Source organism: Oncorhynchus gorbuscha, linkage group LG18, assembly GCF_021184085.1.
Source record: "Oncorhynchus gorbuscha isolate QuinsamMale2020 ecotype Even-year linkage group LG18, OgorEven_v1.0, whole genome shotgun sequence".
Taxonomy (NCBI): Eukaryota; Metazoa; Chordata; class Actinopteri; order Salmoniformes; family Salmonidae; genus Oncorhynchus; species Oncorhynchus gorbuscha.
The window spans coordinates 46,299,031-46,566,777 of NC_060190.1; the positions used below are offsets into that span (position 1 = coordinate 46,299,031).

General features: G+C 44.0%; 3 protein-coding genes and 1 long non-coding RNA gene across 11 annotated transcripts; 3 read left to right on the plus strand and 1 right to left on the minus strand.

The window, feature by feature from the left end:
• The first annotated feature begins 1,433 nt into the window (after nucleotides 1-1,433).
• On the plus strand, nucleotides 1,434-53,038 carry LOC124004330 (sodium-coupled neutral amino acid transporter 3-like). Of its 2 annotated transcripts, XM_046313155.1 has the most exons (16): nucleotides 1,434-1,777; nucleotides 2,551-2,583; nucleotides 2,808-2,892; nucleotides 3,048-3,163; nucleotides 20,508-20,581; nucleotides 24,656-24,748; nucleotides 27,574-27,655; nucleotides 36,928-37,010; nucleotides 39,610-39,668; nucleotides 40,145-40,282; nucleotides 42,957-43,036; nucleotides 43,443-43,543; nucleotides 44,038-44,162; nucleotides 44,348-44,492; nucleotides 45,276-45,379; nucleotides 52,064-53,038. In XM_046313155.1, the coding sequence occupies exons 1-16, from the start codon at nucleotides 1,560-1,562 to the stop codon at nucleotides 52,166-52,168; spliced, it is 1,641 nt and encodes a 546-aa protein (XP_046169111.1). In that variant the 5' UTR covers nucleotides 1,434-1,559; the 3' UTR covers nucleotides 52,169-53,038. The 2 variants fall into 2 exon arrangements, with proteins under 2 accessions (XP_046169111.1, XP_046169112.1); XM_046313156.1 differs by lacking the exon at nucleotides 2,551-2,583.
• Nucleotides 53,039-68,150: 15,112 nt separating this feature from the next.
• Nucleotides 68,151-172,569, plus strand: LOC124004356 (guanine nucleotide-binding protein G(i) subunit alpha-2-like). 2 transcript variants are annotated; one of them, XM_046313196.1, is made up of 9 exons: nucleotides 68,151-69,004; nucleotides 151,860-151,902; nucleotides 153,700-153,841; nucleotides 157,773-157,933; nucleotides 168,970-169,098; nucleotides 170,596-170,725; nucleotides 170,881-171,034; nucleotides 171,308-171,517; nucleotides 171,675-172,569. In XM_046313196.1, the coding sequence occupies exons 1-8, from the start codon at nucleotides 68,887-68,889 to the stop codon at nucleotides 171,496-171,498; spliced, it is 1,068 nt and encodes a 355-aa protein (XP_046169152.1). In that variant the 5' UTR covers nucleotides 68,151-68,886; the 3' UTR covers nucleotides 171,499-171,517; nucleotides 171,675-172,569. The 2 variants fall into 2 exon arrangements, with proteins under 2 accessions (XP_046169152.1, XP_046169153.1); XM_046313197.1 differs by lacking the exon at nucleotides 68,151-69,004 and adding an exon at nucleotides 70,827-70,845.
• A 664-nt stretch (nucleotides 172,570-173,233) lies between these two features.
• On the minus strand, nucleotides 173,234-179,202 carry LOC124003535. 6 transcript variants are annotated; one of them, XR_006833246.1, is made up of 9 exons: nucleotides 178,986-179,202; nucleotides 176,994-178,467; nucleotides 176,752-176,859; nucleotides 176,549-176,650; nucleotides 176,265-176,401; nucleotides 175,293-175,468; nucleotides 174,540-174,596; nucleotides 174,419-174,446; nucleotides 173,234-174,266 (listed from the first exon to the last, which is right to left on the minus strand). It is a non-coding gene; the product is annotated as an uncharacterized LOC124003535 (long non-coding RNA). The 6 variants fall into 6 exon arrangements; XR_006833245.1 differs by having other exon boundaries at nucleotides 176,752-177,085; nucleotides 177,240-178,467; nucleotides 178,986-179,201; XR_006833243.1 differs by having other exon boundaries at nucleotides 176,752-177,621; nucleotides 177,741-178,467; nucleotides 178,986-179,200.
• Nucleotides 179,203-183,309: 4,107 nt separating this feature from the next.
• LOC124003967 (PAK4-inhibitor inka1-like) lies at nucleotides 183,310-190,001 on the plus strand. Its single transcript, XM_046312665.1, has 3 exons — nucleotides 183,310-183,402; nucleotides 183,521-183,558; nucleotides 188,878-190,001. Exons 2-3 carry the CDS (start codon nucleotides 183,556-183,558, stop codon nucleotides 189,847-189,849), a joined length of 975 nt encoding a protein of 324 aa, XP_046168621.1. The 5' UTR covers nucleotides 183,310-183,402; nucleotides 183,521-183,555; the 3' UTR covers nucleotides 189,850-190,001.
• The last annotated feature ends 77,746 nt before the right edge of the window (nucleotides 190,002-267,747 follow it).

Consider the following 267,747-nt stretch of genomic DNA (forward strand, 5'->3'; position numbering starts at 1 on the left):
TAGCATCACTGTTCTCCGGCCCGTTCCCAGGAAACCACACAACATGCGCCATTGTGTGCCGTGTTTTGCTGGCTGACCACGTTGCCCGGCTTTAGCCAGAGAGACAGAGGAGCCTGGCTGTGCAATAAGGCTCACATCACAACGTGGTTGGTGGAGGCCAGTAACACAGTGACACAGGCCATGAGGAGCTGCTGCTCGATGGAGACTCAGATTTATTCACCTCCCTCAGTCTTTGATGTGCTAAAATCATTTTACGAAAAGCTACATTTAAAAGGCGGGCAGGGGAGGGGAAGTGGTGGTTGTAGGGGTGGTGGGAAGCATGAACAGGGGGCTGCTGAGGGGACCAGGCCCAGTGAAGGGGGCTGGAGCACTGAGAGAGAGCACTGTCACTACGCTAAGCTCTTCCTAATTAAATAAAAAAATGGCGAGCTAGAACAAAAAAATTGGGAACAAAGACGCCCAAAACTGGTTCTAAGCTAGTCGTAGCTGGTTCTACTGCCTTTCATCTCCTTCTTCTGTGGGTCCCGCTATGTGTGTGTCACCTTCTCTAACCCCCCTTCGCCCCCAACTCTCTATACCCCCCTACTCCATCCGCACTTTACCCCTGTTTACGCTGCATAGCTAATGGAGAAATTAGTGGTGGTGGCTTTCAGCGACAGCCAGAGAGGGAACCGAGGTAGACAGGAACCAGGAGATGTATGTCACAGGAGTCTTTCAGGGGCCTTTCAGGGTCCCGCACACCAGCAGCTCTGCTTAGACACCACTGCAGGGGACCTAGGACACAGGGGCCCCGAATAGAGGGGCCCGAACCATCCCTCACAAAGCCTAGAGTGTCACAGCTAACTGGGACCTTTTCTCTTCCGAGGAAAGAGAGAGGAAAATACCTGTCAGATGACAACTCAACAATGCCAGAGATTCTCCCCGGAATCAAAGGTTGTTTATCAACTTAGCTTTCCGAATTCAGTGGTGGTGGCTGGTGTTTATATCTTATGTGCGACAAACTGAAAATAGAAAGTGTTTGTGTTGTGTTGTCTGATCCTCTAGCGTTCTTAGAAAGCACTTTATAACTCAGGCACGTTTAACAGGGGCCTACCAGGAAGACACAGACAGACTCATTATATCTGCCAAGAGCAGGCCTCTTTCAACATGCCTCTTATAGTCGCCAGCAACTCATTTGTACTCAAGTTGTACAATTTGTATCCCAATTCTGGATCTAGATGGCTGTGTAAGATGTGTAAGATATGCGAGCTTTCCTGCATTTAATTAACTGTCTGTAATATTCCAGTGATTGTGAACATAATTAAATCATCAGCTGTAGTCTAACTGCCGCTTGTCTATTATTTCCTAGACTCCTGAAGGAAAAGAGGAAAAGAAAAGAGGACATCACACACACACACACACACACACACACACACACACACACACACACACACACACACACACACACACACACACACACACACACACACACACACACACACACACACACACACACACACACACACACACACACACACACACACACACACACACACACACACACACACACCAGCACAAAGATGAGTGACGATAAAGCAGCTGAAAGCGTTGAACCTGCTCCACCATCTCCAGCACCAGAGGCAGCACCAGCTCCAGCACCAGCAGCAGCACCAGCTCCAGCACCAGCGGCAGCACCGGCGCCAGCAGAGATGAACTCTATTCCCAATGGGAAAGGCCATGAGCCTGGGGAGGAAACCACAGCGGCAGCCAAAATACCACCAGGAGACACCACAGAGCAGTAAGTATACGCTCAGGTACATGATAGCAGACTACAAACATACGAAAGTATACACAGGCTTTTCATTTGAAAAAGTAGAGTATACACAGATAGAAGATAACCTCATCCCCAGGCTCATTCGCTACTGCATATAGTGTTCGCCTCGACAGAGAGAGACTCGGCTGGTGGACAAGATTAGATACAAGACCAGGGGAACCTTTTCATCTAAAAAAGTAGACCCTCTGGTATTTAGGCAACATATTACATTGGCTGAGTATTAAACTATTAGTGTTGAGTGTGATGTGCTCCCTCACTGAGCTTTGTTTTGTCAGAGTGTTGAGGTGAGCTCTGCGATTGGCTGCCTTGTCCTGCGGGCAGGCTGCGCGTGTGACCTACTGTACTACCCTCTGAGAGTGTCACATGTCTCCCTTCACACACCCCACAACAACAACACGGCTCTTTGTTAACTACCTCAGATATGTGTGTGGAAATGTGTGTCATGCGTACCTAGTACTGCCTAGCATCAGAGACTGCATTCCTTTGCTCTACTAATCATGAGGTCACCTCCATCAGCATGCAACAGACCTGCCCCTCAGTCACAGGACATTACGTGAACTGTTTAACATACAACGTACAGGGTCTCCCCATATCCTCTTTAGTGCTTGAATGCATTAGTTTACACAGACTGTGTCAATGTCTCCATCATGGCTGCATTACTGAAGGTGTGTTTGTTGTTTTTCCTCTTTGTGCTTTCGTTGGATGATGGATCGTCTTTCTCTACGCTACTTTTTTAGGGAAATTGTTCCTAATAGTGTCCAAAATGTCAGGTATGTAACATTGACAAGGAAGGGATATGTTTCGGTGTACTGTTTGTCTCACCTATGAGTTGTGATAAGGACAGAACAGTACCATCCAGCCCCAGCCTCCTATAGCAGTAGAATGTTATCCTCTATGATTCCACAGTTCTCTCAGAGAGTGTGTCCTTGAGTTGTGGTTTGCATAACATTTTGTTGTTGTTTAATGTGCTTATGAATGTGCTTTATTCTCACAGAAGTGAGGATCCAGAGGCTAACCTTGCAGAGAGTCAGGAGTTCCTGTCTAGCATGGAGGACAAGAAGACCACAGGCTTCACAGACGTAAGCCACACCAATAGGGTGCTATGACCCCCAGTGGATGTTTCAGATGAATATGTAACGCGTGTTCATTCTCTCCCTCTGTGAAGCAAGTTTGATTGTTTTAAGCATTGTGCTAACAAGCGTGTTCTCCTCTTTGTCTTTATCCATGGAATCAGTTTGAGGGGAAGACCTCTTTCGGAATGTCAGTATTCAACTTGGGCAACGCCATCATGGGAAGTGGAATTCTGGGATTGTCGTACGCCATGGCCAACACAGGGGTCGTCCTATTCCTGTGAGCCAACATGGATGGATGGATGGATAAGCGGATGAATGAGTTCATGATTGTAATGAACATACAGTAGCTTACATACAGTTCTACAGAGATGTGGATTCAAGTCACGTGACTTGAGACTTGACTTGGCAAAAAGAAAAAAACACTTGACACTCGCCTTCGACTTGAGCAGCTATGACTCTGGACTTAACTTGGACTTGAGCTGTAACACTCAAGAGACTCGAGAGACTTGGATTTTCCCCTCTCAAACGAGCAGCACCACCTTCCTCTCCTTTTAAATTCTGCATTACACCATGAGCATACATTCGTGGCAATTCTGTTGCTCAAAGCGGAGAGTCGCATTGGGTTATATGGTAAATGACTGTTAAATTCAGTTCTGCCTTGTGCCTCCAGATGTGGAAAGGCATGGGGGGAAAATAGAGTATTGTTCTATATTTTGACCGCTTCTCGCTCAAAAATATGTGCTCTGAGCAAGAGTTTCCATAAATGTTTATTCTTAGCCAACCACAGACCATGTTGTGGGCTGGGTATAAACAATACCACTTTATTCTACTTGGAGATTTCACAATGTCAGTCAAACTGTAGCTGTACTATCACCACTATCGGTATATCATAATTTGGATGGCTTTTCTATTATTAATGATGATTCAAAAAACATTTATTTCATGATCTGTGAAATGTATTATGTAGGCCTATATACTGTATTAGTAGGCGTAATGTAAGCAAAACAAAATTAAGGACGTGTGACTTGACCTGCGCTTTGGAACGTGGGACTTGAGAGTTGCCACTTATTACTTGGGAATTGACTCGAGACTCGAAGGTTAAGACTTGAGACTTGCTTAGGACTTGCTCAATTGTGACCTGGTTCCCATCTCTGCAGTTCTATATGGTGAATGCTAAGATCAATGAGTAGGTGCATGTACACAGATGTAAACCCAGAGCATAACCCAGTCAGGCATGCTCACAGTAGCCACAGATGTTCCTCTGATTCAATTGCACTCCGTTTAGTCCCTCTAAACTGAGCTCTTCCATGGACAGAAATAGCACTGTAATTATTTAAAGGCAATTAACCAGGTGGTAGACTGTATGTGACAGGACTAATTGAACAGTCACTAGATTAAAGCTAAAGAGTAAATACATCATTACTGTGTAATAGGTACCATAACTACAGCTGTGACACACTGGCAGGTGCGTAACACCTTGTGTTTCATGTGATACATGTGCATTGAGATGAATAGGGGCTTCAAAACATGTGTGGACTAATGAAAGGTAATGTAATGGGGCCGGGGTGGAGAGCTTTCATTACTATGCCAATAGCAGTGTTGTGCTGCTGTGTTAAACCGATGCAATTACAGTCAATGTGCTGTCCTATCTTTTGCTGTGATTGAATATGTGAATACTGAACATACATGAGTGCATTCTCAGGAGTCTGCCATGCCAGCTAGGAAGAATAATCTGGGCTGTGGTGGCGTCTGCTGTCAGGACGAGTCACAGAGGGTTTAGCTTCACAGGTGTCAGATTGGTTATGTAGGGGTTATGTAATGTGTTTGTGGGTTTAGCTTCACAGGTGTCAGATTGGTTATGTAGGGGTTATGTAATGTGTTTGTGGGTTTAGCACCGAACCTGGCCCATTATATTCTGTGCTGATTATGAGTGTTGCTGCGTGTCTCTGCGTGACCCTACTGTCCAGCTCAGGTTTCCAGTTGATAATCTCACCCATAAATCAATGACATACCATAACATCCACACTCCCTTGTCTTCCTCTATTTACCATCAAACCTCCTCACCCCAGTAGCGAGGATACAAGGTGGCAGCAGCCATGAGATCTAGGTTGCTAAATCTTGTTCCACGAAAAGCTGTATGTGCTGTAAACTCTCATAATGCTGCTTTTATTAGAAAACTCTCCTAGCCCAGGGGATTTGTTTACCAAGCGACCTTGGATAGGATTACAATACAATAGCGCTCTACCTAGAGGTAAAGAAATGTTTGGGATGTGTGGAGTAATGCCAAATCTACTGACTGTTTACTAGCAGGGTCTAAAGTCGATGGAATTGTAAGGCAGGGTGACTAACAAAACCTTCCAAACTAGAAGTATACATGCTCCCTCTTGTTAGGAAGAGAAGAGAGTTTTGCAGACTCTGACCGCAAAACCTTACTCAATAGGGGAGGGTTCGAGTGGGCATTTACCATCTGGGGAGGTTCCGGTGCGGGACGAAGTACCCACTCTGCTCGCAGATCCGACGTCTTCCTCCATGGTGGCTCTGGTGCGGGAATCGTTGCAGGAGGAACCGGATCGTGTGTCGTCGCTGGAGGCACCGGACCGAGGATCATCACCGGAGGAACCGGAACATAGATCATCGCAGGAGGCTCTGGACTGAGAACCCCTGCTGTTGGCTCCGGACCGCAGACCGCCGCTGGTGGTTCCAGACTGCAGACCGTCTCAGGAGGTTCCGGACCGCGGACCGTCGTTGGAGGTTCCGAACCGTGGACCGTCGCGGGAAGCTCTGGACTGGGAACTGTCGTCGGAAGCTCTGGACTGGGAACTGTCGCCGGAAGCTCTGGACTGTGGAGGCGCACAGGAGGCCTGAGGAGGTACCGGGCTGGTGACACGAGTGCGGGGAGAAGGCACAGGACATACTGGACTGCGGAGACACACTGGAGGCCCGATGCGCGGGACTGGTACAGGTGGCACCGGGCTGATTACATGCACCTCAGGGTGAGTGCGGGCAGGAGGCACAGGACGTACTGGACTGTGGGACACTGGAGGCCCGATGTGTGGGAGGTACAGGTTGCACTGGATCTGTGGAGAGGCAGAGGCACGTACTGGACTGTGGAGGCACTGATGTACAGGTGGCACCGGGGACCGGTACAGGTGGCACCGGGCTGATGACACGCTTCTCAGGGCGAGTGCGGGAAGGAGGCAGAGGACGTACTGGACTGTGGAGACACACTGGAGGCCCGATGTGTGGGACCGGTACAGGTTGCACTGGGCTGATGACACGCACCTCAGGGTGAGTGCGGGAAGGAGGCAGAGGATGTACTGGACTGTGGAGACGCACTGGAGGCCTGATGCGTGGGACCGGTACAGGTGGCACCGGGCTGATGACACGCACCTCAGGGCGAGTGCGGGAAGGAGGCAGAGGACGTACTGGACTGTGGAGATGCACTGGAGGCCTGATGTGTGGGACCGGTACAGGTGGCACCGGGCTGATGACACGCTTGTCAGGGCGAGTGCGGGAAGGAGGCAGAGGACGTACTGGACTGTGGAGACACACTGGAGGCCCGATGTGTGGGACCGGTACAGGTTGCACTGGGCTGATGACACGCTTCTCAGGGCGAGTGCGGGAAGGAGGCAGAGGACGTACTGGACTGTGGAGACGCACTGGAGGCCTGATGCGTGGGACCGGTACAGGTGGCACCGGGCTGATGACACGCACCTCAGGGTGAGTGCGGGTAAGAGGAACAGGACAGACCTGACTGGGGACATGCACTTGAGGGAGAGTGTGAGGAGTTGGGACAGGACGCACTGGGTTGTGAAGGTACACTGGAGACCTGGTGTGTATAGCCGGCATCAATTGTTCCGGAACTTTAACACACGTTTCAAGACGAGTACGGGGAGCCGACTCAGGTGGCACCAAACTAACAACACGTTCCTTTATTCCAAATCCGTGCGTCCTCCACCAACTCAACTACTCCCCCATTTCTCTCTCCTCCGAATTCTCCATCTTCTCCCAGACTGGCTCTGGTTCACTCCTCGGCTCCGCCGACTGCTCCACGTGCCTCTCCCCCCCAAAATTATTGGGGTTTCTGTGGCCTATCTCCCCGACTTTGTCGCTGTCCCTCCTTCACTGCTTCCACCTGCCTCCATGGCAGTCTCCTCTCTCCTGCTATAATGTTGTCCCAAGTCCAGGATGTTCTCTCCCTAATCTCCTCTATCGACCAGGATGCCACTATCTCCCTGGCACGCTGCTTGGTCCGTTGTTGATGGGATCTTCTGTCAAGCTCGTTGTAATGAGTAGACCAAGGCGCAGCGTGAGTAGAGTCCCACATATTTTTAATAAACCGAAACTCAGCAAAACAAAACAAACAAGCACAAACGAAACGTGAAGCTACTGGAGTGCACTCAGGCAACTAAATGTAGACAAGATCCCACAACTAACAATGGGGAAAATGGCTACCTAAATATGATCCCCAATCAGAGACAACGATAAATAGCTGTCTCTGATTGGGAACCATATCAGGCCAACATAGACATACAAAAAACCTAGATGACCCACCCTAGTCACTATCATGCCCCAACCAACATAGAGAATAAACAGCTTACTATGGTCAGGGCGTGACAGTCTTACTGGCAGCATAACCGCATTTCTCACCGAATGTGACTAAATAAGCGTTGATACTATTGTAGACAACCATCACAGACACAAATATTATTCATAGACTGTATCCAAGCTTTATGCCGTGAGTCATGTCTAGAGGATTTTTTTTACACAGTGAGAAAAAAACATTTATTTTGAGCAAGGTGGTTTGTCTGGTCTGGACCAGCTGAACTCTGGGTTATTAAACTGCACTGTCTAACTACACCATCTATCTATCTATCTATCTATCTATCTATCTATCTATCTATCTATCTATCTATCTATCTATCTATCTATCTATCTATCTATCTATCTGTCTATCTGTCTGTCTGTCTGTCTGTCTGTCTGTCTGTCTGTCTGTCTGTCTGTCTGTCTGTCTGTCTGTCCGTCCGTCCGTCCGTCCGTCCGTCCGTCCGTCCGTCCGTCCGTCCGTCCGTCCGTCCGTCCGTCCGTCCGTCCGTCCGTCCGTCCGTCTGCCTGTGTCTCCGTCTCCGTCTCCGTCTCTCTCTCTTTCTCTCTCTCGGCTCCATGGCTTGCTGTATACAGCTCATCTGCTCCTGTGCAACATAAAACTAAGCATGTCTCATTCACTGTTCATGTGGAATGTATTACAGTCACGTGTGAAACATAGTACAGTACATGTATTTATGTATCTACTATAAATGACATAAATCCACATGCCTCAAATAATTATGCTCTCCAGCAGCCATGTTGAGTTGACTAGTATCCCAGATAGAGAAAGAGGGAAAGAAACATATAGGGGGAGGGGGACAGCCAGTAAAGCAGCTTTTCAGTTGACCACTATGTGCTGTGCTCAAGCCTCCAGAGTACAAGTCCCTCTCCTCTCCTCTCTTTTTATTTTTATTATTTTCTTCTCCCCAATTTCGTGGTATCCAATTGTTAGCAGTTACTGTCTTGTCTCATCGCTACAATTCCCGTATGGGCTCGGGAGAGACGAAGGTCGAGAGCCATGCGTCCTTCGAAACACAACCCAACCAAGCCGCACTGCTTCTTAACACAGCGTGCATCCAACCCGGAAGCCAGCCGCACCAATGTGTCGGCGGAAACACCGTACACCTAGCGACCTGGTCAGTGTGCACTGTGCCCGGCCCGCCACAGGAGTCGCTAGTGCGCGATGAGACAAGGATATCCCTACCGGCCAAACCCTCCCTAACCCGGACGACGCTATGCCAATTGTACGTTGCCCCATGGACCTCCCGGTCGCGGCCTGCTGTGACAGAGCCTGGGCTCGAAGCCAGAGTCTCTGGTGGCACAGCTAGCACTGCGATGCAGTGCCTTAACCACTGCGCCACCCAGGAGGCCCCTTCTCCTCTTCTTTCTATTTTTGTATGCCAGAGTACCATGTCAGTCTGAATCAATGGGAAAACTCAACAACACACCCAACTAACATCACAACAATACAGTGGCATCTCATCCCTCCAGTGTATTCTCTTACCCTTTCCTTTGACCTCACCTAACACCTACTCTGTATATTGGAGTCATAGATCGTATGGCTTTGGGAACAAAGCCACACGTTTCCTGACTGGTAATACGGAACGTTTTTTAAACATTCTGAGAACAGAAGTGAACTTTTTGCATGTTCTGGGAACATTTATTTTTAGGTTGCAGTGAGGTTCTGAGAATGTTTTATTCGGGTTCTTTAAAGTTTAAAGTTATTTAAAAGGTTTTTGAATAACTTCCTTAAAACCTTCTCTGAATGTTTCAATAAGACTTTCAGTATGTGGACCCCAGGAAGAGTAGCTGTGCAGCGGCTAATGGGGACCTTAATAAATACCAAATAACACTGCTAGCTTATTTTGCTAGCTTTTTTTATTACTCCAAGCACAAACAGGACACATGGACATTCATTTCCTTAGGCATTAATTGTGCAAAACACATTTTTTATTGTGACACAGCATCAGTGATATTCAAACCCATAAAGTTCTGTTCTTTATCCATGGAATTAGTCCACTGCGCTACCAGGATGGAACTAGCATGCAATGTTTTTAACGCATACAAAGCTGTTCATTTTAGTCTATTCAAACAGACCCCATTTCAAAGGAAGCAAGCACTTATTAAGATCAGGTGTGGCCAATTAGTGGGCACGGCCAACACACCTGAACACACTTAGAAAGAGGTTTGTTGATGCTGAGAACGGAATGTAATATGTTTTTAAATAACATTCTTAGATTGTTCTCTGAACGTTGTTAAAGGTTTCTTGTGGTTTTTATGGAACGTTTTCTTAACGATCTCGGAACAATTTGAGAACATTACTTTAATTTGAACCATGAGGAAACATGTAGGAAACATTATGCTGAAATTCCCACAGAACAATGTTGTTTCTTAATGTTCTCTGAACTATTTGATTCCTAATGTCAAACCAGTTGGAGAACGCTCGCAGAACATTAACAAAATTGATATTAAATGTAACCGTGTTTGAACTTTTAGGAAATGTTCTGTTAAAGTAATGCAATTTTAAATTTTTAAATTTTTAATTTATATATTTTTTATTTATTTTATTTATTTCACCTTTATTTAACCAGGTAGGCTAGTTGAGAACAAGTTCTCATTTGCAACTGTGACCTGGCCAAGATAAAGCATAGCAGTGTGAACAGACAACACAGAGTTACACATGGAGTAAACAAGTCAATAACACAGTAGAAAAAAAGGGGAGTCACACATTGTGTGCAAAAGGCATGAGGAGGTAGGCGAATAATTACAATTTTGCAGATTAACACTGGAGTGATAAATGATCAGATGGTCATGTACAGGTAGAGATATTGGTGTGCAGAAAAGTTTTTTATTTATTTTACCTTTATTTAACTAGGCAAGTCAGTTAAGAACAATTTCTTATTTTCAATGACGGCCTAGGAACCGTGGGTTAACTGCCTTGTTCAGGGGCAGAATGACAGATTTGTACCTTGTCAGCTCGGGGGTTTGAACTTGCAACCTTCCGGTTACTAGTCCAACACTCTAACCACTAGGCTACGCTGCCACCCCAAGTAAATAAGTAAAAACAGTATGGGGATGAGGTAGGTGAAAATGGGTGGCTATTTACCAATAGACTATGTACAGCTGCAGCGATCGGTTAGCTGCTCAGATAGCAGATGTTTGAAGTTGGTGAGGGAGATAAAAGTCTCAACTTCAGCGATTTTTGCAATTCGATCCAGTCACAGGCAGGAGAGTATTGGAACGAAAGGCGGCCAAATGAGGTGTTGGCTTTAGGGATGATCAGTGAGATCCACCTGCTGGAGCGTGTGCTACGGGTGGGTGTTGCCATCATGACCAGTGAACTGAGATAAGGCGGAGCTTTACCTAGCATGGACTTGTAGATGACCTGGTGCCAGTGGGTCTGGCGACGAATATGTAGCGAGGGCCAGCCGACTAGAGCATACAAGTCGCAGTGGTGGGTGGTATAAGGTGCTTTAGTGACAAAACGGATGGCACTGTGATAAACTGCATCCAGTTTGCTGAGTAGAGTGTTGGAAGCAATTTTGTAGATGACATCGCCGAAGTCGAGGATCGGTAGGATAGTCAGTTTTACTAGGGTAAGTTTGGCGGCGTGAGTGAAGGAGGCTTTGTTGCGGAATCGAAAGCCGACTCTTGATTTGATTTTCGATTGGAGATGTTTGATATGAGTCTGGAAGGAGAGTTTACAGTCTAGCCAGATACCTAGGTACTTATAGATGTCCACCCTGTCGGAACCATCCAGGGTGGTGATGCTAGTCGGGCATGCGGGTGCAGGCAGCGATCGGTTGAAAAGCATGCATTTGGTTTTACTAGCGTTTAAGAGCAGTTGGAGGCCACGGAAGGAGTGTTGTATGGCATTGAAGCTCGTTTGGAGGTTAGATAGCACAGTGTCCAAGGACGGGCCGGAAGTATATAGAATGGTATCATCTGCGTAGAGGTGGATCAGGGAATCGCCCGCAGCAAGAGATAGGCAGGGCAGGATGGATATAGGTCTGTAACAGTTTGGATCCAGGGTGTCTCCCCCTTTGAAGAGGGGGATGACTGTGGCAGCTTTCCAATCCTTGGGGATCTCAGATGATATGAAAGAGAGGTTGAACAGGCTGGTAATAGGGGTTGTGACAATGGCGGCGGATAGTTTCAGAAATAGAGGGTCCAGATTGTCAAGCCCAGCTGATTTGTACGGGTCCAGGTTTTGCAGCTCTTTCAGAACATCTGCTATCTGGATTTGGGTAAAGGAGAACCTGGAGAGGCTTGGGCGAGTAGCTGCAATACCAAGAACAAATTCAGAAGATCCTTAAATGAGCTGTGAATGTTTCAAAGCCAAGCAACTATCCTGCACCATTCCCAGAAAGTTGTGGGAAGGTTGTATGCAAAATAACCATAAGACAACCACGCTCTCACCAAGCTCTAAGAAACATATGGTTCTCAGAATGTTATGTGCTAGCTGGGTAGTGTGTTTCCTCATAGGAAAGGGTCTGGAGCAGAGGCAGGCAGAGGGCTACTGACTGTGTGTAACACCTCTGGGCCTGACTGTTGTGTCATGTGAGCTTTAGCTGAACAAAGAGGGTGTTCAGTGGCTGTATGGAGGGTGGTGGTTGTGCACTGGCCCTTATTTTCACCCCACTCACATCCCATTCACATTTCAAACCCCATTAAACCGGCAATGCGCATGCCCCACCGACCTGAGGATCTGTCTTTTTCAGCCATCTATTTCCTGTGTTTGAGGGGGGCAAAATCCACTTGTCACTTAAATATGTCTGGCTGGATTGATTTAATTTTACTCCCGTGACTCTTTCATCCTTTTGCTTGAGCTGGATGTTTTTTCCCATTAATGTTACGACCACGTAAATGTTTGTGTTGACCTTTCAAACACCCCGGTAATGGCTGAAATGTGCTCAATGAGATACAAATATACAGAATTGTGAAAGACAAGCCACCCAAGTCATAGGCTGTTCACTCTGCTACCGCATGGCAAGTGGTACCGATGCACGAATCTGGTACCAACGGAACCCTGAACAGCTTCTACCCTCAAGCCATAAGACTGCTAAATATTCAGTTAAATAGTTACAGTACATTCAGAAAGTATTCACACCCCCTTGATTTTTTTCCAAATGTTGTATTGTTACAGGCTACATTTAAAGTTGATAAAGGACATTTTTGGTCACAGGCCTACACACAAAACCCCGTAATTGCAGAGTGGAATTATGTTTTTCAACATTTTTACAAATTAATAAAAAATGAAAAGCTGAAATGTCTTTAGTAAGTAAGTATTCAACCCCTTTTTTACAGCCTAAATAAGATCAGGAGTAAAAATGTACCTAATAAGTCACATACTAAGTTGCATGGACTCACTCTGTGTGCAGTAATAGTGTTTAACATCATTTTTTAACGACTACCTCATCTCTGTACCCCACACATACAATTATCTGTAAGGTCCCTCGGTATAGCAGTGGATTTCAAACACAGATTCAATCACAAAGACCAAGGAGATTTTCCTATGCCTCACAAAGAAGGACTGTTGGTAGATGGGTAAAGAATGTAAAAGCAGACATGGAATATCCCTTTGAGCATGGTGAAGTTATTAAATATTCTTTGGATGGTGTATCAAAAACGACTTTAAAACTGTTACAGTGTTTAATGGCTGTGATAGGAGAATGAGGATGGATCAACAAATTGTAGTTACTCCGCAATACTAACCTAATTGACAGAGTGAAAAGAAGGAAGCCTGTACAGAATCAAAATATTCCAAAACATGCATCCTGTTTGCAACAAGGCATGAAAGTAATACTGCAAAAAATGTGGCAAAGCAATTAACTTTATATCCTGAATAACAACATGTTATGTTTGGAGCAAATCCAGTACAACATATTACTGAGTACCACTCATATTTTCAAGCATAGCTGCATCATGTTATGGGTATGCTTTGTAATCGTCGAACTGGGTTGTTTTTCGGGATAACAAAGAAACAGAATTGTTTTATTTTATTTAACCTTTATTTAAATAGGCAAGTATTTAAAATGACAACCTACCAAAAGGCAAAAGTGCTCCTGCAGGTACGGGGGCTGGGATTTAAAAAATATATATAAAAAAATATAGGACAAAACACACATCACAACAAGAGAGACACCACAACACTACATAAAGAGAGACGTATGACAACAATATAGCATGGTAGCAACACAACATGACAACAACATGGTAGCGACCCAACATGGCAGCAGCACAACATGGTAGCAACACAAAACATGGTACAAACATTATTGGGCACAGACAATAGCACAAAGGGCAAGAAGGTAGAGACGACAATACATCATTACAGCCGATCTAGAAATGACGTCTCCGTAGTCTAGCATGGCTAGGATGTTCATCTGAATCAGGGTTAATTTGGCAGCTGGGGTAAAAGAGGAGCAATTACGATAGAGGAAATCAAGTCTAGATTGAACCTTTGCATGCAGCTTTGATATGTGCTAAGAGAAGGGAAGTGTACCATCTAGCTATACTCCCAAGTACTTGTATGAGTTTACTACCTCAAGCTCTAAACCCTCAGAGGTAGTAATCACACCGGTGGGGAGCGGGGCATTCTTCTTACCAAACCACATGACCTTTTTTGGAGGTGTTCAGAACCAGGTTAAGGGCAGACAAAGCTTGTTGGACACTAAGAAAGCTTTGTTGGAGAGTGTTTAACACAAAATCCGGGAAGGGGCCAGCTGAGTATAATAATATATGCCATTTAGCAGACGCTTTTATCCAAAGCGACTTACAGTCATGTGTGCATACATTCTACGTATGGGTGGTCCCGGGGATCGAACCCACTACCCTGGCGTTACAAGCGCCATGCTCTACCAACTGAGCTACAGACTGCATATCATCTGCATATAAATGAATGAGAGAGCTTCTTACGGCTTGAGCTATGTTGTTGATGTAAGTTGAGAAGTTGAGAGCGTGGGGCCTAGGATTGAGCCTTGGGGTACTCCCTTGGTGACAGGCAGTGGCTGAGACAGCAGATGGAGCTAAACACAGGCAAAATCCTGGTGCAAAACCTGGTTCAGTCTGCTTTCCACTCGACACTGGGAGATGAATTCACCTTTCAGCTGGACAATAACCTAAAACACAAGTCCAAATCTACACTGGAGTTGCTTACCAAGAAAACAGTGAATGTTCCTAAGTGGCCGGGTTACAGTTTTGACGTAAATCTTCTTGAAAATCTATGGCAAGACTTGAAAGGCTGTCTAGCAATGATCAACATTTGGCAGAGCTTGAAGAATTTTGAAAAGAATAATGGGCAAATGTTGCCCAATCCAGGTGTGGAAAGCTCTTAGAGGCTCACTCAGAAAGACTCACAGCTGTAATCGCTGCCAAAGGTGGTTCCAGCATGTATCGATTGACTCAGGGGGTTGAATATTATCGAATCAAGACATATTAGAGTTTTATTTATTTATTTACTAATGTTAGAATTTTTCTTTCACTTTCACTTAGATCGTTGACAAAACATGACATTAAAATCAATTTTAATCCCACTTTGTAACACAACAAATTGTGTAAAATGTCAAGGAGTGTAAATACTTTCCGAAGGCACAGAAACCAAATAGCTGCCCAGACTATCTGCACTGACCCGTTTTGCACTCACTTTCTTGGCTCATCACATATGCTGCAGCTACTGTTTATCTATCCTGTTGCCTAGTCACTTTATTCCTGGTTATATGTGCATGTCTACCTCATTGTGTATTTATTATTAATTGAATTATTATGTGATATTACCTTTCTCTAATTTCTATATTTTCTTTCTACATTGTTGGGAAGGGCCCATAAGTAAGCTTTTCACTGTCAATCTTCACCTGTTCTTTACGTGACAAATAACATTTGATTTGATACATTGGCTCTCCGTTGAATCTATAAGAACGCTAAAGCTTCATCAGGGATTTAACGTACCGTCTTGACACTTACATCACAATAAAGAGATAAAAAAAGACAACTTAATTTTTATGTGTTCATTTTTGTGGAATTTAAAAAAGTCATAATTTAATACAGTTTACAAATTAGATGTGCTGAAATGAAAGCCAGTTCCAAAAATCTACACTCAGATTATAGTGATAGTATGTCCGATCTCACAAACACTGTAACGTATGTATAGATAGGTGTAGTCTAGAGCCAAGCATGTACATTTTTTATCCACGGGTATCCTGCTATTGACACACTTGTTGAATTATACAAGAGACTGTGATAACAACAGTAATTCATTAGGGATTCTATACAACGCAAGTGAGTGCAGGTAGAGCAAGTGTTTGGTGGTTGCAGCCCTGTTCCTCCCATTCATGTTAATTTACCCATATATGCAAATACAACACATGTATTTATGCAAATTAGGCACCTGTTTTTAAAAAAGACCCCCTTTTCTCCCCAATTTTGTGATATCCAATTTGTGGTTACGGTATTGTCCCATCGCTGCAACTCCCGTACGGACTCGGGAGAGGCGAAGGTCGAGAGCCATGCGTCCTCTAAAACACGACCCTGCCAAGCCGCACTGCTTCTTGACACACTGCTCGCTTAACCCGGAAGTCAGTGTGCATACACCTGGCCTGGCACAAGGAGTCGCTACAGTGCGATGGAAGAAGGACATCCCGGCCGGCCACACCCTCCCCTAACCAGGATGATGCTGGGCCAATTGTGTGTCGCCTCATGTGTCTCCTGGTCGCAACGCAGCCTGGGATCAAACCCGGGTCTGTAGGGACGCCTCAATCACTGCGATGGAGTGCCTTAGACCGCTGCGCAACTCGAGAGGCCCTATACTTTTCTTTATTTTAACACAAAATATATATATTACATTTAAAATATATATTTTCGAAACCTTTTAACAATTTTGATGACCTTTGCTAATTAAACCTTAAACCAGCATGGTGAGCCGGAGACAGTAGTGTTTTTATACTCTTTGAACGTTACTGTTTTCTTGTGTTTTTTTAATGGAAAGTTTTCATAAATAAAACCATGAAGAAACTTGCAGAAAACATTATGCTGAAGTAGTGAAATTCCTGCAGCACAACATTGTTTCTTAATGTCCTCTGAACGTTCTGAGAACATGACTTTAAATAGAATCCTGAGGAAACCTGTAGGAAATGTTACGCTGATGCATTGACGTTCCCACAGAAGTACGTTGTTTCTTAACGTTCTGTGAACAATTTCAGAACATTACTTTAAAGAGAACCATGAAGAAACCTGTAGGAAACGTTATTTTTTTATTTTATTTTTTATTTATTTCACCTTTATTTAACCAGGTAGGCTAGTTGAGAACAGGTTCTCATTTGCAACTGCGACTTGGCCAAGATAAAGCATAGCAGTGTGAACAGACAACACAGAGTTACACATGGAGTAAACAATTAACAAGTCAATAACACAGAGAAAAAAAGGGGAGTCTATATACAATGTGTGCAAAAGGCATGAGGAGGTAGGCGAATAATTACAATATTGCAGATTAACACTGGAGTGATAAATGATCAGATGATCATGTACAGGTAGAGATATTGGTGAGCAAAAGAGCAGAAAAGTAAATAAATAAAAACTGTGGGGATGAGGTAGGTGAAAATGGGTGTGCTATTTACCAATAGATTATGTACAGCTGCAGCGATCGGTTAGCTGCTCAGCTAGCTGATGTTTGAAGTTGGTGAGGGAGATAAAAGTCTCCAACTTCAGCGATTTTTGCAATTCGAGATAGGTGTTTCCAGTTTCAGAGGTTTTGTAGTTCGTTCCAGTCATTGGCAGCAGAGTACTGGAACGAAAGGCGGCCGAATGAGGTGTTGGCTTTAGGGATGATCAATGAGATACACCTGCTGGAGCGCGTGCTACGGATGGGTGTTGCCATCGTGACCAGTGAACTGAGATAAGGCGGAGCTTTACCTAGCATGGACTTGTAGATGACCTGAAGCCAGTGGGTCTGGCGACGAATATGTAGCGAGGGCCAGCCGACTAGAGCATACAAGTCGCAGTGGTGGGTAGTATAAGATGCTTTAGTGACAAAACGGATGGCACTGTGATAAACTGCATCCAGTTTGCTGAGTAGAGTGTTGGAAGCAATTTTGTAGATGACGTCGCCGAAGTCGAGGATCGGTAGGATAGTCAGTTTTACTAGGCTAAGCTTGGCAGCGTGAGTGAAGGAGGCTTTGTTGCGGAATAGAAAGCCGATTCTTGATTTGATTTTCGATTGGAGATGTTTGATATGGGTCTAGAAGGAGAGTTTGCAGTCTAGCCAGACACCTAGGTACTTATAGGTGTCCACATATTCAAGGTCGGAGCCATCCAGTGTGGTGATGCTAGTCGGGCATGCGGGTGCAGGCAGCGATCGGTTGAAAAGCATGCATTTGGTTTTACTAGCGTTTAAGAGCAGTTGGAGGCCACGGAAGGAGTGTTGTATGGCATTGAAGCTCGATTGGAGGTTAGATAGCACAGTGTCCAATGACGGGCCGAAAGTGTATACAATGGTGTCGTCTGCGTAGCGGTGGTTCAGGGAATCGCCCGCAGCAAGAGCAACATCATTGATATATACAGAGAAAAGAGTCGGCCCGAGAATTTAACCCTGTGGCACCCCCATAGAGACTGCCAGAGGACCGGACAACATGCCCTCCGATTTGACACACTGAACTCTGTCTGCAAAGTAATTGGTGAACCAGGCAAGGCAGTCATCCGAAAAACCGAGGCTACTGAGTCTGCCGATAAGAATATGGTGATTGACAGAGTCGAAAGCCTTGGCAAGGTCGATGAAGACGGCTGCACAGTACTGTCTTTTATCGATGGCGGTTATGATGTCGTTTTGTACCTTGAGTGTGGCTGAGGTGCACCCGTGACCGGCTCGGAAACCGGATTGCATAGCGGAGAAGGTACGGTGGGATTCGAGATGGTCAGTCACCTGTTTGTTGACTTGGCTTTCGAAGACCTTAGATAGGCAGGGCAGGATGGATATAGGTCTGTAACAGTTTGGGTCCAGGGTGTCACCCCCTTTGAAGAGGGGGATGACTGCGGCAGCTTTCCAGTCCTTGGGGATCTCAGACGATATGAAAGAGAGGTTGAACAGGCTGGTAATAGGGGTTGCGACAATGGCGGCGGATAGTTTCAGAAATAGAGGGTCCAGATTGTCAAGCCCAGCTGATTTATACGGGTCCAGGTTTTGCAGCTCTTTCAGAACATCTGCTATCTGGATTTGGGTAAAGGAGAACCTGGAGAGGCTTGGGCGAGGAGCTGCGGGGGGGGGCGGGGGCTGTTGGCCGAGGTAGGAGTAGCCAGGCAGAAGGCTGAAGTATTGAATTTCCCATCGGAGAACTATTTTGTCAAGTTCCTTAAATGTGCTGAGAATGTTCCAAAGCCAAGCAACTATCCCACATCATTCCCAGAATGTTGCGGGAAGGTTGCATGCTAAATAACCATTAGGACAACCATGCTCTCACCAAGCTCTAAGAAACATATGGTTCTTAGAACATTACGTGCTAGCTTTGTATACATTAACTGAATGTTTTAGAGTGAGGACAGGGGTGAGGTTAGGACACATGGCAGTAGTACCTCATCATGAGAGCTATATCATTAATAAGGTGGCATTGCAGAGCTACCTCGCCACCCACAGTCAGACACATCACATGCCAGAGCTATACCACGACTTGCATTGGCGCTTTCTGGACCCGTAGTAGTGGTCTAACATTTCAGATCATAGTTGGAACTCACAGAAGTCTCAGCCGAGCGCTGGCATGGGCTCTGGCACTGGCCCTTCCAGGAATGCAGTGGGGGAGAGTTGAGTTGAGCTGAGCTGAACAGCACACAGAGCGTCTGTCTGTCTGTCTGTCTGTCTGTCTGTCTGTCTGTCTGTCTGTCTGTCTGTCTGTCTGTCTGTCTGTCTGTCTGTCTGTCTGTCTGTCTGTCTGTCTGTCTGTCTGTCTGTCTGTCTTTCTGCCTGCCTGCCTGCCTGCCTGCCTGCCTGCCTGCCTGCCTGCCTGCCTGCCTGCCTGTCTCTGTCTGTCTGTCTGCCTGCCTGCCTGCCTGCCTGCCTGCCTGTCTGTCTGTCTGTCTGTCTGTCTGTCTGTCTGTCTGTCTGTCTGTCTGTCTGTCTGTCTGTCTGTCTGTCTGTCTGCCTGCCTGCCTGCCTGCCTGCCTGCCTGCCTGCCTGCCTGCCTGCCTGCCTAACTGTCTATCTGCTGGCCTGCCTGTCGGTCCCACTGTTCCCACCACTGCACCGGGTGACTTCTCCTCCACCACAAATCAGCCTGTACTGCATTCTTACACCACGCCGCCCCAGACACAGAACCATGTGAAACGGCGCAGAGTTGATGTCGAGGTGAAAGACGTGCTTGGCCACTCCGAAGCAAGCTCAACTCCAGTTGCCAAGAGCAACAATTCGAGAGAAATTCGATAGAGAGTAAACAATTTGGAGGAGGAGATGCTCTGGGAAGTGAACAGAAAGATCAGGTTTCTGTGTTCCGTCCGTCCAGATTGGTCTGTTTGACCAGATGTTGGCCGCTGAGGTCTGGAGCAGTATTTTGGGAGATCTTGGAACAGAGAATCTTGTACTTTTTGTTAACTCTGTGGTTTCTTTTTAGCTCGCCAATGTCAACATTATCTTGTAAATATTTTCCCCTTTAAATAGCGCCCTTAATGTCCTTGTGGTTATTTCTAGTGGTGGGGGAATGGGGGAGATATTTGTAGATAATGCTTTGTTAGGCTGAAGCTCTGTATGAGGCTAACCCTGGGTGAACCTAAGTCAGTCGGTTGCTTATTATGAATGCCCTCCATAACCCAAGACCCCATAACCCAACACCCAGCTGTACATCCAGCTGAATCAATGGTTTACATGGAAGAATGCCATCTATATTGCCATGGATTAGACAGCTGTTACTGTCATACTGAACCAGAACATACTGCAGGCTGGTCATCAAGTTCAATAAGGATGTGGATGATGATGATGAAGATAATGATGATTATTATGACAATGATGGTGTTGATGATGAAGATGGCGATGATGATGCTCTCTCCTCTCTCCTCTGCAGGGTGCTCCTGACGGTAGTGGCTGTCCTCTCATCTTACTCCATCCACTTGCTACTCAAGTCCTCTGGCATTGTGGGTATGTAATCTTCAGACCATGAGCAAAACATTATTAGAGACCATACAGAGCTTACAGTCAACCCCTACAGGCCATGTCAGGAAGACTAATGTCATGATAAAATCCCACAGCCTTACAGGTTGCCTCTTCTCTTTAGCATGTTTTTAATTACACGAATCACTTTGAATTCAAAGCCCCCTCTCGAGTGAGAGACTAGCATTGCATGCTGTGGATGTCAGCTGCCAACCCCATCGATGGGAGATACAACCACTTTAAGTCTCTGAAACAGAACGTCAACATGTCAGAACACATCATTTTCAGATTTGACCTCTTCGTCAATTTGATTTGGAGCGAGTGGTCGCATCGGCACTTCGCTCCCGCAGGAGACTCTGCTAGCTAGCCAACAGCTAGCCGACAGCTAGCCAACAGCTAGCCAACGTCTACCGAATAGACTCACAACCCGGTCGCATTCACAGGTAGTATCACATTTTCATTTCATTTCATTACAGTACAACGGTTTGATTTGTTTGATCGTAGCTAGCTACATAGCTAGCTACATAGCCGTCTTTGTATCAAAGATAATTGTGTAGTCTAGAGCGATTTTCTAGGTTAGCTAGCCAGCTATTGTCGTTCTTTTAACGCAACGTAACGTAAACAACACTGCTAGCTAGCCAGCTAGCCCCCGAATAGCAGCACTGCAGAAACTATTACACTCAACGGAACGACTTGATTAGTGTAGTGTCAACAACGCACCCACTGCCAGCTAGCCTACTTCAGCAGTACTGTATCATTTTAATCATTTTAGTCAATAAGATTCTTGCTACGTAAGCTTAACTTTCTGAACATTTGAGACGTGTAGTCCACTTGTCATTCCAATCTCCTTTGCATTAGCGTAGCCTCTTCCGTAGCCTGTCAACTATGTGTCTGTCTATCCCTGTTCTCTCCTCTCTGCACAGACCATACAAACGCTCCACACCGCGTGGCCGCGGCCACCCTAATCTGGTGGTCCCAGCGCGCACGACCCACGTGTAGTTCCAGGTCTCCGGTAGCCTCTGGAACTGCCGATCTGCGGTCAACAAGGCAGAGTTCATCTCAGCCTATGCCTCCCTCCAGTCCCTCGACTTCTTGGCACTGACGGAAACATGGATCACCACAGACAACACTGCTACTCCTACTGCTCTCTCTTCGTCCGCCCACGTGTTCTCGCACACCCCGAGAGCTTCTGGTCAGCGGGGTGGTGGCACCGGGATCCTCATCTCTCCCAAGTGGTCATTCTCTCTTTCTCCCCTTACCCATCTGTCTATCGCCTCCTTTGAATTCCATGCTGTCACAGTTAATAGCCCTTTCAAGCTTAACATCCTTATCATTTATCGCCCTCCAGGTTCCCTCGGAGAGTTCATCAATGAGCTTGATGCCTTGATAAGCTCCTTTCCTGAGGACGGCTCACCTCTCACAGTTCTGGGCGACTTTAACCTCCCCACGTCTACCTTTGACTCATTCCTCTCTGCCTCCTTCTTTCCACTCCTCTCCTCTTTTGACCTCACCCTCTCACCTTCCCCCCCTACTCACAAGGCAGGCAATACGCTCGACCTCATCTTTACTAGATGCTGTTCTTCCACTAACCTCATTGCAACTCCCCTCCAAGTCTCCGACCACTACATTGTATCCTTTTCCCTCTCGCTCTCATCCAACACCTCCCACACTGCCCCTACTCGGATGGTATCGTGCCGTCCCAACCTTCGCTCTCTCTCCCCCGCTACTCTCTCCTCTTCCATCCTATCATCTCTTCCCTCTGCTCAAACCTTCTCCAACCTATCTCCTGACTCTGCCTACTCAACCCTCCTCTCCTCCCTCTCTGCATCCTTTGACTCTCTATGTCCCCTATCCTCCAGGCCGGTTCGGTCCTCCCCTCCCGCTCCGTGGCTCGATGACTCATTGCGAGCTCACAGAACAGGGCTCCGGGCAGCCGAGCGGAAATGGAGGAAAACTCGCCTCCCTGCGGACCTGGCATCCTTTCACTCCCTCCTCTCTACATTTTCCTCCTCTGTCTCTGCTGCTAAAGCCACTTTCTACCACTCTAAATTCCAAGCATCTGCCTCTAACCCTAGGAAGCTCTTTGCCACCTTCTCCTCCCTCCTGAATCCTCCCCCCTCCTCCCTCTCTGCAGATGACTTCGTCAACCATTTTGAAAAGAAGGTCGACGACATCCGATCCTCGTTTGCTAAGTCAAACGACACCGCTGGTTCTGCTCACACTGCCCTACCCTGTGCTCTGACCTCTTTCTCCCCTCTCTCTCCAGATGAAATCTCGCGTCTTGTGACGGCCGGCCGCCCAACAACCTGCCCGCTTGACCCTATCCCCTCCTCTCTTCTCCAGACCATTTCCGGAGACCTTCTCCCTTACCTCACCTCGCTCATCAACTCATCCCTGACCGCTGGCTACGTCCCTTCCGTCTTCAAGAGAGCGAGAGTTGCACCCCTTCTGAAAAAACCTACACTCAATCCCTCCGATGTCAACAATTACAGACCAGTATCCCTTCTTTCTTTTCTCTCCAAAACTCTTGAACGTACCGTCCTTGGCCAGCTCTCCCGCTATCTCTCTCTGAATGACCTTCTTGATCCAAATCAGTCAGGTTTCAAGACTAGTCATTCAACTGAGACTGCTCTCCTCTGTATCAGGGAGGCGCTCCGCACTGCTAAAGCTAACTCTCTCTCCTCTGCTCTCATCCTTCTAGATCTATCGGCTGCCTTCGATACTGTGAACCATCAGATCCTCCTCTCCACCCTCTCCGAGTTGGGCATCTCCGGCGCGGCCCACGCTTGGATTGCGTCCTACCTGACAGGTCGCTCCTACCAGGTGGCGTGGCGAGAATCTGTCTCCTCACCACGCGCTCTCACCACTGGTGTCCCCCAGGGCTCTGTTCTAGGCCCTCTCCTATTCTCGCTATACACCAAGTCACTTGGCTCTGTCATAACCTCACATGGTCTCTCCTATCATTGCTATGCAGACGACACACAATTAATCTTCTCCTTTCCCCCTTCTGATGACCAGGTGGCGAATCGCATCTCTGCATGTCTGGCAGACATATCAGTGTGGATGACGGATCACCACCTCAAGCTGAACCTCGGCAAGACGGAGCTGCTCTTCCTCCCGGGGAAGGACTGCTCGTTCCATGATCTCGCCATCACGGTTGACAACTCCATTGTGTCCTCCTCCCAGAGCGCTAAGAACCTTGGCGTGATCCTGGACAACACCCTGTCATTCTCAACCAACATCAAGGCGGTGGCCCTTTCCTGTAGGTTCATGCTCTACAACATCCGCAGAGTACGACCCTGCCTCACACAGGAAGCGGCGCAGGTCCTAATCCAGGCACTTGTCATCTCCCGTCTGGATTACTGCAATTCGCTGTTGGCTGGGCTCCCTGCCTGTGCCATTAAACCCCTTCAACTCATCCAGAACGCCGCAGCCTGTCTGGTGTTCAACCTTCCCAAGTTCTCTCACGTCACCCCGCTCCTCCGTTCTCTCCACTGGCTTCCAGTTGAAGCTCGCATCCGCTACAAGACCATGGTGCTTGCCTACGGAGCTATGAGGGGAACGGCACCTCAGTACCTCCAGGCTCTGATCAGGCCCTACACCCAAACAAGGGCACTGCGTTCATCCACCTCTGGCCTGCTCGCCTCCCTACCACTGAGGAAGTACAGCTCCCGCTCAGCCCAGTCAAAACTGTTCGCTGCTCTGGCCCCCCAATGGTGGAACAAACTCCCTCACGACGCCAGGACAGCGGAGTCAATCACCACCTTCCGGAGACACCTGAAACCCCACCTCTTTAAGGAATACCTAGGATAGGATAAGTAATCCCTCTCACCCCCCTTTAAGATTTAGATGCACTATTGTAAAGTGACTGTTCCACTGGATGTCATAAGGTGAATGCACCAATTTGTAAGTCGCTCTGGATAAGAGCGTCTGCTAAATGACTTAAATGTAAATGTAAATGAGTGCCCTACATTCTACTATGCTTTAATAGCATGGCTTTTCTGCATGCTCTATGCGGCAGTACAGTACTCTATGTTAATGTGCTTGGTGACTGTGACTTAGGTATCCGGGCGTATGAGCAGCTGGGCCAAAGGGCGTTTGGAACGCCAGGAAAGATGGCCGCCGGTATTGCCATCACACTGCAAAACATCGGAGGTAAGGGCTCAGACACACACACACACATACATACAGTTGAAGTTGGAAGTTTACATACACCTTAGCCAAATACATTGAAACTCAGTTTTTCACAATTCCTGACATTTAATCCAAGTAACAATTCCCTGTCTTAGGTCAGTTAGGATCACCACTTTATTTTAAGAATGCGAAATGTCAGAATAATAGTAGAGAGAATGATTTATTTCAGCATTTTTTTCTTTCATTACATTCCCAGGGGGTCATAAGTTTACATACACTCAATTAGTATTTGGTAGCATTGCCTTTAAATTGTTTAACTTGGGTCAAACGTTTCGGGTAGCCTTCTACAAGCTTCCCACAATAAATGGGTGAATATTGGCCCATTCCTCGTGACAAAGCTGGTTTAACTGAGTCAGGTTTGTAGGGCTCCTTGCTCGCACATGCTTTTTCAGTTGTGCCCACACATTTTCTACGGGATTAAGGTCAGGGCTCTGTGATGGCCACTCCAATACCTTGACTTTGTTGTCCTTAAGCCATTTTGCCACAACTTTGGAAGTATACTTGGAGTCATTTTCCATTTGGAAGACCCATTTGCGATCAAACTTTAACTTACGTCTTGAGATGTTGCTTAATTTTCCCTCATCATGATGCCATCTATTTTGTGGAGTGCAGCAGTCCCTCCTGCAGCAAAGCACCCCCACAACATGATGCTGCCACCCTGTGCTTCATGGTTGGGATGGTGTTCTTCGGGCTTGCAAGCCTCCCTCTTTTTCCTCCAAACATAATGATGGTCATTATGGCCAAACAGTTCTATTTTTGTTTCATCAGACCAGAGGACATTTCTCCAAAAAGTATGATCTTTGTCCCCTTGTGCAGTTGCAAACCGTAGTCTGGCTTTTTATGCTGGTTTTGGAGAAGTGGCTTCTTCCTTGCTGAGCGGCCTTTCAGGTTATGTCGATATAAGACATGTTTTTCTGTGGATATAGATACTTTTGTACATGTTTCCTCCAGTATCTTCACAAGGTCCTTTGCTGTTGTTCTGGGATTGATGTGCACTTTTTGCACCAAAGTGCATTCATCTCTAGGAGACAGAATGCGTCTCCTTCCGGAGCGGTATGACGGCTGCTTTATCCCATGGTGTTTATACTTGCGTACTATTGTTTGTACAGATGAAAGTGGTACCTTCAGGCATTTGGAAATTGCTCCCAGGTATGAACCAGACTTGTGGAGGTCTACAATTTTTATTCTGAGTTCTTAGCTGATTTCTCTTGATTTTCCCATGATGTCAAGCAAAGAAGCACTGAGTTTGAAGGTCGGCCTTGAAATACAACCACAGGTACACTTCCAATTGACTCAGATGATGTCAATTAGCCTATCAGATGCTTCTAAAGCCATGACATCGTTTTCTGGAATTTTCCAAGCTGTTTAAAGACACAGTCAACTTAGTGTATGTAAACTTCTGACCCACTGGAATTGTTATATAGTGAAATTATCTTTCTGTAAACAATTATTGGAAAAATGACTTGTGTCATTTTCAAAGTAGATGTCCTAAACGACTTGCCAAAACTAGTTTGTTATCAAGAACTTTGTGGAGTGGTTGAAAAATTAGTTTTAATGACTCCAATGCTCAGTAATATCTTCAAATGTATAAATTTGAGTATAACCAAATTGTGTGCACTCATGACTACTGGTTTCAATGACATTTTCAGCCAACCTACAAGCAAATACTTTTACTGTTACAAACCAGCCTACTCTTAGCACTGCATTAGTCAACTAGTAGCTATCAACACTTAGCTGCCTAATTTACAGCTTTAATAGCGAATTGAGCCACATGAAAGGAATTACATAACACCATCTAACCAGTTAGCTATCAAAGAATGTTAGCCAATTAGCTAGCCTAGCCAATTAGCTAGCCTAGCCAACCAGCATGGTCGGCATAAGCAGCAAGCAAGAACCACATGCCAGTAGAAAGAGAGCAGAGACTTACAGATTGACCGCTGGGGCCCATCCAACGGTAAAAGAGTGGAGGCTGAGTTAATAAAGTGAAAGCCAGGGAGAGAGGTGCTTCAGGGGGAGAGGCCATAGCTATAGCTAGCTGGCAAGCAAGCAGGGGGAAGCGGGAGCACCAGGCCGAAGGAGATCCAATAGTGATATTGCGAGGGGAATCCAAAATAGTTTCCAGAGTTAATAATCCAGAAGCAGCAGATGGCACAGAGGACGAATGGAACAGTCAACAAACCAACGATCAGAATAAGGCTCCAGGCACGTAGAGTTGAATACACAGCAGCACAATTCAGACTCAGAGTTGCAAAACTCTACTTCACAGAGAACAGGCCGAAAAGTTGACCAAACAACACTGCCAATACTTGAACATGAACTAGCTAGCTCACTAGCATACAAACTCAGTAGCACAGAGTAGGTTCTCTGAATGACATTGACAATAGTCTATGTAGGGTAATTCCAAAAGACATCCAAAAATAAGTTAATAAATATAAAATTAAAACATAACTATTTTTGGAGTTATAGGTAACTAGATCGTGACTACAACTAAGGTTTGTCTGGATGTGTGTGTGTGTGTGTGTGTGTGTGTGTGTGTGTGTGTGTGTGTGTGTGTGTGTGTGTGTGTGTGTGTGTGTGTGTGTGTGTGTGTGTGTGTGTGTGTGTGTGTGTGTGTGTGTTTGTGTGTGTGTGTGTGTGTGCGTGCCTGCATGCTTGTATGTATGTATGTATACTGTGTGTGTGTATAAGTGTGTATAAGTGTGAGTGTGTGCGTGTCCATGTATGTATACAGTGTATGTGTGTGATCCTATTACTAAAAGCTGTGTCTTTGTGTGTCCCTCCCACAGCCATGTCCAGTTACCTGTACATCGTGAAGTATGAGTTCCCTCTGGTCATCCAGGCCTTCCTGGGGGTTGACAATCCATCAGGGTGAGTAACATACTGCATGTTATTTACTTATAACACATATTTCAAAAGTAACATACACTCCATTAGCAAGGGTTTTCCACTAGATGTTGGAACATTGCTGCGGGGACTTGCTTCCATTCAGCCACAAGAGCATTAGTGAGGTCAGGCACCGATGTTGGGCGATTAGGCCTGGCATGCAGTCGGTGATCCAATTCATCCTGAAAGTCTTCGATGAGGTTGAGGTCAGGGCTCTGTGCAGGCCAGTCAAGTTCTTCCACACCGATCTCGACAAACCATTTCTGTATGGATCTTGTTTTGTGCACGGGGGTATTGTCATGCTGAAACAGGAAAGGACCTTCCCCAAACTGTTGCCACAAAGTTGGAAGCACAGAATCGTCTAGAATGTCATTGTATGCTGTAGCGTTAAGATTTCCCTTCACTGGAACAAAGAGGCCTAGCCTGAACCTGAACTATGAAAACAGCCCCAAACCATTATTCCTCCTCCACCAAACTATATAGTTGGCGCTATGCATTCGGGCAGATAAAGTTTTCCTGGCATCCGCAAAACCCAGATTTGTCCGTCAGACTGACAGATGGTGAAGCATGATTCATCACTCCAGAGAACGCATTTCCATTGCTCCGGAGTTCGATTGCGAATGGTGATCTTAGGCTTGTGTGTGGCTGCTCGGCAATGGGAATGTAGGGGGTGCGTACTGGCGGCAGAGAAGTCAGGCGCAGGAGAGCAAAAACTGATTTACAACGGCGCACAAAACCACCTTAAACAGAACAAATAAATCAATGGGGTAAACAAAAACCAATTACACACCAGCATAACGTGTACCAGCACTACAATAAACAATTCCGGACAAGGACATGGACATGGGGGGAACAGAGGGTTAAATACACAACATGTAATGATGGAATTGAAACCAGGTGTGTGGGAAGGCGAGACAAACAACTGGAAAATGAAAGGTGGATTGGCGATGGCTAGAAGACCGGTGACGTCGACCGCCGAACGACGCACGAACAAGGAGAGGGACCGACTTCGGCGGAAGTCGTGACAGTACCCCCCCCCCCCTTGACGCGCTCCAGCAGTGCGCCGACACTGGCCTCGGGGAAGACCTGAAGGATGAGGTGCAGGGCGATCCAGACGAAGATGGTGGAACTCCTGCAGCATTGAAGGGTCCAACACGTCCTCGACCAGAACCCAGCACCTTTCCTCCGGAGCGTACCCCTTCCACTCCACGAAATACTGAAGGCCCCTTCGCCCGACGCCTCGAATCCAGTATGGAGTGAATGGAGTAGGCCGGGGCCCCCTCGATGTCCAGAGGGGGCGTAGGAACCTCCCGCACCTTAGACTCCTGGAGCGGGCCAGCCACCACTGGCCTGAGGAGAGACACATGGAACGAGGGGTTAATACGGTAATCTGGAGGAAGCTCTAACCTATAACAAACCTCGTTCACTCTCCTCAGGACTTTAAATGGCCCCACAAACTACGGACCCAGCTTCCGGCAGGGCAGGTGGAGGGGCAGGTTTCGAGTCGAGAGCCAGACCTGTGAAGGTCTGCATTCTCTTTCTGGCGCAGCATGCTGAAGGTGAACACGGGCAGCTTCCCATGTCTCCTCCGCGCGCATGAACCATTCGTCCACCACATCCTGGTTTACTCTCTCCACCTGCCCATTACTCTCGGGGTGAAACCCTGAAGTAAGGCTGATCGAGACGCCCAGACGTTTAATGAATGCCTTCCAGACCCTAGACGTGAACTGGGCACGTCGATCAAACACTATATCCTCAGGCACTCCGTAGTGCCGGAAGATGTGCGTAAACAAGGCCTCCGCAGTCTGCAGGGCCATAGGGAGACCAGGCAGAGGGAGGAGATGACAGGACTTAGAGAACCGATCCACAACAACCAGGATCGCGGTGTTACCCTCTGGGCAGGTGCCTAGGAGCCTTACACTGGGCGCACACCAGGCAGGAGGAAACATAAACCCTCACGTCCTAAGCCAAGGTAGGACACCAGTCCCTCCTGCTCAAACAGCGCACTGTCCGACCGATCCCAGGATGACCAGAGGAGGGTGACGTGTGGGCCCAATAGATCAACCGGTCAAGAACAGCAGATGGGACGTACAGAAGACCAGCAGGACACTGGACTGGGTCTCTGCATGTAACGCCTACTCAATGTCCACGTCCAGCTCCCACACTACCAGTGCCACCAGGCAGGAGGTGGGGAGTATGGGAGTGGGATCCATGGGCCGCTCCTCTGTGTCATACAGCCGGGACAATGCGTCTGCCTTCACGTTCTGGGAGCCTGGTCTATAGGAAAGGGTGAACACAAAACGGGTGAAAAACATGGCCCACCTTGCCTGGCGAGGGTTCAGTCTCCTCGCCGTCTGGATGTACTCCAGAATGCAGTGGTCAGTACAGATAGGAAAGGGGTGATTAGCCCCCTCAAGCCAATGTCTCCACGCCTTCAAGGCCTTGACGACAGCCATCAGCTCCCGGTCCCCCACGTCATAGTTTCGCTCCGCTGGGCTGAGCTTCCTCGAGAAGAAGGCACAGGGGGTGGCGTACCCGAGCGCTGAGAGAGCACAGCTCCTATCCCAGCCTCGGACGTGTCCACCTCCACTATGAACGCCAAAGAGGTATCCGGATGGGCCAGCACGGGAACTGAGGTAAACAGAGACCTCAGGTGACTAAAAGACCTGTCCACCTCAACTGACCACTGCAAATGTACCGGGCCCCCCTTCAGCAATGAGGTAATGGGAGCCGCTACCTGACCAAAACCCCAGATAAACCTCCGGTAGTGGTTTGCAAACCCTAAGAACCGCTGTACCTCCTTTGCCGTGGTGGGAGTCGGCCAATTATGCACGGCTGAAATGCAGTCATTCTCCATCTCCACCCCTGAGGTGGAAATGCGATACCCTTGGAAAGAGACGGACTGCTGGAAGAACATGTATTTCTCAGCCTTGACATACAGGCCATGCTCCAACAGGCGACCAAGCACCCTATGCCCCAGGGACACATGCTCGGCGCGTGTAAGGTAGTATATCAGAATGTCATCAATATACACCACTACACCCTGCCATTGAAGGTCCCTGAAAATCTTGTCTACAAAGGCTTGGGAGACTGATGGAGCATTCATCAACCCTTATGGCATGACGAGGTACTCATAGTGCCCTGAGATGGTACTGAAAGCTGTCTTCCACTCGTCTACCTCCCGGCACCAGGTTGTAAGCGCTCCTGAGAGCTAGTTTGGTGAAGAAGCGTGCATTGACTCAATCGCTGTGGCTTTGAGCGGAAGTGGGTAACTATACCTCACCGTGATCTGGTTCAGACCCTGATAGTCAATACACTGACGCTGTCCTCCCTCCTTCTTCTTCACAAAAAATAAACTTGAGGAGGCGGGTGAAGTGGAGGACAAAATGTACCCCTGACGCAGGGATTCGGAGACATATGTTTCCATAGCCGCCATCTCCACCTGTGAGAGGGGATACACGTGACTCCTGGGAAGTGCAGCGTCTACCAGGAGATTTTTAGCACAATCGCCCCGTCGATGGGGTGGTAATTCAGTCGCCTTCTTTTTGGAGAAGGCGAGAGACAAATAGGCATATTCAGGGGGAATGCGCACGGTGGAGACCTGGTCTGGACTTTCCACCGTAGTAGCACCAACGGAAACCCCTAAACACCTCCCAGAGCACTCTTGCGACTACCCCGTGAGAGCCCTCTGTGGCCAAGAAACAGTGGGGTCATGACAAGCTAACCAGGGTAGGCCTAGCACAACGGGAAACGCAGGAGAGTCAATAAGGAAGAGACTATTTCTCTCTTTGTGTCCTGAGGTGCTGCGTCACCATGCCCAGAGGAGCGGTGGCCTCCCTAATCAACCCTGACCCTAATGTTCACCTATCTAGGCGTGAACGGGGAACTTGCTCAGCCATGGGAATAATGGGGATCCCTAAACTATGGGCGAACAATCTATCTATAAAATTCCCAGCCGTGCCTGAATCGACAAGCTCCTTATGCTGGAAATGCAGGGAAAATTCAGGAAACGCGACATACACAAACATATGTGCAACAGAGGGCTCTGGGTGAGAATGGTGCCAGCTCACCTGGGGTGACACCAGAGCACCCTGCCTGCTGCCTAGATTCCCAGAGGAAACCACCTGGCACCGACCGGAAGTGTGACCTCTGCGGTCACAGATGGTGCACGAGCTGGAACCCCCTCCGTTCTCCCTGCGCACCGCCTCTCCCAGCTCCATGGGTTTCGGAGAGGGGGTGCTGGAGGATGGAACCAACAGACCCCGATCTGAACGCCCACTGGTTGCTAGCAGGTTATCCAGCCGTATGGACAGGTCCACCAGCTGGTAGAACGTGAGGGTGATGTCTCTGCAGGCCAACTCCCGACAGACGTCCTCACGCAGACTGCAGTGATAATGGTGTATCAGGGCCCTGTCGTTCCATCCCGCACCGGCAGCCAGGGTCCGAAACTCCAGGGTGAACTACTGGGCGCTCCTCGTCCCCTGCCTCAGATGGAAGAGGCGTTCACCCGCCTCGGGCAAGTGATCGAAGACCGCCCGGAAGCGGTTGGTGAACCCCTCAAACTGGTCCAACGACGCATCTCCCTCTCTCCAGGGCTTTCCCGGTGAGGCACAAGATGAGGGCGGACAACCTCTCATGGCCCGAAGGAGCCAGGTGGACGGTTGTCAGGTATAAGTCCAGCTGCAACAAGAACCCCTGGCAGTTCGCAGCCGTCCCATCGTATTCCTGGGGAAGGGAGAGACGAATCCCACTGGGTCCAGGAGAAGGAGGGGCGCCTAGTGGAGACCCCGATTGTGCTGGTGGAAGCGCTGGGAGAACTCCCTGTCTCTCCCAGCGGTCCATTGTCTGGACAACGCGGTCCATGGCGGTGCCAAGATAGTGGAGCATTGCTGCGATGAGCGCCTCTACACCTATACCCGGGGTACCTGCTCCTGCTGACTCCATAAGTGAGGTCCCGAATTCTGTAGGGGGTGTGTACTGGCGGCGTAGAAGTCAGGCACAGGAGAGCGAAAACTGAATTACAACGGCGCAGTTAAATAAACAAAACCACCTTAAACAGAACAAATAAATCAATGGGTAAACACCAGCATAACATGTACAAGCACTACAATAAACAATTCCGGACAAGGACATGGGGGGGGGGACAGAGGGTTAAATACAGAACATGTAATGATAGAATTGAAACCAGGTGTGTGGGATGACAAAATAAATGGAAAATGAAAGGTTGATCGGCGATGGCTAGAAGACCGGTGACTTTGACCGCCGAACGCCGCCCGAACAAGGAGAGCGACCGACTTCGGCGGAAGTCATAACAGGAAACCCATTTCATGAAGCTCCAGACGAACAATTATTGTGCTGATGTTGCTTCCAGAGACCGTTTGGAACTTGGTAGCGAGTGGACAGAACAGACAATTTTTACGAGCTACGCGCTTCAGCACTCAGTGATCCTGTTCTGTTAGCTTGTGTGGCATACCACTTCCCGGCTCAGCCATTGTTGTTCCTAGGCGTTTCCACTTCACAATGACAGCACTTAAAGTTGACCAGGGCAGCTCTAGCAGGGCAGAAATTTGACTAACTAACTTGTTGGAAAGGTGCCACGTTGAAAGTCACTGAGCTCTTTAGTAAGGCCATTCTACTGCCAATGTTTGTCTATGGAGATTGCATGGCTGTGTGCTAAATTTTATACACCTGTCAGCAATGGGTGTGGCTGCAATAGCCGAATCCGCTAATTTGAAGGGGTGTCCACATACTTCTGTATATATAGTGTGGATTTGAAGGCCACTGTTTTGAAACAGTTCTGAATGTATCCGGCAGGCAGTGAGAGGTGACTAGCTGTGTTTTCATCCAGTTGGATGGAAGGACATTAAAGTTCAGCAGAAGGAGATATGAACCAACAGGACGTGAATTCTTCCAGTGATCCTGAGTCAGTGTTAAACCACCAAAGAAGAATAAACCTCCAATCATGTTGAGCCAATCTAATTATGTGGTGCCAACTGGCACTGGGAGGCCTGCAGCCATTCGTGTCACCATGCCAAGCAGCTGGCCTGAGAACAGCTGTTTGTGAGAATGACCCTGGGAGAAGAGGGCAGCGCGACCACGCTGATACAGACACACATCATTACAGAGCCGTGCGCCACGGATGAAATGTAAACCAGAGGATAACACTATGTAGACTAGAGCAGGTGGCCTGATAGTACAGAGACAGTGGCTATTGCTCTGGAAGAGGCTGAGGAGCATTTTGCTGTTTGGTATTTGATGCCTGCCTGGCTTGTTATGGCCAGCTTTCAGTGTGTTTACGATGCCGACTGAACTGAATGATGTCCAGGAGGTGTTTTAAAGCTACACAGAACATCTTATCTTCTCTGTCTGAACGACATAGTGTGAGTTGTCCAGAGAACGCTCCATAGATAAATCACCACCCAAGGGGTGGTTGTGTATGTGTGTGCGCGTGCATGTGTGTGTGCATGTGTGTATTAACAGCCAGGCTATCAGATATCTGCTGTTTGTCTGGAGTGTTGATTTGTGGATTGAGGGTTTGTTTGTGTGAGTATGTTGTTGTTGATATTTGTGTCTGAATCTGCGTGGTGTGTTTGCGCATGCGTGAGTGTGTGTGTGTGTTTGTGTCCTCTGTGGTTCGGAAGGTCAGTCCTCTCTGCCGCTCTCTATGATGATGTGTGACTGTGTCACAGGGCCAGATGGTTGGCTGGGGTGTAGGTGGGGCGACTCTAGTGGGCACACTGAAGGAACAATAAATGGACAACTCTTACAGGTTACAACTCTAGAATACAGATGCTGTATTTCTCTGTCATAGAGAACACAAATTGAACCTCCAAAAATCTCAATTCCTCAGACCCCTTGACTTTTTCCACATTTTGTTACTTTACAGCCTTATTCTAAAATGGATTCAAATGTTTTTTCCCTCATCAATCTACACACAGTACCCAATAATGACAATAACAGGTTTTTAGAGATTTTTGCAAATTTATTTTAAAACCAAAACTAAAATATCACATTTACATAACTATTCAGACCCTTCACTCAGTACTTTGTTGAAGCATCTTTGGCAGCGATTACAGCCTTGAGTCTTAGGTATGATGCAACAAGCTTGATACACCTGTATTTGGGGAGTTTCTCCCATTCTTCTCTGCAGCGCTCAAGCTCTGTCAGTTTGGATGGGGTGCGTCACTGTACAGCTATTTTCAGGTCTCTCCAGAGATGTTCGATCGGGTTCAAGCCTGGACTCTGGAGTGCTCTGGAGCAGGTTTTCATCAAGGATCTCTCTGTACTTTTCTCTGTTCATCTTTCCCTCGATCCTGACTAGTCTTCCAGTACCTGCCGCTGGAAAACATCCCCACAGCATGATACTGCCACCACCATGATTTAACATAGGGATGGAATTGGCCAGGTGATGAGCGGCCCCTGGTTTCCTCCAGTCGTGACGCTGGGCATTCAGGCCAAAGAGTTCAATCTTGGTTTCATCAGACCAGAGAATATTTTCTCTCATGGTCTGACAGTCCTTTAGTCCTTTGCAGTCCTCAGTCCTTTGCCTTTTGGCAATCTCCAAGCGGGCTGTCATGTGCCTTTTACTGGGGAGTGGCTTCTGTCTGGTCACTCTACCAGAGATGGTTGTCCGTCTGGAATGTTCTCCCATCTCCACAGAGGAACTCTGGAGCTCTGTCAGAGTGACCATCAGGTTCTTGATCACCTCCCTGACCAAAGGCCTTCTTCCCCGATTGTTCAGTTTGGCCGGGCGTTTCAGAATGATGAAGGCCACTGTGTTCTTGGGGATCTTCAATGTTGCAGAAATGTTTTGGTACCCTTCCCCAGATCTGTGCCTCAACACTATCCTTTCTTGGAGGTCTATGGACCATTCCTTCAACCTCATGGTTTGGTTTTTGCTCTGACATGCACAGTCTACTGTGAGACCTTATAAAGACACGTGTGTGCCTTTCCAAATCATGTCCAATCAATTGAATTTACCACAGGTGGACTCCAATCAAGTTGTAGAAGCATCAATGGAAACAGGATGAACCTGAATTCAATTTAGAGTCTCATAGCAAAGGGTCTAAATACTTATGATAATAAGTATTTCTGGTTTTGTTTTTAATACATTTGCTAAACTTTCTAAAAACCTGTTGTCGCTTTGTCATTATAGTGTATTGTGTGTAGATTGATGAGGAAAAAAAGTTATTTAATCCATTTTAGAATAAGGCTTTAACGTAATAAAATATGTAAAAAGTGAAGGGGTCTGAATGGGTTCTGACAGTGAAATGCTTACTTATGGGTTCATTTCCAACAATGCAGAGTCAAAGATAAAAATAGAAAAAATAAAAAAAAGTTAGTAATATTAGTAATGTAGTGGACTCAATATATCATACATTGGCTTATTTCACGTGTTTATCACAGTTGCTATGCACCTACACCTTGTCGTAGACTATATGAGTGGTCTGTCCCAGTACGCTTAGGACATGGTGTGTCCCCACCCTAGTTACTTCCCAGACCCTGCAGCCTCAGACGGAGCCTTGACCCCATGTTCTCACCCTCCAGACCGTTCAGTGGTCACTAGAGACCTAGGGGAGGTGGAAGAAAAGAGGACTGGTGAGGAGGAATATCACTGTAGCCCATTTGGCCTAGCTCACTTTGTTTTGCTGTCTCTTTCTCTTTCTCTGTCTCAAACACACTCACGTATGCACGCAAACTCTCCCTTTTTCTCTCTCCCTCTCAGAAACTCTATTGTTAATGTGGAGCATGGTAATGTTTAAGTGTGACAGATTTGACAGAGCCTGTTGTTGAGTGTGCTGTCTGTGTGCCTTTAAACTGATTGCTTGTAGAGCTCCATTTGCTGTGGATCTTTGTAGAACGAGGAGTACAAGGCAGGACTTATTAAGAGCTTTAACACAGTGCTGTCCCTCTCATACCAGCACCACCTGGGTTAAATGTTTAATGGATCTGGAAAGACGTGTAGATGTGTGTCATTGAGGGAACACTCCCAGTTCCTCAGGGGATAAGTCAGTCAGTCCTACTGCTGGCTGTCAAGAGGTGATGAGTTGAAGGATGATGATGGGATGATGTGTCCTCATCATCCCTGGCGGATTGCTTTACAGTTAAGAGTTTTTCCTCTTGTCATTGAATAAAACAGAGTCATTGAACATTTCCCTTACAAATAAGGACTAAAGATGTAATAAATTAGTTACATAAATGTCATACATCTTGCTCTTTCTCTCCTCCCCCTTTCTCTTCTCCATTTCTCTCTCCAGTGAGTGGTACCTGAATGGGAACTACCTGGTCATCATGGTGTCCATCAGTGTCATCCTGCCTCTGGCTTTGATGAAGCAGCTAGGTGAGATTTTGTTAACTGTCTTAATTAAAACCTTAACCTCTTGATTCTAGCCATCCCGGATCCGGGATCGTGAATACAGCCTCAAGCTCATTACCATAACGCAACGTTAACTATTCATGAAAATCGCAAATGAAATGAAATAAATATATTTGCTCTCAAGCTTAGCCTTTTGTTAACAACACTGTCATCTCAGATTTTCAAAATATGCTTTTGAACCATAGCTAAACAAGCATTTGTGTAAGAGTATTGATAGCCTAGCATAGCATTTAGCCTAGCATTCAGCATGCAACATTTTCACAAAAACAAGAAAAGCATTCAAATAAAATAATTTACCTTTGAAGAACTTCAGATGTTTTCAATGAGGAGACTCTCAGTTAGATAGCAAATGTTCAGTTTTTACAAAAATATTATTTTTGTAGGACAAATCTCTCCGTTTTGTTCATCACGTTTGGCTATGAAAAAAACCTGTATCCAGGAGTGTAATTATCTAGGCAAGCTCATTAGCATAACGCAACATTAACTATTCATGAAAATCGCAAATGAAATGAAATAAATATATTAGCTCTCAAGCTTAGCCTTTTGTTAACAACACTGTCATCTCAGATTTTCAAAATATTATTTTGAACCATAGCTAAACAAGCATTTGTGTAACAGTATTGATAGCCTAGCATAGCATTAAGCCTGGCATTCAGCATGCAACATTTTCACAAAAACAAGAAAAGCATTCAAATAAAATAATTTACCTTTGAAGAACTTCAGATGTTTTCAATGAGGAGACTCTCAGTTAGATAGCAAATGTTCAGTTTTTACAAAAATATTATTTGTGTAGACAAATCACTCCGTTTTCTTCATCACGTTTGGGTAAGAAAAACCCTGAAAATTAAGTCATTAAAACGCATAAAACTTTTTTCCAAATTAACTCCATAATATCGACAGAAACATGGCAAACGTTGTTTAGAATCAATCCTCAAGGTGTTTTTCACATATCTATTCGATGATAAGTCATTCGTGGCAGTTTAGTTTCTCCTCTGAAGAAATGGAACGCGCATGGACCTGGAGATTACGCAATAATTTCAATGCAGGAAACCGGGCGGACACCTGGTAAATGTAGTCTCTTATGGTCAATCTTCCAATGATATGCCTACAAATACGTCATAATGCTGCAGACACCTTGGGGAAACGACAGAAAGGGCAGGCTCATTCCTGGCACATTCACAGCCATATAAGGAGACTTTGGAACACAGCGCCTTCAGAATCTGGGGCATTTCCTGTATGAAATTTCATCTTGGTTTCGCCTGTAGCATTAGTTCTGGGGCACTCACAGATAATACCTTTGCAGTTTTGGAAACGTCAGAGTTTTTTCTTTCCAAAGCTGTCAATTACATGCATAGTCGAGCATCTTTTCGTGACAAAATATCTTGTTTAAAACGGGAACGTTTTTTATCCAAAAATTAAAAGAGCGCCCCCTATCTCGAAGAAGTTAATAAGAGTATACTTATTTAATAATCTATCATATGTTAAATGTTGTGTTATGTTTTGTAAGTTAAGGTTCTCCGAATGTATTTTTGTCTTGCACATGAAAAATGTCAGATTTCTACTCTGATGAGATTTTCAAGAGGGAAAAAAATCCCGCTTGAACAGTCATTTCATCATTGTGTTTGCCAATAACCCTTCCAGGGAAAGAAATGATTAGAACCAGTGACCTTCCTCTGTCTCATTTTCCCTCTACCCCCTTCCCCTTCTCTTCCACCTACTCTTTCCCAATCCCACTCTCCTCCTCCCTCTCCTTTCTCTCTCTCTTGTGTTGTGGCAAACAGTCCCCGACTGTTTTAGGATGGACTTTAGTAAACAGCCGTGTCATGTGAGATAATGTTACTGTCAGAAGTCCCATGAAAATATAAAAATACCCAGCGCAGAATACCCTGGCTTCAGCTCCATTTAATGACCTCTCTTGTTTAACAAAGTGAAATGGCCACAAAGCTTTCGTCAAGTGAGTGTCTCCCTCTCTGTTGTCTCTGTGTTTTTCTCCTATACGCTCTGTGAGAGACCCAGCTTCAAGCATGCACCGTTCACTGGGATAGCAGTTTCAAAAACGGCTCATATTCAATTACATAAGAGAGAGAGGTAGAATGACACAGAGAGAGAGGGAGAGGAAGACAGAGAATAGAGAGGGAGAGAGATGCAGAGAGAGGGGTGGAGGGGGCTGGGAGAAAAGTCTCGACCTCTTATTAAGCGTTTCTCTCCTGCAGAGAATTGAGCCGAGAGAAGAGAGAGCAAGAGAAAAAGGGAGAGAGAGAGAAAGGAAAGCGAGAGAGTCCATGCTACCGGAGCCCAGTAATGAGCTGCAGCTCTCAGTACTCCAGTCCTATTCAGTCTATTTCTCTAGGCACTCTAAGAACAAACACGCTTATGATCTCAAGCCCAAACACATTGTCTTGAAACAGGCAAATGTTTGTATGTGTTCCCTGTAATTAGCATTGGGAGAAAATATTAAACATGACGGAAATAAGAGAGTCATTCTAACCTCCCACGCCCCATCCCCATTTGCCAGAGGATGTTAGAGTGTGATGTCTGATGAAGTGTCTCTGTGTTGTTTCAGGGTACTTGGGCTACACCAGTGGCTTCTCCCTCACCTGCATGGTCTTCTTCCTCATCTCGGTATGCACTGTTATACACAGCTATAGTATAGGCCTCCATGTGTTGCAGTGCTCTCATAATGGTCCAAATCCTGACTAATGGATTTCCAATGACTTGAATTGATGGTTTTTGCACATGTCAGAGTTCTATGCACAGATCTCAGGTCACAAGTTCTATTTTTCAAATCTGCAGTAATCTTCATGTTTTTGCACTCTTGCAGAAATAGCAAATCAATCACTACACCCAGTTTAGTCTACTATCAGTCAGAGATCTGAGGTTCAACCTCTTTAATTTTCCTCTCTCTCAGATTTCTGTGGACAAGTTTTGTACCCTGCAGTTTCGGACCACGTTGGTCTGTGTCTGTGTGTGTGTGTGTGTGTGTGTGTGTGTGTTTGTCTGACCTAGTTTTGATTTTGTGTACTGTGCTGTTATGTATGCAGGCCCATGTCCTTCAGACTACTCATCTCATCCAGCCAACTACTCTTTCCTCTCTGCAGGTCATCTATAAGAAGTTCCATACCCCCTGTCCCTTTATAGACTTTGCCTTTAACAGCACAGCCAGTGTGATTGCTGTTACCAACGACACAGGTTACAACCAAGCCTGTGTTCCCAAAATGGTCAACCTCAACTCACAGGTGGGTTCCTGTACAGTTAACTCCATCAGCCCATCCTTTCCATCACAGGTATTCAAGAAAATATTTAGCATGTTGCTAATGACAATGGAAAAAACAGATGACCCACTAGCCTGTTTGCGCTATGAACAATCCCACTCTGTTGAATCACAATGTATTAATCAGACCTGTGTGCTCCAGAAAGAGTAATAGGTCTGAATAGGAGGTAATAGGAGCATCCATCATGTGAAGGTTAGGGCTCAGCCTCCCAATGGTCTCCCAGTATTCCCAGACTGAGATGTCAGCTCCTGTCTGACTGGAGAGTAGAACCACTCGGGGGCTCACGTCATTCTCTGGCACTGTATCACAGACTGTAACAGTTCTCTCTCTGTGGGCCAACTCTGGGGAAATGGCCCTGATGAGGAAGGCCTGGCATTTCTTCTCAGTCTTTCTCATGTCTTACTATGACAATCTCTTCAGCGAGTACTCTGCAGCTACACTGTAAAAACAATCCTGTTGTTTTGACGGTACCTTGCTGGCAGCCAGTTACGTAAATTACAAATAAACTTTGGGTTAACAGTACATTACTGTAAACTTTACAGTAATGTACTGTTAAGCTAAAGTTTTGTTGGAATTTACGATAACATACTGTACATTGTTTTATGGTAATATACACACTATTAGAAAAAAAGGGGCTGAGTATAACCATACAGTGTTCTTTGGAGTGTCCTCATAGGGGAACCCTTTTTGGTACTGGGTAGAACCCTCTATGTATGTAGGGTTCTTCAAAGAACCCCATCTATATGGTTATACCTAGAACCCTCTATCAAAACCAATTTTATCATCTAAAGATTCTTCGTAGAACCATCTATGAAGGGTTTCACCAGCCTTATTAGCCTTTAAAATTACATTATAAACTATTTAATGACTTCCGAGTTTAATTAAAAATATATATTTATGACAATACATTACATATATCATTTGGCCTTTCTTTGAGGGCTTAGTTATACCCTAACACAGTGGTGTTAGGAATCTCCTGGTTTACAGGCCACATCATGCCTGAAAGTCACATTATGTTGGTTGGCAAAGTGATGTGTTATTCATATTGGAATCCAGCCAGTTTGGACATCCAACAAGTCAAATTGTTAATTACCTGCAGTCTCCATTCAGACTGCCAGGGTAGGTACAATTGAACACTGAGACTACCTCAATCATCTAAACTGGAACAACCATCTCAGTAATGGGTGCAATAAATCAAATTATTAACAGAATGGATTAGTTTAGAAATCTGTATGTTATTTATCTTTGTGTAGCATAATATGAATCAACCAATCAATGTACATGCAAAAACACAGGTATTATAGTAAAACAAATCATTCTGAAAATCTCCCTGCAATAGAGCATGTTGGGAGATATTATATATGGTTCTATGTAGAGCCCTTCTTGCCTTTCAAAGAATCGTTCTTGCCTTCCAAAGAATCATCAAATAACCCTTTCTTCCAAAAACAGTTCTTAGGACGGTAAATGTTCTAAGTAGAACCCTTTACCTTACATAGAACCCTTTTATTCCAAAACAGTTTTTTCTGATCAAAACGGATTTTGGTAGAACCCTATCCCTCCGCAAAGACCAGTATACTTAAATCAGTCACCTAACCAAACCTACATGTACATTTGATCTCAATCAATCAATCCAACTGTCACGTTGGTATGACGGATCGGGAGACAGACGCAGGAATGTGTAATAGTTTTTTTTTTAAAGCCCAAATGATGGTGTGCAGTGTAAAGATGCGGGGAACGAAGACCAAAGAAACACGTAACAAGACACAGGGTAGAAACCCAAAACAAAAGAGCGAGGAGTACCTCAAATAAATAACACACGCGCACAATGATTAACACACGGGACGAGACCCGTAATCATCTGTGCAATCCACAAGGACATGAAAGCCCAAAACACACAGCACAGGTACTCTCACGCACCAACGGACATTGTAACAATAATCAACCACCCAATGGAAATCAAAAGGCACACTTATACAACTACTAATCAGTGGGAAATGGGGACAGGTGTGTGTAATGAAAGATCCGGACACCAACTACCTCATACCTCAGCACACTGACTCGGTACTGGTACTCCTTGTATATAGCCTTGTTATTGTTAATTTATTGTGTTATTTTATTGTGTTACTGTTTTCTTTTGATCTATTTGTTAATTTTCTTACTTTTTAACTGCATTGTTGGGAAAGGGCTCGTAAGTAAGCATTTCACTGTAAAGTCTACATTTGTTGCATTCGGCGCATGTGACAAATACAATTGTATTTGATATTCATATTATGCATTACTATTAGTAACAGTACAGTTGTAGTCTTGTGTAGTCAGTCATACACTGGGGAATTAGCAGTAGATTATTGACTAGTGTATACAAACCCATAATCAGCATCCCCTAAAGATGCACTAGATTTCCCAAGTCGCCCCGGGTAGTTAGACCAGTCCCTCCTGCTGATATACTTATGGCCCAGGCATCCCTAAGCAGGCTAAACATTGGTCAGTAGCCAGGTCCAAGTTAATCACAGGAAATAATTTGCTCTGTGTGATGTGTGCTTCAAGGCCCTAATGGCCAGTAAAACACTAGGTTGGTGGTAAGAGGGTTGGGGCTGGCGCCACCGTATCCATGGTGACTTCACAGTCAATTGTTTTCCAGACTGCCTACACCATCCCCATCCTGGCGTTTGCCTTTGTGTGCCACCCTGAGGTCCTGCCCATCTACACCGAGCTCAAAAAGTAGGTGCCCCACTTTCCCAGGATGCAACATTGTTGCTGTTTACTATCGTACCCTTTAATTCAGTTCAGTCATCCTGCAGATAGGAAAATCATTATGTCAACTTTGTGCTTGGCTACTCATATGCCAGTGTCATATAGCACACTGCTTTGCATTCTCAGTAATGTGTAAATACACATGGCTAGCCTGGTGATAATCTGAATAATCATCCTACTTTAGATCAATCTGACATGTGTTCAGCCACAATATAATATTCCTTTGTAAGATTCTTGGATCTTATGTAACCCTCAAACAAATCAAAAATGCCCTAAAGCTCAAACTGGCCTTTTTTTGTGGGCATATTGGTGTGTGTGTGGTGTGTGTGTAAGCGTGTGTGACATCACATCATCCAATATTCTCTGATTTCAGCCCAACCAAGCAAAGGATGCAGCATGTGTCCAACATCTCCATTGTAGTCATGTACACCATGTACTTCCTGGCTGCTCTGTTTGGATACCTGACCTTCTATGGTGAGGCCCACTCACCTCCATGTCATTATAATGCTCCCCACAGGCCCATTTTACATGAGCTTCAGGCTAGTTCAGTTCGCTAACAAAAAGCCACTTCTCACGTTTGCCATTCATTTGCATGGACAAAGCTCTTTTAGGCTTCACAGAGGCTGTTTTTAAAGTGGTAGAGAATCATTATGAAGTAACTGCTCCTCCTGGTGGCCGTAGTTCATATCAGACCAATTTGTAATATGCCAGTGATTCTACTCTATGACATTGTTATAAGCACAATCATAGCAGTATATTACTGTAGTATATTTCAATATAAGGCTCCAAGCACAAAGAGGAGCAGCATGTAACATATAAGCCAGACTGATCTTTTGCCTTCTGATGGAAAAACATTGATGTGATGATGATATGTTGCATATCGTTTGTAATACATTTTCTGCTCTTTCTGGAGTTGGTGGTTATTGATGCTTCGCTAAGCCCTCCTCCTGTGTGTCTGCCCCCTACAGGTGAGGTGGAGTCAGAGCTGCTGCACACCTACAGCCGTCTGGACCCGTACGACACCCTGATCCTCTGTGTCCGTCTGGCCGTGCTCACCGCTGTCACACTCACCGTCCCCATAGTGCTCTTCCCTGTGAGTATTACCTCTTATCACAAACTATGTGTCTGTCTCAATGAAACTGTGTATGTCTAGAAGTAAAGATGTATGCTATGTATATTACTATATTAAAGCAGTGAGTTTCTGCTCTTTGATGAAAGTGTGTGTCTGTGAATAAGAATAGTGTTCTAACTGTGCTTTTCTCCCTGTGGTCTTCTCAGGTAAGGAGAGCCATCCAGCAGTTGTTTTTCCCCAACAAGACATTCTACTGGCCCCGCCACATTGCCATTGCTGTCACCCTGCTCACCCTCATCAACATGCTGGTCATCTTCGCCCCTAACATCCTGGGCATCTTCGGCATCATCGGTAGGAATTCCAAAAAATCTCTAGAACGTATGCCTCCAGACACAAGGCTACCTGGAATTGTACCTCATTGAACACAAAAGGGCACACCTGCCTGTAAGTAAAAGCTTAGGGATTTAGGTGAAAATTGAACCTTTATGTAATAAAGCAGTCTAACTTTCTGCACTGTCATTGTGACTTTGCTAAGAGGAAATATCATTGTCCAGACAGATGGAGGTCTAGTTGCCCTCGGCTACCTTACAATAAACTGGGGGGTCCTCGCAGAGTGATGATCATAGCCTCTTACATTTCACCCTAGACCATTTGATCCTCTATGCATTAACCCCTCAGCCGTAATAATGTACGTACAGTGACAGATTTGGAGACATTTTCGGGGAAAGCTCTTAAATCACCTCAGGAATGATTAAGTCTTATGATCGAAGAAACTGAAATGTTCGATCCTTTCATCAAGGATTATAATGCATTTTTACATGTATGCTGTAGTTTTAGCACCTTATTGTCCCAACTCTGTGTAGTTTCATGAGTATTGTTGGGTGAATAGTAATCTGTTGTGTTTAACGTTAACTTCAACACTTTCTATCCCAATAAAGCCTTTAGAATGGAATCTCTTGTTTCTGCCGGTGTCATTCTGGCAGTCAGGGAGACAAAGGATACTTTTTGGTGACGTTCCTGACATCGCTAGGCTACTTCCTCGCTGTTCATTTGGGCTCTTGTTATTCTACGGTTCTGTAGATCTTGTTGTTTGACACTATGGCTACAGAGTGTTTTTATCCACTCCTCCCTCAGGTGCCACATCTGCCCCCTGCCTCATCTTCATCTTCCCTGCTGTCTTCTACATCCGCATTGTACCCGAAGAGGAGGAGCCCATGCGCTCTACCCCCAAAATCCTGGTGAGTGATGTCTCCTAGCGCCCCCCTACATCCTACAGCCATAGAGACTCCTGTCATGTCTTACTAGAACTCTGGAGATTACTGTTAACTATTGGTTTTTAACCCATAAGAGTCTTAGCCTTGTCACAGTGGAGGTTACTCGGAGGAGGAAGTGGAGGACCATCCTCTTCAGTGAATTTAATAAAAATTGTAAAACATTAAAAAAGTTATCCTATTTTTATAAAACTAAACTAAATATAATCAAGTCACCAAATAACTGATTAAAACACAATATTTTACAAAGAAGGTTTACAGTAGCCTCAACAGCACTCCGTAGGGTAGCATTATGGTGTAGCCAGAGGAAAGCTAGCTTCCGTCCTGCTCTGCATACATTGACTTCAATACAAAACCTAGGAGGCTCATGGTTCTCAGGTCCTTCCAAAGTCTTACACAGTAATTATGACAACATCCGAAGGACGTCCTCCAGCCTATCAGAGCTCTTGCAGCGTGAATGACATGTTCTCCACCCAATCAAAGCAACAGAGAATTAATCGAGTAACTGAGATCATAAGCTACAGCTAGCTAGCACTGCAGTGTAAAATGTGGTGAATAGTTGGCTCAAAGAGAGAAAGACAATAGTTGAACAGTTTGGAACAAATTAATTTCTTCCAAAATGAAGGAGAAACAAGAGAGAAAGAGAGAGTTTGTCATTTTTTCACTTTCAGTTTCACTTACTTCAAATCAAAACATTATTTGTCATGTGCTGAATACAACAAGTGTAGACCTTACCATGAAATGCTTACATACAAGCCCTAAACCAACAGTGCAATTCAAGAAGAGTTAAGAAAATATTTACCAAATGAACTAATGTAAAAAATAAAAAGTAATAAAAGGTAACACAATAACATAACAATAACGAGGCTATATACAGGGGGTACTGGTACCGAGACAGTGTGCGGGGGTACAGGTTAGTTGTGGTACATGTAGGTAGGGGTGAAGTGAAGTGGTGAAGTGACTGTGTAATAAACACTGAGTAGCAGCAGTGTACAAAACAAATGGAGGGGGGGGGGGTCTTGGGTGACTGGAGTCTCTGACAATTTTATGGGCTTTCCTCTGACACTGCCTATTATATAGGTCCTGGATTGCAGGACTCTTCCCTATATGCTGTCTCATCGTTGTCGGTGATCAGGCCTAATACTGTTATGTCGCCAGCAAATTTGATGGTGTTGGAGTCGTGACCACGCAGTCGTGGGTGAACAGGGAGTACAGTAGAGGACTAAGTACACACCCCTGAAAGGCCCCAGTGTTGAGGATCAGTGTGGCAGACGTGTTGTTGCCCACCCTTACCACCTGGGCGTGCTCCGTCAGGAAGTCCAGGATCCAGTTGCAGAGGGAGGTGTTTAGTTCCAGGGTCCTTAGCTTAGTGATGAGCTTTGAGGGTGTTGAATGCTGAGCTGTAGTCAATGAACCGCATTCTCACATACTGTAGGTGTTCCTTTTGTCCAGGTGGGAAAGGGCAGTGTGGAGTGCGTTGACCGTGTTTTAGTATGATATGTTGAATAAAGACAGACACCAATGTCAAGTTCAATAGCCTTGTTCATGCATTGTACAAATCCCGGGGAACAGTCAGGCTAGTCGATTACCTATCAACTAGACTCCTTAACTGTCACGCCCTGACCTTAGAAAGCTGTTTTATTTCTCTATTTGGTTAGGTCAGGGTGTGATGTGGGGTGGGCATTCTATGATTTGTTTTCTATGTTTCTTTATCTCTATGTTTTGGCCGGGAATGGTTCTCAATCAGGGAAAGCTGTCTATCGTTGTCTCTGATTGGGAATCATACTTAGGTAGCCCTTTTTCCCTCCTTCAGTGTGGGTAGTTCACTTTGTTTGTGGCACTAAAGCCCTGTAAGCTTCACAGTTGTTTCTTGAATTTTTGGTTTTGTTGGCGACATTTTAAAATAAAAGTAAATTGTACGCTCACCACGTTGCACTTTGGTCCACTTCTTTCAACGGCCGTGACAGAACTACCCACCACCAAAGGACCAAGCAGCGTGGTTAGGAGGAGAGGACACGACGGAAACGTGGGGGGGGGGCAGATGACGTGGGCGCTGGCTTTCCTGCATAAGGCAGCATCCAAGTCACCATTGGCTGGAGTCACTCTGGATTGTGACAGGCTTCGTGACGTCGTAGTAGCACAACACTGGCATGGATGAAGCCAGAGATATCATCTCCTGCACTGCGGCCTCGTGCTTGGGTAGCCAGTGCCATGGTGTGTCTTTGTCCAGCAACCGGCGCAGAGGCTCACAGACTGCTGATAGGTGTGGCATGAACTTTGCAAGATAGTTTGCAAAACCGATGAGACGCTGTACTCTTTTTTTTGCACAAGACAGGTTTGGCATGTCGAAGACTGCTCGGACCTGTCTGGGTTCGGCTTGTTGACTGGTTTTCACAATCTCAAACTCCTGCTTGTGTTTGCGTCCCCGAATAACACATTCGGTCCCAAAGGTGCCTATAGAGCTTATTAGCTCTCCTGAGTACAGCTTTAGTCTAGTATCGCTGGGCAAAATATGTGTGTCCGGTGCCAGATTGATTTTGTCATGCATGTAAATGTCACTTTCACTGTTCAGCTCTGAACATTGAGTGACATCATCAACACAGTGAATCTTGCCCTCACTCACCCTTCTTTTTCTTTTGAGACACACTTTTGCAAAGTGATTATTAGTTCCACAAGCTCTGCATGGTTTTCCGTAGGCAGGGCAGTACTCTTTGCCACGTGTGTGTGTATTCCCACAGTATTTACATGCTACGTGGCTCTGTGTTCACCGTTCGTGGTGAATTACTCTGCCTCGATTGGTTTTGTCTGAATGTCTGCCTAGCAACAGCGTGAACAGTATCAACGATGGAGCGTGGGGTTTCGATTTCCATTGCTCTCATTCTCATGTCAGTGACTTCAGCAGTGCGGCACATTTCAATGGCAGTTACTAATGTTAAGCCTCTCTCTCTCATTTGCAATTCCCAGTACTATTTTGTCACGAAACAATTCATCTTTCAATCCCCCGTTTTCACAAGTGCTGGATTTTTCTCTCAAACGGGTTACAAAGTGGTGTACTGACTCACCCTCTTCCTGTTTGCAGCTTGTAAACGAACCGCTCATAAATTACGTTTCTGGCGTGATTGAAGGAATTCTCCAATGCATCCAATATAGCCTTTGCATCACACTGTTGACGTGCTGTGAGGGTGAGATTGTGCCGGTAGATATGCCTGCATTAGCTGCCCATTAAACTCCTCAGAGTTGCCACTTGTACCTCGTTGGGTTTCTCATGTAGACCGGTCGCCAGCGCATAGTCCTCAAGTTCATCCCTGAAGTTGTCCCAAGTATCATGTAGTAGCCTAAACCTATCGCTGTTACATTGAACTGGGTGAATGGAATATGAATGAGAGTCATCCGTTATGCTATAATAGAAATAAGGCCATGCTCATGAAAAACAATCTGCCTCCCTCATGTTAAACGGCACTGACCACCATGGTCTAAGATGGGGAGGGGGTGGATTCTTCTAAGCTAACATATGTAATTGTTTTAAGAAGATCATATAAAGATTAATTTAGCTATTTCATTTAGAATGTAAGACCCCTTGTAGTATCCCACTAAAATAAAAAAGATAAATAATTTGATGAAAAAATGTTTTGGGCCTTACTGCTATTAGCCCATCCAAATGCATTGAATAACAGACTCACTACATGGAAGAGATAGTCCCCCCCCCCAAAAAAAAATGTAAAGGAAGTTTGTTTTGAAGTGTCTCCACTACATCTGAGTTATTTAACCCCTTATTTTTGGCAGTAAACAGTCTCCATATTTACTTCCATATATACATTTTTTCAGCTTTTACCGGGGGACCTTCAGACGAGTCTTGTGAGGCCTGTGAGGCCTTTCCATAGAGGGGTCATAATAGTTCTTAGGCCAAACCGTTCGGGAATGTTACAGAAAGTTTTGTGAGAAGAACGATTTTCGGGATGCCTCATGGTCTGACAAACTCTAGCTCTGTCGCCTTTTATCGTAGATGTGGAAGTGCATCATAAGTGGATGCGGTGGATTGAGACACATCCAATGCAATAAAACGATATCTGTAGCTTAAACGGACTGATTTTTATGGGGATATTTTTATTACCTTAATTAGATTTCCACCGGGCGCAGACGTCGACCTTAGGGGGTTAAAGATAATAAATGTTTTACACACATGACATGTATATTTTATGTCTGTTATGTATGGGCATGTGGACAATTAAGCATAAGTGCACATAATATAAGGAATTTGGGTAACACTTTATAATAACTCAATGTAATAAAGCATTTATAATGGATTAGTAAATAGTTAATTCATCATTTAGTAATCATTACTCCCACATTTGTAAATGTTAGTAAATTAATCACAGATTTATAAACACCTTTTATAGTGTTAAACAATGATTCATAAAATCATTCATCTCGGACAAGGTGACTTTTATCAATATATTTGGCTCTATTTACTCTCAGATTTCAAAATGATAACTAGCATCAAAGTATACATCATGCAATACTACACATCCCTGCAAGCTCCGGCAAGTTATCTCTCACTGACACATTTGCTAACAGGTACTGTGTCAATTTAAAACTTGCACAATAAAACTCACAAAATTGTGAATTTAAAGAAATATTCCCAATTTATTCATTACTACATTTAGCTAATATTAGATGGTTAATCCAGAGATTCTTACTCGATATGGCAGTCTTGTCCAGATGATCATGGCATTTGTATATGATAGCCACATTAGCAGCTAATTAGCATTTCATTTTTGGGAGCAAATACAGGCAAATATATTGAACAAGTCACCTTGTCCAAGAGATAATTACACGGTTATCAAAACGTCATGCCAGGGTAAGCCTACACGAATCACAGCCATTATTTTTTAAATGTTTCTAAAAGACAGCTAGGTTTTATGGGTGTGTAACGACTCATACTGTGGTACTCTATCTCAGTTAACCCAGAAATAAAATATTGCATCATTTGTTCAGCTGCGCCTGCGTGATTAAATTCTGGGTCCATACGTGTGTAGAAATTAGGAGTTCCGGTTTGCAAAGTCTCAACCCTTGTGTGGCACATGGAGAGTGTGACATTTACTCCATAGCCTTAATTGTCCTTGTTTGTGCTGCTCAATTGGTGTGTTTTGAGTGGTGTGACCGGTAGAGACGCTTGAGAGAGGAGGGTCACGTGTGTTTGTAAAGCAGAGGTTCTTGGTTCGAGCTCGGTATGCGCCAAAATCAGGAGTAAGTGGTACTAAGCAGCGTGACATCCTTTACAGACGTGAATAGTGATTTGAATTTACAGTTGCCCTCAGCTCAACGCCAGGGTCATGGCGTTGAATGTAGCACATGGAGAGGTGTGAAATGTCCACGTTTGCAATGCTCTATTGCTAGCTTTTGAGTGGTGCGACCGGTAGAGACGGTAAAATGTGTTTGTGAATCAGATGTCCATATAATCCAGTGGCGAAAACCCAAATACCCGAACTACTGCTGCTCTTTATCCTACGCATTCCATCACGTCTCGAAAGATTCTTCGGGTTACAAGCAGAATCTGTCCACGAGAGATTAAGAGCAGACTGCTTATGAGGTAAGGAAATAAATACATATCTGAATAAATGATTTTGCCTTTACGTTTAAAGAGTTACAGCCTTCAGAGGCCCAAAATAGTCTGCGGTTGAAAGACTGAAGCACAGGAAGTGTTTAAATGTTATACATGTAACATTTCTACCTGCAAATCAGACATGTAAAATCTCCACCTAGATCACATTTCAGTAGTAGGAATAAAGGAATAAAAATCCACTCGAGAAAAAATGGCCGGTCTGGACAGCTGTTGTGGGTAACTACATCTCCATGTTTAATGATTAGTTTGTGTTCTCCAGGTTGACAACATTAGCAAAACGTTCACTTCCTTAAGCCCTTGCAACAGGTGTTTCACAACAGGTTTTGTGAATTAAATGTTCAACATGTTTCCTTTAACATCCTGTGTTGTGTGTTTATTCTTTGACCATTGATTTGTTCTGGGCTATTTTGAGACCTTATTAAGGAGCATCGGGTTCTGCTGAAACGTCTACCAATGTCATGTCCACCTTTTTGTGTGAAATTCCACTGGTCACTCAAAACATTTATAAAGTATAAATAGCACACATTTCAGACGAGGCCACTCATAAAAATAAGTAACTAATGATTAGTAAATGGTTTATAAGGACCTATATTAATGATCAGAGTAAAGATTAATAAATGATAAATCAACTATTTACTAATCCATTATAAATGCTTTATTATGTGGAGTTATTAAAAAGTGCTACTGGAATTTGACTCTGAGCTTTCAATTGGATTAGAATATCTACAGAGAGAGTGCCTGAAGATTATGTGCTGAAACAATGTTTGAAGTGCTAAATATAGATGATGCAGATTAAATGTATTCACTCATCCATTCAGTATTCATTTGAAATATGTGCTGAGTGAGTAATGCAGTTTTAATGTCATGCCACACCAATATCATAATTCACGTAAAGAAATTGGTACACAGGACCCAGACTACAATAATGGTGGTTTAATCACTTTGAGTGCATGAAGGCTGAAAATAATCAACTGTGCGCATTACCTCTCTCTCACTCTCCCTCTCCTCTGCCTCCCTCTCTCTCGCAGGCCGCCTGCTTCGCTGGAATAGGCTTCCTGTTTATGGTAATGAGCCTCAGCTTTATCCTCATTGATTGGACGTCGGGGAGTAGCAAAGCCAGCAGCGGTCATTAGGCTCCTTCTATAAGTCTTCTGTTTTTATATTGTAAATCTAGACCTTTATTGTATTTTCTCTGTGTTTTCTCTGTGTTGGATCATATTTAGTAGAAGATGCACTATCTCTTCCTCCAGAATGAGTGGGCCATAGTGTCTAGAGATGGGGAATTCAATCTTCTGGAGGTTTCTGCTCCCCGTTGAACTGCTTCTCACTCAAGGTCCATGGAATTGTAGCCCCAGCCAAACTGTGTATAGAGGGAAAGGCCAACATACTTTCCTGGGGAAGACGATAGTGCATTACAAAGAAATGGAAAGTCATGCTGGCTTGCTGAATCTGCCACCACCTCCCATTCCAGGCCTGCCCTCCAGACCAGACCCATAATCTATTACCCTATAAACGTGTAATCTGTCAATCACAGCAAGAATCTAACTGTCGCACTCTAGTCTAGATAACCACATAGCTTTCAGTAGGGGAGAAGAAGACACAACAGATCGTTGGAGGCTGGGCAGTTCTTTCATATTTGTAGGCCAAGTCTACTGTGTTAAGTTATTGATGTAGTTAGGTCATGGCAATATTCGGTACAATAGCTGAGGGAATGTGGCATTAAAAGCTATTGGCCAGAGGCAGAGCGGTGGTTACTGTGGCAACGTCCAGTGACCCGTGCTGGTGTTGTCACCCCGGTGGCCAGATGCCATCCTTAATCTACACGCTCGGCTTCATTCCTCACAGATATCAGAGGATGGAACCATGCAACTGATATGCAACTGTACATTGTGTGCAGTCTTATGACTCTACCATTACAATACAGTATGATATATATACAGTATCAGTCAAAAGTATGGACACACCTACTCATTCAAGGGTTTTACTTCATTTTTACTATTTTCTACATTGTAGAATAATAGTGAAGACATCAAAACGATGAAATAAAACATATGGAATCATGTAGTAGACGAAAACGTGTTAAACAAATCAAAATATATTTGAGATTCTTCAAAGTAGCCACCCTTTCCCTTGATGACAGCTTTGCACATTCTCTCAACCAGCTTCACCTGGAATGCTTTTCCAACAGGAGTTCCAACATATGCTGAGCACTTGTTGGCTACTTTTCCTTCACTCTTCACCAACTCATCCCAAACCATCTCAATTGGTTTGAGGTCAGGTGATTGTGGAGGCCAGATCATCTGATGCAGCACTCCATTACTCTTCTTCTTGGTCAAATAGTCCTTACAGACTGGAGGTGTGGTGGGTCATCGGGTGGCAGGTAGCCTAATGGTTAGAGAGATGGACTTGTAACCGAAAGGTTGCACGATCGAATCCCTGAGCTGACAAGGTAAAAATCTGTCGTTCTCCCTATGAACAAGGCAGTTAACCCACTGTTCCTAGGCCGTCATTGAAAATAAGGATTTGGTCTTAAAACCTGTTACGGCTAGATGTTCCGTTAGCGGAAAATTGCAGAGCGCGAAATTCAGAATAAATTATTAGAAATATTTGACTTTCATAAAATCACAAGTGTAATACACCAAATTAAAGCTTAACTTCTTGTTAATCCAGCCACCATGACAGATTCCAAAAAGGCTTTACGGCGAAAGCAAACCATGCAATGATCTGAGGACAGCACCATCATACAAACACGTGAAATCATATTTCAACCAAGCATGTGCGACACGAAATTCAGAAATAAAGATATAATTCATGCCTTACCTTTGAATATCTTCTTCTGTCAGCACTCCAATATGTCCCAGAAACATCACAAATGGTCCTTTTGTTCGATAAACTCCGTTTACATATCCCCAAAATGTCAATTTATTTGGCACGTTTGAATCAGAAATACACTGGTTCCAACTCGCACAACATGACTACAAATTATCTAATAAGTTACCTGTAAACTTGGTCCAAACATTAAACAACTAATCCAACTTTAGGTATACTAAAAAGTAAATAATTGATCAAATTTAAGATGGAATATACTGTGTTTAATAGCAGATAAAATCAACGTGGAGCACGCAACAAACAAGAGTACACTTGGCTTGACACACAGAAAGGAAAGGGCTACTTCTTGATTTCTCTAAGGAAAAATATCACCCAATTACTAAAGACTGTTGACATCTAGTGGAAGCCATAGGAACTGCAACCAGGTGGCTCATCAATCTAGTTCCCCATAGAAAACTAATAGAAAACACAGTCACCTCAATGTATTTTTTCCTGGATGGTTTGCCCTCGGGGTTTCACCTGCCAAATGAGTTATATAATACTCACAGACATAATTGTAACCGTGTTTGAAACTTTAGAGTGTTTTCCATCCAAATCTACCAATTATATGCATATCCTAGCTTCTGGGCCTGAGTAGCAGGCAGTTTACGTTGGTCACGCTTTTCATCCGGAAGTGAAAATACTGCCCCCTATCCCAAATAGGTTTTAACTGACTTGCCTAGTTAAATAAAGGGAAGGAAAAGGTTGTCCTGTTGAAAATGATAGTCAAACTAAGTGCAAACCAGATGTGATGGTGTATCGCTGCAGAATGCTGTGGTAGCCATGCTGGTTAAGTGTCCCTTGAATTCTAAATAAATCACAGATAGTGTCACCATGCTTCATGTGGGAACCACATATGCGTTCATCTACTCAGTGTCTCACAAAGACACGGCAGTTGGAACCAAAAATCTCAAATTTGGACTCATCAGACAGATCCACTGGTCCATTGCTCGTGTTTCTTGGCCCAAGCAAGTTTTTTCTTTTTATTGGTGTCCTTTAGTAGTGTTTTCTTTGCAGCAATTCAACCATGAAGGTCTGATTCATGTAGTCTCCTCTGAACAGTTGATGTTGAGATGTGTCTGTTACTTGAACTCTGTGAAGCATTTATTTGGGCTGAAATCTGAGGTGCAGTTAACTCTAATGAACTTATCCTCTGGGCCTTCCTTTCCTGTGGTGGTCCTCATGAGAGACAGTTTCATCATAGTGCTTGTTGGTTTTTGTGACTGCACTTGAAGAAACTTTCAAAGTTCTTGACATTTACGGCATTGACTGACCTTCATGTCTTAAAGTAATGATGGACTGTCGTTTCTCTTTGCTTTTTTGAGCGGTTCTTGTCATAATATGGACTTGGTCTTTAACCAAATAGTGCTATCTTCTGTATACCACCCCTACCTTGTCACAACACAACTGATTGGCTCAAACGCATTAAGAAGGAAAGAAATTCCACAAATTAACTTTTAACAAGGCGCACCTGTTAATTGAGAGAATGCCAAGAGTGTGAAAAGCTGTCATCAAGGCAAAGGGTGGCGACTTTGAAGAATTTCAAATCTCCAATATACCTCCAATATATATCTTTAACACGTTTTTGCTTACTACATGATTCCATATGTGCTATTTCATAGTTTTGATGTCTTCACTATTATTCTACAATGTAGAAAATAGTAAAAATAAAGAAAAATCCTGGGATGAGTAGGTGTGTCCAAACTTTTGACTGGTACTGTATATACAGAGATATATATATTTTTTTTTCATTATTTTTTTGATAAAGAAAGATTGGGTATGGACTTTTCAGTCTATCCTCAGCAACAGTATTAAGGCTAGCATTTCACATTGGTGTGTCTCTTCGATATGTGCACTGAACTATATCAGAATAGCTTTTTCATGATTCGAGGAGCAGCTCTGATGTCTAAAATGGAAGGAAAGCCTGGCTATGAGCTGCCTCCTCAGCCTGGCTATGAGCTGCCTCCTCAGTATGAGAGTCTGTTATCGAGGTGTTGGAGGTGGAGGGTACTGTTAACCTCATCCGGGATCAGTGGGGGTGTATATCTCTGCATCGTCATGTTTTGATATTGAGATGGCTCACTGATCTAGGACCAGTGTTCTAAGTGTAAGAGGAGGCCCTCTACCCAGGTCTGTTGTTATGCTGTTTCTGAACATTTACTAAGAGTAATCAGAGATAAACAAAACAAAACATTTTAAAACTCACAGGGTCAATTCATTAGGTGGAGAATCAAGGATGGCGTGTGTAAATATAGTTATTTCCAGGACAAGCCCGTTTTTGAGCTTGCTCCCTAACTAAAGATTAGTCTAGTGACATGGTGCCATGATGAGAACACAATGTGGTGTCAATGTCTCTCTAACATCCCTGCAAAGTAGGTGGTTAGTTATAGCACTGTCAGCTGATAAGCACAACTTTTTCCGATAGCCAATTAATCAATTGACATGCAAACAATTTATTTGAAAGATACTCATACATTTTATAGATATGATTTTAACGGACTACCCTTTGTAATAACCATCTATGAACGTGTGTCTAAATCCTAAGTAAGTTATATAATCCTGTGTATGTTACATTACAAAAATATATGTATTTACGGTCTAACATGGTACAAGGATGTTTTCTCCAACTACTTGAAGCTCTTTCTCTCCTGTTCGGTGTCTGCATAGTGCTCAACAGTCCTGCAATGATTTAAGTGTGAACATGGTGTGTGAACATGGTGTATGTCTGTTCATCTGCTTCAATATGGAAAGAACACAACTGTGTACAGTGGATGTACTGTGAGGATTGTAAGTGTGTCCATGTTGTTGAAATGAAGCATGGATGTATTGTATTTGAATTGTGGTACTTATACACTATATTGTATTGTGAAACAATCAAGGGATTCATTAACCATAAGTGTAACTGAAGTGTTGATCTCTTATCATTATGCAGTATTTAATGAGCATGTAAGATTTAAAAGCCTGACTAAACCTTTCATAATTTCAGACTAGAGTGGTGTTAGGTATGAGTGGCATATTATTTCTGGTCAGTTTTTTAAACATCCCTGTCTGCCAACTCCTTGTGTTGAGCAGGTTTGATAGATCAGGTGAAATGTCCCTTGTCTCTCTCTGTTGTTTTGCTTGTGATGAAGTTGCAGATTCAACATTACATACAGTGAGTGCTGTAATATTGTACACAAGTATTGTATCATTGTTCTGTCAAACCTAGATGTGGGGGCAAAAAAAGTCCTCTCTCAATCAATCATTGATCAACTCTTCCTCAGAGAATGATGACCATTCTGCATGTTCCAGTATATAGAGAGACTGGTCAGTATCAGCCAGCTCAGCTCTGCTCTCTCTGTCTATTACTCATTTATGTCATAGCTTAACAGATGATTCTGTTTCCATTTAGATAAAGATCAATGTTTAAAGCCAGATATTTGAACAACATGTTTGTGTTATTCTGATGCCATATACAACTGTTACTGGTATATTATTCTGGGGCGGCAGGTAGTCTAGTGGTTATAACGTTGGACTAGTAACCGAAAGGTTGTAAGATCGAATCTCCGAGCTGACAAGGTAAAAATCTGTCATTCTGCCCCTGAAGAGGGCAGTTAACCCACTGTTCCTAGGCTGTCATTGAAAATAAGAATTTGTTCTAACTGACTTGCCTAGTTAAATAAAAAAATAAAAAAATCTGTGACATACAGTATCAGCCCTTAAAAATATAATTTATTAGCACCAGGGGGCGACATTGTAAAAGTGGCTGATCTGATACCTTGACTAGTCTGGTAACTTGCTCCATACAGTATCAAATTCTCATTTCCTTGTGTGATTTAATGAAATTGGTATATGAGTTTATAACAACTTTAATGAAATATTGACTTCGGCCAGCATTTATAAATAATGTATATAAATGTAAACCCTTTTCATTCAATATGCATATCTAGTTTGCATAATGTAAATAGCAGTTACAGTTTTAGTTTGATAATTAAAAAGATAAATGTAATCATTTTTAAAGTGCTTTTAAACCTATTTGCCCTTCCTTTTATGTCTTTATTTTCTTGTATATCAATATATTTGAATACATTGCTGGCAGTAATTGTACTGTAAACAATGTTGCAATAAAAAAAAAAAAATAACATTATAATTTGGGATTTTTCATCATCATGATTTTGGAACTTCTAAATAGGTCCTATTGCACCAAATACAGTGGGGCAAAAAGGCATTTAGTCAGCCACCAGTTGTGCAAGTTCTCCCACTTAAAAAGATGAGAGAGGCTTGTAATTTTCATCATAGGTACACTTCAACTATGACAGACAAAATGAGAAGAAAAATCCTAAAATCACATTGTAGGATTTTTTATGAATTCATTTGCAAATTATGGTGGAAAATAAGTATTTGGTCACCTACAAACAAGCAAGATTTCTGGCTCTCACAGACCTGTTACTTCTTCTTTAAGAGGCTCCTCTGTCCTCCACTCGTTACCTGTATGAATGGCCCCTGTTTGAACTTGTTATCAGTATAAAAGACACCTGTCCACAACCTCAAACAGTCACACTCCAAACTCCACTATGGCCAAGACCAAAGAGCTGTCAAAGGACACCAGAAACAAAATTGTAGACCTGCACCAGGCTGGGAAGACTGAATCTGCAATAGGTAAGCAGCTTGGTTTGAAGAAATCAACTGTGGGAGCAATTATTAGGAAATGGAAGACATACAAGACCACTGATAATCTCCCTCGATCTGGGGCTCCATGCAAGATCTCACCCTGTGGGGTCAAAATGATCACAAATGACCTAGTGAATGACCTGCAGAGAGCTGGGTCCAAAGTAACAAAGCCTACCATCAGTAACACACTACGCCGCCAGGGACTCAAATCCTGCAGTGCCAGACGTGTCCCCCTGTTTAAGCCAGTACATGTCCAGGCCCGTCTGAAGTTTGCTAGAGAGCATTTGGATAATCCAGAAGAAGATTGGGAGAATGTCATATGGTCAGATGAAATCAAAATATAACTTTTTGGTAAAAACTCAACTCGTCGGGTTTGGAGTACAAAGAATGCTGAGTTGCATCCGAAGAACACCATACCTACTGTGAAGTATGGGGGTGGAAACATCATGCTTTGGGGCTGTTTTTCTGCAAAGTGACCAGGACGACTGATCCGTGTAAAGGAAAGAATGAAGGGGCCATGTATCGTGAGATTTTGAGTGAAAACCTCCTCCCATCAAAAAGGGCATTGAAGATGAAACGTGGCTGGGTCTTTCAGCATGACAATGATCCCAAACACACCGCCCGGGCAACGAAAGAGTGGCTTTGTAAGAAGCATTTCAAGGTCCTGGAGTGGCCTAGCCAGTCTCCAGATCTCAACCCCATAGAAAATCTTTGGAGGGAGTTGAAAGTCCGTGTTGCCCCAAAACATCACTGCTCTAGAGGAGATCTGCATGGAGGAATGGGCCAAAATACCAGCAACAGTGTGTGAAAATCTTGTGAAGACTTACAGAAAATGTCTGTCATTGCCAACAAAGGGTATATAACAGTATTGAGATAAACTTTTGTTATTGACCAAATACTTATTTTTCCACCATAATTTGCAAATAAATTCATTAAAAATTATTTATTTTCTGTCATTGTCTGTCATAGTTGAAGTGTACCTATGATGAAAATTACAGGCCTCTCTCATCGTTTTAAGTGGGAGAACTTGCACAATTGGTGACTGACTAAATACTTTTTTGCCCCACTGTATGTCCCTTTCGATGGCACTATGTACTAAATAAACCTATAATAAACATATTTCTTCATACCGTGGAAGAAAATAATTTAACAGTTGATGTTCATCAAACAGACACACAAATCACACACATTCTGTCCCATCGCCTCTATTTTAAGCAGTGCTGTTTACTTCTCCCAGGCAGATTGCTCACTGAAGTATGATGATGATGCGTTTATGTTCATGTGAAAATGCACGCTGGCCTTAACTGACACTGTATAGTTGCCAATGGTGACAATGAATCACTAGGTTTCAACAGATCACTAACTTGTCAAAACCCCTCCATCAATCAACAAACACTTATTTTATACTTCAATATTGGAACAGAATATCGGAACAGTGTATTGGTGTTGAGAAGCTATACGAATTCAAGGATTTGAAAACAAGATTAGTCTATCCAGGCTGTGTCACATTAGGCTGTGATTGGGTGTCCAATTGGCAGCGCACAATTGGCCCAGTGTCGTCCGGGTTTGGCCGGGGTAGGCCGCCATTGTAAGTAAGAATTTGTTCTTAACAAATTCTTAATAGGTTTTGTTCCATTCAGATGGCATTTTACAAAGAGAGTATCATTTTGAACTACACTTTTTGTTTTAAGATTGGCTTGGCAGGGAAACAATTAAAGTACATTTCGACAAGGCAAAAAATAGCCCTGTTGTAATGAGCCATCATCAGACAGTGAAAGATCATTCTGCCCAAGATGTGGACACATTTGATACAAGTGTGTTTCTTTTATACTGTCTATTATGAATAAGTTAATTTCATTACTCCTCCAGCAATTGTCAATACCGAAATGTAATTAACTTTGAAAAGGGGTTTTGGGGATTAATGAGTGTAGGCTGCTGTGCTTAAGCTGAAGTGGTATGTCTTCTGTGCTGACAACAAGCTAACACAGCTACTCTGCTCAGGAGAGCTCATCAACTGGAATATTTTTCAGTCAAATATGGTTCACTAACATTCAGATACAGTCCCTGCCATATCAGTTGGCTGTGAGGAAATGACCAGTAGGCATACTACCACAGAGTATACAGTCTAATTTATCTGATCTTAATAGCTGACATTCAGTGTCTTGAGGTTTTGAGCTCTGATTCAATGATTAAGATAAATAATGCATCCTGAGTCAATTAATGAAAATTGTTAGTATTTGGAATTTATGTTTTCATTCTGATCATACAGACTTGTGTGCACACCCAAGACCACAAGGGGACACCCAAGAGCCATAAGTGAGATGCTTACAAACTATGCATACCGTAAAACATAAATGAAACATAGTCGTCCGTCCCTTTGGCGTGCCATTGGCACATATTTCCACAAATAAACAGCTGTTTCAAATAAACATCAGGTCTAAGTAAATTGTTTACAAGTGAACTTCAGTGAGTACCGTACAGATTACGTAAAAGAAGATTGCGGAGAGCAACATCATTGCCATGGATGAGACAGCTGTGTGGTTTGACATGGTCAGCTCAACTAGGTGGTGATACAAGGTGCAAGAAGTGAGAGAATGGACCTAATCATGTTTAAACTGGTCACAATAAACAGTGTGGTAGTCTTTTCAACATTTTATTTGAGCAGAAGCTGTGTGCATTAAGGAAATAGACACCTGGCTCAAATAGAAAAATGTCTATAATAAGCACCAGTTGTGTTCAGTGATTGAAGCAAATAAACACCCCCAGCTACTAATTTAAGTTTTATGGCACTGAATTTAGAGCTTTGACTAAACAAATACAGTAGAGTAATTTATTCTATATCTATTATCAACTGTTAAACAATCAGAGCAATGTTGACAGGTCTCTTAAGATGATGAGTTAGTCTTGTAACAAGCTTAAAATAAATACAAGTAAAAACTCCAAAAAATAAAACTAGATAGACCTAAAGATGTGCATCTAGTTGTAAAGCCTGGAATCACTAGTTTTATTTAATTTCCCCTACAACAATGAATTATGTTTTCAAGACGAAATAGAGTCCTGTAAGCAATTTTCACTCTAATGAAATTGACCTTATCCTATTCATTGCAATGAGAAAAATGTAATCGGATTTTTGCTAAACTAAATTAGATAACTCAAACTTAGAGTTAATGAGATATCAAATGAAAATGCTCTCAGTGTAACGGTTCTCCTCGTCATCTGAGGAAGAGTAGTCAAGATCGGTCAGAACGTGACACTCAGTCATGTATTAAATGTTTTGATTTACAGTACCAGTCAAAAGTTTGGACATACCTATTCATTCAAGGGTTTTACTTTATTTTTTACAACTTTCTGCATTGTAGAATAATAGTGAAGATATCAAAACTATGAGATAACACATGGGGAATCATGTAGTAACCAAAAAAGTGTTAAACAAATAAAAATATATTTTAGATTTTAGATTCTTCAAAGAAGCCACCCTTTGCCTTGATGACAGCTTTGCTCACTCTTGGCATTCTGTCAACCAGCTTCATGAGGAATGATTTTCCAACACTCTTGAAGGAGTTTCCACATATGCTGAGCACTTGTTGGCTGCTTTTCCTTCATTCTGCGGTCCAACTCATCCCAAACCATCTCAATTGGGTTTAGGTCGGGTGATAGTGGAGACCAGGTTATATGATGCAGCACTCCATCACCCTCCTTCTTGGTCAAATAGCCCTTACACAGCCTGGAGGTGTGTTTTGGGTTATTGTCTTGTTGAAAAACAAATGATAGTCCCATTAGGCACAAACCAGAATGCTGTGGTAGCCATGCTGTTTAAGTTTCCCTTGAATTCTAAATAAACCACAGACAGTGTCACCAGCAAAGTACCCGCACACCATCACACCTCCTCCTCCATGCTTCATGTGGGAACCACATATGTAGAGACCATCCATTCATCTACTCAGTGTCTCACAAAGACATGGCGGTTGGAACCAAAAACCTCAAATTTGGACTCATCAGACCAAAGGACAGATTTTCACCGGTCTAATGTCCATTACTCATGTTTCTTGGCCCAAGCAAGTATTTTCTTCTTATTGGTGTCCTTTAGTAGTGTTTCTTTTGCAGCAATACGACCATGAAGGTCTGAACAGTTGATGTTGAGATGTGTCTGTTACTTGAACTCTGTGAAGCATTTATTTGGGCTGCAATCTGAGTTGCAGTTAGCTCTAATGAACTTATCCTCTGCAGCAGAGGTAAATCTGGGGCTTCCTTTACTGTGGTGGTCCTCAAGAGAACCAGTTTCATCATAGCGCTTGTTGGTTTTTGTGACTGCACTTGAGGAAACTGTCAAAGTTCTTGAAATTTTCAGGATTGACTGAGCTTCATGTCTTAACATAATGATGGACTGTCGTTTCCCTTTGCTTATTTGAGCTGTTCTTGCCATAATACGGACTTGGTCTTTTACCAAATAGTGCTATCTTCTGTATACTACCCATACTTTGTCACAACACAACTGATTGGCTCAAACACATTAAGAAGGAATGCATTCCAGGTGACTACCTCATGAAGCTGGTTGAGAGAATGCCAAGAAAGTGCAAAGCTGTCATCAAGGCAAAGGGTGGTTACTTTGAAAAATCTCAAATACATTTTGACTTGTTTGACAATTTGTTGGTTACTACATGATTCCATATGTGTTATTTCATAGTTTTAATGTCTTCCCTATTATTCTACAATGTAGAAAATAGTACAAAAAAAACTAAAAACCTGGAATGAGTAGGTGTTCAAACTTTTGACTGGGACTGTATCTCTCATTGAACATGACAGCAGTATGGCGCTGACAGATGGTCACCTCACTTCGAGTTCTTAGAAAACAATGCAGTATTTCTTAAAAATCTATTATTTCTTACATTGTTACCACAGGAAATCTTAAGTCTTATTACATACAGCCGGGAATAACTATTACATATAAGAGCAAGTCAACTTACCATCATTACGACCAGGAATACGACTTTCCCGAAACGGATCCTCTGTTCGGTTCACCACCCAGGACAATTGCTCTAATTCTAGTTGGCGATCCAAAACAACGATGCCGCAGAAGGAGCAGACAAAGCGGCCGTCTGGCCAGGCACGTGCACATCGCACACGCTCCCGAGTATACTACTAGCCAATGTCCAGTCTCTTGACAACAAGTTAGACAAAATTTTTGCAAGGGTTGCATTCCAGAGAGACATCAGAGATTGTAACATTCTCTGTTTCACGAAACATGGCTCTCTCGGGATATGTTCGGAATTGGATCAGCCACCGGGCTTCTCCATGCATTGCGCCGACAGAGATAAACACCTTTCTGGGAAAAGGAAGGGCGGGGGTGTATGCTTTATGATTAACGACTCATAGTGTAATTATAACAACATACAGAAACACAAGTCCTTCTGCTCACCTGATCTAGAATTCCTTACAATCAAGTGCTGGCCATTTTACCTACCATGAGAATTCTCATCAGTTATAGTCACAGCTGTGTACATTCCACATCAAGCAGACACCAAGACGGCCATCAAGGAACTTCACTGGACTATATGCAAACTGTAAACCATACATCCTGAGGCTGCATTTATTGTAGCTGGGGATTTTAACAAAGCAAATTTGAGAACAAGTCTACCTAAATTCTTTCAGCATATTGATTGCGCTACACGCATGCGCAATAGCCTCGACCACTGCTACTCTAACGTCCGTGATGCATACAAAGCCCATCCTCCCGTCTGCAAATCTGACCATGACACCATCTTGCTCCTTCCGTCTTGCTCCTTCCGCAAAAACTCAAACAGGATGTACCAGTGACGAGAACCATTCAACGCTGGTCCGACCAATCGGAAGCCATGCTTCAAGATTGTTTTGATCACGTAGACTGGAATATGTTCCGGTCATTCACTGAGAACAACATTGACCTTTACACTGACTCAATGAGTGCGTTTATAAAGAAGTGCATTGGAGATGTTGTACCCACTGTGACTATTAAAACCTACCCTAACCAGAAACTGTGGATGAATGGTGGCATTTGCGCAAAACTGAAAACGCGATCCACCGCATTTAACCATGGAAAGTGGTATGAAAATATGTCTTTATATAAACAGTGTAGCTATTCTCTCCAGAAGGCAATCAAACTAGCGAAATGCCAGTACAGGGACAAGGTGGAGTCGCAATTCTCAACGACCCAGACACAAGACATATGTGGCAGGGTCTACAGGAAATCACGGACTACAAAAAGAAATCCAGCCACGTCACGGACACCAACGTCAAGCTTTAAGACAAACTAAACACCTTCTTTGCCCGCTTTGAGGAGAATACAGTGCCACTGTCACTGCCTGCTAAGGACTGCACCCCTCCGCCTCTCCTTCTGCATGGCTGATGTGAGGAAAACATTTAAACGTGTAAACCCTCGCAAGGCTGGCCCAGACGGCATCCCTAGCCACGTCCTCAGAGCATGCACAGACCAGCTGGCTGGTGTGTTTACGGACATGTTCAATCGCTCCCTATCCCAATCTGTTGTCCCCACATGCTTCAAGATGGCTACCATTGTTCCTGTACCCAAGAAGATAAAACATAACTGAACTAACCGCCCCATAGCACTCACTTCTGTCATGAAGTGCTTCGAGAGACTAGTCAAGGATCAATTCATCTCCACCTTACCGGCCACCCTAGACCCACTTCAGTTTGCATACCGCCCCAACAGGTCCACAGACGACGCAATCGCCATCACACTGCACACTGCCCTATCCCATCTGGACAAGAGGAATACCGTCAATACTGTCATGACATTGGCCTGGGGGTGGGTTTATGACAGTCATAAATACCTCTTCCCCCCTTTTTCATCTCTATACCCTACTGATGTTACATTTGCAAACCCCTTGGTTAACATAGAGATTCTGGGAACATCAGAAGGTGGGGGGAAATGAACTATATTCTGGTAATTCGACCAATTGAACATATGCGGTGGTACTTAATGAATATGATGTCAGTTCGGTTGTCATCTGAGACATTCTCATCAATGATAAGATGACATAAACTCTACAGTGGAAAGTCTACACATCAGAGTTATCGGATTCACATGGAATTGTTGTTCAATTTAAATGTTTGAATATGAAATTATTTGTGATGGAATGAAATGTCATTTTAGCTTCTAAAATGTGAGAATTGGGTTTTCATAAGGTTAGGGCTCTGCTCAATCAGTGGCCCGCCCCTGTGAAGAGTCATGGGTTATAATACATTTCAGACACACCCTTCTCGCTCCACTATATAAAGCCTTGACGAAAATGTAACCTCCTGTTCCGAGGATGTGAGGACGACGGTCGGGTGTCAGAATGGTTCAGATAATAACTACAGAACGAAGCCAACATCAGTCTGAGTTTTGGTTGCGAATGATATGAACTTTGAACTCTTATTCACTACAGAAGTGATACCTCCTAGCCGTTGAGTTAGCAACAGCAGCTGCAAACGAGGGTTAGGAAGGAACAGACAGAGTATCCCGTCTATCACATAATGACGTTACTACAACGTATCCAATTGACCACCAGAGACATTCTTCAAAGGACTGGGTTTTGCAACACGGCCTTCCATCTATCACCAACCTACTGACGGGCAGCTCAGAGTAAATATTTATTGCATTTTCCTTTTCCAAATGGGCAGTAATTTAGGATGAATAAGATACTGTATTTACGATAGCACAGTTTCTTCCTTTGTTACTCAGTCATCCCACTCTTTCACTCAATCCCAGCCCCTTTTCTTTTGTGTAACAAGCTGTCATATCTGTTCCGCCCGCCAGGGACTTTTTCCTTTATGACGTAATTTGTAATCAAGTTATGATTAATTATGTGTATGTGTAATTCTGTGTGATTAGTTAGGTATTCAGTAAATAAATAATTAAACCCAATTTTGTATTGCTAATTCAACTTGTTAGCCAGGGTTCGTGAAGATAACCAAGAATTTACAACTTTCAGATGAGACTGAATTAAGATGACGATTAATATTGACTGCTATTGATGTAAAATATTACTAGGTCTTTAAGAGTTTATTCGGAAGATAACAGCTCTATAAATATTATTTTGTGGTGCCCCGACTCTCTAGTTAATGACATTTACATGATTAGCTCAATCAGGTGATGTTAATTACGGTGAAATGATTTTATAGAAAAGCATGTCATATCACTTAATCCGGCATAGCGAAAGACACGACACTATGTAAGAATGCTGTTCATTGACGACAGCTCACCATTCAACACCATAGTACCCTCCAAGCTCATCATCAAGCTGAAGGCCCTGGGTCTCAACCTCTTCTTGTGCAATTGGGTCCTGGACTTTCTGACTGGCCATCCCCAGGTGGTGAAGGTAGGAAACAATATCTCCATTTCGCTGACTCTCAACACTACCCCACAATGGTGCGTGCTCAGCCCCCTCCTGTACTCCCTGTTCACCCAGGACTGCGTAGCCATGTCCTCCTCCAACGTGTGCAGACGAAACAACAGTAGTGGGCTTGATTACCAACAATAACGAGACAGCCGACAGGGAGGAGGTGAGGGCACTCGGAGTGTGGTGTCAGGAAAACAACCTCTCACTCAACGTCAACAAAACAAAGGAGATGATTGTGGACTTCATGAAATAGCAGAGGGAGCAACCCCCTTTCCACATCAAAGGTACAGCAGTGGAGAAGGTGGAAAGTTTTAAGTTCCTCAACGTACACATCACAGACAAACTGAAATGGTCCACTCACACAGACAGTGTGGTGAAGAAGGAGGAACAGCGCCTATTCAACCTCAGGAGGCTGAAGAAATTTGGCTTGTCACCAAAACCCTGACAAACCTTTATCATATCACATCAACGCCCTCAAACGCAAGGCTCTCCAGAGGGTGGTGCGGTCTACACAACGCATCACCGGGGCCAAACTACCTGCCCTCCATGACACCTACAGCACCTGATGTCACAGGAAGGCCAAAAAGATCATCAAGGACATCAACCACCCGAGCCACTGCCTGTTCACACCGCTACCACCCAGAAGGCGAAGTCAGTACAGGTGCATCAAAGCTGGGACCGAGAGACTGAAAAAAAGCTTCTATCTCAAGGCCATCAGACTGCTAAACAGCAATCACTAACTCAGAGAGGCTGCTGCCCACATTGAGACCCAGTCACTGGCCACTTTAATAATTTGATAACTAGTCACTTTATACAATGCACTCTAAATAATGTCACTTTAATAATGTTTACATATCTTACATTACTCATATCACATGTATATACTGTATTTTATACCATCTATTGCACCTTACCTATGCCGCTCAGCCATTGCTCATCCATATACTTACATGTACATATTCTCATTCACCTCTTTAGATTTGTGTGTATTAGGTAGTTGTTGGGGAATTGTTAGATATTACTGCACCATAAGAACTACAAGCACAATCATTTCGCTACACTCCATTAACATCTGCTAACCACGTGTATGTGACAAATAAAATGTGATTTGATTTGAACGCAGGAGTGAGACTACAATTTCAGGGAAACACTACATTTTCCATGAAGCAAAGTAGGTGGGCGTTTTTCGCAACGGGCTGGCACTGCTAAATTGGGAGCATAGGGGATTGGGAGGTGAAAGAACTGTCTTCGTTTTGTCGGCCAGACTGAGGAACTTCACGCTGTTACGGGTGTGGCTTTGTACGTGATACATCTTTACGAAGAGAAGAATGCATAACGGCACTCGCACACTTAACGACTAAATTAAACACAGAGGAAGAAGAGAAAATAGAATAGCTTCTTCACAGTGGGTATGTGAATTTTGGTTACATTGCAAGTTGGCAACGGAATCCATCTGCTCTGCCGTCTTCACAGCTGGAATACTTTTTACTGAAGTTCCGTGGGCCCATTTCCTGGCGTTGTAACCTGCGAGGCTGATCTTGAAAAGTGAACTTGACTGATTTTATTGACGCGCCTCAAAATAAATTGTTGTTACTCAAATAGTGTCCGCGTAATGACAGACACATTACTTTTCCGTATTGGCTTGGATAGCATGTCACTGGGGTTGAAAAAATAGGCGTCAAATTTGGCTTTGGAATATTAAAAACGAGTAAACATCTGGAATAGAACTGAATTGGGACTAAATCGAATAAAGTATTTGTTTGCTGGTTTGTGGACGAATCAAACTTATATCCCCGTCGTTTTTCTCAAAGGGGAAGTTTAATTTCTCAACCTCACAACACTGTTCTGGGAACGCTTTTTTTTTAAACGCTCCCAGGCATACAGTCCTAAATAGGCAACATTTTTTGTGTGATATTGTCCGAAAAACAGCAGTCCTGAAGCGTGCACTTGGAACCATGGGGTGCACAGTGAGTCAGGAAGATAAAGCTGCACAAGAGCGGTCCAAAATGATTGACAAAAACCTTCGAGAAGATGGGGAGAAGGCGGCGAGAGAAGTGAAACTGCTCCTGTTGGGTATGTACCATCAAGCACTCCATTCTAATGTCTGAATCCAATCGATGTAGAATTGCATGAACACTTGCTACATTGTATGCAGTTGCGGTGTTGTGAGCTGGCGATATTTTATTTGAATTGTAATTTTGCGACGTAACGGGCGTTGATTAGTCTCAACCCAATCATAAGCCTCAGTTTGACTGTTGCCTAGGTTCGGGTTTTCGAGACTAGGCATCATGATGCATAGAGGACATTTTCGTGGTAAAGCTTTGAGGTCCAGAGTGTGCGCGGAGGACTAGGCCATGTATCCTGCGACGCTACCGAATCTCTCTCATTAACCATTTTGATGTACAGCTAGTTACATAGGCGCGTTTTTGTCTAATTTCATAGAAGGTTCTCTAGCCTCCAGTGCGCAAGTGGAACAGAGTAGGCTAGTCAGAACCAGTAAACACAAATGAGCCCGCGCTCCTCCTGCTGTCATACATTAGGGGAATGCCTCACCACCAGAATTTGCTCAACTCTTCAAGTATTCGAAATAGAAAAGTCGTGCGTTGACGGAATGTTATGTCGAGGTTTTATTACAGTCAAGTAGCAGACCGTAAAAACTATCATATCCTAACCTGAAATGACACTAACAATCTAGTGGTTTCTAAATGATACCAGCATAATGTAGCCTTTAGGCCCAGGTCTGAAAGGTTGTAGACTGTTAAGTGATTGACAATTCTAAGGTCTGAACATGTCAAGTATAACGAAATACTTAATTTGCAAGCCTTACCCAACAGTGCATTAGTCAATATCAAAATACCATAACTCATTAAATTAAAAAAAGTAAGTACAATTCAAAACTGAAATGTGAGCTACAGTGTATACAGTGTCAGTGCCAGTACCACATTTACAATGTGCAGGGATACTTTGACTCAAATACTGCAGTATGTAAATGTAGGGAGGGATTAGGAGAAACTGAATGGTAGCAGGATAAATAATAATAATATTATAAGCGAAGGGAATATTTCTGATTGGCTTTGATTGCTCTTCAGCTGTGCCTATTAATGATAACTACCTCATGGATGTAATGGGTTCTTCAGACCTCTCCAAGCAATGGTAGATCATTCACGGCATGTGTCAATGTAGGTCCTAATCGATAATGATTAACCGCAAGCAATAGACTCTGGCTTACAGTTTTGCAGTCTGTGAAGTGCTCACTATGTTAGAGAATTGAAACATTACACACGTCTTTGGTTGGCTACATTTGATTCTGTTGTCTGTGCTCTGGATCTGTTCATTTAGCCCCTCTATCTGACCCATAACACCCCCACCTGTTGCAATCAATGTAAACCTCAAGGTTGCGTCAAAGCCGACTTGATGGTGACTTTGGTTAGTCAGGTTCTTCGGTAATACCAGCATGTACAAAAACGAGCTGTGTCCACCTCGGGGCACTGTAATAAAGTTTAATCAACGTGGTGTACGTGTGTGCGTTTGCACTGTCAACCGAACGGAGTGTGACGGAGGAGTAGGGACTGTCATGACCGACAGTCATTTTGGATCCTCTGATTCTAGTGCCATGACTTCTCTGCCAGGTTCATTTTTTTGACTGAGGTCATATCATAGCCACCCTCTTAACCCCCCCCCCATGCTGAACAGTGACAGTGAAGTCTTGCTTCATGTGCACTTTGCTCCCATTCTCTGCAGTGTTTTGATAGCAGCACAGGGCTCCTGTTAGGAATATGTTGGGGGCCAAACAGCCAGCCCAAGCATGTGCTGGAGCCAAAACCAAACACTCTGTTAATGTCTTGACGGATGGTGATCGGTGTGAGCGTCCGAAAATAAGCTTATGACTCTAAATGCTTCCTGAGAACTGAAAGGTGAGGTAAGAGGGAATCCTGGCATTACCTTGAAAATAATGACGTTACATTGATTTTACAGCTTTTTAATGGAAATTCCAAAGCCGGAAAGGGTAAACGTTCAAATTGCCAAAACATTGACAATATTCCATTGTCTCTGATAAGCTCCACATTGGGTAGACAACAATAGAACAATAGGTGATTATAAATAAAATACTTCAGTTATGTATATTACTTAGTTTTTATTTGATTACTTTAAGGAATGAAAAATAAAGTAATCATCTCATATACAGTAGGGGAAAAAAGTATTTAGTCAGACACCAATTGTGCAAGTTTTCCCACTTGAGAGATGAGAGGCCTGTAATTTTCATCATGGGTACACTTCAACTATGATAGACAAAATGAAAGAAAAAAGAAAATCCCATTGTAGGTTTTTTTAAATGAATTTATTTGCAAATTATGGTGGAAAATAAGTATTTGGTCACCTACAAACAAGCAAGATTTCTGGCTCTCACAGACCTGTAACTTCTTCTTTAAGAGGCTGTCCTCCACTAGTTACCTGTATTAATGGCACCTGTTTGAACTTGTTATCAGTATAAAAGACACCTGTCCACAACCTCAAACAGTCACACGCCAAACTCCACTATGGCCAAGACCAAAGAGCTGTCAAAGGACACCAGAAACAAAATTTTAGACCTTAACTCAGTTTTTCACAATTCCTGAAATTTAATCCTAGTAATAATCCCTGTTTTAGGTCAGTAGGATCACCATTTTATTTTAAGAATGTGAAATGTCAGAATAATAGGAGATAATTATTTGTTTCAGCTTTTTTTTTTCATCACATCTCCAGTAGGTCAGAAGTTTACATGCACTCATTTGTATTTGATAGCATTGCCTTTTAAATTGTTTAACTTGGGTCAAATGTTTTGGGTGAATTTTGGCCCATTCCTCCTGACAGAGCTGGTGTAACTGAGTCAGGTTTGTAGGCCTCCTTGCTCGCACATGCTTTTTCAGTTCTGCCCACAAATTGTCTATAAGGATTGAGGTCAGGGCTTTGTGATGGCCACTCCAATACCTTGACGTCCTTAAGCCATTTTGCCACAACTTTGGAAGTATGCTTGGAGTCATTGTCCATTTGGAAGACCCATTTCCAACCAAGCTTTAACTTGCTCACTGATGTCTTGATGTTGCTTCAATATATCCACATAATTTTCCATCCCTGTGATGCCATCTATTTTGTGGAGTGCACCAGTCCCTCCTACAGCAAAGCTCCCCCACAACATGACGCTGCCACCCCGTGCTTCACGGTTGGGATGGTGTGCGGCTTGCAAGCCTCCCCCTTTTTTCCCTCCAAACATAATGATGGTCATTATGGCCAAACAGTTCTATTTTTGTTTCATCAGACCAGAGGACATTTCTCCAAAAAGTACATCTTTGTCTCCATGTGCAGTTGCAAACTGTAGCCTGGCTTTTTTATTGAGGTTTTGGAGCAGTTGCTTTTTCCTTGCTGAGCGGCCTTTCAGGTTATGTCGATATAGGACTTGTTTTACTGTGGATATAGATACATTGGTACCAGTTTCCTCCAACTTCTTCACAGGGTCCTTTGCTGTTGTTCCGGGATTGATTTGCACTTCTCACACAAACGTACGTTCATCTCTAGGAGACAGAATGCATCTCCTTCCTGAGCGGTATGACTGTTGCGTAGGTCCAATGGTGTTTATTGATTGTACAGAAGAAAGTGGTACCTTCAGACGTTTGGAAATTTCTCCCAAGGATGAACCAGACTTGTAGAGTTCTAAACTTTTTCTTGAGGTCTTGGCTGATTTCTTTTGATTTTCCCATGATGTCAAGCAAAGAGGCACTGAGTTTGAAGGTAGCCCTTGAAATACATCCACATGTACACTTCCAATTGACTCAAATGATGTGAATTAGCCTATCAGAGGCTTCTAAAGCTATGACATTTGCTATTTCCTGAGGACATTGCATTTTTGGATTAAATGCTGCATTGCCCCTACAAAGCCTTATCAGATTGAATCCCGGCCTTGGACTCTATTCGATCAGGTCCAGTGACTCATATTTGGGATTAAGTCCGATATGGCATTCTTCCTCTACAGCTAGAATGCATGTTTGAATTAACAATCGGACTAGTTTTTATTTTACACTGTGAACATTGCCTTTGTTAAAAGCATTAGCCAAGGTTTAAAGGTAATGTCTGATTGAGCTGACATATGCAGTGTTTTCTGTGAATGCTGTCAATGTGAAAGCGGGAACTTTGCCATTAAAAGGTGCATCGCCGAAAAAGTGCCACCGCCTTGAAACTCAGCCCTAAAATGAATAAGGCTGCATTGTCTTTATTCAAGGTGTATCACTGGAGGAGCTTGCAGGATAAAGTGTGTTGGATCAGTTCTTGACAGGTTCCAATCACACATTCTGTCCTTGGCTTGGACTTGTAAACTAAAGTCAGTGTGACATCCTCTCAGAGGTGCAACATCTCACCTCTTCCTAGAAGCCCTTTTAGGTCCCTTATTTGGTGCTGTTTTAACCTGCAGAACAGCTGAGAAAAGCCTTACCACTATATCCTGTTGGCTTGACGAAGCCAGGGAGAAACCTCCTCCCGCCTGTTTGTCCGTGATAAGTGTCTTCTGAACTATTCCCCTCCCACCACCACCAGATGCTATTTTTGGACCTGTGGCAGATAGAAGGGAATGATGGATCTCTTTTCTCCCTGAACCAGGAGTTGGGGCTGAACCAGGAGTTGGGGCTGAACCAGGAGTTGGGGCTGAACCAGGAGTTGGGGCTGAACCAGGAGTTGGGGCTGAACCAGGAGTTGGGGCTGAACCAGGAGTTGGGGCTGAACCAGGAGTTGGGGCATGCTAAAAGGAAAACTACTATGTTAGTCAGAACCTCAGCTTTGACATGGGTGTTTGTAGCTGGAGTAATTTATTGCAATATATTGAGTTCATCCCTCAAACACTCCAGTGTTCATTAACAGGAAGCACACGTTCAATGACTTCCCTTCAGGTTTTGGGCTTTGATTGACATTTAATCTCCTACCCCCAGCAGCTTGAGTATCTGTGAATTCCGTCACTATTTATTTTTTATGTTCTTCGATTATTTGTATTTTTTGGTTTGTTATTGACTTTTTTAACCTCCCATTTTCAGTTAAGCTGGGATGGAAATTTTCCTTGGCAGCGTCTTCCTCTCCTTTAAACTGTGTGAGAGTGGCAGCTCGGTTTGTGTGAACATGTCTGAACAGTTCACAGGCTTTGCTTAACACACACACACACACACACACACACACACTTTTTCTCTCTCACGCTCTGTCTATATGTGTGTGATATATATATATATATATATATATGAACACATTGCTTATAGGCATGCCTTGCATTTATGTAAATACAGACACATGCTTGCATGGCCACACGATACGCGGGCAAGGCAATGTAAGTGCTGTTATGTCTAAGCAAGGTTATTTAATGTCTGAAAGTGTGCACTGTGTACATCCATGTTCCTCCCCTGCTGTCTGCTTGACAGGGATGAGGTGATTTTTAAGGAAGAAAGGTGGAAACACAGGACGTCTTCTTCACAGGACATGACTAGATGTTTTAAACTTTTTTTTATTGGACTATGGCTGAGGAATGCTGGTCTCGGGGGATGAAACCTTGTCTATTTTAAGTTGGGAGGAAACAACGGATATGGCAGCCCGGTTATTTCCATTGGTAATGAAACTATAGGAGTACTCTTTTCTGACATGACATGCAGCACATGTACTTCATTGTGTTACAGCAAACCATTAGGACTGAAACAACTCGCCCAGACTTTGTGCTTCCAGGCCAAATGTATCAGGCATTCTGTCCTGTGCCAGTGCACTGTGGTGACATGACTCAATGTACGATGCAGCTCATTTACATTTGAGAGAAGTCTTGATTGTAATAGAAAAGTAGAGCTTTCAGAAAAGCCTGTTTGTTTTTGCGTGTGAGTATGTGTCAGTGTTGAGGCATACTTTGACACCACTGTTGCTGCTCTAGAAAGAGGGACTGCTGACGTAGGATCGCTTCAAGCAGCAATTACTTCTCTCTTCCTCACCAGCCTAGACTCTCCTGCCCACAGACAGGGGGATTAACAACACCAAATCAGCATTCATTCCCTCTTCCTCTTTTTTTTCTTTTCTTCAGCGTTCCACAACATCTGAGGCCCTAAAGAATGGACCTGTCTTCTGTCCCCCTCATGGTGGTTCTCCCTGGATGTGGGGCTCAGGGCAACCTAGAGGAAATCGCTCAAGCCTATTACTGTTAATACAGTTGCCACCTCCCATAGACATGGCCTCTGAGTGCAGAAAGCAATGCTAGCTAACTGATTTACAGATTGAGCTGCCATTTTAATGTAGGGAGATGAGCTGTCTGTGACCACCACCCAGGCACTCTCATATCTATCACTGGGGAAACACTACACCAGCCAAGTACCACGTCTGATGCACATACCTCTCCTTTTCCGGGAGTGCTTTTCCGCCCAGAACTCAACGTCAACTGTTGTGGCTGTGTGTGTTCATTCTCTAAGAATAAAGAAGAAAGCCGATGTTTGCCGAGCTGACTTGTGTCAAAGCTGTTCTTCAAATCATCTAAGCAGGTGATATCCTCCTGTAGCTTCATGGAGAACAAATGGCTGCCTTTATTTCTCTAATTGCCTTGATTGCGTCTCTTCCAAACACTGCATTGATCACACAGAGGCTGTATTGACCTACCTGCTGGTGGTGAGCGTCATCATCCACTGGAGCGAGGCCAAGACTGAAACCTGAGAAACAGCCATGGTGTGATCTTAAGACCAGAGTGCTAGAGCCTCCGAGGCATGGCTGCCGTCGTCACTTTGAACATAAACCTGCAGACACCTATTAGCTGTGTGTGTGTGGTTAGATTGGTTCTTCCTGAAAAACGGTTGTTTGTCAGACCTGGCTGCTTTTCTAACCGTTTCCTTACCAATATAACAATTGAGGCGCAGTTGAGTTTTAGCTGAAGTATGTAGCCTACACGCTTTATTTAATTGAATGGAGGTTGAGTGGAGTTTCCAGTAGCAGCCCACTCCACAGTGGTGTGAAAGTATTCCAGAACTGTCCAAGGCACTGCATCTCAATGCTAAAGGTGACACTACAGGCCCTGGTTTGATTCCAGGCTGTATCACAAATGGCCATGATTGGGAGTCCCGTAGGGTGGGGCACAATTGGGTTTGGGCGGATTAGGCCATCGTTGTAAATAAGAATTTGTTCTTACATTAACTGACTTGCCTGGTTAAATAAAATGCAAACAAATGAAAGATGTTGAGTGTGGATGTCATGCTATAATAGCTACATGAGGAGACATGTTCTATAGCTACCTGTATGAGCCCTGCATAAACCAGGCTTAGTCCCCCTTATTACAGCTGGTAGCAGAGTTCTGTGGGCTGGAGGGTAATTACAGTACACTGATTACAGATGGAGCAGTGGTTCTGTAAGGAACAGAGTCTGTCTGACCCTGTCTGCTGACATCAACAAACGTCCCTCTCTATGACTGCTGCTCCCAGCGACTCAGACATGACTGCTCCCAGCGACTCAGACATGACTGCTCCCAGCGACTCAGACATGACTGCTCCCAGCGACTCAGACATGACTGCTCCCAGCGACTCAGACATGACTGCTCCCAGCGACTCAGACATGACTGCTCCCAGCGACTCAGACATGACTGCTCCCAGCGACTCAGACATGACTGCTCCCAGCGACTCAGACATGACTGCTCCCAGCCACTCAGACATGACTGCGAGCACACTCCAACATGACTGCGAGCACACTCAGACATGACTGCGAGCACACTCAGACATGACTGCGAGCACACTCAGACATGACTGCGAGCACACTCAGACATGACTGCGAGCACACTCAGACATGACTGCGAGCACACTCAGACATGACTGCGAGCACACCCAGACATGACAATAAAGATCTAGTGAAATCAGTCTAGTCTAAGGTTGTATTATTACTATTCACAGCCGGGTGCTGAAATGACGACAAAGCTTTAGAGGGAGATATGTTCAGCAAGTTAGCTCCAGCTCATGTTTGAAAGTGTGATACTGTTTACAAGTAGGCTATATTTGCAGTGTTCCATTTGTAGTGCCACCCATTTTGCAGTGAGACGTGGTGGTTATGAGATCATCTGTGCCAAGGGGGAGGTAAACATCCTGTAATTACAGTGTGAGTTGTGAGGATAAAGCCTGGTCCTGCAGACACTAGGTCTCCATGTGGGTCCATTGGGACCCTCCAACTAACAGCACGGATAACTGGATACATACTCTGCTGTTGAATCCTCTACTCTCCTCAGCTCCCTCCCTTCCTCCGCTGTCCCTCTCTGCCTCAACATACACTGACAATATTTTCAATTCTCCCTGGTTGCTTAATAAGAACACCAGAATATCATCCTGATGAGAAAAGGCCATTGGGGCCCATTTGGGCTTGCTGTTTTTGTATCTGAACAAAAATATAAACGCAACATGTAAAGTGTCGGTCCCATGTTTCATGAGCTGAAATTTAAAAAATATGTTCCGTATGCACAAATAGCTTATTTTTATAATTTTGTGCACAAATTTGTCCCTGTTAGTGAGCATTTCTCCTTTGCTAAGGCAATATGCCACACCTGTCAGGTGGATGTATTAAGAAGCTGATTTAAACGGCATGATCATTACACAGGTGCAACTTACATTGGGGACAATAAAAGCCCACTTTTTAAAATGTGCAGTTCAGTCACACAACACATTGCCGTAGATCTCTCAAGTTTTGAGGGAGTGTGCCATTGGCATGCTTACTGCAGGATTGTCCACCAGAGCTGTTGCCGGAGAATTGACATTTCTCTACCATAAGTTTCCGCCAATGTCGTTTTAGAGAATTTGGCAGTACGTCCATCTGGCCTCACAACTGCAGACCACATGTAACCACGCCAGCCCAGGACCTCCACATCCAGCTTCACCTGCAGGATTGTCTAAAGGGGTTTGAGGGGATGCCTAGGAGTGTTCTGTCTGTAATAAAGCCCCTTTTGTAGGAAAAAAAACATTGATTGGCTGGGCCTGGCTCCCCAGTTGGTGCACCTCTACCTAGTCATGTGAAATCCATAGATTAGGGCCGAACTGTAACTCAGTAAAATCTTAAATTGTTTCATATTGTGTTTTTAGATTTTTGTTTGTATGTAAAGATGTGTTAGCAGTAGCTGTACTAAACACACACACACCCAGACAGCCCTGTGCTGTGTTCTGCCGAGGTAGGCTCTGGTCTGGTCACGCTGTGGTGTGAGAGGCAGGGACAGGGCTCATTTTGGCTGTGCCGTTTACCTCTAACGTCTCTGTGTGGGAGAGCAAAGTGGGCACTGCTGCATGTTAGTTAGTCTGCAGATGGGCCTGTACAGCAATATAGGAACTGTTGACTCAATACAAAAGTGTGTTTTTTTTGTTGCCTATGGGCCAAGCAATCTACCAAAGGTCTACTTTGCTCCACTGTTCTGTCATGTGGCCCCAGGACAAGAGAAGTCTTTGTCTGTTCCAGATATAGCCCTGGTTGCCTTGCCTGCCACCATACACTAGCATGACCCTTTCAATCTCTGGACCACTCTGAAATCACAACTGATTTGCCAATGGCTACAAACCTCTATTGAATCCCAAGTCCACAACCTCTTAAAGGCGTCCTCATGCTTCCCAGCCAAAAGAGTTCAGGAAGAGTTTGTGCATATATTATGACATTTTGTCATGTCTATTTTTGTTTCGGGCACACAATGTTTTCTGAAGGCAAACAGAAGTAGGTAGCCGAAGTCTACGCAACTTCCGTTGGTGATTGGTCAACAGGGGGGTCCTTCAATAATGTCTTTGTCATTCAACGAGAGATGACTCAGTTTCATCAATTTGATTTTTTAAATTTATTGCCAAATACTGGACTGAACATCTCAGTTAGATGTAAAATTGTGCGACTAAGATCTCCTCTGCAAAAACATCAAAACGAATGACACTTGTGGAAGTGTATATTGGCTACAGCCTCTTGAAATGCACAAACAGTCCTGTTGCTGCTGCTTTTTCTAGTTCTCCAAACAAAGGTCTTAAGGGACTATGCATGTGATCTCTCCTCTCTCACAGCACCCCTCCGCTCCATCATGACAACTCCCTCCATCCCCTCTCCTCAAAAAATACACTATGATTAATGATAACTTGGCTATATACACAGGGTACCAGTGCAGTGGTATGAGGTAATGTAGGTAGATATGTACATGGAACTAGGAATAAAGTGTCAGTTAACAGTAGCAGCAGCGTATGTGATGAGTCAAAGGTTAGGGGAAAAAGGATCAATGCAGATAGTCCGGGTAGCTATTTGGTAAACAATTTAACTAACTATTTAGCAGTATTCTGACTTGGGTAGAAGCTGTTCATTGTCCTGTTGGTTCCAGACTTGCTACATTGGTACTGCTTGCCGTGTGGTAGCAGAGAGAACAGTCTATGACCTTGGTTGGCTGGAGTCATTGAACATTTTCTAGGGCCTTCTGTCTGACACCAACTGGTATAGAGGTCCTGGATGGAATGGAGCGCGACCCCAGTGATATACTGGGGCCATACGCAATACCCTCTGTAGCGCCTTGCGATCGGATGCTAAGCAGTTGCCATACCAAGCTGTTATGCAGCCAAGATGCTCTGTGGTGCAGCTGTACAACTTTTGCGGATCTGCATGACCATGCCACATTTTTTTTCAACCTCCTGAAGGGGACATGGCATTGTCTTCTGTCTTCACGACTGTGTTGGTGTGTTTGGACCATGATAGATTCTTAGTGATGTGGACCCCGAGAAACGTTATGCTCCCGCTCCACTACAGCCCCGTCAATGTGATAGTGTGCTCGGCTCTCCGTTTCCTGCTGTCCATGATCACCTCCTTTGTTTTGCTGACGTTAAGGGAGAGGTTTTGTGTGTTAGCACCACAATGCCAGGTCTCCTACCTCCTCCCTATAGGCTGTCATATCGTCATTGTTTTGGCCTACCACCGTCGTGCTGTCGGCAAACTTAATGATGGTGTTGGAGTCGTGCGCAGACAAGTAGTCATGGGTGAACTGGGAGTACACAAGGGGACTACACTCACCCCTGAGGGGCCCTCCTTGTTGAGGGTCAACGTGGTGAATGTGTTGTTGCCTACCCTTTCAACCGGGGGAATTGCGTCCGTAATTCCAGGATCCAGTTGCAGAGGGACGTGTTCAGTCCCAGGGACCTTAGCTTAGTGATGAGCTTGGAGGGCACTATGGTCTTGAACACTGAGCTGTAGTCAATGAACAGCATTCTCACGTAGGTGTTCCTTTTGTCCAAGTAGGAAAGGGCATGCGTCATCTGTGGATCTGTTGTAGCTGTTTTCATGGCTACAAATGTGAGCGCTACTGAGCCGTAGTCATTTAAAACAGGTTACATATGTGTTCTTGGGCACAGGGGCTATGGTGGTCTGCTTGACGCATGTAGGTATTACAAACTGGGTCAGGGAGAGATTGAAAATGTCAGTGAACACACTTGGAGGGGATAGGATAAAAGGAGAGTGAAGATGGCTGGAGAGGATGGAAGGGCAGTGAGGGAGAGGAGGCCGGATGATGAGAATAGAGAAGGGCTATGACAGGAGGATAGTATCTCTGTGGTGAGGTGTCAGTGCTCCTGTGTATAGCGCCCGGGGTTGAGCTGTTTAATCAGCAGGGTGGCTTTGCCAAACCACAGCCCTCACTGCTGCCATTGTTCACGGCTCAGCCATAATCTGATCTTCTCAAGTGTCCTATTTTCCCCCCCTTCAATACAATAATTGAGACGTGTGTGTGTGTGTGTGTGTGTGTGTGTGTGTGTGTGTCAGAGGGAGGGGAAGTTAGAGTTTAAGTAGCCGCCAGAGCAGAAGAGTGACGCTCACTCTTAGACGATCTCAAATTATTTGAAGCATCTCTTGCTGTGTGTATTTCTGTTCTTTCCGCTCGGTCTTGGTTGGTACCGGTGCGATATGAGGTTTCTTATAGGTTCATATCTCTAACAAAGGAAAGGAAGAGCGCAGGGTGGCACTGGTAATGTGCTGATAATCACTGTCCTCGTCCTGTTACTTTTCACTCCTCAACCCTCCCAGAGGGAGCATTTTAATGTATCTGGTGGATTAACTTAAGCCCCACACCTAACCTGAACCTTGATACAACTGAGCCATCTACGGTACACTACCGCTCTGAGAAGTCTTTTGATCAGCTATAACTCATGGCCAGGGCCTAGTATGACTGTTTTATAAGGACTTTTCCTGGTCATGTAAGTGTTATGGGGACAACTTTATAATTTCCTGCATTTGAAAAAAACTATACAAAGATCAGCTTTATTGCAGATTGTAACTTCTATCAATGTAATTTTCAGCTTCATTTCCAATCCCCCATATTGTTTTTGGTAAATATATATTTTCCTTTATATTCCCCTAATTGGAGTAAACTAATGGACAACAGAAGTTAGGCTTCTACTTCCAGGTTATACATTTTATGGACACAGTATATTTGATTTATTTAAAAAAACTATTTGTCCCATCCTTCAGCTCCCCCCAACCCCTCCCATCCATCTCTGAACACCATCCAGTCCCAGCTCCCCTCAGCCCCTATCATCTATCTCTGAACACCATCCAGTTTCTATTAGCCATAATAAAGGGATCGCTTTTTTGACTTTACACTCCTGTGGACTATAGTTTTATCTTACCTTGATTATTGTCCAGTCATATGGTCAAGTGCTGCAAAGAAAGACCTAATTAAGCTGCAGCTGTTCCAGGACAAAGTGGCTCGTCATTGTAATCAGAGGGCTGATATTAATACTATTCATACCAGTGTCTCTTGGCTAAAAGTTGAGGAAAGACCTGAGTCACTTGTTTTTATAAGAAATGTGTTGTGGAAATTCCAAATTGTTTGCATAGCACACACTTACCCCACCAGACATGCCACCAGGGGTCTTTTCACAGTCCCCGGGTCCAGAACAAATTCAAGGAAACGTACAGTATTATGCAGAGCCATGAGCGCATGAAATTAGCTACCATCTTATATAGCGCAAGTGAACAGCAAACCTGGTTTCCAAAAACAAATTAAGCACCACTAGGCTCAACGCATCTCCCCATGTGACCTACTTGTTGTGTGTAAAGTATGTACTGACATGCATGTGGTAGATGCGCGCACACACACACTACATTTTAAATGTATTTCAATTGACAAATTCTTTGTCTGGACCCCTGTAAGACTAGCTGTCACCATTGTCGTCGGTTAATGGGGATCCTAATAAATCAAAGTATTCTTGATCGATTTGACTATGACTTCTCAAATCACCCAGCAGTGCTATTTGTAGAGTCGGTGGGAGTAGCTTGGATATCTGCGGGAGGTATGCCTGGACTGCAGCAGGCCAGGGGGCCTAGGTGTTAATGTTGTGACAGCTGGCCCGTCAAGACAGTAATTGATAGGTCAATTTGTTTTGATAGTGCAGTCCTTTTGCAGGAGATCCTGTCTGGCAACTGGACCAGTGGGAATGGGACAGGGACTAAATTAGCCGCTCCTATTAACCAGAATAATCATGTTATTTCTACTGGCTGGTATTCTATCCTTTAATGTAACTGACATCTCACTTTCTTTGGTTTAGAAAACCATATAGGACATTGGTGCTGTTGGGCTCTTGTGAAAAACTCCTACTCTATGAGCACCGCTGCCAAATGACCTAATCATTTTAAATATTCCTCCGATGCTCCAAAAGGCTGCAAGAAATCAAATTGAGGGCACAAAATTGGACTTGGTTTGAAATTTAAACATGGGATTTTCTATGGAAATGATTTAATTGAAACTATTCACAGCTCCCCTCACTGTATGAAGATCCTCCCTGGATAGATAACGATTTTACGGTTGTAGAATTAGTCGTGCAAAGATGGAGTAAATTAAGCCCCAAACTTGATGACTGCGTGGGACTGATTTCTTCATCCCGCTCTCGCTGGCTTTCTGGCCGACTCCCACCCGCTCCTGCAAGAACTTGTCCCGAACCCGGCCGCAGTCCTGCAATGTTATTTTAGGTGTATGTGATGCAGCACGTTTGCCAGCCATGGTCCCATCAGTTTTGCACCCTTTAGGCAATATCAAAATGCGCAAAAATAACCTACGAAATTGGGTAAATTACCAGAGATTCTCATGTGGGCCATTTTTTACATTAGGCTATCTGTATTACTGGGCCATAGGCCTATCAGCCAATAGGCTAGACATAATTTGAAGAGCGTGTTGGAGAGAGCAGTCACTTGCACTTTCTCTTGAGCTACATTTTGCATATAGGATATAGCCTACCTTTTTAGGAGCAGGACGGTTTTCAGGCAGAGACAAATGTGTAATCAATATTGAAAAGGTAAGCGCAAGGCTCGCTCACCTGCTCCTAAAAGGTGTACCGTTTTTCATTTTCAATGATCAACTATTTGTGTTGCACCTTGACTAACATTGGTTGAACGCCCTCCACTTCTTTCCATGATCAATATTTACTTAAACGCACTGTAGTAAACTATAGCCCAACATTTAAGTTAATTTATTGGGAAAGGTATCTATGACGTGCCTAGGCAGTCTACCATTTCATTTTGACCGCATATACTGAAGGTGTACTTCAACTCGCATGCCCAACTAGGTGAGGAACTTGAAGCAGCGAGTGCCGAGTGTGTGAATAATGCAATGGCGCTTTTTAATACAATAAGTAGGCTAACGTGTAGTCTACGAAGCAGAAAGATTAATGCTCGTGGGAATGCAGCCCTCTAGCCCAAGCCATCACTATGTATCAGCACATCTTTTCAGTACATTCTCTTTTTCTGTCTTCACTCACATGGAAGCATTTAGTTAACTCTTTAAGGTTAAAATAACTGCCTAGTGCAGATGTTGATATAAAAAAACACTACTATATCACCTAAATATTCATCTCAAGTAGTGAGCTTCCTCTACTTTGTATTCCGTTCAATCCACCGTCAAGGCTTTTGACTCTCTGTTCCACACAAACTTTAAATGCTCTTGCCTGTAGCCGTGCCTTTTTTTTCTTCTTTCCTTTGAATTTGTTGCTGCTGTCGGAACAGATGATGTCATAGCCCCCCCCCCCCCTGCACGTGTTACTTCCTCCTTCGACTGGCTGCAGTTACAAGTAAAACAGAAGTAGATGCTTATCCTTTGTTCGGCTGGCTCAGGAAACCAGCACACCCATCCTGTGTCAGTTGGCTGAGCCATGCACAGCTACAGGCTGACTCCAACTGACAGACGCAACTAAAACTCTTTCTCCTTTAAGTGCTATTAGCTTTTTAACACGTAAAACACCCAATCACTGCTGTCTATCCAGTCTGAATCAGCTGGCTGTCTTAGTGTCTGTTTTATAGTAGTTTTCTTCTCATCTTTGGAGTAGACCCACATTTGACATGTTAACCCAAAACGTCTTCCTTTTCTCTGTGACATGTGTATGTGTGCATTACTCTGGGTCACTGACCAGACCACAGCTGGATAAAAATGTACTTACTTTGCTAAACTGTTGACTTTAGGGTCACAGAGTCTCTGTCTGGCCCCTGACACTGATTGTTTCTCAATGCCTCCATGTGCTCACTCATGATTCATGAACTGTCATTTATAGCCAGGGCTGTGGGAAGTACTGTGTGTATACAGTATAGGATTCTCCAGTAATTTGTGATTTGGTTTACTAGAATTTCAGGTAAAGCTGGGTGTGAATCAGAATGGTGGGTTTCCTGGGAAAACACATTTGCTCTTGGGAACTGAATCGCACCGGGTGCTATACATCATTTTTCATGGATTTGCCATTACAAGATTTACAAGTTCCCCTTTTGTATAGGACCTAGCATGATGTTGACAATTGTTCAATCCTGTATTTGACAAGTGAGAATTCTGCAACTCCTCTACTGCGCATTATTGAGCCTCAGTCTTTAGTTTGATGAATGAAAACACCACCCGGGCTATTAAGGATTTTGGAAAGAATGTGTGGACCATAATGAGTTTTTGTACTTTGGTGTGCTATTTTGTTTTCCACCCCATTAAAAACAGCTCTTGAAACCGAAAGGAGCTGTGTGTGAGGCCCCATTTGGCCCAGCTGTGTGCCTGCTGCCCCATTTGGCCCAGCCCAGAGAGTGTGTAGTGCTAAAGCAGGTGTGTGAGGGAGAGTGAGATTTGAGGGGGGTGGATGGCACTCTGACAGTGACTGATCCAGAGTCTAAACTCCACATTTTCTGCTTGTACCCCAGACTTCACTTTACACGCAGCAGAAAAGTGTAAGTCTCTGCAGTGTGTGTTAGTGCATTATTATGCCTATTATATTTCCCTAGTGTACCATACACACCATTTTGTTGGCAGAAAATGTTGGGTATGAAGAGATTTTAAGGGGCAGGGTTGCTGATAATTCTGCATTGAGTTTTTGTAGAGTGAAGAGGTAGAAAATGCTGACGCTGCTCCTAGGTCTGAATAGCACCGTTATCGACCCGAATTATGTCTTCTCTGAGGAAGGCTTCAATCAGCCAACCTGGCAAGCAGGAGGCTACAGGCACTCTGCCACCACAGCTGTGTGTGTGCGTGCCCTGAGGTCCCAGGATGACCCCGCTAGCACCATAAACTGGAGCGGCCTCACTCAATGTCAGCGTGGCCTTTTTCAAGTGTGTGTGTTCTGTGTGCTTCAATGTCTTTTTATGAGCACACACAGGGGTTTATGGGTAGTGTCTCCTCTTTTGATATCAGCCCCACCTAGAGAATACCCTGAAACCTGACCAAACCCTGGCTGAGCCCCTGTTCTATTGTGAGGCCCCAGGTTAAACTGAAACCTAACCCAATTCTCATTAGCCATGGATGGGAGGTGAAGGGGTCAGAACTGAGATTGACTCAGAGCACAGATCACTACTCGTCCTTGCTTCCTTCAAAACACCTACTGAAACCAGATCCACTAGATATCATAAAAGCAGTTTTCCCACTATGCCTCATTCTTAAAAGTAGCTATTTGAATGTGGACTCTGACCGCTGAACTTGTTTTTCCTCTTTTTATCCAGATGTGGATGTTTCAGGACTGCGACCCATGACCTTCCACTCTACATCTCACTCGTTATACTCTAAGAGTTCACTAGGAGTATTACCATTCTCCGGGGTTAGGAATCCTCTTACTACACATTGCGTAACCGGCTCATCCTAATTTTTAAATAATTATTTTCCCAAGGACAGCAGAGTTCAAGGCAGTTTGAACTGATGTTGTCGATGTCGTAATTCCATGGTAACAGAATATAACCTGAGACTCCTGATTTTTTTCACTTAAAAACAAAAATAAATTGTATACATATTTAAGGACTACTTTTAACAATTTCCACTGAAAGTTTTACAAGAACACATTGAGAGGAAGAGCTGTGGAGATACAATGTTTGGTAACAGAATAAAACTGAGGGACATTTACCGGATTCTGTCAAACTTTGCATCTGCACAATTATTCCACTATTTAGATTAGTTTTTTTACTGTATAAATTGTTCAAATTAGTCGTACGGTTTTGAAACTTTTAAATGTTTTTTTGATTGGCATGCAGTTTAGGCTCAGCGTAATTCCGTTATTGTGGAATTTCCCGTTGTTGTTATTATTATTATTATTATTATTATTATTATTATTATTCAATGACTGGGAGACCTATATTACCCAGGACTGGTGCCTCTACACTTCAGAAGGGCAGAGAAAATGAGAACGGAGTTAGTGGAACAGGGTGCAGAGAAAGAGCGAAAGATTCAATAAGAGAGCAGAGTGCCACTGTATATGCCATAGTGATGCAGGCAGGACGCTGGTTTTACAGTGTTGGTGTACAGCAGCAGCTCTAAAACAGCCATTATGGCAAAGCAGGAGTAATTGAGATAATTGCACAGTGAAGTGTGGCCTCGCCGGTTTCCCTGGTCTGCTTGGCTGGCTGGTTGGGCTAGGTGACTGACTGGTTGGTAAAGCTGTGTACTATGTATCCCAGAGACTTGTCATTCACTGAACTTTTCACCCTTTGACCCTGGTGGCTTGACCCTGAGGCCATCAGCCAATTCGAGGTGACTGTATGGACAACACTACAATGATGGTGATTTCACTGAAGCCGAAATGAGTGGAAGATGTGTTCGAACACTTATAGCACTCACAGAGATAATCACTGTGCTCAGTCACTCAATAGTGGAACACTGAGGCCTTCTCTCATGCATTGTCTCACAACCCTCTATTGAGCCATGCCAACCAGGCCCTCTATTGAGCCATGCCAGCCAGGCCTCGTTGTTCATCTGATACTGATGTATGGTGAAGCCCTCAGTGAGTTGAAACAGGGGGAGTATTATTCCTGACACACCATCCATCCTAAGTCTATTTTAACAGCTTATGTAAGGTGTGTAGACTTGAAAACACTTACAATTCTCACGTCAAAGAACATGGAGAAAAGCCCACAGAACTTCAGGCAGAGTTGTGTGTGTGTGTGTATATATATCAGAGAAAGAGAGTGGTAGAAATAGGAGTGTAGTGTAATGGTGGGCCATTAGATCCTGTTTAGAAAGCTGCACCATCATACTCATTCTAACCCAGCCTGTATACACTTCACCATCCCCCATGCTTTAAATGATGCTATCACTGTCTATACATAGAGCTCTGTCTCTGTGTACATAAGTATTCAGACACTTTGCTACGAGACTTGATATTGAGCTCGGGAGCATCCTGTTTCCTTTGATCTTTGTTTCTACAACTTGATTGGAGCCCACCTGTGTTAAATTCAATTTTTTGGACATGATTTGGAAAGGCCTGTCTATTCAAGGTCTCACAATGTCATAACAAAAACCAAGCCATGAGGTCAAGGGAATCTGTTGTGGAGCTCAGACAGGATTGTCGGCACAGATCTGGGGAAGGGTACCAGAAAATGTCTGCAGCATTGGCCTCCATTAAATGGAAGATGTTTGGAAACACCAGGACTATTCATCAGGGAGGTGACCAAGAACCCAATGGTCACTGACGTCAAGTTCCTCTGTATTTCTTTTTTCTTTTATTGACCCTTTACTTAACTCGGCAAGTCCGTTAAGAACAAAGTCTTATTTTCAATGATGGCCTGCCTTGTTGAGGGGTGGCCGAACGACAGGTTTTTACCTTGTCAGCAAGGGGATTCGATCTTTCAACCTTTCGGTTACTAGTCCAACGCTCCTACCACTAGGCTACCCTGCCGCCCCTAATGAACTTATCTTCTGCATCCAACTCTGGGCCTTCCTTTCCGATGGCGGTCCTCATGAGAGCCAGTTTCATCATAGTCCTTGATGTTTTTTTGCGAATGCACTTGAAGAAATGTTCAAAGTTCTTGAAATATTCCATATTGACTGACCTTCATGTCTTAACCTCTCCAGGGAAAATGCAGAGCGCCAAATTCAAATTAATTACTATAAAAATCAAACTTTCATTAAATCACACATGCAAGATAGCAAATTAAAGCTACACTTGTTGTGAATCCAGCCAACATGTCAGATTTCAAAGAAGGCTTTTCGGCGAAAGCAAACAATGCTATTATCTGAGGATAGCACCTCCGTAAAAAAAGAGAAAGCATTTTTCAACCCTGCAGGTGGGACACAAAAATATAATTCACCTTTGACGAGCTTCTTTTGTTGGCACTCAATCAATATGTCCCATAAACATCACAAATGGTCGCTCTCTGGTCACGCACCTCTAACTAACAGTACACTTCAAGTGACCCTCGTTCAAGATGGCCGTACTTCATTACACAAAAGAAAAACCTCAACCAATTTCTAAAGACTGTTGACATCCAGTGGAAGCGGTAGGCACTGAAAGAACGTCCCTTAGAAATCTGGATTTCCAATGAAAACCCATTGAAAAGAGTGACCTAAAAAAAAATCTGAATGGTTTGGTCCTCTGGGTTTCACCTGCTAAATAAGTTATTTTATACTCAGACATGATTCAAACCGTTTTTGAAATATCAGTGTTTTCTATCCAAATCTACTAATAATATGCATATCTTCTGGGGATGAGTAGCAGGCAGTTGAATTTGGGCATGCATTTCATCCGGATGTGAAAATACTGCCCCGTCACCAAGAAGTTAAAGTAATGGACTGCCGTTTCTCTTTGCTTATTTGAGCTGTTCTTGCCATAATATGGACTTGGTCCTTTACCAAATAGCCATATACCCCCCCCACCTTGTAACACACCAGATTGGCTCAAAAGCATGAAGGAAAGAAATTCCACAAATTAACTTAAAGGCACACCTGTTCATTTCAATGCATGCCAGGTGACTACCTCATGAAGGTGGCTGAGAGAATGCCAAGAGAGAGCAAAGCTGTCATCAAGGCAAAGGGTGGCTACTTTGAAGAATCTCAAATAAAATAGATTTTGATTTAACACTTTTGTTAACTACATGATTCCATGTGTGTTATTTCATAGTTTGTCTTCACTATTATTCTACAATGTAGAGAAAAATGAAGAAAAACCCTTGAATGAGTAGGGGTTCTAAAAATTGACTGGTAGTGTAAATATAAAATATTACATTTACATTAAGTATTCAGACCCTTTACTCAGTACGTTGTTGGCAGCAATAACAGCCTTGTCTTCTTGGGTATGACGCTACAGGCTTGGCACACCTGTATTTGGGCAGTTTCTCTTTCTTTGCTGCCGATCCTCTCAAGCTCTGTCAGGGTTCTGTGTTCAGGCTGGGCCACTGAAGGACATTCAGAGACTTGTCCCAAAGCCACGCCGACGTTGTTTTTGCTGTAGGCTTAGAGTCATTGTCCTGTTGGAAGGTGAAACTTTGCCCCAGTCCGAGGTCCTGAACGCTCTTGGGGCAGGTTTTCGTCAAGGATCGCTGTACTTTGTGCCATTCATCTTTCCCTCAATCCTGACTAGTCTCACAGTCCGCCACCACCATGCTTCGCCATAGGGATGGTGCCAGGTTTCCTCCAGACATGACACTTGGCATTCAAGCCAAAGAGTTCAATCTTGGTCTCATCAGTCCAGAGAATCTTGTTTCTGGGGGAGGCAGGTAGCCTAGTGGTTAGACCATTGGACTAGTAACCGGAAGGTTGCAGGATCAAATCCCCGAGCTAAGAAGGTACAAATCTATCATTCTGCCCCTGAACGATATGATTCCATATGTGTGGTTTGATTTCTTCACTATTATTCTACAATGTAGAAAATATGAAAAATAAACACACCTACTCGTTCAAGGGTTAACTTTTGACCGGTAGTGTACATTTGCAAAAATGTACACCTTTGTCATTTTGGGTATTGTGTGTTGATTTGATAAGGGGAGGAAAAAACAATTGAATCAATTTTAGAATAAGGCTGTAACGTAACAACATTTTGAAAAAGTCAAGAGGTCTGAATGCTTTATATACAGTGCTTTTAGAAATGAGTCTGTGCATTTGAACAACAGCATAACAGCATGAATACACCATTTCACTTTTGGATTAAAAAAAAATGACCACTGCTGCACATGCTGTCACTGTTTTAAACAGGTTAGATTATACTATTTAGAACAAGCAGTCAGCTCATGTGTGAACGAGTGCACCAGGGAAAACACAACAAGCATGCAGATGCAACATGTGAACTCATTATCTAACTAGGGATAGCTAGCTGACATGTCACAAAGCTTGATGCGCTAGCCAGTTAACTTTCCTTCTGATATAACTTAATATTTCTGAGTTAGTCAGTACTGTATTAGTATAGAAAGACTTGAAATTGGCATGGGAGCTATTTAGTAGGCTACTAGCTAGCTAGCTGAGTATCAAAGGTAGGTAACTGGTTTATTTGACCAAAAAAAAATGTTTCTCAAAATGACTGTAGCTGGCCAGTTAATTGAATCATGCTTTGTGATTCACCCGGTTTTCGTACATATGTCACCTAACCCGATGAACACCATAGGGGGGAGAAACTATGCTTTTTCTTTTGTCCTACCAGATCCATGATGAGAAGGTTCCAGGCAGACTCATCTCTTGACTCCTGTTGGATGTTGTTGTCCAGTTTGCGGTCCCAGTCTCCCATGACTGTAATGAGTTATTTATTTACAAGTTACTTTGCTTTAGTGCTGTCTGTACCTGAGAGCAGATCGCGTCTCACGTGCCAGAGACTCATTGGAAAGGAGACTAGAGCAGACATGAAGTTCTGACTGAGCCCCCCCCCCCAGGATAGTCCGTTTTACTATGTGCTGTTTATAATTTATCCTCTGAAAACCTGTGAGGGAAGTTCCTTCCCCAAAACAAATAGCTGGCAAAACAATCCAAGCAATGTTTGCATGGCCTATGTGGTTGCTGGCAGTGACTGAGGGGCAGAGTTGCAACTGAACAGCTTGTTTTGAACAATATATGTGACTCGCCACCTGGATTCAGTCTTGTGTTGCAAAATTGAAATGGCGTTTAAAAAAAATTGTTTTGTTTACATTAAATAGAAGTATAGACTCAGAGCTACGCAATGGTATATCATACACTGCATTTGACGAACAATGGGAAAGTAATTCTGCTTTGGAAGTTGATCAATTTGTGACTTCCCTTTGCCTTTTTCTCTTTTGAACATTCTTTTGAGTGAAGAGCTTTGTCTACACCCATTAAGCATCTTTCGCACCCTCTTAAGCTTTAGCCCCAACCATCTTGTTTCGCCCTCGGCACGTTCAGAGATCTTGATGCTCTGGCCGATTTTTGTTTACCTATGGATGACAAACAGCCTAACCAGCTCTGCTGGCATCCATTACATTTACATTTAAGTCATTTAGCAGACGCTCTTATCCAGAGCGACTTACAAATTGGTGCGTTCACCTTATGACATCCAGTGGAGCAGCCACTTTACAATAGTGCATCTAAATCTTTTAAGGGGGGGGAGAAGGATTACTTTATCCTATCCTAGGTATTCCTTAAAGAGGTGGGGTTTCAGGTGTCTCCGGAAGGTGGTGATTGACTCCGCTGTCCTGGCGTCGTGAGGGAGTTTGTTCCACCATTGGGGAGCCAGAGCAGCGAACAGTTTGGACTGAGCTGAGCGGGAACTGTACTTCCTCAGTGGTAGGGAGGCGAGCAGGCCAGAGGTGGATGAACGCAGTGCCCTTGTTTGGGTGTAGGGCCTGATCAGAGCCTGGAGGTACTGAGGTGCCGTTCCCCTCACAGCTCCGTAGGCAAGCACCATGGTCTTGTAGCGGATGCGAGCTTCAACTGGAAGCCAGTGGAGAGAGCGGAGGAGCGGGGTGACGTGAGAGAACTTGGGAAGGTTGAACACCAGACGGGCTGCGGCGTTCTGGATGAGTTGTAGGGGTTTAATGGCACAGGCAGGGAGCCCAGGCAACAGCGAGTTGCAGTAATCCAGACGGGGGATGACAAGTGCCTGGATTAGGACCTGTGCCGCTTCCTGTGTGAGGCAGGGTCGTACTCTGCGGATGTTGTAGAGCATGAACCTACAGGAACGGGCCACCGCCTTGATGTTAGTTGAGAACGACAGGGTGTTGTCCAGGATCACGCCAAGGTTCTTAGCGCTTAGGGAGGAGGACACAATGGAGTTGTCAACCGTGATGGCGAGATCATGGAACGGGCAGTCCTTCCCCGGGAGGAAGAGCAGCTCCGTCTTGCCGAGGTTCAGCTTGAGGTGGTGATCCGTCATCCACACTGATATGTCTGCCAGACATGCAGAGATGCGATTCGCCACCTGGTCATCAGAAGGGGGAAAGGAGAAGATTAATTGTGTGTCTTCTGCATAGCAATGATAGGAGAGACCATGTGAGGTTATGACATTGCCAAGTGACTTGGTGTATAGCAAGAATAGGAGAGGGCCTAGAACAGAGCCCTGGGGGACACCAGTGGTGAGAGCGCGTGGTGAGGAGACAGATTCTCGCCACGCCACCTGGTAGGTTCACAGCGACCTAGAAGGATCAGGTAGGAGCGCCTCGCAATCCAGTTGAATGAAGTCTTGAAACCTGCGTGGTCATTCGCATCTGCACGTTCAAGAGTTTTGGAGAGAAAAGAAAGAAGGGATACTGGTCTGTAATTTTCATTATGCTTTTTTGCATCTGGCATTTCATTATGCTTTTTTGCAGGCGTTTACTGACACCTGCCATATTCGACGCCAGGACAGCGGAGTCAATCACCATCTTCCGGAGACACCTGGAATCCCACCTCTTTAAGGAATACCTAGGATAGGATAAGTAATCCCTCTCACCCCCCTTTAAGATTTAGATGCACTATTGTAAAGTGACTGTTCCACTGGATGTCATAAGGTGAATGCACCAATTTGTAAGTCGCTCTGGATAAGAGCGTCTGCTAAATTACTTAAATGTAAATGTAAATATTCAACGGGTGTTGTACACATGTCGGATAACATTAGCTAAAGAGCCAGCCAGCTAAGTTTGGCTAGTTAAACAACAAAGAATAAAGAGTGCCAACAATGCCTAACATTTGGCTATAACTAGAAAAGCAAACAGCTCTGTGAAATGAATAATGACCTCCACTAAGGTTAGCTAGCTAGCTAACAGGTAACTTTAGCTTAAGACATGTAGTTAGCTAGCTAGGTAAACAATGAACCTAGCTAGGTAAATGTTTAAGATCACACACTTAATGTTAGCTAACGAGCCAGCCAGTTGGTTAGCTAGTTAAACAACAATGAACTACGTGCCAACAATGCCACAGTGGTGGGAGCTAACCAACCAGGTCCAATGATGGCTAGCTAAACATTAGGATCTAACTAGCAAAGCAAACGGCTCTGGGAAACAATGTCAGCTAGCTAGCTAACATTAGCTGGCTGGCTCCCTAACAGTACCCTTTAGCTTGAAATGAAATAACTTTGTCAATTTGAAATGTGTAATATCTGAAAATGTAGCTAGCTATCTCAACTGTATACATCATCATGCATGTCTCCCTGTCAGGAATGCCATACCACGTTTGCCCTGAGTTTGAAGATGTAATCCGGAGATAGAGATGGAGAACTCCTCTAACTATCATACTATAATTCCACTGATTTCGTCAAATGTGCTATGGCATTCCTGACAGGGAGACGCTTCATCATGCATGATATACAGTTGAAGTCGGAAGTTTACATACATTTTAGCCAAATACATACGTTTTTAACAGTTCCTGACATTAAATCCTAGTAAAAATTCCCTTTCTTAGGTCAGTTATGGTCACCACTTTATTTTAAGAGTGTGAAATGTCAGAATAATAGTAGTGATTTATTTCTACTTTTATTTCTTTCATCACATTCCCAGTGGTCAGAAGTTTACATACACTCCATTAGTATTTGGTACATTTGCCTTTTAAATTGTTTAACTTGGGGCAAACATTTCAGGTAGCCTTCCACATGCTTCCCACAATAAGTTGGGTGAATTTTGGCCCATTCCTCCTGACAGAGCTGGTGTAACTGAGTCAGGTTTGTAGGCCTCCTTGCTCGCACACACTTTTTCAGTTCTGCCCACAAATTGTCTATAGGATTGAGGTCAGGGCTTTGTGATGGCCATTACAATACCTTGACTTTGTTGTCCTAAGCCATTTTGCCACAACTTTGGAAGTATGCGTGGGGTCATTGTCCATTTGGAAGACCCATTTGCGACCAAGCTTTAACTTGCTGACTGACACAGAATTTCCCTTCCTCGTAGTGCCATCTATTTTGTGAAGTGCACCAGTCTCTCCCGCAGAAAAGCACCCCCACAACATGACGCTGCCACCCTTGTGCTTCACGGTTGGGATGGTGTTCTTCGGTTTGCAAGCCTCCCCCTTTTTCCTCCAAACATAACGATGGGCATTATGGCCCAACAGTTCTGTTTTTGTTTCATCAGCCCAGAGGACATTTCTCCAAAAAGTATGATCTTTGTCCCCATGTGCAGTTGCAAACCGTAGTCTGGCTTTTTTATTGCGGTTTTGGAGCAGTGGCTTCTTCCTTGCTGAGCGGTCTTTCAGGTTATGTCAATATAGGACTCGTTTTACTGTAGATAGAAATACTTTGGTACCAGTTTCCTCCAGCATCTTCACAAGGTTGTTTTGCTGCTGTTCTGGGATTGATGTGCACTTTTCACACAAGTACGTTCATCTCTAGGAGACAGAACACGTCTCCTTCCTGAGCGGTATGACGGCTGCGTGGTCCCGTGGTGTTTATACTTGCGTACTATTATTTGTACAGATGAACGTGGTACCTTCAGGTGTTTAGAAATTGCTTCCAAGGATGAACCGGACTTGTGGAGGTCTACAATTTCTGGGGTCTTGGCTGATTTTCTTTTGAATTTCCATGATGTCAAGCAAAGAAGCACAGAGTTTGAAGGTAGGCCTTGAAATACATCCACAGATACACCTCCAATTGACTCAAATGATGTCAATTAGCCTATCAGAAGCTTCTAAAGCCATGACATAATTTTCAGGAATTTGCCAAGCTGTGTAAAGGCACAGTCAACTTAGTGTATGTAAACCTCTGACCCACTGGAATTGTGATACAGATTATTTCACTTATAATTCAGTTTGGAAAAAATGTGTAATCATGCACAAAGTCTATGTCCTAAAAGACTTGCCAAAACTGTAGTTTGTTAACAAGAAATTTGTGGAGTGGTTGAAGAATAGGTCGTCGTCATTAAAACTCAAGTGTATGGAAACCTCTGACTTCAACTGTATACAGGTAAGATTGATTGCTACATTTTCAGATATTACACGTTTCTAATTTCAGAACTTGATCCTCCAGAAAGTGTAGAGTAACACTTATGCAGCTCCACTACACAATACATTTTTAAAAATGCCACGTTCGACAGGATTACCAACAGACTGATGACCTCAAATAACTAAAAGCCTTCAAAATGGCAGACCAATCCGAACTCCTCTCTCGGCATGTCCAGCCCCCTCATGATCTCAGCCAATCATGGCTAGTGAAGGTTGCTAGCTTTTTCTGTGGCTTAAACAACAAGGCTTGTATTTTAACAATTTTATTTGTATTTACAGATAGCATTTGAAAGTTCACATGTTTAAGAAGGCATTTCTGCCAAAAAACTAATTTTGATTAAAAAAATATTATTTCACATATGCTTAGTTTCCTGAATCGGATCACTTTTTTAAAAATTATTATTTAAAACTGCAAACACTGAGGGCCAATCACAAGCAGGGCGCCACCCATAACACACTCGAGTTGCTTGGTCATCACTTAGAACTTTGTCTCTTCTGGACTTGGTCTCTGTCCATCTCATGAACCTAACAAGCATGGCAATTTAAGGATGTCTAGCGTGCTCTCATCACCTGACTCCATCTGTCTGGATCTGACAAGGGACTCTGCTAACCTGTCATTTGAATAATTTACCTTTTTAATTGGTGTTTTAATTTGGAGCAACTCCATCTGCTACACTTAAATGACTTAATCAATTCAAATGTATTTATATAGCCCTTTGTACATCAGCTGATACCTCAAAGTGCTGTACAGAAACCCAGCCTAAAACCGCAAACAGCAAGCAATGCAGGTGTCGAAGCACGGTGGCTAGGAAAAACTCACTAGAAAGGCCAAAACCTAGGAAGAACCTAGCCGCCGTCCGTCTGTACACAAACACACACAGGTATGTTTGGCTTTGTATTAGTTCCTAATTTGTGTGCAGACTCAGCATGACTAATGGAAGTACATTCCTGTTCGAGTTCCTTCTGAGAGTCACGCAGGGAGAATGTGGCTCTCTTCACATCAACCACAGCATGTGCTCACATTTTTTCTTCTGAGACTAATTACATCGTAGCGCTCGCTGAGAAGTGAAGTTCTCCTTGTTTCGATATTAGCAAAGATCACAGACAGTGTTGAGAGCTCACAGCCACCATGGCTGTCACTAGGCAGCATAGCAATAGCCCAGTACAGCTGCCCAGTTGTCTGTGTTGCTGAGGACACAGATGGTATGAAGCAGCCCCAGCCTTGGCTCGCGTTGAGACTAGAGCGAATGAGAGGGGGGAGAGCTGTGGCTTGAGCAAAGGGATGATTGAGAAAGGAGGGGAGGAATAGAGGGGGCAGGAGTTGGAGCGGGGTATGGTGCAGCTGAGCCTCTGGCAGGTCAGGCAGGCAGGCACACAACACTGAGGGCTTTGTGATGGGTTATTATGTGGTTTTACTGTGGGGCCTCAGTTTGCTGGTCTCCCACACTGGTTTTTCTTTTTGTCAAATGAGACTGGGAAACCAAAAAGGGGGAAGAGAGGGAAGGAGGGGGCAGCTTTGACTCTCCCAGCCAGCTAGCTCCACCCTTATTTTTTTAACTAGGCAAGTCGGTTAAAGAACAAATTCTTGTTTACAATGACTGCCTACCAAAAGTCAAAAGGGCTTTTGGTAGGACAAAACACACATTACTACAAGAGACAACACTACATAAAGAGATCGAAGACAACATGACATGGCAGCAACATGGCAAGAAGGTAGCAACAACAATACTTCACACAAAGCAGTCACAACTGTCAGTAAGAGTGTCCATGACTGAGTCTTTGAAGAGATTGAGAACTGTCCTGTTTGGCTGTTTTTTGCAGCTCATTCCAGTCGCTAGCTGCAGCGAACTGAAAATGGGAGGGACCTAGGGATGTTGGTGCTTTGGGGACCTTTAACAGAATGTGACACCACCCGTTCTGCCATTATGTGGAGGATGAGGGCTGCAGTAGATTTCTCAGATAGGAGGGAGTGAGGCATAGGGGGGGGGTGCGTGTGTGTGTGTGTGTGTGTGTGTGTAGGGGGGTACGTGTGTGTGTGTGTAGGGGGTGTGTGTAGGGGTGTGTGGGGGTACTTTTGAGTGTCGGGGGTTTGTGTTAGGGGGTGTTTGCATGTGTGTGTGTAGGGGCGTACTTTTTGTGTGTGTAGGGGGGTACACATTTGTGTGTGTTTGTAGTGGGGGGAGGTGTGTGTGTGGGGGGGACTTGTGTGTGTAGGGAGGTGTGATGGCAGTGTAATGGAGGATGGCTCTCGTTTCCTCAGGCCCGTGCTGACTGATAGAGACTAAATCAGTGTTCCTCTGATGAAAATAAACAGGAAATGGCCAGGGGGAGACTGGAGGGTGGGGGAGTATAGGCCAAAGTTGAAATTGGGTTGTGGAATGCTGGTTTGTTGTGGAGCTATCAGTCTGTCAGTACTGCTAGCTGTCTTGAGGCATGTAGACAGCTGTCCTCCGTGGACTTTTCCAAAGTACCGTCCCTGGCTCCAAGTCCCCACGTGCTCCAAGTCCCCACGTGCTCCAAGTCCCCACGTGCTCCAAGTCCCCACGTGCTCCAAGTCCCCACGTGCTCCAAGTCCCCACGTGCTCCAAGTCCCCACGTGCTCCAAGTCCCCACGTGCTCCAAGTCCCCACGTGCTCCAAGTCCCCACGTGCTCCAAGTCCCCACGTGCTCGTCTAATTGTGGTCTGCTTAATTTAAGAGCCAAAATGTCCTCCATGTTCTGCATAGCTGCTCCATTTCTACTGGTCTGGACTGGGACTGCAGTCTGAAGTCCTGAGTCCTACCATATCTTTAGCTGCAGAATATATGTTTATCAGTGTTGTATCGTCAGCCTGTGAGGCAGTGTTGTAGCCTACAACAAAGCAATCCATGCAGCTAGTAAGAGTATCAATGCTTATGATGTTAATAGAGATTGATTCAGTGTTAGTTGCCTTATATTCTCACATTGATCAGCCTCCTTGTAAAAGTGTGGCTTTGATAATAAAAAAGCAAAGTCTAGATACAGGCAGTAGAATGAGTGTAGTTTGTCTGCCAACCCCTGGCAATTGTAGCGGTTTAATATCCTGTTTTTCTTCAGGTCTGTGGTTGTACTGCCTCGTACCTGAAGTTTTCACACAGTGATTGAAGTGTCTCTGTTCTTGCAAACTTTCTGACTTGATGCTGTTGAGACCTCCACATACACACACACACAAATATGCACAAATTCACAGCCAGTGATGTGGTTTATGTGTTTAGAGTAGATTAAAGTAAATGTGCTGATATCTTTGATTCCCTGTGACTCTCACACACACATGTTTTTGTTAACATTGTAACTATGCAATTACAGCCCTGTGCCTGCAGTTCCACCCGGCCACATGTGTAATCCTGATGTTTTTCAAGGGTCTGTCTCAATGGTTGAGGAGCCAAGGCAAGGTGTTTGGGGATTGGACTACTGAAGGGAAAGGAAGCAAGGGACTAGAGCCTTGGTTTCACTGTCTAAGCCAGGGGGCTCAGGTGTTGGGCTAGATCAAGTGTCTCCAGCCCTGTTTCTGGAGAGCTACCCTCTTCTAGGTTTTCACTCCAACCCCAGTTGATTCAGTTTATCAACCAGGTAATTATTACAATTAGGTGCGCTCGATTAGTTGGAGGAAAAACCTACAGGATTGTAGCTCTCCAGGAACAGGGTAGGAGAGCCCTGAGCTAGATTTTACTTCAATAAGTTGACCAGAGAGGAGGGAGACAGGGTGGATATCCCCTCACAGGAACATTTCAGTAAACCATATAGAAGTGTTAACAGTTAATGATACAGCAGTGACAGAAGAGAGAAGTAATATACGTTGCAGAGAATGATGGATGTCTAGGGAGATGAGGGAGAGAATGATGGATGTCTAGGGAGATGAGGGAGAGAATGATGGATGTCTAGAGAGATGAGGGAGAGAATGATGGATGTCTAGGGAGATTAGAGAGGGATAACGGGAGGGAGAGAATGATGGATATCTTGGGAGATGAGGGAGAGAATGATGTCTAGGGAGATGAGGGAGAGAATGATGGATGTCTAGGGAGATGTGGGAGGGAATGATGGATGTCTAGGGAGATGTGGGAGGGAGAGAGTGATGAATGTCTAGGGAGATTAGAGAGGGATGGGATGGGAGGGAGAGATGAATGATGGATGATTAGAGAGGGATAACGGGAGGGAGAGAATGATGGATGTCGAGGGAGGGATAACGGGAGGGAGAGAGTGATGGATGTCTAGGGAGATGTGGGAGGGATAACTGGAGGGAGGGAGAGTGATGAATGTCTAGGGAGATGTGGGAGGGATAACGGGAGGGAGAGTGATGAATGTCTAGGGAGATGTGGGAGGGATAACGGGAGGGAGAGTGATGAATGTCTAGGGAGATGTGGGAGGGAGAGAGTGATGAATGTCTAGGGAGATTAGAGAGGGATAACGGGAGGGAGAGAATGATGGATGTCTAGGGAGATGAGGGAGGGATAACGGGAGGGAGAGAATGATGGATGTCTAGGGAGATTAGAGAGGGATAACGGGAGGGAGAGAATGATGGATGTCTAGGGAGATGAGGGAGGGATAACGGGAGGGAGAGTGATGGATGTCTAGGGAGATGTGGGAGGGATAACGGGAGGGAGAGTGATGAATGTCTAGGGAGATACGGGAGGGAGAGTGATTGATGTCTAGGGAGATGTGGGAGGGATAACGGGAGGGAGAGAGTGATGGATGTCTAGGGAGATGTGGGAGGGATAACGGGAGGAAGAGAGTGATGGATGTCTAGGGAGATGTGGGAGGGATAACGGGAGGGAGAGAGTGATGGATGTCTAGGGAGATGTGGGAGGGATAACGGGAGGGAGAGAATGATTGATGTCTAGGGAGATGAGGGAGGGATAACGGGAGGGAGAGAATGATGGATGTCTAGGGAGATGAGGGAGGGATAACGGGAGGGAGAGAATGATGGATGTCTAGGGAGATGAGGGAGGGATAACGGGAGGGAGAGAATGATGGATGTCTAGGGAGATGAGGGAGAATGATGAATGTCTAGGGAAATGAGGGAGGGATAACGGGAGGGAGAGAATGATGGATGTCTTGGGAGATGAGGGAGAGTGATGGATGTCTAGGGAGATGAGAGAGGGATAACGGGAGGGAGGGAATTAGCGAGAAACAGAGGGATAAAGACTAGGTATGACAGTGGTAATTGCCTGACTGTGAGCCGTGGCTCAGGAAGGGTACGGCTGAGCCGAGCAGTAGAACCGAGCAGCGTTTCCTGCCAGGAAGGAAGTGATGCAGGTTGAGACTCATAGCGAGAAAGAGGAAGTAAATGAATGCTTGACACTGGCCCAAAACAAACTCTCCGTTGACACCTGACCCTTTGCTCCCACTCTACCACTGACTGACTGAAACCCCGAGGGGGAGAAATGGGCACAGGGAGAGACTAAAGCTACTCCTATTAAACACACGTTTAACCTATCCTTTGACATCAAATTATTTGTTCACCTTAAAGGTTTTGCGCCTTCCCTTTGATGGTAGTTACTGCTAAGTTCACTTTGACTACCATTTGATCCTGATTGGGAGCCACCATGATGCAAAACTATGGCACCCCACTGAGACTCAGCGTCTATTAGGAGAGACTCTAATCAATAGGCTGAGCCTGGATGATACCACACGCCTAGGGATGGCAGTGGCACACTGATTCATTTGGCAACGCAAATACCATTATGTATTTATGCCAGTGTGCTGTTCTGCATTAACATTTCACCACCTGTTGACGGAAATGAGCCTATCAGTAGGGAGACTTATCTTGACATTAGTTTGTTGACGGAGCAAGCCGTCTGTGACCTTCTGGATGAAATGAGAGGAGGAAGAAAGCAGAGAGATGATGCAAACGCTTGGGACTCGTGTTTGTTCTGTTTACGTTGACATTAAAAGTGAGGGCACACACACACCAGGACACAACAGATGTGTGTGTGTATGTATTTGTCTGAGTCTGACAGAAATCGCTGGAGTATGTTTTTGGAATATGCGTGCCTTTCCCCTAGGCTCTGTAGCTTCATTCACTGTTTAGGGTTTTATGTGAAATTTGTCAACTTTGCCTGAGCATGTTTAATTTACAGAGGTGGGAGTGGCGAAATATAAGATAAGGGTTAGACTTCGTTTCCCCCCTCAGGGCAATTTGATTCTGTTGTGAGATCTGGAGTATAGATGAGTATTTTAGACTGTATATTCCCTGTCATACTTCTCTCCTCCCGTTCTGAAAAAGGTGTCTGTAACTAATAAACATGCAGACCATCACTGATATCCCCTTTTAATGTTTGATACAATTATTCTGGCTAAAACCTTGAGCTTTTCATGAACGCTGTGAGAGGTTGCAGTCCAACCATGATGTTAAAGAAGTGTATGTGTATATACAGTGTTGTGACGTGACTATCATTTAATGTGGTGACTGCTATTTATCGAATAATTACTTACTACGTTTATTACTGTATTAAATTAATCATGTAAGACATTTAACTCATTAGGAGTTTCGGGCACCATGGGAAAAGTTATTTAACGAGTTACTATCTCCCGACTTAAACTCTAAAAATATATAAATATCTCTTACGTCAATAAGTCTTATTACCTCATCAGTCTCATTCTGAATGTCACACAATTCTTGGATATCTGCACAAACTCTAGCCTAAGTGATTGGTTAAAATATTTATTCACTAACTAAATCATCACACAGAACACGTACACACACAGCATAGGTTATTGATTACATGCATAATACAATGAACACAGGTCCCTAGTGGACTAACAAAGCATGACTGTTTGGTTACACATTGGAAAGAGAGGGGTATGTAAGGAGCGGGAGAAACTGAGTCAACATATCGTACATACATTTGGAAGCTATGCTCACTGTAATATGAATACTTTGCACATGAATGACCGCTCATTCGGAAAAGTAAATATTTACGCGTAGATGTCTGTCGTCTTATCTGTTTAACTCTATGGTTCTATGGGAAGTGGTTCGATGTAAGTCTGGTTGTCCACCAGAGTTCACAATGTCCTTAGTTGTAGGCTTCTTTTGTTCTAGAGTGTTCGTTAGAATAGTTCAGATGTACCACATGGTCTTCAGAGGGATCTACTCTTCCCTCTCGTCTTTGGTCAAATGTCCTAGACTACTTTACATGCACAGCTGCAGACGCTGCATGTTTTGGTCTGGTTTTCTTTGTTTCTAACCATTTCAACGTGTGGACCACCACCTCACATTCTCTGGTCTTGATGGTTGATTATTCAGGGTACAGTTAGGACTACGTTACATGCCGGCAGCATCCTGGTATGTTTTGGTCAAGTGTAAAATTCGGTAGCGAGTCCTTTTTTAAGCACTCTGGCCTTGGACGGTGTTCTGTCATGTTGACACAAACTCTGAGCTCACTAGGGTGTGGCTACTGACCGGGAACAAGTTTGCATGAAATACAGTTTCTCATTTGGAGGTTAAAATCAAATGTTTAACTTTTCTAAAATGGTTTCATCCTTCCTCTTATTGTATTAACAACATTTAGCTGTGACCCTGATATGCACCGTGTACAAGCTTTTCAAGTTACAATGCTCCCGTTACAATGTCTTTCTATCAATATTAATGACATCACAAAATGTACATTTTCCATATTCCAAGTCTCATCATTCCCAACATTTGGATGTTGAAATATATTGTCCCATTGTTCATTGTTTGATGTTGAAGTTTTGGGCAAGAGTCTCTCTAACACAGGGATTTCCTTCCCTTTTCATACTAAAAAGCCAAAGGGAGAGTTTTTGCAAGGTATTTATGACCAGTTGAGTCCTAAAACCGGCCCAACTCCCCCTCTCCCCTCCTGTGGGAAAGAGTGGGTTTAGGGCTATCTGTCCACCATGTGCCAAGCTGATCTGGCACCTTTGATCCTCACCAAGGAGAACGAGTCATGACAACAGTACCAGTCCAAAGTTTGGACATACCTACTCTTATTTTTACTATTTTCTACATGGTAGAATAATAATGAAGACATCAAAACTACAGTATATAGCATGTGAAACGTCATTCCATCTGATCTGCCATGTGTGTTTAAGCCCTGCCCACTGTAGAGTCCCTGAGAGGAACTGCTTCTGCAATGTGCTCTGCTTCCTGTTGACTATGCCGGAAAGGGAAGGGGACGGTTGGTGTGTGTGTGTGTATATTAACCTCATCATTCAGAACTAAATTGTGTGTAATTTTTTTTTCTCCAATTCATCTGTCTCACACAGGCCAATTGTGAGCCAGCTAATTTATGAAGTCAAATTTGGAACGAACACAGTTCTGAAGTTTCATTTAGTATACATTTCCACAAGTCAGATCTTCAGATACATTTTGGAAGGCACTTCAAGTCAAGGCTTCTCATACATTGCATTTCTTTTCTTTCTTTTTTTTTAGTTACATTTCTCCCTCAGCATAAATGTCCCTTCAACAGTGTGCTACTTTGAGACACAACACCAACTTTAGAGGATATAGAACTACACTGTGTACTACATCCTGTATGACATGACTAAGCCTCTTGGATCACTTTGATTGGTGCCAATGAGCTGTTGTTTTAAAAAGACAGTGGGCATAGTGAGTGTTCTGTAGCAGACCTGACATAATTATTTTATTGGAATCCTTTTTGTGTGTGTGTGTGTGTGAGAGACAGCATCTCCATGTAAAGCGTGAGAGATTTCCTTCACCGGTCTTTGGTTCATCTCCTCTCTGAGACTGCAGTAGAGTTCAACTCACTCACCACTGCTCCTTTGTACAGTATCGGGTTTATGGAAGCTTAGGGCCATGGAGCTCGTTGGAACACTGATGAGCAGTCGTGATAAGGCTGTCCGTTAGGGACAACAAAGGCATCTCTTATCGCACACAGCCTTTCCCTTACGTGTTCTCCTCCATGTGTTTTAGAATGCTCTTTGCCAGGCCTAATTGTACAGGTTGTCAAGGAAGTGGGGTATCTGAAGGGAAAGTCAACTCTCACTGAAGCAGTTTGTTTAGACCAGTTTATCTGCTTTCTTTGTCCATCTGTACTTCAATATTTGAGTGCTGCCTGTGTGCAGTCTCCGGTTCAGTGAGGTCCTTATTGTGAACGTTTGGAAAGGCTTTGGCAGCGATGGGTTTTGCTCCATGTGGTTGCCATAGCATTTATCGCTGTGGATGATTGTGTTTTGAAAGCAAACATGTCTGATGGCCAATGATTTACATGTATACACTAAATGACTGACTGGTGCATTTTGAAACCACCGTGCCTCCATCTTGGTGCTCCCCACCATTGTAAAAAAATAATATTTTGGAAGCTTTAGAAATGCATTAGGGCTACGTTTTGTTTTTGACACATTTACTATTAGACACCTTAAAGGGAAATTCCCCAAAATGTCAACTTTATTCATCTCCAGCACCCACCATCTCAACATATGGGAAAATTGTGCGTTATTTGGTATGTTTTGTAGTAAAAACACATCTTCCGCTGTCTTTACTACAAAACATAGAAATGCGCCATTTTCACATGTTGATGTTGGGATGATGCTGGAGTATGCAATACTATACTATGCAATACTTTCATAGTGAACAAAAATATAAATGCAACAATTTCAAAGATTTTGCTGAGTTACAGTTCATATAAGGAAAATCAATTGTAACTAATGAATTAGGCCCTAATCTATGAATTTCTCATGACTGGGAATATAGATATGCATCTGGTCACACATAATACTGACATGTTTCAAGCAGACCACCATAGTCCCTGTGCCCAAGAACACCAAGGTAACCTGCCTAAATGACTACCGACCCGTAGCACTCACGTCTGTAGCCATGAAGTGCTTTGAAAGGCTGGTCATGGCTCACATCAACACTATTATCCTAGAAACCCAAGACCCACTTTGCGTACCGTCCCAATAGATCCACAGATGATGCGATCGCATTTGCACTCAACACTGCCCTTTCCCACCTGGACAAAAGGAACACCTGTGTGAGAATGCTATTCATTGACTACACCTCAGCGTTCAACATCATAGTGCTCTCAAAGCTCATCACTAAGCTAAGGACTTTGGGACTTAACACCTCCCTCTGCAACTGGACTTCCTGATGGGCCGCCCCCAGGTGGTAAGGGTAGGTAACCACTAGGCAGGTTAGAGCGTTGGGCCAGTAACCAAAATGTTGCTGGATCGAATCTCCGAGCTGACAAGGAAAAAATCTGTCCTTCTGCCCTTGAACAAGGCAGGCAACCCACAGTTAACCCATTGTAAATAATGTGTTCTTAACTGACTTGCCTAGTAAATTAAGGTAACATTTAAAAAACACGCTGATCTTCAACACTGGGGCACCTCAGGGGTACGTGCTCAGTCCTCCTGTACTCCCTGTTCACTCATGACTGCATAGCCAGGCACGACTCCAACACCATCATTCAGTTTGCTGATGACACAACAGTGGTAGGCCTGATCACCGCCAATAGGGAGGTCAGAGACCTGGCCGTGTGGTGCCAGGATAGCAACTTCTCCCTCAACGTAATCAAGACAAAGGAGATGATTGTGGACTTCAGGAAAAGGAGAACTGAGCGAGTCCCCATTCTCATCGACGGGGCTGCAGTGGGGCGGCAGGGTAGCCTAGTGGTTAGAGCGTTGGTTTGTAAACAGAAGATTGCAAGTTCAAACCCCCGAGCTGACAAGGTACAAATCTGTTGTTCTGCCTCTGAACAGGCAGTTAACCCACTGTTCCTAGGCCGTCATTGAAAATAAGAATTTGTTCTTAACTGACTTGCCGAGTTAAATAAAGGTAAAATAAATTAAAAAGGTTGAGAGCTTCAAGTTCCTTGGTGAACACATCACAAACAAACTAACATGGTTCAAACACATCAAGACTTATGAAGAGGGCATGACAAAGCCTTTTCCCCCTTAGGAGACTGAAAAGATTTGGCATGGATCCTCAGATCCTCAAAAGGTTCTACAGCTGCACCATCGAGAGCATCCTGACCGGTTGCATCACAGCCGGGTTTGGCAACTACAGAGGGTAGTGCGTACGTCTTCTGTAGCTATATATGGATGATATCTAAAGCCAGGCATGTTTAACAGTTAGGCTATTGATTATAGACCTAATGAAGTTGGGCTTTCCGCTATTCATTTTTCTTAAACAATGACGCTAAGGCAAGGGCTGTTCTCTCATCTCTGCTGCCTGTTCTCTCATCTCTGCTGCCTGTTCTCTCATCTCTGCTGCCTGTTCTCTCATCTCTGCTGCCTGTTCTCTCATCTCTGCTGCCTGTTCTCTCATCTCTGCTGCCTGTTCTCTCATCTCTGCTGCCTGTTCTCTCATCTCTGCTGCCTGTTCTCTCATCTCTGCTGCCTGTTCTCTCATCTCTGCTGCCTGTTCTCTCATCTCTACTGCCTGTTCTCTCATCTCTGCTGCCTGTTCTCTCATCTCTGCTGCCTGTTCTCTCATCTCTGCTGCCTGTTCTCTCATCGCTGCTGCCTGTTCTCTCATCGCTGCTGCCTGTTCTCTCATCGCTGCTGCCTGTTCTCTCATCGCTGCTGCCTGTTCTCTCATCGCTGCTGCCTGTTCTCTCATCGCTGCTGCCTGTTCTCTCATCGCTGCTGCCTGTTCTCTCATCGCTGCTGCCTGTTCTCTCATCGCTGCTGCCTGTTCTCTCATCGCTGCTGCCTGTTCTCTCATCGCTGCTGCCTGTTCTCTCATCGCTGCTGCCTGTTCTCTCATCGCTGCTGCCTGTTCTCTCATCGCTGCTGCCTGTTCTCAAGCTCAGTATGCTGGATAACTTATTATGCTATTATGCACATAGCAACAAAGGGAAAGGTGACAATTCTACAGTACACTAAAGATTATATTTCAGCACTGTGGACAGCGACCGTATACAATGCGGGAGAAAATGTGTGTTAAATATTTTATTTATTAGTGTTGCACCATTTTTATACATTAAAACCATGTACAATTTCGGTCTTCGAGTGATGTACTGTGTCATCCCCGTGGCCTCTGCAATAGATTAGTCCTGAGACGGGCACAAATCGGACAATAATTATACATCTTTGTTTGCGACTGCTCGACTAAAGAAATCTTGGTCGACCAACAGCCGATCAACCAGTTGACTAATTGGGGTCGGCCCTAACAATGAGTACAAAACATTAAGAACACCGGCCTTTTCCACGACACAGACTGACCAGGTGAAAGCTCTGATCCATTATTGACGGCACTTGTTAAATTCACTTCAAACAGTGTAGAGGAGAAGACGGGGTTATATTTAGTAAATGAGACATGGAGTGTGTATGAGTGCCATTCAGAGGGTGAATGGGCAAAACAACATTTTTAAGTGCCTTTGAATGATGTATGGTAGGTGCAAGGCACACTGGTTTGTGTCAAGAACTGCAACGAATGCTGGGTTTTTCATGCTGAATTGTTTCCCCGTGTGTATCAGAATGGTCCACCAGCCAAACGTCATCCAGCCAACTTGACACAACTGTAGGAAGCATTGGAGTCAAAATTGCCTAGAAATCCTAATGTTTGGTATTCTCAGTGGACATTATTGGTTTCTACCTTAACCAGCTGAGGGGTAAGAAAGTGAGTTGGACAACTCTTTGAGGCTTGTCTGTCTGCGCACATGCGTGCAGTGAGGCGAGATGTATAGAATGCTGGCAGCTGTTATCACGCTTCAGTAATACTTCCTCATGCTGTTGTGTTACAGCTGGTACGCTTTACACACACCACACACTCACTCAGGATGTCCTAGTTGTATTGTATGGATCAGTCTGACACGTGACATTTCAAAGTCATGTTTGGTCCACTTCCTCAGTACATCTAACAACATACAAGTTGTTATTTTAATTATTCTCTCCTCCACACCATCACACTGAGTCACACAGCAACGGAAGGTCAGCTCCAGGATGTGTGGAACGTTTCCCCATCTCTCCCCTCAGCCCTATGCCTTGGTAGTTAAAGTGTAGAGTCCCCATCTGCTCCTCAGCCCAGGAGCAGTATTAGTTGTGTGGAGAGCAGGCAGTAGCTAACAGCTATACAGTTGAAGTCGGAAGTTTACACATACTAAGGTTGGAGTCATCTAAAACTCATTTTAGTCATTTTTCCAACAATTGTTTACACACAGATTATTTCACTTATAAGTCACTATCATAATTCCAGTGGGTCAGAGGTTTAAACAGCTTGGAAAATTCTGGAAATGTCATGGCTTGAGAAGCTTCTGACAGGTTAATTGACATCATTTGAGTCAATTGGAGGTGTACCTGTGGCTGTATTTCAAGGCCTACCTTCAAACTCAGTGCTTCTATGCTTGACATCATGGGAAAATCAAAACAAATCAGCCAAGACTTCAGAAAAAAATTTGTAGACCTCTACAAATCTGGTTCATCCCTGGGAGCAATTTCCAAACGCCTGAAGGTACCACGTTCATCTGTACAAACACCACGGGACCACGCAGCCGTCATACCGCTCGGGAAGGAGACTTGTTCTGTCTCCTAGAGATGAACGTACTTTGGTGCAAAAAGTGCAAAACAATCCCAGAACAACAGCAAAGGACCTTGAGAAGATGCTGGAGGAAACAGGTACAAAAGTATCTATATCCACAGTAAAACGAGTCCTATATCGAAATAACCTGGAAGGCCGCTCAGCAAGGAAGAAGCCACTGCTCCAAAACCGCCGTAAAGCCAGACTACGGTTTGCAACTGCACATGGGGACAAGGAAATGGCTAAAGGACAACAAAGTCAAGGTATTGGAGTGGCCATCACAAAGCCCTGACCTCAACCCTATAGAACATTTGTGGGCAGAATTGAAAAAACATGTGCAAGCGAGGAGGCCTAAGAACGAGACTCATCTGTCAGGAGGAATGGGCCAAAATTCACAACTTATTGTGGGAAGCTTGTGGAAGGCTACCGAAACATTTGACCCAAGTTAAACAATTTAAGGGCAATGCCACCAAATACTAATTGAGTGTATGTAAACTTCTGACCCACTGGGAACGTGATGAAAGAAATCCATGCTGAAGTAAATCATTCTCTCTACTATTATTCTGCCATTTCACATTCTTAAAATAAAGCGGTGATCCTAACTGACCTAAAACAGGGATTTTTCCCCCAGGATTAAATGTCAGAAATTGTGATATACACTAAAGCCAAATACATTTAAACTGAGTTTATGTAAACTTCAGACTTCAGACTTCAACTGTATATACAGTGCCTTGAGAAACTATTCACACCCCTTGGCTTTTTCTACATTTTTGTTGTGTTACATTTTACATTTACATTTAAGTCATTTAGCAGACGCTCTTATCCAGAGCGACTTACAAATTGGTGCATTCACCTTATGACATCCAGTGGAACAGTCACTTTACAATAGTGCATCTAAATCTTAAAGGGGGGGGGGACTACTTATCCTATCCTAGGTATTCCTTACAGCCTGAACTTTAAATTGCTTCAATTTAGATTTAGTCACTGATCTACACTCAATACCCCGTAATGTTAGTGGAGTTATCTTTTGAGAAATGTTATAAATTCATAAATGGAAAATCTGAAATGTCTTCAATAAAATATGTATTTATCCCCTTTATGTCAAGCCTGAATCAGTTCAGGAGTAAAACTGCTTAACAAGTCACATAAATTGCATGGACTCACTCTGTGTGCAATACTAGTGTTTAACACGATTTTTGAATGACTACCTCATCTCTGTACCCCACACATAGGATTATCTGTAGGCTTGGGCGGTATCCAGACTTTCATGTCATACCGTCATTCTCTCATCCTGCGATTTACGGTGTAACTGGTGTAGCACACAAGAAAAGAGGCCAAATGGGTTTATCAGAATGTTGACACACAATAGCGAAATCACATAGCTTATGTTCGCTAAATGCTAACAAACTAAAAAGAACAAACTAACTACTAAGACAGGCAAATTGAGGTCATAATGTTATTCAAGCACAGCTAGTTGCTACGGAATACAATGTTCGGTGTTTGTGGACATCTACAAGGGAAAGTGAACGAGAGAAATTGTGCAAATGAACAAAGTTGTGATGCATGCTTTTCTGAAGGAGGAGCAGCATGTGTACACTGAGCAGATGGGAGAACAGAGTAAAAATAAAAATGGTATGAAGAACAGGGAGAAGATGGCACCTGTACAGAAGAACTCATCCAGAGCTCTTTGACTTTTGGCAGAAAGCCATTAAAAGAGATCTGATGGCAAACATTTCTTAGTCAATTGAATACAAGTGTAACTTCATCACCTCATGTATGTCGCACAACCGAGACGAGCGCGATATAGAATGCGATGGACTCACCAGCTCAATTTCTCCCATTGTGCTATATACAAACAAACACGTGACTGCTCTGGGGAACTACGGTGGGCTTCATTGCGTAAAATAATGTGAACCGGTGAAAAGCGATCTACTTTATCTCCTAACGTATTGCACAAGTCACTCCTGTCAGCTGCCGAGGGAGGTCTGAAAGGAACTGGGATAAACAAAAGCAAACCAAGCTGCAGCTAGCTAGCAAGGCTTTAGTGGTCCAGGGGCAGTGTGCTCAACACAAAGAGCTCTCTTGTCAGAGTGCTGGCGTAACCCGCTCCGTATTCCTGCAGAGTTCTTATGCACACACAGCGGGTACAGACTGCACACACACCCCTCTCAACAGACAAGTAGACCCCCTCTTTCTCAGTCGCTGTTGTGGCTGCATTTCCCAAATCCTCATGAGTAGGAAGCCGCAGGCTTTAGAATGAAATGAAACATTGACTAAGAAAAGAACAGTGCATGTGTCTTTCGGTTGTTGGTTTGTGCAGGTGATATGTTATGCTGTCTTTACATTAGAGTGGTGTCTTCTGAATGACCAACACAGCTCCCGAGTGGTGCAGCGGTCTAAGGCACTGCATCTCAGTGCGAGAGGTGTCACTACAGACCCTGGTTGGATTCCAGGCTGTATCACAACCGACTGATTGGGAGTCCCATAGGGCGGTACACAATTGGCCCAGCGTCACCTGGGTTAGACTGGGGTAGACTGGGTTAGACTGGGGTAGAGCGTAATTGCCTTAGTTAAAATAAAATGACACTATTAAGCAGCGCTCTCTGTCCATTAGCAACAAACTTACTGTCAGGCTGCTTTAAGTGTTACTCGCCTGTTAACACTGATAAGTTGTGTCTCCTTTTCTGGGCAGCTTGTTTCTCTGATCAGAGCTGTAATTAAAGACCTCTGAGCTGAATTGCACCCTGGCTTCTGACTGCTAGTGTAATGCGCTGCTAAGCTGAGCTCCTCACCAGCCCTGGACTGGCCCTCCCTCCCTATCCACCAGTAACTCCGAGTGTTGTGAATGCAGGTGGCTAGACTTTCACTACACAGCTTGGGAGAGAAAGGAGATAGGATCTGCTCCATCTGGATCTCTGCACACACACACACACACACACACACACACACACACACACACACACACACACACACACACACACACACACACACACACACACACACACACACACACACACACACAATTGGAAAGAATGAACATTATATCCAATTAAAGGGCTTTATTGGCATGGGAAACACATGTTAACATTGCCATCGCAAGTGACGTTGATACTACTTGTTTATTTCACTTTTTATTTATTTACAGTAAACATTACACACAAGTTCCAAAATAATAAAAACATTTCAAAGGTCATAATGTGCAAATAGTTGAAATACAAAAGGAAAAATAAATATAGTTTGTTTACAATGGTGTTTGTCCTTCACTGGTTGCCCTTTTTTCTTGTGGCAACGGGTCACAAATCTTGCTGCTCTGATGACACTGGTATTTCACCCAGTTGATATGGGACTTTATCAAAATTGGATTTGTTTTAATTATTTGTGGGTCTGTGTAATCTGAGGGAAATATGCATCTCTGATATGGTCAAACATTTGGCATGAGGTTAGGAAGTGCAGCTCGGTTTCAATCATGTTGTGGGCAGTGTGCACATAGCCTGTCTTCTCTTGAGCCAGGTCTGCCTATGGAGGCCTTTCTCAATAGCAGAGCTATGCTCACTGAGTCAGTACATAAGCTTTCCTTAAGTTTGGGTCAGTCACAGTGGTCAGGTATTCTGCCACTGTGTACTCTCTGTTTTAGGTCCAAATAGCATTCTAGTTTGAGTTTTTTTGTTTGTTCATTCTTTCTAACGTCTCGAGTAATTAACTTTTTGCTTTCTCATGATTTTGTCTAATTATGTTGCTGTCCTTGGGCTCTATGGGTCTGTTTGTGAACAGAGCCCCTGGACCAGCTTCCTTAGGGAACTTTTCTCCAGGTTCATCTCACTGTAGGTGATGGCTTTGTTCTGGAAGGTTTGGGAATCTCTTCCTTTTAGGTGGTTGAGCAATTTAGCTGCTCTTTTCCTGATTTTGATAATTAGCGGTTATCGGCCTGATTCTGATCTGCATGCATTATTTGGTGTTTTACTTTGTAGACTGAGGATATCTTTGCATAATTCTGCATACAGTCTTAATTTTTTTTTGTGAATTCTTGGTTGGTGAGCAGACCCCAGACCTCACAACCATAGAGGGCAGTGGGTTCTATAACTGATTCAAGTGTGTTTAGACAGATCCTAATTGGTATGTCAAATGTTATGTTCCTTTTGAAGGCCTTTCTTACCTTGTCTCTCAGATTGTTCACAGCTTTGTGGAAGTTAACTGTGGTGCTGATCTTGAGGCCCGAGGCATGATCATTTTTGTGTGTGCTCTAGGGTAACTGTGTCTAGATGGAATTTGTATTTGTGGTCCTGGCACCTGGACCTTTTTTTTGTAACCCCATTCTTTTTTTGTCTTACTGAGCTTTACTGTCAGGGCCCAGTTCTGACATAATCTGTGCAGAAGATCAACAGTTGAAGTCAGAAGTTTACATACACATTAGCCAAATATGTTCAGTTTATCACAATTCCTGACATTTAATCCTAGTAAAAATTCCCTGTCTTAGGTCAGTTAGGATCACCACTTTATTTTAAGAATGTGAATTGTCAGAATAATAGTGTAGAGATTTTATTTCAGCTTTTATTTCTTTCATCACATTCCAAGTGGGTCAGAAGTTTACATACACTCAATTAGTATTTGGTAGCATTGCCTTTAAATTGTTTAATTTGGGTCAAACACTTCGGGTAGCCTTCCACAAGCTTCCCACAAAAAGTTGGGTGAATTTTGGCCCATTCCTCCCGACAGATCTGGTGGAACTGAGTCAGGTTTGTAGGCCTCCTTGCTCACATGCTTTTTCAGTTCTGCCCACAAATTTTCTATAGGATTGAGGTCAGGGCTTTGTGATGGCCACTCCAATACCTTGACTTTGTTGTCCTTTAGCCATTTTGCCACAACTTCGGAAGTATGCTTGGGGTCATTGTCCATTTGGAAGAACCATTTGCGACCAAGCTTTAACTTCCTGACTGATGTCTTGAGATGTTGCTTCAATATATCCACACAATTTTCCATCCTCATGGTGCCATCTATTTTGTGAAATTAACCAGTCCCTCCTGCAGCAAAGCACCCCCTCACAACATGATGCTGCCACCCCCGTGCTTCACGGTTAGGATGGTGTTCTTTGGCTTGCAAGCCTCCCCCTTTTTCCTCCAAACATAACGATGGTCATTATGGCCAAACAGTTCTATTTCTGTTTCATCAGACCAGAAGACATTTCTCCAAAAAGGATCATCTTTGTCCCCATGTGCAGTTGCTTTTTCCTTGCGGAGCGGCCTTCCAGGTTATTTCGATATAGGACTCAGTTTTTTACTGTGGATATGATTACTTTTGTACCAGTTTCCTCCAGCATCTTCACAAGGTCTTTTGCTGTTGTTCTGGGATTGTTTTGAACTTTTCGCACCAAAGTACGTTCATCTCTAGGAGAAAGAACGCGTCTCCTTCCTGAGCGGTATGATGGCTGTATGGTCCCATGGTGTTTATACTAGACGTCGACCGATTTAATTAGGGTCGATTTCAAGTTTTCATAACAATCGGAAATCTGTATTTTTGGATGCCTTATTATTATTATTTATTTTTTATTATTATTTTTTCACTTTTTATTTAACTAGGCAAGTCAGTTAAGAACACATTCTTATTTTCAATGATGACCTAGGAAAAGTGGGTTAACTGCCTTGTTCAGGGGTGGGCAGAACGACAGATGTTTACCTGGTCACCTCTGGGATTCAATATTGCCAATTTATGGTTAACTAGTCCAACGCTCTAACCACCTGCCTTACATTGCACTCCACGAGGAGCCTGCCTGTTACGCGAATGCAGTAAAAAGAAAAGATAAGTTGCTAGCTAGCATTAAACTGATCTTGTAAAAAACTATCAGTCATAATCACTTGTTAAATACACGTGGTTGATATTACTAGTTTATCTAGCGTGTCCTGCGTTGCATATAATCGGTGCGCATTCGCGAAAAAGGACTGTCATTGCTTCAACGTGTACATAACCATAAACGTCAATGCCTTTCTTAAAATCAATACACAAGTATATATTTTTTTTAACCTGCATATTTAGTTAATATTGCCTGCTAACATGAATTTATTTTAACTAGGAATAATGTGTCACTTCTCTTGCAACAGAGTCAGGGTATATGCAGCAGTTTCGGCCGAACTATGTGAAATACTATGTATTTCTTCCTAACAAAGACAGCCAACTTCGCCAAACGGGAGATGATTTAACAAAAGCGCATTTGCGAAAAAAGCACAATTGTTGCACAACTCTACCTAACCATAAACATCAATGCCTTTCTTAAAATCAGTACACAGAAGTATATATTTTTAAACCTGCATATTTAGCTAAAATAAATCCAGGTTAGCAGGCAATATTAACCAGGTAAAATTGTCACTTCTCTTGCGTTCATTGCACACAGAGTCAGGGTATATGCAACAGTTTGGGCCGCCTGGCTCGTTACAAACTAATTTGCCAGAATTTTACGTAATTATGACATAACATTGAATGTTGTGCAATGTAACAGGAATATTTAGACTTATGGATGCCGCCCATTAGATAAAATAAGGAACGGTTCTGTATTTCACTGAAAGAATAAACCTTTTGTTTGCGAGATGATAGTTTCCGGATTCGACCATATTAATGACCTAAGTGGTGACACTCCAGTGGTCTGGAGGGATCAGTAACGGCGGCTCCTCCGTAAACACTAACTTGCTACTGAAGTTGTTTTTCACTCTACTTTATTACCCCATCCCCTGAGCCTGAGCCGTCTCCGTGCCCCAGCGGGCACGTATACAGCAACTAATGACCAGGAAAACACCAGTCAGGAGACTGCCTCAGACACCACTCACAAAGTTCACGAACCAAACTGAGTCTGAGAAGCTGAAATAAAGGTGCCGTTTTATAGCTTAAACCACAGCCTTTGGGTGAAGTGAAATTGACTTTCTGTCTGCTGTGAGAGGGTGTGTTGCCTTTGGAATGTGTTGTTTCACCGTTTGGTTGTCAGGGGTTTAGTACTGGGCAGTTAAACCAGTGAAACTGAGTGGGAGTGGAGCAGATGGATGAGTTACTGCTGTGGTTGTAAAGCCAAGAGTTGGCCTGGGTCCAACGCGGGAGAGTAGATGGGGCAGGCAGAGTGGTCTGGCCTTGGGGTGGGGTAGAGCGAGGCAAAACTGGGTAGCCCGGTAGAGCGAGACTGAGCTGGATTGGAGCCTCTCCCTGGTTTCCAGTCAGGGCCTCACATGCTCACATTGTGACGGAATGGACCTTCTATTCTCAACCTCCAGCACTTCTAATGGAGCAGGCAGGGGAGTCATTCCAACTGTCTGGGAATAATACTACAGTCACACCACCCTGAAGTACCGTCTTCACTGCAGTCGCACACAGATCAGGTCTCGTAATGGTCAACAGGCATGACTGTGTATGCTGAAGAGCTGTGGCATGTTCCATGCGGGGGACGTGAATCAAATGGTCTTCGAAGAAATAACATGGTCACTGTGGTAGAACGTTTATTTGGATTGGTGATTTCTGTCCCATCAGTAGCCTGATTTCAGATGTGTTCATGTAAACAGGCTTATTAGGGAAATAGTTTTTCTTGTATAGCATGTAAAAGTTTTCAACAAACTATATTAGTCTGACTATCCACAATTGTATTATTGTGTGCGTGTAACTGTCCTCATTGAGATTGTGAACTGAAAGGAAGCTATTTTCTCATGCTAATTGTATTAGTCAGATTAACCACTATGACATCAGTATGTAGTCAGATTAACCACTATGACATCAGTATGTAGTCAGATTAACCACTATGACATCAGTATGTAGTCAGATTAACCACTATGACATCAGTATGTAGTCAGATTAACCACTATGACATCAGTATGTAGTCAGATTAACCACTATGACATCAGTATGTAGTCAGATGAACCACTATGACATCAGTATGTAGTATGCTTATACAGCTATATGGTCCCTAGTTATTCAGTGTAACAAAGTGGTCATAATGTGTGCTTAAATCACGGTCAATTTCAGAAGGGCACAATGTCCTAGAATGTTCAGATAGGAACATATTTCACTAAATTTAGACTAAGGGATATTACAGTGCAGTCTGAGAGTTTTCAGACCCCTTTACGTTCCAGCCTTATTCTGAAATGGATCAAATATTTTTTCCCCCTCAGCAATCTACGCACAATACGCCATAATGAATAAAAGCAAAACAATGTTTTTTAGTCATTTAGAAAATGTATTAATTATTAAAATACGGATACCTTATTTACATAAGTATTTAGACATTTTGCTATGACACTTGAAATTGGGCTCAGGTGCATCCTGTTTCCATTGATCTTCCTTTATGTTTCTACAACTTGATTGGAGTCCACCTGTGGTAAATTAAATTGATTGGACATGATTTGGAAAGTGACACACCTGTCTATATAAGGTCCCACATTTGACGGTGCATGTCAGAGCAAATACAAAGCCTTGTTGTCGTAGGAAATGTCCGTAGAGCCTGAGACAGGTTTGTGTCGAGGTGCAGATCTGGGGAAGGGTACCAAAAATGTATGCAGCATTGAAGGTCCCCAAGAACAGTGGCCTCATCATTCTTAAATGGAAGAAGTTTGTAACCACCAAGACTCTTCCTAGAGTTGGCCGCCCAGTCAAACTGAGCAATCGGGGAGAAGGGCCTTAGTCAGGGAGGTGACCAAGAACCCAATGAGCTCTGGAGTTCCTGGAGATGGGAGAAGACTATAGCGTCATACCCAAGAAGACTCGAGACTAATCGCTGCCAAAGGTGCTTCAACAAAGTACTGATTAAAGGGTCTGAATACTTGTGTAAGTGGGATATTTTATATTTGTAATAAATTAGCTATAAATTCTAAACTGGTTTTTTCCTTTGTCATTTGGGGTATTGTGTATAGATTGAGGGGGGAGTAAACAATTTTAATACATTTCAGAATAAGGATGTAACGTAACAATGTGGAAAAAGTCGAGGGGTCTGATACTTCCCGAATGTGCAATTGCATCCTCCTGAACATGACACGATGGAGCAATAGAGGGTTTCAAACTCACTCACACTGAAACAGCACCAGAGGATAGATAGAACTATACTGTAGAGAGAAGAGCAACAACTGACAGCTAGTTTATAACACCTCTGCTTTCATGACACGTCTCAACAATGAACTATTTAATTCAGTGAAAGGTTTTAGTGAGCCGGCTCAGTCCTGTGTACTCTGAGGGCGATGTTTGAGCCATGAAAAGATCCTCACTCCCCCCTCCCACTCCCTACTCATTTAATTTCCCGTGTTTTTTTTAGCAGACTTTACGGGAAGGGGTTACCATGACAACATGGAGTAGAAAATCAACTACCTGTCAGTTCCTTGTGGTTGACTGCTCTCTTTGGGCTCCTCTTGTGATCCTTCACAAGTGTCCCTGTACTCTTCAAACAAATTGATCTCACACTGTATGGCTCATCAGCATCTCAAGCCTCAGTCTAGTGTATGCTACATACTCACCATGAATGTGCACTTTACAGAATGCGTTGGTTAGGCTCAAGACTCTTTTGTGTTTGCTTCTGAAGAGTATCGAATGGATGAATTATCACTTGTCCATGACCTCGGTCAGATCCGTAAGACAGCTTGATCCGTATAGCTCTATTTCATTTCATGGTGATAGCCTACAGGTAAACAAACGCCTGTTATTGGAAAAGTATCTATAGTCCATTTCGGTGTCTTTGGCTACAGCGATGGAGGCTTTTCTGATTTAGTCTTTCTGTAAACAAGCAAGCCTTTTTTTATACACATCACAGGTCCTCTCACTCAACTGTGGACATTTGAATACTTTTCCACCAGACCTCTTCCCGCTGTTATTTCTCCAGTCAGGGAGTTTGTGAGCTGACAGTTATGTTGAGTGCTGCCAGGACACCTATCCTGTTTCGGAGAGGGCCACACTGTGTGGGCATGCTGAGTGTCTCATCTAAAAAAATAGACCATTTTACTTTTTCATCATCCATTAGTTTAATCCTGCCGTCCTGCTCCCCCTCTCCCTGCTGTACAGTGAACGCTGGCTGCTGCGCAGCTTCTAAACCGCTCCCAATGTCATGCCCAATGTCATGCCCAATGTCACACGCTACTTTGACAGGGTAAAAAATAAACACCTAGCTCCAGCTAGCCGATTTTCATCTGAGAAATCATAGGAATGGCGATGGAGGAACAGCGGTCCGATTGAGTGCCCGAAGTGACAGATCTGTCATTAAGGCATTTGGGACTGTACTGGTGAAGTGGCCAGCTTAGACGGGGCCCAGCTACTGCTGTAAGAACAAAATATAGTAACAGGAGCTTCCTGTTGGTGGCTGTTTTCAAGAGTGTGTTTATCTGCCTTGACTGAGCCATTTCAGTCATTAATAAGGAAGACCTGAACGGAATCTGCAGGGAGGGTTTTAATCAATGCCCTGCCCTTACAGCTGTTGCATAAGGCTGAAAGCAGAGTTTTTTTTTAAATAAAAAAGTTGACTTGCACTTTCAGAGGGGTTATAAAGCGCTTATATGGAGGAAGTGATAAGTTTTAAGTGTGTGTGGTCTTTCGTAATTCCTTCACTCAGTCTTTCTGAAAACATACAGATGTATCCTTAACCTCTGACCTCCATCCTGACTGCTGACGGTGACGGACATGGTCTCTGTCTGGTAAAGAGATGATATCGCCTCACACCAAGCCTTCTGACTGTCATAATATACCCATGCAAGACCAAGGGAGTAAACCTCTATCTCATCACCTGTTCATGTGGAAAAGCCTATGTAGGACAAACGAAAAGGCAATTAAAACGATGCATAGCTGAACACCGCAGATCAAATCAGGTGTAAGAACATAGACTATCCAGTAGCAGCTCACGTTGTTGAAGCTAACCATCCAATCTCCTCCCTCAAAATGCACAGGCATTGAGCATGTTGCTCTACTACCTAGGAGAGGTAACATGGATATCCTACTACTACAAAGGGAGGATTACTGGATATCCGGTCTGAAAACATTGACCCCCATTGGTCTGAATATTGACTTTGATCTCAGGCCCTTATGAACAACTCTTTATTTTATGAACAAGTCTTACAAATTGTTATGTTCCTTCTACAGCTTATTAGCGTACACCAGTATGTTCCCCCTGTTGATGAGGCTTATGCATTGAGGTTGAACCGAAAGATGAAACAAATATGAAATGCGTAACAATTAAATATGTGAAATTGAATTCAACAATGTAAAATTGTTTCTATATGACAATAGCCTAATATATTTAACATGCCAAACTATAGTTTTTTTGAACAGTTTTAATTTATTCTAAATAATAACTCATCATTATGACACGCGTCTCAATATTGTCATTGGTTGCACTAATTGCACTGTTAGTTTACATAACCTGGTACAAGTATTCATGACATGACCCTGAAGAAGGCACAGTGATGCCAAAACATTGGTAAATACCCAATAAGTAACTGGGAGTTTATATATGGAGTGTAGACTCTCTTATAGTTTATTCACCTTTAGTCAGCACCTCCACCCAAACCATTTTGTTCTGGGTGTGCGCCAGCTCATGTTTTTGAGTGTCATACTATGCAGGGTCAGCATACCAAAAACAAACCTATTATAACAACACATTTTTAACACATGGTCCGCTCCTGTTTAGCCACCTGTCTACCTAATGGATAAAAGCAAGGTAAGCTCTTATTAATTGACAGGATTCACCCCAGTATCAAAGGCATGTGTTATTTTTTTGTATTTTCATCTCCATCAGATTTAGCCTCTATTCTGACGTTGTCCTAACATAAGACCGGGAAGCACTATCAAATCACATTTCTGGAACTATCTTGCATTACAGTAGCAACCATTTCTGAGGTGTATCATCTTTGGTTTCACTAATCACGGATGTCAGTGGGCCAGAATGTTTAATACTCTTGCCTACACAAAGTTTTGGCTTCAGAGGTCAGGCAACGTTTCACAAACAAACAAACTACCTTCAAAGAGTTTACAGCATCGGGGAACTGAAGGTCTCATAAAAGTGACTGGGTTTTAAATGTCACATTTGAATAAGTTCAGTTGAGATGGCGAGGGATGATGTCTACTCTCGGATGACCTTGTGCGCATTACCCGGCGCTGCCTTTTTTTTCTCAGCGGGCTTCAAGGCAACCAGTTCCCCCCCCCCCCCCCGATGGTGCCAGGAGAGCTTCTGATTGGTGGGCTGTGAACTACTTGATGGTTGCCACTGGCAGCCTCTGTTGCCTCATCTGTCCTTTGATCGATGGCCTTTCAGTTTGGAGTAATTATCGCGGACGTGTGAATGCGCCCTAGCAAATGTACGTGGACGAATTGACAGCGGGAGGTCACACCGGAGGTTACTGAATTCAAGCAAGCTGAAAACACAACTCGACTCATCCATATTTACACTCTCAGATCAAATCAAACTTTATTTGTCACATGCGCCGAATACATCAAGTGTAGACCTTACCGTGAAATGCTTACTTACAAGCCCTTAACCAACAGTGCATTTCAAGAAGAGTTAAGAACATATTTACCAAATAGAGTAAAAGTTTTAAAAAATATATAAAATTAACACTAAGAATAACAATAATGAGGCTATATACAGGTAGTACCAGTACCGAGTCAGTGTGCGGGGGTACAGGTTAGTTGAGGTAATTTGTACATGTAGGTAGTGGTGGTGACTATGCATAGATAATAAACACTGAGTAGCAGCAGTGAATTAAAGGGAAGTGGGGTCAATGTAAATAGTCCAGTGGCGCTTTTATTAAGTGTTCAGCAGTCTTATGGCTTGGGAGTAGAAGCTGTTGAGGAGCCTTTTGGTCCTAAACTTGCTGTACGGTAGTAGGGAGAACAGTATGACTTTGATGTCTTTGACAATTTTATGGGCTTTCCTCTGACACCGCCTATTATATAGGTCCTGGATGGCAGGAAGTTTGGCTCCAGTGATGTACAGTGGGGCCACCAATTGTGCAAGTTCTCCCACTTAAAAAGATGAGGCCTGTAATCATCATAGGTACACTTCAACTATGACATTCAAAATGAGGAAAAGAATTTCAGAAAATCACTTTGTAGGATTTTTAATGAATTTATTTGCAAATTATGGTGGAAAATAAGTATTTGGTCAATAACAAAAGTTTCTCAATACTTTGTTATATACCATTTGTTGGCAATGACAGAGGTCAAATGTTTTCTGTAAGTCTTCAAGGTTTTCTCACACTGTTGCTGGTGTCTGTTGTCCCTTGTCTGTGCTCTTGTCGAATACTGGTTGAGGGGTGGAGATGTAGATAATTATTCATTGCCCACGAATATTCGACCACCCATCAGAGATGATTGCAATAGTCTGCTTTCTCTATGATTTGCTTGACTTTCACTTGAACTTTTTTGAACTCAAGCATGTCTCGTTGGAGGGGTGTATGCTGGGCGAAGAGCATTCAGAAATCTCTCTCAATACACTTTGCCTGTGAGCATAAGAGGTGAACCAGCTGCTTAACCAGCTCGAGTAAGAAATGCTGATGAATATCGCTGACTACGTTCCTCCATTGAGTAAAAAAGAACTTCTGATTCCAGGAGAACCATGAGCTGTTGCTGTCGATAAGGTGTACAATTCATAATTTTGTCCTTGAATAGAAGTAGAGGGACTTTTGTCAGGAGGTTGCTTGTTGTGAGCGCAGAGGGAACTTTATGCACTTGGCCAGATGATTCTGTATATTTGCATTCATCACATATGCTTTGTCACAGTATTTGCAAATGTACACAGCTTTTCCTTCTACATTAGCTGCAGTGAAAGGTCTCCACTCATCAGGTAGTGCCGTGTGATTTTCCTGTGAAGATTAGGAAAAAAGGGTGAAAAACAACAGTTCCATGTAAAGATAAATAGTTATGCAGTTAGATTAATCCTTTGTAAGATAAATGGTTTTAAAAATAAATATGTATGGGAACAAGTGAATTAACATTCCATTTAGCAGGCTCAAGCAAGCTAAATATCCATATGGTAGCAAAAACTAACTAGCAGAAATTGTTCAAAGTTAGAAATGGTTTAAACACACTTTGCTGTAGGCTACTTACTATTTACGAGTTAACAAACAATGTTTGTCATATAATACACTGCTCAAAAAATAAGGGGAACACTTAAACAACACAATGTAGCTCCAAGTCAATCACACTTCTGTGAAATCAAACTGTCCACTTAAGAAGCAACACTGACAATAAATGTCACATGCTGTTGTGCAAATGGAATAGACAACAGGTGGAAATTATAGGCAATTAGCAAGACACCCCCAATAAAGGAGTGGTTCTGCAGGTAGAGACCACAGACCACTTCTCAGTTCCTATGCTTTCTGGCTGATGTTTTGGTCACTTTTGAATGCTGGTGGTGCTTTCACGAGACTGAGTCTACAACCCAAACACAAGTGGCTCAGGTAGTGCAGCTCATCCAGGATGGAAAAATCAATGCGAGCTGTGGCAAGAAGGTTTGCTATGTCTGTCAGCGTAGTGTCCAGAGCACGGAGGCGCTACCAGGAGACAGGCCAGTACATCAGATGTGGAGGAGGCCGTAGGAGGGCAACAACCCAGCAGCAGGACCTCTACCTCTGCCTTTGTGCAAGGAGCAGCTGGTGGAGCACTGCCACAGCCCTGAAAAATGACCTCCAGCAGGCCACACATGTGCATGTGTCTGCTCAAACGGTCAGGAACAGACTCCATGAGGGCCCACGTCCACAGGTGGGGGTTGTGCTTACATCCCAACACTGTGCAGGACGTTTGGCATTCGCCAGAAAACACCAAGATTGGCAAATTCGCCACTGGCGCCCTGTGCTCTTCACTGATTAAAGCAGGTTCATACTGAGCACATGTGACAGACGTGACAGTCTGCAGACGCCGTGGAGAACTTTCTGCTGCCTGCAACATCCTTCAGCATGACCGGTTTGGCGGTGGGTCAGTCATGGTGTGGGGTGGCATTTCTTTGGGGGCCGCTGAGCACACCTCCATGTGCTCGCCAAAGGTAGCCTGACTGCCATTAGGTACCGAGATGAGATCCTCAGACCCCTTGTGAGACCATATGCTGGTGTGGTTGGCCCTGGGTTCCTCCTAATGCAAGACAATGGTAGACCTCATCTGGCTGGAGTGTGTCAGCAGTTCCTTTGAGAGGAAGGTATTGAGAGGAAGGTATTGATGCTATGGACTGGCCCGCCCGTTCCCCAGACCTGAATCCAATTGAGCACATCTGGGACATCATGTCTTGCTCCATCCACCAACGCCACGTTGCACCACAGACTGTCCAGGAGTTGGCGGATGCTTTAGTCCAGGTCTGAGAGATCCCTCAGGAGACCATCCGCCACCTCATCAGGAGCATGCCCAGGCATTGTAGGAAGGTCATACAGGCACGTGGAGGCCACACACACACTTGAGCCTCATTTTGACTTGTATTAAGGACATTACATCAAAGTTGGATCAGCCTGTAGTGTGGTTTTCCACATTAATTTTGAGTGTGACTCCGAATCCAGACCTCCATGGGTTGATAAATTTGATTTCCATTGATAATTTTTGTATGATTTTGTTTTCAGCACATTCAACTATGTAAAGAAAAAAGTATTTAATAATAATATTTCATTCATTCAGATCTAGGATGTGTTATTTTAGTGTGTTCCCTTTATTTTTTTGAGCAGTATATATTCACCCCACCCAGTATTGTAATCAAAACTTACCAGAAAGCATATAGTCCTTGGCTCAGACGGTGTAGTAGTGTGGGCTCAATAGCATCTCATTAGTGTGCAAGATTTTGAGAATCAGCTGTACATGTGATGGAAGAATGCAGGAATCGAGCAAGATGTGTTCACTGGAGGCTGCTGGTGCATGATGGGCCACTGCAAATGTACTGGTGTTGCATTTTATATACACACACACCTCCATTAGCAAGCCCCCTGTTCTCACACACACACAAACACGGTCACTCTTTGATTTGAATTATAGAGCAGTGTGGCAGGGCAGGGGAGACTAGCAACAGAACAGTACGACTGAGCCCGCTCCATGGAAAGAAGCATGAGAGTTATTGAGGCTAGGGTTGCAGAAGGTCGGTACCTTTCTGGTAAATTTCCGGAATTTCCCCAAAAATTTTCCATGGGAAGTTAAGCCTGTGAATTTGGCAGATTTAGCTAAAATTCATGTAAAAAAAAGTTTGCTTATAACAGTGAACCTCTTTTGTGGGATACACATAAGGCAATTCTAGGTTGTGGCATATTTTGGTTAAACTATCCCCAATTCAATGGAATTGCAACCCTTTGCCTGCACAGTGTTCCTTGAACATGTTTCCCAAATCTCCTGTGCAGGGGAGGTCAATGTACTTGAGAATGAAGGATATTAGGACAGCAGCAGCATCTGGCCCATGCCCCTTGTATGTGTTTCTCTATCCAGATGAAGGATGTTGTGGTCATCTTGCTCTCTCTGGCAGTTTCCACCCATAAACCCAATCTCACTACTGCTGTCTTAAAGGTCAGGGCCCAAGGGTCACCTAACCCGATCCTGAGTCTAACCCTAGGAAATGTATACAGGGGTGTAACCATGATAAGTTAAAGGGACAAGGTGAAAAGGTCAGCGAGTGCAGGAGCTAGAGGAAGTATAACTATACATTCAACACGCCTGGAGTCCTAACGGTAATGGTCATCAACAGGAAGTTGATCAATAGGCCTTTCTGTAGCAGAAGGACAAAGGTACTACCCTCCCTGGCCCTGAAGTGGACTGGGATTAGTCCCTGGAGAGGCCTAAGGCGGGGAGGGTCATATACATTTCTGACCCACCATAACCTGCTTCCTCTCCTAAAACAGAGAAGCCCTGTAGCGGCCTCCTCACTCACGACGCTGGAGCATCAAAACATGACATCCTTCTCAAGAAGTCCACAAGATTGACAGTGGTGGGAGGGTGGTGGGAGGAGGAGGAACACAAGGAGAGTAGATGAGGGGATATGAAAAAGAGAAAAGCGAGAGGCAGAAGGATGTGTGGAACAAGCGTACCTTGTGAACTGTTCAGCCTACTGTACAACACAGCAGACCCTAGAGTCTTTCTGCACTGTCGTGACTTCATAGCTCGTCAAAAAGGAAGAGGAGTTGGAGGGGGCGGTCATTTCACACAAAGGACACAGTCCCATCTGAAGTGTCTGGGTGGTAATGTGTTCTGACAGGCTGGTGGGACCAGAGGCACAGTACTATTCCCCTGCCTGCCTTAATGCCCGCCAGTTTTTGATGGACACTGACAGCGCTCCACCATTTCACTGCACTTTTCATTCAATATTTTTAAAGCAGGAGGTGACTGTTTATTATCTATTTTCCATGAATTCTAGAATATAAACATATCAAACTGGAATAGAGCTTAGCAATCGGTTTGGGCGGTATCCATATTTTCATATAATCATACTATTTCTGTACCAGACCGGGGTATACGGTATTACCGAATGAAGAACAAGAGGCGCTATTTTGATGCACAAAGCAATTTAGGCAACAGGGATCTTGATCCAGGAGGAGATGGAATGTCTCTGCTGTAACCAAGAAGCCTGATTTTGACATCTAGCCACTTAGCTAGCAATTTAGCAAACCAAATGCATAGCTGGAGCCCTGAGCTAAATGTAATGCATCTGACACATTCAATTTCTTAGTTACACTGAACTTCTAAGCAGTGGCATAGCACGCACCCCTGCGAGGCAGGGGTTCCCACAACCCCCCCCCCCTTTTTTATTCACAGTATTGAAATTCATAATGTCGGTATTTCGAAATACCCCGGTGTATACGGTATAAATGGTATGTTTCCCAAGTCTACTTAGCAACAGTGCTGTAAGTTAGATTTGATGGCAGAGAGCAAAATATGACACTTTCTTGTCATCACCCCAAAGGATGGAGCACTTTAAAGTTAATTTTTGAAGTATTTCTCTCCTAAAGCAATCTTGCCCAGTTCCCCTGGCAAGAGCCTTTCCTCTTGGGCTACCCTCCCTAACTCTGCCCCCCCCCCCCACACACACCCACACATACCCCCACCCTCTCTTTCACTCACACACACACACACTCTCTGACACATACACACACCCCAACACATACCCCCACCCTCTCTCTCTCACACACACACTCTTTCTCTGGTGGCCCTGTTTAAGTAATTAGGAAACGATGTGTTCGTCTAATTAGAGTGACTGAGGGGAGGATGTGAAGCAGGTAATATCTCTAACCAACTGCCTTCCTATCCACGGGGCGAGGGGAAGTCAGGGCAGGAAGAGGGGGCAAGGGGAATGGGCAGTAGGGAAAGAGTAAAAGACTGGGGAGATACAGGAGAGCAGAGAGAGGGAGTGGGTAGAAAGGGTGCTAATTGGAGTCAGAGGATGGGACAGCAGCCCATTCATCCTGGCAGACAGAAGAGGGAGGAAGAACAACAAAACAGAGGAGAGGGAAAGGAGGAGGGTGAGCGAGACTTTGAGACAATAGAAACCCCACTGTGGGCTTCCTAATTAACTCCCCAGCCTGGGACTGTCTAACTCCCTTATGAGGCTACACCGCTCTCTGCTGAGACATTCTGCCTTCCAGGTTGCTACACACTAAACTACCAGTAGTATAACTGTACAAACACTTGCATTTCTATATAATCACCACTATCTATGCTACAGGTGGTTCATTGAAAATAGTATTTTCACTGTCTGCATCATATTTCCAGCTCTTTATAGTCATGCATAAAAGTGCCACGTTTTTTCCTGACTATGTAACCACAAGTGCAGGAACTCTGGCTCCTTGGTCTTTTTATCCTGAGTGTTTGGCCTGACTGACAGACCTCATTTCTCAGCTCATGTTCAATCTGCTATCCTGCCTCTGTGCCCTCAGGTGTACCAGTGAGTACTATATAACTTAGTGACCAATGTGCTGTAACCCCTATCATACTAATCAGGGGAAACCGATGGAAAGGACACATCTATAATGGACGCTGAGTGTTTTGTTAGTGAAAACAGCCATGTGTGTTAGCTGCTGATGATCACATGAAGCATCTGGAGCAGGCATTTCAGGCCAACTCAGGCCCTGGAGACCTGCAAGAGCAAATAAACAACTATCTCAGGGTAAAGTGTTTCCACCAAATACAGTTGGGGACAAGATATCCCCTGTAATACTTGACAGAGAAGAAACCATCACAAGTAGTCACAATGACGACAAATAAGTTGTTTGTTAGTGCATTGCATGCGTTTGTAAATATTCACATTATATGTGCAGTAGGCTACGTGCAAATGTTCGTTCCATAATGCAATTAGCAGGAGAGCACTGTTGTCAAAAGGGCACTACACATGCGAGCAGTGTCATGTGACAGAGAATAAAATATCTGTTAGAAATTTTGAGAGCTACTTTGAAGCAAGGTAAGAAAGGTCTCGTGTTAAAATGTTCAGGTTTCAAAATGCATACGGCCTCCAGCTCATTGCAAAGTGGTGTGTGACGCGCTGATGAAGCATGCCTTCCGATGCCATTTGATGCCGTGTTCAAAACAACTGGGAACACGAAACTCCTACTTCCCGACTTCATTGCGTTCAAGACAACTGGCAAAAAAAAACGTACTCCGGCTGGGGAATAACTTTTTTGAACAATCCTACTCGGAATTCCAACGCGGGCCTCTTTCTAGAGCTCCGACTTTCTGACCTGAAAATCACTTCTCATGATTTTTACCTCATATTTTTTCAGAGTTTCCAGTTGTCTCGAAAGCACCACAAGATGCTGCAGCAGATTTTGCGCTGTCTGACAGATTTTCCACGTGAAGGCTCTACCTTGGTGCATTCAAAACAACTGGGAACTCAGAAAAATACAATGTCAAATCACGATCTTCAGGTTGGAAAGTCTGAACTCTAGAAAGAGGCCTAGATGGATGACTGTTAATACTTTTCCCAGTCGAAGCTTCTTTTTTATGTTTTGTTTTGAACGTGACATCTGTTTGTGATAAATAAGATGACCTATATAACGAATATACTGTACACGCAAAAATGTAATTCCACTAAATTATTCAAATGAACCTATAAGCATGACCAGTCAAATGTATTTCCATCAATGAAGAGGTTAAAAACCTTACAATTGGCCGGTACCAATTTCAATTGATCTAAAAAATAAAAATCTGACACAAGGCGGCTATTACTAGCTAATGGAAACCCTGGTGTGTGTGTGTGGTGTGTGTGGTGTGTGTGGTGTGTGTGGTGTGTGTGTTTATGCACTGCAGCACAGATCCAACAAAGGATCTCGTTCCCTCCATTTCTTCCTTCCCTGCAGCGTTCGGAAGGAACTGAATGAACTGAACCAGGGGAGGGAAGCAGGGAGATGATTCTAACCTCACAGACCTGCTGCTGTATGCCACCAGTGACTTCAGACCAAAGTCTGCTCTGGGCAGGAAGGAATGCAGCCTGGGCTAGAAAGAGGAAGTGTGTGTGGAAGAAACAGAGGAGATAGGAACAACAAAGAGGGAAGAGAAGTATGAGCCACTTTGTTATATTCTAGCCGTGTGTGTGGCAGTGCTGGCTGGAAGGTAGAGGAAAGCTCTCCTTTCACTAGCGGCAGCTGGAGGCTCTCCTGCAAACTCAGCACTTTTCAAAGCACGATCCGAGGGAGGAGGGAAAAGGGTAGAGAAAGCCCCAGGGTTATGATGTGTTAAATCAATACCCATGTAGCGAAGCAGGAGAGTACTAAATGCTATTTGGCTCATTTGAGGCCCATTTATTGTGCCTCTAAAGTGCTGGCTGGTGAATACAGGCCTTTCTATTTTGCTGTCATATTTTACCACCAAGCGCTGTGTTTCACCAAGCGCTGTGTTTTCTGAATATTCACCGTCAGCAGGCATCCACACACTCGCTGGAGGTCTAACAATTTACACACACACAAACCGGATGTACACACACTTTTAGATGTGAGTGTCAGACTCTGAAGAACTATAAACTACTGGAGGCATTAAGACATGCATGCATTAATGCTGAACATGGTAAAAGTAGGGGAGGGGGAGAAGGTAGAGACTAAAGTAGCTACTGTATGTAATAATATAGAAGGTATTCCATGGGTCAGGTGTACACTGCAGGTCAGATATTGCATTATTCACCACATCTAATCTCATTACTCTGATGTGAAAACCAAAGGATGTGTGATCGTCTTTGGAAAGGGAAATACCTAGTCAGTTGGACAACTGAATGCCTTCACCTGAAATATGTCTCCATTTAACCCAACCCCTCTGAATCAGAGAGGTGTGACTGGCTGCCTTAATCAACATCCACATCTTCGGGGAACTTGTGGGTTAACTGCCTTGCTCAGGGGCAGAACGACAGGTTTTTACCTTGTCAGCTCTGGGATTCAGTTCATCAACCTGAATCCTTGGCTTCTTTACAACCTGAACATTCACACCCAGTTCTGAGACAGATCATAGGACCAAAGGGAACTTTCATCCCATAGGGGATTCAAAGGAAAGGCCTGACCACGCGGCTCCTGAATATACCAGTCTGTTTTCAGCTATGTCCTTACTCAAAATATGAAGATTGAATAACAGCCTCGATCCAGCTTTCCTAGCTTGTGGTGCTAATTATTTGACAAACTAGAGCCTCTTTGACAATGAATTACCTTTTCATTCCGCTGTCTCTGTGCCCTGGAGAACTCATTTCTACTGCTACTACAATAAGTTAAGACAACACAGAGCTCAGCAGGGTAGTCCTGTCAGACAGTAGAAACATCTTGTCAATATTGTAACTGGAGGAACCATTGCAGTGTCTTTTAAAGGACTGGGTAGTAAAGGAGAAAAACCCACATCACGATCATTTACACAATACCACAATATGCGCTGGTGAGAGACGAGCATTTCATAGGTTCACTGTCCGTTTGAGAAGGTTAGCTCCTGTTTGCCGGAGGGCAGCCTAGTAAACATGACTCCGGTAATGTGGTTACAAGTTACAACAGAATTAGGCTCAAGCTGTTTGGGCATGTAGAAAGACTGTTGTGGAATGCAGAAATCCAACTTTGTACAGTACCAGTAAAAAGTTTGGACACCTACTCATTCCAGGGTTTTTCTTAATTTTTCACAATTTTCTACATTGTATCATAGTGAAGACATCAAAACTCTGCGAACACATATGGAATCAGGTAGCCACCCTTCGCTTTGACAGCTTTGCACACTCTTGGCCTTCTCTCAACAAGCTTCATGAGGGAGTCACCTGGTCACCTTTTCCTCCTGATTGGCTGAAACTCATTAAGATTTGTTGTGACAGGTTAGGGGGGTATATAGAAGAGGTCGACCGATTATGATTTTTCATCGCTGATACCGATTTTATTGGAGGGGGAAAAAAAGCTGATACCGATTTAATCGGACGATTTTTATATACAGTGGGGCAAAAAAGTATTTAGTCAGCCACCAATTGTGCAAGTTCTCCCACTTAAAAAGATGAGAGGCCTGTAATTTTCATCATAGGTACACTTCAACTATGACAGACAAAATGAGAGAGAAAAAATCCAGAAAATCACATTGTAGCATTTTTTATTAATTTATTTGCAAATTATGGTGGAAAATAAGTATTTGGTCATCTGTCGTTCTGCCCCTGAACAGGCAGTTAACCCACTGTTCCTAGGCCGTCATTGAAGATAAAATCAAATCAAATTTATTTATATAGCCCTTCGTACATCAGCTGATATCTCAAAGTGCTGTACAGAAACCCAGCCTAAAACCGCAAACAGCAAGCAATGCAGGTGTAAAAGCACGGATAAGAATTTGTTCTTAACTGACTTGCCTAGTTAAAGGTTAAAAACAATATTTTAAATTTGTGGTGATTGACAGAGTCGAAAGCCTTGGCCAGATCAATGAATACGCCTGCACAGTATTGTTTCTTATCGATGGCGGTTAAGATATCGTTTAGGACCTTGAGCGTGGCTGAGGTGCACCCATGACCAGCTCTGATACCAGATTGCATAGCTGAGAAGGTGCGGTGAGATTTGAAATAGTTGGTAATCTGTTTGTTGACTTGACTTTCGAAGACCTTAGGAAGGCAGGGTAGGATAGATAGTATAGGTCTGTAGCAGTTTGGGTCAAGAGTGTCCCCCCCCCTTTTGAAGAGGGGGGTGACCGCAGCTGCTTTCCAATCTTTGGGAATCTCCGACCACACGAAAGAGAGGTTGAACAGGCTAGTAATAGGGGTTGCAACATTTTCGGCAGATAATTTTAGAGAGGGTCCAGATTGTCTATCCCGGCTGATTTGTAGGGGTCTAGATTTTGCAGCTCTTTCAGAACATCAGCTGACTAGATTTGGGAGGAGCAGAAATGGGGAAGGCTTGGGCGAGTTGCTGTGGGGGGTACAGTGCTGTTGACCGGGGTAGCCAGATGGAAAGCATGGCCAGCTGTAGAGAAATGCTTATTGAAATTCTCAATTATAGTGGATGTATCGGTGGTGACAGAGTTTCCTATCCTCAGTGCAGTGGGCAGCTGGGAGGAGGTGTACTTATTCTCAAAGGACTTTACAGTGTCCCAGAACTTTTTTGAGTTTGTGTTGCAGGATGCAAATTTCTGCTTGAAAAAGCTAGCCTTGGCTTTTCTAACTGCCTGTGTATAATGGTTTCTAGCTTCCCTGAACAGCTGCATATCACGGGGGCTGTTCGATGCTAATGCAGAACGCCATAGGATATTTTTGTGTTGGTTAAGGGCAGTCAGGTCTGGAGAGAAGCAAAGGCTATATGTGTTCCTGGTTCTACATTTCTTGAATGTGGCATGCTTATTTAAGATGGTGAGGAAGGCATTTAAAAAATCCAGGCATCCTCTACTGATGGGATGAGGTTAATATTCTTCCAGGATACCAGGGCCAGGTCGATTAGAAAGGCCTGCTCGATGAAGTGTTTTAGAGAGCATTTGACAGTGATCGCTGAGATCTTGGTTGAAAACAGCAGAGGTGTATTTAGAGGGCAAGTTGGTTAGGATGATATCTCTGAGGGTGCCTGTGTTTACGGCTTTGGGGTGGTACCTTGTAGGTTCATTGATAATTTGTGTGAGATTGAGGGCATCAAGCTTAGATTGTAGGATGGCTGGGGGTGTGAAGCATGTTCCAGTTTAGGTCAGCTAGCAGCACGAGCTCTGAAGATAGATGGGGGGGGGAATCAGTTCACATATGGTGTCCAGAGCACAGCTCTGCAGAGGGTGGTCTATAGCAGGTGGCAAAGGTGAGAGACTTGTTTTTAGAGAATTGGATTTTTAAAAGTAGAAGTTCAAATTGTTTGGTTACAGACCTGGATAGTAGGACAGAACTCTGCAGGCTATCTCTGCAGTAGCTTGGAACACTGCCCCCTTTGGCCATTCTATCTTGTATGAAAATGTTGTAATTAGGGATGGAGATTTCAGAGTATTTGGTGGTCTTCCTAAGCCAGGATTCAGACACGGCTAGGACATCTGGGTTGGCAGAGTGTGCTAAAGCAGTGAATAAAACGAACTTAGGGAGGAGGCTTCTAATGTTAACATGCATGAAACCAAGGCTATTACGGTTACAGAAGTCATCAAAAGCGAGCGCCTGGGGAATAGGAGTGGAGCTAGGCACTGCAGGGCCTGGATTCACCTCTACATCACCAGAGGAGGAGTAGAATAAGGGTACGGCTATGAGAATTGGTCGTCTAGGATGTCCGGAACAGAGAGTAAAAGGAGGTTTCTGGGGGCAATAAAATAGCTTCATTATGTACAGACAAAGGTATGGTAGGATGTGAATACAGTGGAGGTAAACCTAGGCATTGAGTGATGATGAAAGAGATATTGTCTCTAGAAACATATTTGAAACCGAGTGATGTCATCGCATGTGTGGGTGGTGGAACTGAAGGGTTGGATAAGGTATAATGAGCAGGGCTATAGGCTCTACAGTGAAATAAGCCAATAAATACTAACCAGAACAGCAATGGACAAGGCATATTGACATTAAGGAGAGGCATGCTTAGCCGAGTGACCATAAGGGTCCAGTGAGTAGGGAGGTTGGTTGGGGTCACAGCGATTCAGACAGCTAGAAGGGCCATGGGTAGCAAGCTAGCAGAGGATGGAGGTCTGTTTTTAGCTACCTCGTGCATTTCCGTCGGTAGATTCAGATAGCAGCCGATAAGACAGCTAACAATTAGCTGGCTGCAGATGGGCGTTCAGGTAACGACACGACTGAGGGGCCAGTTGGATAACTCCCTCTGGCAGATAATGTCGGTAGTCCAATCGTGAAGGCCCGATGGGGCTCCGCTTCGGCAGTAAAACGGGTCCGGGTAGGTGATTGTAGCCCAGGAGTTGCTGATGGAACTCTTCAGCTGGCTAGCTCTGGGATAATTGGTGTTTGCTCCAGAATCGACGTTAGCCAATAGTCACCCATATGAAAGCTGGTCGTTCAATATTCTCAGTTCTTCAATAATCCCAGTTAATGTTCATTCTTTCAGTGAAATAAGGACCCGTTCCGTGTTTTATCGAACGGGTGGCAACCCTAAGTCTAAATATTGGTGTTACATTGCACAACCTTCAATGTTATGTCATAATTATGTAAAATTCTGGCAAATTAGTTCAGTTTGCAATGAGCCAGGCGGCTCAAACTGTTGCATATACCCTGACTCTGCGTGCAATGAATGCAAGAGAAGTGACACAATTTCCCTAGTTAATATTGCTTGCTAACATGAATTTCTTTAAATATGCAGGATTAAAAATAAGTACTTGTGTATTGATTTTAAGAAAGGCATTGATGTTTATGGTTAGGTACATTTGTGCAACGATTGTGCTTTTTTCTTGAACGTGCTTTTGTTAAATCATCAGCCGTTTGGAGAAATTGAAGTAGGCTGTGATTCGATGATAAATGAACAGGCACTGCATTGATTATATGCAACTCAGAATAAGCTAGTTAACCTATAAATATCATCAACCATGTGTAGTTAACTAGTGATTATGTGAAGGTTGATTGTTTTTTATAAGATAAGTTTAATGCTAGCTAGCACCTTAACATGGCTCCTTGCAGCCACAAGGTCCTTTTGACGTTGCACTCGCGTAACAGGTGGTCAGCCTGCCATGCAGTTTCCTCGTGGATTGCAATGTAATCGTCCATAATCAGCGTCCAAAAAGACAGATTGTTATAAACTTGAAATCGGCACTAATTAGAAAAAACCGTCTATAATTACTTTAAGACGTGAGGGTCAGTCAATCTGGAAAATGTCAACTTTGAGCATTCAAGTGCAGTCGCAAAAACCATCAAGCGCTACGATGAAACTCTCTCTAATGTGGACCGCCACAGGAAAGTAAGACCCAAAGTTACCTCTGCTGCAGAGGATAAGTTAATCAAAGTTAACTGCACCTCTGATTGCAGCCCAAATATATGCCCAAATATATGCTTTACAGTGTTCAAGTAACAGACACATCTCAACATCAACTGTTCAGAGGAGACTGTGAAATCAGGCATTCATGGTCAAAATGCTGCAAAGAAACCACTACTAAAGGACACCAATAAGAAGAAGAGACTTGCTTGGGCCAAGAAACTTGAGCAATGGATGTTAGACCGGTGGAAATGTGAGATTGCTGTGTCTTTGTGAAATGCTGAGTAGGTGAACGCATGTGTAGGTTCCCACTGTGAAGCATGGAGAAGGAGGTGTGGGGGTGCTTTGCTGGTGACACTGTGTGATTTATTTAGAATTCAAGGCACAGTTAACCAGCATGGCTACCATAGCATTCTGCGGCAATACGCCATCCCATCGGGTTAGCGTTTAGTGGGACAATCATTTGTTTTTCAACAGGACAATGACCCAACACACCCCCAGGCTTCGTAAGGGCTATTTGACCAAGAGGGAGGGTGATGGAGTACTGCATCAGATGACCTGGCCTCCACAATCACACAACCTCAACCCAATTGAGATGGTTTGGGATCAGTTGGAGTGAAGGGAAAACAGCCAACAAATGCTCAGCATATGTGGGAACTCCTCTGACAAGACTGTTGGAAAAGCATTCCTCATGAAGCTGTTTGAGAGAATGACAAGCATGTGCAAAGCTGTCAAGGCAAAGTGTAGCTTCTTTGAAGAATCTCAGATATAAAATATATTTTGATTTGTTGAGTTTTTTGGGGGGGTTACTACATGATTCCCAAATGTTATTTCATAATTATGATGTCTTCACTCTTATTCTACAATGTATAAAATAGTAAAAAGGTGTCAACTTTTGACTGGTACTGTATATTGTTCATCTGTAGCGATAACAAATACAGTATGAATGTCCTATACCTAACAGTATGACTGCAGCAAAACAACCAGCTTGTATTTAGTATATTGGATCGTTTTGAAAACTTGTTTATCCTGATCACAGAAAAGCCTGATTTTAAATCGGCATTAAGAAATGTCTCTGTTCTCCAAGTATTGTACTATTTGTCTCGAAGTAGTACAGTGCATGTGTAAATAATCCATTTCATCCATGTTTTGTATTTCATTTATTCTTTGTTTATACATGTGATCCCACTGATTTATAATATCCATTTTTTAACATCACAATGGAGATCTGTACCTAGACTGACACAATCACAATCAACAACTGCTGGAGTGCTTGTACTTCATAGTTACATTTAGATTATACTGCTGCTTCTAACTTCTAGAACGGTTTTTCCAGACATAGATTAAATCCAGTCCAGGACTAAAAATGTAGATTTTTAGTAGGCTAGGCTTAATCTGTGTCTGGGAGTCTTGCCCAAAGTCATCTCACTGAGCTCCATGTTCAACACTGGTAAATTACTAACTTCTACGGTACTTGGACCTTGTCATTTTCTATATGTTCTGTCCACCTCTGTGTCGGCCACTAAGTGATGCATTGTGACTTGGCGAGGTTGCTTTGATAATCACAGATGAAGACAGTCAGGGGATGTGACTGAGGGGATGTGAGGTGGCAGTGGCCTAAATGACAATCAACAGTAGTGTCCCTGTGCTCTGTGCCAGCACGAGCCCAATCACTGCTGCCTTTGTCCCCCTCTCAGTTCTACCAGGAGAGAGAGACCCACAGAGCCAATACCAACATCCTGCCATGGAAAGCACAGATACTCAACCATGGCATCATTTGAATGTTGGAGGATATAGGATGGTGACACAATGACAAGTGGAACTGCATCCATCCCCATGTTGGGGACAGATGAGAGAAAGCAGTTGATGATGATGTAAAGCACAACTATAAATCCTCTTGGCATAGTCGGACAAAGGGGGAAGAGATGCTATGGCAAAGAGGAAGCACACCACTTAACTCCGAACACCTGGCCGCACCAACCACAAAGCTCCGGGTTACATATATACAGGGTGGCAGGTAGACACATTGTTGGATGTGATAAACAGCTGTAGTAGTACATGCAAATGCTGTATACAAAGTCTTTGAAAAACACTGCTTAGAGCCGAGTGGTACAGCGATCTAAGGCACTGCATCTGTGTTGGAGGCTTCACTACAGACGCCCTGGTTCGAATCCAGGCTGTATCACAACCGGCCGTGATTGGGAGTCCCATAGGGCGGCGTACAATTGGCCCAGCGTCATCCGGGTTTGGACGGTGTAGGTGTCATTGTAAATCAGAATTTGTTCTTCACTGGCTTGCCTAGTTGAAGGTATAAAAAAATAGACCTTGAGGAAGGTCAGCATCGATAAAATAATTGTCCTCGGAACCATTTCTCTGTGTTAGCTCCTGATAAGTTTACTAGACTCAACAGACAAGCAGGACAGGCAGTGTCTCCTTGAAACGACTGGCCTTGAAACTACTGTACAATGCCATTATTCCTTGTTTCAGCAAATCTGGCAGGTAGCCTAGCGGGTAAAGCAAGTAACTGAAAAGCAGACTAGGTGAAAAATCTGTCAATCTGCCCTTGAGCAAGGCACTTCACCCTAATTGCTCCAGGGTCGCTGTCAGTAAGGGCTAATCCCTGGCCATGGCCCCACTCTCCAATGGTGTCTCAGGGGGACTGGTATATGCAAAAAATACATTTAACACCACACAACCTATTCATATAGAGTATAGTGCTGTGTCACACTAAACAACAGTCAGAGGCCAGAGAGCTGTATTAGTGGTAATGAATGCGACCAGTCACAGTACAGGGGTAGTGAAGGAGATGTGGAGGTGTTCAGCTCCGATTGTCACCACCCTCTAATCATGCAACAAAACTAGCTACACGCTAACACACCAACCGACATATAGGCATTATTCAGGGTGCTAGTGATATGCTAGGCTAATACACCCACAGGCATAGCCTAGTATAAAAGGCTTCATTCACAAGCAGTGCCAAGTGAGGAGGCAACCGAGGGTTCAACCCGGTTTGCTACAGAGTTCTGTACAGACAACTAATGACTTATCAGCTCCTCTCCTGCTGACTCAGATCACAGCCATCTTTCCAACTCTCTGCTATGTCAATGGCATTGCTGGGCAAGCTGTCTATTTTAGGTAGACTTTCTATGACCCCAAAACATCCCCCTTTGCTGAAAGATCTGAACAACTCAATCACTGTCTCGCTGCCTCTGGAAGTAAAAATATTTTCCTAGACATATTGTTGGATGTGATAACCTAACTGCCCTTGACCAGTACAAAAACATCCTGTGGCGTACGGCATTAGCTTTGAATAGCCCCCGCAATATGCAACATTTCAGGGAAGTTAGGAATCAATATAGGCAGTTAGGAAAGAAAAGGCTAGCATTTTCCCAAAGGAATGTTCATCCTGCACCACGAACTCCAAAAAGTTCTGGAACACTGTAAAGTCCATGGAGAATAAGAGCACCTCCTCCCAGCTGCCCACTTCACTGAGGCTAGGAAACACTGTCACCACGGATAAATCCACAATAATTGATCTACGGCTGGCCATGCTTTCCACCTGGCTACCCCTACCCTGGTCAACAGCCCTGCACCCCCCCCACAGCAACTCGCCCAAGCCTCCCCATTTCTCCTTCACCCAAATCCAGATAGCTGATGTTCTGACCAAAATCTGGACCCTTACTAATCAACTGGGCTGGACAATTTGGACCCTCTCTTTCTAAAATGATCCGTGAAATTGTTGCAACCCCTATTACTAGCCTGTTCAACCTCGCTTTCGTATCGTCTGAGATTCCCAAAGATTGGAAAGCTGCCGCGGTCACCCTATTCAAAGGGGGAGATACTCTAGACCCAAACTGCTACAGACCTATATCTATCCTACCCTGCCTTCCTAAGGTCTTTGAAAGCAAAGTTAAACTGATCACCGACTATTTCGAATCCCACCGTACCTTCTCCGCAATCTGGTTTCCGAGCTGGTCATGGGTGGACCTCAGCCACGCTCAAGGTCCTAAACGATATCTTAACCGCCATCGATAAGAAACAATACTGTGCAGCCGTATTCATTGATCTGGCCAAGGCTTTCGACTCTGTCAATCACCACATTCTTATCAGCAGACTCAACCGCCTTGGTTTCTCAAATGACTGCCTCACCTGGTTTACCAACTACTTCTCTGATAGAGTTCCTTGTGTCAAATCGGAGTGCCTGTTGTCCGAACCTCTGGCAGTCTCTCCAGTTCTCTGCTGCCAATGACTCTGCAAAAATCACCGAAGCAGTTCTCTAAGCACCAGCTGCATCTCACAGATCACTGCACTGCAGCCCATCTGTAAACAGCCCATCCAACGATCTCATCCCCATACTGTTATTTTTTTTTGCTTCTTTGCACCCCCATATCTCTACTTGCACATTCATTTTCTGCACATCTATCACTCCAGTGTTTTAATTGCTAAATTGAAATTATTTTGCCGCTATATCCTATTTGTTGCCTTACCTCCCTTATATTACCTCATTTGTACACACTGTACATATACTATTTGTTCTGTTGTGTTATTGTCTTTTATTCCATGTGTAACTGTTTGTCGCTTTGCTTTATCTTGGCCAGGTCGCAGTTGTAAATTAGAACTAGCCTACCTGATTAAATAAAGGTGAAATAATAAAACTGTACTAGTACATGCAGGTTCTGTATACAAAGTCTTTGAAAAACACTGCTTAGAGCTTGAGGGTCAGCGTCGATATAATACTTTCCCTCAACCATTTGTCTGTGTTAGCCCTTGATAAGTTCACTAGACTGAACAGACAAGCAGGACAGACAGTCTCTCCTTGGAACGACTGGCATTGAAACTGCAACACTGCTATTATTCCTTGTTTCAACAAACCTGTGAATTAATTTGTATTTATTAGGGATCCCCATTCAGCTGCTCTTTCTGGGGTCCAAACACATTAAGGCACTTACATTAAATATATGACAAAAGATTAAACGGTACATCATTCACTACATCCACACTCACTTTACTGAATTCAATAGTACAGTGCTCGTCTTTCATCATTTGGTCAATTATACTTGGATGTGTATTTTCAGCATTTGTTGCTGGCATGTCATGCCTAAGTTTTCTAATCTTGCAAGTAAAAAAATAATTCAAGTAATTGGCAATATCTTTGGGTTTTGTGACGAATGAGCCATCTGATTCAATGAATGATGGAGCTGAGTTTGCCCTTTCATTTATAACGTGCTCCAAAGCTTTAACTATCTTTTTTTAAATGTAATTTATTTTTGTTTCATAGTACAGTTTGTTCTTTGTATTTAGATTGGCAAATGTACTGCAAATGTGACTAATCTGTTTTGCTGCCAGACCATTTGCCGTACTTTTTGCCTCATCCCTCTCAACCATACAATTTTTCAATTGAAGTGCTGTTAAATAGATCAATGCCTTCTATTATTGAAACTTTTAGCATCTACCTATTGTTAGAAACCTTGTGGACGTTCTGAAATGAATCCAATGCTGGATGACAGCATCTGGCTGTTACCAATACCGGCAGTCACTTGGCAATACCGGCAGTCACTTGGCAATACCGGCAGTCACTTGGCAATACCGGCAACCTGTTAACAGTAGTGATCCACAGGATGGCAACACAAGTGGCCATGTTTTTCTTGTCTTATACTCTAGCTACAGTTGCTCTTATAATATAATCCTCATTTACCAAGACCTGAGCACTCATCAGCTCTGCTGTTTTCTTGGTCCACGGCCAATTACTGTTATGCAGGCTCCTCAGAGCCCTAATAAAGCACAGAGCATTAAACAATAAGTCCTACGTAGGCCTATAATAAGGGCCACAGCCTCTCCCTAACCACCCAGTGTATGCATTTTAATTAATGAGAGCCTGCTCCCTCCCTCGGGTCAAATATAGAGATTGTTTTTTTGATGTCTTCCTCTACCTCAGGGATCAATAGTTTCCCCTTACACTATTAGTGTTGTAGCTCTGTGGGCTGGGTGCTCAGAGGGGAACTGTGTGCTATCAGGCACCTCACAATATAAACAGCCCCTTTGTACGGCCAGCTCTGGCTCCTCTCCTGAGACATGGAGTCCCACGTGTTTTTTGCAAAAGATACAATATTGATTAGCCCACCAGGACAGGTGAGTTTAGTGTGCGTGTGAGCTTGTCTGTTTTTGTTTCTTTGTCTGTTGCTGTGTGTTGGTGTGTTATTGCGTCTGTATTGTACCCATGTTCTCTAGAACAGCTCCCAGCTCCACAACTCCTTCGAACTGTGCATTAGTGAGCTGCCACTCTCCCTGGCTGCTGTGATAACGTCAGTGCTCTGCGTTGTTTTCGCTCTACCCTTCATAGACCTGGCTCTGTACTGCTGCAGCTGGGTCTCATTTACTCCAGTGGGCACCCTGGCACAGCCACCTCTGGCACAGCCACCCTGGCACAGCCACCTCTGGCACAGCCACCTCTGGCACAGCCACCCTGGCACAGCCACCTCTGGCACATTCTCCTATATGTTGTTTGTGCTCCCTGCCTCTGCTCCAGTCCTCCCCTGAGAATCCACACTGGGCCTGATTTTGATGAGGCAATTTCCTGGGTCTTGGCAGGGGAGGAAAGGGAGGACTGGAGCAGAGGCAGGGAGCACAACCAACTTTTCGGAGCCTGCCAGGGTGCCCACTGGAGTAAAGGAGACCCCCCCCCCCCCCACCTTCTACCCGCATCAGACAAATGACCTCTCCTTACACACACACATACTCCTCACCACGCATACTCCTCTCCACACGCATACTCCTCTCCACATGCGCATACTCCTCTCCACACGCACACTCCTCTCCACACGCGCACTCCTCTCCACACGCGCACACTCCTCTCCACACGCGCACACTCCTCTCCACACGCACACACTCCTCTCCACACGCGCACACTCCTCTCCACACGCACACTCCTCTCCACACTCCTCTCCACACGCACACACTCCTCTCCACGCGCACACTCCTCTCCACGCGCACACTCCTCTCCACACGCACACACTCCTCTCCCACGCACACACTCCTCTCCACGCACACACTCCTCTCCACACACACTCCTCTCAATCCTTTTTGTTTAATCAACGAGGGGGACGTGAGGTAAGTGTGACGGACATTCAAATCCTCTAATCTCATTCAGCTGAGCTGGCCTTTTCCCCTTGCCCCTCTTTTCCCCTCTTTCACACTTTTTGGAAAATGCCCTCCCTACTCAGCTTTAGTCAATGGATGCGACCACAACTATCTCCTCCATTGAGTGGTTGCTTGGCAGTGGGCAGTATTTTCCTCATACCTGAAATCTCCTGGTATAGCTGTACAGTGTTTCCTCTGTCACATTGGTGTGGCTGGCTTCCGGGTTACGCGAGCAGTGTGTCAAGGAGTGCGGCTTGGCGGGGTCGTGCTTCTGAGGACGTATGGCTCTCGACCTTCGCCTCTCCTGAGACCGTACAGGAGTTGCAGCGATGAGTCAAGACTAACTACCTTGTGGATATCATGAAGGTAGACAAGGTAAGACAAGACTAACTACCAATTGGATATCATGAAATTGGGGAGAAGAAAAGGGGTTTAAAGTACCCAAAAATGGGCTAAAACTGTGATTTGGTCAAACAAAGTACTTTTATCCTCAAGTGCAGTGTACTCTCACTGTCTGCCCTTTTAATATACAGTCAGGCACAACATTATTGGCACCCTTGATTTAAAAGACTGTATAAAATAAATACTGAGCTATATTGAATGCACACAAAAAAGGGAAAAGTATATTATTTTATACTAATTAAATTGTTCTGATTTTGTTTAACAAGTAATAAAAACAAATCCTCAAAGATGGAGGTTATGTTTTCAATAGTCCAGCCCCCTCCCCTTGCGAGGATAACGACACTGAGCATTTTTCTAATATGTTTTATGAGATTGAAGAACACATTGGGAGGTATATTAGACCACTCCTCTATACAGAATCTTTCCAGATCCTTGATATTCTTCATCTGCGTTTATCAACTGCCCACTTCAAATCAAACCACAGGTTTTCAATGGGGTTCAAGTCCGGAGACTGAGAGCCGTTGCTAAATAAATAGTATACCCACAGAGCGAGGATGTTCTCAGCTTTCTATCTGTGACAACAGGATAGCTGTGTTTTCCCAGCAATTAGATTTTAAAATGGTCCCGGAGCATTTTTTCCCCCCCTGTAATGGAGAGCGAGTGGCTCGCTCGACACAGCAGCAGCCCCTAGCGAAACAGGGACTGGCAGACACTTTCGTGACAGGAATCATGAGGATAACGTACTTTGTTTGACAACATCATGGTTTTAGCCTTTTAATAAAATAGGACGTTTTTTGGGGGGTACTTTGAACCTCTTTTTATTTTTTTTATTTTTTTCAATTTCATGATATCCAATTGGTAGTTACTCTTGTCTCATAACCCGGAAACCAGCCGCACCAATGTGTCGAGAGGAAACACTGTACAGCTGGCGACTGAAGTCCGCTTGCATGCGCCCGGCTGCCACAAGGAGTCGTGTAAGTGTGATGGGAAAAGGACATCCCAGCCGGCCAAACCCTCCCCTAACCCGGATGATGCTGGGCCAATTGTGTGCTGCCTCAGTCTCCCGGTCACGGCCGGCTGCGACAGTCCCAGATCGAACCTGTATCTGTAGTGACGCCTCTAGCACTGGGATGGCATCAGGAGGCCAATAGGAAGTTTTTAGCTAGGTGAATGAATGTGTAGCCAGCACCGACGCAACCATATGTATATTTTTGTACTCTCACAGCCAACTCAAAGGGTCACTAGGGTGACTAAATGGTTGCAGTCTGGTGCCCTGCCTTGTAGGCTTTTTTGTTTTTCTTGAAATAAAAAAGGTCTCCATCAATCAACAGTAGCCTAGGCCAAGGCAACTCTCACTTTCTCTCTCTCTCCTCAGCAGCAGGGCAGCCCCGGACAATTTGTTTATTTTATCGGCCAAAAACCGTTGATTACCAGCTAACTGAAACCCTGGTGTGTGTGTCCAGGCTGTCACTGTAGGGCTCTGCTAGTCCGTAGGGAAATGATGTAGTAAGGCAGAATTAGCCACAGATATGAGGGGTGGGACAGTGTGGAGCAATAATAACCACAGGGATCTGTGTTACAGAAACCTACAGAGAACAACCACTGTCTCCCCATGCTGCTATTATCATGCTTTTATTTTACTAGAGGGACGCTCTCAATGGCCCTATATCCACTCATCCTCTGAATGGCCCCATATCCTCTCAATGGCCCTATATCCACTCATCCTCTCAATGGCCCCGTATCCTCTCAATGGCCCCGTATCCTCTCAATGGCCCCGTATCCTCTCAATGGCCCCGTATCCACTTATACACATCCTCCAATCTGAGTCACGCTATAAGGCAGGAAGACTAAATCAGTCTCCTCATAATAACTTCCCTCTGCACAGCTTTCATCTGCCCAACAACCGGCCAGCCATCATTTTACTGCTTTTATGCAAAGGCTGATGTGTTGAAAGAGACCGTCAGGACCTAGGCTCAGATTGTTTTATTCTCCTTGTAGAGTGAAAGTGAATAAGTAATAGTGATTATAGTTCGAATGTTGATTATTAAGGCTGTTTGTTTCGTTAGAGAGAGTAGTCCCTATTGGGGCTGACCGTGGCCTTCCTCAAGCTGGAGGGGAGGGCGAGAAGCTCTGAGCCCGTGCTGATAGAAGCCCCGTGGCAGCGTTTGAATTGGTTGTTTTTTTTTGCATCTATTAGGGATCCCCATTAGCTGCTGCCAAGGTACGGAGAGCTTTGAATTCCATAAAGTTTGCGTGGAAGAGGTGAAAAAATGATTGTCTATCAACAATGACAAGCCACCGGGGTCTGACAATCTGGATGTCGGACCCCTGTGGCTTGTTATTGTTTATAAACAATCATTTTTTTCACCATCAACAATAACAAGCCACAGGGCTTTGACAACCAGAATGTCAGACCCCGGTGGCTTGTCATTGTTTATTAGACAACGATCATTTCACACTGACTTTACAGAATTCAAAAAGACCTGTTGTAGTTGAAAAAGCAAATGGCACCAGGCTTGCATACGTTTGTGGCTCCACTTGTAGTCTGAATGGCTTTGGTCAAGTGTGTGTCTGTATATGTGTATTTGCACTAGTCTCATGTATGCTTGTGTTTGTGCATGTGCTTTCACACATGCTTGTGTATGACTGTACTGCAAGAGGGCATGCAAATGTGTGCTGTGAACATCATAGTGGTCTTTTGCAGGTTGGCAGGAACATTAAATATTAAAGCTCTCGTGTGTGTGTGTGTGTGTGTGTGTGTGTGTGTGTGTGTGTGTGTGTGTGTGTGTGTGTGTGTGTGTGTGTGTGTGTGTGTGTGTGTGTGTGTGTGTGTGTGTGTGTGTGTGTGTGTGTGTGTGTGTGTGTGTGTGTGTGTGTGTGTGTGTGTGTGTGTGTGTGTGTGTGTGTGTGTGTGTGTGTGTGTGTGAGGGTGCATTTATTAATGCAGGAGAATGGCTCAGCAACAGTGCAGTATGATAACACGTGTGTGTGGGAAGTACCTCAAGCTTCACCAGTGAGTCAGTTTACATTGTGGTTAACTGGTCATTCCCCATAGGCAATTTGGCTGTTTCTCCATTTAAATAAGTAAGACAGCATGAACTTTGATTGTTTCTGCACAGTGTTGGGGAGTTGTGCTCTTTATGGGGATGCATTGTATTGATTTTCAAAGTCACCTTCACATAGCTCAGGGGTAAAAAAGAATAGAAGGCACACCTTTTTTAGAGTACACACACACACACGAGGTATCCGTCTAAATGAGATAAGTGTGTGTACAGTTAACATCTTCTCTCTTGTTGCCATAAACCTCTGTGTTGTACTCTTCCTTTCATTACATCTTATAATGTTCTCAGCTTCACTGGACAAACTCCAAATGTCTATTTACAATCAGCAACATGATGGCGTGGAGAGAGATGGCGTGGAGAGAGATGGCGTGGAGAGAGATGGCGTGGAGAGAGATGGCGTGGAGAGAGATGGCGTGGAGAGAGATGGCGTAGAGAGAGATGGCGTGAGAGAGAGATGGCGTGAGAGAGATGGCGTGAGAGAGAGATGGCGTGGAGAGAGAGATGGCGTGGAGAGAGAGATGGCGTGGAGAGAGAGATGGCGTGGAGAGAGATGGCGTGGAGAGAGAGATGGCGTGGAGAGAGAGATGGCGTGGAGAGAGATGGCGTCAGAGCGAGAAAGAGAGGGGAGATCCAGCAGAGAAAACGTGTGTATGTGGTGAGAGAGTTCAGTCATGTCACGCCACTGTGCTAACAGCTCTATGAACTCTCCGGGAGTGCATTCGCAGCTTGGCTCTGTGGTCACTGGACACACATACCTGTATCTGTAGCACTCTCTAGGGGCTCTGGTGGCACACTCTGTCTCCTCTGTCTGTCTCCTCTCTCTGTTAGGACGAATATCCTGTAGGACAGGATTTCAGCCGCTGGCCGAGTTTTGTTTCTTGGGCGGATGGTCAGGATGGCGGAGCAAATTGACCTCGAAGCCAAAACAAATATAATATCTGTCTGAAAGTCATTTCAAACCATGCTTACAATTTTGTATGTTATCAATTATATCTCTCTATTATACGTGGGAATACTTTGGAACATATTTGCAAAATGTAAATCACAAGAGTGTTTTGGAACCCTGCTATAGGAAAAGCAACATTGAAATCTGTTGATCTCATTACCTCCCTGACGATTTCTAGAACGCAAACACATTCCAACCGTTCTGATTGGTCCTAGAAACAGAAGGTTTGCGCCAGAACATACATGGGTAAAGCAGCTTTTTTGAAAAGTGGCTAAAGGGGCGCTTTGCTACTCTTATTGGTTAGAGATCATCCAATCGCCGATTGACTTTTGTACAACACACATTTCGACGTCACCACACATGACTTCACCGATGGCAGTCTGAAGTGTCCTACAGTATGTAGTGAACCTCGAGCAGCGGAAGAATTCAGAGTCGTCAGGCAAACTGAACATAGGCTCACACTTCTCATTTAATTTCTTCATGATGTGTTGTTGCTACAACCTCACCATGCACTTGAGCAAATAGGAATGCATATAGAGTGCATGCGCACACACCCACTCACAGATGCTCAAGGGTGCACACACACACATACACACACTCACACGCTTTCCACTGTGTCTCTGAGTCACTTCCTTCTGAGTTCCCTCTCGCTCAAGACGTGGAGCCTGAGATGCATCTCCTCTTCTCCTCCCTTTTCTTTATTTGAGCTCATCAATTCAGCCCACACACTGGAGCAGATGAGTGAATGCTTCATTGCAGGGTGATTTGCTCACTATGGTATGCTGAGAGTGGCCTCTAAGAATGAGAGTCTCCTAGATTGGCCAGTTAGTCTGAAACTGTCCATTTTTAAACCGGTCTGTAATTTCCTGCTCTGTGTTTTGTATTCACATCACTGTTGTGTTGGAAGGTAGAATGTCAGTGGCTCATATTTTAGGTGGAAGAATATGGTTGTGGTTTGTGGATCATTTACATGCGCTGTGTGACCAGTTAACTCAGTGCTACTGTTCTCTTCCTGCCAACTACATTACAGTGGGAAATACCCTAATGTGTTTCCTGTGGCGCCTGATCTAAGTCTTGCTTAAGGCTACGTGATGTGTGATGTAGGCAGGGCTCTGGCCACACTACCACTCCTGAACGGCTTCTCCTTCTCTCCTCTTCTCCAGTCACAAGTCAAAGAGCATGAAGGCAGTCGGTTGACGGCTGCCTGTAAAATGCATCTCCTCTTCCTCTACCTCTGGGGCCTCATGTATAAACCGTGTGTACATACAAAATAAACTCAAGTGTGCGTGTGCCACTTGGACGTGAGAATGTGTTCATGTGGACTCTGGAGTGGTGGGAACATGTACTCTGGGGTGATGAATCACTCTTCTCCATCTGGCAGTCCGGCGGAAGAATCTGGGTTTGGAGGATGCCTGTCCGAATGCATAGTGCCAACTGTAAAATCTGGTGGACGAGGATTAATGGTCTGGGACTGTTTTTCATGGTTCGGGTTAGGCCCCTTAGTTCCAGTGAAGGGATATGTTAATGCGACAGCATACAATGACATTGTATACAGTTCTGTGATTTCAACTCTGTGGCAACAGTTTGGGGAAGGCCCTTTCCTGTTTCAGCATGACAATGACACCATGCACAAAGTGAGATCCATACCGAAATGGTTTGTTGAGAACCGTGTGGAAACATCTGACTAGCCTGCACAGAGCCCTGACCTCAACCCCATTGAATACCTTTGGGATGAATTGGAACACTGACTGCGAGCCAGGCCAAATTGCCCAACATCAGTTTCCAACCTCAATGATAATTTTTGTGGTTGCTGCGGGGACATGCTTCCATTCAATGTTCCAACATCTAGTGGAATGCCTTCCCAGAAGAGTGGATGCTGTTTATAGCAGTAAAGAGGGGACCAACTCCATATTAATGCCCAGGATTTTGGAATGAGACGTTCGAGCAGGTGTCCAAATAATTTTGGAGATGTAGTGTAGCTCACGCCAGTGCTCCAAGACAGAGAGAGATCCGTGGCAGATGAGCTCACCTCACCACCGGCCGGACTGCAAAAATAAATATGAGAGCTGATAAGAACAGGAATATCCTGTTTGTGAAAGCACTCAGACGTTTTCACTGAAGGCTAATGATGATAAAGTGCCTTGCCTCAGCGGCTGTGGGGAGGGAGGGTTACAACATGACAGCGTTCCTCTAAAGTTTAGACACAGGAAGTGCTGTTGGCACAGGAGTTATGAAACTCAGTGAAACCCTATGAATGAGTGACTCACTCACTGAGTGGACAGGGGGCCTGACGATACAATGTTTTGCGATTCTCACGATTGTATATGTATTAAGGTTTGATACTGCGATTTCGTTTCGGCTTGATGTTCTAATCTAATGATCACTATATGTCTGCTACAGAGAGGCGAGAGGGCATGAAAAAAGTTAGTTTTGATCAATCATGTATTTTAAAAGTACTGAACATTTTGGCGCACTACTTTTTTAAAGAATATCAAGAACAAGCTATAGGATGAAAAATACCAGCGTTTTGGCACAGGTACAGACGACTAGCACTAGTTAGCGCTTGTAAGTCGCTCTGGATAAGAGCGTCTGCTAAATGACTTAAATGTAAATGTAAATGTAGAAATGATATATTTTTCAGTATATAAACATAAAATGCAACAATTTCTTAGATTTGACTGAGTTACAGTTCATATAAGGACATCAGTTAATTGAAATAAATAAGGCCTTAATCGCTGGATTTCACATGAGTGGGAATACAGATATACATCTGGTCACAACTTTTTTTTAAATACGTTAGGGGCGTGGATCAGAAAACCAGTCTGTATCTGGTGTCACCACCATTTGCTTCATGCAGCGCAACATCTCCTTTGCATAAAGTTGATCAGGCTGTTGACTGTGGCTTGTGGAATGCTGTCCCATTCCACTTCAATGGTCTCAGCACAAGGTGCACCTGTGTAATGTTCATGCTGTTTAATTAGCTTCTTGATATTCCACACTTGTCAGGTGGATGGATTATCTTGGCAAAGGAGATATGCTCACTAACAGGGATGTATAAAAAAATGTGCACAAAATCTGAAATAAGCTTTGTGCGTATGGAACATTACTGGGATATTTTATTTCAGCTCATGAAGCATAGGACCAAATATTTACATATTACGTTTATACTTTAGTGTGTGCACATGTACACACACACATACATACAATAAAGATGTCAAAACTATGAAATAACACGTATGAAATTGTTACGGTTTTCTTCCGTCGAAGGAGAGTTGGACCAAAATGCAGCGTGGTAATTTTCATACATGTTTAATAATGATGAAAAACGAACAATACAAAAACAACAAACGTAACGTGAAAACCTATACAGCCGATCTGGTGACAACACAGAGATGGGAACAATCACCCACGAAACACTCAAAGAATATGGCTGCCTAAATATGGTTCCCAATCAGAGACAACGATAATCACCTGCCTCTGATTGAGAACCGCCTCAGGCAACCATAGACTTTTCTAGACAACCCTACTAAGCCACAATCCCAATACCTACTAAAACCCCAAGACAAAACTCACCACAAAAAAAACCCATGTCACACCCTGGCCTAACCAAATTAATAAAGAAAACACACAATACTAAGACCAGGGCGTGACAGAAATCATGTAGGAACCAAAAAGTGTTAAACAAATCTAAATGTTTTAGTTTCTTCAAAGTAGCCACCTTTTGCCCTGATGACAGCTTTTCACACTTGGCAATCTCTCAACCAGCTTCATGAGGAATGCTTTTCTAACAGTCTTGAAGGAGTTCCCACATATGCTGAGCACTTGTTGGCTGCTTGTCTGTCATTCTGCTGTCCAAGTCATCCCAAACAATCTCAATTGGGTTGAAGCCAGGTCATCTGATGCAGCACTCCATCACTCTGCTTGGTCAAATAGCCCTTACACAACATGGAGTTGTGTTGGGTCATTGTCCTGTTGAAAAACAATGATAGTCCCACTAAGTGCAAACCAGATGGGATGGCGTAACACTGTGTGCTTTGAATTCTAAATAAATCAGTGTCGCCAGCAAAGCACCCCCACACCAGCACCTCCATGCTTCACGGTGGGAACCACAAGATCATCCGTTCACCTTACTCTGCGTCTCACAAAGACACGGCGGTTGGAACCAGAAATTGCAAAATTAGACTTGTCAGATCAAAAGACAGATTTCCACCGGTTTAATGTCCATTGCTTGTGTTTTTTGTCTCTTCTTATTATTGGTGTCCATTAGTATTGGTTTCTTTTCAGCAATTCGACCATGAAGGCCTTATTACACAGTCTCCTCTGAAAAGTTGATGTTGAGATGTCTGTTACTTGAACTATGAAGAATTTATTTGGGCTGCCATTTCTGAGGCTGGTAACTCGAATTAACTTATCCTCTGCAGCAGAGGTAACTCTGGGTCTTCCTTTCCTGTGGCGGTCCTCATGGGAGCCAGTTTCATCATAGCACTTGATGGCTTTTGCGACTGCACTTGAGGAAACTGTCAAAGTTCTTGAAATGTTCCATATTGACTGACCTTCATGTCTTTAAGCAATGATGAACTGTTGTTTCTCTTTGCTTATTTGAGCTGTTCTTGCCGTAATATGGACTTGGTCTTCTATCAAATAGGGCTATCTTCTGAGTAGCACAACTGATTGGCTCAAACACATTAAGAAGGAAAGATATTCCACATGGACTTGTATCAAGGCGCACCTTGTCACATGCATTCCAGGTGATAAAGCTGGTGGAGAGAATATCAAGAGTGTGCAAAGCTGTCATCAAGGCAACGGGTGGCAACTTATTGGTTACTTTTTTGATTACCACATTATTCCATATGTCATTTCATAGTTTTGATGGTTTCACTATTATTCTACAATGTAGAAAATATATATTTTTTAAATAAATAAAAAGCTTGAAAGATTAGGTTTGTCCAAACTTGACTTTCTTTCATTTTTTTAAAATTGAAACTTTGAGTTAAATATAATGCCAAACAAAAATAATATTGAGACATCTAACCATTGATTTTCTTCCCCATCTCTGCTTGAAGGCAAAGCGACACTCCTGTTTATCCACTAATGGAGCATATTTTTAACCCCTGCCTTTTTTTGTTCTGTGTGCAGGTGCTGGAGAGTCGGGGAAGAGCACTATTGTGAAACAAATGAAGTAAGTCGAGCTGCCTGCCTGGCTTCCTGACTCCTCATTGTTTTAGTTGTTTTGCTGCTGTTCCCGTCAAGCATGAGCAATTCACCCAATATTGTAACCAGACTCTGTCATTATCAACACAAGCAGACCGGGACAGTACATTCTTAAGCCAGGTTCCTGGAATTCTCTATGCATCTTTCTCCCAGAATCCATGTCCTCATGCTATAATCTATATGGAACATACTACTTCCTATACCTACAGTCTGAAGCCTGTTTCTTTCTCAGCTGTTCCATTCGTATGGGTTAGAGGCCTCCCCGGGAATGGACAGCCCTGTACGTGCACACGCAGGCAGGCAGCTGTATCTTCCCCCACACATCAGCAGATAAATACTTATGGACTGAGTTTTTCTCACAATTATTAAGACATTAACTCCCTGCTAACTGATAGTCCAAGCAGACAGTAGAGTATGCAGTTAGCTTAAGTCTACGCTTTACAGGATACTCGCTGTTAGACAGGCTGGATCATTTAGAACAGAGGAGAGGAGACCGGTTATAATAGCCTGGTAGCAGATCCGGACCTGTATGTTCTGTAGCACATCACGGCTTTGATTTGTGTTATCATGCCAAACTGGCTGGGTGTATTATAATATACCCCCTTCACCTGTCCTTGACCCGTGCAGGTTTTTACAGGAGCAGCTCTGGGGTCACTGTTGTATATGTGTAGTGCCAGAATCTCACAAGTGAACACACTTTAACCCTCAATTCTTCTCACGGACATTCATGAACACATACCCAGGTGTCACTGCTGTTGTAATAGATGTGTAAACACTTTGTGAAAACAGTCCTGATGAAATCTCTTTCTACATTGCCCCTTAGAAAGTACCTGATTTTGACTCGAAAATGATTGTAGGTGTGTTATGCTTAATTAACTTCAGGGCTCCACTCACAAGGAAAAGTCTTCAAGATTTACTCGGCATTTAAACATTTTACTTCGATTTCAGGATATAAATCTTCCGTGGTTCTCCTTCACTATTATAATTATTAATTTGCAATATCATCCAGTTCTTGGAAAATGTCTGTCTGCATGACATCTAATGAGATGATTTTGGGGAATGACATTTTTGTTAAATTGAACATGACTTTACACAACTACCTGGCATACATCCTACCTCCCAGCCAACATGGCTCTAAGATAAGATTGACTATATTTGTTTCAATTGAAGTTGAGAAGAAACACTTCTGTGGGCTCCTTCTGTAAGTCTGTTTTGGCCTTCTTCCTCGTGGGCTCCCTTGCATTATAATGAGGTTCGATTGCGAACGCCTCACAGCCAATCAGCTTCCATCTGGAATTAGCAGTGCCTCTCACTCACCCAGAGGGCATTGTTGTGAATAGACAGAAGATATATTTGTTTCATGCATAGCCTAGGGGCTCCTGTCTTGGCCTGGCCACTTTTTCACTGTCAACATTTTTTTCCGTTCTTCTTCCATACTGTAGTCGATATTTGTTTTAGTTGTAGTGTTCTCCAGCTGCCTGGTTCTCAGCAGAGACCTGAGCTGCCTCCAAAGCCTCAAACCAGTAATGTCTGTCTGGACTTAAGCATGCTTAGTACCGTAATCTGTATAGTGCAACCAATTATTAATATGCTTACTGTGCCTTCTGATGGACAAACATGGAGATGTGAACACTGTCATTGTTATTAAGAAAGAGATCCATTTTTAGTGACACCTGGGTTGTTATATTTAAGAGCTGCACTTGCATGTGCAAGTGTGTATGTGTTTGAGTGACCCAACTCGCTCTCTTTTTCCTGTGCCCGTCAGGATCATCCATGAGGATGGCTACTCAGAAGAGGAGTGTAAGCAGTACAGAGCTGTGGTCTACAGCAACACAATTCAGTCCATCATGGCCATCATCAAGGCCATGGCCAACCTCAAGATCGACTACGAAGACGCAGCCAGAGCGGTAACACACACACACACACACACACACACACACACACACACACACACACACACACACACACACACACACACACACACACACACACACACACACACACACACACACACACACACACACACACACACACACACACACACACACACACACACACACACACACACACACACACACACACACACACACACAGTGTCTGAGTCCATTAACCAGAGCTGCCACTATTCTCTCTTCATACACCCTACTGCTGCTCCAAAGGTCAGCCAGACCTTGAACTGCTCCCACTCTTCTCAGAACACCAACTTCTCCTCTCTGTCCCTCTCATCTAACTAAAGTTTGTTGGTTGCTACACGTATTTGCAGATATTGCAGGTGAAGCGAAATGCTTGTGTTTCTAGCTCCAGCAGTGCAGTAGTATCTAACTAAATGCTTGTGTCCACTCTAAAATGTCCAGTGTTTGAATCAAGCATTGAGATAAAGACCTTATTGTGTACCACTTGTGAGTGGAGATGAGGTATGGAGAGAGCAGGGTGTTCCCCCACTCTTATGTGTCAGAGTTGGTTTATTAGAGGTAGCTAGCTCTGCAAGACATATTACTGCTACAAATCTCTGCAAGTCTGGCAGTGTCTTGAATTAATTTACCTTCTTAAATACATTTCTCTCCTCCAACCCCATAACCACAGCTGCCTCTAGAAAGCCTCAAATAGCCTGTTTCACAGATTTAAGTCAAATAGGCAGATTTTTCTCACAGCCTGAGGGGATGCAATCAACAGAGAAAGATGTTTTACAAGTCCCCACACGTCTCTACTCAACGTGAATGAGGGAGAGGTAGGTGGTACATTAAAGTAATCTTGTTTATTTTTATTTATTTTTATTTCACCTTTATTTAACCAGGTAGGCTAGTTGAGAACAAGTTCTCATTTGCAACTGCGACCTAGCCAAGATAAAGCGTAGCAGTGTGAACAGACAACACAGAGTTACACATGGAGTAAACAATTAACAAGTCAATAACACAGTAGAAAAAAAGGGGAGTCTATATACATTGTGTGCAAAAGGCATGAGGAGGTAGGCGAATAATTACAATTTTGCAGATTAACACTGGAGTGATAAATGATCAGATGGTCATGTACAGGTAGAGATATTGGTGTGCAAAAGAGCAGAAAAGTGCTGTTGGCCGAGGAGCTGTTGGCCGAGGTTGGAGTAGCCAGGCGGAAGGCATGGCCAGCCGTTGAGAAATGCTTGTTGAAGTTTTCGATAATCATGGATTTATCGATGGTGACCGTGTTGCTTAGCCTCAGTGCAGTGGGCAGCTGGGAGGAGGTGCTCTTGTTCTCCATGGACTTCCGTGTCCCAGAACTTTTTGGAGTTGGAGCTACAGGATGCAAATTTCTGCCTGAAGAAGCTGGCCTTAGCATTCCTGACTGACTGCGTGTATTGGTTCCTGACTTCCCTGAACAGTTGCATATCGCAGGGATTATTCGATGCTATTGCAGTCCGCCACAGGATGTTTTTGTGCTGGTCGAGGGCAGTCAGGTCTGGAGTGAACCAAGGGCTGTATCTGTTCTTAGTTCTGCGTTTTTTGAACGGAGCATGCTTATCTAAAATGGTGAGGAAGTTACTTTTAAAGAATGACCAGGCATCCTCAACTGACGGGATGAGGTCAATGTCCTTCCAGGATACCCGGGCCAGGGTCGAGGTTATGTAGTTTTATATAATGAGTTGCCAATGTTTGTTGAGTCGTAAATACGTCATTGGTGACAGTAAATGGTGACGCGAGAGAGAGACCAGAATTCTGAACTCATTATGTTGATCGGGTTCACTGTCCCCTCAGGCCCTCGTTTACATAACACACACACACACACACACACACACACACACACACACACACACACACACACACACACACACACACACACACACACACACACACACACACACACACACACACACACACACACAACACCTCTCTCGCCATATTACTGAACCTGATCAACATAATGAGTTCAGAATGATGATGTACATATTCTTGTACAATGAGCTTTGTGAATTAAGCTGTTCTACAAGCAGAGTCATTTTATTTAGATGTATGGCTCTAGATTCAATGACGCTTGCAAAGGAAGTGCTCACTCACGTAGCAAGAACTGTTCCAAAAGCAAAAGGGACGTTGCTTAAGATTGCTTTGTGAAGGAATATATTTAGATTTATTATAGTAAGTGTTCCCATACTTTTTTTATTTATTTATTTTTCATTTTGGTGAATAGTTGCTCTCTCTGAAGATAGTGGTTGATAAAGAGCTTTACATTGTATGGGGTAACGCATCTCCTTCACCACCGATGTGCAGCAGCCACACTGAAATGGAGTAGGAATGGGCTGTAGGCTTATTTCCTGTCTCAGACCCATCTGTAGGCGCGCGCGCACACACACACTACAGCTAGCTCATCTATTCCTGCTCCCTGTGAGTGTGTAGTGCTGGAGGGGACAGGGCTCTCTCGCTAGTCCCCCACTACTTTTATATCAGCTATTCACTGCTGCAGCGGCTAACTCTGCCATGCTAACTTCCTCGACAAAGCAGCTCTTCAGGGGAATCTGTAAGAGGGAGTGCTTTTCAAATGTAATGGTGTCATACTCTCTCTGGCCTAATGGTTTGGTTTACAACATGTTCTTTAGATTGCCTGTTAAAAGTCGTTGACTTAACGTAACAACACGTATCTGCCTTAGTTTTGATTTGACCCACTTAGTGTTCTGAAACTACAGTAACTTTCCCCAGGTTTTCCAGAAATCCCTGGTTGGCGGAATCATGTAATCCAGTGGGAATAAGCAGAAAAAACGCACTCTTTTTTTTCCCCCTCTCTCACTGTGCACACCTTAAGGGCCCTCGAAGGGAGGAAGTGGGCTATTGTACATCCTCCTTCAGTCCCCATAAAACTCCTCTATCACATATGTAAATTACAATACACTCACTCAAGGTCACATTTCCTGTGACCCACTTTAGAGAGGCCTAGAGATCACCTGGTGTGAAGAGTTGTGTTGATTCCTCTTCTCATCACTCCCTTCACTTATTAACCAGTCCTGTGGCTGGCAGAGGGCTAGACTGGGCAGACAGGTTAACCAGTTTTATGGAGCTCAGGCGCACACCTCTTCCCAGTCAAACAGCTTCAGGAGGCCAGAGTTTTCCCTGGAAAGCATCGAGACACAGAGGGAGGGTCAAGAGGGGTGTGTGGGCGGTGCTCTAAACTGATGTGGGAGCTGTGCAATCAGCCCTTTTCATGCTCTGTGTGTGTATGAGTGCGTTTCTACGTGTGTTTGTGCGTGCGACAGCGTAGGCCAATGCTAGGGGATAGCCCTCCACCCCATTGTGTGTGTAAATCAGGGCTGAGAACTGGCTGTGTCTAGTATAGATATTATTACCTGTGTCCATCCTGTTTTAATGGACCCTTCTATAGGGGTGCTTTCCCCGGTGACTACTCTTTATGGCTGGTTAGAACACGTGTGTGTGTGTGTGTGTGTGTGTGTGTGTGTGTGTGTGTGTGTGTGTGTGTGTGTGTGTGTGTGTGTGTGTGTGTGTGTGTGTGTGTGTGTGTGTGTGTGTGTGTGTGTGTGTGTGTGTGTGTGTGTGTGTGTGTGTGTGTGTGTGTGTGTGTGTGTGTGTGTGTGTGTGTGTGTGTGTGTGAGCTATGAGTCAGTGAGGACAGTCGCTCCAGTGAAATTGGATGATTACTGTGTTTAATGGTTTTTCAGTATCTAGTCTGATTTGTCTCCTTCAGTCTTATTGACCTTGTGAGACCTGGGCCGGTTTCCCAAAGCATCTTAAAGTTAATCTTCTGTTAACTGTCTGCGTTACCACTGCCATGTTTATTAACTTTGATAAGATGCCAGAGAGTCTGTTCCACTTGGTCTGACTCGTTTCTAACCTCGTGTCTGTCTGTCTCCCCCTCCAGGATGATGCCCGCCAGCTGTTTGCCCTGTCGGGGGCTGCTGAGGAGCAGGGCATCCTGCCAGATGACCTGTCCAATGCCATGCACCGGCTGTGGGCCGACGGAGGGGTGCAGGGCTGCTTCACCCGCGCCCGCGAGTACCAGCTCAACGACTCTGCTGCCTAGTGAGTAACGACCACCACCACTCTGCTCACTTGGCTACGTACCTGTGCCAGGCTCATAGTCTACATTGGCCTCATCTCCCTGTCACTGCTGGGTCTCTATCTATCCTTGATCACACACCTTTTTGAGGTTTGTTTAAATAGGCCGAACTGTGATATTATTGGATTTACCTTCTGAATCTGAGGGCAAAGAGTTTTGGAGAAGCAGCACAGTAAATCTGCAGGTTCTGATACTGATGGCTTCACAGCACAGTGACCCCTAACTCCCCCCTTCCATCCCTCCCTCAGTCTCCCATCGATATCATATAAGGGGATTAAGAGATCAAGGCAGCGCTCAACGTGTTGTCGCTTCGTTGAGAAACCAATTGCTTTTCAAATGGGGGTTTGCACAGCTCTGAACTTCCAGGAATTTTCCCATGCCTAATTTCCCTCAAATCAATTTCTGAAGCGAGGACCAGTTCCTGAGATAATAGATTGGATCAATCCACTTTGATGGAAGTAAAGAAAGAGCCAACATGTTTAGAAACTGATGACTCATGTTTGTTTTAGTGAGCAGTTTACAGAGAACAGTATGTACCTTAACTGTAATGTGATCAATGTTTTAGCACTTGTCTTGTACCCTGCACAGTACCTGCACTCCAATATGTTTTATATGTTGTCAGCCACCCATGCTAGTAGAGCTGTCCTGTCCCGTCATGTCCTGTCCCGCTGTGTGTGGGAACGTCCCTGAATAGCAGCAAGAGCTCTGAAGTCAGGGTAGGAAGACAGTGTGGTTTCACAGTGACTGCTCACATACTGTATGCAGTCACTCCCCCTCTCCCACGTTCCCTCGCTCCTTCCTCCTCTCTGCTTGTCATGAGGCAGCCATCAGGAAAATGTAGCTTTGAATGAGGAAGTCTCTGGGGTTTCCAGGGATTGCTGGCCGTTTGCCTGGCTAGTTACAGGCCATGTTATGCCTGGTTGAGGCATTTAGACGAGGGCTATTAAAATCCTGGCTCCATGTCCCACAGTACTGCTGCTTTTCTCTTCTATGGTATCAGACTCTTAATTGATCTCATTGATTGGCCAGAGAGATCAGTCACCTGGTGTTCCAGGCCTGAATCAGTCTCTGAAACCAGCAGTGCGATTTACCTCTGGGCCCAGATTTGCATGGCAATGCTTTAGAATTTTTTTTTCAAGGTTCTCTATGCTCTTGTTCTCACAGCGATCAGTTTAACAGGTGCCACAGTGTAAAGCTACAGTATGCCAGTGTCCCAGGTTAGTCCTTTATAGATAATCCCTTTGTACTTAGTCCTCTATGTAGAACAACAACACGTCTCATGTCACTTCCCGTATGAGTTTAGTCATGCTTCTGTGTGACCACAGCACAGCATAGCCGGCCTGTAATACCAGCAACCATATGCCCTCACTCGAGCCTCTCCACAGAGCCACTCCTTAACTCTGAGACCTTTAAGTCCTTTAACTGAGGAGTCGTTCCATGTCATATCAGATTGTTCTGAAATTGTCTGTAGTTCCAAACAGGTAAGATTGGCATTCCTGAAACATTATTTTGTTTGAATGTAATTTTCTCAGGGAAATTAAGCTAATTGATTGCACCCAAATTGGCCATTTTAATTTATAGGATTCAGATAAAATCCGATAAATCTAGTACCCGACATCCATTTTGGACCAAACTTCTTCATACCATTGTAAGAATATTTAGAAGATAAATGCACAATGCAGAGGACGAGAGGTCAATAGAGTACTAAAGGTCAAGAGGACTAAATGTCAAGAGGTACTAATGATCAATGGAAATAGTGTTTTTTTCTGTAATAGGGGATTAATGATCTATGGGTCAGAGACATGGGAGGAATTTCAGTCTGGGACTCATAGCTACATTGCAAGCTCTCATTGGTTCAAATTGTTTATACATTGTGCCTGAAGTAGGGTACTTGTTTTCTGGCCATTGGCCCAGTTTTATTGCAAGGAATTCTAATTGGTCAACCACAGGCTAGTGCTGGGTTATAGAACTACATCCTGTCACTTTGTTCTGTGGAGAGAATCACTGTGGATAGAATCAGAGGAGAGAATCACTGAGGACAGGGGAGAATGAACATTTACCTCTCAGTATAACATGCAGTGGGGCAAAAAAGTATTTCGTCATCCACCAATTGTGCAAGTTCTCCAAACTTAAAAAGGAGAGAGACATGTAATTTTCATCATAGGTACACTTCAACTATGACAGACAAAATGAGAGAAAAAATCCAGAATATCACACTGTAGGATTTTTTAAATGAATTTATTTGCAAATTATGGTGGAAAATAAGTATTTGGTCAATAACAAAAGTGTATCTCAATACTTTGTCATTGCCAACAAAGCGTATATAACAGAGGTGAAACGTTTTCTGTAAGTCTTCAAGGTTTTCTCACACTGTTGCTGATATTTTGTCCCATTCCTCCATACAGATCTCCTCTAGAGCAGTGATGTTTTGGGGCTGTTGCTGGGCAACACAGACTTTCAACTCCCTCCAAAGATTTTCTATGGGGTTGAGATCTGGAGACTGGCTAGGCCACTCCAGGACCTTGAAATGCTTCTTATGAAGCCACTCCTTCGTTGCCTGGGCAGTGTGTTTGGGATCATTGTCATGCTGAAAGACCCAGCCACGCTTTATCTTCAATGCACTTGCTGATGGAAGGAGGTTTTCACTCAAAGTCTCACGGTACATGGCCCCATTCATTCTTTCCTTTACACGGATCAGTCATCCTGGTCCCTTTGCAGGAAAACAGCCCCAAAGCATGATGTTTGCACCCCATGCTTCACAGTAGGTATGGTGTTATTTGAATGCAACCGAGTATTCTTTGTCTTCCAAACACGACGAGTTGAGTTTTTACCAAAAAGTTATATTTTGGTTTCATCTGACCATATGACATTCTCCCAATCTTCTTCTGGATCATCCAAATGCTCTCTAGCAAACTTCAGACGGGCCTGGACATGTACTGGCTTAAGCAGGGGGACACGTCTAGCACTGCAGGATTTGAGTCCCTGGGGGCGTAGTGTGTTACTGATGGTAGGCTTTGTTACTTTGGTCCCGGCTTTCTGCAGGTCATTCACTAGATCCCCCAGTGTGGTTCTGGGATTTTTGCTCACTGTTCTTGTGATCATTTTGACCCCATGGGGTGAGATCTTGCATGGAGCCCCAGATCAAGGAAGATTATCAGTCATGTCTTCCATTTCCTAATAATTACTCCCACAATTGATTTCTTCAAAAACCAAGCTGCTTACCTATTGCAGATTTAGTCTTCCCAGCTTGGTGCAGGTCTACAATTTGTTTCTGGTGTCCTTTGACAGGTCTTTGGTTTTGGCCATAGTGGAGTTTGGAGTGTGACTGTTTGAGGTTGTGGACAGGTATCTTTTATACTGATAACAAGTTCAAACAGGTGCCATTAATACAGGTAACGAGTGGAGGACAGGGGAGCCTCTTAAAGAAGTTGTTACAGGTCTGTGAGAGCCAGAAATCTTGCTTGTTCGTAGGTGACCAAATACTTATTTTCCACCATAATTTGCAAATAAAGTCATTAAAAATCCTACAATGTGATTTTCTGGATATTTTTTCTCATTTTGTCTGTCATAGTTGAAGTGTACCTATGATGAAGATTACAGGCCTCATCTTTTTAAGTGGGAGAACTTGCACAATTGGTGGCTGACTAAATACTTTTTTGCCCCACTGTATATGATTTGTCCTCTTTGAATAAACCTATTTTTCTCCCCCTTATTTCCTTTGGTGTCTGTTATTGAAGAGTAACATCAACTGCTAACACCATTGAGTAAGACATGAGGAATCTCCCAAAAATATCAAAGCCACCCAATAGACCTCCATGACAATCCCACCCCAACAACTAGTATACACTAACAGTTCTCTAAGTAGTATGAAGCTGCGACTTGGAGTATTGCTTCTCCATACTATGTAATGTATTCCCTGTGAATCTTGAGACATTTTTTCCCCCTGTTCAAAGAAATTAGGTCATTGAAGTAGTTTGCATTATTAACCATGAAGTAGTGTGAAAATACCAGGTTATGACCGCTAGATGCTGTCGACACTCTTATCCTTTTTGCTGGTCTCTTGTATTTATTGAATAGATCACCCTCATTTTCTTTGCAACTTTGGGTAGGAAGCCAATAGGTTTGGGTTATGATGAAAATAAATTGTGTAGTCATCCTCACAATTCAAGCCAGTCCTCCATGAAAGCAAATCAGTTCGTCGTTATCTGTGTCCAGGGAATGGAACCTTTGTGTGTGATTTATTCCCTTTAAAAAATATTTTGCGACCCAATTACGGTCTTGTCACATCGCTGCAATTCCTCAACGGGCTCGGGAAAGGCATTGGTCGGGTAATGCGTCTTCCCGAAACATGACCCGCCTAACCGCTCTTCTTAACAACCGCCAGCTGCACCAATGTGTTGGAGGAAACACTGTTCAACTGATGGCCAAAGACGGCCTGCAGGCGCCCGGCCCGCCACAAGCAGTCGCTAGAATGCAATGAGCCAAGTAAAGCCCCCCGGCCAAACCCTTCCCTAACAAAATAATGTTAGAGGAATGCTAATCATGTCTGTTACTAACTACAGGAATGATTTCAGAACCATCTGAGATGGTGGGTGTCAATCCTCTTTCTTGTGCTTTTTGAGGTGGAACGACCCTGCGTCAAGGTCATGCTCCGTCTGTGTAATGTAGTGCTACGGTGATAGTCTAATGAAGAAAAAACGCACAGTAATGCTGCAAGGCTCTCTCCTCAGTGCTGCTGCCGTGTGGTATAGGTGAGAAGCCCTTATCACCAGGGCACACAGGACCCTTCATTCTCTCTATATGGAAATGTAGAGAACACAATACATCCCCTATTGCTGTTACACTCACCGTCCATGTGCCTGGAATACCACTTGCTCATCTATTCCCACCTGCAGCAGAGAGTGCTGTATTTGTTCTCAAGGCAGTCCATTAGACACAAGGCCTGTTGGTGAGATTGTGTAGCACCAAGGAAATGGGCTCTAAAAGGCATGACAGGATGGTGTTTCACAAAATGATTGCCTGGCAGCCAACTAAATATTGAACGAGTAGCAGGAGCGATATTGATCTCACCCACTTTTGTATTACGAAGTCATACTATTTTTTAAAATTCTCTCTTGCCCTGCTCTTATTAAAAACTCTGGCTTTCTGGTAAGCGTTTTGTTGCGATGGCCCCAGAGATTTTGGGGAGGAGGTGGCAGTGACGAGGATTTATGTTATTTCATCAGGGCTCTCCTGTAACTGCGTTCTTCGTTTGTAGAAAGAGAGTCGGACCGAAATGCAGCGTGGTGGTTACTCATGACTTTAATAGAAAAAGTGACACATGAAATAACGATACAAAATACACAACAACAAACGGAATGTGAAACCTAATTACAGCCTATCTGGTGAACACTACACAGAGACAGGAACAATCACCCACGAAATACAAAGCGAAACCAGGCTACCTAAATACGGTTCCCAATCAGAGAAAACGAGAATCACCTGACTCTGATTGAGAACCGCCTCAGGCAGCCAAGCCTATACAACACCCCTAATCAGTCGCGATCCCAAATACTACAAACCCCAATACGAAAATACAATAACATAAACCCATGTCACACCCTGGCCTGACCAAATATATAACGAAAACACAAAATACAATGACCAAGGCGTGACATCTCCAGAGCACTGTGACTGCTGTACTTAGAGATGCTTATTGTGTGATCCAACAATATCAGCCTCCAGACTGTCATATATCTCAGAGCACTGGGAGATTCCTTATCAGCTCTACAGCTCCACTACTGTAACCCACCTGCTCTCCAAAGGTCAAATCCCAGAGCAAATTAATGTAAGTATATAGCTGATAACCACACGTTTAACCAGTGCGTGGAGATGGGGGGGGTTGTAAATTGTAACTGTAAGCCCACAGCATTCAATTAAGCTCTGGATGCTAGTAATCAAAATCTCAAATCAAGAAATGTTTCAGTATGTGAATCGCAGACAAGTAAAGAGGTCTTTCTCTGTGGGGCATGCTGTTTAAAGAACTCTAATCAGGGACAGTGGTTTGTGATGAAGAAATGAGTGTGTGTGGAGAACACTTAAATATATGCACAGACTTGGCTTAGGCAGGATTACAGGCAGCGAACAGTTCTGTAAAGTACTTAATTAAAAATGGTTTAATGTACTAAAGTAGTTTTTTGGGGTATATGTACTTTACTATTTATATTTTTGACAACCTTGTACTTTTAGGGCCTGTGTACTACTGCCCGCACCATGCAGTGAAACACCGCTTACCTTTCATTTTCAATTTCATCGGTAGAGAATGTGATCCAAATCAAGTTGAGAATGTGAAGCGTGTTATTGAAAGTTCATTATCCAAGTGTTATAAATGCATAGTACCTGCATTATAAATACAGGTTCAATGTGTGTGTGTGTGTGTGTGAAAGGGGTAAGAACAGAGTAGCAGGGAAGTCTGCATTTGATTTAATGAATTACAGTGCTGCTACTCAGGTCATCACAATTACATATTGTCTCTAGCGGTGTCTCCTAACCAGCCTTGGGCCCTCAGTTGGCCCGAAGGTTATCTTAAGTGTGGGTGAGGTGGCGATGACGGGACTGGGGGTTGGCAACCTCTTTTCACATCAAAACATACATGCAGACTAGATAGAGAGAATGATTAAGCGTGGTTTTGTTTTTTTATTATAATGTTGTCGTCATAACCATCAGGAAGTGAAATGCAAAACTGACCTTGGATCATTAACTCTGGGACTACTACATCTCTATCTGTAAAGCATCTCTTTAATAATACTTCCTGTTAATCCAACCAAGTGACCTCTCACCTCTAATCATGCTGTGCCCTCTATGTAGCCAGTTCAGATGCGGGAAGAGTTCATTTACATTTACATTTAAGTCATTTAGCAGACGCTCTTATCCAGAGCGACTTACAAATTGGTGCATTCACCTTATGACATCCAGTGGAACAGTCACTTTACAATAGTGCATCTAAATCTTAAGGGGGGGGGGATTACTTATCCTATCCTAGGTATTCCTTAAAGAGGTGGGGTTTCAGGTGTCTCCGGAAGGTGGTGATTGACTCCGCTGTCCTGGCGTCGTGAGGGAGTTTGTTCCACCATTGGGGGGGCCAGGGCAGCGAACAGTTTTGACTGGGCTGAGCGGGAGCTGTACTTCCTCAGTGGTAGGGAGGCGAGCAGGCCAGAGGTGGATGAACGCAGTGCCCTTGTTTGGGTGTAGGGCCTGATCAGAGCCTGGAGGTACTGAGGTGCCGTTCCCCTCACAGCTCCGTAGGCAAGCACCATGGTCTTGTAGCGGATGCGAGCTTCAACTGGAAGCCAGTGGAGAGAACGGAGGAGCGGGGTGACGTGAGAGAACTTGGGAAGGTTGAACACCAGACGGGCTGACAGCTGATATAACCGAAAGGATTTTGGGAGAAGGGGCGAGGGATGAAGTAAAGGAGACGAGGGGTGAAGTGATGGGGAGAGACTGTTATTGAGAAAATAAGGTAGTTAAAGCGTTCAACAGAGTTTTTAAATCTGTGTGTGTGGCCTCACCTGGTGTCCACACTAAGTGACTGCAGAGTACTTTATTCTGAAAAACATACACAGACACACAAGGGCAAACAATATAGGGTAGTTATACAAATAATGACGTGTCTTACTATTCTGCATGGTTGGTCCTATTGCCTGTTATTAGAAGGTGGGAGGAGCCACAGTTACACACCTGAGCCTGCTTACTGCACAACACAATCCATCAGTCCAATTTGATAAATAAGTGGGGGTTATAGGGTGGCTAATTGTTCCCCAAAAAAGAGATATGGGTGACACTATGTGTTTGTACAGACATCATCACCCTTACCTAAACCAAGCCCTTACCTGAGAAGTAGAAACCCAAGGGAGATAAACTGGGAATTGAATTAATGCAGTTGATATAGTGAAGTAAATGGAAGAGTACTCTTATTGCAATGGGGATGGCTCTTAAAAGAGCCTTTGGTTGTGCATCGTGTAGTCTTTGGTGTTGCCAGGGAACAGCACCCTCTTTGAAGTAGGAGGTGAAGATCCTCCGCACACGGGATGCCTTCTGTGCTGCGTTGTTGGCCCCGTACTTGAAACATCCTGCAGAGCAGTAGACCTCTCCTCTGGCACACGGCGGCAAGCTGCAGGTCCCCTCCTGGTCCTCGTGTCCATCCTCATGAAGTTGTGCGGGACACAAGTAGCCTTCACACACGCCTGAATTCCCCCATGAGGTAGTCCCAGATGGCCCTGGTCATCCAACCGTGCAGTGCTCTGCACTGGAACTGTGAGCAATCCTTTTAAAGGACTCTCCAGTTGGATGGTTGGAATATGGAAGATGTCATTGTTAGACTTTTACTTCATCGGGTCATTGTGAATTACTAGGATATCTCTTATAACAAATCATGGTAACATTAGATGCATGTGCACACGTGCATGTACAACAGCAGGCTTATATCAAGGATAGCATCACACATGAATACATAAATACCATAAATACCACTTGAAGCTTGAAGAGTTGGTCATTTGAATCAGCTGTGTACAATAGTGCTAAGGAGAAAACAAAAATGTGCACCCCTTCGAGTCCCCAGGACCAGGACTGAGAACCTTCTGTAGCTCAGTTGGTAGAGCATGGCGCTTGTAACGCCAGGGTAGTGGGTTCGATTCCCGGGACCACCCATACGTAGAATGTATGCACACATGACTGTAAGTCGCTTTGGATAAAAGCGTCTGCTAAATGGCATTTATTATTATTATATTAACCACTGCTCTTCATTGGGACCTTTTCATCTGCAGACAGGCCTTAGCAGCTCTCTGTATCTGAGGACAGAAAACATCACAAAGACTTCATTGCTTAAATTAGACAGCACTGAATATTATGTTACTATCTCTTTCCTTACTTCTAGGGACGGGAACTACACTATCCAGAATAGCCTACTCTCCCTTCTTTGACAGTTGGCGCTGCTATCCTTTCACCCTTCATCAGTGTTAGCTAGTTACCTACAATGATAGATACATCACGATAGCTAGCTAATAGGGTGTTAGGTAGCTGGTGATATTGAACTAAGTTTCGATACAGAATGTATTTGTACCTTTTATTTAAGTAGGCAAGTCTTATTTTCAATGAAGGCCTAGAAACAGTGGGTTAACTTCCTTGTTCAGGGGCAGAACGACAGTTTTACCTTGTCAGCTCAGGGATTCGATCTGGCAACCTTTCGGTTATAAGTCCAATGCTCTAATCACTAGGCTTCCTGCCGATTGACATGGTAATAAACCAATACTATTGGAGACAAGTTGAAAAAACGGACCCCTTTGACGCTGTGCATTTAAAATGCGCCATGTCACGACGAAACATACGGCACTTATTATTAAATTCAGTCAGTTGGTATCAAGGGACGAAACGTACGGCACTTATTATTAAATTCAGTCAGTTGGTATCAAGGGGCGAAACGTGTGCCAGGAAAACATTCCCCACACCATTACACCACCAACACCAGCCTGGACCATTGACACCCGGGATGATGAAGCCATGGACTTATGCTGTTTACGCCAAATCCTGACTCTGCCATCAGCATGACGCAACAGGAACCAGGATTCGTCGAACCAGGCGATGTTTTTTCCACTCCTCAATTGTCCTGTGTTGGTGATCACGTGCCCAGTGGATCACCTGTCCATTGATCTCATCTTGTTTTTAGCGGGTAGGAGAAGAACCCGGTGTGGTCGTCTGCTGCAGTAGCCCATCCGTGACAAGGACCAACGAGTTGTTCGTTCTGAGTTTCTGTTCTGCACACCACTGTTGTACTGCGCCGTTATTTGCCTGTTTGTGGCATGCCTGTTAGTTTGCGCGACTCTTGCCAACGAGCTGTTTTCACCCACAGGACTGCCTCTGACTGGATGTTTTTTTTGTTTCACCATTCTCAGTACAACCTATACTGTCATGGCGTGAAAAGCCCAGGATGCCCGTTTCTGAGATCCTGGAACCGACAATCATACCACATAAGTCACTTGTTTTTCCCATTCTAATGTTCAATTGAACCATATTTTTATTATTTTTATTTCACCTTTATTTAACCAGGTAGGCTAGTTGAGAACAAGTTCTCATTTGCAACTGCGACCTGGCCAAGATAAAGCATAGCAGTGTGAACAGACAACACAGAGTAACACATGGAGTAAACAATTAACAAGTCAATAACACAGTAAAGAAAAAAAGGGGAGTCTATATACATTGTGTGCAAAAGGCATGAGGAGGTAGGCGAATAATTACAATTTTGCAGATTAACACCTGGAGTGATAAATGATCAGATGGTCATGTACAGGTAGAGATATTGGTGTGCAAAAGAGCAGAAAAGTAAATAAATAAAAACAGTATGGGGATGAGGTAGGTAGCAAAATGTTTTAAAAGATAAGCAAAGAAAAATATGTTTAAAAAATATTTTTAAACGATATATACAAGGGACACGTCACGATGTCTGACTGCTACGCCATCTTGGATTCTTTCATGTGTTGTGTGGACCCCAGGAAAGTAGCTGCTGCTTTTGCAACAGCTAATGGGGATCCTAATAAAATCCTAAAATCATCTGAGACCAGGCTTGGAGAGTGCTCTGACACAATAGTTTTCCCGGTCAACAGGCAGATCAGATGGTTTCCCAATGATCTAATACCACTGTCATCTGTATGTGTGTGTAAATGGGTGAAGAGTCAGTCTGTCGGAGTCTCCTGGCAGATTTGAGTGCTGATGCGGATTGTATCGAACATTGAGAGGACACTTCAGACTTGTCTTTTATCTACTTTGTGTGCCGTTGTTAAGTGATGAGTTTTATACTGATGGGGGTAAATAAACAGATTGCACCAATACCATTTAATAATGTGGTCATAACCAGTGGTGGAGAGTTAGATGCCTGAAATCCTCTGACCCTAGACTTGGTCAAAGTCCTCCTAGTTTTTAATCTGACAGCTGTGTCTGTATTCTGACCCGTGTGTGTTGTCCCTGTCAGCTACCTGAATGACCTGGAGAGGATAGCCAAAGCAGACTACATCCCCACACAGCAGGATGTGCTGCGGACCAGAGTGAAGACCACTGGCATTGTGGAGACACACTTCACCTTCAAAGACCTACACTTTAAGTGAGTGTACTACTGACTTCCCTGGTGTGTGTGTGTGTGTGTGTGTGTGTGTGTGTGTGTGTGTGTGTGTGTGTGTGTGTGTGTGTGTGTGTGGGCACTAGTTCCCTATTGTGAATCAAAGGTTCCTCGTTCATATTCTGATATGTATTGTTTTGCAGAAAGCAGTGATTTAGTTTCTGTCTGTTGATAGTGAACGTGAGATGGGTAACCTGATCCTGCCTCATAAGTTAGCTTCAGGATCTGGTTCATTTTGAACCCACTGCTCGCACCACTGCCCAAACGCAAAGGAACCTCCGTTTCTTTCCTCTGTCTTTGTTTCTTTCCTCTGTTTTTGGTCTTCACGCCAAGGCACCATCTTGTCTGGTTGTTACTTTGAAAAGGCAATTTCCAGCTGACTGATCTGGTCTGGTTCTCTGTGTGTGTCAGTTTGTGTGTATGGTGGGGAAGTTGTGTGAAAAACTGATGTTCAATGGCAGTGGCTTCCGAAATCAGTGTTCATTTGAATGTGGAATACTCTACATACATAGGCAGCTATTTGTACACCACCAACAACCCCACACAAATAACATGCCCTGCAGCAGTGTTAGCTAGTGTTTAGCTGGGCTGGTGGAATCAGGCTACAGTGAGTGATATTAGAGCTGATGAGAGCCCTGTTGAGGTGAGCACTACTCATTACAGCCCTGAATATTACAGCCCTATGTGTTTGCAGGCTTACACAACCCACTAACACATAGCATAGCAGCACTCCATTACATATGAAATTCACGCAAATATCAGCAGAATTTCTAGCAGGGCTGACAGTACAAAAATAATCTGACAGTCTGTCTGGTATCTGCCAAACAAGACTTCCATGCCACTGTCTCTGCATTTCCTCCTATTGTCTATTTTCAAACGCAGCCTCCCTTGTGGTGATGATTACACGGGCACCACAGCCGAGACTGGCACTTCCACAGCGGACATCTTCCCGGTCGGTTTGCTATGTCCTCATGAAGAAGTCATGCGGAGATGCATCAGGGCAACAAACAAACAAACCCAGATCCGCTCCCTCAGCTCCTCAGCCCCATCTGTCCTGTAACCACGGCAACTGCACTGTACAAAAATGGCGACAAAATGCCAGGGAAAATGGCATGCTCTGTGCAGCGAATGTGCTACAAGTACAGAGAGGCCCTCAGGCCTCCCTTCTCTGTGCCAATCCTGGTATAATGGAATGTGGGGGCTCCTCCAGGAATGTCACATCATCATGGTGCTTCCCTCTCATTAGTGTAATTATGGATCCCAATACAGAGGACATGAATGGCCCTTCAGAAAACCCATGAATCTGTGGAGCCAGCACCGTATTGTTTACACCTTTCCACTTCTTCACAGTCTGCACTCATCAAATGAGATATAGAGTTAGACTAGAGGTTGTTCTGGGAGTTGGGGCTGGGCATACAGTACAGTACCACTAGTAAACAGCAGTAAAAGGGTGACCCTCACTGGTTGCTTGTGTCCCTACAGAATGTTTGACGTGGGTGGTCAGCGTTCCGAGAGGAAGAAGTGGATCCACTGCTTTGAGGGAGTTACAGCCATCATCTTCTGTGTGGCCATGAGTGCCTACGATCTGGTGCTGGCTGAGGATGAGGAGATGGTGAGGCAGGAGATTGTTTTAAGTACCACTGACTGGATCTCTCTTATCCCTTTTTAATGCAGTTTTATTTCTAAAGGAAATGACCTCACATTAATTTTGAGTCGTCTCGATCAACTGGAATTAGATAATGTTTTGTTTTCATTCTCTCCCTTTAGAACCGTATGCATGAGAGCATGAAGCTGTTTGACTCCATCTGCAACAACAAGTGGTTCACAGAGACCTCCATCATCCTGTTCCTCAACAAGAAGGATCTGTTTGAGGACAAGATCACACACAGCCCCCTGACCATTTGCTTCCCAGAGTACTCTGGTAAGACCACAACACAACTTGGAATCCCCTGAATGTTCCATGTTCTCTTGTAGTTGGCAGTGCTTTACGCTGAAATTCTCATGTCAGGCTAGGGAGGTGTCGTTTTTACCAGTGAAAGGAGTCTAGTGGCAACAACCCCGTGAATCCCATCAGTAGAACAGATCAACTTCTCCACCTGATACTAGTTTTCTCCTGATGCATACAGACTCCGTAGCACAACCATTCAAATTCTATGGGCACAACAATCCTCTTAACCTCCTCTCCTATGCCCAGGTCCCAACAAATTTGAGGAGGCGCAGGCCTACATCCAGACCAAGTTTGAGGATCTGAACAAGAAGAAGGACACCAAGGAGATCTACAGCCACTTCACCCAAGCCACCGACACCAAGAACGTTCAGTTTGTCTTCGACGCCGTTACCGACGTCATCATCAAGAACAACCTGAAGGACTGTGGTCTCTTCTAGAGCCTGAGAAATAGTCAAGGTCAGCTTCTACATATGTACAATAAAGCACACACTGGGATCTGTTGATAAATGCACAGAAACCAGCTAGTTAATGTGTTTTGAATGAAAACTTTAAGGTTAATTTTGGATGCATTAACCTCTCCCTCTCTCTGTGTTCCCTCCGATTACTTGAACAGCTCTGACTATAAGGAAGTTTGGAAGAAAAACGTTGTGAAGGAATGCACTGGCCCACCACGATTTCTGCTTTGCTCTGCTTTTGTTAAAGGCACCTAAGAGACTGAGAACTCGGAGAACATTGCAGAATTTCAACGATTGCTGATCCAGTTGCTCGTGTTGTTAACTCTTTGGGCTAAGACCACAAATCAAACATTTGTTATTCATTTTTTTTTAGTTTATTTTCAATTATTAGAGGCATTGGAAAAGGTTTTCATATAAATGCGTTCATTTTACTTTAGGAAATGTGATGTGCAGTGCAAATTCTATTCAACTTTTAATCGCATAAAGCTTATTTTGTAAAAGAAGAACGTGCATGGATAGAGATTATGAATGGGAAAAGGAAGTGCTTTTTTTTAATCATGTTTACATATGTTCCTCATTCATAGCCAAACCGCATATTTTTCCTGCATGACTCGAGATGGCAAATATATTCGCTCTGTAATCTGCACAGAATATCTTAACATTCCTTTTACAAAATCTAAATAAAAATATTAAAAAGTAAAACAAAAAAACCTTCACAACCAGGGGAAGGAATGGCAACAAATTCTAACTGATTTAAAGTATGTATGTACCTAACATAATTTTTTATAATACCAATTCCATGTCTTTTGCAGTATGTTTGTGCCTTCACTTAAGTTTACAGCCGATTCATAGATATGCTTTTATCAGTACTGTTTGACCGACTGTAAGCCTACATTTCTCTTCCATTTTTCTCACACCATCTTAACGATAAATAGTGATTGAGGAAAGACCAAATCTAATTGGGAAAAGGTTAGTTTTTTGGTCAATATTAAAATGCTTTGAAAGTCTTAAATAATGATTTAATTTAAATACAAATAAAGATCATCTGATTTACTTGCTCTTGTGTTTTCCTACACATTATTTAGGTCATTTTCACATACTAATGGACAGGTTTTTCATAGAACACATCAGATTTTTCATTCAAATCAGGTTAGAGCTGTTGGTGTAATAAAACCAAATTCCACACATTAGACAAAACAACGTACACTACATGACCAAAAGAAAATCCCATTTAAAAATCATGGGCATTAACATGGAGTTGGTCCCCCTTTGGTGCTATAAGTCTCCACTCTTCTGGGAAGGCTTTCCACTACATGTTGGAACATTGCTGTGGGGACTTGCTTCCATTCAGCCACGAGCCATTAGTGAGGTTCGGCACTGATGTTGGGCGATTAGGCCTGACACACAGTCGGCGTTCCTATTCATCCCAAAGGTGTTTGATGGGGTTGAGGTTAGGGCTCTGTGCTGGCCAATCAAGTTCTTCCACACTGATCTCAACAAATTATTTCTGTATGGAGCTTGCTTTGTGCATGGGGGCATTGTCATGCTGAAACAAACTGTTGCCACAAATTTGGATGCACAGAATCTTCTAGAATGTCATTGTATACTTTAACTAATGGGCTGAGCCCGAACCATGAAAAACAGCCCCAGATCATTATTCCTCTTCCACCAATCTTTACAGTTGGCACTATGCATTGGAGCAGGTAGGGTTCTCCTGGCATCCGCCAAACCCAGATTTGTCCGTCGGACTGCCAGATGGTGAAGAGTGAATCGTCACTCCAGAGAACGTGTTTCCACTGCTCCAGAGTCTAAATGTGGTGAGCTTTACACCACTCCAGCCGATGCATGGTAATTTTTGACTTTTGTGTGACTGCTCGGCCATGGAAACTCATTTCATGAAGCTCCCGACAAACAGTTATTGTGCTGATGTTGCTTCCAGAGGCCGTTTGGAACTCAGTAATGAATGTTGCAACCGAGGATTGACTATTTATACGTTCTTCAGCATTCAGCGGTCCTGTTCTGTGAGCTTGTGTGGTCTACCACTTTGCGGCTGAGCCGTTGTTGCTCCTAGACATTTCCACTATACAATAACAGCACTTACAGCAGCTCTAGCAGGGGAAACATTTGATGAACTGACTTGTTTGGAAAGGTGGCATCCTATGACAGTGCCACATTAAAAGTCACTTGGCTCTTCAGTAATGCCATGCTACTGCCAATCTTTGTCCATGGACATTGCATGGCTGTTTGCTAGATTTTATACACCAATCAGCAACGGGTGTGGCTGAAATAGCCACATCTACTCATTTGAATGGGTGTCCACATACTTCTGTGTATATATATATATATATAAGGTATACTGTTGTTGATGCTGAACTACATGAGTACACGCACAGGAATAGTAATTAAGGAGTAGCCTACAACACAGCAGGTCAGCATGATTATGTATTAAATAGTACCTTTTAAAATATCACTCTTACAAACTTCAAATCGACCTTTAATTGAAATCACAATTATGCTAAAATGCCTGATTGCGCACCTACTATGAATCCACCTACTATGAATCCACCTACTATGAATCCACCTACTATGAATCCACCTACTATGAATCCACATACTATGAATCCTCTTCAACTCCAGATGGTATAAACAGCACATAAATCAGTGCAGGTCGTTGATGGTAAGACTGGATGTCCCCTACAACCAACGCCGTTCACCAGTGGAAGAGTTGAACAGGTAACTGCGCCCTGAAACTAACAAAAAAACATGTTTTCCAATTACTTCTCACATTTTAGGCCTGAACCTCAAAACATTGGATTAATTCATATGCTTTGATAAATTGCAGAAGATGTTTAGCTTATATGAATATTGGAACATTTTGGTGGTTTGTAAGCCCAGCCCTTACCTGGATCTTGTGCCTTCCCATCAAACCTCTGAGAGAACAGAAATGACCGGTTAAATCTCTATTAAACCTGGACCCAATGCTGACTGTAACCCATAGTTTTCCATAGGCAATGGACACCTACCATCAGGTCGTCTTGTATGCTGACTTTAGACAGACTGAGGGTGCCATCTAGTGAGGCCTTGGAGAAACACATTCAAAGGTAAACCCATGCTGTTTCACATATCTATTCTCAGCAGGATGCAATTGGAAACCATTGATCCAACTTGCCTGGTCATTTTCACTGGTCCCATTTTGACTCACTTCTGTGTTCAATTGGATTATTAGACTACATTTCTATAAACATCTGTTTTATTTGAGCTAATATGTATAAGAATAATTAACGTCACACACTGCATAAGAGCCTTATCCCAGACCCAAATGGGATTTATCTGCACTGATTAAAAGCAGTAATTCAGACCCAATTATCTCCAACCTCTGTCCAATAATGCATATCATCATTCATAAATAGGCTGTAGCGATAATGATAGTGGGTGTGAAGTAGGTCATACAGACTGGGTGGTCATTCATTTGTAATGAAGGAGACTGCATCTTAATGATGCTTGTCTTGTCCTAATGACCACCATTACTCTAACACTGTACATCCCTATATCCTCCCGATGCCAATCCCCCCCATGAATCAGGCTTTAGGAAACTGTGGTCTGGACCCCAGTTCTAGGAGTTATAGTCATGGTCACGTAACGTGGTCATGGAAAACTCCAGATCATAGACATGACCTATAGATTACATCAAGGACATCATGTCATCAATCAAAGATATACATATAGGGCTGATTTTAGTCAGGTGCCCAGTGATCCAGTAGAGTCCTGTTACTTACACAAACACTGAGGGGGAGCAGAAGGGTGGGAACTCATTGACATCCAAAACGTTGACCGTGACAGTGGCGGTAGCGGAGCGTTCCACTGCCATGCTTGTAGGCTCTGACCAATAGAACACTTTGGGCCAGGGCCCGCTCCGCGTCCAGGTTATAGGCTGTTCTGATGACACCGTCCTCTGATAGGATAAGAGACAGGAAGAGAGACAGTTCAACACTTCGAGAGCAAATCCTCCACTGTTAGAAGATGTATTAATCGACCAAATGACACTGTATAAACTGTATACAGTAGATTACCGTAGAATGCACAGTAAAATACCATACATTTGTTTTACAGCACATTGTAAGACCTTGTAAGACCTTTATGTAATTTCAACAGTAAAATACTGTAAAATGCACAGTAAAACAACATAAATGTGTTTACAGTATTATGATGGTGCATTGTGGGAAAATGCAAGTGGGTAATGAGTCTCTGGCTCATTAATATATTAAGGGGCTATATTTGCTGCACCCATGAGTGAGAATGCTGTGCCACCACAGAATAAAGTAAATACGGTATTTTCGGAATTCTACAAACAATGTCCTGAAATTCTACAGTAACCAATTGCTGCCAGTAATTTACTGTAATTCAGAATACAATATCATACCTAATTTTTTGGAGTGCCAAAAACCTTTTGAACACCAGTGGGTGCATGGTATTGTTGTTTCTCAGTCATTAACATTATTTTGAGGCTATATTTGTTGCACCAGTGAGTCCTGTACCAATTTAAGTGATATTTAGTAGTAGTTTCCTCAGAATGAAATGTACATAGGGAACAGATCATTTTTCACTGATGTTGAGGATTTACGCAAAGAAAACGTTGAAATCTCAAATTAGGATTCAGCCATTTATGCATCTCAATGCATTGAGGATATTATAAAAACATTGATTTTCATCACATAAGATTGGTGAGATAAGAATTAGAAAATACAAACCTCTACCAATCTTGAAATGGGGATAATCTTTCACAAAAGTGTAGAGTACATCAGGGATGGTGAGGTTAGCTCTGACAGTAGCTACAATATCCTCGGGTCCTTGGTTCTCAAAGATGGACACATTCTGGGAAACAAGACTGACAAGAGAGCTGGGTTAACCACACTTTTAACATTTAAATCTGATAAAGACAATATTGTATCATAAACCCTATAAATTAGACCTCTTTGGACTGGGAGTGATAGATAAACATTACAAAGGCAAGGCATCATTCTATTGAACTCACAGCAGATCCAGAGGAGGGTTGTAGACTTTCAGCACCTTGATCCTGACTGTCCCAGTACAGTTAGCCCCTTGTTTGTCTCTCAACCACAGACAGCATCAACTCCTGTTCAACAGCAACACACGAGGAGGAAATCATTCTGATAAAAACCAACTTCTAAAACATGTGTTTATACATAAAAGGTATACATAATATCACACCCTCACCCTTGGTCCTGTGTGGTAATCAAATGGGTGGCTTGAGATGATGCTGCCGCCTCCACTGATGTGGAACTGTCCTTCGGAGGAGTTGGGCAACACCTGACTGATAGAGAACTGCAACACAAACCCACAAACCTGAACGGGTATCAACACTCGGTCTAAACCTACACTGAATAGGATTAGGCAATGTCTTGGTACAGTAATACAGTTGAGATCAGAAAGTCATGAGGAGGTAGTGTGTTTATTACAGAGAGTGTATCATTGCGGTCTGCGTCGGAGGCCAGGACAGTGTAGAGAGTCACAGGAACAGGAAGGTTCTCTGGGACATGAACCTCAACTCCTGTACACAAACACTCATCAGACCATCTACTCATTACAACGTCCCTCGACAATACACTGACCTTATAACATAGCAATAACATCGTAATAAACATGTAATAGCCTTGTAAACAGTGTTTAATGTATGTGTAGTGGTTGAGGTGAGGTTGTGCTACCAGGCAGCTGGAGCAGAGGTTCACACTGTGGTGTGGTGTTCTCATCCACCACTCTGATATGGAAGGTCTGCTCTGCACGGCCTGATGAGGTGACCAGGCCCAGACGAACACTCACCATGCTGGCCTTCTCATAGTCCAGAGAACCGCTCAACACTATCTACACATGTACACAATATTAGATGCAAAACATTTATCTTTACTAATGTCTCATTTGTTCACGTGCAAAACAGAGGTTAGGGTTGAACTGTGATCTGGACATAACCCTAGAATTATGGTTGTGGTTGAGGATTGGGGTTGTAGTTGTAGTAAGGCAAGGGTTATTGTTGTGGTCGAGGCTTAGGGTTGTAGTTGTAGTTGAGGCTAGGGTTATGGTTGAGCCGGGCTGTGGACATGAAGCTGGGGTTAGGTTAGAATGTTTTTTCAGTGTCTTCATCAGTATAAAAAGCAGATGAGAATAATTATGCCTGAGAACTGATATTGGACGAAATTGGCTGTTCTGACCTGGACATTGAAGATACCAGAAACCTTAGTAGGGTTGACGATGGGCGTCTCAAACACTGCTAACTCTGGGTTGACAGAGAGGATGTTGACTGTGGGGAGAAGACTGGAGCTCTGCACCTGAAACTCCACCACCACACTCCTGGGACGGGTGCTCTCCGATACAGACACAGAGGCAGGGAGGCCTATGAACCCTAGAGGGAGCCACAGCACAGTCCGCGCAGCTCAAATCTAAACAGAACAATCAGAGCTCCTGTCCAAATCGAATCACATTGTATTTATCACATACGCCGAATACAACTGGTGTAGACTTTACAGTGAAATACTTGTCTACAAACCTTTCCCAATTATGCAGAGTTTAAAAGGTAATACAAAATTAAATAGTAACTTACACAAGGAGTAAAATAAAATACACAAGAATTGAGCTAAATACAGGGAGTACCAGTACCAGAATACACCACTGCACTGAATATAAATATGTAGTGTAGTAGGGCATAGCTACTGATATACTGTCATATTTTACATGGTGTAATAGACTACTGTACAGGGAGAAAGAGCAAGACAGGGGGATTAATAAACTATATTTATTCAATGGTATTAGAAATACAAGATGAATGGCTTTAGCACACAGCAGTGCACTGGGGAGCACTGCAGACACACAGTTAGACACAAACTCCTTTACTGGCAACAAACACAGGTAACTCACCAGTCGCTATGGAAACACACGCTCCTTTGGACCATGAACAGCACAGAATAAGATTAATTAATGAGAGCACTTGATCGATTTGGTTGCAACCATTTGAAGTGTATCTCATCAGACTTTTGACTTCACAACATTGTACAACTGTGGCAGTATAAAATCAGGTTCCATGGTACATCTCCACTACATATACAAAATGTAATAGTCTCAACTTGTTTCGGAAGTCCTATTTTCAATTGATAGAGAAAGGTGGGCTTTTAGTTATGATGTCCATTTACAGCTTGTCCATCGGAATAGATTCATGAAGACACTTCAACATTTTCAGCCCGAGTACCCATTCCTCGATACTTTGATACTTGGATACTCGATATTTCCAACTGACGCAAGTGAGATGGCGTCGACCAGAGAGGGCTACCTCGCTTCTAGTCCTTAGGAAATTTTTACAAGCATTTTGCTACACTTGCAATAACATCTGCTAACCATGTGTATGTGACCAATGAAATTTGATTTCAAAGATGTATGTTATAGATAGTTCTTAACGAACTCACCGGTCAAAATGTGAAGCTGTAAAAAAAAGTGTTGGGAGCAGTAGACAGAGGAGATTGTAGACACCCATAGCTGGAGGTTACGGCTGGTGTCGTTGACTGGGAAAGCTGATTATCTGGACTGTGTAGAACTGGGAAGACCTAGTAGAGCTAGTAAGGCTGTGTGTTCTGTGTTCTTCAGCCCTGGTTACCAAACAAACATACCCCTCCTCGGATGTAAAGTTCATGACCATATCAACTCTGCCTGGTCCTGACACATTTATGATCCTAAAGTTTAAAAAAATGAACTGATAACATGTTGTATTGAGTAAAGAGACTGGGCAACATGTGAAAACTACATAGCAACACATGTATACTGACTGACACATTAGATATGCTCTGTAAACCAAGCAGGGAGAAGGAAACGCCTGGATGTTCCTAAAATGAATTCACATTTCAATCCGTCATCATGCAGTAATGGTCAAAAACCCACTCAAAGAGGCAGAGTGTAATTACTTAGGCCTAATGCATGTAGATAAAAACAGACATAATTGATCCAAAATGTATGGGCAGAGGCATTTACAGCTGCTATTATGTACATAGAAAGGTTTATCATTGAGGTGTGCAGTTGTTAATGGACAGAGACATTATTCAATTATGAAGAGGGACCCTTTTATAGAAAGCAGAGGCCCTTTCACAAAAACACACAAAAGACCCTAAAAGCAAAGATGTGAACATCTTGTGAATTACTTAATTCACACTGACACAATAATACACACATGCCACATCATTATAAAAACAGCCCCATGGGCACTATAAAGATGTCAATGAGGAAGCTGGGGCTGGTTTAAGTAGGCCACATTAGAAGTAGGTCTACTTAGTAAAACACCAATTACCGGACAGAGTTGTCAGGCATCTGGAGAACGAGGTTATATATTTGATTTTGCACTGTATGGGAAAATATGTATGGACTAAATAAACTACTTACTCCCCCCCCCCCCAAAACAACAAGTTGCAGAAGCAGGTTGAGACATGCCATGTGGGATGCACTCTACACAGTCTGGTCACATCATGGTTGATGAGATGTGTGCATCTGCACATGAATAGTAGACTATCATTACATTTACATTTAACATTTAAGTCATTTAGCAGACGCTCTTATCCAGAGCGACTTACAAATTGGTGCATTCACCTTATGACATCCAGTGGAACAGTCACTTTACAATAGTGCATCTAAATCTTAAAGGGGGGGAGGGAATACTTATCCTATCCTAGGTATTCCTTAAAGAGGTGGGGTTTCAGGTGTCTCCGGAAGGTGGTGATTGACTCCGCTGTCCTGGCGTCGTGAGGGAGTTTGTTCCACCATCAAATGCGGATTTGTCCAATTAACAGTGAACAATTGTACATTGATCACCTTAACACTGACATGAATCACAATACATTACTAGAATGTTGCAAATGGGTACCGATGACCCATTGACAGTAGATGATAATCTCCTGCTCAGTGGCGTTCTGTACATTACAGCATCTATCTCACTAGATGGCGACAGATGTGGACCTATACAATTCTATTCCTGTGGCAACCTTCAGGTGCTATAATTCTCAAATATTTAATGAATCTGTCATTTCAGCAATATTTGCTGCACAATATACTTAAAGTGGCAATCTGCAGAACCCAAAATATAAGCTTGTTTTACTCCAATGTTTGTAAACAAAGGACATGTAAACTAACACTATACAGACTGAAAACATGGTTAAAACTATAATTTGAATATTATGGATGGTCAGTCCTTGCATAGCTCTGTCTATGAATTTGAGAGTGGTTACATTTCTCCAGCCCCATCCCTTAGCTTTTTACCGAAACAGGGGAATGGAAAATTATTTGTTATTGTGTCAACTTGGTGCTTTAAAGCACTTACATGTATGGTATTTAATGTACTTATACTGTAGATGACATTCTGTTGGAGCCTCCACAATATAGGGCACATTTGAAAATGTTTTCAGGGCTGATTTCATTTTGACCAGTCTGTTTGCTGGCATACTGTAAAATATTTGCAATCCTTCAAGTAAAAATCATCAGCAAGAGCACAATGCAGCCTCACATATTTTAAAGATTTAACTGTTTCCCATTTGGATTGCTGGTTCCGCAAGCTTCTCCCAGAGACTAATCCTTGTGACTAATTGAACTCATGTGACCTCAGGGACCAACCTGAACTCAGGGATAGCTGTAACATAGTAAATGTAAATCTGGGACACTCCAATTAGTATGACATGCTATGTTTCATATAGTATGCATTAATTTCTGGATGTCCATCATCCATTTCAAATTATATGTTAAGTATTGCCATTCGTATGATATGTTATGATATTCAATTAGTACAATATGTTATGAAATGCAAATCGTACAATGAGCAAAGTGTATGATATGTTACGAATTCTAATTTGTTGTGGCTACCGTTAGCTAGGTGGCTATCGCTAATGTTAACTAGGCTAGGGGTTATGGGTTAGGGTTAGAGTTGAGGTTATGAGTTAGGTTAAAGGGTTAGCTATCATGCTAAGTAGTTGCAAAGTATCTAAAAGGTAGCAAGTAGGTGCAAAGTAGATCATTAGATGAAGTTGTCTGTAATGAGATTCCAACACACAACCCTTGGGTTGCTAGATGTTCTCTTTATACACCCAACCCAACTAACAACCAAACTGTTGTTTTTGCCTTAAGTAACCTTGTGTCTTATGTAACTATACCAAACGTAACATATCATACTAATTTTAGTGTCCTGGATTTACGTTTACTACGTCATGTCTAGTCTATGAGACCAGGCTGCAGAGATGCATAAAGCATTTCTGGTCTCCTGAGACCCAGCAATTCATTTTTGTCTTCTCTAGTGCATATCAGTTCTTGGTCCGTATCTCTGAGGATATAAAAGCCACTGTATTAAGTCATATTTTCCCTTAAGAGGACAGTCTGGACTTTTCAAAGATATCACATGTCACAGGATGTGACCTTGAAAACGTTATCTTCCTGGCTCTTTAAAAAAATGTCTCTTTAAAAAATTTAAAAAATGAGTTTGATATTCAAATTATTTATAGTAAGTGAGTATCTCAGGAATGGATAAGTGAGTTGTTAGAACTGTGGAATAATTTTTCAACAGCTTATCAAGAAATGTCCTCTGTAGTGAACACCCGGATGCCGCAACTATGTTTTTCACCTACTGTACCCATTGACTGTTGTAAATGTAGTGAATTTAATGCCATAATCCAGTCCGTGTATTCATACTGTGGGTTTCCAGGTCCATGTTTTTCAGTAGCCAGATGGCGGGAGGCATATAACATGTGAACTATGTAATGCCAGCAAACTTCTGAGTCAAGTTAAACTAATGTATAGGAACGCCCAAACCTCAGTTCTTATAAACATAAGAAATGTAAATAACTGGACGTTACAACTGTAATGTAAAATGTTTCATATTTACGTCCTAATGACCACTACTGTCACGACTTCCGCCGAAGTTGGTGCCTCTCCTTGTTCAGCGGCGTTCGGCGGTCGACTTCACCGGCTTTCTAGCCTCCACCGATCTATATTTTTTTTCCCCCATTTGTATTTGTCTGTATTGTACACACCTGGTTCCCATTACGTTTTTATTATTTCCCTATTTAACCCTCTGGAGCCATCATGGTTTTGTGCGTGATTACTGTTGTCAGTTGTCTCGTTTATGTGATTCTGGATGTTTTGTTCTCCTTGTTGGAAGATTATTTTTGAGTATAGTTACTATTATTACTCATCTCTGTGTCCTGCGCCTGACTCCGCCTTACCCACATCACCAAGACTATGACAACTACAAAGTACAATATTTACTTACAATAAAAGATGAATAACAATATATTCAAAATGTTCTACTCTCACCCCAAACACTTATGTCAACAACAAAAAAATCATAATAAATCCTAACGTTTGAGGGGTGGGGGGTTCTAGAGGATAATTATAGTATCCTATGGCCTAGGGATAAACATGTAAAAAACGGGCATGTTAAGTACAAAAAAAAGAACACAAATATTTGCACACATCTGTCATGTATTTAATATTGTGTATTTGTATGACCTATTTTAATATGTCATTTATGCCACCGATGACTTTCTGAATCTATTTCTATTCAGTCTACCGCATGATACAGCACGTCCAGATGTGCATAGTAAAGAGGTGATGATTTGTTAATTCACTTGCTCAGATCTCAAACTCGGATTGGCTACTTCAGAGATGCAATGCTCTAACTGGCTGGAGAGCGCATGCTGGAAAGGAAACGAATCAGACAAAGTCACTACACTTCATAGTGCGCCTTCAGTCCCGAGGATTCATACCAAGAGCTGTGCGCAAAATTGACTTACTTATGGGAACATATCAACCCTTTATGGATTCATGTCAAACTGGATGCAACGTGCCATATCAAATGTGAGTATTAACAGACTAGTCCAAGTGGATTATAGGCTACAATTATGATGGATTTTGCTCTTACTGTATTTTAGACAAAAACTTGCAGGAATTGATCTCCTCATATTTTCTCTTTTAGGCGTTAATTGTGACGGTCACTCTGAAATAAATAAAATGGTAAGTATTTTTCCATTCTGTAACCTAAGCATACATTAGATTGCCAAGCAATACAGTACAGTAGTGGGAAATGGCACTGAAATTGGTTTATGCACAGTCTGCTCAAATTGTAATTATGCGTAAAATGGTAATGAATTAGATCAACTATAGGCCTACCATATTTAAAATTAAATAGGTCAATTGTATTTCAAGATACTAAATGAAATGTCAGTCCCTGAAATTATGGGGTTTAACACCAGCATATAGAGACAACATCTGCAGGGCAACAATGCTCTGTGCAAAGGCGGCGTTATCACGCATAATGTCTGACTAGATACCCAAATGCATCTGCAAAGGGATGCTATCTAAGCTATGCCATGAGTCGGGGAAACAAACTCATGGCAGTTAGTTAAAGGTACTCTATATCTATGAGCCAGATGGGTGTCTAATGTGTTAGATATACTTTTCATTTTCACTGTATGAAAAGGGCATCATAATTTCCTGTAATTGTAAAGAGTATTTTCCTTTGTGGAGGTATACAGTATCTCTTGAAACTATAGATGAGATTTTACCACTTCGTCCTTTTTGGCAACAAAAAACAATCCCTGCAGGAAGGTTATTATAGCTAAATTATGTTTTATATAAGTCAGACTTTTATAGGCAATTTGTGTCTGTTGTGTCTGAGTGTACCACACAACCCGTGTTGTGTCTGAGTGTACCACACAACCCGTGTTGTGTCAGAGTATACCACACAACCCAAGTTGTGGCTGAGTGTACCACACAACCCGTGTTGTGTCGGACTGTACCACACAACCCGTGTTGTGGCTGAGTGTACCACACAACCCGTTTTGTGTTGGAGTGTACCACACAACCCGTGTTGTGGCTGAGGGTACCACACTACCCGTTTTGTGTCGGAGTGTACCACACAACCCGTGTTGTGTCTGAGTGTACTACACAACCCGTGTTGTGGCTGAGTGTACCACACAACCTGTGTTGTGGCTAACTGTACCACAGAACCCGTTTTGTGTCGGAGTGTACCACACAACCCGTGTTGTGTCAGAGTGTACCACAAAACCCGTGTTGTGTCAGAGTGTACCACTCAACCCATGTTGTGGCTGAGTGTACCACACAACCCGTTTTGTGTCGGAGAGTATTACACAACCCGTGTTGTAGCTGAGTGTACCACACAACCCGTGTTGTGGCTGAGTGTACCACACAACCCGTTTTGTGTCAGAGTCTACTACACAACCCGTGTTGTGCATGAGTGTACCACACATCCCGTGTTGTGTCGGAGTGTACGACACAACCCGTGTTGTGTCTGAGTGTACCACTCAACCCGTGTTATGGCTGAGTGTACCACACAACCCGTTTTGTGTCGGAGTCTACCACACAACCCGTGTTGTGCCTGAGTGTACCACACATCCCGTGTTGTGTCGGAGTGTACGACACAACCCATGTTGTGTCTGAGTGTACCACACAACCCATGTTGTGGCTGAGTGTACCACACAACCCATTTTGTGTCGGAGTGTACCACACAACCCGTGTTGTGGCTGAGTGTACCACACAACCCGTTTGTGTCGGAGTGTACCACACAACCCGTGTTGTGGCTGAGTGTACCACAGAACCCGTTTTGTGTCGGAGTGTACCATACAACCCGTGTTGTGCCTGAGTGTACCACACAACCCGTGTTGTGTCTGAGTGTATTACACAACCCGTGTTGTAGTTGAGTGTACTACACAACCCGTGTTGTGTCAGAGTGTACCACTCAACCCATGTTGTGGCTGAGTGTACCACACAACCCGTTTTGTGTCGGAGTGTACCACACAACCCGTGTTGTGCCTGAGTGTACCACACAACCCATGTTGTGTCGGAGTCTACCACACAACCCGTGTTGTGCATGAGTGTACCACACATCCCGTGTTGTGTCGGAGTGTACGACACAACCCGTGTTGTGTCTGAGTGTACCACTCAACCCGTGTTGTGGCTGAGTGTACCACACAACCCGTTTTGTGTCGGAGTGTATTACACAACCCGTGTTGTAGCTGAGTGTACCACACAACCCGTGTTGTGGCTGAGTGTACCACACAACCCGTTTTGTGTCGGAGTCTACCACACAACCTGTGTTGTGCCTGAGTGTACCACACATCCCGTGTTGTGTCGGAGTGTACGACACAACCCATGTTGTGTCTGAGTGTACCACACAACCCATGTTGTGGCTGAGTGTACCACACAACCCGTTTTGTGTCGGAGTGTACCACACAACCCGTGTTGTGGCTGAGTGTACCACACAACCCGTTTGTGTCGGAGTGTACCACACAACCCGTGTTGTGGCTGAGTGTACCACAGAACCCGTTTTGTGTCGGAGTGTACCATACAACCCGTGTTGTGCCTGAGTGTACCACACAACCCGTGTTGTGTCTGAGTGTATTACACAACCCGTGTTGTAGTTGAGTGTACTACACAACCCGTGTTGTGTCAGAGTGTACCACTCAACCCATGTTGTGGCTGAGTGTACCACACAACCCGTTTTGTGTCGGAGTGTACCACACAACCCGTGTTGTGCCTGAGTGTACCACACAACCCGTGTTGTGGCTGAGTGTACCACACAACCCGTTTTGTGTCGGATTCTACCACACAACCCGTGTTGTGGCTGAGTGTACCACACAACCCGTGTTGTGTCGGAGTGTACCACACAACCCGTGTTGTGTCTGAGTGTACCACGCAACCCGTGTTGTGTCTGAGTGTACCACCCAACCCGTGTTGTGGCTACATTCTCAAGTTCCCGCTCTGTCTAACTTTGTTGTGATGAAAGCAAACAGAGGCAGAAGGTGTTAGCACAGGGTCAAATGCTTCAGTAGACAATAGAGGAGCTTGGGCTCTTATCCACTGCATGCCAGGGCATAGGGTCACACACTGACAGAACAGGAAAGAGAGGACTATGGGGTGAACAGGACTGTTCACTGGATGTGACTGCTATGTTCAGACATAAATATGTGTCTCAGAGGGCTCCATGTTTCTCCTCCTCTGGTCTGCTAAACATTTCTCACCTCACTGTCAGATCAGTCCCCCATACGGAAGGTAAAGGTACAGTGGCCATGTTCGAATACCCATACTATTGTACTACATACTTAAACTGCATAGTATTTAGTCATTGTCACATACTATTTAGGACATACTGTTTAGTCAAAAGTATGCAGTATTTCATGGCTGCAGCGCAGGAGCAGATCCTGATTGGCTGAGTAGGTGTGGCGGGGCCGAATGCGGGTGGTATTTAGTTTAAAAGCTCTGACTAAGCCCAAAAGAACAAGAAACACTTTTCAGTGAGAAAACAGAAATCCACTTTGACAACAAAAAAAATGTTTTCAAAGATGTAGCCTATGATGGCAATACTCCTGATCATTTTAAGGAGAACAAAAACTACTTAGCCTACATTTGAACACCACCGCCGAAGCTTTGGGCATCTTCGCAATTAAGTATCTTAGTTTTGTTGTTGTCTACTTGAAGAGAACTAGGGCCTATCACTCGCAGCCCAACTCTTCCAATGCATTGTGGAAAAGTCTGCATCGAAATTTACGAGACGAAGAGCCGAAATGAGTATATCATTCTGGTATTTAAACCATACTTGTTTTTTTTCCTTCGAATTGTCGCATACTATTTGAATGTGTCGTGCGTGATTGCGTTGTTTCCTGCTATTCGTTCAATTCGGTAGCGAATCCACCATACCGGAGACACCTGAAACCCCACCTCTTTAAGGAATACCTAGGATAGGATAAGTATTCCCTCTCACCCCCCCCCCTTTAAGATTTAGATGCACTATTGTAAAGTGACTGTTCCACTGGATGTCATAAGGTGAATGCACCAATTTGTAAGTCGCTCTGGATAAGAGCGTCTGCTAAATGACTTAAATGTAAATGATATCAAATTGATCAGCTGTTGTCAATGCCGAAATTAGTATGACATCCGGACATTTAAAGTATAATACAATTTCTACATTTTTGGAAACTTAATATTGTAATGCTATTTGGTCCTGTCGAAAGATATTATGCCTGTCATGAAAGGACTTACCGGATCCTCTCAATGTTTTATTTTTAACTAAGTTAACATTTCTGTCAGGACTACATTATTTACTCTTCTATCCCACTTTTTGAAGTATCAGTTTGTGTATGTTTTGTTGGCCACCTTTTTCAATCAGAGGTAACGTCGTACGTGGTTTGCGAACCGTTATGCTCAGTCAACCCTGTTTGATTTTGAGTGTGGACGCTGCTCACTGGTTGGTTTGGACCAATCAGAGTTGGTCCCTGTGAATCAAAGGGAGAGGAAATGAGAGTATATGCTCTTTAGTGTGCCACAGCTGACTTCCATATGCAGGCATCCCTCACCCTTAAAGAGACACACACAGTTATACCTACATCCTGGGCCTGTGCCAGAGAAGCCTCAATCCCCCTGCAGATCACCCTTTGAGCAAGGATCATCAACTAGATTCAGCCACTATTTTTTTGAACGGATGGTCAGGAGGCCTGAACATAATAACAAATCATTTGTAGACTGCAAATTGACCGCAAGAAGCCCAAACATATATAATATTTGACTAAAACGTAATTATTTCAAACCATGCTAACAGTTGTATATGATCACATATATATATATCTCTATTATGAGTGGGAATACCTTGGAACAGATTTCCACAATTTAAATCACTTAGAGCTGATTTGCTGGTGTTTTTACAGTCTTTTATGTCCAACAATAAAATTTGACTTTTTTGTTGTTGTTTCTAAAACAACTTGGAGTGGGTGGATCCATATGAAAACTGGTCAAGTGTGGTGTGATAGTTATGTATCTGAGAAGGGTGCAGGACAGTTGGAGCAGGGCAGGTATAGCAGGACAGGTAGAGCAGGACAGGTAGAGCAGGACAGGTAGAGCATGGGTGTTGTTTACCGCTCAGATGGATGTTTAAGGGGAGTATTTACGTCCGTTTGGCAGTGTGAGTTCAAGTTTACAAAAGAGGCGTAGCTCTTCCAGACAGTCGAAACCTATCAGCAGTCACCCACTCTTCAAGTCTGAGCCTGCCCTACAGATCTGGTCTCCACTATCGTCACCAACAAATGCCGTGTGCTTATCAGAAAGAGTTCAGCTCAGACTTTGTTCGGTCTATCAAACATCTGCAGCAGGCTGGACTTTATTTAGACATAGAACATGTATTGTGTGATTTTGTAGAAAATATTTGCTACCACAAAATAATAGCACTCATCCACTGACTGTGTTTTCTTTAACTAAACATAGTAATGTGTCATAGTGTGTGTGTACCAGCCTATGTCTGACTGCATCCCTTGTCCCTCCCAGCTGTGTCTGCGTGACTCTGGAGATTGCCTGCGGGACCAGATGCACTACATGATGAGGTCCCTGCAGGACTTGAAACACCTGAGAAGGACCTGCCCTGCTGCTGCCCCTGCTGCTCCTGCCATCACCCCTGCCACCACCCTGGTCCACCGCTCTGCAGTGGCACGAGCCTGCTATCAGAGGGCACTGCAGCGGGAGCGCCGTACCCGCCTGCGCATCTCTGACGCCAGTACGGCCAGCACCTACGACTCAGCCTGCTGTCTGGCCAGTCCTCTGGAGGAGGAGGAGGGTGCAGGCAGCCGTCTGGGCCTTGGCCTGGGTCTGACCTCCCCCAGCAGTGAGAAGAGTCTGGAGTTTGACTCTGGCTACTCCGAGGCCTCCTGGCAGGACGAGGCCGTGGTGCTCAGGAGGACCAGGAACGTACGAGTGTCCTCCTCCGCCTGCCTCCGAACCAACCAGACTCCCAGTGGCCTGGTCCGGCCCAAATCCACATCAGACGCCTGCCTGGAGAGGTGGACCTCATTCGAGGCCAGCGACCCAGAGGACTGGACCACGTCACTGCTGACACGGGGACGGAACAGGCAACCTCTGGTACTGGGGGACAACAGCTTTGCTGACCTCATACAGAACTGGATGGATCTACCGGACTGCCCTGAACCAGCAGAACTGAAGCCCATCTCTGGCTTCTTGGTCAACATGAGGCGGAAAATAGCTGGGATGTCAAAGAGTGTAGAGGGGAGGGTGAGGATGAGGTCCTCAGACTCTTCTTCACATGTGAGTCGGACAGCCATGGCCCCCAAACGACTCTCCTGCCCCCTAGGGGTGCAGGCCCCTGCCCCACGCCAGTCCCCCTTCTTCCACCAGTCCCACTCTGGCCTGCATGAACTAGACACAGACTTCTATCAGTTCACTGCCCTCATGAAGACTGGCAGCAGACAGCCTATTATCTGTAATAACATCATCAGCTACATCTGACACCAGATCAGCCACTAACAGACACTCATTCTAGGCAATGGACAATCCCCAAAGTCACTATTTTTATATGATAAATGTTATCACTATGTTCTGACTATGTGCTGCCAAAAATAAAACAAATGATTTGAGATTGGAAATATTTGTTGTGTCAATGACAAGTTAAACTATAAGATACAGGCTTTACAGTTGCTGGATACCAGTCAGAAGGAGGTATCAGAATGAATGGAGAACTAGTCAAAGTGAGGCCAGAGTATTTAGCCTGCTGTAGTCACCGGAGATGAATTAATGTCAGTCAGAGTGAGAGGCGCTTCACTACTCACTGCACACACATGATCAAAGACATATTTTACTACCTGCTGTGGGAAAAGGAACAGACAGGAGGGTTTCATTACGTTGCTAATTAGAATCATATTGAAACTCTAGGCAAATAGCGTCGAGAGTGGTGGGTATCATGCAAGCTTGAGAAGATAACCCATTTGGACCATTTAGTCACCAGACGCCTGTTTATTTAAAACCGTTTTTATCGTTCAAGTTACGTAACAATCGGATGATCAAATGAAAGTCCAAAGTTATCACAAAGATATCTTTACAAAAGATGGAATGCATGACATTTTCCCAGGCCTCTTTCATCTCTTTTAATCCCCCAGTGCCTTCAGAAAGTATTCACATCCCTTTCCTTTTTCCACATTTTGTTGTGTTATAACCTTTTTTTGTGAGATTTTGTGCCACTGGCCTAAACAACACCCCATAATGTCAAAGTGGAATTGTGTTTTTAGATTTTGTTTTTATTTATTAAAAATGAAAAGCTGAAATATCTTCAGTCAATAAGTATTCAACCCCTTTGTTATGGCAAGCCTAAATAAGTTCAGGAGTAAAAAATGTGCGTAACAAGTCACATAATAAGTTACATGGACTCACTCGGTGTGCAATGATAGTGTTTAACATGATTTTTTTAAAATGTCTACCTCATCTCTATACTCAACACATACAATTAGCTGTAAGGTCATTCAGTCGAGCAGTACTGTACATTTTAAACACAAATTCAACCACAAAGACCAGGGAGGTTTTCAAATGCCTTGTAAAGAAGGACACCTATTGGTAGATGGGTAAATATAAAAAAGCAGACATTGAATATCCCTTTGAGCATGGTGAAGTTAATAATGAACCTTTGGATGGTGTATCAATACACCCAGTCACTGTACAGGCATCCTTACTAACTCAGTTGCCGAAGAGAATGGAAATCACTCTGGATTTTCACCATGAGTGACTTTAAAATAGTTTGAGTTTAATGGCTGTGATAGAAGAAAACTGAGGATGGGTCAACAACATTGTAGTTACTCCAAAATACTAACCTAAATGACAGAGTGAAAAGAAGGAAGCCCATACAGAGTAACAATATTACAAAACATGCATCCTATTTACAAAGAGGCACTAAGGTAAACTGCAGAAAAATGTGGCAATGAAATGAACTTTTTTAAAATCTTGAATACAAAGCATTATGTTTGGGACAAATCCAACACAACACTACCACTCTTCATATTTTCAAGCATTGGAGTGGCTGCATCATGTTTGTCACTAGGGAGGTTTTTTTTTGTTGATAAAAGAAACAGAATAGAGCTAAGCAGAGGCAAAATCCTAGAGGATTAGATGGTTCAGTCTGCTTTCCATTGGACACTGGGAGACAAATACAATTTCAACAGGACAATAAACTAAAACACAAGGCCAAATATACACTGGAGTTGCCTACCAAAACGACATTGAATGTTCCTGAGTGGCATAGTTAAAGTTGTGACTTAAATCGGCTAGAAAATCTATGGCAAGACTTGGAAAATGGCTGTCTAGCAATGATCAAAAACCAACTTGACAGAGTTAGGTTTTTCTTTTTAAGAATAACGTTTAAATATTGTACAGTCCAGGTGCAAACAGCTCTTAGAGATTTACAGAGAAACACTCACAGCTGTAATTGCTGCCAAAGGTGATTCTAACACTATTCTCCAGGTCGCAGTTGGAAATGCAGAATTGTTCTCGACTGGCCTAGCTGGTTAAAAAGGTGAAAAAAAAAATTGAATACTTATCTTTCATACTCTTTTTGTGTAGATTGCTGACAAAAAAATGACAATTAAATCCATTTTTAATCCCACATTGTAACACAACAAAATGTGGAAAAAGTCAAGGGGTGTGAATACCTTCTGAAGGGACTGTATCTAACTCAGTAGGTTAAAACACATTGTTCTCACAAGTTCCTGTTTCACTCCTCTATATTACACTACAAGGACTGAATATATTAGAAATTCTGAATATATCCCAGAGAGAATAAAGAGGGTGACCATGTTATTTACAGACCATGGAAAGAGAAAGACTGTATCACCACAAAAATCTCTGCCTGCCCCAGCCCCAGCCCCAGCCCCAGCCCCAGCCCCAGCCCCAGCCCCAGCCCCAGCCCCAGCCCCAGCCCCAGCCCCATCCCCAGCCCCATCCCCAGCCCCAGCCCCAGCCCCAGCCCCAGGCCCTGCCCCAGCCCCAACCCCAGCCCCAGCCCCAGCCCCAGGCCCTGCCCCAGCCCCAACCCCAGCCCCAACCCCAGCCCCAGCCCCAGCCCCAGCCCCAACCCCAGCCCCAGCCCCTGCCCCAGCCCCTGCCCCAGCCCCAGCCCCAACCCCAGCCCCATTCCCAGCCCGTGCCCCAGCCCCAACCCCAACCCCAACCCCAGCCCCAGACCCAGCCCCAACCCCAACCCCAGACCCAACCCGAACCCCAGCCCCAACCCCAGCCCTATCCCCATCCCCAGACCCAACCCGAACCCCAGCCCCAGACCCAACCCGAACCCCAGCCCCAGCCCCAACCCCAGACCCAACCCGAACCCCAGCCCCAACCCCAGCCCTATCCCCATCCCCAGACCCAACCCCAACCCCAGACCCAACCCGAAACCCAGCCCCAACCCCAGCCCTATCCCCATCCCCAGACCCAACCCGAACCCCAGCCCCAGACCCAACCCGAACCCCAGCCCCAACCCCAGACCCAACCCGAAACCCAGCCCCAACCCCAGCCCCAGCCCCTGCCCCAACCCCAACCCCAGACCCAACCCCAACCCCAGCCCCAACCCCAGCCCCATCCCCAGACCCAGCTACACGTGTCTTATGAGCTAATGTCCCATGTGTCCCAACAGAGAAATGTGAGGCGAAGTTAAGCAGAGCAGCTGTGTTCAGATGGAGCAGAAGTTTACTTTTCTCCTTATCACTCGCTTTAGGGCTCTCACTAACAAACTTACAGCCCACCACCTCATTTAAGCAGCTCTAATACTCACTTGGCTGCTGGACTCACAGGTGGTGCCCACTCATCCACACTCATTGGCTAATGGAGGGTACCATTTGTTTGCACTCATTCAGTACAAAATGCTTACTCACTCAGACAGGGTACAGACAGAGAGGAAATCTACACCAAAATAAGATAGAGATTCATTTATGGTTTTCTCTAATTATTATGTCCATTTTCATGATAAAAGTACACTGATAAAGTTAAGAAGTAATGAGGGAAAGAGTTTCCAGTGTAGAATCTCACACATTCTCCCATAGTTCCATAGGGGCATCCAGCATCACCAATCATGTGTGATATGGAGGACCCTGGGAGGACTGGTTTATCTTTGCTTGTTTATCTAGGTCTTCTACCGGAAAGCCAGCCAGGCTCATTCTAACTGAGGCAGCTGTGATGAAGTAAACCTTATCCTCTGATGTCTTAAGTTTACACATTGAAAAAAAGGAAGGAAAAATGTATGATGGCTGAGAAAATGTGTATCTTTTTATAGAAACACGCTCAACAAAGAACAGACTGGATGAGAGTGGTTTGTCTAGTATTTTAAGAAATGTGGGTTTTCATGGAAGTATGGAAGTATTCTGAATGTGTATCGCTTCTTTCTTTTTTTATATTTGGTGCCCCGGCTACTAAGTGCATCAATCTACCTACTATGCTAGGAATAATGAATGGAGGGATAAGAGATAGAGCTGAAGCTGTAGAGTTGTGGAGCAAGCAACTTTTACACCAACATACAGCCCCAAAACTGTTTTTCTTTGTTTATCAACTTGACTTGTTCTATAGATCATAGTTTGAGTAGGTAGATGTAGAGGTTTTATGTTTTTGAGGATTTAGAACAAAATTTATTCTATGTGGTGGCTATAGTAGTATGTGGTGGCTGTAGGAGTATGTGGTGGCTGTAGTAGTATGTGGTGGCTGTAGTCGTATGTGGTGGCTGTAGTAGTATGTGGTGGCTGGAGTAGTATGTGGTGGCTGTAGTTGTATGTGGTGGCTGTAGTCGTATGTGGTGGCTGTAGTAGTATGTGGTGGCTGTAGTCGTATGTGGTGGCTGTAGTAGTATGTGGTGGCTGGAGTAGTATGTGGTGGCTGTAGTAGTATGTGGTGGCTGTAGTAGTATGTGGTGGCTGTAGTAGTATGTGGTGGCTGTAGTAGTATGTGGTGGCTGTAGTAGTATGTGGTGGCTGTAGTCGTATGTGGTGGCTGTAGTAGTATGTGGTGGCTGTAGTCGTATGTGGTGGCTGTAGGGTATGTGGTGGCTGTAGTAGTATGTGGTGGCTGTAGTCGTATGTGGTGGCTGTAGTAGTATGTGGTGGCTGGAGTAGTATGTGGTGGCTGTAGTTGTATGTGGTGGCTGTAGTTGTATGTGGTGGCTGTAGTCGTATGTGGTGGCTGTAGTAGTATGTGGTGGCTGTAGTCGTATGTGGTGGCTGTAGTAGTATGTGGTGGCTGGAGTAGTATGTGGTGGCTGTAGTTGTATGTGGTGGCTGTAGTCGTATGTGGTGGCTGTAGTAGTATGTGGTGGCTGTAGTCGTATGTGGTGGCTGTAGTAGTATGTGGTGGCTGGAGTAGTATGTGGTGGCTGTAGTAGTATGTGGTGGCTGTAGTAGTATGTGGTGGCTGTAGTAGTATGTGGTGGCTATAATAGTATGTGGTGGCTGTAGGAGTATGTGGTGGCTGTAGTAGTATGTGGTGGCTCTAGTCGTATGTGGTGGCTGTAGTAGTATGTGGTGGCTGGAGTAGTATGTGGTGGCTGTAGTTGTATGTGGTGGCTGTAGTCGTATGTGGTGGCTGTAGTAGTATGTGGTGGCTGTAGTCGTATGTGGTGGCTGTAGTAGTATGTGGTGGCTGGAGTAGTATGTGGTGGCTGTAGTAGTATGTGGTGGCTGGAGTAGTATGTGGTGGCTGTAGTAGTATGTGGTGGCTGTAGTAGTATGTGGTGGCTGTAGTAGTATGTGGTGGCTGTAGTAGTATGTGGTGACTGTAGTCGTATGTGGTGGCTGTAGTAGTATGTGGTGGCTGTAGTCGTATGTGGTGGCTGTAGGAGTATGTGGTAGCTGTAGTAGTATGTGGTGGCTGTAGTCGTATGTGGTGGCTGTAGTAGTATGTGGTGGCTGGAGTAGTATGTGGTGGCTGTAGTTGTATGTGGTGGCTGTAGTCGTATGTGGTGGCTGTAGTAGTATGTGGTGGCTGTAGTAGTATGTGGTGGCTGTAGTAGTATGTGGTGGCTGTAGGAGTAGTATGTGGTGGCTGTAGGAGTATGTGGTGGCTGTAGGAGTATGTGGTGGCTGTAGGAGTATGTGGTGGCTGTAGGAGTATGTGGTGGCTGTAGTAGTATGTGGTGGCTGTAGGAGTATGTGGTGGCTGTAGTAGTATATGGTGGCTGTAGGAGTATGTGGTGGCTGTAGTAGTATGTGGTGGCTGTAGGAGTATGGGGTGGCTGTAGTAGTATGTGATGGCTTTAGGAGTATGTGGTGGCTGTAGTAGTATGTGGTGGCTGTAGTAGTATGTGGTGGCTGTAGGAGTATGTGGTGGCTGTAGTAGTATGTGGTGGCTGTAGGAGTATGTGGTGGCTGTAGGAGTATGTGGTGGCTGTAGGAGTATGTGGTGGCTGTAGTAGTATGTGGTGGCTGTAGGAGTATGTGGTGGCTGTAGTAGTATGTGGTGGCTGTAGTAGTATGTGGTGGCTGTAGGAGTATGTGGTGGCTGTAGGAGTATGTGGTGGCTGTAGTAGTATGTGGTGGCTGTAGTAGTATGTGGTGGCTGTAGGAGTATGTGGTGGCTGTAGTAGTATGTGGTGGCTGTAGTCGTATGTGGTGGCTGTAGTAGTATGTGGTGGCTGTAGTAGTATGTGGTGGCTGTAGGAGTATGTGGTGGCTGTAGGAGTATGTGGTGGCTGTAGGAGTAGGTGGTGGCTGTAGGAGTATGTGGTGGCTGTAGTAGTATGTGGTGGCTGTAGTAGTATGTGGTGGCTGTAGTAGTATGTGGTGGCTGTAGGAGTATGTGGTGGCTGTAGTAGTATGTGGTGGCTGTAGGAGTATGTGGTGGCTGTAGTAGTATGTGGTGGCTGTAGGAGTATGTGGTGGCTGTAGGAGTATGTGGTGGCTGTAGGAGTATGTGGTGGCTGTAGTAGTATGTGGTGGCTGTAGGAGTATGTGGTGGCTGTAGGAGTATGTGGTGGCTGTAGTAGTATGTGGTGGCTGTAGGAGTATGTGGTGGCTGTAGTAGTATGTGGTGGCTGTAGTAGTATGTGGTGGCTGTAGTAGTATGTGGTGGCTGTAGTAGTATGTGGTGGCTGTAGGAGTATGTGGTGGCTGTAGTAGTATGTGGTGGCTGTAGGAGTATGTGGTGGCTGTAGTAGTATGTGGTGGCTGTAGGAGTATGTGGTGGCTGTAGTAGTATGTGGTGGCTGTAGGAGTATGTGGTGGCTGTAGGAGTATGTGGTGGCTGTAGGAGTATGTGGTGGCTGTAGTAGTATGTGGTGGCTGTAGTAGTATGTGGTGGCTGTAGGAGTATGTGGTGGCTGTAGTAGTATGTGGTGGCTGTAGTAGTATGTGGTGGCTGTAGTAGTATGTGGTGGCTGTAGGAGTATGTGGTGGCTGTAGTAGTATGTGGTGGCTGTAGTAGTATGTGGTGGCTGTAGTAGTATGTGGTGGCTGTAGTAGTATGTGGTGGCTGTAGTAGTATGTGGTGGCTGTAGTAGTATGTGGTGGCTGTAGGAGTATGTGGTGGCTGTAGTAGTATGTGGTGGCTGTAGTAGTATGTGGTGGCTGTAGTAGTATGTGGTGGCTGTAGTAGTATGTGGTGGCTGTAGTAGTATGTGGTGGCTGTAGTAGTATGTGGTGGCTGTAGTAGTATGTGGTGGCTGTAGTAGTATGTGGTGGCTGTAGTAGTATGTGGTGGCTGTAGTAGTATGTGGTGACTGTAGTCGTATGTGGTGGCTGTAGTAGTATGTGGTGGCTGTAGTCGTATGTGGTGGCTGTAGGAGTATGTGGTGGCTGTAGTAGTATGTGGTGGCTGTAGTCGTATGTGGTGGCTGTAGTAGTATGTGGTGGCTGGAGTAGTATGTGGTGGCTGTAGTTGTATGTGGTGGCTGTAGTCGTATGTGGTGGCTGTAGTAGTATGTGGTGGCTGTAGTAGTATGTGGTGGCTGTAGTAGTATGTGGTGGCTGTAGGAGTATGTGGTGGCTGTAGGAGTATGTGGTGGCTGTAGGAGTATGTGGTGGCTGTAGGAGTATGTGGTGGCTGTAGGAGTATGTGGTGGCTGTAGTAGTATGTGGTGGCTGTAGGAGTATGTGGTGGCTGTAGTAGTATATGGTGGCTGTAGGAGTATGTGGTGGCTGTAGTAGTATGTGGTGGCTGTAGGAGTATGTGGTGGCTGTAGTAGTATGTGATGGCTTTAGGAGTATGTGGTGGCTGTAGTAGTATGTGGTGGCTGTAGTAGTATGTGGTGGCTGTAGGAGTATGTGGTGGCTGTAGTAGTATGTGGTGGCTGTAGGAGTATGTGGTGGCTGTAGGAGTATGTGGTGGCTGTAGGAGTATGTGGTGGCTGTAGTAGTATGTGGTGGCTGTAGGAGTATGTGGTGGCTGTAGTAGTATGTGGTGGCTGTAGTAGTATGTGGTGGCTGTAGGAGTATGTGGTGGCTGTAGTAGTATGTGGTGGCTGTAGTAGTATGTGGTGGCTGTAGGAGTATGTGGTGGCTGTAGTAGTATGTGGTGGCTGTAGTCGTATGTGGTGGCTGTAGTAGTATGTGGTGGCTGTAGTAGTATGTGGTGGCTGTAGGAGTATGTGGTGGCTGTAGGAGTATGTGGTGGCTGTAGGAGTATGTGGTGGCTGTAGTAGTATGTGGTGGCTGTAGTAGTATGTGGTGGCTGTAGTAGTATGTGGTGGCTGTAGGAGTATGTGGTGGCTGTAGTAGTATGTGGTGGCTGTAGGAGTATGTGGTGGCTGTAGTAGTATGTGGTGGCTGTAGGAGTATGTGGTGGCTGTAGGAGTATGTGGTGGCTGTAGGAGTATGTGGTGGCTGTAGTAGTATGTGGTGGCTGTAGGAGTATGTGGTGGCTGTAGGAGTATGTGGTGGCTGTAGTAGTATGTGGTGGCTGTAGGAGTATGTGGTGGCTGTAGTAGTATGTGGTGGCTGTAGTAGTATGTGGTGGCTGTAGTAGTATGTGGTGGCTGTAGGAGTATGTGGTGGCTGTAGTAGTATGTGGTGGCTGTAGGAGTATGTGGTGGCTGTAGTAGTATGTGGTGGCTGTAGGAGTATGTGGTGGCTGTAGTAGTATGTGGTGGCTGTAGGAGTATGTGGTGGCTGTAGGAGTATGTGGTGGCTGTAGGAGTATGTGGTGGCTGTAGTAGTATGTGGTGGCTGTAGTAGTATGTGGTGGCTGTAGTAGTATGTGGTGGCTGTAGTAGTATGTGGTGGCTGTAGTAGTATGTGGTGGCTGTAGTAGTATGTGGTGGCTGTAGTAGTATGTGGTGGCTGTAGGAGTATGTGGTGGCTGTAGGAGTATGTGGTGGCTGTAGTAGTATGTGGTGGCTGTAGGAGTATGTGGTGGCTGTAGTAGTATGTGGTGGCTGTAGTAGTATGTGGTGGCTGTAGTAGTATGTGGTGGCTGTAGTAGTATGTGGTGGCTGTAGGAGTATGTGGTGGCTGTAGTAGTATGTGGTGGCTGTAGGAGTATGTGGTGGCTGTAGTAGTATGTGGTGGCTGTAGGAGTATGTGGTGGCTGTAGTAGTATGTGGTGGCTGTAGGAGTATGTGGTGGCTGTAGGAGTATGTGGTGGCTGTAGGAGTATGTGGTGGCTGTAGTAGTATGTGGTGGCTGTAGGAGTATGTGGTGGCTGTAGTAGTATGTGGTGGCTGTAGTAGTATGTGGTGGCTGTAGTAGTATGTGGTGGCTGTAGGAGTATGTGGTGGCTGTAGTAGTATGTGGTGGCTGTAGTAGTATGTGGTGGCTGTAGTAGTATGTGGTGGCTGTAGTAGTATGTGGTGGCTGTAGTAGTATGTGGTGGCTGTAGTAGTATGTGGTGGCTGTAGTAGTATGTGGTGGCTGTAGGAGTATGTGGTGGCTGTAGTAGTATGTGGTGGCTGTAGTAGTATGTGGTGGCTGTAGTAGTATGTGGTGGCTGTAGGAGTATGTGGTGGCTGTAGTAGTATGTGGTGGCTGTAGTAGTATGTGGTGGCTGTAGTAGTATGTGGTGGCTGTAGTAGTATGTGGTGGCTGTAGGAGTATGTGGTGGCTGTAGTAGTATGTGGTGGCTGTAGTAGTATGTGGTGGCTGTAGTAGTATGTGGTGGCTGTAGGAGTCATTGAAGGTGCCGCTCTATTAATGAGCCTGGTCCTCTCATCCCTGTCCTTATTGTACCCTGGGACACAAGGGGGCTCACACAAGAGTGGATGACCAATACTAAACTGAGATGAACATGTCTACCCTACTATTTTAACACTAGTCAATTGAACTGAACAGTACACCCTGAGTTGATCACCTTTCAATGATCCCTGAATATCTTTAATAAGATCCTAAATCAAATCAAATATTTGTTTATTTGTCACATGCTTCGTTAACAACATGTGTAGACTCCGGGTAGCCATTTGATTGAGCTATTTAGCAGTCTTGTTTAGCAGTCTTATGACTCAGGGGTAGAAACTATTCAGGGTCCTGTTGGTTCCAGACTTGGTGCGCTGGTACCGCTTGCTGTGCGGTAGCAGAGAGAATAGTCTATGGCTTTGGTGGCTGTAGTCTTTGACTATTTTTAGGGTCTTCCTCTGAAACTGCTTGGTGTAGACATCCTGGATGGCAGGGAGCTCAGCCCGAGTGATATACTGAGCTGTACTCAAAACCCTCTGTAGTGCCTTGTGGTTGGGTGCCTTGCAGTTGCCAAACCAAGCGGTGATGCAGCTGGTTCAAAATGTTCTCAATGGTGCAGCTGAAGAACTTTTGGAGGCTCTGAGGACCCATGCCAAATCTGTTCAGCCTGATGGGGAAAAGCCACTGTCGTGCCTTCTTTACAACTGTGTGGGTGTGTGTGGACCATGTTCCACTACAGCCCAGTTGACGTGGATGGAGGTGTACTCGCCCCTCCATTACCTGTAATCCACGACCAGCTCATTTGTCTTGCTGACGTTCCACACTGGCACCACACTGCCAGGTCTCTGACCTCCTCCCTATAGGCTGTCTTATCACCGTAGTGATCAGGCATGGGTGAACAGGGAGTACAGGAGGGGACAAGGCACGCACCCCTAACGGGCGCCTGTGTTGATGGTCAGCGCGACGGATTTGTTGTTGCCTACCCTCACCGCCTGGGGGTGGCCCGTCAGGAAGTCCAGGATCCATTTGCAGAGGGAGGTGCTCAGTCCCAGAGTCCTGAGCTTGGTGATGACCTTGGAGGAGATTATGGTGTTGAATGCTGAGCTGTAGTCAATGAACAGCATTCTTACGTAAGTATTCATTATATTCAGGTAGTTGAGGGCACTGTGGGCTGCAATAGAGGTTGTGTCGTCTGTTAATCTGTTGGTACAGAATGCAAATTGGAGTGGGTCCAGGGTGTCTGGGATGATGGTGCTGATGTGAGGCATGACCTACAGTGCTGTGATTACCCTAGTAATACCATAGTAATCCTCAGTAGATCTCGACTAATGAGAGTGGTCAACACTGGCTTTATCACTACTGAGGCTCTGAGGACTGTCTGCAGTGAGACAGCCAGGAAGAGAGACATACAGACAGGGAGGCGTGTGGATGGCAGATGTTGGATGGTTTAGAGATCATGTAATGACATGCGGGTGAGAGGATCAGGGCAGCGAGCAGATGATCTAAATCAGCAAGGCTTTGTTTGTAAACAGTTTAAAGGCAGCAGACAGAAAGTCAGGCAGTCAGGCAGGCAGGCAGGCAGGCAGGCAGGCAGGCAGGCAGGCAGGCAGGCAGGCAGGCAGGCAGGCAGGCAGGCAGGCCTCCTAACTAAATCTCCTTTTAATGAACAGTGGGGGTGAAATTAACAATGTGTTTTCCCTGGTCCCAACTGATAACCTGATAAAAATCACACACCAATCAGGCTCTGTAATCACTCTGATTCCGATCATCCCCAGAGTAAACAACAGGAGATCAGCCATGTGTTAAAGTTTGGCATGTTCTTCATTCTTGTGGCTTTGTAATGTCAAAGGAGACCAATTTCAGTCAGAGCTCTTCCAAACTACAGTTGATCAGTTTGTATGGTAGGAAAAGTCAGTGAACCTTGTACTACTCCCCTCTCAGGGCCACATAGCAATCTAGTTGTAGTGAGAAAAGGGTGACAGACATGTATAATCAGTAAAACCCCTAATCTGAAATGCACACAGACTCTGGGACCAGTATGGACCGGATCTTAAACGGGCTCAGTAGTCTAATGACTTCAATAGGGGCTGTCTGGGCTGGCAACCTGGACTCAGGTTTAGATGTAACATAGTAAAGCTAAATCTGTCTCCCTCCATTTAGTATGATATGTTACATTTCGAATAGCATTATATGTATTAATTGGTGGATGTCCATCATTGACTTCGTATGATATGTTACGAATTGAAATGTGTGATTCGAACACGCAAGACGGTTGCTGGACTTTTGGCTTAAGTAACCTATTGTCAAATGTAACCATACCAAATGTAACATATACTAATTTCAGTGTGACAGATTTACTATGTTATGTCTTTAAGGCCAGGCTAGGGCACGGGGTGGAAAAATGTCTTTTGTGACATCAATTGGACAAATATCGCAGAGGGGGTGGAGGCTCAGGTGAGAGGTGTGAGCAGCAAAGGCTTAACTACTGGGCTTGGGTGCACAGTGAATGGAGATGTGCAGTGCTTGAAGAAGACTCACTAGGGACAGATCGAAATGTACTGGGGATGGTCCGATGTTCTTTTCCTGGTTTACATTCACTCTCCTGTATTTTCCCCATAAACAGCAGATTTACATTTTTTATTTAACATTTATTTACTTTGGCAAGTCAGTTAAGAACAAATTCTTATTTACAATGACGGCCTAGGAACAGTGGGTTAACTGCATTGTTCAGGAGCAGAACAACATATTTTTAACTTGTCAGCTTGGGGATTCAATCCAACAACCTCTTGGTTACTGTCCCAATGATCTAACCACTGGGCTACCTGCCAACTTACTGTACTTTTGATAGTACCCTAATAAACTTTTGTGAAGGATTGGAATAGTGTGGCTATTAGTAAGCTTTAGCTACTGCAGGCCTATGATATGAAGGCAGTGCGCCCTGGTGATCCAACTGACTCTGACAGTTGAACTTGAGGTGTGGATGTCTGTTTCAGGCCTACCAGAGTTAATCCTAAAATATAACAATATAATACGTATCTTTATAGAAAATATTCTGATGGAAAATTAAACAATTAGCCTTAGTTCTATCTGTCAGAAAGATATACATTTTTCTCTGTGAATGCTTTGTCCACTATTGTTTTCACTATATATTTTACCTCTTGGGGATGTCATTCGAAAACATAATATTAACTTTCACTGCTATGCAGATGACACACAGCTGTACATTTCAATGAAACATGGTGAAGCCCCAAAATTGCCCTCCCAAGAAGCCTGTGTTTCAGTCATAAGGAAGTGGATGGCTGCAAACTTTCTACTTTTAAACTTGGACAAAACAGAGATGCTTGTTCTCGGGCCCAAGAAACAAAGAGATCTTCTGTTGAATCTGACAATTAATCCTGATGGTTGTACAGTCGTCTCAAATAAAACTGTAAAGGACCTCTGCGTTACTCTGGACCCTGATCTCTCTTTTGACGAACATATCAAGACTGTTTCAAGGACAGCTTTTTTCCATCTTCCTAACTCAGAAACTCAGAAACTTTCTGTCCAAAAATGATGCAGAAAATGAATCCATGCTTCTAGGTTAGACTACTGCAATGCTCTACTTTTCGGCTACCCGGATAAAGTACTAAATAAACTTCAGTTAGTGCTAAATACGGCTGCTAGAAACCTGAATAGAACCAAAACATTTAATCATATTACTCCAGTGCTAGCCTCCATAGACTGGCTTCCTGTTAAGGCAAGGGCTGATTTCAAGGTTTTACTGCTAACCTACAAAGCATTACATGGGCTTGCTCCTACCTATCTTTCCGATTTCGTCCTGCCGTACATACCTACATGTGCAGCTGGAGGCAGGGCTTTCTCCTATAGAGCTCAATTTTTATGGAATGGTCTGCCTACCCATGTGAGATACGCAGACTCGGTCTCAACCTTTAAGTCTTTACTAAAGACTCATCTCTTCAGTAGGTCATATGATTGAGTGTAGTCTGGCCCAGGAGTGTGAAGGTGAACGGAAAAGCTCTGGAGCAACGAACCGCCCTTGCTGTCTCGGCCTGGCCGGTTCCCCTCTCTCCACTGGGATTCTCTGCCTCTAACCCTATTACAGGGGCTGTGTCACTGGCTTACTGGTGCTCTTCCATGCCGCCCCTAGGAGGGGTGCGTCACTTGAGTGGGTTGTCCTGTCTGGGTTCCCCCCACCCCTTGGGTTGTGCCGTGGTGGAGATCTTTGTGGCCTATACTCGGCATTGTCTCAGGATGGTAAGTTGGTGGTTGAAGATATCCCTCTAGCGTTGTGGGGGCTGTGCTTTGGCAAAGTGGGTGGGGTTATATCCTGCCTGATTGGGCCTGTCCGGGGGTATCATCGGACGGGGTCACAATGTCTTCTGACCCCTCCTGTCTCAGCCTCCAGTATTTATGCTGCAGTAGTTTATGTGTCGGGGGGATAGGGTCAGTCTGTTATATCTGGAGTATTTCTCCTGTCTTATCCGGTGTCCTGTGTGAATTTAAGTATGCTCTCTCTAATTCTCTCTTTGTCACTTTCTTTCTTTCTCTCTCTCAGAGGACCTGAGCCCTAGGACCATGCCTCAGGACTACCTGGCATAATGACTCCTTGCTGTCCCCAGTCCACCTGGCCGTGCTGCTGCTCCAATTTCAACTGTTCTGCCTGCGGCTATGGAACCCTGACCTGTTCACCGGACGTACTACCTGTCCCAGACTTGCTGTTTTCAACTCTCTGGAGACAGCAGGAGCAGTAGAGATACTCTCAATGATTGGCTATGAAAACCAAATTACATTTACTTCTGAGGTGCTGACTTGTTGCATCCTCGACAACTACTGTGATTATTATTATTTGACTGGTCATGCTGGTCATTGATGAACATTTGAACAGCTTGGCCATGTTCTGTTATAATCTCCACCTGGCACAGCCAGAAGAGGACTGGCCACCCCTCATAGCCTGGTTCCTCTCTAGGTTTCTTCCTAGGTTTTGGCCTTTCTAGGGAGTTTTTCCTAGCCACTGTGTTTCTACACCTGCATTGCTTGCTGTTTGGGTTTTTAGTCTGGCTTTCTGTGCAGCACTTTGATATATCAGCTGATGTAAGAAGGGCTATATAAATACATTTGATTTAATTTGCTACCTGTCCGAATGCATTGTGACAGCTGTAAAGATTGGTGGAGGAGGAATAATGGTCTGAGGGTGTTTTTCATGGTTCGGGTTCCAGTGAAGGGAAATCTTAATGCTACTGCATACAATGAGATTCTAGATGATTCTGTGCTTCCAACTTTGTGGCAACAGTTTGGGGAAGGCCCTTTCCTGTTTCAGCATGACAATGTGAGGTCCATACAGGAATAGTTTGTTGATATCAGTGTAGAAGATCCTGACTGGCCTGCACAAAGCCCTGACCTCAACCCCATCGAACACCTTTGGGATGAATTGGAATACTGACTGCGAGCCAGGCTTAATCACCCAACATCAGTGCCCAATCTGTTGTGTCTGAACGGAAGCAAGTCCCAGCAACAATGTTCCAACATCTAGTAGAAAACCTTCCCAGAAGAGTGGTGGCTGTTAATGCAGCAATCGGGGAACCAACTCCATATTAATGTCCATGATTTTAGATTGAGATAATCAACAAGCAAGTGTCCACATACTTTTGGTCATGTAGTGTACCTCTGTGCAGCCTGTGTAGTCTGCTCAGGATTTGGCCTAGTTCCAAACTCAATTAAAAACACAACGTTTTGCTTTGTGTGTTTTACATAGAAAACCAACAGTGGCTTAACCATCCCAGGAAGAGTTTCAAATCAGCAGTTGATCTTGTAATGACAGGCATTTTTTTCTCCATTTCCAAAGGAGAGTGGAAAAAGTGGTGATAAAGCAGTCCAGTCATGGTGTTTTGATATTTCACTGTACATTGGAAACTGCCAGCACTGACTATGCGGAAGACGACTGATTTCACCCACATCAAAACATGTCACCTGGAAGTCTGACTGGTCTAACACACTTCTGCCAAGCCCTAGTTTTCGGTTTAGGCTAAGCAGAATCTAAAGCGATAAACGGAAGAAAATGTGTTGGAGCTCTGCCCAGTGCCGAGCTTCCCACTATCAGACCCAGACTCAGACAGATTGAGGATTAAGGCTATATCTGCCACTGGACTAGCCCACTCTCATAGAAAGTACAAGTATATCCAACTCTCTCACCCTCCCTAGCTCCATTCTGTCTTGATGCCACATGAGAAGAGGTACACACACACACACACACACACACACACACACACACACACACACACACACACACACACACACACACACACACACACACACACACACACACACACACACACACACACACACACACACACACACACACACACACACACACACACACACACACACACACACACACACACACACACACACACACACACACACACACACACACACCATTCCTTCGCTCGCTAGTCTTCCACACAGAGAGAGCGTGGAAGGCAGAAAGTGGAGTGGGGGTGTGTGCATGGAGTCAGTCAAGGCTGGAGTCTGAGAGAGGCTGACATAAGCTGAATGTGATTAATACCCATCTCTCTGAGGGGACTGGGTAAATAAAATCAATCAGAAGGTGCAGCCAGCACAGTCCTCCTCACTCAGCACACAGCAATCACTCTACATATTTACAGACACAGCCTTTCACACCATTTCCGGGAAGACTAGAAGAGGATGGTGTATCTCAGTAAAATGATCTGCTTAAACTTTTGCCTTTAGTTTTATTATACACTGAGTGTACAAAACATTAAGAACACATGCTATTTCCATGACAGACTGACCTATGATCCCTTATTGATGTCAGCTGTTAAATCTACTTGAATCAGTCTAGATTTTTAAAATGTTTTATTTCACCTTTATTTAACCAGGTAGGCCAGTTGAGAACAAGTTCTCATTTACAACTGCAACCTGGTCAAGATAAAGCAAAGCAATGCGACACAAACAACAACACAGAGTTACACATGGAATAAACAAACATACAGTCAATAACACAATAGAGAAACTCTATATACTGTGCGTGCAAATGAGGTAGGATAAGGGGGGTGAGGCAATAAATAGGCCATAGTGGCAAAAATATTACAGAATGGTAAATTAAACACTGGTGTGATAGATGTGCAGAAGATGAGTGTGCAAGTAGCGGTACTGGGGTGCAAAGGAGCAAAATAAATAACAATATGGTGATGAGGTAGTTGGATAGGCTATTTACATATTGGCTATATACAGGTGCAGTGATCTGTGAGCTGCTCTGACAGCTGGTGCTTAAAGCTATTGAGGGAGACATGAGTCTCCAGCTTCAGTGATTTTTGCAGTCGTTCCAGTCATTGGCAGCAGAGAACTGGAAGGAAAGGCCGCCACAGGAGGAATTGGCTTTGGGGGTGACCAGTGAAATATACCTGCTGGAGCGCGAAGTCAAAGATCGGTAGCATAGTCAATTTTACGAGGGTATGTTTGGCAGCATGAGTGAAGGATGTAGTTGTAGTTGTCCACATTTTCTAAGTCAGAACCGTCCAGAGTAGTGATGCTGGACGGGTGGGTAGGTGTGGGCAGTGATCGGTTTAATAGCATGCATTTAGTTTTGCTTGAATTTAAGAGCAGTTGGAGGCCACGGAAGGAGAGTTGTATGGCATTGAAGCTCATCTGGAGGTTAGTTAACACAGTGTCTAAAGAAGGGCCAGAAGTATGCAGAATGGTGTCGTCTGCGTAGAGGTGGGTCAAAGATGAAGGGGAAGAGACAGGTTAAAGAAGGATTTTTAAGACCAGAGACAATTGAGACATGGATTGTGTATGTGTGCCATTCAGAGGGTGAATGGGAAAAACAAAATATTTAAGTGCCTTTGAACAGGTTATGGTAGTAGGTGCCTGGTGCACCAGTTTGAGTGTGTCAAGAACTGCAACGCTGCTGGGTTTTTGAAGCTCAACAGTTTCCCATGTGTTTCAAGAATGGTCCACAATACAAAGGACATCCAGCCAACTTGACACAACTGTGGGAAGCATTGGATTCAACATGGGCCAGAATCCCTGTAAACCGCTTTTGACATCTTGTAGTACATGTACCAACAATTTGAGGCTTTCCTAAGGCTTCAATATTAGGGGAAAGGGGAAAGGGGGATACCTAGTCAGTTGTACAACTGAATGCATTCAACTGAAATGTATTTAACCCAACCCCTCTGAGGATGGTGCTACTAATGTTTTGTACACTCAGTGTATACTGTAGTCTAAGATCATGTAGATGGTTATTCTTCTTGCCATCAAATAAGAATACACTTTATCTTATTCATGAGAATAAAAGGTTGCATAATGAAATAGCCATTTGTAAAAGAGCAGACTTTGTAAAAGTTTCTGCTTTTATGATCTAGTGACAATACACTCACACATGGCTTAAAACTTTTACCATGAGGTTCATGGGAACATAACAGTGGGCCTGACCCACACGGAGAGAGGGAGCATCCCAAGGGGCCTTGGCTCGCTCTGAGCCTGGCCAGCCTGCCTGGGTTCTCATGGTCATGACACGATGAAGGCCAAACATGACCGTTGGGGTCAAACCCCACTTCCTCTGCTGGGCCAAACAGGCTCTTTCACAAGCAAATAAGACATGGCTCAGTATAATTATGACTTTGGCATTTACAGCCATGCTAGAGTTTTTATTTTTTATTTTTTTATTTTATTTCATCTTTATTTAACCAGGTAGGCCAGTTGAGAACAAGTTCTCATTTACAACTGCGACCTGGCCAAGATAAAGTAAAGCAGTGCGACACAAACAACAACACAGAGTTACACATGGAAGACTATAATAAATCATGTGAATGTTATGTAATTCTGTTTTAATGCAATCAGGTCTTTGGCAGGGTCAAGTAGATTTGTGTAGCAACACTTTGTATGATGGAAATGATAATGCATGATTGAAATGGTTGCAGCATGTACAGCACATGCTTAATTAGCATTGTGAGAATGGTAGGATTTTCCCTTTTCAGGATCAAAATGTTTTCCCGCGATATTAATGGTGTAGAAAAAAAGGACTTCTTCAGGCTGCCAGATGCACTGTTTTGCAGTAGCCTCAACAGCCCCCTCTAGGGTAGCACCATGGTGTAGCAGGAGGACAGCTATTTTCCGTTCTCCTCTGATACATTGACTTACAAAACCTAGGAGGCTCATGGCTCTCATGATATAATTACACAGTAATTATGACAACTTCCGGAGAACATTCTCCAATCTGTCAGAGCTCTTACCGTAGGAACTGACATGTTGTCAATCCAATCAAAGGATCAGAGAATGAATCTACTACTGAAAGCTACAGCTAGCTATACCCCGCAGTATCCTTTGCATGGATATTTCTGATCATCTTCCAGTAAACCTAATGTCATCAATGTCAGTGAGGAAACAGGTTAATGGCATCAATCAACAAAGTTATAGGATAGTCAACCAGCACACAATTAATCATCTTAATAATCTGATGCAGCGAGTTCCTTGGAATGAGACTTTAGACGCTGATGATCCTCAGCAAGCCTATACCCAGTTTTAAAAGAAATGTCCTGATTTTACAATCTTGCTTTCCCTGAAAAAAGAGGAAGCAGGTAGCCTAGTGGTTATAGTGTTGGACTAGTTACCCGAAAGGTTGCAAGATCAAATCCCCAAGCTGACAAGGTAAAAATCTGTCATTCTGCCCCTGAACAAGGCAGTTAACGCACTGTTCCTAGGCTGTCATTGAAAATAAGAATTTGTTCTTAACTGACTTCCCTAGTTAAATAAAACGTTTTTTAAAAACTTAAGTACAGCCTAAAATAAGTCAACCCTGGCTGACCAACGGTATTGTTAAATCCCTTTCTTTTAAGAAGAAATTATACAAAAAGTATACTTCAAACCCTATTCCATACAACCATTCAAACATATAGAAACAAACTCAATCAAATTAATAAAACAACCAACAAAGTATAATATGACTGTGAACTCAATATGAGAGCACTATGGGGCACTATTCATGAAATCCTCAATTAAAAGATGTAACCCAAATCCCCAATGAATTCCTAGTTGACGGATCACTTACTACTGATGTACACATTTAATCTGTTTTTCACAGAAATTGGGCTTAATTTTGTAGACCTCTTGCCTACATTTTCAGTCTCTCTTTTGCTAAGGGCATTGTGCCCTACGAACTAAAAATGGCCCAAATTGTTTGAATTGATAAATCTGATGATCCAGCAAACTTGACAATTTACAGACCAATATCAATTTTGTCGGCAATCTCAAACATTTTAGAGGAGCTTGCATATAACAGATGAATCAAATATCTTAACAAGGAAGGTATGTTATACAAACATCAGTAATTGCTTCAGAATATCTCACTCGACCTACATGGCTGTTGTTTCATACGTTAGGTATATTGTGGATCTCTCAAAAGCATTTGATAGTGTTGATCATTCTACTTTATTGCAAAGACTTGAAACTATGGGCGTGACTGAACAATCTGTGCTTTGGTTCTGCAGCTCTAAAGGATAGAAAGCAATATGTGACTCATGTGACTTTCAAATGAATATATTCCCCCCTCTGGAGATTGTGTGGTGTGCCACACTATTATTTCAGATTTATATACATGCTTTTCCAAATACATCCAAAGTGCTCTCCCAGATATTATCTCACAAAGATTTAATGACCTTATTAATGTTGTTAATGATGAACTACTCTATGGAATATCGCAAAGTGGTTTAAAATGAACACATTTTCACAGAATATTCTTTTTAATGTTTTATTGTTTTATTATTTGGTCCAAAGAAAATCAAATACAATACAGATTACATAGAGGTCCATATTGATAATATACCTGTTGATCATGCCCGTACAACCTGCTTTCTTGGTGTTCTGATTGATGATGAATTGTCATGGAAACCACACATGAAGACAATAACCTCTAAGATCGCCAAAAATAGCGGGATACTTGGAACATTAGATATCGCCTAAACAGAAGAACTGCTCCCAGTCTCTACTACACGGTGATCTTCCCATTCATCAGTTAATGTAACATTATATGGGCCAGCACACACCATACCAAACTATCAATCTATCACCTGTAGAAACGTTCTGTAGGAATAATATCATCTGCCGGTTTTAGAGTCCATTCAACGCCACTTTTTGCCTTGGTCAGGGAGGCGACCAAGAACCCGATGGTCACTCGGGATTTCTCTGTGGAGATGGGTGAACCTTCCCGAAGGACAACCATCTCTGCAGAACTCCACCAAACAGGCCTTTATGGTAGAGTGGCCAGACGGAAGCCACTCCTCAGAAAAAAGGCACATAACAGCCTGCTTGGAGATTTCCAAAATACACTGAAAGACTCTCAGACCATAAAAACAAGATTCTCTGGTCTGATGAAACCAAGATTTAACTCTTTGGCCTGAATGACAAGCATCACGTCTGTAGGAAACCTGGCACCATCCCTACAGTGAAGCATGGTGGTGGCAGCATCATGCTGTGGGAATGTTTTTCAGCGACAGGGACTGGGAGACTAGTTAGGATCAAGGGACAGATGAACAGAGAAAAGTACAGAATGGTGCTTGATAAAAAAAACTGCTCCAGAGCACTCAGACCGGGGTGAAGGTTTGTCTACGGACCCTAAGCACACAGTCAAGACAACACAGGAGTGGCTTCAGGACAAGTCTCTGAATGTCCTTGAGTGGCCCAGTCAGAGCCCGGACTTGAACCTGATCGACCATCTCTGGAGAGACCTGAAAATAGCTATGTAGTGACGCTCCCCATCCAACCTAACATAACTTGAGAGGATCTGCAGAGAAGAATTGGAGAAACTCCCCAAATACAGGTGTGCCAATCTTGTAGTGTCATACCCAAGAAGACTCAAGGCTGTAATTGCTGCTAAAGCTGCTTCAACAAAGTACTGAGGAAAGGGTCTGAATAAATTTGCAACAATTTTTTTTTTAACTGTTTTTGCTTTGTCATTATTGTGTGACGATTGATGAGGGGAGAAAACAATTTAATCCATTTTAGAATGCTGTAATGTAACAAAATGTGGAAAAAGTCAAAGGTCTTAATATTTTCCGAATGCACTGTATGAATTCCTTAACTATTCAACAAGAAACAGACAACAGCTGTGTCACCCATAATCAAGAACAAGTCATTCTCAGTTCTGAATTAGCTGTAGAGGCCTATCATCTGGAACTCATTCCTGCCTAATTTTGCCAAGCTATCGTTGTTTACATTTTTTAGAGGCACCCACTGTCCATCACAGTTCTACACCCCCAGTAGCTTGACTTTCTGATTAGATTTTCTAATCCTTTATCTCTTCCGCGTGTAGTTTTTTTAATTTTATTGTATGTTTGTTTGACCACAATGCTGAATCTGGGGGGGCGGGGGCTTACTCGACAAGTCTTTTTTTGGAAGGAGGGGGGGCTCATACGCTTGTTTTTTTACCGTTAAAAACTGCCTTTCTATTTGTGCAAATAATCTAAACTAAACAATTAGTACATAAAGTGTGGTGAGTAGTTGACTCAAAGAGAGAGAAACAGTGGCGATGCGTGGGTATAATCACAGAGGAAGCCAAGCCAGGACAAAAATGCTATATTACAAACTGTGTTGTGATAATTGCATTGTTTCCCCTATAACCTGTTAGTTCGTATGCCTTGACACAGTGATATGACTAAAGGCCAAGACAATAAGAAGACACAGTGGCGGAATAAACTCAACCACACCTTTCTTTCATCACAAAACCGGAGAGCAAAATCTGTCCGATGAAGTCCACAAAGCATATTGCATGTAACAAGCAGCTACATGACCTCTAGCATGGTCAAGTAAGTTAAAGAACTAACCATGGAGTGCTACCACAAGGCTCAACGAAAACAGCCCCTGCTTCCAATTTTCTAGCACCATTTCAACTTTAACATTTCAACATCATCTAATCACCTATGCTTAGTCTAGTACAGTGACAACTAAAAGATACCAAAAACTATTTAGTCCAATCATCGTAAACTTAATATGATGTGGCTGATCTCTCTCTCTCTCTCTCTGTGTGTGTGTGTGTGTGTGTGTGTGTGTGTGTGTGTGTGTGTGTGTGTGTGTGTGTGTGTGTGTGTGTGCGTGTGTGCGTGCGTGCGTGCGTGCGTGCGTGCGTGCGTGCGTGCGTGCGTGCGTGTATGTAGAAAAGTAGAAAAAACATGTAGCTCAGTTGGTAGAGCATGGCGCTTGTAACGCCAGGGTAGTGGGTTCGATCCCCGGGACCACCCATACGTAGAATGTATGCACACATGACTGTAAGTCGCTTTGGATAAAAGCGTCTGCTAAATGGCATATATTATATTATATTATACTAGTAGAGAAACATCAGTGGCATACAGAACACGCTTTTAGTTTTTGTTGTCTTGGCTAAAATGCTTGCTCGCTAGCCTAACTTCCTTTCATGGACAACGATGTGCCAGGCCAGCTAGTTAAAATTAGCCTACTACATCTAGCTACATGTTGAACTTCCATCCACTCAGGCCAGGTCACAATGTATGAATTTATAGATGGAACAGAATCGCCATTATAATCATTGGCCAGTGCGGAGAATTATGTAAAACCACAACGTGCCGATTTTAGCTAGCTAGGTAGCCACCGGAGGACAACAACATAACGAGATGCAACAATTAAAGTTATTTTTGTCAATGACGTTTGACTTCTGATGTGATTGGGGTGAAGCCAAATCCAACCTCACTTCCCTTAACACTTTTTTTTGGTGTGTTTACTAGAGACCGTAATGTGAAAAACAACATGACCTGCACCAAAGTAAAATTAGGATGTAACGTTAGGCCAACGAGACAGTGACCAAGTTCTAATGTTCTCCTGTAGAATGCCCTGCTCACTTAGTTTAGCTCAACGCTGGTTGGCCAAATGCTTGCTGGCTTCCTTTGCATTCAATGCTACGGGCGGCAACAATGTTGTCATGACGTTGGCCTCTTTGAGTATAGCACCCCCCCCCCCCTTGCCTCCTTCAACTAGGCTGCTGTGGAATTCCTGAGAAGACCTCATGGACACAGTTATAGAGAGTAGTTTTTCATGGAGACAAAGGAAATACGTCCACCTCACAGAACTTGTGGTACGTACAAAGTTCATGTTCCGGAGAAAGTGTAAAAGATCGGTGAAGAATCCAGCTACGAACTGGTCTTTTTTTTACAACTTGGGAAGGTCATGGGAGACGGTGTGGCCACATTACCATAACTCTGTTTATATAATAACCCCAGATATAAGGTTTACATCTAATTGTTGTAATAGATGAATGAGTGAGTATGATACTGTTTACACAATTTTACAATGTGATTTTGGACTGTTTAATGAAGGAAAACTCAAAAAGGGAATTGGATTTGAACTAAATCAGAGGACCGCCCCTGAGCCCAGTTAGGGTCAGACATCCTGGGACAGCCCTTTTCTGCCATTCCGAATAAAACCCAACTTTGAGAAATTATCACCAGACCATGTTTTTCTCCATTAGGAGGGGAACAAAGGTTGTAGAACAAGCTTACCTCAATTATGAGATGGCTAAAGATTGCAGACCATTGCTGAATCTTTTAACCATACCACGTGGTTAAACTCTATCGATACCGACAGAATGAGAACAAGTCTTTGATATTAATTACTAGTCTGCAGCTAGGAATTCGGAATCATTGAACGCGAAGAACAACCGCCGAAACATCCATTCTATAACGAATGTCACTTTGAACTATCCCCTCTAAACAAGACAGAGAGAGAGAGACGGACAATTCTACGAAAGACACAAACTTTTCACCAGCGATCAAGACGACACACTGAGCGTAAATATATATATTGATTGCAATTATTCCCGAATGAGTGAGCGTTCATGTGTAAAGGATTAGCATTGTAATTGTTATAATTATCACTCTGTAGTGACTTTTTAGTTGACCCCCACTTCTCCTTTATCTAACAAGCCACCATGCCGGTTCAGCCCACTAGGGCATATTCTCCTATCATGTCATGTACCACATTTACCATGTTTGTGTCAGGACCCGGTTACGAACCCGGGTCTCTGGAGTGAGAAACAGTCACTTAACCAACTGATCCACGAATAGTCAGCAGAACCCAGAAGATGAGGCAGACACAGCAGTACTTGAGACGATGTATTTAATGAAGTAAAAAGTGAAGTCCTTCAGGAAAACATGTAACTCCACAACCTCAAAAGGAATTCCACAAGAACAAAGGTAATCCTCCAAGACAAAAAGGAAAATCCACAAGGTGGTAGGTATAGCATAAAAAGCATCAAAAGATACTCAAAAATAAATAAACAAGAACAAAAAACAGAATTCCACAAGAGAGTCCACCGGGATCAACAAGAGTTCACAGAATACTAGGGCTGGGTGCTAACATACAAACACAGAGCAAAGAACTGAGGAAAACTAAGGGTTTAAATACAATCAGGCGAAACAAGGCACAGGTGCAAATAATAATGGGGATCAAGGGAAAACAAAAGGTCAAAAAGCACAATGGGGGCATCTAGTGACCAAAAACCGGAACAAACCTGGCCAAATCCTGACAATTTGTTTATGGATTTCTGTGAATTACTTAGTTAGTAATAAATAAATTATTTAAGACAATTGATGTATGGATGACTCATAGTGAAGACTGGGTTCGTGCAGATAATCAACAATTTACGATGTTTGGAATGAGACTAACGTGAGGTAAAGCAAATAATTCATTAATTCAAAGACTAATTGATCAGATAAAATATCTGAAAAGTTCTTTTAGGAAATGATAACTTTGTAATCTGAATATTTTTCCTTGGTGCCCCGATTTCATAGTTAATTAGTTACGTGATTAATCAGTTGATTGCATAGTAACTAGTTACAGAGAATCTTTGATAAAAACTATCAGTCTTCAGTTAATGATAGTAAAGACCCGACAATGTCAAACTCTTCTTGACCAGACAGCATCAGATAGATGGGATAAAAATACAGAAACAGAGGGGCGCTGTTTCGTTCACTCGGATGCTTTCTCCAGTGAGATACATTCAGTCCCTTGCGAATTGAAGGACATTTGTGACTCTTTTCTGGAAACTAGGCATATGTCACGCATCACTACTTTACAGGAGAGGCATTTGAATGTAAACATTTATTTTTATCAAAATAAGTTTTTTAGCAGAAATGCCTTCTGGAACATATGAACTTTGATGTACCAAAATAACAAACTTATGCCATCTCTAAATACAAACAAAATTGTTAAATTATGAGCCTAGTTGGTTTAGCCACAGAAATAGACAGGATCCGTCCCGCTAGCCATGATTGGCTGAGATAATGCATGGGCTGGACATGCCGAGAGATTAGTTTGGATTAGTCCGCCATGTAGCACACTTCTGTCTATAACATGAGCTACTCGGTATGTGATGGTAATCCTTTCTAACGTGGACATTTTAAAAAATATCACAAAGAACTGTATAAGTGTTACTAATGCTCTCCACTTTCTGGAGGACCAAGTTTTGAAATCAGTGGAATGCCTGGTGGAAGCAGATTATGATAGCTAAGGAGATGGAGAAAATTCTGGCATCTGATTGCAAATAATGCCGAGGGGAGTCAAAAAGAGAACATACAGAAGAAGGCTGTTGTATAAAACACCTGTCATCGGATTACATCTTTGGCATACGTGACAGAGAGGGAGAAGCGTTCATCCATGCATACGGGTAAGAGTGTCTAGCTAGCTACATTTTTTGTCAGAAAGTCCTTTTTTTATTGCAAGTTAAAGCATACTGTTAGCTAGCTAGCTAACATTAGCTGGCTGGCTCGCTAGCTAACATTACGTGTACTCTCTGGGTAGAATTATTATTCGTATCTCAGAGCCATTTGCATCGCTAGTTGTAGCCCAATGTTAGCTAGCTAACATTTAACCTTCATAGTTGGTTAGCTTTAGCTACCAGCAGATTAATGCAGGTTAGTAATTTTATGCGTTGGGATTTTGGTTCATTGTTTAGCTAGCTAGCTGTATTTCTAAACAAAAGACTTCACTATGCAAGTGACCATTTCACTGCACTGTTTACACCTTCTGTATCATTTGCATGTGACAAATAAACTTTGATTATATTTGATATAGTGTGTGTTTACTAGAGACAGTAACGTGAAGAACAACATGACCTGCACCAAAGTGAAATTAGGATGTAACATTAGGCCAATGAAACAGTGTCCAAGTTCTAATATTCTCCTGTAGAATGCCCTGTTTTTATTTTGTCACACTCATAAGCATTATCTAGTTTCTCTAATAACGTAATGTTAGCTAGCTAGCTAACAAGCTAGAAATGAACCAAAACATTGATTAGAAAGTTGCTTTTAGAATGTTCATGATGTCACTGCGACAACTGTCTACAACGATGTTGATAAACATAGTATAAACCAGCCTTTGGTCTTGAAATCTTAGAACACTACCGTACTCTGTATAGCACATGACCTCACATGTGAATCCTTAAAGAGATGGGTGTGGCTAAGGCACAAGAGGGTGTGAACGATGCTGAATGGGTGTAGACAAAGAAGAGCTCTCCGCTAGGTGTTCCAAAACTTTCAAAGGCCATTTTCTCAAAAGTGGAGTTACAAGTTTATCAACTTGTGAAGCAGAATTACTTTCCCATTGTTCCTCAACTGTAGTGTATAATATAACATTTTCCACCTCTGAGTCTACTTTTATCCATTGTAAAAACACAATTTAAAATGTTGCCACATGATACCGAATCGATCCGGTCGGTCACATTTATGAAACACAGAGAGACGAAAGATACATTATTTTGTGTATTATTATACTTTTTTATTTAAAAAAATATGATACATTTTTGGGAGAAGCCTGGCTTCCATAAATACACACCACTGGAAAGAAAGACAATAGTCTAAAAGTTTTTAACAAATATATATATTTTTAATTAAGGAGACGGAGCATAGAGAGAGAGAGAGAGAGAGAGAGAGAGAGAGAGAGGGAGAGAGAGAGAGAGAGAGAGAGAGAGAGAGTAATAAAGCTAGCAATATTTCTTTGTATTTTTTTGTTCTTAGTTTACCTTTCACTTACATTTTTTGCTACCTGACAACTTTACAGGTTTCACTTTTTAATTACCGTTCATATATTTATTTTTTCCTCGACTTTTTCACTCCGGACGCTTTATCTGGACACGATTCGTCAGGACCTCCAACAGCCGAAGCTAAGTAGTAACATTAACATGATGCCTTCTAATTGCAGCCGCTGTGCTCGCCTTACGGCGAGGATAGCTGTACTGCAAGCCCAGCTTCAGACGCAATCGTTAGGCAAGGGTAATTTCAGTGTAGGAAAGGATGAAACAGCGTCTGTGCTACCAGTAAGTACAGATAGTAGTATAAATCCCCTGGCACAGTCCCCGCAGCCGGACAACTTTCTCACGGTTTCTGGAAGGAAATGCTGTAGGAACGCTCAACCGGTGTCGCTCATTCAGCAGACAGAAACTTTCAACCGGTTCTCCCCATTAAGCAGCGGGTCGGTGTCAGAGGCCGAGTCTTCTCTGGTCTCTACTCCTCCCGTTACGGGGTCTGAGACGCCGAAGCTTCCCACCATTAGCTCTGACAAATTGAAAACTCTAGTCATTGGCGACTCCATTACCCGCAGTATTAGACTTAAAGCGAATCATCCAGCGATCATACACTGTTTACCCGGGGCAGGGCTACCGACGTTAAGGCTAATCTGAAGATGGTGCTGGCTAAAGCTAAAACTGGCGAGTGTAGAGAGTATAGAGATATTGTTATCCACGTCGGCACCAACGATGTTAGGATGAAACAGTCAGAGATCACCAAGCGCAACATAGCTTCTGCGTGCATATCAGCTAGAAAGATGTGTCGGCATCGAGTAATTGTCTCTGGCCCCCTCCCAGTTAGGGGGAGTGATGAGCTCTACAGCAGAGTCTCACAACTCAATCGCTGGTTGAAAACTGTTTTCTGCCCCTCCCAAAAGATAGAATTTGTAGATAATTGGCCCTCTTTCTGGGACTCGCCCACAAACAGGACCAAGCCTGACCTGCTGAGGAGTGACGGACTCCATCCTAGCTGGAGGGGTGCTCTCATCTTATCTGCCAACATAGACAGGGCTCTAACTCCTCTAGCTCCACAATGAAATAGGGTGCAGGCCAGGCAGCAGGCTATTAGCCAGCCTGCCAGCATAGTGGAGTCTGCCACTAGCATAGTTAGTGTAGTCAGCTCAGCTATCACCATTGAGACCGTGTCTGTGCCTCGACCTGGGTTGGGCAAAACTAAACATGGCGGTGTTCGCCTTAGCAATCTCACTAGGATAAAGACCACCTCCATTCCTGTCATTACTGAAAGAGATCATGATACCTCACATCTCAAAATAGGGCTACTTAATGTTAGATCCCTTACTTCAAAGGCAATTATAGTCAATGAACTAATCACTGATCATAATCTTGATGTGATTGGCCTGACTGAAACATGGCTTAAGCCTGATGAATTTACTGTGTTAAATGAGGCCTCACCTCCTGGCTACACTAGTGACCATATCCCCGTGCATCCCGCAAAGGCGGAGGTGTTGCTAACATTTACGATAGCAAATTTCAATTTACAAAAAAAAAAAATGACGTTTTCGTCTTTTGAGCTTCTAGTCATGAAATCTATGCAGCCTACTCAATCACTTTTTATAGCTACTGTTTACAGGCCTCCTGGGCCATATACATCGTTTCTCACTGAGTTCCCTGAATTCCTATCAGACCTTGTAGTCATTGCAGATAATATTCTAATCTTTGGTGACTTTAATATTCACATGGAAAAGTCCACAGACCCACTCCAAAAGGCTTTTGGAGCCATCATCGACTCAGTGGGTTTTGTCCAACATGTCTCTGGACCCACTCACTCTCACAGTCATACGCTGGACCTAGTTTTGTCCCATGGAATAAATGTTGTGGATCTTAATGTTTTTCCTCATAATCCTGGACTATCAGACCACCATTTTATTACGTTTGCAATTGCAACAAATAATCTGCTCAGACCCCAACCAAGGAACATCAAAAGTCGTGCTATAAATTCACAGACAACACAAAGATTCCTTGATGCCCTTCCAGACTCCCTCTGCCTACCCAAGGACGCCAGAGGACAAAAATCCGTTAACCACCTAACTGAGGATCTCAATTTAACCTTGCGCAATACCCTAGATGCAGTTGCACCCCTAAAAACTAAAAAAATGTCTCATAAGAAACTAGCTCCATGGTACACAGAAAATACCCGAGCTCTGAAGCAAGCTTCCAGAAAATTGGAACGGAAATGGCGCCACACCAAACTGGAAGTCTTCCGACTAGCTTGGAAGGATGGTACCGTGCAGTACCGAAGAGCCCTTACTGCTGCTCGATCGTCCTATTTTTCTAACTTAATTGAGGAAAATAAGAACAATCCGAAATTCCTTTTTGATACTGTGGCAAAGCTAACTAAAAAGCAGCATTCCCCAAGAGAGGATGACTTGCACTTTAGCAGTGATAAATTCATGAACTTCTTTGAGGAAAAGATTATGATTATTAGAAAGCAAATTACGGACTCCTCTTTAAACCTGCGTATTCCTCCAAACCTCAGTTGTCCTGAGTCTGCACAACTCTGCCAGGACCTAGGATCAAGAGAGACGCTCAAGTGTTTTAGTACTATATCTCTTGACACAATGATGAAAATAATCATGGCCTCTAAACCTTCAAGCTGTATACTGGACCCTATTCCAACTAAACTACTGAAAGAGCTGCTTCCTGTGCTTGGCCCTCCTATGTTGAACATAATAAACGGCTCTCTATCCACTGGATGTGTACCAAACTCACTAAAAGTGGCAGTAATAAAGCCTCTCTTGAAAAAGCCAAACCTTGACCCAGAAAATATAAAAAACTATCGGCCTATATCGAATCTTCCATTCCTCTCAAAGATTTTAGAGAAGGCTGTTGCGCAGCAACTCACTGCCTTCCTGAAGACAAACAATGTATATGAAATGCTTCAGTCTGGTTTTAGACCCCATCATAGCACTGAGACGGCACTTGTGAAGGTGGTAAATGACATTTTGATGGCATCGGACCGAGGCTCTGCATCTGTCCTCGTGCTCCTAGACCTTAGTGCTGCTTTTGATACCATCGATCACCACATTCTTTTGGAGAGATTGGAAACCCAAATTGGTCTACACGGACATGTTCTGGCCTGGTTTAGGTCTTATCTGTCGGAAAGATATCAGTTTGTCTCTGTGAATGGTTTGTCCTCTGACAAATCAACTGTACATTTCGGTGTTCCTCAAGGTTCTGTTTTAGGACCACTATTGTTTTCACTATATATTTTACCTCTTGGGGATGTTATTCGAAAACATAATGTAAACTTTCACTGCTATGCGGATGACACACAGCTGTACATTTCAATGAAACATGGTGAAGCACCAAAATTGCCCTCGCTAGAAGCATGTGTTTCAGACATAAGGAAGTGGATGGCTGCAAACTTTCTACTTTTAAACTCGGACAAAACAGAGATGCTTGCTCTAGGTCCCAAGAAACAAAGAGATCTTCTGTTGAATCTGACAATTAATATTGATGATTGTACAGTCGTCTCAAATAAAACTGTGAAGGACCTCGGCGTTACTCTGGACCCTGATCTCTCTTTTGAAGAACATATCAAGACCATTTCGAGGACAGCTTTTTTCCATCTACGTAACATTGCAAAAATCAGAAACTTTCTGTCCAAAAATGATGCAGAAAAATTAATCCATGCTTTTGTCACTTCTAGGTTAGACTACTGCAATGCTCTATTTTCCGGCTACCCGGATAAAGCACTAAATAAACTTCAGTTAGTGCTAAATACGGCTGCTAGAATCCTGACTAGAACCAAAAAATTTGATCATATTACTCCAGTGCTAGCCTCTCTACACTGGCTTCCTGTCAAAGCAAGGGCTGATTTCAAGGTTTTACTGCTAACCTACAAAGCATTACATGGGCTTGCTCCTACCTACCTCTCTGATTTGGTCCTGCCGTACATACCTATACGTACGCTACGGTCACAAGACGCAGGCCTCCTAATTGTCCCTAGAATTTCTAAGCAAACAGCTGGAGGCAGGGCTTTCTCCTATAGAGCTCCATTTTTATGGAACGGTCTGCCTACCCATGTCAGAGACGCAAACTCGGTCTCAACCTTTAAGTCTTTACTGAAGACTCATCTCTTCAGTGGGTCATATGATTGAGTGTAGTCTGGCCCAGGAGTGGGAAGGTGAACGGAAAGGCTCTGGAGCAACGAACCGCCCTTGCTGTCTCTGCCTGGCCGGTTCCCCTTTTCCACTGGGATTCTCTGCCTCTAACCCTGTTACGGGGCTGAGTCACTGGCTTGCTGGGGCTCTCTCGTGCCGTCCCTGGGGGGGATGCGTCACCTGGGTGGGTTGATTCACTGTTGTGGTCGGCCTGTCTGGGTCCCCCCCCTTGGGTTGTACCGTGTCAGAGATCTTTGTGGGCTATACTCGGCCTTGTCTCAGGATGGTATGTTGGTGGTTGAAGATTTCCCTCTAGTGGTGTGGGGGCTGTGCTTTGGCAAAGTGGGTGGGGTTATATCCTTCCTGTTTGGCCCTGTCCGGGGGTGTCCTCGGATGGGGCCACAGTGTCTCCTGACCCCTCCTGTCTCAGCCTCCAGTATTTATGCTGCAGTAGTTTATGTGTCGGGGGCTAGGGTCAGTTTGTTTATCTGGAGTACTTCTCCTGTCCTATTCGGTGTCCTGTGTAAATCTAAGTGTGCGTTCTCTAATTCTCTCCTTCTCTCTTTCTTTCTCTCTCTCGGAGGACCTGAGCCCTAGAACCATGCCCCAGGACTACCTGACATGATGACTCCTTGCTGTCCCCAGTCCACCTGGCCATGCTGCTGCTCCAGTTTCAACTGGCCTGGGCCCTAGGACCATGTCCCAGGACCACCTGACATGAGGACTCCTTGCTGTCCCCAGTCCACCTGGCCATGCTCCTGCTCCAGTTTCAACTGTTCTGCCTTACTATTATTCAACCATGCTGGTCATTTATGAACATTTGAACATCTTGGCCACGTTCTGTTATAATCTCCACCCGGCACAGCCAGAAGAGGACTGGCCACCCCACATATGCTCTCTCTAATTCTCTCTTTCTTTCTCTCTCTCGGAGGACCTGAGCCCTAGGACCGTGCCCCAGGACTACCTGACATGATGGCTCCTTGCTGTCCCCAGTCCACCTGACTGTGCTGCTGCTCCAGTTTCAACTGTTCTGCCTTATTATTATTTGACCATGCTGGTCATTTATGAACATTTGAACATCTTGGTCATGTTCTGTTATAATCTCTACCCGGCACAGCCAGAAGAGGACTGGCCACCCCACATAGCCCGGTTCCTCTCTAGGTTTCTTCCTAGGTTTTGGCCTTTCTAGGGAGTTTTTCCTAGCCACCGTGCTTTTACACCTGCATTGTTTGCTGTTTGGGGTTTTAGGCTGGGTTTCTGTACAGCACTTTGAGATATCAGCTGATGTACGAAGGGCTATATAAATAAATTTGATTTGATTTGATTTGATAGCTAATGCAGCTAATTTAGCCTACTCCACAACCTGACTCGAACAGGGAGGAATGCTATTTATGGAAGTTAGCTGGCTAAGGCTATCCAACATAGCAACTCAGCCAAGTTAAGGTAAGCTTTTGGTTTTATTGATTTATTGTCACCGTGGTGTAACTGCTAAACTGCTTGCTGTACACTGTATTGCGTGATTGTACACATGTATTGGATTGCGGGATTACTAATGTGTTAGTTCTAGTTTGTTGACTATAACGTTAATATGGTGACAATGATGTAGGCTGTGTAGAGGTTATGGTATGAAGACAGGTCTTATGTTGTGCACAAGCGAAGGGAAAAGGTGAAAGGAGGAGAGCGCGTAGATACAGAAAGGAATTATACAACAAGCAAAGTGATGATGCTGTATGTGGTTGCTATGAACGTGAACTGTGTGTGTGGGTGATCAGGGCCAGTTGTAAACACCCTGATCAGTTTCACCTGTCTTTGTGGTTGTCTCCATCCTCCTCCAGGTATCACCCATATTCCCCATTATCCCCTGAGCATTTATACCTGTGTTCAATGTTTGTCTGTTGCCAGTTCGTCTTGTCTTGTCAGGTCCTACCAGCGTGCTTTCCGTTTTCCTGTTTCCCAAGTGTTTGTTTCCTATTTTTCCCAGTTCTGATCAGTCTGCCTGCCCAGACCTTGAGCCTGCCTGCCGTTCCTGTACCTGACTGACTCTGACCTGACTACAAACCTCTGCCTGTCCTCGATCTGCCCTTTTCCCCGTGTTTATAATAAATGATCTGAGAACTGTACTATCCGCCTTCTGATTCTGCATCTGGGTCATATCCTGAGTTGTGATACCAGTGGTGTAGTGAAAGAAAAACACAAGTAAATGCAGTTTACCCGCGTTTTTTGGGGGGGGATCAACAGTTTACCATTTTTTTCAGAAAAATGTATTGAAAGTATAGGAAGAGTTACTTTTTTCAGCGATACCGACAATCAGAGTTTACCCTTAACTGTTTTTCTCCACCACTACATCACTGATCAGAGGGGTATTTATTCCACCGATTCTGTAGAAAATACACATGTATTTGAACCTACAGTGCCTTGCGAAAGTATTCGGCCCCCTTGAACTTTGCGACCTTTTGCCACATTTCAGGCTTCAAACATAAAGATATAAAACTATTTTTATGTGAAGAATCAACAACAAGTGGGACACAATCATGAAGTGGAACGACATTTATTGGATATTTCAAACTTTTTTAACAAATCATAAACTGAAAAATTGGGCGTGCAAAATTATTCATCCCCTTTACTTTCAGTGCAGCAAACTCTCTCCAGAAGTTCAGTGAGAATCTCTGAATGATCCAATGTTGACCTAAATCAAATCAAATCAAATCAAATCAAATTTTATTTGTCACATACACATGGTTAGCAGATGTTAATGCGAGTGTAGCGAAATGCTTGTGCTTCTAGTTCCGACAATGCAGTGATAACCAACAAGTAATCTAACTAACAATTCCAAAACTACTGTCTTATACACAGTGTAAGGGGATAAGGAATATGTACATAAGGATATATGAATGAGTGATGGTACAGAGCAGCATACAGTAGATGGTATCGAGTACAGTATATACATATGAGATGAGTGTGAAGACAAAGTAAACAAAGTGGCATAGTTAAAGTGGCCAGTGATACATGTATTACATAAGGATGCAGTCGATGATGTAGAGTACAGTATATACATATGCATATGAGATGAATAATGTAGGGTAAGTAACATTATATAAGGTAGCATTGTTTAAAGTGGCTAGTGATATATTTACATCATTTCCCATCAATTCCCATTATTAAAATGGCTGGAGTTGGGTCAGTGTCAATGACAGTGTGTTGGCAGCAGCCACTCAATGTTAGTGGTGGCTGTTTAACTGACTAATGATGATAAATACAATCCACCTGTGTGTAATCAAGTCTCCGTATAAATGCACCTGCACTGTGATAGTCTCAGAGGTCCGTTAAAAGCGCAGAGAGCATCATGAAGAACAAGGAACACACCAGGCCGGTCCGAGATACTGTTGTGAAGAAGTTTAAAGCTGGATTTGGATACAAAAAGATTTCCCAAGCTTTAAACATCCCAAGGAGCACTGTGCAAGCGATAATATTGAAATGGAAGGAGTATCAGACCACTGCAAATCTACCAAGACCTGGCCGTCCCTCTAAACTTTCAGCTCATACAAGGAGAAGACTGATCAGAGATACAGCCAAGAGGCCCATGATCACTCTGGATGAACTACAGAGATCTACAGCTGAGGTGGGAGACTCTGCCCATAGGACAACAATCAGTCGTATATTGCACAAATCTGGCCTTTATGGAAGAGTGGCAAGAAGAAAGCCATTTTTTAAAGATATCCATAAAAAGTGTTGTTTAAAGTTTGCCACAAGCCACCTGGGAGACACACCAAACATGTGGAAGAAGGTGCTCTGGTCAGATGAAACCAAAATTGAACTTTTTGGCAACAATGCAAAACGTTATGTTTGGCGTAAAAGCAACACAGCTCATCACCCTGAACACACCATCCCCACTGTCAAACATGGGGCTGGCAGCATCATCGTTTGGGCCTGTTTTTCTTCAGCAGGGACAGGGAAGATGGTTAAAATTGATGGGAAGATGGATGGAGCCAAATACAGGACCATTCAGGAAGAAAACCTGATGGAGTCTGCAAAGGACCTGAGACTGGGATGGAGATTTGTCTTCCAACAAGACAATGATCCAAAACATAAAGCAAAATCTACAATGGAATGGTTCAAAAATAAACATATCCAGGTGTTAGAATGGCCAAGTCAAAGTCCAGACCTGAATCCAATCGAGAATCTGTGGAAAGAACTGAAAACTGCTGTTCACAAATGCTCATCATCCAACCTCACTGAGCTCGAGCTGTTTTGCAAGGAGGAATGGGAAAAAATGTCTGTCTCTCAATGTGCAAAACTGATAGAGACATACCCCAAGCGACTTACAGCTGTAATCGCAGCAAAAGGTGGCGCTACAAAGTATTAACTTAAGGGGGCTGAATAATTTTGCACGCCCAATTTTTCAGTTTTTGATTTGTTAAAAAAGTTTGAAATATCCAATAAATGTCGCTCCACTTCATGATTGTGTCCCACTTGTTGTTGATTCTTCACAAAAAAATACAGTTTTACATCTTTATGTTTGAAGCCTGAAATGTGGCAAAAGGTCGCAAAGTTCAAGGGGGCCGAATACTTTCACAAGGCACTGTAGGTCTGGTGTGTGTGTGTGTGTTTTATTACAGGGCCTGTCTCAGTCTTTGTGTTGTGCTCCAGTTAACCCATTTTCCCCTGGCTCAGTGGCACAGATGTGGGCCTCACCTCTCCAGAAAGCACAGCAGTCACGTTCTGAGACTAGAGCACGGCCGCAGCCAGCAACAACCATGATGTCTCCCCTCCAAGCACTGGAAAAATAGAAAAACACCACCATAAAGGGGAACGGAAAAAAAAACATTTACATCTCTGGAGACAATTAATGGCCTTTTTTTTGTTTCTTGTTTGTAAACTCCCATAAAAACGACCCCGGTATCCCTGTTTGTCTAAGAAAACACACTTGAGTAAGACTGTTATGCAATAATAGACAAATAAATGTTAGAAACAATAACACATGCAGAACATATCGCATCATTGTGTGGTCTATTTTTGTTTGTAAAGGTGGTATGTGATATCAAAGCAAAAGAACCTTTGCATACAGTGAGAAATCACATGTAGGAATACAGTACATTTTGTACAGTGCCCAACCGAGGTAACTTATTTCGAGTCACACAGAGACCTCCTCAACCCAAGCATGGGAAGTTGTGGAATGAACACATATGGAGAGGAGATCCATGCATTCCTCTATGCGCCTGCTGCAAAAAGAAGCTATTGTCCGTGTGTCACTAAGTATTCATTCCATACAGAACCCATTCAGAAGCCTACAGCTCTGTGTGTGTGCTCAAACAGGGAAGGCCCAAACTGTAGGACATTCTGTTTAGAGAGAGACAAATACTCACACTCTCCCAGACACACAAACAGTCACCAGAATCCTCACATACTTTCTCTCTCCAAAACACACAGACACTGAGGGGTACAATCAATAAACCAGCCTCCTCTGCAAGTTCTCATGTCTTTATACACACCAGGGCCTATTTCAGCATCCATACTGTATCACTCAAACATTTCATCTCCAATCACAACATTTAAAGCCTTACTAACAACCATGTTCCGCTATACCATCCATTGAGAATCTGTGTCCCATTCAACACAACATCTTAGCGTAAGTGTGGCATGTGACTCATGATACATGTAGAGCCCTTACCCCCTGTGGCGACTAATACAGCCATTCACTCTCAGACTAGTGAAAGCAGAGCAGAAGGCCTGCTGACCTGCCCACAGGCTACTCTGGAACACAGAGACTGCACAGTCCAGACCGTAATCTGTCAACTAACATGTCTAGCTAAAATGGGCTCATGTGATTAGAATGTAAAAGGGTGAGAGGGAGAGCATTAACCTACACATGTTTTGACACACAGGAAATGTCTTTACTGGGGGACTGAGGGGGAGCGGAGCAACGTCTGCTTCATGGTCAGAGAGAGAAGTGGAAAGGAATGGAGTGGAGGATGTTTGAGCTGAGAAAGGAAGGCTGCATGATGGTGAAACATGTGAGAGAAGGAAATCACAGCCTGGTCCCAGATCTGTAGTGCTTAAATTTCCACCAGCCGGTCTGTCTTTCTCATGTCTGGCCTGGTCCCAGATCTGTAGTGCTTAAAGTTTCACCAACCGGTTTGTCGTTCTCATGTCTGGCCTGGTCCCAGATCTGTAGTGCTCAAAGTTTCACCAGCCGGTCTGTCGTTCTCATGTCTGGCCTGGTCCCAGATCTGTAGTGCTTAAAGTTTCACCAGCCGGTCTGTCGTTCTCATGTCTGGCCTGACAACGTTAGTCAGAGGAGTGGACTAAATACAAATGATGTACCCACTGACTGTATAGGTCTTGGAACAGGCTGGTAGAAAAATGTGGGTAAACGGCAACGATGACGTTGGCCTACCCCAAGCCGCACAATGGGTCATTCTGGCAAGCAGGAAGCTGAAGTCAGAACAGTGACCTTGATAAGTTGTTTTTCTGTTCTCGGACCATAGCATGGCCGTGTCACTTTTCCCCACCATGACTCCAGAGAGAAGACCCTCGCCACAGTCTCCAGTCTCCAACAAAGGGGCCATTTTTTCAGACCCAGACACGTTGTGTTGAGGTGACAGGCAAGGGACAGGCACTGTGTGGTCTCAATGTACTCAATGTGCTCTCACTGACCCACTTCCTCCTGCTCTGTTCTCTATGACATTCTGACTTCCTACAGCATTTCATCATCCCTTCAAACTGTGAAGCCTCTTTAGCTGAAACAGTTGAAGCGAATGGAGTTACAATATAACCTAATTTGTGAAAATGATTCGCTTTGTTCCTGGCAAATGTATGGTTGCATCTCACACTGCTGATCAGAGCATATTCATCACTCTATACTCTTCTAATGTCTATGTACTCTTGTGTGACTGGCTAGTGTTTTACCCTTGGTCTGTTAGTGTTAGAGCACAGTTTGCTATATGAGGGAAGAATCTGTTAAATGACCTCCTGCCTTGATATAGAGCAGAGCTGAGTAGATGTCGATTCAAATGTCTTTAGTCGTTCATCTTCATTTATCCACCATCTTTGGTAGGCCTACTGGTTGTACTGCCTTTAAAACAGTAACAGAGGTGATTGTTTCCTCTTTCCAAACAGATGGCATGACAAAGATCTCCTATTGAACAGAAGGTTTACATAACTCATCAGAAGGCTATCACACTGCCCTTTGCGTTGATGTATCATTTGGTTCCACGCAGACCTTGTGCTTGTGAATGTGATCGTGGTTGGTGCAGGGTTATATAGGGCAGCCTGTCCACTGTTATTGTGTTATAACACGGCAAGCCTTATGTAAAAAATAAGAAAAGTGATATTTCAAAGGTCAAATGATCATTTGCTGGACCAGATGATTCAAGTTAAAGTAGAATCCTATCAGGCTAACGTCGTGATCACTGATTATGAGCAGTGTTAGGGAAGCTACTCTGAAAATATAGTTTATCAAGCTACCAATTACTTCTCACTGAAAGAAGTTTCTGCACTATACAGTAGCTAACGTTAAGAAAAATATGCACTGAGTGTACAAAACATTAGGAACACCTTTGTAATATTAAGTTGCACCCCCTTTTGCCCTCGGAACAGCCGAAATTCACCAGGGCATGGACTGTACAGGGTGTTGAAAGCGTTCCCCAGAGACGGTGACCCCAGTTTGACTCCAATTTTTCCCACAGTTGTATCAAGTTGTCTGGATGTCCTTTGGGTGGTGGACAATTCTTGATACACACAGGAAAATGTTGAGCGTGAAAAACCCAGCAGAGTTGCAGATCTTGACACACTCAAAGCCTGGGACCTACTACCCTACCCCATTCAAAGGCACTTCAATATTTTGTCTTGCCCATTCACCCTCGCACACATACACAATACATGTCTCAATAGTCTTAAGGCTTAAAAATCCTTCTTTAACATCAATAAGGGATCATAGCTTTCACCTGGATTCACCTGGTCAGTCTATGTCATGGAAAGAGCAGGTGTTCCTAAAGTTTTGTACACCACAGAGCATCATTAGGGTGAAATCATAGAAAAGGCTGCTAATCAGAGAGCGGTTTGCTGCTGGCCTGGCCCGTGTGGTCATAGAGCCAACTCAGAGACAGATGGCGAGCCCCCACTCTCCTGTACCTGGACCACTGTTGAGTTAAACAGAGATGTCAGCTTGTAATGGAGACCACATGACTAAGTGACTAGCCTAGCGCTACTGATAGAGTCAAATATTAAACTCACACACACACACAGTTCATACCCACTATCCCAGAAATCAATACTATAGCGCGATATACAAGTGACTAACCTACAGTATACTGAGTAGTTTCAACAAGCAAAATAACCACAATTCATTACTTTTGTTGATTATGAGTATCAAGCTAAATGCCACTAGCCTCTTGTGTAGAAAAACAAAACAAAAGAGTATTCATGACCTGAATTTCAGGTCCTAACGTTTTCTCGGTTTAAGTTGCCAGTTGCCGTTGATCGACAGTCAATCGAAGCAAAAGTGAAACAGGTTTGGTGACACAAGACAATAAGAGAGATGCCATGTTTCATGAAACACCTCACCTAAGAGTACTAATAAACAAATCCCACTGCATTCACAGCCCAGTGGCCTATCTATGAGTCCACTCAACACACAATAGTGGGCATTTACAAGTACTTAAACCAATCAATGTAATGGAGATAACACCGTTATATGAAGTGACCCAGGCTATCCATGACTAGTCAGTCATGGGGTGGTTAATGTGGTCCTGCTCAGATCTAATGATGCACTCTTATTGAGTTCATCTGATGACATTATTTGAAAATAGATTTGCGTTAATGATTTCTGTAGGCTAATCTAATTGCGAGGTCCACCCTGGCCTGCCAGGCCCAGCCAGCCTCAAACCCCCACATGCCACACTGCACAGCACAGTACAATACAGTACCCAGTACACAGGGCACACAATAGCCACAGGCCTGTTTTCAGATATAATCACACCAGGATGCCAAACACTCCTATGCCCAGTTGTCTCAGAAACCATCCCTGGTCCTAGGAAAACCACCCTACTGAGGGAATATATTGGGTTTCCCCCTAGTGTCTGTGTATGAACTGTCAGTGGGTCACATGATCATGTGAACGGAGGCGAACTGGGTGAGTAAGACTGAGTCAGGGAACAGACCAGACTGCTCAGTGTGAGCCAGCCAATAGCTGTCCCGGGCAATGCCACAAGCTACAGTTAGTTAGGTCTCTACGCCACAAGGCACAGCAGCGAACCATAATGCTCTAAGTGGGAACTCTCATCAGACAGCCAACTGGCAGAACCAGTTCAGCTGTTTAGCATAACGGAGAAAAGTGACAAACGTCATGCAGCGTGGGAAACTGTGTAACGGTGTCATAACCATTACTGTCACCTCGACAAGGAACCTTTTGCTTTTGAACGTTGGTTGTAAGGCTTGCATGTTTGTAACTGCACATGAAATGGATGCATGTGCATACACACACACGCATGCATTAACACACACACACACACACACACACACACACACACACACACACACACACACACACACACACACACACACACACACACACACACACACACACACACACACACACACACACACACACACACACACACACACACACACACACACACACACACACACACACACACACACACACACACACACACACACACAACACAACACAACACACACACCACACACACACGTATCGAAAGAGGTCGAGAATCAGATAATAGTGGTGTTGAATGGTTGTTTTGTCTTTGATGACCATGCTGGACATGTTTGAACTATGATGCCAGGTCACTCAGCTCACAGCACCAGTGATGCTGCAGGGCAGGACTGGACAACTGTCCTCACATCTGACCACACAGACTAACCACTGTCTGACTAATCACCCTGACCACAGGGCACTGACCCCTGACCCCTGACCCCCTTGTGATAGACAACATCCAGTCATTGCAGCCACCACCACTCCCCGGCTGTATACAAGACAAAAACTGAAAGCTGAAGTCCTCTTTCAACTACATAAACATCCAGCCTTTCATTTAGTCACTCACACCTTCCCACAACATTTGCATGTATATTAGTCTGGAATGAGTGAGTTTGTGGCAATGGAGGAGAGACTGTCATGGCCGAGCTGAAAGTCTGATTTGGGCCTGAGCTGCAATTTAAACAGCACAGCAAAAACAACTCCTGGTTCTCAGCAATATGCAAGTTGCCTCAAAACTCAACAATCTTCAGACGGATGGACACAATGCTTCTCTACTGAGTTCAGACAGTACTAGTTCACACTATAGTTCCCATGCACTAACATATTGACTTGATCTTTAAAGCCATTCATTTAACACTCCCATCTAATCTGGAGTCAATCGTCACTCTATATTTTCTATCTAGGCTGTCTCTACCCCGTATGTGCTTACACACGCATACATTAGGCCAACAGGCCAAATAAACCCTGATAATACTGGTGTTTACACAGTGGAAGTCAGGCTGGTTTCTTGGCTGGTTTTCAGGGAATGTGTTGCTCTGACTAATGCGTGTCATTCTGTGCAGATCAAATACACACACACGCCTGATCGCAATTAAGATCCTCACATTCACATTCCTGCTGAGTGTTCAACCTGAGCCTAACAACACGCTCTGTTTGGTTTGTAGAACTGAAACCCAACATAACCAACAACCCATAATTCCAGAGAAGCTATGTTTTTCATCCTCTTTTAAATGTCATCTTAAAATAACCAACAGGCGTTGGTTTTCAGTGGAAGGCTTTGTTATTGCAGCAATTTGGCAATCTTCTCCGTGGCTTGTCCCGACGGATTGGTTTAGACTCCGGTTTGATGAATTCACCTCCGGAAAACAGAGTCCACAGAAGTCATTAATTCTCTTAATGTGTTTTCATCTTTCACCTGTTTTTACATTACCAACAGTCTTGACTTGCAGATAATCTATTTACATGTTTTGTAAGGGGAAGGAAGAAGTAAAACTGGTAAAAGCCCACATATGATGCTAATCCTCACAGGCTGATATGATTTAAGAGGTTGCTGCTTGGTTTTGATGATTGGGTTTCATGTCAGTATGTGCTGAATATCTCAATATAGACCATGTAATTGCTGTGTTGTAGGTGTTGATTGCTTTACTTAACCATAACTGATTACTCGACAGCAGTGCCTTTTCCCTGGTTTCATGTTTAGCCAGCATAACTGCGAAAGACAAATGATCCTCATCTTTCTTATTTAATCATAAGAAGCATAGGGGAAATAACATAGTAGGCCTACTCTGATATCCCACAAATCCTAAGAATTGTTTTTCTACTAACTGTGTGTTTCTATGCCTTGGAACACTACGTCCCTGAACAAAGTTACTGGAGGTACAGTGTGTCTGCACACAATCCCAGTGGGGTTTTCCCTCTGGTCTCCCACCACAGCTTCAGCTCCAGACCTCTCCTCTGTCCCCTGGCTGCAGCTGTGCCTCACTCACTCCCTCAACGCATTATTCCAAAGGAAACCACAGTCGCTGGCCACATAGTTTAAATATGCATCATCATCTCTACTTCAGTGGGAAAGTGCATGGGGCTGCTGTCTCTGATTAGCCCCTAAGTTCATTTTTTACATTGGCATGCGGCAGCTCTTTCACCCAGCCGAGGGAGAGAACAGTGCACCTCTTTGTGTGCGCTGCCCTCTCCCCCTCGGCCCGGCCCCACGTGGGACCCTCCTAATGGGGTTGATGTGATCATGTTAGTCCCTGGCCTGGCCCCGCCTCCACTTCCTGCCTCTCTGGAGCTCAGCAGGGCTGCAGGACGGTGGTCCTCTCTCTGGTCCTGAGGGAAATGACACAGGGCTCAGAGAGGAGGGCTTTCATCAAATCATTGTATGTGTCACACACGCCAAATACAACCTTACAGTGAAATGCTTACTTACAAGCCCTTAACCAACAATGCAGTTTTAAGAAAAATAACTGTTAAGTAAAAAATAGATGTCTTTTAAAAGTACAAAAAAGTAACTAAAGATTCAAGAGCAGCGGTAAAATAACTATAGCGAGGCTATATACAGGGGGCACCAGTACAGAGTCAATGTGCAGGGGCACTGGTTAGTCGAGGTAATTGAGGTAATATGTACATGTAGGTAGAGTTAAAGTGACTATGCATAGATAATAAACAGAGATTAGCAGCAGCATAAAGGGGGGGGGGGCAATGCAAATAGTATTTCATGTAACATCATCAGAGACATATAGACGTAGACAAAGGACCATGGTCGCCACTTCTCCTTCTCCAGTCCCTGATCAGGGCCATGTCACTCCACTGGTCTCGCTCTCTCTCTCTCTGGGGACAGACTCCTCCTCCCCACCACAGACATTAAACTACCCTACAGGCTGGTATTTACCCACCAAAATAACTACAGAAATAAGCTGCGCATAGTTCTTCTCTGACAGTTTAAATGGTGTTGAAACTCTGTGGGTGAATGACGACCAATGCTATATTTGACCCCAGCCTGGACAGTTAGAGCTTTTACTCTCTGTATTTGATTAAATTGTTTCTAGTACTTATAGACTATGTGAAGGTATATGAGCCATCACTCCTCCTTGGATACATACTATCAGTCTCAGTGATGGCCTGTAGAGAGGTCGTTTGGTGCAACATCTGGTTTGGGGTGAATCTCTTTGGTGTTTACCAGAATCTGGAAGGGGCCACATCAGTGGGCCTGAGGATGAATCAGAACAATGAGAAAGCCAGTAAAGGAGGCTGACGGCATGGGGCTAACGACCGGTCGACCCGGACCACAGGAAATGTGGCTCCTCTTGACCCCTGACCCTTGAGGTTATGTATGCCCCTTTGTCTGCTCTCTGAGAGGGCGGGTGCCGGCTTGCCCACATGTGGCACAGAGCGCTGGCCGGCACCCACACACCCTCGACACACCCTTAACCCTGCACACTCTGCTCAACTGGCATTTACACAGTCCTTTCAGTCCCAGTGATCGACACACCCTTAACCCTGCACACTCTGCTCAACTGGACATTTATACCAGGGATGAGTCCTTTCAGTCCCAGTGATCTGCTACCTCTCTTTTTCCCTGTACACTCTGAAAGTCCTCACCACCCCGCTTACTACTGTGTCACACACTCAGGGGCTCAACACAGAGCCCACTTTCACTAACCTGGGCCAGTCACAGAACAGCTGACATCCTCACCTGTGATAAGAGAACTGGCTGATATCAATGAGAAGGTTTAGGGTTGAAGAGAACTGGCTGATATCAATGAGAAGGTTTAGGGTTGAAGAGAACTAGCTGATATCAATGATAAGGTTTAGGGTTGAAGAGAACTGGCTGATATCAATGAGAAGGTTTAGGGTTGAAGAGAACTGGTTGATATCAATGAGAAGGTTTAGGGTTGAAGAGAACTAGCTGATATCAATGAGAAGGTTTAGGGTTGAAGAGAACTGGCTGATATCAATGAGAAGGTTTAGGGTTGAAGACAACTGGCTGATATCAATGAGAATGTTTAGGGTTGAAGAGAACTAGCTGATATCAATGATAAGGTTTAGGGTTGAAGAGAACTGGCTGATATCAATGAGAAGGTTTAGGGTTGAAGAGAACTGGCTGATATCAATGAGAAGGTTTAGGGTTGAAGAGAACTGGCTGATATCAATGAGAAGGTTTAGGGGTTGAAGAGAACTGGTTGATATCTGGCTGATATCAATGAGAAGGTTTAGGGTTGAAGAGAACTGGCTGATATCAATGAGAAGGTTTAGGGTTGAAGAGAACTGGTTGATATCAATGAGAAGGTTTAGGGTTGAAGAGAACTGGCTGATATCAATGAGAAGGTTTAGGGGTTGAAGAGAACTGGGATATCAATGAGGTTTATCAATGATATCAAGGTTTAGGGTTGAAGAGAACTGGCTGATATCAATGAGAAGGTTTAGGGTTGAAGAGAACTGGCTGATATCAATGAGAAGGTTTAGGGTTGAAGAGAACTGGCTGATATCAATGAGAAGGTTTAGGGTTGAAGAGAACTGGCTGATATCAATGAGAAGGTTTAGGGTTGAAGAGAACTGGTTGATATCAATGAGAAGGTTTAGGGTTGAAGAGAACTAGCTGATATCAATGAGAAGGTTTAGGGTTGAAGAGACCTGGCTGATATCAATGAGAAGGTTTAGGGTTGAAGAGAACTGGCTGATATCAATGAGAAGGTTTAGGGTTGAAGAGACCTGGCTGATATCAATGAGAAGGTTTAGGGTTGAAGAGACCTGGCTGATATCAATGAGAAGGTTTAGGGTTGAAGAGAACTGGCTGATATCAATGAGAAGGTTTAGGGTTGAAGAGACCTGGCTGATATCAATGAGAAGGTTTAGGGTTGAAGAGAACTGGCTGATATCAATGAGAAGGTTTAGGGTTGAAGAGATATCAATGAGAAGGTTTAGGGTTGAAGAGAACTGGCTGATATCAATGAGAAGGTTTAGGGTTGAAGAGAACTGGCTGATATCAATGAGAAGGTTTAGGGTTGAAGAGACCTGGCTGATATCAATGAGAAGGTTTAGGGTTGAAGAGACCTGGCTGATATCAATGAGAAGGTTTAGGGTTGAAGAGACCTGGCTGATATCAATGAGAAGGTTTAGGGTTGAAGAGAGCTGGCTGGTATCAATGAAGGTATGGGGTTGAAGAGAGCTGGCTGGTATCAATGAAGGTATGGGGTTGAAGAGAGCTGGCTGATATCAATGAGAAGTTATGGGGCTGAAGAGAGCTGGCTGGTATCAATGAAGGTATGGGGTTGAAGAGAGCTGGCTGGTATCAATGAGAAGGTTTAGGGTTGAAGAGAACTGGCTGATATCAATGAGAAAGTTTAGGGTTGAAGAGAACTGGCTGGTATCAATGAGAAGGTTTGGGGCTAAATGGGACTGTCTGGGGATATCAATGAGAAGGTTTAGGGTTGGAGGAGAATGATATCGTTTTATTGCAGATATCAATGAGAAGGTTTGGGTTGAAGACAGACTGATGCTCCAGGTCTATATAAGGGGATGGCACTTGTCTTGAGCAGCCTTGTCTTGTGCAGTGAATATAAACAACCCAATTTACTACTAGTCCTCCCTAGAGATGGAAACGTTTACATCGGCCTGCCAAAACAATACCACGGGAGGAGGACACTGAGAGGAAGATAGGGTCCATTCTTCATCCAACACCATGTTGGTTAAATATGACAGCTGCTTCTTGGAACCACACCATGCCATACATGTGATGACATGCATCTTAAAGTCAGTTAATAATCCTTCGAAGTTTGTCAAATATATACCAAACGGATGATTTAATGCAGTAAGAATGTAAAGACTACCCTCTGGAAGTGTTCCAAATATGTGATTTTTTTTAAACTATGTTAGAATGCTTCACCACTGCCTCGAGACAGAGTACCTGGCCGTGGTGAAAATAACATCTTCTACATTCTACTCAAACTACAGTATTTCCTAAGGGCGTATTCCGTTCACTTCCTGGTCTCTTCTTATGTTACACAACCGGACCTGCTGTTCTTTTCCCTCTCTCTCTCGCATCGATTCACAATGAGCCCTTTACCTCATTAGCCTTAAGGGAGCCCTTTTCTGCAGTCAAATGACCAAATCAACCTCTAGTGGCCTCATGGGTGAATGTTATTAATATTTTTCATAATTTCATAATCAATAAACATTTTTTTAAACGGTTTTATTATTTTTCAGTCTTCTGTGATGTATACAATGTATAATATCGGGTTGCAAACTCAAAATCTAATACATTTCAACTCTATATCTGACATGGTACCGGTGTCTTCTTTTTGTAAATCCATGACCATGTGTATGAGGTGTATACATTTGTTTCAAAGTAGATCTGTTTAAGACTACCAAGAAACACTCTGTGTGACCCTGGTTTAGGCCACTGCAGTAAAATGTTTAAGGTTGGATTTTGAGTGGAACATCCCTTTAATTGTGTAGCCCAAAAACTGTGGTGAACAACGGAATCTTATTTGACCGAAGTGCCTGAGTGGAACACAGCTGGACCTCACCAAATGGCTCCAAACCCTCTTACCCTGCCCCCCTGACTCCTACCTGTCTCTCATTAACTTGTCTCCATGTGGTCCTCAAACCTAATGGTGTATCTGCAGCACTAGGAGGAAGCTAATCATGTTCACACTGCAGGCTGTCTGCAGGCCAGTAGCCCTCCAATCAGCATAATTGGCACCAGATTGCAAGCTAGCTAGAGGGGCAAGTCAGAGCACTGCTCTATCTCTCCTCACCTCTCTCATCTAACACAGTACAGTGTATCTGCAGAACAACACTCAGAGAGGAGCCTCTGACATACACCCTGACATGACCCTTTAGTAAAACAGAAGACAAACAGCATACATTTGTATTGAATAAATCAATTGCATGCTGTACATGCTCTCTCCACTGTCATGGAGATAGAGTGTCAATAAACAGAGACACAGTTGAAGACTGCTGTTGCCTTTCACCAAGTATAAACACAGACATTCTGTGTGGTACAACAGTACTACAGCAGAGCAGCAATATCAGGACAGTGTTAACTCTGACCCAGCCTCCCTCTCTGAGTGAGCTCCAATACTATGTTTATGTTGGGAAGGGGGTCTGGACCCTCCTGTTGCCCACTGTTGCCTACCTGCAGAAGGCAAATACCAGAGGGGTGTGCTGGGGGGCTAATGGAGAGGGGGGGGGCAGTTGTTTGGGACATAGGGAGGGAGATGGTTGCCCTGTGATGCACGCAAAGGGAGTGAGTCCCGTGTGTCCTCTCTGTCAATGGTGGGCTATGAACAAGCTGATCCCCTACTGACTGCATGCAGTATTTTTTATTTAACCTTTATTTAACCAGGTAGGCTAGTTGAGAACAAGTTCTTATTTGCAACTGCGACCTGGCCAAGATAAAGCATAGCAATTTGACACATACAACAACACAGAGTTACACATGGAACAAACAAAACATACAGTCAATAATACAGTAGAACAAAAGAAAAGAAAAGTCTACATACAGTGAGTGCAAATGAGGTAAGATAAGGGAGTTAAGGCAATAAATAGGCCCTGGTGGCGAAGTCATTTAAACACTGGAGTGGTAGATGTGCAGAAGATGAATGCGCAAGTAGAGATACTGGGGTGCAAAGGAGCAAGATAAATAAATAAATACTGTATGGGGGGGAGGTAGATAGATAGATGGGCTGTTTACAGATGGGCTATGTACAGGTGTAGTGATCTGTGAGCTGCTCTGACAGCTGGTGGCAGGGAAAGATACAGTACACACACGTTTAAACAGTGCACCTAGATCAGCAAGAATGACAACAACATAGAATTGTAACGCATGAATTGCATCAATGCTCTCTATGCATATGTGACCCAACGGGAATTGAGATAATATTACAATTATAATATATTCTATAATATTATTATAATGCGCTACTAACCATTTTCAGCTGGCTGATTTAATGTGTGTGTGTTAATACATCTACAGTATGGGTGTAAACCAGGGCTTGTTTATGCTCTTGTAACCCATGAGGATCTGTGAAACTCACTCCTCAGCCTGTGTGTCGCCCTTTGTGCTGTTGAAGAAGGCCTTTTTCCAATGGCGCAATGGGTTGGAACGCTTCACGAGGGTGGTCACGTTTGTGGTCTTGAGTTGAGCTGATCAACGGGGAAGCGGTACTTGCTAAGCAAACAGCGTAACATTCCTTACACTGGTTCATATCAAGGTTGCTCCAGAGTACTGCCGATCCTCAAGCCGAGACTAGTTCTTTATAGCTGTTCATAGAGCTCTGTGTTGGGCTGTGGAGCAGCCTCTTCCCCCGCTCTCCTTCCCTGACACGAGGGTGTGGAGAGCAGAGGAGAGAGGAGGGGATTGGGTCTCGCAGTTAACACCTCCCTGGATCCAGGCCACATGCCCCCTCTCTCTCTGTCTGCCTTCTGTCTGTTCTCTGTCTGCTCTCTGTACACACTATTATGGATGGAAAATAAGAGAGAGAAATACAGTTTGAAAAAGGTTTGTGTAATTGAGTTTTATTCTGTATTTAAATTCGGTTACAGAACATCATCATACTGTCTGAGGACAATAAGCAATTATTTATTTATTTAACCTTTATTTAACTAGGCAAGTCAGTTAACAACAAATTCTTATTTACAATGATGGCCTACCCTGGCCTAACCCGGATGACGCTGGGCCAATTGTGCGCCGCCCTATGGGACTCCCAATCACGGCCGGATCTGATACACATTCAAACTTAGTATTGCTGTTGTGTGGTGAGCAAAGGATGCGAAGTGGGATGATGTTTATGCCCGTAGTGCCACTACACAGTGTCACACATTTAGAGAATTCAATACACCACCCTGAAAATGGATGATTTGTACAGTATGATATTGCCATTACAGAACAGTATCGTCGCTACATTCTCTCCAACTGTATGTGCTTTTCAATAATGTGTCTACTCAATTAGAGATACACACATACCACACACGTTTGCATTGAGAATTTATCTCAATGACTTGTTTTCTAGCTGTTAAATGTGACATTCTTTTCACCTAGTTGCATCAGATCAGTATAAGTGCTGTCTCTAAATCACACACAGACCACAGCTCCGCAGCACTACCAGACGGAGGTCACGGTCAGGCAGTGAAGAGACTGGGCTGTGGTGTTGAGAGAACTGAGCTGCACAGTCCATCTCCGCTCTCCAGTGCTTTATCACTGGGCTCAGCCAAGAACAGCCTCCTCTTTGAACTCTCAACAAAGCATCTGTTTCGCCTCAGTGGACGTCTTCATGTTCAAATATAGGCAAGAGGGACAAATTGATACAGAGCAAACATTCTTTCCCAGCTGCGAGTTGCAGCATACACCCTTGCAGCCCCAGCCAAATTGCTGGGTGTCATTCTGGCAGCGCCCCTGTGGAGAGAATATGATGGGAGGGTGAACTCTCTCCCACTAACCCCAGTTTAGCGCTCTCAGGCTGGATGTTAAGAGGCCTGTGAACACCTTCTCTATCTCCCACAACCAGAGCAAGAGAGAGCTGGGAAAAGTCACCTCACCCTTCCTAAAGGCATAGCTCTCTCCTGTGGTCTCTTATATCCCCAATTGGAGGCCGCTCACACAAACACACACACATGCACTCGTACGGGTTGCACACAGGCACGCTAACACACACACACACCATGCACGCACACGCACACACGCCACACACGCCACACGCGCCACACACTTGGAATATGGAGGTGGAGAGAATCATGTTGTAGTTGATCTATGAATACATTTAAGTTAAGTTATGGGGTGCTAAAAAACCAAGACCCAACTTGTGGGATGTTTTGAGAGATTTAGTTTGCCCTGCTACAGCCTCCTGGTTTGAGACTGTGGATTATAATACACCCACATCTGCCTCTGTTTTCCAAGACCCCTTTCACCTGCCTGGTTGCTAGGAGACCCACGGCTCGTTAAGAACACCTGCCCAGGTAAGTTGAGGCCTGGGCCACCGGCAGACGGGACAAAGGCTTTGAAGAGGGCCAAAAGTAACACGTAGCGGAGCAGAAGAATCAACTGAAAGGAGAGAAAAGGAGAGAAAAGGTGAGAAAAGGAGAGAAAAGGCTGTAAATGAGAGAAGGATTAGTCATGGAGAAATAGAACACCAAGGGAATGTGAAATCCTCCTGCATCAACGGCAGCACAAACACAACAAACCCAGAAAAGTTGGGACAAGTTATTCACACAGGTAGCCCACAAGAAAGTTGACTTTTTTATTCGATGAGAGTAGGGTTTTGGATGCTCCTTGCTTCCCATACTAAAACAAAACAGTCCAGAATGTTGCCGTAGAGCACATACAGCAGAGAGTTGTGTTTATATTGATGAGCTCTCATGCTGGAGTGATTTGCTTATGTTTCGTTGGTGAATCTCAATGAGCTTCCAGCTGCATAGCCTGCATCCATTTAGCATCCTCAATGGTAAGAAGTGTCATATTCAACCATAACTGTCAAAATTCACCCCTGACTCTACAGTATGTGGTGGAATTATTTTTGCATGGCCTGATGCACTAGGTGGATGGAGATGTCCCTTAAGGACCAATGGAACAGCCTCAAATGAGCAAACTCCACCCACCCAGGGCACCCGGCCATACAAAACAAACTAAACCTATGTTTTGGTTAATAACAATGTGTCCATGTGCCTTTCTCCATGCATCAGAGTTGTGTGTGGCTTGGAATGCTTGCTCCTCCCTTAGGATCAAGCAGATGCACGCTGTTCTGTTTGCTTTGTTCATGTATTAGTGGAAGAAATGGCCCGAGTTAAACACATGAACAGTCTGGTCCTCTGGGAGCCTGCTGCTGCCTCAGTATGGGGGATCCTCTTCCGGGCACACTTCCCATGACCTCAGGGTTATCATCATGGTAATCCTGACTATGGCCTCTGTGAGGAATGGCCCAATGGCTACTGGGTAATATACCTGGCCTGGGCCTGGCTGAAATGACCCTTCTGCCTGGCTGTGGTTGGAGGTGAGCTGCTGGGATCGTCTTTGGTGTGGTAGCAGACACTCTGTGTTATGTCTGTATGCCTCACAATGGGATTAGGTCATCTCATCTGCAGCGCTCGCTAGCCAACGTTAACATGCCCGATATAGGCCCCAGACCTTAATGATTTTCTTGTGGTAACCGCCAGCCCTCGTAAAATTCAATAATGATCCAATGAGATCTACATTTTCCTCATTTAATACCAGCGCTCCATAAAATGCCTTTCTAGTTAAATGTGCCCATGTGCCTCACACACAAACATTGTGACATCAATAAAGCAATAAAATCAAACATAGCAAAAATCACAAACAAACAATGCTGTAAACCCCCTCCATGTGGTGCTCCAGAATGGGTTCTTTCTCCACCAGAGGTAAATTCAGCTAGGAGGGAACTCTTATACAACATTTCGGGGAACTACTGTATCTATCTGACATGTGAGAGAGTGCTCCATTGCCAATTCTTATGTAACTGGCCATTCCCTGTTCCCCATGTGATGCCCTATGCCTTGTAAAACGCTCCATCCAGCCTCCACCAGATATCACAGCAGCAGCAGCATGGTCCCATGGTCCATCACATACACTATTTATTAGACTGATCTGTCATCACTGCGTGTGGTGCCAGTCCACCAGAGCCCTCTGTGTGTGTGTGCGTGTGCGTGCGTGAGTATGTGTGTGTGCTGGGTGCTGCAGGAAGTCTATGTTTGGGTTGACGCCAGGGTCAGTTCAGTTTTTCCTGACAGTTTTATATACCCAATAGATGACTGGGTATTTGCACTCCGGGGCTCCGATGTTAACTCCCTCCGGCTGAAGGGGATGAAGGTTTGAAAGTGTTGTCTCTACTATTTATGTTAAGGCTGCGTCTGGTCCATGTGCACAGGGCTCTGCCTGGACCCCCGCCGCACTGCTGAGGCTTGGGTGTCTCCTCCCTGGCTCCATCTACCCCTCCCGGCCCCTGGCTGTTGACATTTGAAAACCCAAACTGCATAGTAAAATGTGAGTAGAACACAGGAAAGCATTGGCTGTAGACGTGCGAGAAGAGGAAGAGAGAAAAAACACAGTCATAAAAAAGTAAAATAATGAAGGAAATAAACCCCCTCCCTCCTATCAGATGAGGCAGATGAGTTTCAAAGCAGGAGAAGCTGAGAGTGGTTTCAGCTGAGCCTGGGATCATAGTCAACTGTCAGCGAAAATCTGTTTCCAATAGGAGTGCTTCCTGTGAGGGCAGGAAATGGCCCTCCTTGCTGCGGGGATCCAACAAAGCAGGCCTGTGAAGGGCGACCTTGAAACTACTGCTTCCCTCTGCTCCCCTCAGTCCTGGAGCCCGCCGCACCACAGGATATTCCATTAGGCCACGAAGATGCAGGGCTCCAGGCTGCGACCATTCAGTTTCATTTTGTGACCCTTTGACTTGGCTGTGCGAGTTACATTTTTTACCGGTCACATCAGTGGGAGCTGCACATTCTACATGGCCACCTTGCTCAAAACGTCCTATTTTTTAAAATGATATTGCGGGGACAACACAGCTATCTTAGTGTCACAATTGAAGAAAGGAGGTTATCAGGAATATTATTTCTCAGCTCTGAATTTTGAGCTCAAAGAGCAACTATTTTACATATTTGATGTGGCTTTGAATCACAACATGAAAAGATGATGAAACGACTTATTTATTGAATACCATATCCGTAGTCTATTACTCTTTTTAATAAAGGCCTGGTGCCACCAACTGACAAACTCAGTGCCACCAGGGGAAGGCGTCTCAAGCCCTGAGAGGGGTTCAGATTCAGCTTGGCCCAAGGAATGTTGGAGGGTGCTGTGTGTGAGAATCCCAACTCCAGGTATCACCCCAGAACACTAAGGACATCTACTGTAGGCCTAAAATAGATGGAGCTTTGCTGAAGTACACTGAAACTACTAAGCTACTTTATGTTACCTCTATATCCATATTCACTATGCATTATTCAATAAGATATTTTGAGAATTACATTAGATCTATACTTTTACAGTGAAATATTGCCTCCAAGCACTCATATCCACTCTAAGGAAAGAAGAAGGGCATTGTATTTCTGTATTTGAGCGCAAAGAAGGATTCAAAAGTCACATGAGGAAACTGCACCCCTCGAGTCTACTCAAATCCCCCTCCTCGCCCCATGCAGGCCCCCGCAGAAGAGCATCCAGACTCATATTCCAGATTTAAAAACCACTTGCGTAACACAATATCCCCAATGGACAATCTGGCCATTTTACCCACCACATACCAAAACAGGCTTCAAGGCTCTGGGCTGAGAGAAGCTGAGAGGAGCGGATATGACAGGATTGTTCTGCTACTTACATCACTCAGCTCCAATATGCGCTTACAATGAGTCCTAGAGAGCAAACATTTCTCCAGAGAAGCAAAAAACAAGACTATCAAACACACTGTGTCAACCTGCATTTTAGCTTAAGAAATCAACACACAATGGTGACCTCAATGTTTTCACAGTTAGAGTGAATGACATCATACAGCAGGCTGGCTGCAGAGTCAACACAGAAGCTATAGCTCAAGTCATGAAAGGAAAAGAGCAATATCCTTCACCGTGGAGGGCAGTGGAGATGTTTTCAGTGGTGTGCAACACGTCTGCCCATGCAGACCACACAATAGCCATGCTCAACTGACTCATCATTTGTAAATGTGAAAACAATCTGAATGATGTTCTTACAATAGGCTACGTCTGTACTGAATGAAAGAATGCCACCAAAAGCATAATCAAAATGTTTTGAATGAATTCATTCGGCTTGTAAAACCAATGTTTCATAAAGCCATTCAAAGGGAAACACATCATGCCACACATAATGAGAGCACACCTGGACAGTGGCAGTGGGCACACAGTGACCATTTTTTTATGACAGCTGGCTGGCTGTGGCTCTATAGGGCCCCATCCTGTTCATAACATGAGACAATGCAGTGGGGAAGGAAGGGCTATTCTCATTTAGACTGAGTGTGTTGGGTGACACAGATCAACACAACTAACCCCTGTCTTTCATTACAAACAGCCCTGGTCCGTTAATTATCCTTTTCTCTCACGTTTAACCTTATGGCTTCTTGCACTCTCCTGAAGGGTTAACCCTGGGGTCAAGCCACTATGGGCTAAGAAAGGCCTGGGTCAACCTTGCCACTCAAACACTTAATGTGCCGTGTCCACAGTCTCCACACAGACTGGCTGTTGGCAGTGTTTGTGTTGGTCACTTCTCTCAGGCATGTAGACAGTGTCAATGAGCCTCTCAGTGTTAGAGAAAAGCACTGTCCTTTCTGGCAGCTCCTGATACAGCAGATGTATTGTAGATGTATTGTAGCTGTATTGTGTGTGCTCAAACACACACACACACACACACACACACACACACACACACACACACACACACACACACACACACACACACACACACACACACACACACACACACACACACACACACACACACACACACACACACACACACACACACACACACACACACACACACACACTATGTCCTCCATACAAAATAATATATATTTAACCTCTGCCAGGGAAGGACGTAAATAATGTATAACTCCATGACTGTAATTGTAAAGAACCTCCCTAATGCACAATACATATGTCTCAAGGCTACAGTTGGTATAGCTGTGCTTAGTTGTACAGAGATGGAAATAGCCCTAAACACTAAAAGCTCATTTCTGGTTGAGCAGGCATATGCACTGTAAACGGTGAATGCAGTCTCCGCGACCACGGAACGTTGCCTTTAATTGTCTATTGCTCTATAAAGCTGAATTTCCACGATATGGATTGAATAGAGCCCCTAGCTTGTTAATGGGATAATTATGACTATGTGGAAGTCATGACAATGTATTCATTTAAACCTCTGTGACACTTAGAGACAGTCTGTCCAAGGTTGCTAACTTGTACTAACAACACAATTTAAACCAACCCTCCCTCCCCTCTGTGTATAAATGAGTGTGTGACCCTCTGACTGTCTGCTTTTTGATTGATATGTAATGAGTACCAGGTGAGTGTCAGCTAGGACCCCTAGCCCCCTAGTGCGGGGCCGTCAGTGGTCACAGAGAGGGGTCAGTCTCCCCCAGGGGTGGTAATAGAGGACATAGTGGGCCTGAAACACTGGGGGTCATGTTTCAATTGGATCACAGCTCTACGTGTCACAGAACAACCTGATGTGTCATGTGATCAGAAGTCTAATCAGTCTTTCAGTTTGGAGTTGTACGGCATCAAACCCTCTCTATCGCCCCCATCTATCACACTCTCTCTCATAGACACGTGCTCAATCTTTATTTTTCTCTCCATCTTTCAGCGCAGCACTCAGTTTTCCAACAGTCTGATCTATGCGATCTCACACCTTCTCTCATCTGGTTCATAAAAGCTCAATGGATCTTTAAGTAGTAAAGGACGTTAGTGATGTACTGATTGACTCTTAGATACACTGCTCCACTACACTGAGTTAACCCCTTCAATCTTTCTGCTGAGGGTGTGTGTGTGTGTGTGTGTGTGTGTGTGTGTGTGTGTGTGTGTGTGTGTGTGTGTGTGTGTGTGTGTGTGTGTGTGTGTGTGTGTGTGTGTGTGTGTGTGTGTGTGTGTGTGTGTGTGTGTGTGTGTGTGTGTGTGTGTGTGTGTGTGTGTGTGCGTGCCTGCATGCTTGTATGTATGTATGTATACTGTGTGTGTGTGTGTGTGTGTGACGGTGCTGACTAGGACGAATGGATGAGCACTGGGCCAGGTAACAACTGGGAACCAGATGCTGCATGGGTTATCTTGTCCCATGAAGAGGATGACAATGATGATGACATATGGACATGGTGCCATAGTGTCAACATCAAGATGTTGGTCATGGTGTCATCTAATGGTGTCATTTAGTCTGTCAACAGCGTTTTCCTGGCAAGCAGGGCTCATCCAGTCTTTCACTCAATTTCTCAGGCTTGCACTCTCAGTCAACTTGGGATCCACTTGTGTAAATGTAGAATACATCCGATGATTGTACTCTAGTATCTAAATCACTGACACTAAACAGAGCTCTGTGTATACTAACTGTCACAGTGCTTCACTGCTTCCTGTCCTGGCAGGATTTTCATGGTAGTTGGAGCTCAATACTATAATCAAGAAGATAAAGCATTACAGTATAACAGTATTTAAATCCTCACAGGTATGTAGTCACTGATGGCAATGCTCATCGTTGCCTAGAGTGCTACATCACACTGATATGAACCCATTATTACAAAGGAGATGATTGTGGACTACAGGAAAAAGAGGACAGAGCATGCCCCCATTCTCATTGATTGGGCTGCAGTGGAGCAGGTTGAGAGCTTCAAGTTCCTTGGTGTCCACATCACCAACAAACTAACATGGTCCAAGCACACCAAGACAGACATGAAGAGGGCATGACAAAACCTATTCGCCCTCAGGAGACTGAAAAGATTGGGCCAAGCTTCATGCCATCTCGGATCTCTATACCAGGCGGTGTCAGAGGAAGGCCCTAAAAATTGTCAAAGACTCCAGCCACCCCAGTCATAGACTGTTCTCTCTGCTACCGTGCGGCAAGCTGTGCCGGAGCGCCAAGTCTAGGTCCAAGAGGCTTCTAAACAGCTTCTACCCCCAAGCCATAAGACTCCTGAACATCTAATCAAATGGCTACCCAGACTATTTGCATTGCCCCCCCCCCCTCTTTACACTGCTGCTACTCTCTGTTGTTGTCATCTATACATAGTCACTTCAATAACTCTACCTACGTGTACATACTACCTCAACTAACTGGTGCCCCCGCACATTGACTCTGTACCGGTACCCCCCCTGTATATAGTCTTGCTATTGTTGTTGTACTGCTGCTCTTTAATTACTTGTTACTTTTATCTCTTATTCTGGTCCGCATTTGAAACTGCATTGTTGGTTAGGGGCTCATAAGTAAGCATTTCACTGTTGTATTCAGCGCATGTTGACTAATAACATTTGATTTGATTTGACTATTAATATAGTCAAAGTTCTCACAACATGGATCCTGTTTTATGGAGAGTGACTAGATGGGACTAAAAAGGCCATTTCCCCTGGCATCAGAGTCAGCTAAAAACAGCACTGTTAAATAATTACAGTGATTAATCCAACATAAACAGGCAGAGACTTCAGGATCTAGTCTCTGTGAGCTTAATCAGGGTTCTGGGATGAGCTAAGAGAGAGCGAGAAAGAGAGAAAGTAATGGGCGAGTGGGCCTTATGTAGGGTACATGTCTCAATGAGTGTTTACCCTCAAGTGTGTACCATAATTCTGTGGCAAAGTAACTAAAGCATGTATGGTGGGTGCTGGGGAGAGGTTCCTGCTCCAGACTTGGTGTCTAAAGGATGGGTGCACAAGCCTGACCCCTGCCTTGCCAAAGCCAGAGTGAATCCCAGCCTCAGAGAGTGTCTGGGTTTCCATGCGGGGATGGGTGGCATCTTGCCGGAGCAAGTGTGCTGTTTTGCAGAGAGGTTTGATGCGCTGGCCATGGCTCTGGCTCTCTGGAAGAGGAGAGGAGTGGAGGATGGGGGAGTGAGCTGAGCAGGCAGCCGGTTAAGCCGTGGCTTCCTGTGTGTTTTATTTAATGTGCAGATCAGCTCTAGGGCCCGTTTCCTGTGTTTTTTATTTAATGTGCAGATCAGCTCTAGGGCCCGTTTCCTGTGTGTGATGGGTGCCAGGCCCAGGGGTCAGACCCACAGACAGCCCCCAGCACTGGGGCCCAATGCCATACAGATTCAGCCAGCACCAGCCAAGTGTCAGTGCACGTGCACACACACACACACACATGCCATGCAGAGACCAAGGCACACCCTTTATGGGTTTAAAAGTTTACAGCACCGGAGAGCGCAGAGTCAGCTGAGAGGGAAGTTATGATCTGCCTCTCTCTATTTCTCCCTCACCAGCACTCACTCCCCTGACCCCACTTCTAACACTGGACAGAGATCCAAGACTTACGCAGCCTTCAAACATCTGGCTGCAGGGCTCACCACCAGGTGTGTAGCCAGACATTCCATAAAGAGGGTGAGCAAAATATATATGCTGATATTATACAAAACATTTTTTCAGTGATAGGGCAATTGTTAGCATTCAGAAGAGTTTGTTTTGGTGGGAGGTGAAAAGCTGAGCATTGCTTACAACAGTGACTGGTTCAGTGGTTCAGAGACTGTGTTAGAGCCTCCTGTGCAGGGCTCTGTCAAAATGCCGTCTGGACAAACAGTATGTTTGACTGTATGCTTTGGTTGTGTGGGGTTCTGGTGAAAGACCGTACTCAAGCAAACAGAGGATGTTTAAACACAAGGAGTAAGAGTCTCAGAAAAGAGAGGGGGTGGGGAGAGAGAGAGAGAGAGAGAGAGAGGTGAGGTGAGGTGGATGCAGGAGATGGTGAGCCTCAGACAAGCTCAGACACACTGACTGAAACTGTGACGCATAGAAGGTGTCTCAAGGATGTGTCAGCACGTGAGAGGCACACGGCACAAGAATGCACGCACAGTCAGTACTTTGAAAATGATTTGTTAATTTGTGCTCTCTCACACATTTAGACACAAATTATTGTTGTCTATCAATAATGACAAGCCACCGGGGTCTGACAATTTGGATGGAAAATGACTGGGGATAATAGTGGACGATATTGCCACTCCTATTTGCCATATCTTCAATTTAAGCCAACCAGAAGGTATGTGCCCTCAGGCCTGGAGGGAGGCAAAAGTTTCCCCTACCTAAGAATTGCAAAGCCCCCTTAACAGGCTCAAATAGCCAACCAATCAGCCTGTTACTAACCCTTAGTAAACTTCTGGAAAAAATTGTGCTTGACCGGATACAATGCTCTTTTATAGTTAACAAATTGACAACAGACTTTCAGCATGCTTATAGGGAAGGACATTCAACAAGCACAGCACTTACACAAATGACTGATGATTGGCAGAGAGAAATTGATGATAAAAAACTGTGGGGACTGTTTTGTTAGACTTCAGTGCGGCATTTGACACTATCATAGTCTGTTGCTGGAAAAACGTATGTGTTATGGCTTTACACCCCCTGCTATATTGTGGATAAAGAGTTACCTGTCTAACAGAACACAGAGGGTGTTCTTTAACGGAAGCCTCTCCAACAAAATCCAGGTAGAATCAGGAATTCCCCAGGGCAGCTGTCTAGGCGCCTTACTATTTTCAATCTTTACTAACGACATGCCACTGGCTTTGAGTAAAGCTTGTGCTGTCTATGTATGCGGATGACTCAACACTATACACGTCAGCTACCACAGCAACTGAAATGACTGTAACACTTAACAAAGAGCAGCAATTACAGTAGTTTCAGAATGGGTGGCAAGGAATAAGAAGGTCATATATATTTCAAAAACTAAAAGCATTGTATGTAGGACAAATCATTCACTACACCCTAAACCTCAACTAAATCTTGTAATGAATAATGTGGAAATTGAGCAAGCTGAGGAGCCTAAACTGCTTGGAGAAACCCTGGATCGTAAACTGTCATGGTCAAAACATATTGATACAACAGTAGCTAGGATGGGAAGTCTGTCTATAGTGAAGCGCTGCTCTACCTTCTTAACAACACTATCAACATGGCAGGTCCTACAGGCCCTTGCTTTGTCGCACCTTGACTACTGTTCAGTCTTGTGGTCAGGTGCCAAAAGATGGACTTAGGAAAATTGTAATTGGCTCAGAACAGGGCAGCACGGCTGGCCCTTGGATGTACACAGAGAGCCTGTATTAATAATATGCATGTCAATCTCTCCTGGCTCAAAGTGGAGGAGAAATTGACTTCATCACTACTTTTATTTATGAGAGGTATTGACATGTTGAATGCACCAAGCTGTCTGTCTAAACTATTGGCACACAGCTCGGACACCCATGCATACCCCACAAGACATGCCACCAGAGGACTCTTCACAGTCCCCAAGTCCAGAACAGACTATGTGGGCGCACAGTATTACATAGAGTCATGACTACATGGAACTCTATTCCACATCAAGTTAAAAAAATACATCATACGGGAACAGCGGGGACTGTGAAGCAACACAAACATAGACACATGCATACAAACACATTATAACATATACACCATACACACACATACACATATATGTTGTGTTATAGATAAGTGGTAGTAGAGTAGAGGCCTGAGGGCACACACCTAATATGTTGTGAAATCTGTTATGAATTTATTGTAATGTTTTTCAAATGTATAACTGCCCTAATGTTGCTGGACCCCAGGAAGAGTACCTGGGCAGCAGCTAATTGGGATCCATAAATACATACAAAAATACAGTATATGCAAATAGTGTACTGTATGCAAATACACCATCAATAAGACGTTAATGTGTGCACACACACAAGGCAGGCAGCCAGAGGTAAGAGCCCAGGCTCAGTCAGTCAGTCAGTCAGTCAGTCAGTCAGTCAGTCAGTCAGTCAGTCAGTCAGTCAGTCAGTCAGTCAGTCAGACAGACAGACAGACAGACAGACAGACAGACAGACAGACAGACAGACAGACAGACAGACAGACAGACAGACAGACAGACAGACAGACAGACAGACAGACAGACAGACAGACAGACAGACAGACAGACAGACAGACAGACAGACAGACAGACAGACAGACAGACAGACAGACAGACAGACAGACAGACAGACATGGCAAACAGAGGAGGAGAGAAGGGAGGTTTCCACAGAAACAGCATCAGTCCTCTGTCATTAAATGCCAGTGGATTAGTATGTGAATAAACACACATTGAGACAGGATTATACTGTTATACTCAGCACTGGAAACCCAGAGGCGAGGGGAAAAGGTATGCTCTGGCTGAGGTCTAAGAGAATTCAACTCCTGGCTTTCCTCCTTCCAAAATATGTTGGAGAGAACTCCACAACTAAATCCTATAGTAAGGTCTCCAAAAATCTGTGTTTACAAATTCATACTTCAAAGGATTCATCCTCAATGCAAAAGTAATGAATGCCATTTGTAATACTACAGTTTAAGATCGGTGCACAAACCACTTCTCTTCTCAACAGACCATGGGGCATGATACTTTCAGTGGGGCTATTACAAACCGATCTCTATTATTGTTGTCGTGAGGAGCTGGAAATATACTGTACGATCAGACTCCAGCCATGTGCATTCACAAAGGACTGAAGTGTTGACAACTACCCCCACACTACCCCAGGGTTGCTTCACTGTGCCTGCCACACAGGTAACATGGCCCCTCTGCCTCTCTCCAAATCCCTATCACACAGATAGCAGGTAAGAGGGTAGCCAGGGCTCCACAGTCCTCATGGTAGACCTGTTGGAGAAGAACCCCTGAACCCTCTGTAATAGGATCACTCACCCTGTCTCTCACTTTGTCATCTAACAATATCCTTTCCTCCCTCCATTTCTCAGCTTCACCAAAAGGAGACAGTGAGGGAACACTACATCAATAGCACTGCCATTGTGTGTGCGTGTGTTCAGAGTGACAAAGAGGTGAGGGGATTGCTGTGTGAAGTGGGCTGTTGAGAAAAGCTAAGCCATCGTGCTTTTTAAGAGGCATCCTCTAGCCTTATTCTAGTACAGTCTTGTATTGTATTGTTGTACTCTATTCACTGCAGAATCATTCTGTAAAAGGAGGAAAACCAAACACCTCTATCCTGGCCTGAGTGTATTAGTCCTATAGAAAGAAGGACACAATGCACTCCTCCTCTGAATCCCCCATCTTCCTATAGGTGTTCAGTAATGGCTCAGCTCACAGCTTAGTGGATGCCCCATGTAGATTCACAGTATCCAGATGATGAATAGAAAAATAGGACAACAACCCTATGCAGGTGCATGGTACAAATAATACCAGAAGAAAAGACATTTGAATGCTCCCACCAATGATTGAAAAAGACACTAAAGCCCAGACTGAATGTCATAATGAACCGTGTGTGTAAACCTGTCACATGGATTCCCCTAAACCAGGCCTTACCCTTTTATTTCTCCACATTCTGTGGCGTCACGGAGCCGACAGGTCCAGACATGGAGAGGACAACAATGACGAGACTGCAGGAGGGTGGAGCTGACATGAACTGCTCAATTGAATGATTTCAGATACCTGTGCTATTGGGCTCATACTGCAATGGCTTTCTCGTAAGAGGGTAGGATAACCCTCTCATCCTCATACTTCACTGTTTCAGTACACCAGGGACATGGTAGCCTATACTCGTGTTCAAAGCGAGGGCAGTGTACAGTACTATACAGAAGCTTTTACAGAACTTTGTACAGAACTGTCCGCACAAACACAGGAGGAGGAACCTACAAGTAAACATTTAGTTAGAAGGTGTATACCATGTGTATCCCATACATACCACAAAAAAAACTTGAAACCTGAACTTGATACAAAAGCATGTAGATAGAAATATGTCTTTGAAAATGTCTTTGAGAGGGTGAATGGGCAAGACAAAATATTTATGTACCTTTGAACAGGGTATGGTAGTAGGTGCCAAGCGCACCGGTTTATGTCAAGAACTGCTTCAATCAACTTCACACAACTGTGTAGCTTTGGTGCATCTTAATATTAGGAAGTTGTTCTTAATGTTTTGTACATTCACTGTATATCAAGTGCCGTGGAGGGCGCAATCTTACAACGTTGCAGTCCTGAAATGAGAGCTTTGCCATCTATGCTAAACGCCTGGGCCTCTGATAGATACTGCATAACTGTCATCAACACATGCTTCAGTATTCTGCTTCTCCAGGAGCAGAGAGAGGCAATTGCCTTGTAACAGTGTGTGCCATAAGCGCATCTGAAGTATCCTATAAGAATAACTGTAATTGCAAAAACAGTAATACAGTACTTATTTATCGTAAACTATCATATTTTCATTATCATAAAATATTATTTGTAAACTCAACACAAAGAATCAGTTGAAGCACATTGATTTGACTAAAACTATCAAGATCCCTCAACAAGTGTCATGTATTGTCATATATTGTCATGTCTTGTCCCTGTGCTTTCTCTTCTATTCGTTTCCCCCTGCTGGTCTTATTAGGTTTCTTTCCCTCTCTCTATCCCTCTCTCTCTCTATCGTTCCGTTCCTGCTCCCAGCTGTTCCTCATTCTCCTAACGACCTCGTTTACTCTTTCACACCTGTCCCCTATTTTGCCCTCTGATTAGGTCTCTATTTCTCTCTCGGTTTCTGCCTCTGTCCTTGTCGGATCCTTGTTTGCTGTTTGCTGTGTTCTTGTTCCGTCCTGTCGTGTTTTGCCTTATCATCAGATGCTGCGTGTGAGCAGGTGTCTCTGTCAGCTACGGCCCGCGCCTACCCGAAGGGACCTGCAGTCTGTTGCCGCTTATCCTGCAATTCCCCTCTACAACTAGAGGATTTCTGTTTTCCCCGTTTGGACATTTCCTGTAAAGGATTGAGGATTATGTTATTTCTGTTTGGACTTAAATAAACTCAGTTTCTGTTAAGTCGCTTTTGGGTCCTCACTCACCTGCATAACAACAAGTCATTAAATTAAAATGTGTTAGTTTTACTTACTTTACTAGGTTGAAGTAACTTTAGATGACAACGCAACACAGAATCCAGATTGGACTGGACTTTTTAAGGCAGCAGGATAAGAAACTATTTTGTTGACTCAACAAATCTTTTTTTTTACAATGAGCAATTGCCATTTTTTAAATGTTTTTTGGGGCTTTCATATATTAGCTGAAACAACTAGAAGGCAAGATTACTTTTTAGAGTGTATCTACGAGAAAATACAGTACTCAGTATTCAGAAAAAAACAAAAACAAAATACCTTATATACATAAGTATTTAGACCCTTTGCTATGAGTGTCACGCCTTGGTCATTGTATTTTGTGTTTTTGTCCAGTCTGCCCAGCGCCGCCAGTGCACCCAGTCTGCCCAGTGCCGCCAGTCTGCCCAGTGCCGCCAGTCTGCCCAGCGCCGCCAGTCTGCCCAGCGCCGCCAGTCTGCCCAGCGTCGCCAGTCTGCCCAGTGCCGCCAGTGCTCCCAGTCTGCCCAGCGCCGCCAGTGCTCCCAGTCTGCCCAGCGTCGCTAGTCTGCCCAGCGTCACCAGTCTGCCCAGTGCCGCCAGTCTGCCCAGCGCCGCCAGTCTGCCCAGCGTCGCCAGTCTGCCCAGCGCCGCCAGTGCTCCCAGTCTGCCCAGCGCCGCCAGTGCTCCCAGTCTGCCCAGCGTCGCCAGTCTGCCCAGCGCCAGTCTGCCCAGCGTCGCCAGTCTGCCCAGCACCGCCAGTCTGCCCAGCGCCGCCAGTGCTCCCAGTCTGCCCAGCTCCGCCAGTGCTCCCAGTCTGCCCAGCGTCGCCAGTCTGCCCAGCGTCGCCAGTCTGCCCAGCGTCGCCAGTCTACCAGGATCCGCCAGAAGTGCCAGTCAGCCAGGATCTGCCAGTCTGCAGAGAGCTGTCAGTCTGCATGAAGCAGCCAGAGCTGTCAGTCTGCATGAAGCAGCCAGAGCTATCAGTCTGTAAGAAGCAGCCAGAGCTGTCAGTCTGCATAGAGCTTCCAGATCTGCCAGACAACCAGTCTCTTCCAGATCTGCCAGACAACCAGTCTCTTCCAGATCTGCCAGACAACCAGTCTCTTCCAGATCTGCCAGTCAACCAGTCTCTTCCAGATCTGCTAGTCAACCTGAATCTTCCAGATCCGCCAGCCAGCCAGGATTTACCGGAGCCTACTACCTGCCTGAGCTTCATCTCAGTACTGGGCTTCTTCTCAGTACTGGGCTTCCTCTCTGTACTGGGCTTCCCCTCTGTCCCGGGCTTCCCCTCAGTCCCGGGCTGCTTCTGTCCCGAGATGCCCCTCTGTCCCGAGCTGCCCCTCTGTCCCGAGCTGCCCCTCAGTCCAGTGGGGATCTGGGTGAGGACTATTAGGCCTTGGTCGGCGGAGAGGGTGGATTATCCCAGGACGCGAAGGGGAGGAACAAGGACATTAATGGAGTGGGGTCCACGTCCCGAGCCGGAGCCGCCACCATGGACAGACGCCCACCCGGACCCTCCCTATGGTTTGAGGTGTGTCCGGGAGTCCGCACCTTGGGGGGGGTTCTGTCACGCCTTGGTCATTGTATTTTGTGTTTTTGTTATATGTTTGGGTAGGCCAGAATGTGACATGGGTTTATATGTTGTTTTTCGTATTGGGGTTTGTAGTTTTGGAATCGCGGCTGATTAGGGGTGTTGTATAGGCTTGGCTGCCTGAGGCGATTCTCAATCAGAGTCAGGTGATTCTCGTTGTCTCTGATTGGGAACCGTATTTAGGGAGCCATAGTTTCGCTTTGTATTTCGTGGGTGATTGTTCCTGTCTCTGTGTAGTGTTCACCAGATAGGCTGTAATAAGTTTCACGTTCCGTTTGTTGTTTTTGTATTTGTTATAGTTATTTCATGTTACGCTCTTCTTTCATTAAAGTCATGAGTAACCAACACGTTGCATTTCGGTCCGACTCTCTTCTTTCAACAGACGGACGCCGTTACAATGAGATTCGAAATTGAGCTCAGGTTCATCCTGTTTCCATTGATCATCATTGAGATGTTTATACAACTTGATTGGAGTCCACCCGTGGTAAATTCAATTGATTGGACATGATTTGAAAAGGCACAAAACTGTCTATAAATGGTCCCATAGTTGACAGTGCACGTCAGACCAAAAACAAAGCCATGAGGTCAAAGGAGTTGTCCGTTGAGCGCCTAGACAGGATTGTGTTGAGGCACAGATCTGGGGAAGGGTACCAACATGTCTGCAGCACTGAAGGTCCCCAAGAAAACTGATGTGGCTCATGCAATGGGAAAATGGATGAAGTTTGGAACCACCAAGACCCTTCCAAGAGCTGGCCACCCAGGAAAACGGTCTCATGCAATGGGAAAATGGATGAAGTTTGGAACCACCAAGACCCTTCCAAGAGCTGGCCACCCAGGAAAACAGTCTGGATTTGAACCAGGTACTATAGCAAAACCTCTTACACTGAGATGGAGTGCCTTAGACCACTGCACCACTCGGGAGCCCAAAACATAACATGATAGCCCACTTGGAGTTTGCCAAAAGGCACCTAAAGGACTCTCAGACTATGAGAAACAAGATTCTCTGGTCTGATGAAACCAAGATTGAACTTTTTGGCCTGAATGCCAAGTGTCACATCTGGAGTAAACCAGGCACCATCCCTAAGGTGAAGCACGGTGGTGGCAGTATCATGCTGTGGGGATGTTTTTCAGCGGTAGGGACTGGGAGACTAGTTAGGATCGAAGGAAAGATGAATGGAGCAAAGTACAGAGAGAGCCTTGATGAAAACATGCTCCAGAGCACTCAGGACCTCAGACTGGGGTGAAGGTTCACCTTCCAACAGGACAACGATCCTAAGCACACAGCCAAGACAACGCAGGAGTGGCTTGGGAGAAATGGGAGAAACTCCCCAAAAACATGTGTGCAAAGCTTGTAGCGTCATACCCAAGAAGATTCAAGGCTGTAATCACTGCCAATGGCGCTTCAACAAAGTACTGAGTAAAGGGTCTGAATACTTATGTAAATGTCATATTTCCATTTTTTATTTTTAATACATTTGCTACAATTACTAAAAACCTTTTTTCATTGTCATTGTGGGGTATTGTGTGTAGATTGATGAGGGAAATAAACCATTTAATTAATTTTAGAATAAGTCTGTAAGGTTACAAAATGTGGACAAAGTCAAGGCGTCTGAATACTTTCTGAAGGCACTGAATCTACACCATCAGCTGCACTTGGACATTTGACCACAATCTTTCTTTACCAATGGTGAAGTTGGAAAGAAGGGACATGAATGTACGTGACTGTACTGGTACAATTTTCAAGTAGTACAGTACATGTTTAACTGTTGTCTGAACTCTGCAATGCAAGTCTATACTGCCACCTGGAGTCTATACTTCACATTTCAGGCAGCATTTCAGGGAATGTTGGTTATGAAACATTTTTTGGGAATACAATCCCTACAATGGAAGGAAATAAGACAGCGGAAAATGTGTAATTGATGTTATGGAGGGACATGGGTCCAGTGGCTTCTTTAGTAATAGTCCAGTTGCATCATGGGGATAACTGCCCCTGGTAAATATGTTGTGATGACTAGACTCTGGGACTAGGGGAGGGAGGTGATGAGCCCTTGTGATACTTTTACCCAATAGGATGGTGTGTCTGCATGTCAGAGGGCCTGTATCTAATCTCCTGATGAGTCATTAGGCCAATGAAATCAACATCAAACCTGGGCCCCAGATGGATCATGTCAAGGAGAAAAGGTGTCAGGGGATGTCTCTGAGAGGGCTGTAGGGTGAGAAGGAACAGAGATGGAACTCTATAATGATGATATGAAGTGTTTTTCTAGGTTGAAGGAGACACACATACTGTTGTGAGATGGGGCCCAGTTTCTGTGGCTGATTTATTGTTGTCTGTCCCTGATGAAATGCTGTATTTGGCTCTGCCCCCTGCCAAATTAGAGAGGAAAATCAATATGGGCTTGGATCCCCCCCACTTCTTGATATTTTCTATCACACCCAAAGTTTGCCGATCCAATTTGGCACACTAATTTTGGGCAGACACAGGTGAGAATGAGATTGTAGCAAATTGGGCACAAAGGTACCTGAGCCAATATTTTGTTTTTATTAGGTATACAGTACCTCCACGATAAAGATGACTGGAAAATATTGGAGTGGAAGACCGCAGGATACACAAAAGGACATCACTGCCTGGGTGTTGCTGAGTCTTGGCTATGCTGGGTTTCCATGATGCGGACAGGAGGATGAGATGGATGTGGCGTGGCCAAACCTCCTCAATATGCTCCGAAAGTGATACTACTACATTACCAGAAAGAACAACGCTCACACAAACATGCACTTACTTTGCTCTTTCCACCTGAACCGTGAACATACAGTGCATTCGGAAAGTATTCAGACCCCTTGACTTTTTCTACATTTTGTTAAGTTACATACAGCCTAATTCTAAAATTGATGAAATAGTTTGTTTCCCCTCAAACTACACACAATACACCATAATGACAAAGAAAAAACTGCTTTATGGACATTTATGCAAATGTAATAAACATGTAAAACTGAAATATTACATTTATATAAATATTGAGAACCTTTACTCAGTACTTTGTTGAAGCACCTTTGGAAGCGATTACAGCCTCAAGTCTTCTTGGGTATGACGCTACAAGCTTGGCACACCTGTATTTGGGGAGTTTCTCCCATTCTTCTCTGCAGATGCTCTCAAGTTCTGTCTGGTTGGATGGGGAGCGTCGCTGCACAGCTATTTTCAGGTCTCTCCAGAGATGTTCGATTGGGTTCAAGTCCAGGCTCTGGCTGGGCCACTCAAGGATATTCAGAGATTGTCCTGAAGCCATGCCTGTGTTGTCTTGGCTGTGTGCTTAGGGTCGTTGTCCTGTTGGAAGGTTGAACCTTCGCCCCAGTCTGAGGTCCTGAGTGCTCTGGAGCAGGTTTTCATCAATGATCTCTCTGTACTTTGCTCTGTTCATCTGTCCCTCGATCCTGACTAGTCTCCCAGTCCCTGCCTCTGAAAAAAATTCCACAGCATGATGCTGCCACCACCATACTTCACCATAGGGATGGTGCATGTTTTCCTCCAGGTGTGACGCTTGGCATTCAGCCTAATGAGTTCAATCCAGAGAATCTTGTTTCTCATTGTCAGAGTTCTTAATTGCCTTTTGGTCAACTCCAAGCAGGCTATCATGTGCCTTTTACTGAGGAGCGGTTTCCACCTGGCCACTCTACCATGAAGTCCTGATTGGTGAGGTGCTGCAGAGATGGTTGTCCTTCTGGAAGGTTCTCCCATCTCCACAGAGGAACTCTGGAGCTCTGTCAGTGTGACCATCCGGTTTTTGTTCGCCTCCCTGACTAAGGCCCTTCTCTCCCGATTGCTCAATTTGGCCGGGTGGCCAGCTCTAGGAAGAGTCTTGGTGGTCCCAAACTTCTTCCATTTAAGAATAATGGAGGCCACTGTGTTCTTGGGGACCTTCAACTCTGCATAAAAGTTTTGGCACCCTTCTCCAGATCTGTGCCTCGACATAACACTGTCTCGGCACTCTACAGACAATTCTTTCGACCTCAAGGCTTGGTTTTTGCTCTAACATGAACTGGCAACTGTGGGACCTTATATTGACAGGTGTGCCTTTCTACATCATGTCCAATTAATTGAATTTATCACAGGTGGATTCCAATCAAATTGTAGAAACATCTCAAGGATGATCAATGGAAACAGGATGCAACTGAGCTCAAATTCGATTCTCATGGCAAAGGGTTCGAATACTTATGTAAATACGTTTTTGTCATGTTTTGTCATTGATTGTCATGTCTTGTCCCTGTGCTTCCCCTTCTATTCGTTTCCCCCTGCTGGTCTTATTAGGTTCTTTCCCTCTTTCTATCCCTCTCTCTCCCCCTCCCTCTCTCCCTCTCTCGCTCTCTCTCTCTATCGTTCCGTTCCTGCTCCCAGCTGTTCCTCATTCTCCTAACTACCTCATTTACTCTTTCACACCTGTCCCCTATTTTGCCCTCTGATTAGAGTCCCTATTTCTCCCTCTGTTTCCGCTTCTGTCCTTGTCGGATCCTTGTTTGATGTTTGCTGTTCTGTGTCCTTGTTCCGCCCTGTCGTGTTTTTGCCTTCTTCAGATGCTGCGTGTGAGCAGGTATCTAGATCAGCTACGGCCTGGGCCTTCCCGAAGCGACCTGCAGTCTGTGGTCGCATCTCCAGTAGTTCCCCTCTACTGACTAGAGGATTTCAGTTTTCCTGTTTTGACTTTACCTGAGATATATCCAGGATTATCGTTTTTGTTAAAGACTGGAATAAAGACTCTGTTTCTGTTAAGTCGCTTTTGGGTCCTCATTCACCAGTATAACAGTTTTTTTTTTAATTATTTGTAATACATTTGCAAAGATTTATGAAACCTGTTTTCACATCATTATGGGATATTGTCTGTAGATTGATGAGTAAATGTTTTTTTAAATTAATTTTAGAATAAAGCTGTAACGTAACGTGGAAAAGGGGAAGGGGTCTGAATAGTTTCCGAATGCACTGTACAGTATGTGCTGGTTCTACCCTCAGATGTTGTCAATGTATTCTCTTATTGACTTATTGACTTATTGACACACCCTATCATTGGCTCCTGATGTTTAGCTCAGTATTGTAAGTCGCTCTGGATAAGAGCGTCTGCTAAATGACTTAAATGTAATGTAAATGTAATGAAGATAACAGAAAGTCAAACAAGTCCACAGGAACATTTCAAATCTGTTTTTTGATACATTTTTGGGGATCAATGTGAAATATTTAAAATTGGCCAAACATTACAATTTAAAAAAAGAAGAAGAATTGAATACATTTTATATGCTATGTGTCACGGCTGATGAAAGGAGCGGACCAAGGTGCAGCGTGGTGGCGCGTACATGTTCTTTAATTAAGAAAAAGACACCGAACAAAACAACACACACTACAAAACAAAACCGTGACGCTTAAGGCTAAGTGCCATAAAGAAAGTCTACTTCCCACAAACACAGGTGGGAAAAAGGGTACCTAAGTATGGTTCCCAATCAGAGACAACGATAGACAGCTGTCCCTGATTGAGAACCATACCCGGCCAAAACGTAGAGATAGAAACGTAGAAATGCCCACCCCAACTCACGCCCTGACCAAACCAAAATAGAGACATAAAAAGGATCTCTAAGGTCAGGGCGTGACACTGTGGTAAACCATGGGGTGTTGGGTTGAGCGTGCAGAGATTAACACAGAGACAGGGAGGATTTATATTACATATAGTACGGAATGTATTTAAAATGTTTATTTAAATGTACAGTGCCTTCGTTAAGTTTCAAGGTTCAATTTGTTTGTGAAGCATCACAGCACAGTTGAAAAATATATGGCAAATAGAAATCCAAAATGGATGATGTTGAGTGATAGAAGGGAGAGGTTGAATGGAGCTGAAGGGTTGGACTAATAACAAGATAAAACATGTCAAACATACGGGATCTGTCAAATGTATATATGTTCAGAACTTGTGAAATAGCACAGTTACAAATAGAACTGGGTGGACATCAGAAATAGCGGAAGGACTAAAAACAAACATAAAATAACTATTGTAAAGTAGACTGTGTCTGTAAAATGTGTATAAGATGTATAAATTGAATGTAAAAGCCAAAGTGTTTATTAGTTTACTCCAATTGGGGGATCGGTGGTAGGGTTTGCGGGGAATAATAATAAAGGTATATTCTTTAAAAAGTATGTTTGTCTATATAGGTATGTGTACGTATATGTGTGTATATGTATGCATGCATGTATGGATATATTTACAAAAAATATATATGGGGGATTGGAAATGATGCAGACAATTACATTGATGGAACCAATATTCTTTCCGCAATATTTAGCTGATCCACCCCTTTAAAAAATCAAATAAAAAAAGTTTCAGACCCCTTGACGTTTTCCACATTATGTTACGTTACATTATCCTAAAATGTATTAAATAAACAAATTTCCTCATCAGTCTACACACAATACCCCATAATGACAAAGCAAAAACAGGCTTGTAGAATTTTTGCCAATTTATTAAACATAAAAATCAGAAATACCTTCTTTACACATGACCCTTTGCTATGAGACTCAAAATTGACTGGACATGATTTGAGATGTTTCTACAACTTAATTGGTTGACCTGTGGTAAATTCAATTGACTGGACATGATTTGGAAAGGCACACACTTGTCTATATAAGGTCCCACAGTTTACAGTGCATGTCAGAGCAAGAAAACAAGCCATGAGGTCGAAGGAATTGTTCGTAGACTCTGAGACATGATTGTGTTGAGGCACAGATCTGGGGAAGGGTACCAAAAGGTCCCGAAGAAAACACAGTGGCCTCCATCATTCTTAAATGGAATAAGTTTCGAACCTCCAAGACTCTTCCTAGAGCTGGCTGCCCGGACAAACTGAGCAATCTGGGGGAGAAGGGCCTTGTTCAGGGAGGTGACCAAGAATCCAATAGTCACTCTGACAGAGTTCTAGTTACTCTGTGGAGATGGGAGAATCTTCCAGAAGGACAACCATCTCTGCAGCACTCCACCAATCAGGCCTTTATGGTAGAGTGGCCAGATGGAAGCCACTCCTCAGTAAAAGGTACATGGCAGCCCACTTGGATTTTGCCAGACCATGAGAAACAAGATTCTCTTGTCTGATGAAACCAAGATTGAACTCTTTGGCCCAAATGCCAAGCGTCATGTCTGGAGGAAACCTGGCACCATCCCTACGGTGAAGCATTGTGGTGGCAGCATCATGCTGTGGTGATGTTTTTCAGCAGAAGGGACTGAGAGTCAGGATCGAGGGACAGATGAATGGAGCAAAGTATGAAAACCTGCTCCAGAGCGCTCAGGACCTCAGACTGGGGCGAAGGTTCACCATCCACCAGGACAACGACACTCCGCACACAACCAACACAACACAGGACTTGCTTTGGGACAAATCTCTGAATGTCCTTGAGTGGCCCAGCCAGAGTCCGGACTTGAACCCGATCGAACGTCTCTGAAGAGACCTGAAAATAGCTGTGTAGCGAAGCTGCCCATCCAATCTGACAGAGCTTGGGAGGATCTACAGGGAAGAATGGGAGAAACTCCCCAAATACAGGTATGCAAAGCTTGTAGCGTCATACCCAAGAAGACTCGAGGCTGTAATCACTGCCAAAGGTGCTTCAAGAAAGGGACGGAATAATTATGTAAATGTGATATTTTTGGGATATTTTCTTTATAATTTTGCTAACAATTTCTAAAACAAGTGTTTTCTTTGTCATAATGGTATTGTGTGTAGATTAACGAGGATAAAACATTTTTTACTACATTTTATAATAAGTCTGTAATGTAAAAGTCAAGGGGTCTGAATACTTTTCCGAATGCACTGTATATAGTAAAACCTGCAAAATATAAAAAGTAAACCAGTGAAAAACAAATTACTCTCTTCTGTGTGAAATAAAAAACCACACAACCTTCCCAAAGCAAAAAAAGAAGTGGCAACCTTCCCCTATTTTGGACCACCCATCTCCCCCAGTAAATTGTGAACTGTCCCTAATTGGGACATTATGTTCCCAGCTATACACCAATTTCTTCAAAGAGACTCATGCTCTGTTTCCAACTACACAATCTCAGCTCAAATATATATTTACTGAGGAAATATAAAGCAGGAAAGCCAAGCTGGTGAATCATCAAAAGAAAAAGCCTACCCATTGTCTGGATCAGAATCTGCAGACACATTACCAAACCCTGGTACCAGCTTCTTATTGATTTCAGATCAGCTGGTACTGCATACTCACTGCTTTTCCATACCAGCTCTAAGCAGATACAGTAGGCCTACTCACTGTTTCCAAATCAGCAGATGCTTACTGTTTCCAGTTAAACTGGTACCGGATTGGATAGTAACTGTTTCCAGATTAACGGTTTGTAATGGATGTGGCTGGGCAGGACCAGTGCATCTGGTTAGGTAAACACAACCAGCAGGGGAAGGAAGCACATAATGAAGCTTTTTCACAAAGACCACCATCAAATTTTCACATCATCCTTTTAGTCTGTGTAGAGAAAATGTAAAAAGGTTGTAGGCTACCATGTTGTGAGGTAAGCCGTTGTGGTGGATGTAACAACAGGAGACAAGGAATATCAGCTTTTCTCCCCAACGTGATGGCTTTTATTTGCAAGTGAAGAATAAATAGGTGTCAAACGTCTTTACAACATCTACAAAATAACAGATAGGAGCAAATGAATGACTCTACAGCTCAAGATCCAGGCTCAATCGTGCATGACGTGGGACAGCACCTTTGTGCCACATTTAAAACAACTGGGAACTCTGAAATCTCTGACCTCCGACTTCAGTGCATTCATGACTGGGAACTCCTGAAAAAAAGAGCTCCAACATGGAATTCCGAGTTGGTTGACAATTCAAAAGAACATACCAGTCTGAGCTCGTTTTTCCCCGAATAACAAGTTGTCTTCGAACGCACTGAATCCGGAAGTCTGAGAATTTCGAGTTCCCAGTTATTAGTTGTTTTGAAAACGGCATCTGGCATGTTTCTAAATTGCCGACCTGAAGATCATCGACTTCATAATTAGACCTAGTTTTTTTAATCTTCCCAGTTGTCTTGAATGCACCATCTGCCTAGCGTGGAGACACAAACAACATTTTTGGCCCACAAATGATTTGGCATGGCAAACCACAAACTCAAACACATTTCTGCTGTTTTCACAGATAAATAACAATCATTATACGGTGGAGAACCATTAGGCCTACTGTGATTAATAAACATATTTTCAATCAAGACTTTTAATCAGTGGTATGTTTTCTTTTGTTAGAATTAAGGCACGATCAGCTCCATGACACGTGTTGTTCCAGGCCTATCCAGGCCTTTCCAGGCCTATCCAGGCCTATCCAGGCCTATCCAGGCCTATCCAGTGAGCACCAACCATCTAAAATATGTAATTTTGCTCACTGTGTAATCTGGATCGCATATGTACAATATGTGGGGTAAAGGATGGAGTAATAGGCAGCAAGATAAAAGCATTGGTAATTGCTTCATTTATACAATCCATAGTAGCACCTGAACACCAGATCATCACCATCACCTTGTGCCCCTCCTGAAATGGGAGAGAGGAAGACTGCAAAGAGAGTACAGTGGCTTAGAGAAACTTAAGAGCTATACTTGTTGATTGCCAATGTATGTGCTAATATGTGTAATGTTGACAAATCATCATACAGGATCTACTGTATTTGCTGCCTCCTACATATTCAGAGAAATTTATGCAAGAGAGTAACCAGGTGGACATGTCACATACAGTTTGTGTTGGTGGTATCCCACTGGGAAAAACTGATTGAATCAACATTGTTTCCACGTCATTTCAACCCAAGAAATCTATGTGATCAAATCAAATGTTATTGGTGACATACACATTTTTGTTAGCAGATGTTATTGCGGGGGTAACGAAATGCTTGTTGAATCAACATGGAAAACTGATTGGATTTGCAAAAAGCAGTGGCCTCCCGAGTGACGCAATGGTCTAAGGCACTGCGTTGCAGTGCTAGCTGTGCCACTAGAGATTCTGGGTTTGATCCCAGGTTCAGTTGCAGCAGGCCGTGACCGGGAGACTCATGGGGCGGTGCACAATTGGCCCTGCGTCGTCCGGGTTAGGGGAGGGTTTGGCTGGCAGGGATGTCCTTGTCCCATTGCGCACTAGCGACTCCTGTGGTGGGCCGGGAGCAGTGCATGCTGACACGGTTGCCAGGTGTACAGTGTTTTCTCTGACACATTGGTGCTGCTGGCTTCCGGGTTAAGTGGGCATTGTGTCAAGAAGCAGTGCGGCTTGTTTGGGTTGTGTTTTAGAGGACGCACGGCTCTCGACATTTGCCTCTCCCGAGTTTGTACTGGAGTTGTTGTGATGAGACAAGACTGCTACCAATTGGATACCATGAAAAGGGGGAGAAAAAAACATAAGGGCATTTCCTACTCTAAATCTGAAATTGTGGTATTTGTTGTTGATTCAACATTGAATTCATGCTAGTTGACAGCTCCACCAAATCTAAATCAAAACTAGATGTTGAACTGACACCTGTGCCCAGTGGGATGGTGTTCCAGGTGTACTCTCCCATGTTGTAAAGAAGAGGGAGTCATCTAGGTACATGGCCCCATAGCATGTTGACTGTGCCATACCCACGCATTCCCTTTCATACTGTTGTACACCCCCTTTCTCCCACCTCTTGCTTTTCCCATCCCTCCATTCTCTCTCTCTCTCTCTCTCTCTCTCTCTCTCTCTCTCTCTCTCTCTCTCTCTCTCTCTCTCTCTCTCTCTCTCTCTCTCTCTCTCTCTCTCTCTCTCTCTCTCTCTCTCCTTGGCTTACCAGGCACTCAGAGCTGGAGGAAAAACTGGAGGGGTCAATGCATCGTTAGTCACCTGGACAGGTAGTATTTGGAGAGAGAGCTGCAGGCGATGGTTTCAGGAACTCTTCTCTTGAGGTCGTCCAGAAAAACTTTGCTTCTTCCCCTTCTACCTACTCCCCTACTACCTCAGCAGAGACCAAGAATACTAGCCTTTTAAGATCATAATACCTCCCAGTGTCAGAGATTCCCTCAGGCAGACAGTCAAGATCAGGACTAAACTGATTATGGGGATCAGGAGATATTTCTGAGCTGGGGAGTCATTTGAAACACTGTGTCAGTAGGATTTGCTCCCTGTCAACAGTATGCACTCATACACGTACACATTGACACACAACACACACGGTCGCTCACACAATGGTTTGTTTATAGAGGGGAAAGGGAAAATGGTCTGTAATAAAGTTTTCGGAGTAAAAAGGACTACCTGTTTTGTTAACCTTTCCTCACTCTACCGCCATGCGCACTCTTACACCTTGATATCCACCTGAGACAGGTATGTAAGCGTAACCCATGTGCAAACAGTAAAAGAAAAAGAGGGAGAAGAGAGACATCTGTCAAAGAGAGGGAGGACAGGGAGAAGTGAAAGTACAAAGAGATCACAAATGAATGAGACCAACCCTCTGTCGCACTGCTTTCCTCTCTCCACCTGGAGGAGCACAAAGGGATCCAC

Bases quoted from the DNA above. Each gene is read 5' to 3' on its own strand.
- LOC124004330 (XM_046313155.1), top strand. From the start codon at position 1,560: ATGAGTGACGATAAAGCAGCTGAAAGCGTTGAACCTGCTCCACCATCT. The intron at 2,584-2,807 runs GTATGTAACATT...TTATTCTCACAG, and splicing joins AATAGTGTCCAAAATGTCAG to AAGTGAGGATCCAGAGGCTA. The intron at 27,656-36,927 runs GTGAGTAACATA...TTCTCTCTCCAG, and splicing joins GGGGTTGACAATCCATCAGG to TGAGTGGTACCTGAATGGGA.
- LOC124004356 (XM_046313196.1), top strand. From the start codon at position 68,887: ATGGGGTGCACAGTGAGTCAGGAAGATAAAGCTGCACAAGAGCGGTCC. The intron at 151,903-153,699 runs GTAAGTCGAGCT...TGTGCCCGTCAG, and splicing joins ACTATTGTGAAACAAATGAA to GATCATCCATGAGGATGGCT. The intron at 153,842-157,772 runs GTAACACACACA...CTCCCCCTCCAG, and splicing joins ACGAAGACGCAGCCAGAGCG to GATGATGCCCGCCAGCTGTT.